At 44.1% G+C, this 234,474-nt stretch overlaps 2 protein-coding genes and 1 long non-coding RNA gene across 6 annotated transcripts; 2 read left to right on the forward strand and 1 right to left on the reverse strand.

Annotated features, from left to right (window-relative positions):
• The first annotated feature begins 20,099 nt into the window (after positions 1–20,099).
• Positions 20,100–138,093, forward strand: LOC127572597 (UDP-glucuronosyltransferase 2A1-like). Of its 4 annotated transcripts, XM_052020030.1 has the most exons (7): positions 20,100–20,320; positions 29,400–30,212; positions 77,564–77,712; positions 94,780–94,911; positions 106,624–106,711; positions 130,256–130,475; positions 135,495–138,093. In XM_052020030.1, exons 2-7 carry the CDS (start codon positions 29,492–29,494, stop codon positions 135,772–135,774), a joined length of 1,590 nt encoding a protein of 529 aa, XP_051875990.1. In that variant the 5' UTR covers positions 20,100–20,320; positions 29,400–29,491; the 3' UTR covers positions 135,775–138,093. The 4 variants fall into 4 exon arrangements, with proteins under 4 accessions (XP_051875990.1, XP_051875993.1, XP_051875991.1 ...); XM_052020033.1 differs by lacking the exons at positions 20,100–20,320; positions 29,400–30,212 and adding an exon at positions 41,050–41,318; XM_052020031.1 differs by lacking the exons at positions 20,100–20,320; positions 29,400–30,212 and adding an exon at positions 47,017–48,961.
• A 12,148-nt stretch (positions 138,094–150,241) lies between these two features.
• On the reverse strand, positions 150,242–153,738 carry LOC127572598 (uncharacterized). The gene is made up of 2 exons (XR_007956644.1): positions 153,041–153,738; positions 150,242–152,757 (listed from the first exon to the last, which is right to left on the reverse strand). It is a non-coding gene; the product is annotated as an uncharacterized LOC127572598 (long non-coding RNA).
• Positions 153,739–154,083: 345 nt separating this feature from the next.
• Positions 154,084–211,160, forward strand: ythdc1 (YTH N6-methyladenosine RNA binding protein C1). Its single transcript, XM_052020672.1, is given in 21 exon segments — positions 154,084–154,437; positions 159,724–159,825; positions 160,540–160,695; positions 176,251–176,437; positions 176,439–176,554; positions 176,557–176,643; positions 179,686–179,784; positions 179,869–179,922; positions 183,434–183,528; positions 187,885–187,993; positions 188,359–188,476; positions 197,013–197,076; positions 197,078–197,098; positions 197,180–197,219; positions 197,222–197,345; positions 200,234–200,316; positions 203,352–203,388; positions 203,477–203,516; positions 203,631–203,696; positions 204,632–204,766; positions 210,268–211,160. Coding segments are annotated over 21 exon segments (1,977 nt in total). The 5' UTR covers positions 154,084–154,409; the 3' UTR covers positions 210,484–211,160.
• The last annotated feature ends 23,314 nt before the right edge of the window (positions 211,161–234,474 follow it).

Consider the following 234,474-nt stretch of genomic DNA (forward strand, 5'->3'; position numbering starts at 1 on the left):
CTGCCCCCTGCACCATCTCTCCAGCCACTCATTTGTCTGTGCTATCATCCTGTTCTTTCCTTCACCAGCTCGTGGCACCAGGAGTAACCTGGAGATTACTACCTTGGAGGTCCTAATCTTCAGCCTCCTTCCTAACTCCCTATACTCATTGCTGAGGACCTCTCCCCTCTCCTGCCTATGTCATTGGTACCAAGATGCACCATAACCTCTGGCTGCACACCCTCCCCCTTAAGAATATTCTGCAACTGCTCCGAGACATCCAGGACTCTCGCACCCGGGAGGCAACACACCATCCTGGCGTCTCATCGGCGGCCACAATCTCCTGTCTGTCCCTCTAACTATTGAGTCCCCTATGACTATCGCTCTGCCTGACTTCACCCTTCTCTTAGCCTCAGAGCCAACCACAGTGCTACTGGCCTGGCTGCTGCTGCCTTGCCCAGACAGGTCATCCCCCTCAGCAGTATCCAAAGGGGTATACTTGTTGCTGAGAGGAATGGCCACAGGGGGACCCTGCACTGACTTCTTTTTCCCCACCTCTCTCGGTGCTCACCATCCACTACCTGAATCCTGCCCTCTGGGTGTAACCACCTGCTCAAAGGTCCTGTCTATGATTCACTCAGTGTCCCGGATGCTCCTCAGTACATCCAACTCCAGCTCCTTAATCCGGTCTTTCAGGAGCTGAAGTTGGCTGCACTATTGAAATAGTCTTTCAATGAACAAAGGTTTTGTGTTTTGGAAAAAGTGATTGTTCAGCTTTTGAAAACAAGGATGGAAACTAATGAAGTGATAATCAACATTGCACTACTTGTACATTGTCTTAAAAATATACTTGACTAACCAGTCACATCAGATGGCAAGCTCACTGATCAATAACATGCAGCTGAAGAGAAGGACTGAGTCAAAAGGGAAAGCACTGTAGAAAACACTAATGTAGTTGTTTAGATCACATCTGCAGGCAATGCAGTCCAGATTCCAACAATCCAGTGTGAGGAAAACCTTTACCTCCCATCACCCTTAATTCCTTTTCCCTTTGTTTTATACCTGTGACCTCTATTGGTGTTGGCTTATTGTTGTCACTTGTACCGAGGTACAGTGAAAAACTTGGCTTGCACACCGATCGTACAGATCAATTCGTTGCACAGTGCAGATACATTGAGTTAGAACAGAGTGCATTGAGGTAGTACAAGTAAAAACAGTAACAGAGTACAGAGTAAAGTGTTGCAGCTACAGGGAAGTGCATTGCAGGTAGACTGAGGTGCAAGGTCAAACAAGGTAGCTTGTGAGTTCAAGAATCCATCTCAACGTACAAGGGAACCGTTCAATAGTCTTATTACAGTGGGATAGAAGCTGTCCTTGAGCCTGGTGGTATGTTCTCTCAGGCTCCTGTATCTTCTGCCTGATGGGAGAGCAGAGAGAGACTCGGGTGGGGTCTTTGATTATGCTTGCTGCTTCACCAAGGCAGCAAGAGGTAAAGACAGTCCATGGAGGGGAGGCTGGTGTCCGTGACGCACTGGGCTGTGTCCACAACACTCTGCAGTTTCTTGCGGTCCTGGGCAGAGCAGTTGCCGTACCAAGCTGTGATACATCCAGGTAGGATGCTTTCTATGGTGCATCTGTAAAAGTTGGTGAGTGTCAAAGGGAACATGCCAAATTTCTTTAACCTCCTGAGGAAGTAGAGGCACTGGTGATCTTTCTTGGCCGTAGCATCTATGTCGTTGGACCAGGACAGGCTGTCGGTGATGTTAACTCCTAGGAACTTGAAGCTCTCAACTCTCTCAACCTGAGCACCATTGATGTAGACAGGTGCATGTACACTGCCCCCTTTCCTGAAGTCAATGACCAGCTCTTTTGTTTTGCTGACGTTGAGGGAAAGGTTGTCATGGCACTATGTCACTAAGCTCTCTATCTCCTTCCTGTACTCCAACTCATCGTTATTTGAGAGATGGCCTACTACGGTGGTATCATCTGCAAACTTGTAAATGGAGTTAGAGCAGAATCTGGCCACACAGTCATGAGTATATAGGGAGTAGATTAGAGGGCTGAGGACGCAGCCTTGTGGGGCACCTGTGTTGAGAATAATTGTGCTGGAGGTATTGCTGCCTATCCTCACTGATTGCAGTCTGTTGGTCAGAAAGTCAAGGATCCATTGCAGAGGGAGGTGTTGAGTCCCAGGTCTTGGAGTTTAGTGATGAGTTTGCTTGGAATTAGCATTGAAGGTGGAGCTGTAGTCGACAAGCAATAGTCTAACGTTGGTGTCTTTACTGTCCAGATGCTCCAGAGCCGAGTGTAGGGCCAGGGAGATGGGCGTCTGCTGTAGACTTGTTACAGTGGTAGGCGAATTGCAGTGGGTCAAGGTTTTCTGAGACGCTGAAGCTGATGCGTGCCATGACCAACCTTTCAAAGCACTTCATGATGGTGGATGTCAGAGCCACTTGTTGGTAGTCAGCAAGGTATGTTACCTTGTTTTTCTTCAGTACTGGGATGATAGTGGTCTTAAAACAGGTGGGAACCTGAGATTGAAGCAGGGAGAAGTTAAATATGTCTGCAAATACCCCCGACAGCTGACCAGCACAAGATCTGACAGCTCTGCCAGGGATCCCATCTGGGCCAGATGCTTTCCTTGGGTTTATTCTCTGGAAGACTGATCTTGCGTCCTCGACAGTGACCACGGGTTCAGTTGCATTGGAGGTTATCATGGTGGGTGTTGACAATCCACTTCCCTTCTGTTCAAAATGTGAATAGAATGTGTTAAGCTCATCAAGAAGGGATGTGCTGCTGTTAACTATGCTGCCGAACTTTGTTTTGTAGCCTATTATAGCACGTAAGCCCTGCCACAACTGACAGCTGGTCTGGGACTCTTTTGAACCAGTATTTTCTCTTGACGTCTCTGATAGCTTTCCAGAGGTTATATCTCTATTTCTTGTACAGGTCAGGATCACCAGATTTGTGTGCAGCAGTCCTTGACTTTAGCAGGGAGTGGATCTCCCGGTTCATCCATGGTTTCTGGTTTGGGAATACCTGTATTGCCCTCTTTGGGGCATAGTCCTCAACACACTTACTGATAAAGTCTGTAATGGTGATGACATACTCATCAAGGTTGGCAGCTGAGTCTTTGAACATGGACCAGTCCACTGTCTCAAGTCCTTGATCCTCCACCAACAGACACCACCTCCTACTACCTACTCTTCCAACTTTAGGTAACTTGCTCTTTCTTTCTCTTTGTATCAAAACTGACATTTCTGCCCAACGTAACCTTGGCTCAGCTTTGCCGCCTCTTTTTTGTCCAGTCTGTTGAACTGGACATGAGACAGCCTCAGCACTTGTACACAGACAAAGGTTAATCCAATTTTAACAGCCCCTTAACTGCCACATTGAGTCATTTCATCTCACCCTGAGATATTTCCTTTGTCCACCCTTCCCTCTCTCCCACTTGCTCTGCCTGTTAACTTGTTTACTCTTTGTGTTCTGATGAAGGGTTTGGGATCTGAACCATTAACAATTTCTTTTTCCATAGATGCTGCCTGACCTGCTGAGTGTTTCCAGCATTTTCTTTTTTTATTACTTTCATCAATACTGAAACTCACCGCTTCATTTTAAGGGATGTTGCAAGTTTAGTCAAAAAGAAAAGGAGCACATGCAAGGTTTAGGAATCTGAAGAATATAAAGGAAGCCATAAAGAAATTAAACAAGGAATTAGGGAGCTAAAAGGGGACATAAAATGTCCTTGGTAAATAGGATTAAGATAAGATAAGATATATTTATTAGTTACATGTACATCAAAACAGTGAAATACATTTTTGCATAGTTTTCTGGGGGCAGCCCGCAAGTGTTGCTATGCTTCTGGTGCCAACATAGCATGCCTACAACTTCCTAACCTGTACATCTTTGGAATGTAGGAGGAAACCAGAGCACCTGGAGGAAACCCACACAGGCACAGCAGAATGTACAAACTCCTTAAAGAGAATCCCATGGCATTTTATACATATATTAAAATGAAGATGGTAGCTGGGGAGAGGGTAGGACCACTCAGGAACAAAGGGAAAGTATAGAGAAACAGGACTGCAGATGCTGAAATATCTAGGTGAAAAACACTATGATGCTGGAAGAACTCAGCAGGCCAGGAAGCATCAGTGGAGAAAAGCAGGCGGTCAATGTTTCAGGTCAGAACCCTTCATGACTGAATATAGGAAACATGTCCAATCTTCCTATCACCACCCTGTGCCCACCCCACCTCTCCTCTTTTGTCCACCTATCACTGCTCTGCTTTTCCCTCCTATATATCAGGCTTCCCCTTTTCTTATCTTCAGTCCTGAAGAAGGGTCCTGACCCGAAACGTTGACCGCCTGCTTTTCTCCGCGGCTGCTGCCTGGCCTGCTGAGTTTCTCCAGCATCGTGTTTTTCATCAAAGAGAAATTATGCCTAGAGCTAGAGGAAGTGGGCAAGGTATTAAGTGAATACTTTGCATCAGTACGCACCAAGGAAAGGACTTTGCTGATGGTGAGATCAGGGAGGGGTATGTTGATATTCTTGGACAGGTTAATATTAAGGAGGAGGTGGTGTTGGGTCTCTTGAAAAATATTAAAGTGGATAAGTCCTAGGGCCTGATGGGATCTATCCCAGGATACTGAGGGAGGCAAGGCTGGAGATTGCTGGGGCCTTGACAGAAATCTTTGTATCCTCTTTAGCCACAGGCAAGGTTCCAGAAAACTGTAGAATATGTTCTTTTAAGGAGGACAGTTGGGATAATCCAGGAAATTATAGGCCAGTGAGCCTTACATCAGTGGTGGGGAAATTATTGGAGAAGATTCTTAGGGACAGGATTTACTCACATCTGGACATGGAAAACTGGGTGGGATCATATCAATCAACTGAAGGCCTGTGTTCCTCAACACCACCTCCATCAGTTCCACATCTCACTGGAGGGACTTGAAGCCTCAACCTTGAACCCTGACCCCTTCCCAGCCCCAGACCATGCACCATCACCACTCATTCCACCTCATCTGCTGAGAGCACTAAACCCCAAACAGTAGCCAGGAGAATCTATAAAACAATTTGTGGTGGAACCATGAAAATCTTAAACACAGCCAGCAGTGTCGCCCCAGGAAATGTCTCACCTGACACCACACTGCCAAAATCAGGAGGATAACTCCTTGATAACCAGAGTCTCCCACCTAAAGGTGAGATGAAAAGTCAGCTTTCCCAAGAAAAGGGAAGGAGTCACAGTGACGGTAGTTTTGATTGGGAATTTGAAATTGGTATCTTGGTGCAATTGGGGAGTAATCTTGTTTTGTAAAATGCAAACGTAGAATATACTTGAAGTTCAGCCTGTGTCTGATAAAGTGCACGAGGGTGAGTGAACTGATTTGCAAATCGATCTGAAATTTCAACCCAAAATGTCAACGATTCCAGTCCCTCCACAGATGCTGCTCAACCCATTGAGTTCTTCCAGGACACTGCTGCAAATCTGCCATGTTGGACCCTGCCTTAAAGCACAGGGTTGGATAAGGGGGTGGGGGGGAAGAGAGGAAGGGACATAAAAAAAAAAGCAGATTATTAAGAGGTAAAGTCAGATATTAAGCAAAGATACCAACAGAAACCATCCTGATACTTCCCCAGGATGCATGGCTGGGAATAATGGGAGCATGGTGACAAATTTGATTTTCATTGTTTATGTTTACCATCCTTACCCAGTGTGTGTTCAGAGACACCCTTGGTATTCGTGGTTGGACCTGCCTGATGCAGCAGAGTGCAAGAATGGAATGCTCTGGGTTCATTCTGAGAAAACAGTAATTTTTGGCTGTAACAACCAACTCATCTTGTACAGAAAGCCCAGTCGGTGTTACATGAGTATGGGGTCATGGATGATGGGTGGGGATTCTCCACAAACAGATGTTCAGAAGTAGGGTGCCTAGCCACTGGCCCAGAGAGGGGGTTAGCGGTCAGATAAAGGTGCCCAGGGAGATTTCATCATGGTGAATTCCTAAGTTATGAAATCAGGAATGGACCAAAACCAACAGTGAGTACACCCCTCCTAACCTGATCTGCAAGTATCCTAGAACCACAGAACTGACTGGTTTACCTGAATGAACATTTCTTGCGTGGTTTCTGGACAAGTACCAACTTCAATTGCATTTTGAGGTTTGAAGCCTGATCACCAATGTCAGTAGGGTCACATGCAAGGAGGAGGAGGAAAACTGCATTACAACCTCGCTGAAGTACAACCAACACGGAGCATCAATGTGCAGAGTTATCGACACCATCTGGTTTCTGCCTCACTTCTCTGCCAGGAAAGGCCCAGTTGGACTGGTGGATGTGCACAGGAGGAAGGTAATGAATAGATTTGCAGAGAGCAGCTTGCAAGGAGTCACCACACTCCGGCACCATTTAGCATTTATCAGTGCAGGTGAGAAACTTACAGATCCTGGGGAATACAGACAGCTGAAGGGAGGAGCCAGCAACTTTTTCAAAGTTGTTTTTCAGTTGAGAGCTTGTTTTGCCAGTTGCAGCAGCCAGAGCAGAGAGGTGGAGCCAGCAGCTTTTTAAAAGTTGGGCTTTTTTAAGCTGGGTTATCTAGGACACCAAGGATCTGAAGAATAAAAGAAATCGAAGTCACCAGCTGATGAAACGATTGATGGAACCAGGGCTCAAACATACAGATTCATCTGTGCTCTGCCTCCTTGGATACTTAACCGTCATAATCATTGTCATATCGTTGGTATTCCTTGTTATTCTGGCAGTCAGAGTTATCAGGTGGAAAAGAAAATTGACCAGATAAAAATAATGGTATATTGCACAAGCAAATACCTTAAGGTCATGGGCTATAGATGTGGTACCAACAACATAGGCAGGAAGAGAGATGAGGTCTTTCAAAGAGAATTTCACAAGTCAGGTAGCAAGTTTAAAAACAGGACCTCTAGGATTGTAATCTCAGGATTACTCTGTGCCACGAGATAGCAAGGCAAGCAATATGAAGATAGTTCAGGTAAATGTGGGATGGGTTGCACTTGAACTGGAGGGGAACCAATATCCTGGTGGGGAGAATTGCTCATGTTACTCAGGAGGGTTTAAACTAGGCTGGCAGGGGGATTGGGAGCCAAAGCAGCTGTGGCAGATGGGATAGTTGAGACAAGTACAAAGAAGGGGCTGATCACTTTGCTGGGATTGTATTACAGGGTTCCCAATAATTGACGGGAATTAGAGGAGCAAATATATAGGGAGATCGAAGGTAGCTGTAAGAGGAGTAGGGTTGTAATAGTAAGTGATTTCGATTTGTCTCATATTACCTGGGACTGCCATAGTGCAAATGGCTTGGATGGGGCAGTACTTGTTAAATGTGTCCAGGAAAGTTCTCTCAAACAATATGTAGATGGCCCTACTAGAGAGTGGCAACACTGGACCTCCTATTGGAAAATGAGACTGGGCAAGTGCCTGAAGTGTCAAAGTCGAGTTTATTTGTCATCTGCACATGCGTATGCCACATATGTGTGCAATGAAAAAACTTACTTGCAACATCAGATACACAACGTTCACAAGAAAAACATAGATTAACAATATAATATATTCAGTGGGGAGCACTTTGGGACAAGCGACCATAATTCTATTAGTTTTGAAATAGTTATGGAAGATAGAACTGGTCCACAAGTTAAAGTTGGAGAAGGCAGATTTGAAGGTGTTATACAGGGACTTGCAAAGGTTGATTGGGAGAGGCTGTTGGTAAGTAAAAGGACATCTGGTAAGTGGGAGGCTTTAAAAAAAAGTGTGATAGGGGGAGTTCAGGGACAGCACATTCCTGTTAGTGAAGGCAAGGCTGGCAGGATTTGGGAATCCTGGTTGATGAGGGACATTGCATCTTTGATTAGGGAAAAGGATGCATATGACTGGTATTGACAATTGGGATCGTGAATCCCTGAGGAGTATAAGAGATTAGGAGTTCACTTAAGAGGGAAATCAGGAGGGAAAAAAGGGAACATGAGATATCCTTGGTAGATAAGGTAAAGGAGAATCCTTAGGGATTCTCTGCCATGTTAAGAGCAAAAGGGTAACTAGGGAGAGAACAGATCCCCTTAAGGATCAATGTGGTCATCTATGTGTGAAGACACAGAAGATGAGTGATGTCTTGAAAGATAGCAGTCTTAAAGCAAATCCCTAAGACCTGACCAAGTCTGAGGACATTGTGGAAAGCCAGGGAAGAAATTCCTGGGGCCCTGGCAGAGATAGCCATGGGTGAGGTACCAGAAGACTGGAGAGTGGCTAATGTGCTTTTATTAAGGAAGAGCTGCAAGGACGAGCCAGGGAACCACAGGCCAGTGAGCCTGACATCAGCGCTGGGAGAGTTACTGGAGGGGATTCTGAGGGATAGGATCTGCCTGCATTTGGAAAGGCAAGGACTGAGTAGGGATGGTCAGCATGGTTTTGTGCATGGGAAATCATGTCCCATGAATTTGAGATTTTTTTTGAAGAGGTGACCAAGAGGATTGACGAGGACAGGGCTGTGGACATGTCTACGTGGACATTAGCAAGGCTTTGACAAGGTCCTGCATGGTAGGTTGGTCTGAAAGGTTAGATCACATATAATCCAGTGTGAGCTAGCCAATTGGAAACAAAAATAGTCTGGTGGAAGGAAACAGGGTGGCAGTGGAGGCTTGTTTTTCAGATTGGAAGCCTGTGACCAGAGTGGCGCCGCAGGGATTGGTGCTGGGTCCACTCTTTGTCATCTCTGTTAATGATTTGAATGCCAATGTTGTTAAAATTGGTGATAAAGTGGACAGTGAAGAGTTATCTAAGTTCACAAGGGGATGCAGAGCAACTTGGGAAGTGGGCCAGAGAATGACAAGTGCAAGGTGTTGCACTTTGGTAAGTTAAACCAGGCAGGATTTGCACAGTAAGTGGTAGGGCCCTGGAGAGTGTTGTAGAATAGAGGGTCCTAGGGGTACAGATAGAGTTCCCTGAAAGTGGAATCACAGGTAAACAGGGTGGTGAAAAAAGCATTTGGCACACTTGTCTTCATCAGTCAGGGCATTGAGTACAAGAGCTGGGATGTCTTTTTACAGCTGTACAAAACATTGGTGAGATTACACTTGGGAGCATTGGGTGCAGTTCTGGTTGCCCAGCTAAAGAAAGGATATCACTAAGCTGCAAAGGGTGCAGAAAAGGTTCATGAGGATGCTACCGGGACTGGAGGACCTGAGCTACAAGAAGAGTCTGGATAGGCTGGGACTGTTCTCCCTGGAATGTAGGAGACTGAGGGGTGAGCTCAGGTTTATAAAATCATGAGGGGCATCGATAAGGTGAATGACCACAGATTTTCTCCCCCAGAGTAGGGGAGTCTAAAATTAGCACAGTGATAAGGTGAGGGGGAAAAATTCTTAAGTCATCTGAAGGGCAAGTTTTTCCACACAGTGGGTGTGAGTATATGGAATGAGTTGCCAGAGGAAGTAGTTGAGGCAGATACAATTATAACATTTAAGAAATATTTAGACAGGTAGGTACATAGGAAAGGTTTAGAGGGATATGGGCCAAACATGGGGAAATGGGACTACTTCAAGTAGATAAATTGGTCAGCATGGACAAGTTGGACCGACATTTTATCCTGTTCTAAGATCTATCTAATCCTTCCCTCCCACATTCCCCCCCCCCATTTCTATATCATTCATGTGTCTATCCAAGAGTCTATTAAGTGTCCCTAATGTATCTGCCCCCACAACCTCTGCCGGCAGTGCGTTCCACACACCCACCACTCTTTTTTAAAAAAAAAAACCTTACTTCTGACATCCCCCTCATACCTTCCTCCAATCACCTCAAAATTATGTCCCCTCCTGTTAGCCATTGTCGCCCTGGGGAAAAAGTCTCTGACTGTCCACTCGATCTATGCCTCTTGTACACCTCTATCAAGTCACCTCTCATCTTCCTCCTCTCCAAAGAGAAAAGCCCTAGCTCACTCAACCTGTCCTCATAAGACATGCTCTCTGATCCAGGCAACATCCTGGTAAATCTCCTCTGCACCCTCTCTAAAGCTTCCACATCATTTCTATAATGAGGCAAACAGAACTGAACACAATACTCCAAGTGTGGTCTAACCAGAATTCTCTAGAGCCAACATCACCTTGCGGTTGTTGAACTCAATACCCTGACTAACAAAGGCCAGCACACTATATGCCTCCTTAACAACCTTATCGACCTGCATGGCAACCTTGAGGGATCTATGGACATGGACTCCAAGATCACTCTGTTCCTCCACACTGCTAAGAGTCCTGCCATTAACCTTGTATTCTGCCTTCAAATGCAATCTCTTGAAGTGTATCACTTCACACTTATCTGGGTTGAACTCCATCTGCCACTTCCCAGTCCTGTTGTAATCTACAACAACCTTCTATACTATCCACAACACCACCAACCTTTGTATCATCAGCAACAAACTCTCAGAACAGATCCCTGCAGAACACTACTGGTCACCGACCTCCAGGCAGAAATGCTCCATCTACCAACACTGTCTGTCTTCTATGGGCAAGCCAATTTTGAAATCACAGTCAAGTTTCCCTGGATCCCATGCCTCCTGACTTTCTGAATCAGCCTTCCATGAGAAACCTTATGAAACACCTTACTAAGATCCATGTACATCACATCCACTGCTCTACCTTCATCAATGTGCTTTGTCACATCCTCAAAAAATTTAATCAGGCTCGTGAGGCACGACCTGCCCCTCACAAAGCCATGCTGACTGTCCCTAATCAGCCTATGCTTCTCCAAATGCCCATAAATCCTGTCTCTCAGAATCTTCTCCAGTAATTTGCCCACCACTGAAGAAAGACTCGCTGGTCTGTAATTCCCAGGGTAATCCCTACTCCCTTTCTTAACAAAGGAACAACATTTTCCAGCCTCCAATCATCTGGCACTACTCCTTTGGCCAGCAAGGATGCAAAGATTGTCACCAAAGGCACAGCAATCTCTTCCCTCACTTCCTGTAATAACCTTGGATATATCCCATCCAGCCCCAGTGACTTATCCATCCTAATGTTTTTCAAAAGTTCCAACACATCTCTTTCCTCACATTGACATGCCCTAGCATATCAGCCTGTCGTATGCCATCCTCACGAGTGTCAAGGTCTCTCTCACTGGTGTATACTGAAGCAAAGTATTCATTAAGGACCTCCCCTATCTCTTCCTACTCCAGGCACGTTTCCTCTTTTACATAGAAAACCTACAGCACAATACAGGCCCTTCAGCCCACAAAGTTATGCTGAACTTGTCCCTACCTTAGAAATTACTATGCTTACCCATAGCCTTCTTTTTCTAAGCCCCATGTATCAATGCAAAAGTCTCTCAAAAGAACCTATTGTATCTGCCTCCACCACCGTTGCCGGCAGCCCATTCCACGCACTCACCGCTCTGAGTAAAACACTTACCCCTGACATCTCCTCTGTACCTACTCCTCAGCACCTTAAACCTGTGTCCTCTTGTGGCAACCATTTCAACCCTGGGGAAAAAGCCTCTGACTATCCACACGATCAATGCCTCTCATCATCTTATACACCTTTATCAGGTCACCTCTCATCCTCCATCGCTCCAAGGAGAAAAGGCAGTTCTCTCAACCTGTTTTCACAAGGGATGCTCCCCAATCCAGGCAACATCCTTGTAAATCTCGTCTACACCCTCTATGGCTTTCACATCCTTCCTGTAGTGAGGTGACCAGAACTGAGCACAGTACTCCAAGTGGGGTCTGACCAGCGTCCTATATACTGTAGCTGCAACATTATCCCTGATCAGTCCTACTCTCACTCTAGTCAGCATCCTATTCTTCTCACTCATGTAGAACACCTTGGGGTTTTCCTTGATCCTACTTGCCAAGGACTTCTCATGTCCCATTCTAGCTCTCCTAAATTCATTCCTAAGCTCCCTCCTGGCTACCTTGTAATTCTCCAGAGCCCTGTCTGATCCATGCTTTCTAAACCTCAGGTAAGCTGCTTTCTTCCTCTTGACAAGGTATACTACATCTCTTGTCAACCATGGTTCCTTCACTCTACTATCCTTACCCTGCCTCAATGGGTCAAATCTATCCAGAACCCCATGCAAGTATTCCTTAAACAAGCTCCACATTTCCGCTGTGCTCTTCCCCAAGAACATCTGTTCCCAATTTATGCTCCCAAGTTCCTGCCTAATAGCATCATAATTCCCCCTCCCCCAGTTAAATACTTTCTCATATCATCTGCTCCTTTCCCTCTCCAAGGCTATGGTAAAGGTCGAGGAGTTATGGTCACTATCTCCAAAATGGTCTCCTACTGAGAGATCTGAAAACTGATCAGGCTCATTGCCTAGTACCAGGTCCAGAATGGCCTCTCCTCTAGTCAGGCTGTCCACATACTGTGTCAGGAATCCTTCCTGTACACACCCAACAAACTCTGCCCCATCTATCCCCTTTACACTTAGGAGGTGCCAATCAATATTAGGGAAGTTGAAATCACCCATGACAACAATCCTGTTATTTTTGTTCCTCTCTAAAATCTGCCTCCCGATCTGCTCCTCATTGTCTCTGCTGCTACAGCGGGGTCTGTAGAATACTCCCAATGGAGTGATCACTCCCTTCCTGTTCCTGACTTCCACCCACACTGACTCAGTGGACAATCCCTCCAGGACATCTTCCCTTTCTGCAGCTGTGACACTGTCCCTGATCAGCTAAGCCACTCCCCCACCTCTTTTACCTCTGCCCCTGTGTCACAAACCAGCAACAAAAGAAACACACTGAGCATGATTTAGTGTTAAAAACTATTTTATTAATCACTACTTATGATAATACGTAAAATAAAAGTAAAAAAAAATGTTAGTATGTTAGAATTCAAGAATGTTAAACCTCGAACGTTAACCCCAAAACTAAACTCTTCGTGTGTGTGTGTGACAAAGTCCAAAACTCCCAGTTCCGGAATGGTTCTTAAAGTTCAGTTCCGCAAGCCATAAGGTGAAACATGAGCAAGGGCTTCTTCAACAACCACCGTTGTCTGAAGATAAGATGTAGATGTAGAAAAACATAGAGAGAGTACATACGAACTCCAAATGTTCCACAATGGAACCCAAACGACACTTCAGTGTTTACTCGGTAGTGACTTCCTCACCCCGAAAAGCATCCGAACCGTGGTCGTCCACACACAAATACCTGTTTCCTTCTACAGGTCAGCAACAAAGTGAACTCCACCGGATTACTTCCAACTTCCATACATGGATTTCAGTGGCAAACACAGTTATTGTTTCTCATCCATCGATAGAGAAAACAAGCAGGCTGGTGTCTCTCTCCCTTCTCTCTCTCTCTCTTTCTTCTTCTTCTGACTTCTTCAACAACGTCATTACGTCCTTTATCTTCTATTGACGTAAGCACGCCCCACACACACATACACACACACTCTCTATCTTAAAGGGACTTTCACTGAGTCCATAACACCTCCCACCTAAAAAAAAAAATTTTCCCAAGAAAATTTTAACCGCGCATAGAGTTAGTAATGTTAATAATTATCACGCTACACAACTACAGACTATCAGATTAGTACAGATACATGTTTCCCATTTAACATCGGGAAAGACAATCAGCAATCACATTATCTTTGCCTTTAATGTGAGTTATCATGAGATCAAACTCTTGCAAAATTAAACTCCAATTTAATAGCCTTCTGTTCTTGTTTTTGACTCGGCTCAGAAACACCAATGGGTTATGATCGGTATACACAGTCAATGGTTTCTGAGCGGTGCAAACATATACACTGAAATGTTGCAAGGCTAAAACAAGCGACAGTAATTCTTTCTCTATGGTGGAATAATTCTTTTGATGCTCATTAAATTTCTTTGAAAAGTAAGCTACAGGATGGTCAATATCATCACAGTCACCCTTCTGCAACAACACAGCTCCTGCAGCTTCATCACTGGTATCTACTGCTAATGAAAATGGCTTTTCAAAGTCAGGTGTTCTGAGCACAGGATGGTAGCATAAAATGGCTTTCAGCTTCTCAAATGCTTCTTGACAAGAATCTGTCCAAACAAACTTTACTCCCTTCTTCTGAAGATTAGTTAGGGGAAGAGCAATATCAGCAAAATTTTTACAAAATTTTCGGTAATATCCAACCATTCCCAAAAATCTTCTAACAGTCCTCGTACCTGTGGGAATAGGGAACTCAGATATTGCTTGAACTTTTGCCTGAACAGGAGCTTGCTTGCCTTGACCTACAACATAACCAAGATACGTCACAGTGGCATGGCCAAATTCACTTTTAGCCAAGTTAACTGTAAGGTTAGCCTTGGAAAGTCTTTCAAACAACCTTTCTAACACAGAGATGTGATCCTCCCATGTATCATTCCCAGTCACTAAGTCGTCAATGTAGGCATCTGTATGTTTTAACCCATGAATCACTGAATTAATCATTCTTTGAAATGTTGCCGGAGCATTTTTCATTCCAAATGGCAAAACATTGTATTCATACAATCCAGAAGGGGTTACAAAGGCTGAAATCTCCCTTCCTCTATCTGTTAATGGAACACACCAGTACCCTTTTAATAGGTCAATCTTTGTAAGAAATTTTGCCTTTCCCACTCTATCTATGCAATCATCCACCCTAGGAATAGGGTAAGCATCTGACTTTGTTACAGCATTCACTTTCCTGTAATCTGTGCAAAATCTAACAGTTCCATCAGGTTTAGGTACAATAACACAGGGCGAACTCCAATTTGAAGTAGAATGTCTAATAATATCATTTTCCAACATGTATTTTATTTCCTGATCAACAAGTTTACTTTTTTCCACATTCATTCGATATGGGTGTTGTTTGATTGGTTTTGCATCCCCAACATCAACATCATGGGTAATTATCGATGTTCTGTTTGGAACATCTGGGAACAGATTTTTAAATTTTAAAATTAATTCTCTCATCTGTTGTTTTTGTGAAACTTGTAAATGGTCCAACTTCGTTTCAAGATTCTCCATGATATTTTGGTTTTTCAGTTTCGATGGAACAATATTTGGTCTAAATTGGCCTTCCTCAACATCAACATCAGGCATTCTAGAAACAACCTTTTCACCATCCACCAAGGCCACCACTGAATCCCTCTCATAATAAGGTTTTAGCATGTTTACATGACAGAGTTGTGTTTTCTTGCGTCTATCTGGTGTTTTGATTATATATGTTAGATCAGTCACTCGAGATTCAATAACATAGGGTCCAGAAAAACGAGCTTGCAAGGGATTATTTTGGCTAGGGAAAAATACCAACACCTTTTGCCCCACTGCGAATGTCCTAGGCCGAGCACGTCTATCAAAATATGTCTTCATTCTTATCTGGCTTGTTTTCAGATTCTCTCTCGCTAGCTGGCAGACTCTCTCCAACCGAGTTTTAAATTTTTGGACATAGTCCAACAGACTCAAGTGAACTTCCTCATTAACCCATTGCTCTCTTAACAACTCCAAAGGTCCTCTCACCCTATGTCCAAACACAAGCTCAAACGGACTAAATCCGATTGACTCCTGGATCGATTCTCTAACGGCAAACAAAAGTAAATGGATACCTTCGTCCCAATCCTTGGTGTTTTCAAAGCAATAAGTCTTCAGCATATTTTTGAGAGTAGAATGAAATCTCTCCAGAGCTCCTTGAGATTCTGGGTGATATGCAGATGATACAATCTGCTTTGCTCCCAGCTCATAGACTATTTGTTGAAAAATTTTTGACATAAAATTACTACCTTGATCAGATTGGATTTCTTTTGGCAAACCAAACAAGGTAAAAAATTTTACAAGAGCCTTTGACACCGTCTTGGCCTTAATATTTCTAAGGGGTATTGCCTCTGGAAATCTAGAAGTGGCACACATGATGGTTAACAAATACTGATTTCCAGTCTTAGACTTTGGTAAGGGGCCAACACAGTCCACAATCACCTTCGAAAAGGGTTCACCAAAAGCAGGAATTGGTTTCAATGGAGCCACAGGGGGTTTTTGATTTGGTTTACCTACCATCTGACATGTGTGGCAGGTTCGACAAAACATCACCACATCTTTTCTCAAACCAGGCCAATAGAATTGTTTCAAGATCTTCCCTACAGTTTTATTCACACCAAAATGACCACCCAAAGGCATACTATGGGCCAGGTTTAAAATCTCATCCCTATAAACTTTTGGAACAACAACCTGATGAATAACTTCCCATTCCTCAGTAACAGGAACATGAGGAGGTCTCCATTTCCTCATTAACACTCCATTTTTGACATAGTATCCAGTTGGCACCTTTTCAATCTCCTCACATGAGAGAGCTTTTTCTTTCAATTCTGTCAACTCAGGGTCCTTTGTCTGTTCCACCATAAAATCCTTCCTCGACAAAGACAAATCTTTAAATTCAGGCTCACTGTAAGGATGTTGATCCTCCAGTGAAGACAGAAAAGTCTCAGATAAGGCATCAAAATTTTCTTCCTGTTTAGGACTGTCACAAGGAACTACATCAGACTGCACCGGACTGTCTGTCTTGGCTAATTCTCTAGCTCTAGCTCGAGTCACCGCACATGATGGGTAAACATCTGAATCATCCTCAGACTCATCAATCCTTGGTTTGGTTGTTAACCGTACCACAGGATCACTTTCTCCATTTGCAAGGTCATTTCCCAATAACAAAGAAACTCCTTCCACTGGCAAACTAGGTCTTATCCCTATCTCGACTGGTCCTTCCACGAACTTTGACTTTAAAATCACCCTGTGAAAAGGGACAGACATGGTCTCACCTGTAACGCCTCGTACTAGATTTACTTCACCAGTGTCACTTTCTTCACCAAAATTTAAAACACTGTCCAGCAAGAGAGATTGACTAGCCCCAGTATCTCTAAGAATTTTCACTGGCACCTGGGGTGACTCATCATTCAGTGAAACAAAACCCTCTGATACATACGAACGGAATTCTTTTCTCACCTCCTCCAACTTTTCCGCTTTTCCCTCTTGCAAGGACTGATCTTTAACAGCATCTCCTAAACCTTTTTGATTTTTAATTGCCTGAAAGCAAGCATTGGGCCCAGCTTCCTTCTTTTTCTTCAAAAGGGCACAATTAGATATCACGTGGCCAGGTTTCCTACAGTAATAACAAGTACGCTCAACAGGTTTCTCCAGCCCTGGCTTCTTTTCATCTTTTCCTTTTTGATTACCTCCCAATTTAATCTCCGGTTTACCTGGATTGTCTTTGTAACTCTTTTGAAAGGTTTTAGGTTGTCCCCATTTGGATTTATGGGTTAAAGCATAATCATCTGCCAACCTAGCAGTTTCTTGTAAAGTTTCCACTGCCTTTTCATTTAAATATGTTGTTAATTCAGCTGGAACACATCTTTTAAAGTCTTCCACTAGTATCAATTCTGTCAATTTATCATAATCCCCATCTACATTTTTAGCCAGGCACCATCGTTCAAAACATATTCTCTTTCCATTGGCAAATTCCATATAAGTCTGATCTGCAGATTTCCTCAAGTCTCTGAATTTTTGTCTATAAGCCTCAGGGACCAATTCATAGGCCTTCAATATAGCTTGTTTTACCTTGGTATAATCAGCTGCATCCTCAACAGACAAAGCAGAATAAGCTTTTTGAGCTTTACCTTTAATCACACTCTGTACCATAAGAGCCCATCCTTTCCTTGGCCAGTTTGAACTCACAGCAACCTTTTCAAAATGTTGGAAATACTGATCAACCTGATCTTCTTCAAAAGGAGGGACTAATCGAACCTCCCTGCTGGCTGAAAAACCATCATCAGAATCAGATTCCGAACTCCTACGCTTCATTTGTAACTCATGCTGCCTCTTTTTCTCCTCGTTATCCAGCTCTATCTGCTTCATTGCTAGATCAGCCTCTATCTTCATCTGAGTTAGCTTTTGTTCGGCCTCTAATTTCTTTTGTTCGGCCTCTAATTTCTTTTGTTCTCGTTCAGCTTCTATCTTTAACTGGGTTTGCTCTCGTTCAGCTTCTATCTTTGCCAGCTGCACCTGTGCCTCAGAAATTGCTATTTCACTGCCAGGAAACTGTTTTAACACTTCCTTCTCAAACACCTTCTTTTCCACATAATGGCCAGCTATCAGTCTCTGAATATCTGCCTTTCTCATAGACTGCTTTACTTCTGTAAGGTTTAGCCTTGTAGCAATCTTTATCAAATCATCCTTTTTCGCCACCTCCAATCCCTTTTGGGTTGGTGACTCCAAAAATGCCTTAATATCCATTGCTGCTGGTTTCCACACACACAAGCCAATTAAAAAGAATTTATCAGACCTTCCTCAAAAATCTTTGGATTGAATCCCGAACAAATCTCGTCAATCTGGGGTACAATCCCAGACGACACTCGTTAACCTTGGGAACTATCCCGGACCAGCCCCCAATTTTGTCACAAACCAGCAACAAAAGAAACACACTGAGCATGATTTAGTGTTAAAAACTATTTTATTAATCACTACTTATGATAATACGTAAAATAAAAGTAAAAAAAAATGTTAGTATGTTAGAATTCAAGAATGTTAAACCTCGAACGTTAACCCCAAAACTAAACTCTTCGTGTGTGTGTGTGACAAAGTCCAAAACTCCCAGTTCCGGAATGGTTCTTAAAGTTCAGTTCCGCAAGCCATAAGGTGAAACATGAGCAAGGGCTTCTTCAACAACCACCGTTGTCTGAAGATAAGATGTAGATGTAGAAAAACATAGAGAGAGTACATACGAACTCCAAATGTTCCACAATGGAACCCAAACGACACTTCAGTGTTTACTCGGTAGTGACTTCCTCACCCCGAAAAGCATCCGAACCGTGGTCGTCCACACACAAATACCTGTTTCCTTCTACAGGTCAGCAACAAAGTGAACTCCACCGGATTACTTCCAACTTCCATACATGGATTTCAGTGGCAAACACAGTTATTGTTTCTCATCCATCGATAGAGAAAACAAGCAGGCTGGTGTCTCTCTCCCTTCTCTCTCTCTCTCTTTCTTCTTCTTCTGACTTCTTCAACAACGTCATTACGTCCTTTATCTTCTATTGACGTAAGCACGCCCCACACACACATACACACACACTCTCTATCTTAAAGGGACTTTCACTGAGTCCATAACACCTGTCCTTTTTGAAACATCTAAACCCCAAAATATCCAGCAGCCATTCCTGCCCTTGTGACAGCCAGGTCTCTGTAATGGCCACCACATCATTAAAGTAGACACATTTCAGCCCATTCAACTGACTGTAATTTTGCCCTTTCAACTGCTGATCCTTCCTCACACTTTCTACACTCTGCATCTACTTGCACACTAAATGAACCAAGGTCTGACCTAGCTCCCTATATTCCCTCTTCCGGACCTCATCTCTTTTCCTACCCATGTCATTGGTACCAATATGTACCATGACGTCTGGCTGTTCACCCGCCCCCTTCAGAATGCTGTGGACCCGATCCGAGACGTCCCTGACCCTGGCCTTGGGGAGGCAACATACCATCTGGGAGTCTCTGTCACATCCACAAAATCTCCTATCTGCCCCCCTTACTATGGAATCCCCCACCAGTACTGCTCTCCTCTTCTCCCCCTTCCCTTCTTCACCACCCACAGGCTCATCCACATTCTGAAGACCAATGCCTTACAAGGACTGCTCAATCCATACCACCATTTGATTCAGAAATGTTCACAAGTGCAATTTACTCAACATTAATCCAAAGGCAAAACACTAACAATTTTAGATTTCTCAGACAGAAACCTAGAAAATACTGGAAATATTCAGAAGGTCAGGCAGTACTGTGGAAAAAGAAACAACTTCCAACCCAGGACCTCCTGGATGTAAACCAAACATAACAAACACCACACTGTGGAAGGGCTGTGTTCTCGATGCTTGGTCACTGGCCCAAAATATGAGCTGTTTCTCTCATCTGGATGCCACCAGATCAACTGATTAGTTCCAGGATTTCCTGTTTTATTCAACATTAAATTGATGTTTATTTGCACAGGGCTGAGATTGGGTTAGGAATTTTTCAGAAAATATTTTCATGTTGTCACAAGATTGTTTTGGCTCCTAGTATCACTAAATCCAAAAGACATACCAGATATTATCTACCTTTGTTCAGAGTATTTCATGCTGGTGGCATTCTGAGATTTGTTCTGACTTGGAAGATATTCAATAATATCACAAAAGAGGGATTGTTGGCTTCTTGGACTTTGAATACTGTTGTGGAAACTTAAAACCTTACAGCCACACCCGATGGTTTCATAAGGCACAGCACCGATTTATTGAGCAGAGGCTTCAGTGAAACCTGCTGTACGAAAGCTATAGCCATCCTTTGAACTGGTTGTTGAACCTGTGCATTAAGGTAAGCATATATGTGTTTAAATTATTTTAATGTTTTTAACCAGTTAGTGCTTTCTCATTTCAGCAGATCTAAGCCTAATCTGTCCATTTGTTCAGAGTTGTAGAGTTCTACAACACAGAAACAGGCCCTTCTTGTCCATGCTCACCAAGGTGCCTTCTTCAGCTAGTCCCACTTGTCTGTGTTTGGCCCATATCCCTCTAAACCTTTTCTAACTGTGAACCTGTCCAAATGTCTTTTAAACATTGTAATTGTACCTGCCTCTACCACTTCTTCTGGCAGCTCGTTCCATATACAGTACCTGCCACCCTCTGAGTGAAAAACTCGCCCCTCAGGTCCTAGATTATGGGGATCAGAACTGTGCACAATACTCCAAGCGTGGTGTCACCAATGTCTAACACGTTGTAACATGACTTCCAAAATCTTGTACTCAGTGCCCCATCCAATGAAAGCAAGCTTCTTTACCACCTTTTCTACCTGTATCACCACTTTCAGGGAACTGTCTACTTGTATACCTAGGTCTCTCTGTTCTACAATACTTCCCAGGTCCCTCTCATTTACTCTGTCCTACCCTGGTTTAGTTCCTTTGCCCACTTTTCCTGTTGATCTAGATACTGTTGTAATCTTAGACAATCTTCTTCACTGTCCACTGCACCACTATTTTGGTGTCATCTGCAAACTTACTGATCATGCCACCAACATCCTCATCCAAGTCGTTAATATAGTCTCTCCCATTCAACCTTTGCAAGTCCCTGGATAATACCTTCAAAATTTGCCTTCTCCAATCTAGGACTTTAACTTGTGGACCAGTTCTATATTTTTCCATAACTATTTTACAACTAATAGAATTATGGCCATTTGTCACAAAGTGGTCCCCCACTGATTATGTTGTTAATTTGTGTTTTTCTTGTGAATGTTGTATATCTGATGCTGTGTGCCTGTGATGCTGCTGCGAGTAAGTTTTTCATTGCATCTGTGCGCACATGGACTTGCGTGTGTGACAATAAACTCGACTTTGACCTTGACTTTGACACTTCAGTCACTGTTGTTGCTTACTCTCTAGTAAGGCCATCTACATATTGTTTTGAGAGAACTTTCCTGGACACATCCTGCAAACAGCCTCCCCCAATCAACCTTTGCAAATTCCTGTGTAATTCCTTCAAAATTTACCTTGCCCCAATTTAGGACTTTAACTTATGTGACCCAGGCCTATCTTTTTCCATAACTATTTTAAAACTGATAGAATTACAGTCACTTGCCCCAAAGTGTTCCCCCACTGACGCTTCAGCCACTTGCTCTGCCTCATTTCCCAACAGGAGATCCAGTGCTGCCCCTCTCTGGTAGGACCATCTACATATTGCTTGAGAAAATTTTCCTGGACGCACTGAACAAATTCTGCCCTATCCAATTCCTTAGCACTATGGCGGTCCCAGTCAATATGAGGGAAGTTAAAATCACCTTCTATTACAACCCTATCATTCTTACAACTACCTGCAATCTCACTACATATTTGCTGCTCTAATTTCTGCTGACTCTTTAGGGGCATGCAGTACAATCCCATCAGTGATCATCCCCTTCTTGTTTCTAAATTCCACCCATATAACGTCATTGTACGTTCCCCTAGGAATATCTTAATATCCCCTCTAAGTACTACCATGATGTTCTCCCTCATCAAAAACACAACTCCCCCTCCTCTCTTACCTTCCCCTCTATCACAACTGTACCCTGGAATATTAAGCTGCCAGTCCTGCCCATCCGTCAACCATGTTCCTGTAACAGCTATAATATCACAATCCCATGTGCCGATCAGTGCCCTGAGCTCATCTGCCTCACCCATGATGCTCCTTGCATTAAAATAAATTAAATTTAGTCTATCAGACCTTCCTTGCTCCCTGTCCTGCCTACTAAACTTGCTTTAATTTCTATATTTGCCTCAACTTACCAGTCTGCCACACTCTGGGTCCCACCCCTCTGCCAGACTAGTTTAAACCCTCCTAAGAAGCTCTAGCAAATTTCCCCACCAAGATATGGGTCCCATTCCAGTCAGCTGTGCCCAGGCCTTGTACAGGTCACCACTACTCCAGCAGTGATCCCAATGCTCCAATCGCCCCCTCCTGCAGCAGATTCTCAGCCATGCTTTTATAGAGCCAAAGAGTAATACAGCACAGAAACAGGCCCTTTGGCCCAACTGGTTCATACTGACTACAACATCCTCCCTGCTAGTCCCAGATGCCTGTGTTTGGCCCATAACCCTCCAAGCCCTTCCCCTCCATTTACCTATCCAAATGCCTCTTAAATGTTGCAATTGTTCCCACCTCGACCATTTCCTCTGGCAGCTCACTCCAGGTACTCACTGCCCTCTGTGTAAAGAAGTTACCCCTCAGGTTTATTTTAGATCTCTCCCCTCTTGTATTGTATCTACGCCCTCTAGTTTTGGACTCCCTAACCCTGGGGAAAAGACTATGACTGTCCAAATTATCCATACCCCTCACAATTTTATAAACTTCTGAGGTCACCCTTCATTCTCTTGTACTCCAAGGAATAAAGATCCAGTGTGGCCAACCTCTCCCTATAACTCAGGCCCTCTGGTCCAGAAATCATCCTTGCAAATCTCTTTTGCACCCTCTACAGCTTGACAATGTCTTTCCTATAACAGGGTGACCAAAACTGGTATTGGTTTATTATTGTCACTTATACCGAGGTACAGTGGAAAAACTTGTCTTGCATACCATTCGTACAGGTCAATTCATTACACAGTGCAGATACATTGAGTTAGTACAAAGTGCACTGAGGTAGTACAGGTAAAAAAAATAGCAATAAAAGAGTACATAAGTGTCACAGCTACAGGGAAGTGCATTGCAGGTAGACAATAAGGTGAAAGATCACAAGTTAGATTGTGAGGTCAAAAGAGTCCATCTCAATGTATAAGGGAACCATTCAATAGTCTTATCACAGTGGGATAGAAGCTGTCCTTGAGCCTGGTGGTACGTGCTCTCAGGCTCCTGTATCTTCTGCCTGATGGGAGAGCAGAGAAGAGAGAGTGACTCGGGTGGGTGGGGTCTTTGATTATGCTGGCTGCTTCATAAGGCAGCGAGAAGTATAGACAGAATCCATGGAGGGGAGGCTGGTTTCTGTGATGTGCTGGGCTGTGTCCACAACTCTCTGCAGTTTCTTGCTGTCCTGGGCAGAGCAGTTGCCATACCAAGCCATGATGCATCCAGATAGGATGCTTTCTATGGTGCTTCGATAAAAGTTGGTGAGCGTCAAAAGAGACATGCCTTTCTTTAGCCTCCTGAGGAAGTAGAGGCCCTGGTGAGCTTTCTTGGCCATAGCATCTACATGGTTGGACCAGGACAGTCTACTGGTGATGTTCACTCCTAGGAACTTGAAGCTCTTAACCCTCTTGACCTGAGCACCGTTGATGTAGACAGGTGCATGCGCACCACACCCTTTCCTGAAGTCAATGACCAGCTCTTTTGTTTTGCTGACCTTGAGGGAAAGGTCGTTGTCACAGCACCATGTCACTAAGCTCTCTATCTCCTTCCTGTACTCCGACTCATCGTTATCTAAGATACAGCCTACTATGGTTGTATGATCTGCAAACTTGTAGATGGAGTTAGAGCAGAATCACACAGTTATGAGTGTATCGGGAGTAAAGTAAAGGGCTGAGGACGCAGCCTTGTGGGGCACCAGTGTTGAGAATAATCGTGCTGGAGGTGTTGCTGCCTATCCTCACTGATTGTGGCCTGTTGCTCAGAAAGTCAAGGATTCAGTTGCAGAGGGAGGTGTTGAGTCCAGGTCTCAGTTTGGTGATGAATTATAGTACTGAAGGCGGAGCTGTAGTCAATAAACAAGTCTAATGTAGGTGTCTTTACTGTCCAGATGCTCCAGAGCTGAGTGTAGGGCCAGGGAGATGGCGTCTGCTGTAGACCTGTTACAGCAGTAGGTGAATTGCAGTGGGTCGAGGTTGTCTGGAGGGCTGGAGTTGATGCGTGCCACGACCAGCCTCTCATAGCACTTCATGATGGTGGATGTCGGAGTCACTGGTCAGTAATCATTAAGGCATGTTACCTTGCTTTTCTTTGGTACCGGGATGATAGCGGTTGTCTTAAAACAGATGGGTAACTCAGATGGCAGTGGGTGGTGACAATCCACTTCCCTTCTGTTCAAAACATGTATAGTGTGGAACGATTATAGTAAGGGTAATGAGTAGATCTGTAGAGAGAAGCTTGCAATGAGTCGCCACGCTCTGGCGCCATCTTGCTTTTTTTTAGAATGCGTTAAGCTCATCAGGAAGGGATGTGCTGTTAACTATGCAGCCTGACTCGTTTTGTAGCCTGTTATGGCATGTAAGCCCTGCCACAATTGACGGCTGGTCTGGGACTCAATTTTGAACTGATATTATCTCTTGGCACCTCTGATAGCTTTCATGAGGTCATATCTCGATTTCTTGTACAGATCATGATCACCAGATTTGTGTGCAGCAGTAGGGAGTGGATCTCCTGGTTCATCCATGGTTTCCAGTTTGGGAAAACCTGTATTGTCCTCTTTGGTACACAGTCCTCAACACACTTGCTGATAAAGTCTGTGATGGTGGTGGCATACTCATCTAGGCTGGCAACTGAGTCTTTGAACATGGACCAGCCCCCTGACTCAAAGCAGTCCCGTAAGAGCTCATCTGCTTCCTCGGACCAGCACTGCACGACTCTCCATACTGGCTCCTCCCGTTTCAGTTTTTGTTTGTATGCAGGGAGGAGGGGCACAGTCTGGTGGTCTGATTTACCAAAGTGAGGGCGAGGGGTGGCTCAGAAGGCATCTTTGTTGTATAGCAATGGTCAAGGGTGTTGGCACCCCTGGTGGAGCAGGAGATGTGCTGGTAGTACTTTGGTAACACACTCTTGAGGTTGGCCTGGTTGAAGTCACCTGCAATAATGAAGAGAGCCTCAGCGTATCCTGTCTCAAGGTTGTTGACCACAGAGTATAGCTCATTGAGTGCAGGTTTCATGACTGTCTGCGGTGGGATGTAGGCTGCCATCAGGATAGCTGAAGTGAATTCCTTTGGCAGATAGAATGGTTGACACTTCACTGTTAGATATTCCAGGCTGGGTGAGCAGGAGCTTGCCAGGTTCATCACGTCCGAGCACCACAAGTTATTGATTAAGAAACAGACCCATCCACCTTTAACTTTGCCTGAGGACGCTGTACGGTCCATTCGACAGATTGAGAAGCCCTCAGGTTGAATAGCACAGTCAGATGAGGCAGGTATGAGCCGCGTTTCAGTAAGACATAGTACACAACAGTTCCTCAGTTCTCTTTGGTAGGTCAGTTTTGCCCTTAGTTCATCAACTTTGTTCTCAATGGACTGGAAGTTAACTAGTAGTATGCTGGGGAGGGGAGTCCTGTATCCACATTGTTTCAGCCTCGCCTGCAGCCCAGCCCTCTTGCCACGTTTCTGAGATACGCGGCAGTGACTCTTCGGTCCTGAAGTGGAGCCACCAGGTAAGTTATTGTTTAAGGTTAGACCTGTAAGACCTGGAGTGGATTCCCCCGGACTTGATGGTAAGTAACTTCTTCTGGCTAGACTTTGAAGACCTGGAGTGGATTCACCTGGACTGGAAGATAAGTGACTGCCAGTAAACAGACTTGGAAGACCTGAAGCGGATGCAGCTGGACTGTTGCTTCCATGCAGGTCCAAAGGTCCTGAAGAGGAGTGAGCTGCCTCAGCAGGTAAGTGGGGGCATCAAGGGGGGCCTCAAGTGTCGGGACTCGGCCCTGGGTGCTCCATAGGATCGGGCTTCCGTTCTGGAGGGGCCCCGGAGTTGGGCTGCGGCATCGGGCGTTCCCATGGGTCGAGTCTCGGGCCTCTCATTGGGTCGGGGGTTGGGCCTCGGGACCATAGACAACATCCACTGCCCTGCCTTCATCTATCCTCTTAGTTACCTCTTCAAAAAACTCCAAAAGATTCATTGGACATGACCTTCCACGCACAAAACCACACTGACTATTCCTGATCAGGCCTTGACTATCCAAGTGATGGTAGATCTTGTCCCTCAGAATTCCCTCCAGTAACGTCCCTACAACTGAAGTCAGGCTCACTGCCTGTAGTTCCCTGGCTTGTCCTTGCAACTCTTCTTGAACAATGGTACAATGTTAGCCACCCTCCAGTCTTCTGGAACTTCACCAGTGGCTAACAATGAAACAAATAAGGGCTTCTGTGATTTATTCCCTGGCCTCCCATAAGGTTTGGGGGTACACTTGGTCAGGCCCTGGAGATTTGACCACCTTAATGCGCTTCAAGGCTGAAAATACCTCCTTTCCTGTAATAAGCATGTGATCCAAGATCTCACTATTTATTACCCTCATTTCTTTGGCATTCATGATATTCTCCTTAGTACACACAGAGGAGAAGTAGACATTAAAAATGTTAGCCATCTCCTGCGGCTCCACACGTAGGCAGACGTGATAATCTTTGAGAGGACCTAGTCTCCGCCTAGATATGCTTTTACTGAAGAACCTCTCGGGATTATCTTTAACCTTGCCTGCAAAATCCATCTCATACCCTCTTTTTGCCCTCCTGACTTCCCTCTTAAGCCTGGCCTTAAACATGTTTGTAGAGGGATTCATTTGTACCCAGCTGCCTAAACATGATGTACACTTCCTCCTTTATCTTGACCAGAGCCTCTATCTCTCGTCAGTCAGGGTTCCCTGAACTTGGTCTGTCTACCCTTCGTCCTAACAGCTGCCCCTGGGCTCCCTTCTAAGAGCCTCCCACTTGCCAACTGTTCCTTTGCCTTCATTCACCCAGTCGAGCCCAGTTAGATCCTGCCTAATGTCCTCAAAGTTGGTTCTGCTCCAGTTCAGGACTTTAACCTGTGGATCTGTTCTACCTTTTTCCATAACTATTTTAAAACTAATAGAATTGTGGTCAGTGGACCCAGAGTGCTCCCCAACTGCCACTTCAGTTACTTGGCCCACTTCATTCACCAAGAGGAGGTCCAGTATTGCTCCTTTCCCAGTAGGTTCCTCTATACATTGCTTGAGGAAACTGTCTTGGACGCACCGCATAAATTCCACCCCATCCAGGCTCTTTGCGCTCTTGGTGGCCCAGCTGATATCAGGAAAATTGAAATCTCCCACTAGCACTACCCTACTATTCTCGCAACTATGTGCAATTTCTTGACACATCTGCTCCTCAAGTTCCTGCTGACTATTGTGGAGTCTATAATATAGCCCTACCAAGGTGACCATCCTCTTCTCATTTCTAAGTTCTACCCAAATAGCCTTGTTAGATGATCCCTCAAGAATATCCTCTCTAAGCACAGTTATATCCACCCTTATCTCCTGTTATCCCCCCTAACTATCGAGTCACCTGTCACTACAGCTGTCCTTGACTCCACCCTCCCTGCTATGCATCAGAGCCAGTCGTTGTGCCACAGACCTTGTTGCTGCTGTTGCTCTCCTCTGAAAGGCCATCTCTCCCCTCCCCCCCCCCATCCAAACAGTATCCAAAACAAGGTACTTGTTATTGAGGGGAATGGCCACAGGGGAATCCTGCACACCCTGTCTACCCCACTACCTTTTCTGGTGCTCACCCGGCTACCTGCTGCCCGCACCTTCAGTGTGACCACCTCACTAAGGATCATGTCTATGATGTTCCTGAGCGAGTCCAACTGCAGCTCCAGCCACTCTATGCGGTGACTCAGGAGCTGCAGCTGGGCACAGTTTCCACAGGTGTAGTCACCAGGGACAGTGGAAGTTTCCCTGGTCTCCCACATCCTGCAGGAGGAGCATACGACTTTCATCTCTAAATCAACAAGTCTTCAGAGGAAAGTGATAAGATTTTATTTTATCATGTGAAGCCTCTCAAGATGAAGCCTCTGCACTTACACCTCAAACAGCTGCTCCAAAGTGGCTGCCCTGCTAGAGCCAGCCTTTTATGTACTTGTAGAGAAGAGACACTGCTCTAAAACTTGTACACTTTTTAAACAACTTCCTGTTCCTCCTCCTCCTCCCACTCACTGCTGAGTCTCTGTGAAGGAAAAGATCCTCATGACACAATCAACTGATGGTCACCCTATGCCTGAAATTAATGGATCAGAATGCAGAGTGCCTGCCTACCTTACTGACCCAGTGATTCTGGACTCTGGCAGTGTGGCCTGATTAATGGTAGGATCTCCAAGTCTCAGTGTCGCTGGCTGTTAACGTTGTCAGGGATTCAAAATATTTCTGCAAATTCCCAATATGCTGTGACACTTTACTCTGTACTGTTATTGTTTTTACTTGTACTACATCAATGCACTCTGTACTAACCCAATGTAACTGCACTGTGTAATGAATTGACCTGTACGATCAGTATGCAAGACAAGTTTTTCACTGTACCTCAGTACGTGACAATAATATACCAATACCAAAAATAAAGAACTGAAAATGAAAATTATCAAAAAGATAAACAATTATTTATTTATTACTTTCATTTACATGATTTAAGAAATTAAAAATGGTAAATGGAAATAACCAAGAATCAAGAACTCTTTCACAGCTCCATAATTTCAATTGAAACCGATAGGCCCTTACATCATGTGCCAGACCAACCCAGCACAGAGTTGAATCTGCAGTACTGAGGATTCTAGGCAAGATGGATCTCTGCCATTTAATGGGAAATCCACCGAGGAACCATATTAAAATGTTTTGCCAAGTAATTTCAAGATTTCTGATAACTACACTTGTTTGAAAGTCCTGGAGTTGTTGGGATTTACCAACAAAATCTTGGTCAATGGATGGTTTTCTCTATCTTTTGGTTACAGCTTTGAACTTTCATGTTCATTTATTTCATACATTTTCAGTCTCCATTTCAGATTACCATTGCTTGTAGGATTTTTTAATTGTATAACTGTGCTTAGAGAGCCAGAAATTCTTTACACTCTTTCCAACTTCTACAAAGGTTTGCTGACAGTTTATTCCTTTCCACCCTCTCCATAATATTGGAAGTATTTTGCACAGTATTTATTAATGCATATGAATTCAGAAGGATTTGATTGGCTGTGATTTGAATTAAATGTGTTGTTTTGACCTTTTCTGACAGATTACCTTTCCCACTCTGTGATTGCTGTGTATTGATGTTGCTGAAGTACCATTGGGACCATAAGAAAAGTTTGAACCTGTCGAGGAACAATAATGACATCAGTAACCACACATCAGAGTGTTCTGTTCCTTCTGTTAACATGGACTGGTTCTTCCCTTTGTGGAAATGTGCTTGTCTGGCCATCAGAAACCAGTCATTGGTTTAATATTAAACACATTATAAAGGAACTGATTAAGCGGGGGCATAATGTGACTTATATACGGAGTTCATTTTCACTTCACCAGCACCATGGTCAACCAGAAGGCATGAAGACTGAATTCTTAGAGGTCGCACTTGGACCAGACAAAATAGAGGCATTAATTGATGATTGCCTACAGTTATGGATGTATGAGAAGCCTTATCTGCCTCCCTGGAAGTTTTATGAAAGGGTTAAAGAAGTTATGGCCAACATCTTCTCTACTAATATACAATTCTGTAATGCCTTGTTCTGGAATGAAGGTTTCATGGAAAAACTGAGACAATCAAAGTTTGATGTCCTCGTTGCTGACCCAGTAACTATTGGAGCAGAACTGTTAGCTTTACAGCTAAAGATTCCCTTTGTCTATACCCTAAGATTCAGCCCAGGTTTTGCAATGCAGAGACACTGTGGCCAATTACCAACCCCTCCCTCATATGTCCCTGCCACCTTGTCAGAGCTCAACAGTTCAATGACCTTTGCACAAAGAATTGAAAATCTTTTCTCTTACATCATTCAGGATTATTTGTTCTCCACATTTTGGGGAGAATGGGATTCATTCCACAGTGAGGTCCTAGGTAAGGTTTCCAATTCTGACTGTATTAATTTCATACAAATGTGTGCTGAGGAATTTTAATTAACAATATAAAACACAAAAGGAATTAAGGAGCATTATGTGGTAAACTAATCTAGAAGCCTGTACATTGTTGGTTTTAAAGCAAGTGGGTGTGAAGGAAGGAGGCGTTGTAAATACTTTGAAAAGTTGTAGAAACTAAAACTGGTACAAATAATCTCCAGTGTAATGTGGCCTATCCTTTATTCTCCATTGCGTTTAACACTAGTGTAGCACTGGAAGCACAGCTTCTTGTAACCTCAAGTGATTCTGACAAATTTTCTTGATTTCATCCTGTTGCATGATTTTGGGTTCAGGGGATATTTGGTAAATTGATTTATGATTGTCACTTATACCAAGGTACAGTGGAAAAACTTGTCTTGCATACCGATCGTACAGATCAATTCATTACACAGTGCATTGAGGTAGTACAAGGTAAAACAATACAGAATGCAGAGTAAAGTGTTACAGCTACAGAAAAAATGCATTGCAGGCAGACAATAAGGTGCAAGGTCATAACGAGGTAGATTGTGAGGTCAAAGTCTATATCTTATTGTACTAGGGAACGTGGCCTCCGTTGAAGTGGCTACTGCTGAGGAAGTTTAATTTACAGAATAAAATACATAAAAATAAATACATTAATAGGGACAGTGATATGGTAAGCTTGCATTTTTTACTGTCTTTGAGGAAAGGGATTTATTCTGTGATGTGGTAAGCCTAATATGTTATCTGATACCAAAGCAAAGGGACATCCAAGGATGTGACCTCTTTCTCAGTACTGAATACATCAAAAAATTAAAGGAAATCCAAAGATGACATGAGCTAAATCCAATTGTTTCATCTTTTCCTCAGAACCAGTCTTAAATCAAAATTTCTTCCTTCCTGTCCTTGCAGCTACTTGAGATGCTCTGCTTTTAAATCAAATTTCAAAAATCCAACAGTACAAGGTTGAAATGAACAAAATAAACATCATGGTTTTCCAGTTGCATCAGCCAGAGCAGCAGAGGGGAGGATCCAGCAGTTTTTTTTGAAAGTTGTTTCTGATGGCTAAGTGTGTGGCAACTCAGCCAATAAAAGGAAGGTGGAGTGGCCATCGTGAGAGGGGGCCAGTGTAGGAGTGGGATTTCTGAGGCTTTGATGAGGAGCAGCTTAGGTTTTTATTTTCCTATTAAACGGTGACTTTTGACTTAGTGTAGACAGAATGGCAGCAAGGCAGTGGAATGCTCTTCCTGCTAGATCTGGGAAGTCAGGGAACCTCGCAGTCTCCCTCACGACTACATCTGTGGGAGGACCACCCAGCTGCAACTCCTGACAGACTAGGTCAAGGAACTCTAGGTGCAGTTGGATGTACTCAGGGTCATCTGGGAGGCTGAGGACATAGATGAGAATTTTAATGAGGTGGTCACACCAAGGTGCAGGCAACAGATAGATGGGTGACCACCAGGAGAAGTAAGGGGAGGAGGCAGTCAGTGCAGGGTTCCCCTGTGGTCATTCCCCTCAGTAACCTCTTTGGATACTGTTGTGGGGGGTGACCTTTCAGAGGACAGCACCAGTAGCTGGGTCATTGGCATTGTGACTGGCTCTGAGGTAAAGGAAGGAAGGGAGAATTCGGGATGGAGATAGTGATAGGGGATTTGACAATAAGAGGCACAGAGAAGTGTGTCTGTGGCCACATTTAAGACTCCAGTGTGATCTGTTTCCTCCCTGGTGCTAGGGTCAAGGATGTCTTGCAGTGAGAACAGCATGCTCTGAGAGGGGAGGGTGAGCAACCAGAGATCGTGGTCCATATTGGTACCAATGACATAGGCAGGAGCAGGGATGAGGTCCTGCAAAGAAATTTCAGGGAACTGGGTAGAAAGTTAAAATGGAGGACTTCCAGGGTTGTAATCGCAGGATTACTGCCCTTGCCATGTGCTAGTGAAGTGAGAAATAGATACATAGTGCAGTTCAATATGTGGCCAAGGAGCTGGTACAGGAGGGAGGGCTTCAGATTTATCACTGGGCTCTCTTTCAGGGTAGGTGGGACCTGTATAAGCAAGACGGTTTGCACCTGAACTGGAGAGGAACCAATATCCTTGCTGGGACGTTTGCTCATGCTACTCGGGGGTTTAAACTAGCGTGCCGGGGAATGGGAACCACAGCAGCAGGGGGTAGGGTTGAGGGCAAGTAAGATGGTTTGACAAGTAAGACTGAAAGGAAGGACAGCGAGGGACAGGCAATAAACACGGAAGGACTGACGGGCTGCAATGTGTTTACTTCAACACGAGGAGTGTTATGGGGAAGGAGAATGAACTTAGAGCCTGGATCAGTACATGGAATTACGATGTTGTTGCTATCATGGACATGGATGTGAGGGACAGGACTGGCAGCTCAGTGTACCTGGATTTCATTGTTTTAGACATGGCAAAGGGGGGTAAAAGAGGTGGAGGGGTTGCACTACTGCTAAGGGAGAATGTCACAGCAGTACTCAGGACACACTGGAGGGGTCAACCACAGAGGCAATTTGGGTGGAGCTCAGAAATAAGAAAGGTGCATTTACACTGATGGGGTTATACTGTAGGCTGCCCAAAGCCACTGAGAGGTGGAGGAACAGGTGCAGAAACAGTAGGGTTGGCATAGTATTGACTGTAACTTCCCCAGTATTGACTGTAACTTCCCCAGTATTGACTGTAACTTCCTAAAAACAAGAAGCTTAGATGGGGTGGGATTTCTTCAGAGCATCCAAGATAGATTCTTGAAACAGTCTGTGGAGAGTGCATACTGGACCTAGTTTTAGGAAATGAGCCAGTCCAGGTAACAGACCTGACAGTGGGTGAACATTTTGGGAATAGTGACCATAGATCATTATGTTTTAAGAGAGTTATAAGTAAAGGTAAAATTGGATCTTGCGGGAAGGGGAGGGCAAATTACGACAGAATAAAACAGGAATTGAGGGGTATTGATTGGGAGCAGCTGCTGTTGGACAAGTCCATGTCTGACAATTGGGAGTGTTTGGCATGTTCCACTAAGGAACAATGACAAGGATGGTAAGGTAAGGGAAACTTGGATGACCCAAGGGTTCCTAAATTTAGCTGGGAAGAAAATGGAAGCATATAGAGTCAGAGTACTACAGCACAGAAACAGGCCTTTTGGCCCATCTAGTCCATGCTAACCTGATCTTCTGCCTAGTCTCATCTACCTGCACCAGGACCATATCCCTCCAAACCCCTCCTATCCAAACCTCTCTTAAATGTTACAATTGAATCCACATCTACCACTTCTGCTGGCAGCTCGTTCCACACTCGCACCACCCTGAGTGAAAAGTTCCCCCTCAGATTCCACATAAATATTTCACCTTTCACCCTAAAGCTATGACGTCTAGTTGTAGTCTCACCCAACCTGAGGGGAAAAAGCATGCATTTGTTCACCCTATCTATACCCCGCATAATTTTGTATACCTCCATAAGATCTCCCCTCATTCTCCTGTGCACCAGGGAATAAAGTCCTAACCGATTCAACCTTTGCCTATAACTCAGGTCCTCAAGTCCCAGCAACATCCCTGTAAATTTTCTCTGCACTCCTTCAAGCTTATTGATATCTTTCCTGTAGGTAGGTGACCAAAACTTCACACAATACTCTAAATTCTTGTACTCCTTCAACATAACATTCCAATTCCTGTACTCAGTGCCCTGATTTATGAAGGCCAAAGTGCTAAAAGCTCTCTTTACAACCTTATCTACCTGTGACTCCACTTTCAAGAAACTATGGATCTGTATTCCCAGGTCCCTTTGTTCTACTGCGCACCTCAGAGCCCCATCATTCACTGTACAAGTTCTACCCTGGTTTGTCCTCCCAAAGTGCATCACCTCACACTTGTCAGCATTAAATTGCATCTGCCATTTTTCAGCCTATTTTTCGAGCTGGTCAAGATCATGCTGCAAGCTTTGAAAGCCTTCCTCACTGTCCACTATGCCCCCAATCTTGATGTCATCTGCAAATTTGCTGATCCACTTTACCACATTATCATCTAAATCATTAATATAGATGATATACAACAATGGACCTAGCAATGATTCCTGCAGCACACCACTCGTCACAGGCCTTCAGTCATAGAGACAACCATCTACTACCACTCTCTGGCTTCTCCTGCTAAGCCAATATTGAGTCCAATTGGCTGCTTCATCCTGAATGCCAAGCGACTTAACCTTCTGGACCAGCCTCCTGTGCAGGATTTTGTCAAAGGCCTTGCAAGAGTCCATGTAGACAACATCCACCACCTTCCCTTCATCGACCTTCTCGGTAACCTCCTCAAAGAACTCTATAAGATTGGTTAGACATGACCTGCCACCCACAAAGCCATGTTGACTATCCCTAATCAGGCTCCATCTATCCAAATACTTATATATCCTGTCCCTTAGAATACCTTCCAATAATTTACCCACGAGTGATGTCAGGCTCACCGGTCTATAATTTCCAGGCTTATTCTGCAGCCTTTCTTAAACAACAGAACAACATTAGCTATCCTCCAGTCCTCCAGCACCTCACTGTGGCTAAGGACGTCTTAAATATCTCTGCCAGGGCCCCTGCAATTTCTGCACTAGCCTCCCACAAGGTCCAAGGGGACATATTGTCAGGCCCTGGGGATTTATCCACTTTATTTTCCCTCAAGACAACTGTAATCCGGATACAGTCCATGACTTCACTACTCTTTTGCCTCAGTTCTATAGTCTCTGTGCCTGGCTCCAGAGTAAATATAGATGCAAAAAATTCATTTAAGATCTCCCCTATTCCTTTCGGCTCCATGCATAGATAACCACGCTGATCTTGAAGAGGACCAATTTTGTCCCTCGCTACCCTTTGCTCTTAATATAGTTATAGAAACCCTTGGGATTCTCTTTCACCCTGTCTGTCAGAGCAACCTCATGACCTTTTTGCCCTCATGATTTCTCTCCTGCATTTCTTATCCTCCTCAAGTGCCTCATTTGATCCTAACTGCCTATACCTGACATGCGCCACCTTTTTCTTTACCAGGGCCTCAATATCCCTCGATAACCAAGGTTCCCTAAACTTGTTAGCCTTGCTTTTTACTCTAACAGAAACATACAGATTCTGTACTCTTAATATTTCACTTTTGAAAGCCTCCCACTTTCCATAGAAGAACCATAGAACAATATAGCACAATACAGACCCTTCAGCCCACCATGTTGTGCCGACCTTCAAACCACTCCTAAAACCATCTAACCCTTTCCTCCCACATATCCCTCTATCTTAAATTCCTCCATATGCTTATCTAACAATCTCTTGAACTTGACCAACGTACCTGCCTCCACCACCACCCCAGGCAGCACATTCCATGCACCAACCACTCTCTGGGTGATAAACCTCCCTCTGACATCTCCCTTGAACTTCCCACCCATTATCTTAAAGCCATGTCCTCTTGTATTGAGCATTGGTGCCCTGGGAAAGAGGCGCTGGCTGTCCACTCTATCTATTCCTCTCAATATTTTGTACACCTCTATCATGTCTTCCCTCATCCTCCTTCTCTCCAATAGGTAAAGCCCGAGCTCCTTTAGGCTCTCCTCATAAGATAAGTTTTTCATTTTTTAATAGGGTTTTTATTCTAAGGTTTAGTTTTATAAGGTTCTTTTTTATAAGTTGTTTTAAGTTTTAATTGGGAATGGTGAGGGCTGGACTGCGCAGGAGCGTGATGTCAGCAGGTAAGGCGCGGGCAGTTTAAAAAGCAAACCACCATATCCAGTGGGCAGTGTCGGAGCGGGCAGCTGAGTGAGTGGGAGCAGAGTGATTTGGGCTTTGGCTCAAGGGGCTTCAACGTAAAGGGGCAAGGCGGGAGGGTAGCTGGTAAATAGGTAAAAGTAAGGTTTTACCTGTTACCTATTTATAAATTTTTAAGTAGGAAAAACTAAGGGGAAAAGAAAACAATTAGTTCAGATGGAGGACATGGTGGCGTGCTGCAGCTGCTTGATGTGGGAGCTTGTGGACCTTGCTGTGGTCCACAATGGCCACATCTGCAGTAAGTGCTTGAGGCTGGAGGAACTTTGGCTCAGAATTGATGAGCTGGAGTTGTAGCTTCAAACACTGCGCAGCATCAGGGAGGGGGAGAGTTTTGTAGATACTGTACATCAGGAGACAGTCACCCCCCTTAGAGCAGGTAATTCTGGGGTCCAGGAAGTAGATAGAAGGGTGACTGTCAGGGGAGGGAAAAGGAAAAATAAAACGAACAGGCAGATAGAGCAGAGGACCCCGGAGGCTGTTCCTCTCAGAAACAGGTTTTCCGCTTTGGAAACTGTTGAGGGAGATGACCTGCCGGGGCCTAGCAGCAGTAGCCAGGTCTGTGGCACTGGGACCGGTCCTGCTGCTCAGAAGGGAAGGGAGGGGAAGAGGAGGGTAGTAGTGATAGGGGACTCGATAGTCAAGGAAACAGATAGGAGGTTCTGTGGCAGTGAGCATGAATCCCGGATGGTATGTTGCCTCCCAGGTGCTAGGGTCCAGGATGTCACTGATCGGGTCCACAGGATTCTAGAGCGGGAGGGAGAACAGCCAGAAGTCGTGGTTCAAGTTGGTACCAATGACATGGGTGGGAAGAGGGATGAGGTCCTGAAAAGTGAGTTTAGCGAGCTAGGCAGAAGGCTGAAGAACAGGACCTCAAGGGCAGCAATCTCGGGATTGCTGCCAGTGCCACGCGATAGTGATGGTAGGAATAGGAGGAGATGGCAAATAAATGTGTGGCTGAGAAGTTGGTGCAGGAGGGAGGGTTTTAGATTTTTGGATCATTGGGATCTCTTCTGGGGAAGGTGGGACCTGTACAGAGAGGATGGGTTACACCAGAACATGAGGGGGGCCAATATCCTTGCAGCCAGGTTTGCAAGGGTGGTTCAGGAGGGTTTAAAGTAGATTGTGAGGGGGAAGGGAACCAGAGGAGTAGGTCAGAGGAAGAAGGGGATGTAGAAAAGTTAGATCTGACAGGTAGAGAGGCTTTGAGGAAGGAGAAGCAGAGTACAGGCTATAAAAGTAGTAAGATGGATGGGCTAAAGTGCATTTACTTAAATGCAAGAAGCATCAGGAATAAGGGAGATGAACTGAGAGCTTGGATAAGTACATGGGACTACAATATTGTGGCTATCACAGAGACATGGCTGACATCAGGGCAGGAATGGATATTGAATATTCCTGGTTTTCAGTGTTTTAAAAGGGATAGGGAGGGGGGCAGAAGAGGAGGAGGGGTAGCCATACTGGTCAGGGACACTGTTAAAGCTGCAGAAAGGGTGGATAATGTAGAAGGATCCTCTCTAGAGTCAGTATGGGACAAGAAAGTTTGGAACAAGAAAGGAGCAGTTACCCTCCTGGGAGTATTCTATAGGCCCCCCGGAAGCAGTAGGGATACTGAGGAGCAGATTTGGAGTCAGTTTTTGGAAAGATGCGAAAATAACAGAGTTGTTATAATGGGAGACTTCAACTTCCAAATATTGATTGGCACCTACTTATTGCCAAAGGTTTAGATGGGGCGGAGTTTGTTAAGTGTGTCCAGGACGGATTCCTGACACAGTACGTTGACAGGCCGACTAGAGGGAATGCCATATTAGATCTAGTTTTAGGTAATGAGCCGGGTCAGGTGACAGATCTATTGGTGGGTGAGCATTTGGGGGACAGTGACCGTTGCTCCATAACCTTTAGAATTGTCATGGACAGGGATAGGAGCAAAGAGGATGGGAGGATGTTTAAATGGGGAAAGACGAATTATGAGGCTATAAGGCGAGAACTTGGGAGTGTAAATTGGGATGACATTTTTGAAGGGAAATGTACTATGGAGATGTGGTGGATGTTCAGGGATCTTTTGCAGGATGTTAGGGATAAATTTGTCCTGGTAAGGCAGAGAAGGAATGGCAGGGTGAGGGAACCATGGGTGACGAGAGAGGTGGAACAACTAGTTAGGAAGAAGAAGGCAGCAAACATAACGTGTAAGCAGCAAGGATCAGACAGGGCTCTTGAGGAATATAGAGTAGCAAGGAAGGAACTTAAGAAGGGGCTGAGGAGAGCGAGAGGAGGACATGAAAAGGCTTTGGCAAGTAGGGTTAAGGAGAATCCCAAGGCTTTTTTCTCGTACGTGAAGAGCAGAAGGATGGCTAGAGTAAAGGTAGGTCCGATTAAAGACAAAGGTGGGAGGATGTGCCTGGTGAAGGCAAGGGTCTCTCCTTGGTGAATACTGAAGAGAAGTATTCATTGAGAACCTCACCCACCTCCACATCTTCCAGGCACATCTTTATAACAGGTAAAACCTTACCCTTACTTACCAGCTACTCTCCCGCCTTGCCCCTTTACGCCGAAGCCCCTTCAGCCAAAGCCCAAATCACTCTGCTCCCACTCACTCAGCTGTCTGCTCCAATGCTGCCCACTGGATATGGCAGTTTGCTTTTTAAACTGCCTGCGCTTTACCTGCTGACGTCACGCGCCTGCGCAGTCCTGCCCCCACTATTCCCGATGAGAACTTATATTAAAAAACTTATAAAAAAGAACCTTATAAAACCTCAAATAATAAAAACCTTATAACAAAAAAAACTTACCTGTCCCAACGCCTTCCGAAGCGAAACCCACGAAACCTCCGAAGTTTTTATTTTACCCGCTTTTTAAACTGCCTGTGCTTTACCTGCTGACGTCACGCACCTGTGCAGTTCTGCCCCCATTATTCCTGACGAGGACCTGTATTAAAAAAACTTATAAAAAAAGAACCTTGTAAAACAAAACCTCAAATAATAAAAACCTTATAACAAAAAAAAGCATTCAAGCATCTCTTTACCAGAAAACAGCCTATCGCAATCCACACTTGCCAGATCCCTTCTGAAGCCCTCAAAGTTGGCCTTTCTCCAATTTAGAATCTCAGTCCGAGGACCAGTCCTATCCTTCTCCATAACTATCTTGAAACTAATGGAATTATGATCACTAGATGAAAAGTGTTCCCCTACACCCACTTCTGTCACCAGCCCTGTCTCGTTCCCTAAGAGGGGATCCAGTATCACGCTCTCTCTAGTTGGGACCTCTACGTATTGATTAAGGAAACTTTCCTGAACACATTTGACAAACTCTTTCCCATCCAATCTCTTTACAGTATGGGAGCCCCAGTCAATATGTTGCAAGTTAAAATCACCTATCACAGCTTTATTTTTTTTGCAACTCTCTGCTATCTCTCTACAAATTTGTTCCTCTATATCCTGCTGACTATTGGGAGGTCTATAATACAGTCCCATTAACGTGGTCATCCTTTTCTTATTCCTCAGTTCCACCCATATTTCTTCAGTAGACGAGCCCTCCTCTCTGGGTACTGCCACAACATTTTCCCTGATGAGTAATGCCACCCCTCCCCCTTTAATACCTCCCTCTCTATCATGTCTAAAACACTGGAACCCCAGAACATTGAGCTGCCAGTCCTACCCCTCTTGCAATCAAGTCTCACTAATGGCTACAACATCATAATTCCATGTGCGGAGCCACGCTCTAAGTTCATCTGCCTTACCTACAATACTCCTCGCATTGAAATAGACGCATCTCAGATCATTTGTCCCATCAAACAGTTGATATAGATTGTGAACATTTTGGTGCTAAGAACCATTGCTGCAGGATCCCAGGAGTTGTAGCCTACCAAACTGAGAGAGATCCATTGATTCTTATCCTTTACTTTCTGTCCAATGACCATTCTCATCCAGGTCAGTGTATGACCCCCAACTCCATGTGCTTCATCCTTGTTGACCAATGTCCTGTAGGATGGTATCATGAGCATTCTGAAATTCCAACTGCACCATATCTATCGGTTGATCCTTATCTGTTCACAGGATTCCAGCAGATGGACATGATTTTTGGTTCATTAATGCATGCTGATTTTCTCAATCCAGATTGATTCCTGATGCAGGGTTTTTAACTCGAAACATCAACAATTCCTTTCCCTCCCACAGATGCTGCTCAACCTGATCATTGATCTTTATTGATGATCTAATGAATTGCCATTGATCATCTGATCTTCCAGCAGATCGTTGCTCCAGGTTCCAGCATCTGCAGACTCTGGTGTCTCAATCCTCAATCCTATTATTCTTTTCTTGATGCTTTGTTATTACATCTTTTACCATATAATCCAACCATTTCCCTACTACTGATATCCAGCTAACTAGGGGGTCATTCCCTGTATTTGTTCTCCATCTTTTCTTCAGCACTGGGGTCACACTTGCTACCAGCAATCCAGAGAAACAATTTCCAAATCTGCAGAAATTTGGACCATCCATTATTCCAGGACCACCTCTTTCAAAGCACTGGGACAGAGTGCATTAGGTCCTGGAGATTGATCCGCTTTTAGTCTTTGTAGCTTATCAGGCAGTTTGCACCAACACTTATTTCCTTCAGCTCCTGATTCTTGCTGGGCCCTTGTTGGGGGGAGGGGATTAAGATTGATAGAGGATATTGTAAGTGGGTAGTAAACGGTCAGCATAGACTTGATGGGCTGATGCCCTGTTTCCATGCTGTGTGATGATGAGAAAATAATTGACCTCCAGTCCCGTGGTTCCAGGATTGTGAATGTGCACAATATTTATCATATCATCATGGACTTTATCCAGAGAAAGTGCAGTGACCTGTAAGTGAGTGGACTGGATCTGTTCTAATGCACACTCATAGGAACATATTGTAAATACGTGATGCAAGGGATTAGAGCAGTTGCTTCACTCTGTGACGATCTTTTCTCATCTTTGTCCAATCTCTCAATGCCCGACGCACCATTTTGAGCCTTGCACTGATAGCGCAGATTTCTGGATATATATGAATATGTAGATCTGCAGTTTGGGGGAAATAGTATTACACTGCTTTCTTTAAAGCATAACACCCTGGATCCATTCCCCATAGTAACAGGAAGGAGCTTAAGAAGGAAATTAGGAGAGTCAGAAGGGGCCATGAGAAGGCCTTGGCGGGCAGGATTAAGGAAAACCCCAAGACATTCTACAAGAATGTGAAGAGCAAGAGCATAAGACGTGAAAGAATAGGACCTATCAAGTGTAACAGTGGGAAAGTGTGTATGGATCTGGAGGAAATAGCAGAGGTAATTAATGAATACGTTACTTCAGTATTCACTATGGAAAGGGATCTTGGTGATTGCAGTGATGACTTGCAGCAGACCGAAAAGCTTGAGCATGTAGATATTAAGACAGAGGATGTGCTGGAGCTTTTGGAAAGCATCAAGTTGAATAAGTCGCCGGGACCGGATGGGATGTACCCCAGGCTACTGTGGGATGTGAGGGAGGAGATTGCTGACCCTCTGGCGATGATCTTTGCATCATCAATGGGGACGGGAGAGGTTCCGGAGGATTGGAGGGTTGCGGATATTTTTCCTTTATTCAAGAAAGGGAGTAAAGATAACCCAGGATATTATAGACCAATGAGTCTTACTTCAGTAGTTGGTGGGCTGATGGAGAAGGATTTATGCACATTTGGAGAGGTATAATATGATTAGAGATAGTCAGCATGGCTTTGTCAAGGGCAGGTCCTACTTTACGAGCCTGATTGAATTTTTTGAGGATGTGACTAAGCACATCGACAAAGGGAGAGCAGTAGATGTAGGGTGTATGGATTTCAGCAAGGCATTTGATAAGGTACCCCATGCAAGGGTTATTGAGAAAGTAAGGAGGCATGGGATCCAAGGGGACATTGTTTTGTGGATCCAGAACTGGCTTGCCCACAGAAGGCAAAGAGTGGTTGTTGATGGGTTGTATTCTGCATGGAGCTTGGTGACCAGTGGTGTGCCTCAGAGATCTGATCTGGAACCCTTACTCTTCATGATTTTTATAAATGACCTGGATGAGGAAGTCGAGGGATGGGTTAGTAAGTTTGCTGATGACACAAAGGTTGGAGGTGTTGTGGATAGTATGGGGGGGGCAGTCAGAGGTTACAGCGGGACATAGGATGCAAAACTGAGCTGAGAAATGGCAGATGGAGTTCAACCCACATAAGTGTGAAGTAGTTCATTTTGGTAGGTCAAATATGATGACAGAATATAGTATTAATGGTAAGACTCTTGGCAGTGTGGAGGATCAGAGGGATCTTGGGGTCCGAGTCCATAGGACACTCAAAGCAGCTGCGCAGGTTGACTCTGTGGTAAAGAAGGCATATGGTGTTTTGTCCTTCATCAATCGTGGAATTGAATTTAGGAGCCGAGAGGTAATGTTGCAACTATATAGGACCCTGGTCAGACCCCACTTGGAGTACTGTGCTCAGTTCTGGTCACCTCACTACAGGAAGGATGTGGAAGCCATAGAGAGGGTGCAGAGGAGATTTACAAGGATGCTGCCTGGAATGCAGAGCATGCCTTATGAAAACAGGTTGAGGGAACTCGGCCTTTTCTCCTTGGAGCGACGGAGGATGAGAAGAGACCTAGTAGAGGTGTATAAGATGATAAGAGGCATTGATTGTGTGGATAGTCAGAGGCTTTATCCCAGGTCTGAAATGGTTGCCACAAGAAGACACAGGTTTAAGGTGCTGGGGAGTAGGTATAGGGATATCAGGGTAAGGTTTTTACTCAGAGAGTGGTGAGTGTGTGGAATGGGCTGCCAGCAACGGTGGTGGAGGCGGATACGATAGCGTCTTTTAAGAGACTTTTGGATAGGTACATGGAGCTGTGAAAAATAGAGGGCTATGGCTAAGCCTAGTAATTTCTAGGGTAGGGACATGTTTGGCACAGCTTTGTGGGCCGAAGGGCCTGTATTGTGCTGTAGGTTTTCTATGTTTCTATGTTTCTAAATATGGGATTTTGAATTTTCTTTACAATGTTTTTATTAAATCCATGAAAAAATACAGAGTACATGCATCAAGAAAGAGAGTAAAATACTACTAAGTACGTTGTGTTAAATCATACTTAAGATCACAGTACTCTAAATTAATACTCACATTTAGTAGTTAGTTAATAAAGGAAAAAAAATTGAAATATTTTATTATAAAAAAAAATCTACTCCTACTACCAAAAACTGAAGCTGTTTGATGGAAAAAACAACAGGGAAAAACCCTTAAAACGTAACCGTGTCAGCCAATATCTGCATTTCAGTCACCAAATCAGAGATATTGAAAATGTTTCAAAAAGATTCCCCTCAAGGTTTGAAAGTCTAAGTTAGATTCAAAAACTGAACAGCGAATCTTCACTAGATTCAGGTGTGACAGAACATCCCGTAACTGTTGAGCATGAGTAGGCAGAGTAACTTCCTACCATTTAAGCAGCACAGCTCTCCTGGCTATAAGAGAAATAAAAGCCAGAATGTGTAAATCAGAAGCCTTCAAAGTTATATCTTTTTCTCCAACAATCCGAAATAGTGCAGTCAAAAGATTAAGTTTAAAATTTATTTTGAAAAGTACAGAAAAAGTTTGAAAGACCTCTGTCCAATATTTTTTAAGACCCTGACACGTCCAAAGCATGTGAATTAGAGAAGCCACTCCATTATTGTATTCGTCATGGTAAGGAGATATATCAGAATAAAAACGGGATAGTTTATTTTTAGACAAGTGAGCTCTGTGGACCACTTTAAATTGAAGGAGAGAATGACGGGCACATAATGAGGAAGTATTAACCAACTTGAAAATTTCATTCCAAGTTTCCTCAGAAATTGACATCTGCAAATCTTGTTCCCAAGTGTTTTAAATTTTATCTAGTGGCGCCTTACTCATTCCTAGTAACCTGTCATAAATATTAGATATTGAGCCATCATGAAAGGGTTCCAAATTAAAGATTACGTCTAATAAATTTTTATCAGGACTCAAAGGAAAAGAATGTAATTGAGATCGAAGAAAATTTCTACTTTGTAATTATTGCAAAAAATGAGTTTTTGGTAAATCATACTTGGTAGACAATTGTTCAAACGAAGAAAGGTTTCCTCCAACAAACAGATCCAGAAAACAAGTAATACCTAATTTGTCCCACTGTTTAAAAACTACATCAGTCATAGAAGGTTTAAAAAAATAATTAGAGAAAATGGGACTGGACAAAGAAAAACTCAATAAACCAAAATATTTTCTAAATTGTAACCAAATCCTCAAAGCATTTTTAACGACTAAATTATCTGTTAATTTATTTAATGATATAGGGAGTGAAGAACCAAGCAGAGAAATAATAGAAAATTTTTTAAAAGAGTTAACTACTGAGGAAACCCATACTGGACAAGCCTCTTGATTAATGTAATGTAGCCAAAACGTAAGATTTTGTGTATTGACTGCCCAGTAATAAAATCTAAAATTAGGTAAGGCTAGACCTCCGTTCTTTTTAACCTTCTGAAGGTGAACTTTATTTAGTCTAGGATGTTTATTATTCCGTATGTAGGAAGATATAATTGACTCAAGAGAGTCAAAGAAAGACTTTGGAATAAAAACAGGTAAAGCCTGAAATAGATATATAAATTTAGGTAAAATATTCATTTTAATAGCATTAATTCGGCCAATCAATGATATAGAAAGGGGTGACCAACTTGATAAAGCCCTTTTCACATAATGCAGTAAGGTGAAAAAATTTTCTTTAAATAAATGTTTATAATTTTTAGTAATTGACACCCCCAGATAGGTAAAATGATTTCTTACAATTTTAAAAGGAATGTTAATATCAAATGGTACCAGGTTATTCAGAGGAAAAGTTCACTCTTGTGTAAGTTCAATTTGTATCCTGAAAAATGACTAAAGTGAGAAAGTAAAGAAAGCACAGGAGGTAACGAGGCTTCAACATTAGATATAAAAAGTAATAAATCATCAGCGTATAGAGAAACTTTATGGTTAATACCTCTTCTGGGGATACCAACGATATCTCTAGATTCTTGGAGAGAAATAGCCAAAGGTTCTCAGGGCAAACCAAAGAGCAAAGGGCTCAAAGGACATCCTTGTCTGGTTCCACGTTGAAGTTTGAAGGATTTAGAATTTTGAAAATTAGTAAGAACTCGAGCAGAAAGGGATAAATAAAGTAATTTAATCCATTGGATAAAGTCGGGCCCAAAATTAAATTTCTCTGAAGTCTTAAATAAGTAATTCCATTCAATCCAATCAAAGGCCTTCTCAGCAGCTAGAGATATCACACACTCCGATATTTCCTTAGAGGGAGAATAGATAATATTCAATAAACGACAAATATTAAAATGAGAATATCGATTTTTAATAAAAATCAGTCTGATCATCGGATATAATTAAAGGTAAAATATTTTCCAAACTACTAGCTAGAACTTTAGATAAAATTTGAACATCCACATTAAGTGACGAAATTGGTCTGTACGAAGCACATTCCGTTGGGTTCTTATTTTTCTTAAGAATGAGTGAGATAGAGGCTTCATAAAAAGATTGTGGTAATCTACCCAATTTAAAAGAATCTGAAAAATCAGCACATAGATGAGGTATAAGCAAAGAGGAAAAGGCCTTATAGAATTTTCCAGGAAATCCATCAGGACCCGGAGTCTTTCCAGAATGTAAAGATAGCACAACCTCGGCGATTTCCTCGTATGTTATAGATTGATCCAACTGTTTTCGGTTTTCAGTAGAAAGTATAGGAACGTTTAATTTATCAAAGAAATTATTCATTACAGTAATATCTTTAGGAAGATTAGTACTGTAAAGTTTAAAATAGAATTCTCTAAAATTCCAACCCAGACATAATAAGATAAACAAATAAACCACAGTTACAAATGTAAAAAAACAAGTGTTCTTAGTTCAGCACAGGTTTTACACGTTTTTTTCTTATTTCAAACTGTATTGAAAAAAAAAGATTCAAAAAAAGAACAATAAAAATCAAAAAACATAATCATCCTGTCACGAACCAGCAACACTGAGCATGATTCAGTGTTAAAAACTATTTTATTAATCACTACTTATGATAATACGTAAAATAAAAGTAAAAATGTTAGTATGTTAGAATTCAAAAATGTTAAACCTTGAACGTTAACCCCAAAACTAAACTCTTAGTGTGTGTGTGTGACAAAGTCCCAAACTCCAAGTTCCAGAATGGTTCTTAAAGTTCAGTTCCGCAAGCCATAAGGTGAAACGTGAGCAAGGGCTTCTTCAACAACCACCGTTGTCTGAAGATAAGACGTAGATGTAGAGAAACATAGAGAGAGTAAATACGAAATCCAAATGTTCCACGATGGAACCCCAACGACACTTCAGTGTTTACTCGGTAGTGACTTCCTCACCCCGAAAAGCATCCGAATCGTGGTCGTCCACACACACAAATACCTGTTTCCTTCTACAGGTCAGCAACAAAGTGAACTCCACCGGATTACTTCCAACTTCCATACATGGATTTCAGTGGCAGACACAGTTATTGTTTCTCATCCATCGATAAAGAAAACAAGCAGGCTGGTGTCTCTCTCCCTTCTCTCTCTCTTCTTCTTCTTCTAACTTCTTCAACAACGTCATTACGTCCTTTATCTTCTATTGATGTAAGCACGCCCCACACACACATACACACACACTCTCTATCTTAAAGGGACTTTCACTGAGTCCGTAACAATCCCAAGTATTAGTAAGCGATTACTAGAAAAAAAACTGAAAAAAAAAATAGAAAATAGAAAATGTTCATAACGAGGAAAATGAAATCATTCAGTGGGAGTTTCCAGAAAAATCTGGGCTTCTTCGGACGATCGAAACCATTTTTGTGAGCCATTTTTCAGTATGATTCTGAGTCTGGCAGGGAAGCGAAGTGATGGCTTATACCCTTTCTGATACAGATCCAACATAACCTTTTCAAATTTAACCCTTTCCTTCATAACCTCGGGTGAGTAATCTTCAACGATTCTGATCTGACAATCTTGATAGTTAATCATTCCTCTACGACGCACTTCCCAAATTAGAAGCTCCTTTGTTTGAAAGTCTTGGAGAGAGATGATGATTGATCTGGGTTTGACTTGCGTAGGAAGTTTAAAAAAAGGTATTCTGTGTGCTCGATCAATCTTGGGCAAAGATTCTAGAATACCAGGAAATAACTGAGTCAAAAACTTGCAAAGATTCCGTAGGTTGATTACCTTCAGTCTTTTCTGGTAATCCTAGAATTCGAAGATTGGATCTTCTGCTCCTGTTTTCTAAGTCAGTAATCTTCAGCTTTAATCTTTCATTGCCTTTGGCTTGCTTTTCACAAAGGTTCTGCAAGTCAACAATTTTCCCATCCAAAACCGAAAGAGAAGCTTCGTTCACTTTAATTTGTCCTTCATGGGTCAAATTTGGCATTAAGTTGTTGAAGCTGCTCAAAACTAGCTTCCAGAGTTGCAGGGGGAACATCTTCCTTAATGGTTTTCATAGCCTTTGCACCCCTTGTATTCATAATAAGATAAAATTGCGTTTAAATTTACTACCGAGGGTGGAAAGGAAGGATTTCAAATCAGGTTGAAAAGGTTAGATGTAGTGAGAGCAGCAGCAAATAGTTGTAGACTCCCACGAATTTTCTGACACCACAGAATGAACTTGCAGATGAAACTCAACACTTCTGCAGCAGTAGAACACAAAGGTTCCTATTCATGAACCCAACAGATTCCAGCTGCAGAATGTTATTGCTCTCTTGCCAGTGATCTGTGTAACTTATCCCTGAAATGTTCAAAGTAAACCTACTACTCAAACATTTACCTTGGAGAAGTACTCCTGATACTCTCAGAAGAATTGAAGAAATAGAAGCAGGAATTTGTCATTCAGTCACTTATGCTGGGTCTGCCATTCAACATGATTGCAAAGGTTTGCCATTGAGATGAAGACATTTTTTCCATCTCTGTCCTCTTTATACTGAACATGTGGAGACAGGGGAAGCTCTCTGGTATATGTGTATGGCAAATATGTACCTGCCAGCCTGGGGAATTGGCTTCAGGCTGCCTTCTTCACTGTTACTAGGAAGATCCTGGATCCATTGCCAGTGATCCTGGTGCAGAGTGGGATTTGAATTTGCTGACGCTTTAGTTTATAAAGTGAACTTCATCCCTCAAAAGCTGAAAGTCCTATGATGTAAGCAGATCTTCACCTTGGGACAGTTGCTGGTGGACATCATGCAGCTCAGGCTTCTGTTTGTGGTGTTTGTCCTTCTCCGGAAGGCAACTGCTGAAAACGTACTGATCTGGCCCGCAGAGGGAAGCCACTGGATTAATTTAAAATCCATCATCAAGGAACTGATCGCCAGAGGCCACAATGTTACGGTGGCTGTAAATTCAGCCGCACTTTTCAACAACCACTCTGAGCCCTCAGCAATGAGAGTTGAATTATTTCAAGTGCCATTTACCAGCGACAAATTAACAGATTTTATCAAGATCTTTCTAGACTTCTTAGTGTATGAAAAGCGACAATTATCCCATTGGAATGCATACAAACGATTCTCAACGCTCCTGGAAAATGGAACTGAATTTGGCAAAGGGATCTGTGACGGGGTAATAAAGAATGAGAAACTGATGCAGAAGCTGCGGGAGTCTGAGTTTAAACTACTGTTGTCTGACCCCGTGCGCCGCTGTGGGGATCTCCTGGCTCTGAAGCTGGGGATTCCCTTTATCTTCACTCTGAGGTTCTCCCCAGGGTTTACAGTGGAGAGACAGTGCGGACAGATTCCTGCAGCACCTTCCTACGTACCCACTTCGCTGTCAGAGTTATCCGATAAGATGTCTTTTTCTGAGAGACTTCAAAATGTCTTTTACACATTTATGTACGACTGGATGGGCAGACAACTTCAGTCTGTTTGGAACTCGTATTACAGTGAAGTTTTGGGTGAGGTTGTCAGTTTCGTTCCGTTAAATGGCTTAAATACAAAATTGTAGACTAGCATGTCGATAGTAAAACCTTTTAATCCACTGATTTAACAGTGCCATGAATGTTATTTTAATGTCTGCTCTTCATCCTGTCCCTTCAGATGTGTTAAGAAACTGCAATCCGTGAAGCTTTTTAAATTTTTAATGCAACCATGCAGATGCGTAAACAGATATAAATAATTGAAATAGATTTCTGTGAGGATATATTAGAACCAGAAAGAACTAAATGTGATGTAGATTGTAAACATCAAAGGTCCCTGCACTGCCCCATGTGGTACACCACTGGTCACAGACTCAACAACCCTTCACCACCACCCTCTGGCTCCTATTACCAAGCCAGTTTTGGATCCAATTTGCCGGCTTGCCTTGGATCCCATGGCATCTAATCTTTTGAACATGTGGTTCTAAATCAGGGTAACAAGGAAGTATCAAGGCAATGGGTTTTAATGACACTAATTTGAATGGCTTAGATTGCTTCTGCCTGGTTAAGAATATAAATAGGGGAAGAGTAGGCTAGTTGACCCTTTGAGCCTGCTCTGCCGTTTTCCTGCACTATCCCCATTTCTCTTGATTCCCTTCATGTCCAGAATCTATTGAACTGATTGGCTAATTAACAGCAGTCAATAAAAAGAAGGTAGATATAAGTGGAGTGACCATTGTTGGAGTGGACTAGGGTTAGAATGGAGCACTTGAGGCTTTAGCTCATGGGGCTTTGGCGAGAGGAAGCAGAGGCTAAAGTAAGTCTCTGATAAGTTTCTTTCTTTCTTTCTTTGATCATTGCTTTAGTGCCAGACTGGAGTAGTTAGAATGGTTCCAGGGTCAGTGGTGTGTTCATCTTGTGAGATGTGGGAGTTCTGGGAGACATCCAGTTTCACTGATAACTACATCAGCATGAGGTACATCCAGCTGCAGCTCCTTACAGACCACATTAGGGAACTGGAGCTGCAGCTGGATGACCTTTGGCTCCTATGGGAGAATGAGGAGCTCACAGATAATAGCTACAGGGAGGCAGTCACTCCTAAGCTGCAGGTGACAGGCAGCTGGGTGACAGGAAGGGGAATAAGCAGGTAGTGCAGGGTACCCCTATTAGCTATTCCCCTCAATAACAAGTATACTGTTTTTGATACTGTTGGGGGGATGACCTACCAGGGAAAAGCTGCAGTGACCAGGTCTCTAGCACTGAGCCTGGTTGTGTGGTGCAGGAAGGAAGTGGGGAGAAGAGGAGGGTGGTAGTGATGGGGGATTCCATAGTAAGGGGGGCAGACAGGAGATTCTGTGGATGTGAAAGAGACTCCTGGATGGTATGTTGCCTCCCTGGTGTGAGGGTCAGGGATGTCTCTGATCAGGTCCACAGCATTCTGAAGGGGGAGGGTGAACAGTGAGAGGTCATGGTACATATTGGTACCGATGACATAGGTAGGAGAAGAGATGAGGTCCTGAAGAGGGAATATAGGGAGTTAGGTAGGAAGCTGAAAAGCAGGACCTCAAGGGCAGTAATCTCTGAATTGCTGCCTGTGCCATGTGCCAGTGAGGGTAAGAATAGGTTGATTTGGCAGATGAATGCATGGCTGAGGAGTTAGGGGCAGGGTTTCAGATTTGTGGATCATTGGGATATCTTCTGGGAAAGGTACGACCTGCAGAAAAGGATGGGTTACACGTGAACTGGAGGGGGATCAATATTCTTGCAGACAAGTTTGCTGGAACTGTTGGGGAAGGTACGGTAATGTAGTGGTTAGCATAACACTATTACAGCGCCAGTGACCTGGGTTCAAATCCAGCCACTGTAAGGAGTTTGGACGTTCTCCCCGTGTCTGCGTGGGTTTCCTCCGGGTGCTCCGGTTTCCTCCCACATTCCAAAGACATACGGGTTAGGAAGTTGTGGGCATGCTATGTTGGTGCTGGAAGTGTGGCGACACTTGCAGGCTGACCCCAGAACACTCAATGCAAAAAGATGTATTTCACTCTGTGTTTTGATGTTCATGTGACTAATAAAGATATCTTACCTTAAACTAGGTTTGACAGGGGGATGGGAACCCGAGCAATAGGTCAGAGGTTGGTGCATTTAGTGTACGAGTAGATACAGCGTGTAGAAGGGAGGTGCAGGTGAATCTTGATCTCACCTGTAAGGACTATTGGGTCTCTGGATGGAAGTGGTGTAGTGGCAGGTGTTGCAGCTATGACCTATGGCAGGGGCAGTGGAAAGTTCCTGGGGTGGGAGTGGGATGGATGGATGGGTGGGGGGGAGGAGTGAACTAGGGAGTTTCCGAGAGAGTGGTCCCTGTGAAAGGCAGAAAAGGGTGGGGAGGGGAAGATGTGATTGGTGATGAGGTCCCTTTGGAGATGGTGGAAGTGGCCGAGAATGAACTTCTTGACTCCTATACTCAGTACCTCGGTTAATAAATGCCAGTATTCCATAAGCCTTAATCATCTTATCTACCTGTACACCCACTTTCAATGGGTCATGGACTTGCACCCCAAGGCGTCTCTGCTCTTCAACACTGTTAAGGGTCTTTCCTTTAGGAGTATACTATCTCTTGACATTAGTCCTACTAACACCTCACATTTTTCTGGGTTAAACTCCATCTGCCATTTCTCTGCCCACATCTGAAGCTGATCTATATCACACTGTATCCATCACCAGTCTTCTACACTATTCACAACTCCACCAATCTTGGTATTGTCTGCAAACTTTCTGACCCACCCATCAACATACTCATCCAGGTCATTTATGTACATCACAAACAGCAGAGGTCCCGGCTCAGATCCCTGCAGAACACCACTACTCCCAGGCCTCCAGCCCGAATAAGTCCCTTCAACCACCACACTGTCTTCTATGGGCAAGCCAGTTCTGGATCCACATTGCCAATTCTCCACTGACTCCATGAATCTGAACTTTCTTGATTAACCGATTATGTGGGATCTTGTCAAATTTCCCTTCAAAAATGTCATCCCAATTCATATTCACAAGTTCTAGCCTTTTTCCTTTCTTAAATAGAGGAAAAACATTAGCCACTTGCCAGTCATCTGGGACCTCACCCGTGGTCAAAGAGGACACAAAGACACTGGTCAAGGCCCCAGCAATTTCCTCTCTTGCCTCCCTCAGCAACCTGGGGTATATCCCATTGGACCCCAGGGGACTTGTCCACCTTAATACTTCTTAGGAGACCTAACACTACCTCCTCCTTGACTTCTAAATACCCTAACATGTTTCTGCCCTCAGTTCCAATTTCTGTGTCCTGCATGTCCCTTTCCTGGGTAAATACTGAAGCAAAATACTCATTCAGAGCCTCACTCGCATCCTCGGCATCCAAACATGGATTCCCTTCTTTATCCTTAAGTGGTCCTACCCTTTCCCTCGTTATCCTCTTATTCCTGACGTAGGTATAGAATGTCTTTGGATTCTCCTTAACCCTACTTGCTAAGGACTTTTCATGGCCCATCCTGGCTTTCCTAATTCCTTTCTTGAGTTCATTTCTAGCTTCTTTATAGTCCTCACGTGCTCTGTCTGATCCTAACTTCTGAAGGTCTACATATTTGTCCTTTTTCTTCTTGACTAAGTTCATCACTTCTCTGGACATCCAAGGTTCCCTTATTTTGCCATTCATGTCCTCATCAGGACATACCTGTACTGTACCCTATGTATTTGATCCTTAAACACTTTCCACATGTTCAACATGGACTTGCCAGCAAAAAGGTGTTCCCAGTTTACTCTACCTAGTTCCTGCCTTATGCCTTCATAATTAGCCCTGCTCCAATTGAAAACCCTCCAGCTAGCCCCATACCTATCCTTATCTATAGCTATCCTGAAGGTAAATGAGCTGTTGTCACTGTTCCCCAATTGCTCGCCCACTGATAGGTAAGTCACCTGGCCAGGCTCATTACCCAACACTAGGCCCAGAATAGCCTCTCCCCTTGTTGGACTGTCAACATATTGATTTAGGAACCCCTCCTGGATACACCTAACAAAGTCTGCCCCATCTAACCCCCTTGCACTAAAAAGGTCCCGATTTATATTAGGGAAGTTGAAGTCTCCCATGACCATAACCCTGTAATTTTTACACATTTCCCAAATCTGTTTGCATATCCATTCCTCAATGTCCCGGTGGCTATTAGGAGGTCTATATACACCCCCAAAAGAGTGATTACACCCTTCCTATTCCTGAGTTCTACCCATGTAGTCTGTGTGTCTGAGCCTCCATTATGTCTTGACAGACTGCAGCTGATATATTATCTCTAATTAGTATTGCAACTGCTCCCACTCTTTTACCCCCCTCTCTTCTTCCTAAATCTTGTATACCCTGGTACATCAATCACCCATTTCTGTCCCTCCCTCAGCTAAGTCTCTGTAATGGCCACAACATCATAGTTCCATGTACTGATCCATGCTCTAAATTCATCACTCTTGCCCGTAATACACCTGGCGTTCGAGTACAAACACTTCAAACCATTCGTCCCATCACATCTGTTATCAGGAATCTGTATAATACTACATTCCCTGATATTAGCCCTCCTGCCCATTCCATCACTTACTGACCTGTTGTTCCAGTTCCCAGCCCCCTGAGAAGCTGGTTTAAACCTTCCCCAGTAGTATTAACAAACATCTCTGCCAGGATATTGGTTCCCCTCCAGTTCAGGTGCAACATGTCCCTCTTGTACAGGTCACCCCTTCCCCATAAAAGGTTCCAATGATCCAAGGACTTGAAACCCTGCCCCCTGCACCATCTCCCCAGCCACTCATTTGTCTGTGCTATCATCCTGTTCTTTCCTTCACCAGCCCGTGGCACCGGGAGTAATCCGGAGATTACTACCTTGGAGATCCTGCTCTTCAGCCTCCTTCCTATCTCCCTATACTTACTTTGCAGGACCTCTACCCCTCTCCTGCCTATGTCATTGGTACCAATATGCACCAGGACCTCTGGCTGCACACCCTTCCCCTTAAGAATATTCTGCAACCACTCCGAGACATCCAGGACGCTAGCACCCAGGAGGCAACACACCATCCTGGTGTCTCTTCGGCAGCTGCAGAATCTCCTGTCTGTCCCCCTAACTATCGAGTCCCCTATGACTATCACTCTGCCTGACTTCACCCTTCCCTTCTGAGCATCAGAGCTGACCACAGTGCTACTGGCCTGGCTGCTGCTGCCTTGCCCAGATAGGTCATCCCCCTCAGCGGTATCCAAAGGGGTATACTTGTTGCTGAGAGGAATGGCCACAGGGAGACCCTGCACTGACTTCTCTTTCCCCCCACCTCTCTCTGTGCTCACCCATCCACTACCTGAATCCTGCCCTCTGGGTGTAACCTCCTGCTCAAAGGTCCTGTCTATGATTCGCTCAGCATTCCGGATGCTCCTCAGTTCATCCAACTCCTGCTCCAGCTCCTTAATCCGGTCTTTCAGGAGCTGAAGTTGGCTGCACTTCCCGCAGGTGCAGTCATCAGGGAGACCATCAAGTTCCATGAATTCCCACATCCTACAGGAGGAACATCCCATTGCCGTATCTGCCATCCTGCCTACACTGTACTAGGGGAATCTGAGACCAAAGCACCGATAATAAAAGGACAAACTTACCCTTATTACTTGTTCTTTTGCCTCAGCCTCTTCTTGTTGAAGCCTCTTGAGTCAAAGCCTCTAAATTCCCACTCTGACTCCAGCCCGCTCCAACGATGGCCACTCTGCTATTCTCTATCTCTCACATAGTTAAAAACTCCAAGCAAATGGAGATAGAAAAAAAAAGCTGAACGGGTCAGATGACTCTCTGCTCTCCTCCCGCTGCAGCCACTTACCGCGCCTGCACATTGGCTTTTGCTGGGGGGAAAAACTTCAAGCAAATGGAGTTAGGAAACAAAAAGTAGGCTGGTGGGATGAAATGTGAGGACAAGGGGGACCCTATCCCTGTTGGGTCTGGGAGGGGTAGGGGTGAGAGCAGAGGTGTGACGAAGTCCCACATGGGAGGTTAGTTCAGAAGGTTCAGACACTAGGTATCCATGGAAAGGCTGTAAACTGGATTCAAAATTGGCTGTGTGGGAGAAGACAGAGAGTGGTAGTGGATGATTGTTTCTCAGACTGGAGGCCTGTAACCAGTGGTGTGCCTCAGGGATCTGTGCTGGTCCATTGTTGTTTGTTGTCAAAATCAATGATCTAGATGATAATGTGGTAAATTGGATCAGCAAGTTTGCTGATGACACTAAGATTGGAGGCATTGTGGACAGCGAGGAAGGCTTTCAAAGCTTGCAGAGGGATCTGGACCAACTGGAAAAATGGGCCAGAAAATGGCAGATGGAATTTAATGCAGACAAGTGTGGGGTGTTGCATTGTGGAAGGACATACACAGTAAATGGTAGGGCACTCGGGAGTGCGGAGGAACAAAGGGATCTGGGAATTCAGATACATAATTCCCTGAAAGTGATGTCACAGGTAGACAGGGTTGTAAAGAAAGCTTTTGGCATCCTGGCATTCATAAATCAAAGTATTGAGTCTAGGAGTTGAGACGTTATTAGTGAGGTTGTATAAGACATTGGTGAGGCCAAATTTAGAGTATTGTGTGCAGTTCTGGTCACTTAACTATATGAAGGATATCAGTAGGATTGAAAGAGTGCAGAGAAGATTTACTAGTATGTTGCCGCTTCTTCAGGAGTTGAGTTACAAGGAAAGATTGAACAGGTTAGGACTTTATTCCTTGGATTGTAGAAGAATGAGGGGAGGCTTGATAGAGGTTTACAAAAGGGCCTGCTTCCACACTGTGTGACGATGAGAAAATAATTGACCTCCAGTCCTGGACAATATTTATCATATCATCATGGACTTTATCCAGGGAAAGTGCAGTGACCTGTAAGTAAGTGGACTGGATCTGTTCTAACACATACTCATAGGAAAGTGTTGTAAATATATTATGCAAGGGGTTAGAGCAGTTGCTTCACTCTGTGGCAATCTTTTCTCATCTTTGTCCAATCTCTGAATGCCCGACATGTCATTTTGAGCCTTGGACTGATAGCGCAGATTTCTGGTGCATATATGAATGTGTAGATCTGCAGTTTGGGGGAAATAGTATTACACTGCTTTCTTTAAAGCATAACACCATGGATCCATTCCCATTGTAAATGTGGGAACTTGAGTTTTCTAACACTTTTCAGAATGAACTTTATGTCTGAAAAGGCCCAAAGTCCTGCAGTAAGTGGATTTTATTTCCTTGCAGACTAATGCACAGGAGGAGTTACCTGGACAGAGTGTTGAGGTGTAACTCCAGGGTTCTTGTCCAGACCCCCATTTCAAAGCTGGTCCCAATGGACATCATGCAGATCAGGATCCTGCTGATGCTGTTTCTCCTCCTCTTGAGGGTAACCAGTGCGAATGTATTGATCTGACCTTCAGGCAATCACTGGATTAATTAAAACTTGTCATTGAAGAGTTAATCAAGAGGGGTCTCAGCGTTATTGTGGCTGTGTGTGCAGCTTCAAGTTTCAAACTATTCTCAGCCCTCTTGAAATGTGAAATACTTCACGTGTTGTTTGCCACTGAGATGTATCACAATTTTATATATTTGAGTCTTGGATCTATGAGCAACTCATCGATCCTATTGGGATGAGTCAGAAGATTTATGTCAATCGTAGCAAAAAGCAAAACACTGAACAGAAGGATCTGTTCAGTGGATAATAATGAATAATAATTTATAGCAAACTGATGCCAAAGATGTGAGAGTCAGAGATTAAAGTTCTGCTCCCTGACCCTTTACATACTTCTGCACATTTGTCTGTGAAGATCTTTATCATCATTCTGAGATTCTCCCTGAGTTTTACAGTGGAGAGACTATGTGGACAGATTCTTGCTCTTCTTTCCCATCTCCCTGCTACCCTGTCAGAGTTGACCAATACTGAGAGAATTCAGCAGGTCCTTTACACATTGATGGACGTGTAAGCAGTTCTTGAATCATTGGGACTCGTATTGCAGTTCACATTAGTTGAGTTTGACAGTTTCTCTTCTTTCTATTAGAGAAACAGAGGACTGCAGATGCTGGCATCTAGATGAAAAGCACGATGATGCTGAAGGAACTCAGCAGGCCAGGCAGCATCCATAGAGAAAAGCAAGTGGTCAATGTTTTGCGTCAGGACCCTTCTTCAGGATGGTTTCTCCATGGATGCTGCCTGGCCTGCTGAGTTCCTCCAGCATCGTCGTGTTTTTCATCTCTTCTTTCTATTAAATGTCTTGAACACAAAGTAGCAAAATAGTGTAAAATCCCTTCATTTGCTCAGGTGAAAATCCCATTAATGTTATTTTATGCAAGTTGGTCTCTCATCATCTTGTGGCAAAATTCTGAATGTTGCCTTCACTGTGCCCACCCTGCTGATGTTAACTTTGGATGAAACCTTCTGTAGCACAAAGAATGTTCCCCAATGTAAGTTGGACAGGTACATGGTTAGGAAAGGTTTAGAGGAAGATGGGCCAAATGCAGGAAAATGGGACTAGCTCAGGTAGGCACCTTGGTTGGCATGACGAGTTGGGCTGACGGGCCTGTTTCCTTGCTGTATGACTCAATAACTCTATGACTCCCTCAGGATCATCCTATGAGTAATCCCAGTTGACAAGCAGGATGGCCAGAAGCCCTCGGGTGCATTGACCACTGAGCACAGGCCATCAGGATTGAAGCTCAGCTCTTACGCAGCTGTACAACAGAGAGGTTCCTATTTGCATTCTTCACGAACCCAACGGTTTCCAGCTGCAGAATGTTATTGGTCTCTTGCCAATGACCTGTGTACCTTATCCCTGATGTATCCAAAGTAACCCTACTACTCTAACATAGAACAGTACTGCACAGTATGGGCCCTTTGGCCCATGATGTTGTGCTGACCTTTCTAAACACCTACACCATGATCAATCGAACCCTTCCCTCCTACACAGTCCATAACCCTCCATTTTTCTTACTTACATGTGCCTGCCTAAGAGCCTTTTAAATGTCCCTATTGTATCAGCCTCTACAACCATCCCCAGCAGTGCGTTCCAGGCACCCACCACTCTCTGTGTTAATAACCTACCTCTGACATGTTAGAAAGTATTAGGACAGATAAGTACCCGGGGCCTGATGCAATATTCCCCGGGCTGCTCCGCGAGGCGAGGGAGGAGATTACTGAGCCTTTGGCTAGGATCTTTGAGTCCTTGTCCACGGGAATGGTACTGGAGGATTGAAGGGTGGCAAATGTTGTCCCCTTATTCAAAAAAAGGTAGTAGGGGTAGTCCAGGGAATTATAGACCAGTGAGTCTTACATCTGTGGTAGGCAAGCTGTTGGAAAGGATTCCTAGAAATAGGATCTAAGGGCATTTAGAGAATCATGGTCTGATCATGGACAGCCAGCATGGCTTTGTGAACAGCAGATCATGTCTCACAAGCCTGATAGCGTTCTTTGAGGAGGTGACCAGACAGATTGATGAGGGTAGTGCAGTAGATGTGGTCTACGTGGATTTTAGTAAGGCATTTGACAAGGTTCAACATGGTAGGCTTCTTCAGAAGGTCAGAGGGCATGGGATCCAGGGAAGCTTGGCCATGTGGATTCAGAATTGGCTAGCCTGTAGAAAGCAGAGGGTTGTGGTGGAGGGAGTGCATTCAGATTGGACGACTGTGACTAGTGGTGTCCCACAAGGATCGGTTCTGGGACCTCTATTTTTCATGATTTTTATTAACAATTTGGATGAGGGTGTGGAAGGATGGGTTGGCAAGTTTGCAGATGAAACAAAGGTTGGTGGTGTTGTGGATAGTGTGAAGGATTGTCGAAGATTGCAGAGGGACATTGATAGGATGCAGAGCTGGGCTGAGAAGTGGCAGATGGAGTTCAATCCGGAGAAGTTTGAGGTGGTACCCTTTGGAAGGACAAACTCCAAGGCGGAATACAAAGTTAATGGCAGGATTCTGGGTAGTGTGGAGGAACAGATGGATCTGGGGTTTCATATCTACAGATCCCTGAAAGTTGCTTCGCAGGTGGATAGGGTAGTTAAGAAAGCTTATGGGATGTTAGCATTCATAAATTGTGGGATTGAGTTTATGAGCCACGAGGTAATGATGCAGCTCTACAAAACTCTGGTTAGACCATACTTGGAGTACTGTATCCAGTTCTGGATGCCTCATTATAGGAAGGATTTGGAAGCATTGGAAAGGGTGCAGAGGAGATCTACCAGGATGCTGCCTGGTTTGGAGAGTATGCATTATGAGGAGAGACTAAGGGAGCTAGGGCTTTACTCATTGGAGAGGAGGATGAGGGGAGACATGATAGAGGTGTACAAAATATTAAGAAGGATAGACAGGTGGAAACCCAGGATAATCTGCTGAACAATAGAAGTACAACAAAATTAATAGCAGATACCGGACTAAACGTACTGTATTTAAATGCACGTAGCGTTAGGAATAAGGTAGATGACCTAGTGGCACAACTACAGGTTAATAAATACGACATTGCGGCAATCACCGAGTCATGGCTTTATGACGGATGTGATTGGGAACTGAATATCCAGGGGTACACAGTGTATAGGAAGGATAGGCGGGTAGGCAGAGGGGGAGGTGTGGCCATGATGGTTAGTAGTGATATAAAATCGATAGAAAGGAAGGATATTGGGTCAGAGGAGGTGGAATCCTTGTGGGTGGAGCTAAGGAATAGCAAGGGTAAAAGGACAATGGTAGCAGTCATATATAGGCCCCCTAATAGCAGTCAGCAAGTGGACGATAAGTTGCAGTTTGAGATAGAAAAAGCATGCCAGAGTGACAATGTGAAGATAATTATGGGGGATTTTAACATGAAGGTGGACTGGGAAATCCAGAATGGCGGTAGTACTCAGGAGAGGGAGTTTGTGGAATGTCTAAGGGACGTTTTTCTAGAGCAACTTGTTGAAGAGCCCACCAGGGGATCGGCTGTTTTGGATTGGGTGCTGTGTAATGAACCGGAGGTGATTAGGGAACTAAAGGTAAAGAAACCACTGGGAACCAGTGATCACAATATGATTGAGTTCAGTTTCAAGTTTGAGAAGGAGAAGCTGATAACTGGTGTATTGATATTTCAGTGGAACAAAGGAAATTACAATGGTATGAGAGAGGAGTTGGCCCTAATTGATTGGAAGAGTAAGCTGGCTGGAGGGACGGCAGAGGAGAAGTGGAAGGAATTTCTACAGGAAATAAGGAAATTGCAGGATAGATATATTCCAAGAAAAAAGAAGGTTTTTAATGGAAAAAAGGCACAAATGTGGATAACGAGAGAGGTGAAGGCTAAAATAAAAGCAAAAGGGGCGGAGTACAAAGAAGCAAAAATTAGTGGCAAAACAGAGGACTGGGAAGCTTTTAAAAACCTGCAGAGAGAAACTAAGAAGGTCATTAGGAAAGAAAAGAAGAATTATGAAAGGAAGTTGGCGGATAACATTCGAAAGGATACTAAGAGTTTTTTAAATACATAAGGTGTAAAAGAGAGACACGGGTTGATATAGGACCAATTGATAACGGTGCAGGAGCTATTATAATGGATGATAGAGAGATGGCAGAGGAATTGAATGAATATTTTGCATCGGTCTTCACTGTGGAGGACATCAGCAATGTGCCGGTTAGTCAGGAGTCTCACGAAATGGAATTGAGTTCAGTTAAGATTACTAGGGAGAAGGTGCTAGGAAAACTAAATGGACTAAAGACTGATAAGTCTCCCTGATCGGATGAGGTGCATCCCCGGGTTCTGAAGGAGGTGGCTTTAGAGATAGTGGAGGCATTGGCGATTATTTTCCAGAAATCGATAGATTCAGGCGTGGTTCCGGAGGACTGGAGGGTCGCAGATGTAGTTCCGTTGTATAAGAAAGGAGGGAGGCAGCATAAAGGAAATTACAGACCTATTAGTCTGACGTCAGTGGTGGGAAAGTTATTGGAATCTATCCTCAAAGACGGGGTTACGGAATACCTAGAGGCGCAGGGCAGGATAGGTCCTAGCCAACATGGTTTTGTGAAGGGAAGATCCTGCCTGACCAACCTATTGGAGTTTTTTGAAGAAATCACAGGCAAGGTGGATAAGGGAGAGGCGGTAGATGTTGTGTATTTAGACTTTCAAAAGGCCTTTGATAAGGTGCCTCACAAGAGACTGATTAATAAGATGAGAGGTCATGGAATTACGGGTAGGATAACAGAATGGGTGGAGCATTGGCTGGTTGACAGGAAGCAAAGAGTGGAAATAAAAGGATCTCGTTCTGGTTGGTTACCGGTTACTAGTGGTGTGCTGCAGGGGTCGGTGTTGGGACCGCTCCTTTTTACCTTGTACATTAACGATTTGGATGATGGAATAAATGGTTTCATGGCTAAGTTTGCGGATGACACCAAGATAGGGGGAGGAGTAGGGAGTATTGAAGAGATAGGAAGGTTGCAGAGGGACCTAGACAGTTTGGGAGAATGGGCAAGGAAATGGCAGATGAGATTCAATGTAGGGAAATGTGCAGTTGTACACTTTGGAAGCAGAAATAAACGGGCAGATTATTATCTAGGAGGAGAGAAAATCCAAAGCACGGAAGTACAAAGGGACTTGGGGGTACTCGTGCAGGATACCTTAAAGGTTAACCACCAGGTCGGATCGGTGGTAAAGAAAGCGAATGCTATGTTGGCATTCATTTCGAGAGGTATAGTGTATAAAAGTAAGGAAGTGTTGATGAGGCTCTACGGGGCACTAATGAGGCCTCATTTGGAATATTGTGCGCCGTTTTGGGCCCCACATCTTAGGAAGGATGTGCTGACGTTGGAGAGGGTTCAGAGTAGATTTACGAGGATGATTCCAGGAATGAAAGGGCTTAAGTATGAGGAGCGTTTGTCGGCTCTTGGACTGTACTCGCTGGAGTACAGAAGAATGAGAGGGAACCTCATAGTGACATTTAAAATATTGATAGGAAAGGACAGAGTAGATGTGGCTAGGCTGTTTCCCTTGGTGGGTGAGTCCAGGACCAGAGGGCACAATCTTAGAATTAGAGGGTACAGTTTCAAAACAGAGATGAGGAAAAATTTCTTTAGCCAGAGGGTGGTGAATTTGTGGAACTCCTTGCCACGTACAGCAGTGGAAGCCGGATCAGTGGGGGCGTTCAAGGAGGAGATAGATAGATATCTAAATAGTCAGGATATCAAGGGATATGGGGATAAGGCCAGTAATTGGGATTAGAATAGTTTTTTTTCTTCTTCTTCTTCCCCCATTCCCCATTTCTCATTTCTATTTCCCTTTCCTTGGAGCAGACTCGATGGGCCGAATGGCCTGCTTCTGCTCCCTTGTCTTGTGATCTTGTGAAGAGGACATGGCTTTAAGGTAATGGGTGGGAAGTTCAAGGGAGATAAGAGGAAGGTTTTTTACCCAGAGAATGGTTGGGGCATGGAATGCGCTGCCTGGGGTGGTGGTGGAGACAGGTACATTGGTAAAATTCAAGAGATTGCTCGATAAGCATATGGAGGAATTTAAAATAGAGGGATACTTATTTAAAACTTTAGAGAAATTTAATTTTAGGCCTGACTTTATTCAATGGATTAAATTACTTTATTTATCTCCCTCTGCCCATGTTCTTACTTTTGAAAACTTTCAATTTTCTAAACCTTTTAAACTTCAGTGCGGAAACATACAGGGATGCCCTTTGAGCCCTTTGCTATTTGACCTGGCTTTAGAACCTTTAGATATTGCTTTTCGAGAATCTACAGATATCGCTGGTATCTTTAGGAGAGGTATTACCCGCAAAGTTTCACTCTACGCTGATGATTTACTGCTTTTCATTTCTCATGTTGAGACCTCGTTACCTTCTATGCTTTCTCAACTTTCCCGTTTTAACCAATTTTCAGGATATAAACTGAATTTACACAAGAGAGAACTTTTTCCTCTGAATAATCTGATGTTATTCGATACTAATCTTCCTTTTAAAATTGTAAGAAATCATTCTACCTACTTGGGTGTAATAATTACTAAAAATTTTAAACATTTATTTAAAGAAAACTTCCTTTATTGAATTATGTGAAAAGGGTCTTATTAAATTGGTCACCCCTCTCTATATCGTTGATTGGCCACATTATTTCTATTAAAATGAATATTTTACCTAAATTTATATATCTATTTCAGGTCTGACCTGTTTTTATTCCTACGTCCTTTTTTGATTCTCTTGATTCAATTATATCTTCTTACATATGGAAAAATAAACATCCCAGAATAAATAAAGTTCACTTTCAGAAAGTTTAAAAATAATGGAGGCTTTGCCTTACCCTACTTTAGGTTTTATTACTGGGCAGTCAATATATGAAATCTTACATTTTGATTACATTATATTAATCATGAGGCTTGTCCAGTATGGGTTTCTTCGGAAGCTAATTCTGTTAAAAGATACATTCCCTATAAGTCCTGATAAGAACTTACTAGATGCAATTTTTATTTTGAAGCTGTTTTATGATAGTTCAATATCTAAGATTTATGGTAGGTTATCAGGAACGAATAAGGTTCCTCTACACAAAATTAAAAATGCTTGGGAACATGATTTGCAGATTTCAATTTCTGAGGAAACTTGAAATGAAATTTTTAAATTGGTTAATACTTCATCATTATGTGCGCGTCACTCCCTCCTTCAATTCAAAGTGGCCCATAGAGCTCACCTGTTCAAAGACAAGTTATCGTGTTTTTATTCAGATATATCTCCTTATTGTGATAAATGCAATAATGGAGAGGCTTCTTTAATTCACATGTTTTGGACATGTCCGAGTCTTAAAAATACTGGATAGAGGTATTTCAAACTTTTTCTGTGCTTTTAAAAAATAAATTTCAAGCCAAATCCTCTAACTGCATTATTTGGGATTGTTGGAGGAAAAGATGTAATTTTGGAGACTTCCGACTTACACATATTGGCCTTTATTTCTCTTATAGCCAGGAGGACTGTGTTGCTTAAATGGAAGGAAGTTACTCCCCCTACTCATGTTCAATGGCTACGGAATGTTATGTCATATCTAAATTTAGAGAAGATCCATTGTTCAATTTCTGGATCTAATCTAGACTTTCAAATTTTGTGGGGACCTTTTTTGAACTACTATCAAAACCATTGATTTGGTGATAACCCTAACCCTTAATACAGATACTGGTTAATACTATTATGTCTTCAGGGCTTTTTTTGTCTTTTTTTTAAACCAAACAGCTTCAGTCTTGGTAGTGGGTTTAGATTTTTTTATAATAAAATTATTCCAATTTATTAATATTAATTGGTTATTATTTCTATCAATATGAGGTATTGTATGACTCAATACAATGTATTTTGTAACATGTTGTCTTTTGATTCATGTACTTTGTATTTTCTATCTGGAATTAATTAAAAAAATATTGTAAAAGAAAGAAACTAGAGGGATATATGGGAGGAAGGGGTTAGATAGTCTTAGGCACGGTTTAAAAGTCGGCATAATATTGTGGGCTAAAGGGCCTGTATTGTGCTGTACTGTTCTATGATTCTATGATCTCCCCTGAACTTTCCTCCTCTGACCTTGAACTGATGTCCTCTTGTATTGGTCATTGCCACCCTGGGGAAAAGGTGCTGGCTGTCCACTCTATCTATGCTGCTCATAATCTTATACACCTCTGTCAAGTTGCCTCTCATCCGGCATTGCTCCAAAGAGAAAAGCCCTACCTCACTCAACCTGTCCTCATAAGACATGTTCTCTAATGCAGGCAGCATCCTGGTAAATCTCCTCTGCACCCTCTCTAAAGCTTCCACATCCTTCCTATAATGAGGTGACCAGAATTGAACACAATAGTAAAAAAAAGTGTGATCTAACCGGGGTTTTATAGAGCTGCAATATTACCTCATGGCTCTTGAACTCAATCCCCCGATTAATGAAGGCCAGCACACCATATGCCTCCCTAACCACCCTATCAATTTGTGCAGCAACTTTGAGGGATCTATGGACTTGGAGCCCAAGATCCCTCTGTTCCTCCACACTGCTCAGAATCCTGCCATTAACCTTATACTTAGCCTTCAAGTTCATCCTTCCAAAGTGTATCACTTCACACTCTTCCGGATTGAACTCCATCTGCCACTTCTCTGCCCAACTCTGCATCCTGTCTACATCCCTTTGTAGCCTACAACAACCCTCTACACTATCCACAACATCTCCAACCTTTGTGTCATCTGCAAACTTACTAACCCATCTCTCCACTTCCTCATCCAAGTCACTTATCAAAATCACAGGGATTAGGGGTCCCAGAACAATTCCCTGCAGAACACCACTGGTCACTGACCTCCAGGCAGAATACTTTCCATAGAATCCTCTGCCTTCTGTGGGCAAGCCAATTCCAAATCCATGCAGCCAAGTCTCCATGGATCCCATGCCTCATGACTTTCTGGATGAGCCTACCATGGGGAGCCTTGTCAAATGCTTTACTGAAATCCATCTACACCACATCCACTGCTCTACCTTCATCTATTTGTTTTGTCACCTACTCGAAAAACTCAATTAGTCTCATGAAGCATGACCTGCCCCCCACAAGGCCATGTTGACTATCCCTAATAAGACTATGCTTCTCCAAATGCTCGTAAATCCTGTCCCTAAGATTCCTCTCCAATAGCTTGCCCACCAGTGACATACGACTCACTGGTCTATAATTCCCAGGATTATTCTTATTACTTTTTACCTTGGAGAAGTACCCTTGATTTATTTTCAGAAGAATTTAAGAAATAGAAGCAGGAATTTGTCATTCAGTCCCTTATGCTGGGTCTGCCATTCAACACAATTGTCGTTGATCTCCCTGGAGTCACTTCCTGTACTAAGCCCCTATCCCTTGATTCCTTTAATATCTAAGAACCTGTCAGACACTGCCTTAAAAGTATTGAGCATTGGCACCTTTTCTGCCCTCTTGTGTGGAGAATTGCAAAGGTTTACCATTGAAATGAAGACATTTTTTCTATCTCTGTCCTCTTTATACTGAACATGTGGAGACAGGGGAAGCTCTCTGGTATATGTGTATGGCAAATACGTACCTGCCAGCCTGGGGAATTAGCTTCAGGCTGCCTTCTTCAAAGAAGTGACTAGGAAGATCCTGGATCCATTGCCAGTGATCCTGGTGCAAAGTGGGATTTGAATTTGCTGACACTTTATAGAAGTGAACTTCATCCCTCAAAAGCTGAAAGTCCTATGAGGTAAGCAGATCTTCACCTTGGAACAGTTGCTGATGGACATCATGCAGCTCAGGCTTCTGTTTGTGGTGTTTGTCCTTCTCCGGAAGGCAACTGCTGAAAACGTACTGATCTGGCCTGCAGAGGGAAGCCACTGGATTAATTTAAAATCCATCATCAAGGAACTGATCGCCAGAGGCCACAATGTTACGGTGGCTGTAAATTCAGGTGCATTTTACTTGGACTACTCTGAGCTTGTAGACTTCATTTGGAGAACTCACCACTCAATAGAAGAATGTGCTGTGGAGTGACTGCAGTGTGGATTCATGAGATTGATTCCAGGGATGAGAGCATTGTCCAATGAGGAGAGATGGTGGGATGCCTCGGGGATCTGTGCCTGTGCTGTGGACTATAATATGTGTAAAGCTGAGGTTATCCTCGTGGTGGGAAGAATAGGAAATCAGCACACTATTTAAACAGTATGGGAAGATTATATTTTGCTGTTCAGAGTGATCTGGGTGCCCTCATCCATAAACACAAGGAATTTTTTTTACAATATTTTTAATAATTCCACAAAATAAATAGAGTACATGCATCAAAGGGAGGATAAAAATACTACTGAATATAGTGTTAAATCATACTTAAGATCACAATACTCTAATAATCACGTGATAGTTAATGAAGAAAAAATTGTAATAATTTTATTATAAAAATAATCTACACCCACACAAGGAATTTTCATGCCAGTACCACAAATAATAGGGAGGCAAATTGAATTTTAGCCTTTAGGATGAAGAAGGTTCTTTAGGATGATTGTACCATGAAGAAATGTTGACCAGAATGGGGCAATATTTTAGAGTTTGGAAGAACAAGATGTCATCTTGTTGAAACATGAATTATGGGGGACTTGACAGGATAGATGAAGTTATTTCCCCTAGTTGGGGCAATTAGAACATAGAACAGTACAGCATGGTAAGGGCCCTTCAGCCCATGATGTTGTGCTGACTTATATAAACCTACTCAATCAATCTAACCCTTCCCTCCTACCAACTATGGGTGTAGTTGGCAGCGAGATTGTTGGGTCTCTCCTCACCACTGCTCTGATTCCTCAGACTGCTGGCACAGCAATCCTTACATTGCAGTTTGGAGCTGGCACATCTTGTGCCTTGAATAAACAATAATTAGTTGGCTTACTTCCCTTGATTAAGTAAGAGTAAGAAACAGAAAATGTAAATCATGAGTAGAAGCTCTGCTTTAAGTTAAATGGCAAAGCAACATGAGCTGCACAGATGGCACAATAAAAAAAATCAGTGAAACAAAACATTTGGTTGCAGAGGAACTTACTAAAACAGTGAATCAAAATTTCATCTCAAAATCAAGCACATTTGAAGAAAGTCTGGAAGAATATTTGTCTCAAAACCAAGGAAAAACAGCAACCAGGCAACAGGGGAAGCATCTTGATGCATTGGTAAAGTGTTCAAGTCTATGTGGAAAAGGATCTAAAGAAAGAGGCACTGGCACATTTTGATCCACTGTTTCAGAACAGTGATAAGAATCCCAGGATGAATTGTATGTGAAGAATAGAGGATGACTAGAGTGAGGGTAGGACCAATAAGGGATAAAAGAGGAAACGTGCCTGGAGTCGGAAGTGGTGGGGGAGGTCTTTAATGAATACTTTGCTTCAGTATTCACCAGAGAGAGAGAGAACAACATTTGTGAGGATGGTGTACGACAGGCTAATACACTTGGACATGTTGACGTGAGGAAAGAGGATGTGCTGGAACTTTAGAAAAATATTAGGATAGATAAGTCACCAGGGCTAGAGGGGCTATATTCAAGGTTTTTATGGGAAGCGAGGGAAGAGATTGCTGTACCTTTGGTGATGATCTTTGTGTCCTCACTGGCCACAGGAGTAGTGACAGATGATTGGAGGGTGGCAAATGTGGTTCCTTTGCTCAAGAAAGGCAGTAGGGATAACCCTGGGAATTACAGGCCAGTGAGTCTTACTTCAGTGGTGGGCAAATTACCAGAGAAGATTCTTAGCTACAGGACTTATGAGCATTTGGAGAAGCATAGGCTGATTAGGGACAGTCAGCATGGCTTTGTGAGGGGCAGGTCGTGCAGAAATTTGGACCATGCATTATTCCAGTGCTTTCAAAGCACTGGGACAGAGTGCATTACGTCCTGGCAACTGATCCGCTTGTAGTCTTTGTAGCTTATCAGGCAGTTTGTACCATATCAGGCAGTTTGTACCAACACTTATTTCCTTCAGCTCAGGATTCTTGCTGGACGTTTTTTCAGTATTTCTGGCAGATTGGAAAGAGTAATAGATCTCACAGAGGTGCAATTAGTAGGGCTGCTCTGTCTCAATGGCACAAAGCCAGGTTCAATCCTGACCTCCAGTGCTGTCTGCATGGAGTTTGCACGTTCTCCCTGTGACTGTGTAAATTTCACCCTGGTGCTCTAGTTTCCTCTCGCATCCAGTGCAGTTTGGTGGTCCTTTTGCTGCTGTAAGTGTGCCTGCCAGTTGTAGAATCTGGGGAGAATTGATGTAACTCGAAAAAAAACTGCCAGCCCACTGCTAACTGCTGGAGAGTGCTGCCAGAATGGTCCAGGCAGCAAGGTCTTGTTGTGGGCAGCCCTGCTGTGATGCCCAGCACGCTCCTGTTGGTGACGGGGCTGTTATTGTAGTGTTGCTCTTCCAATGGTGATTGCCACTATGAGCATTCGCTACATTTATTTATTCTCTTTAAACAAATCATTAAACTAGCCTATCACTGATGTGTTAAGGGTTGAGTGTTGCCCACTTGTTTCAAGTTGGTTCAGTACTGCAGGATTCTGATGGTCACTTGTGCCTCAGACCCATTTCTCTCTTTTTTTAACCGTTGGTCTCCAGAGTTGTCGCTACTCATGGACTTGACCCTTCTTCTTTTATGGTTTTATACCAATCTTTCAGAATGTTGTGGCTCCTCAAGATCCAAATGAGCCAATTGGGCACTGAGGGGTGTAGAATTGATTGCTCCTGACAGTTTTCCTATATGGTCTCATGGATCAAGTCTTCCCACATAGATATGTCACTGTTTTAAACACAGACTGTAGTTACTGTATATCTTATTACCATAGCAACAACTAGTGCTGTTGAGGCCTCAAATGCCACGGGAAACATTTCAGAGTTGGCCCATTGTTTATCTCATACATAGAACAGTACAGGCCCTTTGGCCCACGATGTTGTGCTGACCTATATAAACCTCCACATTCTATCTATCCCCCTCTCTACTTCACCTCCCATAACCCTCTATTTTTCTTTCATTCATGTGCCTATCTAATTCTCTTCGTATCGGCCCCTACCACCACCTCCTCCTGGCAGTGCTTCCAGGCACCCACCATTTGCTGTGCACAAAAGCCTAACTCTGACATCTCCCCTGAACTTTCCTCCACACACTTAAATGGGTAACCTCTCGTATTGGCCATTACCACCCTGGGGAAAAGATACTGGCTGTCCACTCTGTCATAATCTTATATACCTCTATCAAGTCTCCTCTCATCCTTTGTCTCTCCAAAGAGAAAAGCCCTAACTTGCTCAGCCTCTCCTCATAAGATGTGTTCTCCAATCCAGGCAGCATTCATGTAAATCTCCTCTGCACTTTCTCCAAAGCTTCCACATCCTTCCTATAATGAGACAACCAGAAATGAACACAATATTCCAGATGCAGTCTAACCAGGGTCTTATAGAACTGCAACATTTACCTCTCTGCTCTTGAACTCAATCCCCTGGCTAATGAAGGCCAGCACACCATACGCCTTTTTAACCACCCTGTCAACTTGCGTGGCAACTTTGAGGGATCTATGTAGCAGAACCCCAAGATGTCTCTGCACACTTGTTCCTCCACAATGCTAAGGATCCTGTCATTAACCTTGTACTCTGCCTTCAAGTTAGATCTTCCAAAATATATCACTTCACACTTCTCCAGATTGAACTCCATCTGTCACTTCTCTGTAGAGTTCTGCATCCTGCCAATACCCCATTGCAACCTACAACAACCTTCGTCACTGTCTACTATACTACCAACCTTCATGTCATCTGCAAACTTACCAACCCACCGTTCCACTTCTTCATGTAAGTCATTTATAAAAACGACATTGAGCAGGGGTCCAAGAACAAATCCCTGTGGAACACCACTGATCACCGACCTCCGGGTCAAATACTCCCCTTCTATAACCAAACTCTGCCTTCTATGGGCAAGCCAATTCCGAATCCACACATCGAATTTTCCATGGATCCCATATCTTGTGACCTTCTGGATGATCCTACCTTGTCAAATGCCTTGCTAAAATCCATATATACCACATCCACCACTCTACCTTAATCGATCTGTCTTGTCACTTCCTCTAAAAACTCTATTAGGGTTGGGAGACATGACCTGCCCTTCACAAGGCCATGTTGACTATCCCTTATAAGACTATGCATCTCCAATTGATCATAAATCTTGTTCTGAAATATCCTCTCCAATAGCTTGCCCACTACTGACGTGAGACTCATTAGTTTATCATTCCCTTTTACCTTTCTTGAACAAGGGAACAACATTTGCCGTCCTCCAATCCTCTGGTACCACCCCTATGGCCAGGGAGTACGCAAAAATCATTGTTAATGCTCCAGCAATCTCTTCCCTCACTTCCTGTAGTAACCTGGGATATATCCTGTCTGACTTCAGAGACTTATCTATCCTAATGCTTTTCAGTAGCTGCAACATGGCTTCTTTCTTAACCTCGACAGTTCCAACACATTTGCCTGTTCTACACAAACCTCCCCTTCATCTGAGTCTTTCTCCTCGGTGAACACTCAAGCAAAGTATTCATTCAGGACCTCCCCTACCTCCTTCACCTCCTGACACATTTTCTCCCCTTATCCCTGAACTACCCTCAGCCTAGTCATCCTCTTGTTCCTCACATACGTGTAGAACGCCTTGGGGTTTTCCTTAACCCCACTTGCCAAGGCCTTCTCATGTCCCCTTCTAGCTCTCCTAAGTCCGTTCTTAAACTCCTTCCTGGCTACATTATAACTCTCAAGAGCCCTGACAGAGTTTTGCTTCCTAAACCTTAAATAAACTTCCTTCTACCTCTTGACTAAACCTTTCACCTCTCTTGTTAACCATGGTTCCTTCACCCTACCATCCTTTCCTTGTCTCAGTGGGACAAACCTATCCAGAACCCCATGCAAGTGGTCCCTGAACAATTTCCACATTTCTGCTGTGCATTTACCAGAGAACATCTGTTCTCAATTTATGCTCCCTAGTTCCTGCCTAATACCATTGTAATTTGCCCTCCCCCAATTAAATACTTTCCCATATTGTCTGCTCCTTTCCTTGTCCATGGCTATGCTAAAGGTCAGGGAGTTGTGGTCACTATCTCTGAAATGCTCGCCGACCGAGAGGTCTGTCACCTGACCAGGTTCATTGCCCAGTACTAGATCCAGCATGGCCTCTCCTCTAGTCGGCCTGTCCACATACTGTGTCAGGAATCCTTCCCGTACTCACCTAACAAATTCTGCCCCATCTAAACCTTCTGCACCAAGGATGTGCCAATCAATATTAGGAAAGTTGAAGTCACCCATGATAACAACCTTGTTATTTTTGCACCTTTCCAAAATCAGCCTATTTATCTGCTCCTCAGTGATCCAGAAGCTATTTGGGGGCCCATGGAATACTCTCAATAGAGTGATCGCTCCCTTCCTGTTTCTGACTTCCACCAACACTGACTCAATAGACGATCCTTCTATGACGACCTCTCTTCCTAAAGCTGTGATACTCTCCCTGATTAGCAATGCCACTCCCCCACCCCTTCTACCTCCCTCCCTGTCCCTTTTGAGACATCTAAACCCCAGAACCTCAAGCGGCTAATCCTGCCCTTGCGACAGCCAGGTCTCTCAAATGGCCACAACATTGTAATTGCATGTATTGATCCATGGTCTGAATTCATCACCCTTATTCTTAACACTTCTTGCATTAAAGTGAATGCATTTCAACCCACCCAACTGATTACATTTATGCCCCGTCCCCTGCCTATCCTTCCTCACATTCTCTGTACATATCACATCTACTTCTACACCAACTGATCCATCAACTAACCTAACACTCTGGTACCCTGGTTCCCATCCCTCTGCCAACCTAGTTTAAACCCTCCCCAACAACTCTAGCAAATCTGCCCGCAAGGATGTTGGTCCGTCTCAAGTTCAAGTGTAACCCATCCCTTCTGTACAGGTGATACCTACCCCAGAAGAGATCCCAGTGATCCACAAACCTAAACCCCTGACCCCTGCACCAACTCTTCAGCCACTCATTTATCTGCCGTATCTTCCTATTCTTTCCCTCCCTGACGCAGGGCACAGGCAACAATCCAGCGATTACTACCCTGGAGGTCCTGCTTTTTAACTTCCTTCCTAACTCCCAAAACTTGCTTTTCAGGACCTCTTCCCTTATCTTACCTATGTCAGTGATCTCAATGTGTACCACAACTTCTGGCTGCTCCCCCTCCCCCTTAAGGCTATACACTCAATCTGAGACATCCCTGACCCTGGCATCTGGGAGGCAACATACCATCTGGGAGTCTCATTCTTGTCCACAGAACCTCCTGTCGGTCCCCCTAACCAATTAATCCCCCATCACTATTGCACTCTTCTTCCCACCACCCACCACCACCCACCCCCTCCAATTTTCCTTTCTGAGCCACAGAGCAGAGACCTGGCTGCTGTGGCTCTCCACCAGTGATTCATCCCCCCCAACAATATCCAAAACAATATACTTGTTATCAAGGGAAACACCCACGGGGGTATCCTGTACCAACTGCCGATTCCTTTTCCCCTCCTAATGTTCACCCAACTACCTACATCCCGCACCCTGGATGTAACTGGCTCCTGGTAACTCCTGTCTATCTGCTCAGCTTCCCGAATGATCCGGAGTTCATCCAGATGCAGTTGCAGCTCCAGCTCCAGCTCCCTAATGTGGTCTGTAAGGAGCTGCAGATGGATGCACTTCCTGAAAGTGTAGTCCTCAGGGACACTGGAGGTCTCTCTGACTCCCCACATCCTACAGGAGGAGCATACCTCTGCCCTGACTGCCATTCCCACTGTTCTGTACAAAGAGAGTAACAAAGAAAGAAAGAGAACCTACCAGAAGAAGCCTCTGCTCACCTCCTCTGCCTCTTTAGCCAAAGCCTCTTGAACCAAAGCCTCAATTCCCCACTCTAACAGGTTCACTCACAGGATGGCTGCTCCGCTTGACCTTAACTTCTTTTTATTGCCTGATTATCCAATTAGCTAATCAACAGGCCTATCAACTCACCACAGCAACAAGACCTACAAAAACGGGCCTACCTTTTAAAATTGTTTCCCGTTCTTGCTCTCGCTCTAGTTCTTGCGATACTTACCACAGCAAACGAGACTTCCTGCTCCTGTACTCGTATTACTCACCACAACAACCTAAACAAACCAGTCCTTCAGACATGCAGTGTGTCTGTTATAGTGACTCTCTGGATAGCTGCTATTCTTATGATTTTTAACTCAGCAGCTTCAATTTGCACTTCCATCTTGTTTTCTAAGGACCTAGACATTTGGTGCCCAATTTATTATAAATATTATAGACACAGATAGTTAAAAACCCACAAGGAGGGAGGAAAAGACATGATTAATTGTAGCACATATCTCTGACTGTCTCTTCTCACACACCGTATGGTAGCGTAACACGGTAGCGTAGCAGTTAGTGTGACACTATTGCAGCGCCAGTGATCAGGGTTTGATTCTCGTTGCTGTCTGCAAGGAGTTTGTACGTTCTCCTGTGTCTGTGTGGGTTTCCTCCGGGTGCTCCGTTTTCCTCCCACATTCCAAAGAGGTACGGGTAGGTTAATTTGGATTTAAAATGGGCGGCGTGGACTCATTGGGCCGGAAATAAAAGAAAAAGCTTGCGCATTTATAGAGCCATTGTTTTGTTGCTCCTGGCATTCTGGATATCAAACTTTTGTCAATTTCTGGGTATGTGGGCCACAACTGCCCTATGAACTTAGAGACAGTTATCCTGTCTTCCTGAAGCTACAACAACACTAGTTAATGGCTTCTCTGTAAGGAAAATATGTACTTCCTAATCACTGTACATTCCTCATAATTTTATACAATTTCTTTTCCTCTCATCCTCTTCTGTTCCATACAAAACAATCATTCTAAACAGACTTTCCTTATAACAGAATTTTCCCATCTCTGGCTACATTCTTGTACATCTTCCCTCAGCTTCCTCTGGTTCTATATGAAGTATGGCAACCAAAGCCAAATTCAATACTCGAGCCATGACCAAACCATATTTTATACTGTTTGAACAGAATTTCTCTGTTATATTGTTTGCTTCAGCCATTGAAGGAAAGTATCAAATGACTTTATCCAGCTGTCCTATCTACAACTAGATGCCTTGTTTACTGTTTATTGTGCCTCTGAGATCTTAAGTCCCAGCAAAGCCAGGCAACTTTCCACTGAGCATAATGCGACTGAGTAAATGTTACTTTGCAACTTTGCTTCTTCACCTCATGAAGTTCTGTTTTCAGTCTCACAATTCATTTTGACACCTCTGGCATCTCAAAACAGTTTCTAAGGAATAATCCTGTGATCAAGCAATCAATTAAGGTGGCATGATTAGTAAGTTTGCAGCTGACACCAAAATTGGTGGTGTGGTGGACAGTGAAGGTTGTCTAAGGTAGCAGCAGGATTGAGATCAACTGGGAAAGTGGGTGAAGGAATAGCAAATGGAATTTAACTCAGACAAGTGTGAAGTGATGCATTTTGGGAAGTTAAACCAGGGCAGGATCTACACAGTGAATGGCAGGGCTCTGGGGTGGGGTAGAACAGAGTCCTAGGGGTACAGGGACATAGTTCCCTGAAAGTGATGACACAAGTAACAAGGTGATGAAGAAGGCATATGGTATGCATGATTTCATTGGATGGAGCATAGTTGGAATAGAGTTGAGATGTTATGTTATAGCTGTGCAAGACATTGTGAAGACCTCATCTGGAGCACTATGCAGTTCTGGTCACCGTACTATTGGAAGGATGCGATTAAGCTAAAGGGGGTCTAGAAAAGATTCACAAGGATGTTGCTGGCCTGGACAGATTGAGTTATAAGGAGAGACCGGATCGGCTGGGAATGTTTTCTTTGGAGTGAAGGGTGACCTTAAAGGTTTATAAATCATGAGGGGCATAGATAAGGTGAATGTTCATAGTCTTTTTCCCAGGGTAGGGGAATCTAAAACTAGCAGAGATGGATTTAAGGTGAGTGGTGAAAGATTTAAAGGGGAGCTAAGGGGAAACTTTTTCACATAGAGGGAGATGGGTAAATGGAACAAGCTGCCAGAGGAAACTGTAGAGGGGGCTACAATTACAACATTTAAAAGACATTTAGATGGGTTCATGGATAGGAAAGGTTTAATGGGAAATGGGCCAAATGTAGGCAAATGGGACTAACTCAGGTAGGCACCTTGGTTGGCATGGATGAGATGGGCCGAAGGGCCTGTTTCCATGCTGCATAACCGTCCAGTCTTCTGTTCTAAGATGGTTGTTTGCAAGTCACCTTTGCATTATTCTATTTCTCTTGTCTCAATAACTTGTTTCACAGGTAAGGTTGGCTTCTTTTCCCATCATGCTTTGTAGAGATTTAGCTGCAAGCAATGTGGCGAAAGAGTCCCATATGGCTTTACATGTACGGTGGGGACAGATCAATCAGACTTGTGTCCTTTGGACTTAAGGAAGCAGTGATGAGTACTGTACAAGGAGAACAGCCTGGGTGAGAGGAGAATCAGGTTATCAAGTGTTGGTGAACGTGTGACAGAGCAGATTGGTAGCTTCCAGGAAGTCATGGTGTATGGAGGGATGAAGAGTAGACAGTGGTCAGGAAGCAGAGTTGGGTTAAGGACTTTAGACTGAAGAAATGTTCAAAACAAATCAGTGTTGTACCCACATTTGTTCCTGGGGTGCATGTCTGATCTGAGTTGGGTTTAAGGAACACCATTTAAGGAACTTTCGCCTCATGATCTACCTTGTTGTGACCTTGCACCTTATTGCACTGCACTTTCTCTGTAGCTGTGACACTTTGTACTGTTATTGTTTCTACCTGTACTACCTCAATGCACTCTGTACTAACTCAATGTAACTGCACTGTGTAATGAATCGACCTGTATGATCGGTTTGCAAGACAAGTTTTTCATTGTATCTCGGTACAAGTGACAATAATAAACCAATACCAATACCAAATTTACTGATAACACACTGGTTTAGGATGGAGATGAGGAGAAACTGCTTTTCCCCGGAGAGTAGTGAATCTGTGGAATTCTCTGCCCAGCAAAGCAGTGGAGGCTACCTCATTAAATATATTTAAGACACAGTTAAGTAGACTTTTGCATAATAAGGGAATTAAGGGTTATGGGGAAAAGGCAGGCAGGTAGGTGGATCTGAGTCCATGGCCAGATCAGCCATGATCTTATTGAATGGTGGAGCAGGCTCGACGGGCCAGATGGCCGCCTCCTGCTCCTATTTCTTATGTTCTTACGTACTTTGACAAACTTCAGGAAGGTGGAGACAGATGAGGTAAAAATGCCTGGCAGCTAGTACATTGCATTTTGTGTGCTTCCTTTTACAAGGATAAAACAAAAATGGGAGTTTGTGGACAACGGAAAAATATTGAGAGTTGTTATAAAAGAAATGTAAAAAATAAATAAATAGTTCTATGGCATGCAAAAGCAGGTTTAAAAGAGAGCCAATATAATTGTGTTTTATTGATAACAACAGAGAATAAAAAAAATAAATTTGTACAAGACACTGCTTAGTCTATGGTTAGGACAATATTGCAGTTTTTGGAAATGTCATTATATATAGAACATTCAGAGATCATGTCAGGGATTAGACAATACATAAATATGGAGGGATTTGAGATATTGGGAGATATTGAGACAAATAAACTGACAGGAGAATTACTGTGGGTCTGTAAAATGATATAGTGTTTTAGTAGAGTGAAAAGGGAAAGTGCTTGGTGGGTCAGTGGTAAGGAGTCATCAATTTAAAATAATCACTGAATATCTTTACATGGGAAGTTGCTTAAGCATGGAGTGCTTTGTTATATAAAGTGGTTGTGACAGATAGCATTGTAACATTTAAAGGAAAGTTGGAATGGAAAAGCAGGAGAGAGCTGGTTGGCAGCATTCATCTTTGGAACAGGCACAGAGGCAATGATTTAATTGGCTTCTGTGGTTGAGTCTTCATAGAATGGTATTCAACAGGAACATGTAGACCCTGAGCTATGGAGAAGTGAAGGTCATTTAATTTTACTGCAGATAATGCTACTAATATTGAGACTCTCAGAAGTGTCTCACAATATACAGAGTCATTTGTTAAAATCTCTGGTTTGTTTTATTACTGTTTACATCAGGTGAACCAACAACTCTCTGTGAGACAATGGGCAAGGCGGACATCTGGCTGATTCGAACATATTGGGATTTTGAATTTCCTCGCCCATTGCTGCCCAATTTTGTGTTTGTAGGAGGACTTCACTGTCAACCAGCAAATCCCCTGCCTCAGGTAAGCTGGAAAAAATGCAGTAAAATCTTCATCATATCAAACAAACAAAGCGATTAACAAAAGGTAAATACAGAGCTTCTGTGGAGTGATTTCATAGCTGACCCCTCTGTCTCATCCAGGCAGATGCTTGACACTATTACACCTCCCTCTTAAAGAGATTCTGCTTTCATCGAGAAAACATTTGGGGAAAGATTTTCTTGAGTGGTGTGGGACCAAGATCCATACAGTTTCTGAAATTAAGATGGAAAATGCTGGAAACATTTCAGCAACATTTGTGAAGAAAATAAAGAGAATGTTCTAAGCTGACCACTTCTCAATGAATCAGGTGCATATGAAAACATATTAGCTTGAAAAATTCTTTCTCTCTCAACAGCAGCCGGCTGTACGATTGAGTTTCCAAGTTATGCTTTTATTTTTGAGGCTGGTGACATTCATCAACTGCCCCTTCCAGTTAAATTTTTTATCACTATTCATACTTGGAGTAGATTTAGCAGGGCTGCAGAGAGCTTTTATCAGATCCATTGGCAGGAGGATTGCTTAGCTCTGTCCATAGCAAGGTGATTTGTTAATCCTGCATTTCAGCTTCATGCCTCATTTCTAGGTACGTACGATTTTACGCTTTTAGTTGCCTTGATTATCACAATAGAGTGAGGGAGGTGTGGGGCCATGAAGTCACAGATTGTTGTGATGTACATTTCTACTGCTGTTGATGGCCCTTTGCATCCCATCGATGCCCAGCTTTAAGATGCCAGATCTTTGAGTCTACCCATTTGGCACAATTGTAGTTCTTCTATATCTTTGGGATACAGACTTTACTGGCAAGGACAGCATTTGTTGCCTAACTGTCCTTAACTTAGTGGCTTTCTGAGCCTTTTAAGAATCAGGCCCATTGCTGTGCCTGTGAAGCCAGACCAGATAAGGACAACAAGAGGGCATCATTACTAAGACTAGTTGTTTCTCCTTAAGTTCCAGGTTGTTAAGTGAATCTAATTCTCTTAGCCACTATAATGGAGTTTGAACTCTGGACTGTCCCTCTATGTCACTAGCCCAGTCACATAACTAATGTGTCACCACTATAGGCCCTTTTTTTCTTTGCTTTGGTGTTCCCTTTAGTGTCAGGACAGAGTAGTGAGAATGGCTCCAGGATCAGTGGTGTGTTCAGCTTGTGAGATATGGGAGTTCTGGGAGACATCCAGTCTCCCTGATAACAACATCTGCATGAGGTACATCCAGCTGCAGCTCCTTACAGACTGTGTTAGGGAACTGGAGCTGCAGCTGGATGACCTTCGGCTCCTATTGGAGAAGGAGGAGTTCCTAGATAAAAGCTACAGGGAAGCTGCAGGAGGCAGGTAGCTGGGTGACTGTCAGGAGAAGGACAGAGAATAGGCAAGTAGTGCAGAGTACCCCAGTGGCTGTTCCCCTCAATAACAGGTACACTGCTTTGGATGCTGCTGGGGGGAACGGCCTACCAGAGGAAAGCTGCACTGAGCCTAGTCATGTGGTGCAGAAGGGAAGTGGGGAGAAGAGGAGAGTGGTAGTGATAGGGGATTCCATAGTAAGGGGGGCAGACAGGAGATTTTGTGGACGTGAAGGAGACTCCCGGATGGTATGTGGTCTCCTTGGTGCCAGGGTCAGGGATGTCTCGGATCGGGTCCACAACATTCTGAAGGGGGAGGGTGAACAGCCAGAGGTCGTAGTACATATTGGTACCAATGACATGGGTAGGAAAAGAGATGAGGTCCTGAAGAGGGAATATAGGGAGCTAGGTCAGAGGTTGGTGCATTTAGTGTACAAGTAGATGCAGAGTGTTGAAAGACTGTGAGGAAGGAGAGGCAGTTGAAAGGGCAAAATTGCAGTCAGTTGGATGGGCTGAAGTGTGTCTGCTTTAATGCGAGAAGTATCAGGAACAAGGCTGATGAACTTAGAGCATGGGTAAGTACGTGGAACTATGACGTGGTGGCCATTACAGAGACTTGGCTGTCACAAGGGCAGGAATGGCTGCTGAATATTTTGGGGTTTAGATGTTTCAAAAGGGACAGGGATGGAGGTAAAAGGGGTGGGGGGGGGTGTCTTTGCTGATCAGGGACAGTGTCACAGCTGTAGAAAGGGAGGACATCCTGGAGGGATCATCGACTGAGTCGGTGTGGGTGGAAGTCAGAAACAGGAAGGGAACGATCACTCTATTAGGAGTATTCTACAGACCGCCCAGTAGTAGCAGAGATGCTGAGGAGCATATTGGGACGCAGATTTCAGAGAAATGCAAAAACAACAGGGTTGTTATGGGTGATTTCAACTTCCCTAATATTGATTGGCACCTCCTTAGTGTAAAGGGGATAGATGGGACAGGCTGACTAGAGGAGAGGCCATTCTGGACCTGGTACTAGGCAATGAGCCTAAACAGGTTTTAGATCTCTTAGTGGGAGAGCATTTTGGAGATAGTGACCATAACTCCTTGACCTTTACCATAACCTTGGAGAGGGAAAGGAGCAGACGATATGGGAAAATATTTCACTGGGGTAGGGGGAATTATGATGCTATTAGCCAGGAATTTGGGAGCGTAAATTGGGAACAGATGTTCTTGGGGAAGTGCACAGTGGAACCGCAGAGGTTGTTTAAGGAATACTTGCATGGGGTTCTGGATAGGTTTGTTCCATTGAGGCAGGGTAAGGGTGGTAGAGTGAAGGAACCGTGGTTGACAAGAGATGCAGAATATCTTGTCAAGAGGAAGAAAGAAGCTTACCTGAGGTTTAGAAAGCATGGACCAGACAGGGCTCTGGAGAGTTACAAGGTAGCCAGGAGGAAGCTTAAGAATGGACTTAGGAGATCTCGAAGCGGGCATGAGAAGTCCTTGGCAAGTAGGATCAAGGGAAACCCCAAGGCGTTCTACACGTATGTGAAGAATAGGAGGATAACTAGAGTGAGGTTAGGACTGATCAAGGATAAAAGGGGAAACGTGCCTGGAGTCAGAAGAGGTAGGCGAGGTCCTTAATGAATACTTTGCTTCAGTATTCACCAGTGAGAGAGACCTTGAAGACTGTGAGAATGGTGTACAACAGGCTGATACGCTTGGGCATGTCAACGTGAGGAAAGCGGATATGCTGGAACTTTTGAAAAACATTACAATAGATAAGTCACTGGGGCCGGGGTGGGATATATCTAAGGTTATTATGGGAAGCTAGGGAAGCGATTGCTGCACCTTTGGCGATGATCTTTGCATCCTCACTGGCCACAGGAGTAGTGCCAGATGATTGGAGGGTGACAAATGTTGTTCCTTTGTTCAAGAAAGGGAGTAGGGATAACCCTGGGAATTACAGACTGGTGAGTCCTACTTCAGTGGTAGGCAAATTACTGGAGAAGATTCTTCGAGACAGGATTTATGGGCATTTGGAGAAGCATAGGCTGATTAGGGACAGTCAGCATGGCTTTGTGAGGGGCAGGTCGTGCCTCATGAGCTTGATTGAATTCTTTGAGGATGTGACAAAGCACTTTGATGAAGGTAGAGCAGTGGATGTGGTGTACGTGTATTTTAATAATGCGTTTGATAAGGTTCCTCATGGAAGGCTCATTCAGAAGGTCAGGAGATATGGGATCCAGGGAAACTTGGCTGTGTGGATTCAGAAATGGCTCACTCATAGAAGACAGGGGATAGTGGTAGATGGAGCATATTCTGCCTAGAGGTTGGTGACCAGTGGTGTTCTGCAGGGATCTGTTCTGGGACCCCTGCTTTTTGTGATTTTTATAAACGACTTGGATGAGGATGTGGAAGGGTGGGTTTGTAAGTTTGCTGATGATACAAAGGTTGGTGGTGTCGTGGATGGTGTAGAAGGTTGCTGTAGATTACAACAGGATATTGATAGAATGTTGAGCTGGGCTGAGAAATGGCAGATGGAGTTCAACCCAGAAAAGTGTGAAGTGATACTCTTCGGGAGATCAAATTTGAAGGCAGAATACAAGGTTAATGGTAAGAATCTTAGCAGTGTGGAGGAACAGAGGGACCTTGGGGTCCACATCCTTAGATCCCTCAAGGTTGCCACGCAAGTCGATAGGGTTGTTAAGAAGGCGTATGGTGTGTTGGTCTTCACTAGTCGGGGTATTGAGTTCATGAGCCGTGAGGTAATGTTGCAGCTCTATAGAACTCTGGTTAGACCACGATTGGAGTATTGTGTTCAGTTCTGGTCCCCTCATTATAGGAAGGATGTGGAAGCTTTGGAGAGGGTGCAGAGGAGATCTACCAAGATGTTGCCTCGATTGAAGAGCATGTCTTATGAGGATAGGTTGAGTGAGCTCGGGCTTTTCTCTTTAGAGAGAAGGAGGATGAGAGGTGACCTGATAGAGGTGTACAAGATGATAAGAGGCATAGATCGAGTGGACAGTCAGAGACTTTTTCCCAGTGTGACAATGGCTAACATGAGGGCACACATTTTAAGGTGATTGGAGGAAGATATAAGGGGGATGTCGGGGATAAGTTTTTTTTACACAGAGAGTGGTGGGTGCATAGAACACACTGCTGGCAGAGGTTGTGGGGCAGATACATTAGGGACATTTAAGAGACTCTTAGCCACATGAATGACAGAAAACTGGAGGGCCATGTGGGAGGGAAGGGTTAGATAGATCTTAGAGCAAGATAAAAAGTCGGCACAACATTGTGGGCTGAAGGGCCTGTACTGTTCTGCTATGTTCTATGTTCTATACCCTAATTATGCCATACAACATGGAGAATGTCTTCAGTGTGAAACTTTCTGTCCACAGGATTGTGCGGTGGTTACTTCTACCTGTAGGTTGATTGAGAGATGTATCTTACCCCTTATCCTAAACCTGTGCCCTCCAGTTTTAGATGCACTGTTATTGGGAGAAAGTTTCCTATTATCTACCTTATCTATGCCCCTTATAATTTTATACACCTCTGTCAGCTCCCCCAACTCCCCCCACCCCCCAACCCCAGTCTCCTCTGCTCTAAAGAAAACAAACCCAGCTTATCCAGTCCCTCCTCATAACTGAAACGTTCCATCCCAGGCAATGTCCTGGTGAATCTCCTCTGCACCCTTGCAATGCAATTGCATCCTTCCTATAGTGTGGTGACCAGATCGGCACACATTAATCCATATGTGGCCAAACCAATATTTTATAAAGTTGTACCATAATCTCCTTGCTCTTGTATTCTGTGCCCCAACTAATGAAGGCAAGTATCCATACATCTTCTTTGTGAACCTACCTATCTGTGCTGCCATCTTCATAGATCCTTGAGCTTGTACACTGAGCTCCCCCTGTTCCATAACAGTGCCTTGACATTCATTGTATGTGTTCTGTTCTTGTCCTCATAAAGTGCATCACCTCACACTTACCAGAATTAAATCCATCTGCAGTTGCTCTGCCCATCTTAGTATTGCACAATACTATCCTGGAGCCAACAACTATCTTCCCCACCAGCAACAGTGCCACTGATTTATAAGATATCTTTATTAGTCACATGTACATTGAAATACAGTGAAATGCATCTTTTAGGGGCAACCCACAAGTGTCGCCACACTTCCAGTGCCAACATAGCATGCCCAGAACTTCCTAACCTGTATGTCTTTGGAATGTGGGAAGATACCAGAGCACCCGGAGGAAACCCACGCAGACACGGGGAAAACATACAAACTCCTTACAGACAGTGGCTGGAATTGAACCCGGGTCGCTGGCGCTGTAATAGCGTTACACTAACCATTGACCAATTTAATAACCCTACCTCCTCTATTCATACCTCCATTGCCAAATGCTGCATTCTATTTTATGCATTTTCTGTTTTAGCATAGCTGTGATGGTACAGTTCTGCCATCACACTTGGGTCAGACAGAATTTTACAAAAATTTGTTGGTTTCACACATCATTACTAAGAATATTTATTGATATTTCCAGATAATTCACTGAATTTAAATTCCTGAGTGTTCTTGGTTTCTGGATCATTAGTCCACAGTAACTGAACCAGTGTGTCACCATATCGTCACTCTAATTAACCAATTTCAGTACTTCTTTTCGCTTTAAAACCATAGAACCATACAGCACAAAACAGGGCCTTCAGCCCACCATGTTGTGCCGTCCATCAAACCACCCTCACACTATCTAACCCTTTCCTCCCGCATATCCCTCTATCTCACACTCCTTTATATGCCTATCCAACAAACTCTTGAACCTGTCCAATGTATCTTCCTCCACCACCACCCCAGGCAGTGCATTCCATGCACCAACCACTCTCTGGGTGAAAAACCTCCCTCTGACATCTCCCCTGAACCTCCCACCCATAACCTTAAAGCCATGCCTTCTCGTCTTGAGCATTGGTGCCCTGGAAAGGAGGCGCTGACTGTCTACTCTATCTATTCCTCTCAATATTTTATATACCTCTATCATGTCTCCTCTCATCCTCCTCCTTTCCAGTGAATAAAGCCCTAGCACCTTAAGCCTCCCCTCATATTCCATACGCTCTAATCCAGGCAGCATCCTGGTAAATCTCCTCTGCACCCTCTCCAATGCCTCCACATCCTTCATATAATGCCGTGACCAGAATTGAACACAGTACTCTAAATGTGGTCTAACTAGAGTTTTGTAAAGCTGCATCTTCACTTCGCGGCTCTTAAACTCAATCCCACGACTTATGAAAGCTAACATCCCATAGGCTGCCTTAACTGCTCTATCCACCTGTGAGGCAACTTTCAGTGAACTGTGAATATGAACCCCCAGATCCCTCTGCTCGTCTACACTGCCAAGTACCTTGCCATTTACCTTGTACTCTGCCCTGGAGTTTGTCCTTCCAAAGTGTACCACCTCACACTTCTCCGGATTGAACTCCATCTGCCACTTGTCAGCCCAGCTCTGCATCCTATCAATATCCCTCTGTAAACTGCGACAGCCCTCAACATTATCCACAACACTGTTGATCGTAGTGTCGTCCGCAAACTTACTAACCCAGCCCTCCACCCCCTCATCTAAGTCATCTATAAATATCACAAAAAGTAGAGGTCCCAGAAGTGATCCCTGCGGGACACCACTAGTCACTGCCCTCCAATCTGAGGGCAGTCCCTCCACCACAACCTCTGCTTTCTACAGGCAAGCCAATTCCTAATCCACACAGCCAAGCTTCCCTGGATCCCTTGGCCTCTGACCTTCTGAAGAAGCCTACCATGAGGAACCTTATCAAACGCCTTACTAAAATCCATATAGACCACATCAACCGCACTACCCTCATCAATCTTCCTCGTCACCTCCTCAAAGAACTTTATCAGGCTTGTGAGGCAAGATCTTTCCTTCACAAAGCCATGCTGGCTGTCCCTAATCAGTCCATGATTCTCTAGGTGTTCATAGATCCTATCCCTTAGAAGACTTCCTAACAGCTTACCCACCACAGACGTGAGACTCACCGGTCTGTAATTCCCTGGACTATCTCTACTACCTTTTTTGAACAAGGGCACAACATTCGCCACCCTCCAATCCTCTGGCACCATCCACGTGGACAACGAGGACTCAAAGATCCTTACCAGCGGTTCAACAATCTTCTCCCTAGCCTCTCGAAGCAGCCTGGGGAAAATCCCGTCAGGCCCCGGAGATTTATCTGTCTTGATATTATTTAACAACTTCAACACCTCCTCTCTCTTGATATCTACTACCTCGAGAACATTACCCTTACCAGCACTCCCCTCCGCGTCATCAAGACCTCTCTCCCTGGTGAATACCGAAGAGAAGTACTCATTGAGAACTTCTCCCACTTCCACTGCCTCCAGGCACATTCTCCCACCTTTGTCTTTAATCGGACCTACCTTTACCCTAGCCATCCTCCTACCCTTCACGTAGGTGAAAAAGGCCTTGGGATTTTCCTTAACCCTACTAGCCAACGCCTTTTCATATCCCTTTCTAGCTCTCCTCAGCGCTTTCTTAAGTTCCTTCCTCGCTACTCTATATTCCTCACGGGCCCTGTCTGAACCTTGCTGCTTATACCTTATGTATGCTACCTTCTTCTCCCTAACTAGTCGTTCCACCTCTCTCGTCACCCACGGTTCCTTCACCCTGCCATTCCTTCTCTGCCTCACCGGGACATATTTATCCCTAACATCCTGCATAAGATCCCTGAACATCGACCACATCTCCATAGTACATTTCCCTTCAAAAAGGACATCACAATTTACACTCTCAAGTTCTCTCCTTACAGCCTCATAGTTTGCCCTTCCCCAATTAAATATCTTTGATCTGTTTGACAGCTGTGTCCATCTAGAAATTGAGGTGTTCCTGTGATAGAGACAGGTGGCCTGAAGTGCCTCAATGTTTGAATTCAAAGATTACAACATGGGAATTGAATGTATATTACAGATACACAGATACAAGAGGGGTTTTTGTAGGTTTTGCTTCAGCAGGCGTCGGGACTTCAGAAAAGATAAGTTTTTCTTTTTTCTTATATAAGGTTTTTATTATAAGGTTTTGTTTTATAAGGTTCTTTTTTATAAGTTTTTATATAAGTTTTCATTGGGAATGGGGGGGAGGACTGCGCAGGCACGTGACGTCAGCAGGTAAAGCGCGGGCAGCTTAGAAAGCAAACCGCCGTATCCAGCGGGCAGCGGAGTGAGAGGGAGCAGAGTGATTTGGGCTTTGGCTCAAGGGGCTTCAGTGCAAAGGGGTGAGACAGGTGAGTAGCTGGTAAGTAAATGTAAGGTTTACCTGTTATCTGTTAGAAATATTTAAGTGGGGAAAAAATAGGTAGGGCAAAAAAAGAATTAATTCATATGGAGGACATGGTGGTGTGCTCCAGCTGCTTGATGTGGGAGATTGTGGACGCTGCTGTCCATGATGGCCACGTCTGCAGTAAGTGCTTGAGGCTGGAGGAACTTTGGCTCAAACTTGATGAGCTGGAGTTGCAGCTTCAAACACTGCGCAGCATCAGGGAGGGAGAGAGTTATGTAGCTGCTGTGCATCGGGAGACAGTCACCCCCCCCCCCCCCCCCCCCCCTTTAGAGCAGGTACTTCTGGAGTCAGGGGAGGGAAAAAGAAAAAGAAAACAAACAGGCAGATAGAGCAGAGGACCCCGGGGGCGGTTCCCCTGAATAACAGGTTTTCCACTTTGGAAGCTGTTGAGGGGGATGACCTGCTGGGGCCCAGCAGCAGTAGCCAGGTCTATGGCACTGGGACCGGTCCTGCTGCTCAGAAGGGAAGGGAGGAGAAGAGGAAGGCAGTAGTGATAGGGGACTCGATAGTCAAGGAAACAGATAGGAGGTTCTGTGGCAGTGAGCATGAATCCCGGATGGTATGTTGCCTCCCAGGTGCTAGGGTCCAGGATGCCTCTGATCGGGTCCACAGGATTCTAGAGCGGGAGGGAGAACAGCCAGAAGTTGTTGTTCATGTTGGTACCAATGACATAGGTAGGAAGAGGGATGAGGTCCTGCTAAGTGAGTTTAGGGAGCTAGGCAGAAGGCTGAAGAACAGGACCTCGAGGGTAGCAATCTCAGGATTGCTGCCAGTGCCACACGATAGTGAAGGTAGGAATAGGAGGAGATGGCAAATAAATGCGTGGCTGAGAAGTTGGTGCAGGAGGGAAGGTTTTAGATTTTTGGATCATGGGGATCTCTTCAGATGGGACCTGTACAGAGAGGACGGGTTACACCTGAACCTGAGGAGGGGCCAATATCCTTGCAGCCAGGTTTGCTAGGGTGGTTCGGGAGGGTTAAACTAGTTTGTGAGGGGGATGGGAACCGGAGGAGTAGGTCAGAGGAAGAAGGGGATGGGGAAAAGTTAGATCAAACATGTAAAGAGGCTTTTAGGAAGGAGAAGCAGAATACAGGCTATAAAAGTAGTAAGGTGGATGGGCTAAAGTGCATTTACTTAAATGCAAGAAGCATCAGGAATAAGGGAGATGACCTGAGAGCTTGGATAAGTACATGGGACTATGATATTGTGGCTATCACAGAGATATGGCTGACATCAGGGCAGGAATGGATATTGAATATTCCTGGTTTTCAGTGTTTTAAAAGGGATAGGGAGGGGGGCAGAAGAGGAGGAGGGGTAGCCATACTGGTCAGGGACACTATTACAGCTGCAGAAAGGGTGGATCCTCTCGAGAGTCAATATGGGTGGAAGTTAGGAACAAGAAAGGAGCAGTTAATCTACTGGGAGTATTCTATCGGCCCCCCCCCGGTAGCAGTAGGGATACTGAGGAGCAGATTGGAAGGCAGATTTTGGAAAGATGCAAAAATAACAGGGTTATTATAGTGGGAGACTTCAACTTTCCAAATATTGATTGGCACCTGCTTAGTGTCAAAGGTTTAGATGGGGCAGAGTTTAAGTGTGTCCAGGATGGATTCCTGACACAGTATGTTGACAGGCCGACTAGAGGGAATGCCATATTAGATCTAGTTTTAGGTATGAACCGGGTCAGGTGACAGATCTATCAGTGGGTGAGCATTTGGGGGACAGTGACCACTGCTCCATAACCTTTAGAATTGTCATGGACAGGGATAGGAGCAAAGAGGATGGGAAGATATTTAATTGGGGAAAGGTGAATTATGAGTCTATAAGGTGAGAACCTGAGAGTGTAAAGTGGGATGACATTTTTGAGGGGAAATGTACTATAGAGATGTGGTCAATGTTCAGGGATCTCTTGCAGGATGTTAGGGATGAATTTGTCCTGGTGAGGCAGAGAAGGAATGGCAGGGTGGAGAAACCATGGGTGACAAGAGGTGGAACAACTAGTTAGGAAGAAGAAGGCAGCACACATAAGGTGTAAGCAGCAAGGATCAGACAGAGCTCGTGAGGAATATAGATTAGCAAGAAGGGGCTGAGGAGAGCAAGAAGGGGACATGAAAAGGCTTTGGCGAGAAGGGTTAAGGAGAATCCCAAGGCTTTTTACTTGTACGTGAAGAGCAGAAGGATGGCTAGAGTAAAAGTAGGTCCGATTAAAGACAAAGGTGGGAGGATGTGCCTGGAAGCTGTGGAAGTGGGTGAGGTTCTCAATGAATACTTCATGGACTAAAACAGACTATACAGCGGGCAGTGTCGGAGCGGGCAGCGGAGTGAGAGGGAGCAGAGTGTTCTGGGCTTTGGCTCAAGGGGCTTCAGCGTAAGGGGGCGAGAAAAGGTAGGTGTCTTGAGTTACAGAAGCGTATGAGTGCGGTTTCCTGTACTCAGTGTCAGATGTGGGAGTTCCCGGAGTCTCCCTGCCTCCGGGAGGGCTACGTCTGCGCCCGGTGTGTCGAGCTGCAGCTCCTGAGGGACCGTGTTAGGGAACTGGAGATGCAGCTCGATGACCTTTGTCTGGTCAGGGAGAGTGAGGAGGTGATAGAGAGGAGTCATAGGCAGGTGGTCACACCGGGACCATGGGAGTCGGGCAAGTGGGTCACAGTCAGGAGGGGGAAGGGGAAGAGTCAGGTACTAGAGAGTACCCCTGTGGCTGTACCCCTTGACAATAAGTACTCCTGCTTGAGTACTGTTGGGGGGACAGCCTACCTGGGGGAAGCAACAGTGGCAGTGTCTCTGGCACAGAGCCTGTCCCTGTGGCTCAGAAGGGTAGGGAAGGAGAGAGGAGGGCACTAGTGATAGGGGACTCTATAGTTACGTGGGCAGACAGGCGATTCTGTGGACGCAGGAGAGAAACTCAGAAGGTAGTTTGCCTCCCAGGTTCCAGGGTCTGGGACATTTCAGATCAAGTCCAAGATGTCCTGCAGAGGGAGGGAGAACAGCCAGAGGTCTTGGTACATATTGGCACCAACGACAGAGGCAGGGAAAGGGATGAGGTCCTGAAAAAAGACTATAGAGAGTTAGGAAGGAAGTTGAGAAGCAGGACCTCAAAGGTAGTAATTTCAGGATTACTGCCTGTGCCAAGTGACAGTGAGTATAGGAATAGAATGAGGTGGAGGTTAAATGCATGGCTGAGAGATTGGAGTAAGGGGCAGGGATTCAGATTTCAGGATCAGTGGGGCCTCTCTTGGGGCAGGTATGACCTGTTCAAAGAGGACGGGTTGCACATGAATCCCAGGGGGACCAACATACTGGCGGGGAGGTTTGCTAAGGCTACTGGGGAGAGTCTAAACTAGAATTGTTGGGGGGTGGGATCTGAACTGGAGAGACTGGGGAAGAAGTGTTTGGCTCTCAAATAGAGGAAGCTAGGAGTAAGTACCATAGGCAGGTGATAGAGAAGGGACGTGTTCAGACAGGCTTGAGATGTGCCTATTTTAATGCAAGGAGTGTTGTGAACAAGGCGGATGAGCTGAGAGCTTGGATCGATACTTGGAGCTATGACGTGGTGGCCATTACAGAGACTTGGATGGCTCCGGGGCTGGAATGGTTGATTCAAGTGCCAGGTTTTAGATGTTTCAGAAAGGACATGGAGGGAGGCAAGAGGTGGGGGAGCGGCACTGTTGATCAGAGATAGTGTCTTGGCTGCGGAAAAGGTGGATGTTGTGGAGGGATTGTTGACGGAGTCTCTGTGGGTGGAGGTTAGGAACAGGAAGGGGTCGATAACTTTACTGGGTGTTTTTTATAGGCCGCCCAATAGTGACAGGGTTATTGAGGAGCAGATAGGGAAGCAGATCCTAGAAAGGTGTGAGAATAACAGAGTTGTTGTGATGGGGGATTTTAATTTCCTAAATATCGATTGGCATCTCCAGACAGTGAGGGGTTTAGATGGGGTGGAGTTTGTTAGGTGTGTTCAGGAAGGGTTCTTGACACAGTATGTAGATAGACCTACAAGAAGAGAGGCTGTGCTTGATTTGATATTGGGAAATGAACCTGGTCCATTGTCAGATCTCTCAGTGGGTGAACATTTTGGTGACAGTGATCATAATTCTATCTCCTTTACGATAGCACTGGAGAGAGATAGGTGTTTACTTGGAGTAAGGGGAATTATGAGGCTCTCAGGCAGGAAACTGGAAAATTAAATTGGGAACAGATGTTTTCTGGGAAAAGTACAAAAGATATGTGGCAAATATTCAGGGGATATTTGTGTGGAGTTCTGCATATACGTGTTCCGATGAGACGGGAGTCACGAGAGGGTACAGAAACCGTGGTGTACGAAGGCTATAATAAATCTAGTCAAAAGGAAAAGAAAAGCTTACAAAAGGTACAGAGGGCTAGGTAATGTTAGAGATCTGGAGGAGTACAAGGCTAAAAGGAAGGAACCTAAGAAGGAGATTAGGAGAGCCAGAAGGGGGCATGAGAAGCCCTTGGCGGGCAGTATTAAGGAAAACCCCAAGGCGTTCTACAAGTATGTGAAGGGTAAGAGGATAAGACGTGAAAGGATAGGGCCTATCAAGTGCAGCAGTGGGAAAGTGTGTATGAATCCAGAAGAAATAGCGGAGGTACTTAATGAATACTTTACATCAGTATTCACTACAGAAAAGGATCTATGGGATTGTAATGGGGACTTGCAGTGGCCTGAAAAGCTTAAGCACGTAGATATTAGAAAAGAGGTGGTGCTGAAACTTTTGGAAAGCATCAAGTTAGGTAAGTCGCCAGGACCGGATGGGATGTACCCCAGGTTGCTGTTGGAGACAAGGGAGGAGATTGCGGAGCCTCTGACAATGATCTTTGCGTCGTTGATGGAGACGGGAGAGGTTCCGGAAGATTGGAGGGTTGCGGATGTTGTTCCCTTATTCAAGAAGGGGAGTAGGGATAGCCCAGGAAATTATAGACCAGTGAGTCTTACTTCAGTGGTTGGTAAGCTAATGGAGAAGATCTTGAGGGGCAGGATTTATGAACATTTGGAGAGGTATAATATGATTAGGAATAGTCAGCATAGCTTTGTCAAGGGCAGGTCCTGCCTTACGAGCCTGATTGAATTTTTTGAGGATGTGACTAAACACATGGATGAAGGGAGAGTAGTAGATGTAGTGTATGTGGATTTCAGCAAAGTGTTTGATAAGGTACCCCATGCAAGCTTATGGAGAAGGTGAGGAGACATGGGATCCAAGGGGACATTGCAGTGTGGATCCAGAACTGACTGGCCCACAGAAGGCAAAGAGTGGTTGTTGAAGGGTCGTATTCTGAGTGGAGGTTGGTGACCAGTGATGTACCTCAGGGACCTGTACTGGGACCCTTGCTCTTTGTGATTTTTTATAAACAACCTGGATGAGGAAGTGGAGGGGTGGGTTAGTAAGTTTGCAGATGACAAAGATTGAGGGTGTTGTGGATAGTTTGGAGGGCTGTCAGAGGTTACAGAGGGACATAGATAGGATGCAAAGTTGGGCTGAGAAGTGGCAGATGCAGTTCAACCCAGATAAGTGTGAAGTAGTTCATTTTGGTAGGTCAAATATGTTGGCAGAATATAGTATTAATGGTAGGACTCTTGGTAGTGTGGAGGATCACAGGGATCTTGGGGTCCGTGTCTATAGGAGGATCAAAGTGGCTGCGCAGGTTGACTCTGTGGTTAAGAAGGCATATGGTGTATTGTCCTTCATTAATCGGGGAATTGAATTTAGGAGTCGAGAGGTATTGTTGCAACTATATAGGTCCCTGATCAGACCCCACTTGGAGTATTGTTCTCAGTTCTGGTCACCTCACTACAGGAAAGATGTGGGAGCCATAGAGACAGTAAAGAGGAGATTTACAAGGATGCTGCCTGGGATGCGGAGCATGCCTTATGAAAGCAGGTTGAGGGAACTCGGCCTTTTCTCCTTGGAGAGACGGAGGATGAGGGGGGACCTGATAGAGGTGTATAAGATGATGAGAGGTATTGAGCAGGTAGATAGTCAGAGGCTTTTTCCCAGGGCTGAAATAGTGGCCACAAGAGGACATAGGTTTAAAGTGCTGGGGAGTAGGTATAGAGGAGATGTCAGGGGTAAGTTTTTTACTCAGAGTGGAATGGGCTGCTGGAAATGGTGGTGGAGGCAGATACGATAGGGTCTTTCAAGAGACTGTTAGATAGGTACATGGAGCTGAGTAAAATAGAGGGCTATGGGTAAGCCTAGTAATTTCTAGGGTAGGGACATGTTCGGCACAGCTTTGTGGGCCGAAGGGACTGAGTTGTGCTGTAGTTTTTTTTTATGTTTCTATGTTTTCTATTTTTCTTCAGTATTCATCAAGGAGGGGGGTCTTGATGATGCTGAGGACAGTGTTGGTAAGGGTAATGTTCTAGAGTATGTAGATAGCAAGAGAGAGGATGTGTTGGAGCTGTTAGAAAATATTAGGACAGATAAGTCCCTGGGCCCTGACAGAATATTCCCCAGGCTGTTTCGTGAGGCTAGGGAGGAGATTGCTGAACTGTTGGCTGGGATCTTTGAGTCCTCGTTGTCCATGGGGATGGTACTGGAGGATTGGAGGGTGGCGAATGTTGTCCCCTTATTCAAAAAAGGTAGTAGGGATAGTCCAGGGAATTACAGACCAGTGAGCCTTACGTCTATGGTGGGTAAACTACTAGAAAGGATTCTAAGAGATAAGATCTATGATCATTGAGAGAATCATGGACTGATTAGGGACAGCCAGCATGGATTTCTGAAGGGAAGATCTTGCCTCACAAGCCTGATAGGGTTCTTTGAGGAGGTGACCAGGAAGATTGAGGAGGGTAGTGTAGTGGATGTGGTCTACATGGATTTTAGTAAGGTGTTTGACAAGGTTCCGCATGGTAAGTTTCTTCAGAAGGTCAGAGGCCAAGGGATCCAGGGAGGCTCGGCTGTGTGGATTCAGAATTGGTTTGCCTGTAGAAAACAGAGGGTTGTGGTGGAGGGAGTGCATTTGGATTGGAGGGCTGTGACTAGTGGTGTCCCACAGGGATTGGTTCTGGGACCTCTACTTTTCATGATATTTATTAATGACTTGGATGAGGGGGTGGAAGGGTGAGTTAGCAGGTTTGCAGATCACACGAAGATCAGTGGTGTTGTGGATAGTGTGGAGGGCTGTCGAAGCTTACAGAGGGATATCGATAGGATGCAGAGCTGGGCTGAGAAGTGGCAGACGGATTTCAATCCGGAGAAGTGTGAGGTGGTACACTTTGGAAGGACAAACTCCAAGGCGGAATACAAGGTAAATGGTAGGATTCTGGGCAGTGTAGAGGAGCAGAGGGATCTGGGGGTTCATATCCACAGATCACTGGAAGTTGCCACACAGGTGGATAGAGTAGTTAAATAAGCTTATGGGATGTTAGCTTTCATAAGTCGTGGGATTGAGTTTAAGAGTTGCGAAGTAATGATGCAGCTCTACAAAACTCTGGTTAGACCACACTTAGAGTACTCTGTCCAGTTCTGGTCGCCTCATTATTGGAAGGATGTGGAGGCATTGGAGAGGGTGCAGAGGAGATTTACCAGGATGCTGCCTGGATTAGAGAGTATGGATTATGAGGAGAGACTAAAGGAGCTAGGGCTTTACTCATTGGAGAGAAGGAGGATGAGGGGAGACATGATAGAGGTATACAAAATATTAAGAGGAATAGATAGAGTGGACAGCCAGCGCCTCTTTCCCAGGGCACCAATGCTCAATACAAGATGGCATGGCTTTCAGGGAATGGGTGGGAAGTTCAAGGGAGATGTCAGAGGGAGGTTTATCACCCAGAGAGTGGCTGGTGCATGGAATGCACTGCCTGGGGTGGTGGTGGAGGCTGATACGTTGGGCAAGTTCAAGAGATTGTTAGATAAGCATATGGAGGAATTTAAGATAGAGGGATATGTGGGAGGAAGGGGTTAGATAGTCTTAGGAGTGGTTTGAAGGTCGGCACAACATGGTGGGCCGAAGGCCCTGTATTGTGCTGTATTGTTCTATGGTTCTTGGGTTAAGTGCCTGGTTTCTAGATAGTTCCCTCACCGCATTTCTTTTCAGCTCATTTTAATATAATTCTATTAAACCAGGAGCAGCAAAGAATATTAGCAAAACCTCAGATCATCAAGTTAACTAAAAGTTGGTGGAATTGGTTTAAGGACAAAATTGGTGCACTGGCGTCAGTGGTGAGATTCTGATGCACTGCAAAGACCAGAGCTGGCATGTTTAACTCTGAATTTTCTCCTTGGCCACTGCTATCTTCTCTGGAGGGTTGGGGCTCACAGGCCCGTTTAAGAAAGGGCCTTATGGAATTTGAAAGTTCCCGGTACGCGATACCTCTGTCTAACATAATAGCTGTTTGTTTTACAGGAGATGGAAGAATTTGTTCAGGGTTCAGGGGAGCATGGCATTGTGGTGTTTTCCCTGGGCTCATTGGTAAAGAACCTTACAGATGAAAAAGCCAACTTAGTAGCCGAAGCACTGGGACAAATTCCACAAAAGGTTTGTTTCCTTTTAAGTTCTGAATCTGGTCTTGTCAAAGCGAGATTAAGATTGGGAAAATGAGGCTGAAACCAAGAGTTGTTTGCTGTAGGGGATGATAACTCATGTTTGGTACCTTGACTTATCCCCATCCAGCCTCAATCTAAAAACCATTTGGGGAAAAAAAGAGGATTTTTCCACCATTTGTAAAGTTCCTTGATCATTGAGAATATAAAAGTGAAGCACTATAGATGCTGGAAATCTGAACTAAAATGTTGTGCTTACTTTCTTTTTGGGCAGTCCTTTTGGGTTGAGGATGAATTGCTTCAGCTCTGCTTCAGTGGGTTCTGAGGTACCCAATGAGGCAGGTGTGGGAACTGCAGACTCTCGTACAGATGGGGCAGGAAGTGCCAGATATGACCGTGAGTTGGTCATTTATGAGATGCTGTGCTCCTTCCACCACATTTGCTGTGTGCTCTTGATGCATGGACTCGAGATTGTCAAACCACCATAAAAGCTCCTTTGAGTGACCATGGGCCTGAGATTCCCATGGATCAGTTAGGATGTTTCACTTCTTATGGAGACTTTGAGTACATCCTTGATTCTTTCCCCTTCTCTACCTGGTAATGTTTTCCTGCAGCAGAGCTTGGAATAGACCGCCTGTTTCTGAAGTCTAGTGTTGGACATACAAATGATGTGGCCTGCCCAATGTAGCCAAATGAATTTAACTAAAGCCTCATTGTTAGAGATGTTGGTCTGTTTATACCTTTAAGAATTATGTGTGCCATGTAGTACGACTTTTGACATTGTTACGTCAGCCACTACTGTTATTTAAACAGTCAATAAAGGACATTTAGCTAGAAACATTTTTCCTGATACTTGCTAGTGCTCTGGATTACAGGTGAGGTCTCATAAAATTGGTAAATTTAAAATGGTTTATTATTGTCACCATGAAAAAATTGGTTTGCATTCCATCCATACAGATCAATTCATTACACAGTGCATTGAGGTAGTACAAGGTAAAACAATAACAGAACGCAGAATAAAGTGTCACAGTTACAGAGAAAGTGCAGTGCAGGTAGACAATAAGGTGCAAGGTCATAATGAGGTAGATTGTGAGGTCAAGAGTCCATCTTATGGTACTAGGGAACCGTTCAATAGTCTTATAACAGTGGGATAGAAGCTGTCCTTGAGCCTGGTGATACATGCTTTCAGGCTTTTGTATCTTCTGCCTGATGGAAGAGGGGAGAAGAGAGAATGTCCAGGTATTGTAAGAATTTCAATGGGATTTTTAAATTCGGTGCCTTCATAAATTTTAATGAGCTACACTGTGATGTGCAACCAGGGATAGGAAGAAAGAGTGGGTGAATATATCATCAGGTTAAAAGCACTGGCTAAAAGTTGCAACTTTTAGATTCAGTGTTGTGAGGTTATTTTGTGTGTGAACAAGAAAATTCAAGTTTGACATGCCCGAGAGAGCACACAGAAAGGTCAGGAACATGGAAAGGGCATTAATGAATGTGAAACACAAAATGGCTTCACTCAGTAGATGACTCTAAGGCATGCAGGGAGCTGTGTAACTTCCTTGTTCAGATGTTGCAAGTCCGTTCAGAGGGAAAATGGTAGGCCATCTGAAAGCCAGGGTGGAGAGGACTGCGGGCTCAATGGACTAGAAGTTTTGCAATCTGCTTCAATCTGAGGTTCCCACCTGCTTTAAGAAGACCACTATCATCCCAGTACTGAAGAAAAACAAGGTAATGTGCTTAATGACTACCAACCAGTGGCTCTGACATCCACCATCATGCAGTGCTTTGAGAGGCTGGTCGTGGCAGGCATTAACTCCAGCCTCCCAGACAACCTTGACCCACTGCAATTCACCTAACGTCGAAACAGGTCGACAGTGGATGCCGTCTCCCTGGCCCTACACTCACCTCTGGAGCATCTGGACAGGAAAAACACCTATGTTAGACTATTGTTTATTGACTACAGCTCCACCTTCAAGTCTCTGTGCCTGAGCTTGAGTTTCACCTTGCAAGGCACATTTGCAAATTGTTACCTACTGATTGGCTTATTTAACAGCAGCAAATAAAGGTTAGGCAGTTATATTGGGAGTGGCCCTTGTGTGAGTGGTTAGTGAGAGTGGGGAAACTGCAGCTTTTGTTCAAGAGGCTTTGTGGAGAAGAGGTAAAGGTAAGTCTCTGATAAGTTTCTTTCTTTTTGATTTGGTGCTCCCTGTAGTGCAGAGTAGTGAGAATGGCTCCAGAGTCAGTGGTGTGTTCAGCTTGTGAGATGTGGGAGTTCTGGGAGACATCCAGTCTCCCTGATAACTACATCTGCACAAGGTGCATCCAGCTGCAGCTCCTTACAGACCATGTTAGGGAACTGGAGCTGCAGCTGGATGACCTTTAGTTCTTATGGGATACCGAGGAGTACATAGATAAGGGCTACAGGGAGGCAGGTAGCTGGGTGACTGTCAGGAGAAGGATGGGGAATAGGCAGGTAGTGCAGAGTACCCCTGTAGCTGTTCCCCTCAATAACAGGTATACTGCTTTGGATACTGTTGGGGGAAATGTCCTACCAGGGGAAAGCTGCAATGACCAGGTCTCTGGTACTGAGCCTGGTTGTGTGGTACAGAAGGGAAGGGGTGAGAAGAGGAGAGCGGTAGTGATAGCGGATTCCATAGTAAGGGGGGCAGACAGGAGATTTTGTGGATGTGAAAGAGACTCCTGGATGGTATGTTGCCTCCCTGGTGTGATGGTCAGGGATGTCTCTGATCGGGTCCACAGCATTCTGAAGGGGGAGGGTGAACAGCCAGAGGTCATAGTACATATTGGCACCAATGACATAGGTAGGAGAAGAGATGAGGTCCTGAAGAGGGCAGTTAGGGAGTTAGGGCATGGTTTGGCATGTGGGATTATGACATTATTGCTATTAGTGAGACTTGGTTGCAGGAGGGGCAGGACTGGCAGCTTAATGTTCTGGGGTTCTGTTTCGGATGTGATAGAAGGGGAGGGATGAAAGGGGGAGGAGTGGTGTTACTAGTCAGGGAAATATCACAGCTGTGCCTAGCCAGGATGGCCTGGAGGGCTTGTCTACAGAGGCCATATGGGTGGAGCTGAGGAACGGGAAAGGTGTGACCACACTAATAGGATTGTATTATAGACTGCCCAATAGTCAGGGAGAATTGGAGGAACAAATCTGTAGAGAGATAGCAGACCAATGTAAGAAACAGAAAATTGCACTAGTAGGGGATTTTTAACTTTCCACATATTGACACTGACTCCCACACTGTGAAAGGGCAGGATAGCTTGGAGTATGTCAAATGTGTTCAGGAAAGTTTTTTCAATCAATATAGAGGTACCAATGAGAGAGAATGCAATACTTGATCTCCTATTAGGGAACCAGACAGGTCAGGTGACAGAAGTATGTGTAGGTGAACGTTTTGGGTCCAGTGATCATAATGTCATTAGTTTCAAGTTAATTATGGATAAGGACAGGTCTGGTCCATGAATTGAGGTTCTAAATTGGAGAAAGGCCAATTTTGTGGAAATGAGAAAGGATCTAGGAAGAGTGGATTGGGATAAGTTGTTTTCTGGCAAGGATGTTTTCAGTAAGTGGAAGGCCTTCAAAGGTGAAATTTTGAGTGTGCAGAGTTTGCATGTTCCTGCCAGGATTAAAGGCAAAGTTAACAAGCATAGGGAACCTTGGTTTTCAAGGGTTATTGGTGATCTGGTTAAGAAAAAGGTGTATAGCAGGTATAGGCAACTAGGAACAAATGAGGAACTTGAAGAGTATAGAAAATGTAAGAAAATACTAAAGAAGGAAATCAGGAAGGTAAAAAGACAACATGAGGTTGCTTTGGCAGATAATGTGAAGGCAAATCTGAAGGGTTTCTACAAGTATATTAAGAGTAAGAGCATCAGTATTTACTCAGGAAACTGGCATGGTGTATGTGGAAGGAAGGGAAACAAGCAGTAGTGTCATGGAACATATAGAGATTAAAGAGGAGGAGGGGCTTGCTGCCTTACAGTGAATAAAGGTAGATAAATCTCCCAGGGCCTGACAAGATATTTCCTCAGACCTTGAGAGACTAGTGTAGAAATTGCAGGGGCCCTGGCAGATGTATTTAAAATGTACTTAGCCACAGGTGCAGTGCCAGAGGACTGGAAGGAAGCTTCTGTTGTTTAAAAAAGATCTAAAAGTAAACCAGGTAATTACAGGCCAGTGAGCCTGATATCAGTAGTAGGTAAATTATTGGAAGGTGTTCTGAGAGATCAGATATACAAGTATTTGGACAGCCAAGGGCTAATTAAGGATAGTCAGCATAGCTTTGTGCGTGGTAGATCGTGTTTAATGAATCTTGTAGAGTTTTTCAAGGAGGTTACCAAGAAAGTAGATGAAGGTAAGGCTGTGGATGTTGAATACATGGACTTTAGTAAGGCCTTTGATAAGGTCCCACATGGAGGTTAGTTCAGAAGGTTCAGACACTAGGTATCCTCAGAGGTTGTTAACTGGATTTGAAATTGGCTGTGTGGGAGAAGACAGAGTGGTAGTGGATGATTGTTTCTCAGACTGGAGGCCTGTGACTAGTGGTGTACCTCAGGGATCTGTGCTGGGGCCATTGTTTGTTGTCTATATCAGTGATCTAGATGATAATGTGGTAAATTGGCTCGGCAAGTTTGCTGATGACACTAAGATTGGAGGTGTTGTGGACAGCGAGGAAGGCTTTCAAAGCTTGCAGAGGGATCTGGACCTACTGGAAAAATGGGCCAGAAAATGGCAGATGGAACTTAATGCAGACAAGTGTGAGGTGTTGCATTTTGGAAGGATAAATCAAGGGAGAATATACACAGTTAATGGTAGGGCACTGAGGAGTGCGGAGGAACAAAGGGATCTGGGAGTTCAGATGCATAATTCCCTGAAAGTGGCGTCACAGGTAGACAGGGTTGTAAAGAAGGCTTTTGGCATCCTGGCATTCATAAATCAAAGTATTGAGTATAGGAGTTGGGATGTTATAGTGAGGTTGTATAAGACATTGGTGAGGCCAAATTTAGAGTATTGTGTGCAGTTCTGGTCACTTAACTATATTGAAGGATATCAGTAGGATTGAAAGAGTGCAGAGATGATTTACTAGTATGTTGCCAGGTCTTCAGGAGTTGAGTTACAGGGAAAGATTGAACAGGTTAGGACTTTATTCCTTGGAGCGGAGAAGAATGAGGAGAGATTTGATAGAGGTTTACAAAATTGAGGGGTATAGACAGTAAATGCAAGTAGGCTCTTTCCACTTAGATTAGGAGAGATAACTATGAGAGGACATGGCTTTAGGGTGAAACGGGGAAGGTTTAGGGGAACTTCTCCACTCAGTGGTGGGAGTGTGGAATGAGCTGCCATCTGACGTGGTAAATGCAGGCTCACTCTTAAGTTTTAAGAATAAATTGGATAGATATATGGAGGGGAGAGGTCTGGAGGTTTATGGACTGGGTGCAGGTCAATGGGAATAGTGGAATAAAGTTTTGGCACAGACTAGAAGGGCCAAGTGGCCTGTTTTCTGTCCTGTAGTGTTCTATAGAGAGCTTTGTGACATGGTGTCACAACCTTTCTCTCAGTGTCAGCAAAACAAATGAGCTGGTCATTGTGGTCCAACCACATGGATGTTACGGCCAAGAAAGCTCACCAGTGCTTCTACTTCCTCAGGAGACTAGAGAGATTTGGCATGTCCCCTTTGACACTTACCAACTTTTATCAGTGCTCAATAGAGAGCATCCTATCTGGATGCATCATGGCTTTGTATGCCAACTGCTCTGCCTGGGACTGCATGAAACTGTAGAGAGTTGTGGACACAGCCCAGCACATCACAGAAAGAAGCCTCCCCTCCATGGACTCTGTCTATACCTCTCACTGCCTTGTTGAAGCAGCCAACATAATCAAAGACCCCACCCACCCAGGTCATTCTCTCTTCTCCCCTTTTTCATCAGGCAGAAGATACGGGAGCCTGAGGGCACCTACCACCAGGCTCAAAGACAACTTCTATCCCATTGTGATAGGACAATTGAATGGTTCCCTTATACATTGAAACATAGAAAAACTTACAGCACAATTCAGGCCCTTCAGCCCACAAAGCTGCGCTGAACATGTCCCTGCCCTAGAAATTACTAGGCTTACCCATAGCCCTCTATTTTTCTAATCTCCAGGTACCTATCCAACAGTCTCTTGAAAGACCCCATCGTATCGGCCTCCACCACCATTGCCGGCAGCCCATTCCACGCACTCACCACTCTGAGCAAAAAAAACTTACCCCTGACATCTCCTCTATACCTACTCCCCAGCACCTTAAACCTATGTCCTCTTGTGGCCACCATTTCAGCACTGGGGAAAAGCCTCTGACTATCCACCCGATCAATGCCTCTCATCTTGTACACCTCTATCAGGTTCCGCCCCCCAACCCCAAATCCTCCTCTGCTCCAAGGAGAAAAGGCCAAGTTCCCTTAATCTGCTTTCATAAGGCATGCTCTGCATTCCAGGCAGCATCCTTGTAAATCTCCTCTGCACCCTCTCTATGGCTTCCACATCTTTCCTGTAGTGAGGTGACCAGAACTGAGCACAGTACTTACCACATAGTTAAAGAAAGGAATGAAGTCCTGCGAAAAGACTATAGAGAATTAGGAAGGAAGTTGAGAAGCAGGACCTCAAAAGGTAGTAATTTCCAGGTTACTGCCTGTGCTAAGTGACAGTGGGTATAGGAACAAATGAGGAGGAGGTTAAATGCGTGGCTGTGGGATTGGAGTAAGGAGCAGGGATTCAGATTTCTGGATCAGTGGGGCCTCTTTTGGGGCAGGTATGACCTGTTCAAAGAGGACGGGTTGCACTTGACCCCCGGGGGACCAATATCCTGGTGGGGAGGTTTGCTAAGGCTACTGAGGAGGGTTTAAACTAGAATTGTTGGGGGGTGGGATCTGAACTGGAGAGACTGGGGAAGAGGTGTTTGGCTCTCAAATAGAGAAAGCTAGTAGTAGGTATGATAGGTAGGTGATAGAGAAGGGACGTGCTCAGACAGGTTTGAGATGTGTCTATTTTAACGCAAGGAGTATTGTGAACAAGGCAGATGAGCTTAGAGCTTGGATCAATACTTGAAGTTATGATGTGGTGGCCATTACAGAGACTTGGATGGCTCGGACTGGAATGGTTGCTTCAAGTGCCAGGTTTTAGATGTTTCAGAAAGGACGGAGGGAGGTAAGAGTTGGGGGAGTGGCACTGTTGATCAGAGAGAGTGTCACGGCTGCAGAAAAGGTGGACGTCGTGGAGGGACTGTCTATGGAGTCTCTGTGTGGAGGTTAGGAACAGGAAGGGGTCAATAACTTTACTGGGTGTTTTTTTTATAGGCTGCCCAATAGTAACGGATATTGAGGAGCAGATAGGGAAGCAGATCCTAGAAAGGTGTGAGAATAACAGAGTTGTTGTGATGGGGGATTTTAATTTCCTAAACATCGATTGGCATCTCTAGACAGTGAGGGGTTTAGATGGAGTGGAGTTTGTTAGGTGTGTTCAGGAAGGATTTTTGACACAATATGTAGATAGGCCAACAAGAGGAGAGGCTGTGGTTAATTTGGTATTGGGAAATGATCCTGGTCAGGTGTCAGATCTCTCAGTGGTGAACATTTTGGTGATAGTGATCATAATTCTATCTCCTTTACGTTGGCACTGGAGAGAGATAGGAACAGACAGACTAGAAAGGTGTTTATTTGGAGTAAAGGGAATTATGAGGCTCTCAGACAGGATATTGGAAGATTAAATTAGGAACAGATGTTCTCGGGGAAAAGTACGGAAGAAAGTGGCAAATATTCAGGGATATTTGTGTGGAGTTTTGCATAGGCATGTTCCAATGAGACAAGGGAGTCACGAGAGGATACAGGAGCTGTGGTGTACAAAGGCTATAATAAATCTAGTCAAAAGGAAAAGAAAAGCTTACAAAATGTACAGAGAGCTAAAGTAATGTTAGAAATCTGGAAGAGTACAAAGTGAAAAGGAAGGAGCATAAGAAGGAGATTAGGAGAGCCAGAAGGGTCCAAGGCATTCTACAGGTATGTGAAGAGCAAGAGGATAAGTGCGAAAGGATAGGGCCTATCAAGTGCAGCAGTGGGAAAGTGTGTATGGATCTGGAAGAAATGGTGGAGGTACTTAGTGAATACTGACGTAAAGTATTCATTATGGAAAAAGATCCGGGGGATTGTAGTGGGGACTTGCAGCGGGCTGAAAAGCTTGAACATGTAGATATGAGGAAAGAGGAGGTGCTGAAATTTTGGAAAGCGTCAAGTTGGATAAGTTGCCGGGCTGGATGAGATGTACCCCAGGCTGCTCTGGGAGGCGAGGGAAGAGATTGCAGAGCCTCTGACGATGATCTTTGCATTGTCGATGGAGACGGGAGAGGTTCAGGAAGATTGGAGGGTTGCGGATGTTGTTCCCTTATTCAAGGAAGGGAGTAGGGATAGCCCTGGGAATTATAGACCGGTGAGCCTTACTTCAGTGGTTGGTAAGCTAATGGAGAAGATCCTGAGAGGCAGGATTTATGAACATTTGGAGAGATATAATATGATTAGGAATAGTCAGCATGACTTTGTCAAGGGCAGGTCCTGCCTTACGAGCCTGATTGAATTTTTTGAGGATGTGACTAAACACATTGATGAAGGGAGAGCAGTAGATGTAGTGTGTATGGATTTCAGCAAAGTGTTTGATAGGGTACCCCATGCAAGGCTTATGGAGAAGGTGAGGAGACATGGAATCCAAGGGGACATTGCAATGTGGATTCAGAACTGGCTGACCCACAGAAGGCAAAGAGTGGTTGTTGAAGGGTTGTATTCTGCTTGGAGGTCGGTGACCAGTGGTGTACCTCAGGGATCTGTACTGGGACCCTTGCTCTTTGATTTTTATAAACGACCTGGATGAGGAAGTGGAGGGGTGGGTTAGTAAGTTTGCAGATGACAAAGATTGAGGGTGTTGTGGATAGTTTGGAGGGCTGTCAGAGGTTACAGAGGGACATAGATAGGATGCAAAGTTGGGCTGAGAAGTGGCAGATGCAGTTCAACCCAGATAAGTGTGAAGTGGTTCATTTTGGTAGGTTAAATATGTTGGCGGAATATAGTATTAATGGTAGGACTCTTGGCAGTGTGGAGGATCACAGGGATCTTGGGGTCAGAGTCCATAGGGCACTCAAAATGTCTGCGCAGGTTGACTCTGGTTAAGAAGGCATATGGTGTATTGTCCTTCATCAATCGGGGAATTGAATTTAGGAGCCGAGAGGTATTGTTGCAGCTATATAGGTCCCTGGTCAGAACCCACTTGGAGTACTGTGCTCAGTTCTAGTCACCTCACTACAGGAAGGATGTGGAAGCCATAGAAAGGGTGCAGAGGAGATTTACAAGGATGCTGCCTGGAATGTGGAGCATGCCTTATGAAAGCAGGCTGAGGGAACGTGGCCTTTTCTCCTTGGAGCAACAGAGGATGAGGGGGGGGGGACCTGATTGAGGTGTATAAGATGATGAAAGGTATTGATAGGGTAGATAGTCAGTGGCTTTTCCCCAGGGCTGAAATGGTGGCCACAAGAGGACATAGGTTTAAGGTACTGGGGAGTAGGTATAGAGGAGATGTCAGGGGTAAGTTTTTTTTTTACTCAGAGAGCAGTGAGTGCATGGAATGGGCTGCCGGCAATGGTGGTGGAGGCTGATACAATAGGGTCTTTTAAGAGACTGTTGGATAGGTACATGGAGCTGAGAAAAATAGAGGGCTATGGGTAAGCCTAGTAATTTCTAGGGTAGGGACATGTTCTGCACAGCTTTGTGGGCCGAAGGGCCTGAATTGTGTTGTAGTTCTTCTAAGTTCTAAATATGCCCTGAATATTTGCCGCATATCTTCCGTACTTTTCCCAGAGAACATCTGTTCCCAATTTAATCTTCCAATTTCCTGCCTGAGAGCCTCATAATTCCCTTTACTCAAAGTAAACGCCTTTCTAGTCTGTCTGTTCCTATCTCTCTCCAGTGCTATTGTAAAGGAGATAGAATTATGATCACTATCTCCAAAATGCTCACCCACTGAGAGGTCTGACACCTGACGAGGTTCATTTCCCAATACCAAATCAAGCACAGCCTCTCCTCTTGTAGGCCTATCTACATATTGTGTCAAGAATCCTTCCTAAGAGATGGACTCTTAACCTTAAAATCTACCTTGTTATGACCTTGCACCTAATTGTCCGCCGCAATGTACTTCCCTGTCACTGTGACACTTGACACTTTACTCTGTATTCTGTCTTTGTTATTACCCTGTACTACCTCAGTGGACTGTGTAATGAAATGATCTGTATGAACAGTATGCAAGACAAGTTTTTCACTGTACCCCGGTACAAATGACAATAATAAACCAATACCAGTGAAACCAGGATGCCCACTCAGGATAGCCTGATGTTTTAACTAACACCCCAGAGGAACATATTACACTGGTGTGCTGGTTGCTCCTTATTTACCTGGCTTGCAAGGAGGAAAAGGTTTTTAAAAAAAAAACAACCTAATGGGAAATGAAGAGCACAGAGCTAGAGCTGGGTACGTTAATGCAGTTTATTGAAGACATCATGACTACCATGCACATCGACACAGGATGTGAACTGGAAATATCTCAAACACTTTTGTTGAGGGAAGGTAAGCTGGTGTTATGGGGAGATGGAGTGTCCACTGGAGACAACAGGGTCCAATTACCAACTGTGATTATAGGACAGAGCCATGTACCTCTAATCGTGGGCTTTGATTGGATGGGGTCACTTGAGCCGATGGACTATGCATTGCAAAGAATTGATTTTTGGGCAGAGTGAGATCCTGGAACTGCTCCTACTGCGGGGACTGGCCCACATCTTGGGTGGCTCTGGGATCACACTCTGCCCACAAATTGGGTGAGCTGCAGAGACTAAGTCCAGAACTCAGATGTGGCTGCAGCTGAACTAATGTTTAACAAGATGACTGTGGAGAATGAGAAAACAGTTGTCACTGTTCAATTATCTGTGGCAGCAAAGTGAAGCAGTGTCTGGGAAAGAGAAGATGACAAGGTTTTCTGATGTCTGTTCCTTGAAGAACCTTAGCACAATGTTAAACAATGAATATTATGAAGTAATCATCATTTCTGTACACTTTTCCAAAATTCTATTCTTCAGGCCTCAGCAACTTCAATATAACATTCTAATAGTGAATGTACCCTGATCCTTCACATTAGTTGTGGAATGTATCTTGGTATACCAAGAAAGCATGCTCAAATCGCATTTAAATGTGATATTTATAATTTAACCATGAAATTTAAGGTTTGGGTTGAAACTTTAACCCTGCATTCCTCTGTTTAAATGTTGCTGAGTATTGTCAGAACTTTCAGCCTTTAATTTCAGATCTCCATCTGCATTATTTTCTTTATTACTTGGGACCTGATTAGTTCTTGGCCTGTATCTTCTAGCACTTGCATACTTGGAGTAATCTACAATTCTGACCTCTTCCTCCCCCACTCCCACTGGGTCCTGCATCAGTAAAGTCTGGGAGCTGGTGCACTTGTGCTCTTATTGACAGTCCTCTGTCACAGATACTGTATACATCTACAAGAATACGTGTACATTTTCAGCAGCCAATTTCTGAAGACATTCCCAGTTCCCTAAGAGGAATGCACCACATTGTATTCAGGTTTTTATTCATTGTCGTGACTGCTATCTTTTAGGTTCTTTGGAGATACGCTGGTGAAAAACCAAAAACGCTGGCATCTAACACAAAGCTGTATGATTGGCTTCCTCAAAATGACTTACTTGGTAAGAGCCAAAGTATTTTATTTGCTAACCAATATTCTTTCCTCCTTTTACTTAATTTGAAAGGAAGGTTTTGATTTCTTGCTAGTCTGGGGTTTCATGAAGCTGCTTGTACTCTGGTTGCTCTACAGTATGAGCAGAGATACTGAATATTGGAGAGCTCCTCAATTGTTGGCTGGATTACAGCTGACACTAATTATTTTCCATCCAAATTATACAGGGTCATATTTGCAAGATAAGATCACTGGACAATGGTCAAGGTAAAAAGAAAGTAGGAATAGGCTAATTGGTTCTTTGAGCCTGTTTTGACATTATTTTATTCAGTCAAGGGATCTGGGCTTTGTAGACTGAGATGGCATTCAGAGTCAGAGCACTACAGCAAAGAAACGGGCCCTTCAGCCCATCTAGTCCATGCCGACCTGATCTTCTACCTAGTCCCATCTACCTGCACCCAGACCATATCCCTCCAAACCCCTCCCATCCCTGTACCTATCCAAACCTCTCTTAATGTTACAATTGAACTTGCATCCACCACTTCCACAGGCAGCTTGTTCCAGACTCGCACTACCCTCTGAGTGAAGTTTCCCCTCAGATTCCCCTTAAATATTTCACCTTTCTCCCTAAACCTATAACCTCTAGTTCTAGTCTCACCCAACCTTTTTGGGAATGTGGGGGGGGGGAGAATGCCTGCATGCATTCACCCTATCTAGACCCCTCATAATTTTGTATACCTCTAAAACATCTCCCCTCATTCTCCTGCACTCTAGGGAATGAAGTCTGAACCTGTTCAAACTTTCCTTATAACTCAGGTCCTCGAGTCCCGGCAACGTCCTTGTAAATTTTCTCTGCACTCTTTCAAGCTTACTGATATCTTTCCTGTAGATAGGTGACCAGAACTGCACACAATACTCTAAATCTGGTTTCACCAATGTCTTGTACACCTTCAACATAACATCCCAACTCCTGTACTCAATGCCCAGATTTATGAAGGTCAAAGTGCCAAAAGCTCTCTTTACAACCCTATCTACCTGTGACACCACTTTCAAGGAACTATGGATCTGTATTCCCAGGTCCCTTTGTTCTACTGCACACCTCAGAGCCCTACTATTGCCGTGTAAGTCTTACCCTGGTTTGTCCTCCCAAAATGCATCACCTCACACTTGCCTGCAATAAATTCCATTTGCCATTTTTAGCCTATTTTCCAAGCTGGTCCAGATCATGCTGCAAGCTTTGGTAACCTTCTTCGCTGTCCACTATGCCCCCAATCTTTGTGTCGTCTACAAATTTGCTGATCCAGTTTACCACATTATCATCTAAATCATTAATATAGATGATTTAAAAAAAAACAGACCTAGCACTGATCCCTTCAGCACACCACAAGTCACAGGTCTCCAATTAGAGAGACAACCATCTGCTACCACTCTCTGGCTTCTCCTACTAAGCCGATGTTGTATCCAATTGAAAATTTCATTCTGAATGCCAAGCAACTTAACATTCAGCAGCCTCCCATGTGGGACTTTGTCAAAGGCCTTGCTAAAGTCCATGTAGACACTGTCCGCTGCCTCTCCATGATCAAACTTTCTGGTAAACTCCTCAGAAAAATTTTATGAGATTGGTTAGACATGACCTGCCATGCACAAAGTCATATTGACTATCCCTAATCAGGCCCTGTCTATCCAAATACTTATATTCAAATACCTTCCAATAATTTACCCACAACTGACAGGAGGGCGCTTAAGAATGGACTTAGGAGAGCTAGAAGGGAGCATGAGAAGTCCTTGGCAAGTACGATCAAGGAAAACCCCAAGGCGTTGTACACGTGAAGAATAGGAGGATGACTAGAGTGAGGGTAGGACTGATCAGGGATAAGAGGAAGCATGTGGCTGGAGTCAGAGGTAGGGGAGGTCCTTAATGAATACTTCAGTATTCACCAAAGAGAGAGACCTTGAAGACTGTGTGAGGATGGTGTATGACAGGCTGATACGTGAGGGCATGTCAATGTGAGGAAAGAGGATGTGCTGGAACTATTGAAAGACATTAGGATAGATAAGTCACTGGGGCTGGACGGGATATATCCAAGGTTATTACAGGAAGCGAGGGAAGAGATTGCTGCACCTTTGGTGATGATCTTTGCATCCTCACTGGCCACAGGAGTAGTGACATGATTGGAGGGTGGCAAATGTTCTTCCTTTGTTCAAGAAGGGGAGTAGGGATAACCCTGGGAATTACAGACCAGTGATTCTTACTTCAGTGGTGGGCCAATTGCTGGAGAAGGTTCTTCGAGGCAGAATTTACAGGCTGATTAGGGACAGTCAGCATAGCTTTGTGAGGGACAGGTCGTGCCTCATGAGCCTGATTGAATTTGAGGATGTGACAAAGCACATTAATGAAGGCAGAACAGCGGATGTGGTGTACATGGATTTTACTAAGGCATTTGATAAGGTTTCTCGTGGAAGGCTCAATCAGAAAGTCAGGAGATATGGGATCCAGGGCAACCTGCTGTGTGGATTCAGAATTGGCTTGCTAGTAGAAGACAGGGAGGCATTAAAGGGGAAGGGATGGCATTAATCATTGGGGAAAATGTCCCGGCAGTGCTCATACTGGAGGGCTTGTCTACTGAGGCAATGTGGGTGGAACTGAGGAATAAGAAAAGGATGGCCACGTTAATGGGACCATATTATAGACCTCCCAATAGTCAGCGGGATTTAGAGGAACAAATTTGCAGGGAGATTGCAAACGGTTGCAAGAAAAATAAGGTTGTGATAGTCTGTGATTTTTTAAAAATTCTGTAAAGGGATTGGATGGGATAGATTTTATCAAATGTGTTCAGGAATGTTTCCTCAATATGTAGAGGTTCCAACTAGAGAGAATGTGATACTGGATTTCCTCTTGGGGAATGAGACAGGGCAGGTGACAGAAGAAGAACCCTTTGGATCTAGTGATCACAATTCCACTAATTTCAAGATAATTATGGAGAAGGATAGGACTGGTCCTTGGGTTAAGATTTTAAATTGGAGTAAGGCTAATTTTGAGGGTTTCAGAAGGGATTTGGCAGGTATGGATTGGGATAGGCTGCTTTCTGGCATAGAGCTGCTTGGTTAGTGGGATGCTTTCAGTATTTCAGAATACTGATAGAACAGATTCTGTATGTTTCTATCAGAATAAAAGGTGAGGCTAACAGGTTTAGGGAACCTTGGTTATCTAGTAAAGAAAAAGGTGACACATATCTGGTATAGGCAGTTAGGATCAAATGAGGTGCTTGAGGAGTATAAGAGATGCAAGAGAACACTTAAGAGAAAAATCAGGAGGGCAAAAAGAGGACATAAGGTTGCCCTGGCAGACAGGAGGAAAGAGAATCCTTAGGGTTTCTATAGCTATATTAAGAGCAAAAGGGTAGCAAGGGACAAAATTCATCCTCTTCAAGATCAGCGTGGTCATCTGTGTGGAGCCAAAGAGATGGGAGAGATCTTAAATGAATTTCTTTGCATCCTATTTACTCTGGAGACAGACACAGACTATGGAACTGAGCAAAAGAGTAGTGAGGTCATGAACTGTATCCAGATTACAGAAGAGGAGGTGCTGGCTGTCTTGAGGTGAATTAAGGTGGATAAATCCACAGGTCCTGACAAGGTGTCCCCTCGGACCTTGTGGGAGGCTAGTGCAGAAATTACAGGGGCCCTGGCAGAGATATTTACAACATCCCTAGCCACGGGTGAGGTGCCAGAGGACTGGAGGACAGCGAATGTTGTTCAAGAAATGCTCTTTTTAAAAAAAAAAGTCTGGAAATTGTAGGCCAGTGAGCCTGACATTAGTCATAGAACATAGACGTCACAGCACAGTACAGGCCCTTCAGCCCACAATGTTGTACTGACATTTTATCCTGCTCTAAGATCTATCTAACCCTTCCCTCCCACATAGCCCTCCATTTCTCTATCATTCATGTGTTTATCTAAGAGTCTCTTAAATGGCCCTAATCTATCTGCCACCACAGCCTCTAAACACAGTGCGTTCCAAGCACCCACCACTCTGTATATACAAAAAAGCTTACCCCGACATCCCCCTTATAACTTCCTCCAACCACCTTAAAATTATGTCACCTCAGGTTAGCCATTGTTGCAGTGGGGGGAAAAAGTCTGACTGTTCACTCGATCTATGTCTCTTATTATCTTGTACACCTCCATCAAGTCACCTCTCATCCTCCTCTCCAAAGAGAAAAGCTCTAACTCACTCAACCTATCCTCATAAGACATGCTCTCCAATCCAGGCAGCTTCCTGGTAAATCACCTCTGCACCCTCTCTAAAGCTTCCACATCCTTCCGATAATGAGGTGACCAGAACTGAACACAATACTCCAAGTGTGGTCTGACCAGAGTTCTATCGAGCTGCAACATCACCTTGCAGCTCTTGAACTCAATACCCTGACTAATGAAGGCCAACACTCCATATGCCACCTTAACAACCCTATCGACCTGCGCGGCAACCTTGAGGGATCTATGGTCGTAGACCCCAAGATACCTCTGTTCCTGCACACTGCTAAGAGTTCTGCCATTCAGAATCATAGGACTGTACAGCACAATACAGGCCCTTCAGCTCAATGTTGTGCTGACCTTTAAACCCCACCTAAGACAATAACTCCTTCCTCCCACATATCCCCCTATTTTAAATTCCTCCATATGCTTATCCAGCAATCTCTTGAATTTGACCAATTTACCTGCCTCCTCCACCACCCCAGGCAGTGCATTCCATGCCCCAACCACTCTCTGAGTAAAAAAAAACTTTCCTCTGATATCTCCCTTGAACTTCCCACCCATTACTTTAAAACCATGCCCTCTTGTATTGAGCATTGGTCCCCTGAGAAAGAGGTGCTGGCTGTTCACTCTATCTATTCCTCTTAATATTTTGTACACCTCTATCATGTCTCCTCTCACATCCTTCTCTCCAATGAGTCAAGCCCTAGCTCCCTTAGTCTCTCCTGATAATGCATACACTCGAAACCAGGCAGCATCCTGGCAAATCTCCTCTGCACCCTTTCCAATGCTGCCACATCCTTCCTGTAATGAGGTGACCATGGTGTCATGACAACAACCTTGCCCTCAATGTCAACAAAACAAAAGAGCTGGTCATTGACTTCAGGAAAGGGGGTGGTGTACATGCACCTGTCTACATCGATGGTGCTGAGGTCAAGAGGGTTGAGAGCTTCAAGTTCCTGGGTGTGAACATCACCAACAGCCTGTCTTGGTCAAATCACGTAGATGCCACAGCCAAGAAAGCTCACCAGAGCCTCTACTTCCTCAGGAGGCTAGAGAAATTTGTTTTGTCCCCTTTGACTCTCACCAACTTTTACTGATGCACCATAGAAAGCATCCTATCTGGATGTATCATGGCTTGGTACGGCAACTGCTCTGCCCAGGACCGCAAGAAGCTGCAGAGTTGTGGACACAGCACAGCGCATCATGGACACCAGCCTCCCCTCCTTGGACTCTGTCATTACCTCTCATTGTCTTAGTGTAGCAGCCAGCATAATCAAAGACCCAACCCACCCGGGACATCCTCTCTTCTCTCCTCTTCCATCAGGTAGAAGATGCAGGTGCCTGGGGACACGTACCACCAGACTTAAGGACAGCTTCTACCCCACTGATAAGACTATTGAATGGTTCCCTTATACAATGAGATGGACTATGGCCTCACGATCTACCTTGTTGTGATCTTGCACCTTATTGCACTGCACTTTCTCTGTAGCTGTGACACTTTACTCTGTACTGTTACCATTGTTACCTGTACTACATCAATGCACTTTGTACTAACTCAATGTAACTGCATTGTGTAATGAATTGACCTGTACGATCAGTTTGTAAGACAAGCTTTTCATTGTACCTCAGTACACGTGACAATAATAAACCAATACCAGAACTGGACACAGTACTCCAAGTGTGGTCTAACCAGAGTTTTGTAGAGCTGCATCATTACCTCAGGGCTCTTAAACTCCATCCCATGACTTATGAAAGCTAACATCCCATAAGCTTTCTTAACTACCCTATCCATCTGCGAGGCAACTTTCAGTGGATATGAAGCCCCTGATCCCTCTGCTCCTCCACACTACCCAGAATCCTGCCACTAACTTTGTACTCTGCCTTGGAGTTTATCCTTCCAAAGGGTACCACCTCAGACTTCTCTGGATTGAACTCCATCTGTCACTTGGCAGCCCAGCTCTGCATCCTATCAATGTCCCTCTACAATCTTTGACAATCCTCTAGACTATCCACTACACCACCAACTTTTGTGCCATCTGCAAACTTGCCAACCCACCCTTCTACCCCCTCATCCAAGACATTAATAAAAACACAAAGCGGAGGTCCCAGAACCAATCCTTGTGGGACACTGCTAGTCACAGCCCTCCAATCTGAATGCACTCCCTCTACCACAACCTTCTGCTTTCTACAGGCAAGCCAATTTTGAATCCATATGGCCAAGCGTCCCTGGATCCCATGCCCTCTGACCTTCTGAAGAAGCCTACCATGTGGAACCTTGTCAAATGCCTTACTAAAATCCATGTAGACCATATCTACTGTGCTAGTCTCATCAATCTGTCTGGTCACCACCTCAAAGAAGCCTATCAGACTTGTAAGACATGATCTGCCCTTCACAAAGCCATGCTGGCTGTCCCTGATCAGACCATGAATCTCTAAATGCTCATAGATCCTATCTCTAAGAACCCTTTCCAACAGCTTGCCCACCACTGACATAAGGCTCACTGGTCTATAATTCCCTGGACTATCCCTACTACCTTTTTTTAATAAGGGGACAACATTTGCTACCCTTCAATCCTCCAGTACTATTCCCATGGACAACAAGGACTCAAAGACCCAAGCCAACGGTTCAGCAATCTCCTCCCTCACCTCACGAAGCAGCCTGGGGAATATTCTGTCAGGCCCCGGGGACTTATCTGTCTTAATATTTTCTAACAGCTCCAACACATCCTCTCTCTTGGTATCCACATGCTCTAGAACATTACCCTTACCAACACTGTCCTTAGTGTCATCAAGGCCCCTCCCCTTGGTGAATACTGAAGAGAAGTATTCATTGAGAACCTCACCCACTTCCACAGCTTCCAGGCACATCTTCCCACCTTTGTCTCTCATCGGTCCTACCTTTACTCTCGTCATCCTTCTGCTCTTCACATAAGTGAAAAATGCCTTAACCCTCCTCGCCAAGGCCTTTTCACATCCCCTTTTTGCTCTCCTCAGCTCCTTGTTCCTTCCTTGCTATCTGATATTCCTCATGAACCCTATCTGATCCTTGCTGCCTACACCTTATGTATGCTGCCTTCTTCCTCCTAACTAGTTGTTCCACCTTTCTTGTTACCTATGGTTCCTTCACCCTGCCATTCCTTCTCTGCCTCACCAGGACAAATTTTTCCCTAACATCCTGCAAGAGATCCCTGAACAACAACCACATCTCCATAGTACATTTCCCCTCAAAAATGTCATCCCAATTCACACTCAATTTCTAGCCTTATAGCCTCATAATTTGCCCTTCCCCAATTAAATATTTTCCTGTCCTCTTTGCTCCTATCCCTGTCAAAGATAATGCTAAAGGTTAGGGAGCAATGTTCACTGTCCCCCAAATGCTCATCCACTGAGATGTCACCTGACCTGGTTCATTACCTAATACTAGATCTAATATGGCATTCCCTCTAGTCGGCCTGTCAACATACTGTGACAGGAATCCATCCTGGACACATTTAACAAACTCTACCCCGTCTAAACCTTTGGTATTAAGCAGGTGCCAATCAATATTTGGGAAGTTGAAGTCTCCCATGAAAACAACCCTGTTATTTTTGCACCTTTCCAAAATCTGCCTCCCAATCTGCTCCTCAGTATCCTTGCTGCTACCGGGGGGCCTATAGAATACTCCCAGTAGAGTAACTGCTCTTTTCTTGTTCCTAATTTCCACCCATATTGACTCTAGAGAGGATCCTTCTACATTATCCACCCTTTCTGCAGCTGTAACAGTGTCCCTGACCAGTATCGCCACCCCTCCTCCTCTTCTTCCCCCCACACCCCCCACCCCTCCCTATCCCTTTTTAAAATACTGAAAACCAGGAATATTCAGTATCCATTCCTGCCCTGGTGACAGCCATGTCTCTGCAAGAAACACAATATCACAGTTCCATGTATTTATCCAAGCTCTCAATTCATCTCCCTTATTCATGATACTCGCATTTAAGTAAATGCACTTTAGCCCATCCACCTTTCTACTTTTATACCCTGCACTCTGCTTCTCCTTCCTCCAAACCTCTGTTAGATCTGACCTTACTCCATGCACTTCTTCCACTGACCTATCCCTCCGGTTCCCATCCCCCTTGCAAACTAGTTTAAACCCTCCCGAACCACACTAGCAAACCTGCCTGCAAGGATATTGGTCCCCCTCGAGTTCAGTTGTAACCCATCCACTCCGTACAGGTCCCACCTTCCCCAGAAGAGATCCCAATGATCCCTTAGATCCCAAAGATCAGTAGGAAAAAAAAACTTAGGAGGTTTCGTGGGTTTTGCTTCGGCAGGTGTCAGGACTTTGGAACAGATAAGTTTTTCTTTTTTTTAAAGTAGGGTTTTTATTATAAGGTTTTGTTTTATAAGGTTCTTTTTTTATACGTTCTCATCGGGAATAATGGGGGCAGGACTGCACAGGTGCATGATGTCAGCAGGTAAAGCGCGGGCAGTTTAAAAAGCAGACAGCCATATCCAGCGGGCAGCGTCAGAGCGGGCAGTGGAGTGAGAGGGAGCAGAGTGGTTAGGCTTTGGCTCAAGGGGCTTCAGCGTAAAGGGGTGAGGAAAAATAGGTGACTTGAATAAAGGAAGTAGTATGAGTGCTCGGTGTCAGACGTGGGAGTTCCCGGAGTCTCCCTGCCTCCAGGAAGGCTACATGTGCACCTGGTGTGTCGAGCTGTAGCTCCTGAGGGACTGCATTAGGGAATTGGAGATGCAGCTCGATGACCTTCATCTGATCAGGGAGAATTAGGAGGTGATAGAAAGGAGTTATAGGCAGGTGGTCACACCGGGACCATGGGAGTCGGGCAAGTGGGTCACAGTCAGGAGGGGGAAGGGGAAGAGTCAGGTACTAGAGAGTACCCCTGTGGCTGTACCCCCTGACAATAAGTACTCCTGCTTGAGTACTGTTGGGGGGGGGACAGCCTACTTGGGGGAAGCAACAGTGGCAGTGCCTCTGGCACAGAGTCCGGCCCTGTGGCTCAGAAGGGTACGAAGGAGAGAGGAGGGCAGTAGTGATGGGGGACTCTATAGTTACGTGGGCAGACAGGCGATTCTGTGGACGCAGGAGAGAAACTCCTGGCACCTGGGAGTTTGCCTCCCAGGTGCCAGGGTCCGGGATGTCCTGCAGAGGGAGGGAGAACAGCCAGAGGTCGGGGTACATATTGGCACCAACGACATAGGTAGGAAAAGGGATGAGGTCCTGAAAAAAGACTATAGAGAGTTAGGAAGGAAGTTGAGAAGCAGGACCTCAAAGGTAGTAATTTCACGATTACTGCCTGTGCCACATGACAGTGAGTATAGGAATAGAATGAGGTGGAGGTTAAATGCATGGCTGAGAGATTGGAGTAAGGAGCAGGGATTCAGATTTCTGGATCAGTGGGGCCTCTTTTGGGGCAGGTATGACCTGTTCAAAGAGGACGGGTTGCACATGAATCCCAGGGGGACTAATATCCTGGCGGGGAGGTTTGCTAGGGCTACTGGGGGGAGTTTAAACTAGAATTGTTGGGGGGTGGGATCTGAACTGGAGAGACTGGGGAAGAGGTGTTTGGCTCTCAAATAGAGAAAGCTAGTAGTAGGTACGAGAGGGAGGATAGGCAGGTGATAGAGAAGGGACGTGCTCAGACCGGTTTGAGACGTGCCTATTTTAACGCAAGGAGTATTGTGAACAAGACGGATGAGCTTGGATAAATACTTGGAGCTATGATGTGGTGGCCTTTACAGAGACTTGGATGGCTCAGGGACTGGAATGGTTACTTCAAGTGTCAGGTTTCAGAAAGGACAGGGAGGGAGGCAAAAGAGGTGGGGGAGTGGCACTGTTGATCAGAGAGAGTGTCATGGCTGCAGAAAGGGTGGACGTCATGGAGGGACTGTCTACGGAGTCTCTATGGGTGGAGGTTAGGAACAGGAAAGGGTCAATAACTTTACTGGGTGTTCTTTTTATATAGGCTGCTCAATAGTAACAGGGATATTGAGGAGCAGATAGGGAAGCAGATCCTAGAAAGGTGTGAGAATAACAGAGTTGTTGCAATGGGGGATTTTAATTTCCCAAACATCAATTGCCATCTCTGGACAGTGAGGGGTTTGGATGGGGTGGAGTTTAAGTGTGTTCAGGAAGGATTCTTGACACAATATGTAGATAGGCCTATAAGAGGAGAGGCTGTGCTTGATTTGCTATTGGGAAATGAACCTTGTCAAGTGTCAGACCTCTCAGTGGGTGAGCATTTTGGAGATAATGATCATAATTCTATCTCCTTTAAGATAGCACTGGAGAGAGATAGGAACAGACAGACTAGAAAGGCGTTTACTTTGAGTAAAGGGAATTATGAGGCTCTCAGGCAGGAAATTGGAAGATTAAATTGGGAACAGATGCTCTCGGAAAAGTACGGAAGAAATGTGGCAAATATTCAAGGGATGTTTGTGTGGAGTTTTGCATAGGCATGTTCCAATGAGATGGGAGTCACGAGAGGATACAGGAACCGTGGTGTACAAAGGCTATAATAAATCTAGTCAAACGGAACAGAAAAGCTTACAAAAGGTACAGAGAGCTAAGGTAATGTTAGAGATTTAGAAGAGTATAAGACTAATAGGAAGGAGCTTAAGAAGGAAATTAGGAGAGCGAGGAGGGGACATGAGAAGGCCTTGGCGGGCAGGATTAAGGAAAACCCCAAGGCATTCTATAGATATGTGAAGAGCAAGAGGATAAGATGCGAAAGGATAGGGCATATCAAGTGCAGTAGTGGGAAAGTGTGTATGGATCTGGAAGAAATAGCAGAGGTACTTAGTGAATACTGATGTAAAGTATTCATTATGAAAAAGATCTGGGGGATTGTAGTGGGAACTTGCAGCGGGCTGAAAGGCTTGAGCATGTAGATATTAGGAAAGAGGAGGTGCTGGAACTTTTGGAAAGCATCAAGTTGGATAAGTCGCTGGGACTGGATGAGATGTACCCCAGGCTGCTGTGGGAGGCGAGGGATGAGAATGCAGAGCCTCTGACAATGATCTTTGCATCATCGATAGAGACTGGAGAGGTTCCAGAAGATTGGAGGGTTGCAGATGTTGTTCCCTTACTCAAGAAGGGGAGTAGAGATAGCCCAGGAATTATAGATCAGTGAGTCTTACCTCAGTGGTTGGTAAGCTGATGGAGAAGATCCTGAGGGGCGGGATTTATGAACATTTGGAGAGGTATAATATGATTAGGAATAGTCAGCATGGCTTTGTCAAGGGCAGGTCCTGCCTTACGAGCCTGATTGAATTTTTTGAGGATGTGACTAAACACATCGATGAAGAGAGAGCAGTAGACATAGTGTATACGGATTTCAGTGAGGTGTTTGATAAGGTACCCCATGCAAGGCTTATTGAGAAAGTAAGGAGACATGGGATCCAAGGGGACATTGCCTTCTGTGGGCAAGCCAATTCTGGATCCACAAAGCAAAGAGTGGTTGTTGATGGGTAGTATTCTGCATGGAGGTCGGTGACCAGTCGTGTGCCTCAGGGATCTGTTCTAGGACCTTGACACTTGGTGATTTTTATAAATGACCTGGATGAGGAAGTGGAGGGATGGGTTAGTAAGTTTGCAGATGACACAAAGGTTGGAGGTGTTGTGGTTAGTGTGGAGGGCAGTCAGATGTTACAGAGGGACATAGATAGGATGCAAAGTTGGGCTGACAAGTGGCAGATGCAGTTCAACCCAGATACGTGTGAAGTGGTTCACTTTGGTAGGTTAAATATGATGCCAGAATATAGTATTAATGGTAGGACTCTCGGCAGTGTGGAGGATCAGAGGGATCTTGGGGTCTGAGTCCATAGGACGCTAAAAGCAGCTGCGCAGGTTGACTCTGGTTAAGAAGGCATATGGTGTATTTTCCTTCATCAATCGTGGAATTGAATTTAGGAGCCATGAGGTATTGTTGCAGCTATATAGGACCCTGGTTAGACCCCACTTGGAGTACTGTGCTCACTTCTGGTCATCTCACTACAGGAAGGATGTGGAAGCCATAGGAAGGGTGCAGAGGAAATTTACAAGGATGCTGCCTGGAATGCGGAGCATGACATGTGAAAGCAGGTTGAGGGAACTTGGCCTTTTCTCCTTGGAGTGAAGGGGGAACCTGATAGAGGTATATAAGATGAGAGGCATTGATTGGGTGGATAGTCAGAGGCTTTTCCCCAGGGCTGAAATGGTGGCCACAAGAGGTCATAGGTTTAAGGTGCTGGGGAGTAGGTATAGAGGAGATGTTAGGGGTATTTTTTTTTGCTCAGAGTGGTGGGTGTGTGGAACGGGCTGCCGGCAACGGTGATGGAGGTGGATATGATAGAGTCTTTCAAGACACTGTTGGATAGGTACATGGAGATGAGAAAAATAGAGGGCTATGGGTAAGCCTAGTAACTTCTAGGGCAGGGACATGTTCGACACAGCTTTGTAGGCCGAAGGGCCTGAATTGTGCTGTAGGTTTTTCTGTTTTCTTCTAAAAATCTAAAACCTTGCCCCCTGCACCAACTCCTCAGCCATGCATTTATCTGCCATCTCCTCCTATTCCTACCTTCACTATCATATGGCACTGGCAGCAATCCTGAGATTGCTACCCTTGAGGTCCTGTTCTTCAGCCTTCTGCCTAGCTCCCTAAACTCAATTTTCAGGATCTCATCCCTCTTCCTACCTATGTCATTGGTATCGATATGTACCACGACTTCTGGCTGCTTTCCCTCCCACTCAAGAATGCTGTGGACCTGATCAGAGACATCCTGGACCCTGGCATCTGGGAGGCAACATACCATCTGGGATTCTCACTCATGTCCACAGAACCTCCTATCTGTTCCCCTGATCATCGAGTCCCCTATCACTACTGCCTTCCTCTTCCCCTCCCTTGCCTTCTGAGCAGCAGGACCAGCCCCAGTGCCAGAGACCTGGCTACTGCTGCTTGATCCCTGTAGGTCATCCCCCTCAACAGCATCCAAAGCGGAATACCTGTTGTTGAGGGGAACTGCCTCTGGGATCCTCTGCTCTGCCTGTTCCCTTTCTCTTTCTCTCCCCTGACAGTCACCCATCTATCTGCCTCCTGGACCCTCGAAGTACCTGCTCTAAGTGGGGTGACTGCCTCCCGATGCACAGCATCTACATACTCTCTCCTTCCCTGATGCTTCGCAGTGTTTGAAGCTGCGACTCCAGCTCATCAATGCTGAGCTGAAGTTCCTCCAGCCTCAAGCACTTACTGCAGATGTGGTCACTGGGCTCCACAGCAGAGTCCACTAGCTCCCACATCAAGCAGCTGCAGCACATCGCCTTGCCCTCCACCTGAACTATTTTTTCCCTACCTAGCTGTATTCTACTTAAAAGTCATACCAGTTAACAGTAAACCTTACCCTTACTTACAAGCTACTCACCAGTGTTGTTGCAGATGGCCTCCGCCTCTTGATGCCAAAGAGAATAATAGATAAGTGGATCTCTCCTCACCCCGTTACCTCCTAAGCCCATTGAGCCAAAGACCAATCACTCTACTACCTCTCACTCTGCTGCCTGCTCCGTCACTGCCCGCTAAATATGGCAGTCTTTTTAAACTGAACGTGCACTACACGCTGATGTCATGCGCCTGTGTAGTCTTACCCCACTATTCCCAATTAGTTTAATAAAAACACTTAGCTGCTCCCAAGTCCTTGGCCAATTCTCTCGCTGAAATGAAACCCTTGTATTCTCCCTTCAAATTTGATCTCCTGAAGTGTATCACTTCACACTTTTTTCAAGGTTGAACTCCATCTGCCACTGCTCAGCCCAGCTCTGCATTCTATCGATATCCTGTTGTAACCTACAGCAACCTTTTACACTATCCACACCACCAACCTTTGAGTCATCAGCAAATTTACTAACCCACCCTTCCACATCCTCATCCAAGTCATTTATAAAAATCACAGACAGCAGGGGTCCCAGAACAGATCCCTGCGGAACACCACTTGTCACTGACCTCCAGGCAGAATACGCTCCATCTACCACCACTGTCTTCTATGAGCGAGCCAATTCTGAATCCACACAGCCAAGAATCACTGGATCCCATACCTCCTGACTTTCTGAATAAGCCTTCCATGAGAAACATTATCAAATGCCTTACTAAAATCCATGTACACCACATCCACTGCTCTACCTTCCTCAATGTGCTTTGTCACATCCTCAAAGAATTCAGTCAGGTTCGTGAGGCACGACCTGCCCCTCACAAAGCCATGTTGACGGTCCTTAATAGGCCTATGCTTCTCTAAATGCCCATAAATCCCATCTCTAAGAATCTACTTCAGAATTTGCCCACCACTGAAGTAAGACTCACTGGTCTGTAATTCCCAGGGTTATCCCTACTTCCTTTCTTAAACAAAGGAACAACATTTGCCACCTTCCAATCATCTGTCACTACTCCTGTGGCCAGTGAAGATGCAAAGATCATCACCAAAGGTGCAGCAATCTCTTCCCTAGCTTCCTGTAATGACCTTGGCTATATGGGGTGGTGGTGGAGGCAGATACATTGGACAGGTTCAAGAATTTGTTGGATAGGCATATGGAGGAATGTGAGATAGAGGGATATGTGGGAGGAAAGGGTTAGATAGTGTGAGGGTGATTTGGTGGACGGCACAACATCGTGGGCTGAAGGGCCTGTTTTGTGCTGTATGGTTCTATGGTTTATCCTGTCTGGCCCCAGTGACTTATCTATCCTAATGTCTTTCAATATTTCCAGCACATCCTCTTTCCTCACATCGACATGCCCTAGCGTATCAGTCTGTCGTACGCCATTCTCACAAACATCAAGGTCTCCCACTCTAGTGAACACTGAAGCAAAGTATTCATTAAGGACCTCCCCTACCTCTTCTGACTCCAGGCACGTTTTGTCTTTTATCCCTGATTGGTCCTACCCTCCCTCTAGTCATCCTTCTATTCTTCACATGTGTACAATGCCTTGTGGTTTTCCTTGATCCTACTCACCAAGGACTTCTCATGCCCCCCTTCTAGCTCTCCTAAATCCATTCTTAAGCTCCCTCCTGGCTACCTTGTAACTCTCCAGAGCTGTCTGATCCATGCTTTCTAAATCTCAGGTAAGCTTCTTTCTTCCTCTTGACAAAATATTCTACATCTCATGTCAACCACAGTTCCTTCACTCCGCCATTGACATTCTCTCTTCTCTCCTCTTCCATCGGGTAGAAGATACAGGTGCCTGAGGGCACGTACCACCAGGCTCAAGGACAGCTTCTACCTCACTGTGATAAGACTATTGAACAGTTCCCTTATGCAATGAGATGGACTATGACCTCACGATCTACCTTGTTGTGACCTTGCAGCTTATTGCATTGCACTTTCTCTGTAGCTGTGACACTTTACTCTGTACTGTTATTGTTTTTACCTGCACTACATCAATGCACTCTGTACTAATGCAATGTAACTGCACTGTGTAATGAATTGACCTGTACAATCAGTTTGTAAGACAAGTTTTTCACTGTACCTTGGTACAAGTGACAATAATAAACCAATACCATCCTTACCCTGCCTCAATGGGACAAACTCATCCAGAGCCCTATGCAAGTGTTCCTTAACAACCTCCACATTTCCTCTGTGCACTTCCCCAAGAACATCTGTTCCCAATTCACACTCCCAAGTTCCTGCCTAACAGCATCATAATTCTCTTCCCCCAGCTAAATACTTTCCCATATCGTCTGCTCCTATCCCTCTCCGAGGCTATGGTAAAGGTCAAGAAATTATGGTCACTATCTCCAAAATGCTCTCCCACCAACAGATCTAAAACCTGATTAAGCTCATTGCCTAGTACCAGGTCCAGAATAGCCTCTCCTCTGGTTGGCCTGTCCACATACTGTGTCAGGAATCCTTCCTAGACACACCAAACAAACTCCATCCCATCTATCCCCTTACACTAAGGAGGTGCCAATCAATATTAGGGAAGTTGAAATCACCCATGACAACAACCCTGTTATTTTTGCACCTCCCCAAAATCTGCCTCCTGATGTGCTCCTCAGTGTCTCTGCTGCTATTGGGGGTGGGAGGGGGGGGTGGTCAACAGAATACTCCCAATAGTGATCGTTCCCATTCTGTTTCTGACTTCCACCCACACTGACTCAGTGGACAATCCCTCCAGGACATCCTCCCTTTCTACAACTGTGACACTGTCCCTGATCAGCAAAGCCACCCCCCACCTCTTTTACCTCCGTCCCTGTCCCTTTTGAAACATCTAAACCCCAGAATATCCAGCAGCCATTCCTGCCCTTGTGACAGCCAGGTCTCTGCAATGGCTGCAATGTCTTAGTTCCATGTATTTACCTATGCTGTAAGTTCATCACCCTTGTTTCTGATACTTCTTGCATTAAAGCAGACACTCTTCAGAACATCCAACTGACTGCAATTTTGTCCATTTCAACTACCTATCCTTCCTCTCAGTCTTTCTACACTCTGCATCTACTTGTACACTAAATGAACCAAGCTCTGACCTATCATTCCGGTTCCCATCCCCCTGCCAAACTAGTTTAAACACTCCCCTACATTTCTAGCAAACTTGCCCGCAAGAATATTGGTCCCCCTCCAGTTCAGGTGTAACCTATCCCTTTTGTACAGGTCATACCTGCTCCAGAAGAGATCCCAATGATCAACAAATCTGAAACCCTGCCACTTGCACCAATTTCTCAGCCACACATTCACCTGCCAAATCATCCTATTCTTACCCTCACTGGCACGTAACACAGGCAGCAATCCAGAGATTACTACCTTTGAGGTCCTGTTTTTCAGCTTCCTACCTAGCTCCCTTTATTCTCTCTTCAGTATCTCATCTCTTTTCCTACCTATGTCATTGGTACATTAGTGGCGAAGTTTATGAAACTGTTGAGTTCCACATGGGTACAAGAGGTGGCACCAATGCAGTTGTTGATATAGCAGAGAAAGAGTTGAGGAATGGGGCCAGAGTAGGCTTGGAACAAAGACTGTTCAACATAGCCAACTATATCTGGGGCCCATGTAAGTGTCCATGGCTGTGCCCTTGGTCTGTAGAAAGTGAGAGGAATCAAAAGTTGTTAAGGGTGATGACTAGTTCAGCCAGGCAGAGGAGAGTGTTAGTGGAAGGGGAATGGTTCTGTCTCTGGTCAAGAAAGAAGCGGAGAGTGCTGCAGCTGTCAAAATGGGGAATGGAGGTATATGGGGACTGGATGCCCATGGTGAAGATGAGGTTGTGCATGCTGAAGAATGGTCAAAACTGCACTATCTTCCTATTTCTTGCCTCACTAGCATGTGGCATGGGTAGCAATCCCAAAATCACCACCTTGGAGGTCCTGAGTTTTAACTTAGCACTAAAATGCCTGAACTCACGTTGCAGGACCTTGTCACTTTTCCTGCCTATGTCATTAGTACCAATGTGTACCACGACTTCTGGCTGCTCACTCTCCCCCTTAAGAATGCTGTGGACTTGATCCAAGATGTCTTTGACCCTGGCATCTGGGAGGCATCATAGCATCCAGGAGTCCCATTCTCATCCACAGAATCCCCTGTCTGTTCCCCTAACCAATGAATCCCTGATCACTACTGCAGCCCTCTTCTTCCACTCCACCCACCTCTCACCTCTGTGCCACAGAGCCAGAGACCTGGCCACTGTGGCTTTCCTCTGGTAGGTCATCTACCCCACTTCCCACCGGCGCGCCCCCCCCCCCCCCCCCCCCCCACAAACAGTAACCAAAATGATATATTTGTTATTGAGGGGAACGGCCACAGGGGTAACCACACTGACTGTCTATTCCCTTTCCCTCCCCTGATGGTCACCCAGCTACCTGCATCCTGTCACCCAGGTGTGACTGCCTTCCAGTAACTCCTGTCTATCATCTCCTCAGTTTCCCAAATGATCCAGAGTTCATCCAGCTCCAGTTCCCCAACGCCCATCCCTAGTTTCCCCTGAGTTGTGGTCATTCGTCTTTTTGAACCACTGCAGTCTTTGAGGTGTGGGTATACCCACAATGTTGTTCTAGAGAGCCTTGTACATGGTGGACAGGAGGTGAGTTACTCACCACAGGGTTCCCAGCCTCTGACCTGCTCTTGTAGCCACACTGTGTGTGTGTGTGTGTGTGTGTGTGTGTGTGTGTGTGTGTGTGTGTGTGTGTGTGTGTGTGTGTGTGTGTGTGTGTGTGTGTGTGTGTGTGTGTGTGTGTGTGTGTGTGTGTGACTACTGCAGTTCAGTTTCTGTTCCATGGGAAGCCTTGGGATATTGACAGTGATGGTAATGCTGTTGAATGTCGGGGGGGGGGGGGGCGCGACAGATGTATTTTCTCTTGTTCAATATCATCATTGTGTAGCGCAAATGTTACTTTCCATCTATCAGTCCGAACATTATCTAGGGCTTGCTGCATTTGTTACAGACTGCATTATCTGAGGAGTTGCAAATGGTACTGAACATTGTGCAATCATCAGGGAACATGCCTTCAGTAAAATGGCTGATCCAGTCTTGGTCTCAGGACTTTCTCATGCTCCCTCCATAACCCTTGACTCCTTGGTAGTTGAAACCCTCTCTTGAATATAATCAACAACACAAGAAAATAGGAGCAGGAGTAGGCCACTGGGTTCCTCAAGCCTGCCCCACCGTTCAATGTGATCATGGCTGATGTACTTTGGTTTCAACTCCTCTTCTGTACCAGTTTCCCCATGTCCTCTGTTCCTAAATCTTTCAAATTTGTATCTCTCTCTGTCTTAAATATATCTACTGATCCATCTCTGCCATACTAGAGGGCAGAGAATTCCAGAGATTCACCACCCTCTGAGGGAAGTCATCTCTATGCACCTCAATTTTAAATGCCAGGCCCCTTATTCTGTATCTATGTCCCCTTGTCTGTGACTCTCCCACTCATGAAAACATCTCCATCTACTCTATCAAGGCCACCTAGAATCTTATGAGCTTGAATAAGGTTACTCCTCGTTCTTCTAAATCCCAATGAATTGAGACCCAAACTGTCTATCGTCGATAGGACAACCCTCTTATCCCAGGAATTACCTTGGTGAATCTCCCATGGAGTGCCTCCATTGTTACTATATCCTGTTTTATGTAAGGGGACCAAACCTGTGCACAATATTGCTGGTGTTGTCTCAGCAACACCCTATACAACTCGAACACGACCTCCCAGTTCTATCCCTTCACAATAAAAACCAACATGCGACTTGCCCTCTTAAATACCTGTTGGACCTGCTCGCTAAGTTTTTGTGATCCATGTACCATTTCACTCGTGTAATCTCTCTCCATGTGGATAATAATATGTTTTTTGATTCCTTTTACCAAAATGCATGACTTCACACTTTCCTCATTAAAGTCAATTTGCCAGGTTTTCACCTAGTCACTCAATCTGTCTCTATCCTGGTGCTAAATCACAATGTTCTCATAATAATCTGCCCTTCCACCTATTGTTGTACATTGCCTGGGATGGAGCAGTTCATTTATGTGGAGAGGCTGGGTCTGTTTCCCTGGAGAAGAGGAGGTTAAGAAGGGGCATGACTGAGGTCTGTAAAGTTGTGAGGGGTATAGATAGGGTAGACTGCAGGAAACCTTTCCCATATCAGAGGTAGATAAAACTAGAGAACATAGATTTAGTGGAAGGAATAAGATTTGGAGGGGATCTGAGAGGGACCTTTCTCACCCAGAGAGCAGTGAGTACCTGGAACACACTGCCTGATAGGATGGTAGAAGCAGAGTCATTGACAGCATTTAAGTGTCTGGATGAGCACTTGAACTGCCTCAGCATGGACGGCTATTGACCAAGTGCTGGAAAATGGGATTAATACAGATGGGTGTCCACCAGTCAACTTGTATGTGGTGAGCTGAATGGCCTGTTTCACACTGTATGACTCAAGCACTCCCCTTAGATAGTGTCATAAGATCTTTTCTGCACATGAGGGAGTGAACCAGGTTTCAATCAGTTGGCCTGAGGATGGCATCTCCAACACCAGCACCTTACTGGTGTGTCAGCCTAGTGTCTCTGCTCAAGACTTGGGAATGGGGCTTGAACCCACAATGTTCTGACTCGAGATGCACTTGGTTCTCCTTTAAGCTGCAAGTTAGCTTGCAAATTGCTATGTCTCACTGAAATGTGGCTTACACCTGCTTCACCTGACTGTGCCATTCAACCTGAGGGCTTCTCAATTCATCGAATGAACTGTACAGTGTCTTCAGGCCAAGTTAAAGGTGGAAAGGTCTGCTTAATAACTTGTGGTGCTCAGACATGACAGTCCTGGTGAGCTCCTGCTCGCCCGTCCTGGAATATCTAACAGTGAAGTGTTGACCATTCTACCTGCCAAGGGAGTTCACTTCAGCTATCCTGATGGCAGTCTACATCCCACCTGATGGCAGTCTACATCCCACCAGAGACGGACATGAAGCCTGCACTCAATGAGCTATACTCCCTGGTCAACAACCTTGAGACAGGATACCCCGAGGCCCTCTTCATTATCGCAGGTGACTTCAACTAGGCCAATCTCAAGAGTGTGTTACCGAAATGCTACCAGCACATCTCCTGCTCCACCTGGGGTGCCAACACCCTTGACCACTGCTATACAATGATCAAAGGTGCCTTCCGAGCCACCCCTCACCCTCACTTTGGGAAATCAGACCACCAGGCTCTGCTCCTTCTCCCTGCATACAAACAGAAACTGAAACAGGAGGATCTGGTATGGAGAGTTGTGCAGTTCTGGTCTGAGGAAGCAGATGAGCTCCTACAGGACTGCTTTGAGACAGTGGACTGGTCCATGTTCAGACTCAGCTGCCAGCCTTGAGTATGCCACCACCATCACAGACTTTATCAGCAAGTGTGTTGGGGACTGTGTACCAAAGAAAACAATATGGGTGTTCCCAAACAGGAAACCATGGAAGAACCGGGAGATCCACTCCCTACTGAAGTTGAGGACTACTGCACACAAATCTGATGATCCTGATCTGTACAAGAAATCGAGATATGACCTTCAGAAAGTTATCAGAAATGCCTAGAGGCAACACCCAGACCAGCTGTCAGTTATGGCAGGGCTTACATGCCATAATAGGCTACAAGATGAAGACGGGCTGCACAGTTAACAACAGCGCATCCCTCCCTAATGAACTTAATGCATTCTATGTGTGTTTTGAACAGAAGGGAAGTGGATTGTCACCACCCACCCTGACAGCCTCCAATACAACTGAACCCATGGTCACCGTTGAGGACATAAGATCAGTCTTCTGGAGACTGAACACGAGGAAAGCATCTGGCCCAGATGGTGTCCCTGGCCATGTGCTCAGATCTTGTGCTGATCAGCTGGCAGAAGTATTTGCAGACATATTCAACCTCTCCCTGCTTCAATCTCAGGTTCCCGCCTGTTTTAAGATGACCACTATCATCCCAGTACCGAAGAAAAGCAAAGTAACATGCCTCAAAGACTACTGACCATTTGGCTCTGACATCCACCATCATGAAGTGCTTTGAGAGGCTGGTCATGGCACGCATCAATTCCAGCCTCCCAGACAATCTCAACCTACTGCAATTTGCCTATTGCCAAAACAAGGCTACAGTGGGTGCCATCTCCCTGGCCCTACACTCAGCTCTGGAGCATCTGGATAGTAAAGACACCTACGTTAGACTATTTGTTTGTTGACTACAGCTCTGCCTTCAATACAATAATCCCAAGCAAGCTTGTCACCAAACTCCAAGATCTAGGACTCAACACCTCCCTCTGTTACTGGATCCTTGACTTTCTAACAAACAGACCTCAGTGAGGATAGGCAGCAATACCTCCGGCACAATTATTCTCAACACTGGTGCCCCACAAGGCTGCATCCTCAGCCCTCTACTCTACTCCCTATACACTGACGACTATGTGGCCAGATTCTGCTGTAACTCCATCTGCAAGTTTGCAGATAATACCACCGTTGTAGGCCGTATCTCAAATAACAATGAGTCAGAGTATGGGAAGGAGAGAGCGAGCTTAGTGGCATGGTGTCATGACAACAACCTTTCCCTCCATGTCAACAAAAGAATTCAGGAAAGGGGGCGGTGTACATGCACCTGTCTACATCAACGGTGCTGAGGTCGAGAGGATTGAGAGCTTCAACTTCCTGGGAGTGAACATCACCAATAGCCTGACCTGGTCAAATCTCGTAGATGCCACGGCCAAGAAAGCTCACCAGTGCCTCTACTTCCTCACGAGGCTAAAGAAATTCAGTTTGTCCCCTTTGACACTCACCAATTTTTATCGATGCACCACAGAAAGCATCCTATCTGGATACATCACGGCTTGGTACTGCAACTGCTCTGCCCAGGACCGCAAGAAACTGCGGAGAGTTGTGGAGGCAGCCCAGTGAGTAACGGACACCAGCCTCCCTTCCTTGGACTCTGTCTTTACCTCTCGCTGCCTTGGCGAAGCAGCCAACATAATCAAAGACCCCACCCACCCAGGTCATTCTCTCTTCTTTCCTCTTCCATCAGGTAGAAGATACAGGAGCCTGAAGGCACGTGCCATCAGGCTCAAGGATGGCTTCTACCCTACTGTGATAAGACTATTGAATGGTTCCCTTGTATGATAAGATGGACTCTGACCTTGAATCTACCTTGTTGTGACCTTGCAGCTTATTGCACTGCACTTTCTCTGTAGCTGTGACATTTTACTCTGTACTGTTATTGTTTTTACCTGCACTACATCAATGGACTCTGTACTAACTCAATGTAACTGCACTGTGTAATGAATTGACCTGTATGATTGGTATGCAAGACAAGTTTTTCACTGTACCTTGGTACAAGTGACAATAATATACCAATACCAGTGTATCATGAGTGTGGTGGTCTTGTAGGTTTATTACTGGACTAGTGACAATAGTTCTGAACCACTGTAGGTTTTCTATGTTTCTAGAATTAAGAGATTGATCCCACCATGGCAGCTGGGGAATTCAAACTTAATTGATTAAATAAAAAAAATCTGGAATTTAAACAAAATACAGTCGAAGCTGTAGTTTTCCCCAAGCTATAGATTGTTGTAAAGTTTCATCTGGCCCATTCAGTGGGGAAGTTGCCTCCTTCCCTGGGCAGGCCTGTACGTTACACCAGACCCAACAACATGAACACTGCTTAACTTCCATCACAGTTTCAGGGGCAATTAGGGACAGCCAGTAAATGCTGACGTTGCCGGTGATGTCTACACTCATGAACAAATAAGTAAAACAAGTGCTGTATTATAATTTTGAACATTCATCCTATCAACAGTCTATCAATTCAGATGCTGTGGAGGGTCAATTCATAATTTTTATTTTCTATAAATTTGCAGGGCATCCCAAAACCAGAGCATTCATCACTCATGGTGGTACCAATGGGATATATGAAGCTATCTATCATGGGGTGCCCATGGTTGGCATTCCTCTGTTTGCAGATCAGCCTGATAACTTGGCTCACATGAAGGGAAAGGGAGTGGCTGTGGTCCTTAACTTTGCCACATTACGTGCACAGGATTTGGTTGATGCTCTCAACACTGTGATCAATGACACAAGGTAAGAATAAAGCATTAAGAGGAAGCAGATGAAACTGACACGTAGAACGTAGTGCATTGGCCTACCTCGCGTAAAATTGTGCAAGGGTACAGCGTCTTCACTTTGCACAATATAACACTGACCAGAAACAAGAGTAGGCTATATAGTCCTTCAAACCCTGTGGATCTTTGAACTGAATCTGTCCAATATCATGAAACAAGCAGCACTCTCATTTTCTCCAGTGTTCAGTAGTCATTTATGGAGTTAAGTCCTCTGCACCCATAATTGTGGTGGATATTTGTGATTTGGAGAAGTATGCTCCTTTTAGTGTAACATTGCCAACACCATTTAATATCTGAATAATATGAATATTAGTTGCAGTAAGATTGACTGGAGAATGTCAGTCAATCTGATCTCAATTTCTGATGTGTTTCATTTTGATTATAATGTGGCACAATCTGGCACTCCAACAAGGCATTAGAAAACTGAGAAAGATTGAAAGAACTTGACATTGCAGTAGGGAGCTCTTCTGAAATGTGAATTAAAATATTGGAGCTAGTTTTATCTGAGATGCAGTTTGCATTGTTACTTTAGTGTGGTCAGAGGGAATTTGTTAACTTTTACACCTACAATCAATTAAACTATCCAGAGGACTATTACTCCTCTACAAACAAAAATCATTAAATTGCAATACGAAGAGAACAAGATTAGCCTACACCAATAAACATTAACCTTGCTTCAATTATTGTCATTAAGATGGAAAATAATGTTTAAGCCCCATTTAGGTTATGAAAAGGGCATTCAATCCATCAAGTCTGTTCCTTTCCTCACTAGTGCAATCCAAACCTAGTTCCACTGAATCATTGTTTTCATGTTATCATATATTTAATACATCTGAAAATGTGCCTCAGCTTCAATAGTGCCATGTGGCAAACCATTCCAGCTTCCAACAATTTTATACCAAGATAAATTCCTTTTCAGTTCCCACCTCACTATCTTGGTGACTATTTACATAATTACCTGCAATTGATTTACAACCACCAGAAATAACCTCTTGGAATTAATCCCAAAATTCTCATGGGATTCTAAAATCCAATAAATCTCTCCTAAACCTTCCCTAATCCAGTGGAAATAGTCTTTGTATCTCTAGGCAACCACTTTGCTGAGCACCTGCGCTCCATCTGGAGCTCCTGGTTGCCCGCCATTTCAATTTCCCTCCCCATTCCCACACCAGCCTGTCTATCGTCGGCCTCTTCCACTGTCAGGGTGAGCTAAATGCAAACTAGAGGAACAGTACTTCATATTCCTCCTGGGTCGTCTGCAATCCAGCGGCATAAACATTGAATTCTCCAATATCAGGTAACCTGCTCCCCCTCTATCCCTTTTCTCTCTACTCCTGATCTACCCAGTTCCTTCTACACCCACCCACCTCCCCACAGCACCCCATCACCCTGTTTCTTTCTCCTCCTCCACCTGCCCATCACCCACACACCCCTCCAACTAGGTCCCCTCCCCACTTTTCCCATCTGCCCTCCCCACCTCTGTTATTTGGTTCCATGCTCCCCCTTCCTTTCCTATCGGATTCCATCATCTGCAGCCCTCTGCTTCCACCCGTCACTGAACTTATTTCTACTTTCCCCTCCTCACCTGGATCCACCAGTCGCTTGCCAGTTCTTGCTCCACCCCTTCCCTCACCTCTTTATACTGGCGATCTCCCTGTCTTTCAGTCCAGATGAATGGTCTCAACCTGAAATGTCAACTGTCCATTTCCCTCCACAGATGCTGTCTGACCTGCTGAGTTCCTCTGGCATCTTGTGTGTTGCTCTGTATCTCAAGGGTCTCTTCATAATTCAAGTTTGTCATCACTGGTATCATTCTGATGAATCAATGCTGTATGCTCAGTAATGTCCTCCAATAATGGGGTACCCTGAAATACAATCAATACTCCAACTGAGATCTATCCCTTGCCTTGTACAGATTTATAATTATCGCTTTGTCCCTTTTACTCCGTTCTATAAAATTCAAGAAATCCAGAGAAATATTTGATCTGGTGTATTAGGTTTGAAGTTCCGAGGGAGAATTTAAACCAATAGTATCGACTATCCTCCCATCGGTCCAAATTCTCAATTTTTTTTTGATTGTCAAACAATCATTTGTTTTAACCATTCATTCTTCAGGATGTGGGAATGACTGGCAGGGCCAATGTCCATCGCTAATTATGGACACATGAATCAGGAGGAGGGGTCAGTCACTTGGCTCTTCAAGTCTGCTCCTCCATTTAAAAAGATTATGGCTGATCTGACTGTTACCTCAACTTGACATTCCTGACTTCCTGGGATAACCTTTCACTTTATTTATTTATTAAAAATCTGTCTAAATTGCCTCAAAAACATTCAAAGCTTTTGTACCAAAGACTCAGAACCTTTTGAGAGAAAAAAGAAATTCACCCCGTTTGTCTTCAGTGGCTAATCACCCCTCAGGATCTTGTGTGTCAGTCAGCCCCCTTTCAGTCTAAACTTCAACAGGTACAAGTCTAGCTGGTCTAAACTTTCCTCGTAATTCTACCTGCCTATTCCAGATATTAGTCTAATAAGTATCCTCTGAACTTGCTTCCAGTGCATTAACCTCTTTATATAAAGAGACGGAAATGGTACACGGTTCTCCAGTGATGGTTTCACCAATTCTCCATATATTGAGGCATAACCTCCCTACTTTTGTACTCAATTCCCCTTGCAGTAAATGGTAACATCCTGAAAGTCAGCACTGAGCTGTGGCGCTCAAGGCTGTGCCCTGGGCTGGCATAGCTGGGACAGGCAGTAACTGCTCCTTGTGTTAACAGACCACCCAAATTTCACAGTCTCCCTCATTAGCTCCTCTTGGATATAATGGAAGATGTTATCTCCCTCTGTTTGGTGGAAAGCCTTTTAAGATAAGACATTCACTGCAGAATATCCAGTCTCTGACCTGTTCTCATAGCCACAATATACAGTGGCTGGTCCATTTGAATTTCTGATCAATTGTATCCCTCAGAACTTGTTCATTTGAAGAGAAGTTGCAAATAGAAGAGAACATTGTGTGTTCATCTAATAAATATCCCCAATTCCTGACCTTTTGCCAGAAGGAAGATCATTGTTTTAGCAGCTGATGATGTTTGGGTCTTGGACACTATCTTAAGAAACTTCAATTGTGTTGTCCTGGAACTGAGATGTCTGGTCCCACAATGCACTGTCATCTACTGTGTGATATGTGACCCCAACCATTGGGAATGGTTTCCTCTTGATGCCCTTTAACTTCAATTTTACCAGAAGTATTTGGTGCTACATTCAGTCAAATGTTGCCTTAATGTCAAAGACGGTAACTCTTGCCTTGGGAGGATGGGGCAGAATTGATGAGAATGTGGGGAGAACAAAAAATTAATGTAGGATTAGTGTAAATGTGCAGTTGCTGGTTGTCACGGTCTCAGTAGGCTTAGCACCACTTCAGCTCTTTCGTCCACATAATGAGGTCTGCAGTGAAGTGGGGAAGCCCAAACTTGGCATCAACGAACAGGTTTTTGGGGAGTTAGTGCCATTTGATAGCACTGTTGATGACACAAGCTATCACTTTGTTAATTAAGAGACGGCTGCTTGGGTCGTAATCAGCTGGATTGGATTTAGAGTCATAAAGACATACATCATGCAAACAGATCTGCTGAGCTGCCCCTTGTGTCAAGATCACGCTGCAAGCTTTGATAGCCTTCCTCGCCATCCACTCCACTACGCCCCCAGTCTTGATGACATCCGTAAATTTGCCGATCCAGTTTACCACATTATCATCTAAATCATTAATATAGATGACAGACAACAATGGACCCAGCACCGATCCCTGCGGCACACCACTAGTCACAGGCCTCCAGTCATAGAGGAAATCATCTATTACCACTCTCTGGCTTCTCCCATTAAGCTAATGTTGAATCCAATTGAAAACTTCATCCTGATTGCCAAGTGACTTAACCTTCTGGAGCAGCCTCCCATGCGGGACTTTGTTAAAGGCCTTGCTAAAGTCCATGTAGACAACGTCCACCACCTTTCCTTCATCAGCCTTATAACCTCCTCAAAAAAACTCTATATGATTGATTGGACATGACCTACCATGCACAAAGGGTGACTATGTAGGTGCAGGCACGGTAGTGTAGCGGTTAGCATAACTCTATTACAGCACCAGCGACCCAGGTTCAATTCTGGCCACTGTCTGTAAGGAGTTTGTACGTTCTCCGTGTGTCTGCGTGGGTTTCTTCTGAGTGCTCCAGTTTCCTCCCACATTCCAAAGATGTGTGTGTTAGGAAGTTGTGGGCATGCCATACAGGCGCCAGAAGCGTGGCGACACTTGCAGGCTGCCCCCAGAATACTCTTCACTGTGTGTTTCGATATACATGTGACAATAAAGATCTCTGTTAATCAGGACCTGTCTATCCAAATACTTATATATCCGAAGAATGTTTTAAAGATCTCTGCCAGGGCCCCTGCAATTTCTGCAGTAGCCTCCCAAAAGGTCCGAGGGGACACCTTGTCAGGCCCTGGGGATTTATCCAGTTTCATTTGCCTCAAGACAACCAGTACCTCCTCTTCTGTAATCTGGATACTGTCTATGATCTCATTACTCTTTTGCCTCAGTTCTATAGTCTCTGTGTCTGTCTCCAGAGTAAATACAGATGCAAAAAAATCATTTAAGATCTCCCCCATCTCTTTCCGCTCCACGCATAGATGACCACGCTGATCTTCAAGAGGACCAATTTTGTCCTTTGCTACCTGTTGCTCTTAATATAGTTATAGAAACCCTGAGGATCCTCTTTCACCCTGTCTGCCAGAGCAACCTCATGTCCTCTTTTTCTTCCCCTCCTGATTTCTCTCTTAAGTGTTCTCTTGCAGTTCTTATACTCCTCAAGCACATCATTTGATCCTAACTGCCTGTAGCTGAAATGGAAGTTGATACATGGACACTATGATCAAAAGAAACAAAATAAAGAGAAAACAGTAAAATGAACTACTTTTCTTCCCTTAGATATAAAGAAAACGTAATGAAGTTGTCTAGAATTCAGCATGACCAACCAATGAGCTCATTGGAAAGATCTGTGTTCTGGATTGAGTTTGTAATGCGACATGGAGGAGCTAAACATTTGCGACCTGCAGCACACAATCTGTCATGGTATCAGTATCATTGCCTAGATGTGCTGGCATTCCTTGGTGCCTGTTTAGCAGCTTTCATATTTCTCCTCATAAAATGTTTGTTTTGCTGCAGAAAATGCAAGCTTATGAAGGTTCAGAAAGATAAAACTCAGTAATAGCTTAAAATGCATAGGATCGCCTTGAAATTTATAACATTGTGGTTATGTTGGAATTTCTATGATTATGGCTTTAAATTATACTCTGCTTCATGTTTCTGTCACAATAGACTAAGGAGAAATTCACTTGCATTTCATGATCGTGTTTCTTGGCAATGATTTAACTTTGTTATATAATTGGCAAATTATGCAACTTCAAGCTATGCTTAAAGACCGCTGGACTTTGAAACCATTTCTCATTAAGAATTATTCTTGTGATCTGGGGTGTCATTTACAGGGACAATTATCTGTTGTGGGGAAAATGTTTTGATCTCTAATCAAGAGAGAAAGAGCTAGTCATTCAGAGCACCTTAATCAAACAAAGTCAATGTGGTTTTATGAAAGGTAAATCATGTTTGACAAATTTCTACAGTAATAACCAGAATGAATAAAAGGGAACATGCTGATGGAGTGTATGTGGATTTTCAGCAGGTATTTGACAAGTTCCCACATAAAAGGTTGGTGTACAAGATAAGAGCTCATGGTATTGGGGGGAGTGTCTTATCATGGATTGAGGATTGCTTATTGCATAGAAGGCAGAGAGTCAAAATAACAGGTCTTTTCCAGGGTAATTGGTTTATTATTGTCACATTTACTAAGGTAAAGTGAAAAACTTTGACTGGAGCAAGAAAGGAAAGGACCGGAAAGGCATAGAGGGATAATCCCATTTGCCTGATGGAATTAGCATAGACAAGCATCACGGCTGGCATGGACAAGGTGGGTCAAAAGGGCAGATGCTATGACTCTATGAAAGCAGATGGCCCATTGGCTTATATTGCAAAGTGATTGGAGTTTAGAAAAAGGAAAGCAATTTTACAAGAATACAGGGTGTTGGTAGGCCACACCTAGAGTACTGTACGGAGTTATTGAGAAAGGATATACTGATATTGGAGGAAGTCCAAAAGAGATTTGTGGGCTAATTCCTGGGTGAGAAGGTTGTCCTATCACACATGGCTAAAGATCTATATTCTCAAGAGTTTAGAAGAACAAGGTGCGATCTTCCTGAAACATATAGGATCCTTAGGGGAATGAAGAGGAGACGTTGAGATGTTTCCGCTGGGGGGAATGAAGGGGAGACGTTGAGATGTTTCCACTGGGGGGGGAATGACAAATGAGGGGAAATAGTTACAAGATTATGTGGATGCTATTTAAAACTTGTGTGGCAACTTCTCACAGATGGTGGTTAATCTCTAGAGTTCTCTACCCTGAAAGATTATGGAGCTGGATCATGGAGGATATTTAAAGAGGAAGTAAATATATTTTTTGAAAGATCAGGGAATTGAGGGCTGTGGGGAACCAGCAAAAGAGGAGTTAAGGTCTGGAGCAGATCAGTCACAGTTGGGTTGGTGGGGGAGGGGGCAGGTTTCAGGGGTCCACTCCTGCTCCTATTTTGTTCTGTTTTTGTGCTTGGGTTGCCATTTATTGTCCACCTTTATTGGCCATAAGAAGATGCTGATGGGCTATCTGGTGCAGTTACTCTTGTGGTGCCATCAAATAGGGAGTTTCACGACTTTAACCAAGCAATGTTGAAAGAACAGTAATATATGTCCAAGTTCATGCGGTGATGTTTCCAGCCAGAGAAACTTTCATGTTTTTATAGAGATAAATCAATTTTAAAACATTTCAATTTCATCTATTAATTTGTAGATATATATTTGTACACATGAGCAAAGAAGAGTAATGTAAGATGCATGTTCTATGCTGAAATGCTTTAAATAATAATGATGTGGCAAACTTGACATCCAAGCAGATCAAATTATTGGATAAAATTTTTTCAGGGTAGAAATTTCAGTCAGGAGATTCCCAACTGTGTATTTTCCTGGCACCTGCTTGTGTCGCAGTTTTGTAAGTAGAGCAATTACCAAAAAATTTAACTTTGGGCATTTTTGTTCCACTAAATAGGTGCTCCACACACCAATAATGCCAATTGCAAAGTCACCAAAAAAAAATCATGAAATCTTGCCACCTTTACTTTTAAGAAATCATTATCACAGCTTGTTGTTCTTTAAGACTGTTAAAACCTGACCTGCATATTTAATGGGCAGCAGTTCCTTTTGAGACATTCACATGCTGATCTGTGAGTAAACTGCCCCCTCCCTACTAAGAAGTGGACTCAATCACTCTGGTTGCAGGTGGTCCTACACAGCAGCATTGGATCCACACATAGAGGTCTGAGGTCTGTGAGCTGGGGTTACAGTGAGCTGCTGGCGTGGATTTACTTTATATGAAAATTAAGGGGATGATTTTTTTCTTCACAAATAAAAATGACGTACTGTGAAAGAGGTTGTTTTAATTCATTCATGTTTCCCTACTTTAAGCATTGCCACTCATTTTATTGTGAGTTACTTATGAACGTTAAAAGTTGTGACCTTTTGAATCAACAACAGAAATTGAATCATCAAAATGAGCTCCTGCATTGATGGTATCATCACATGGAAAGTCCAAAGGGGAATGACAATGGCAGTAGGGTGAATCATATAGGAAGTGCCTGGTCTCCTTCATTGATTCAAGTAGAAGGTAAATTATTCACTCTACGAACCCCAGGAGAGTTAGGCAATATCTGCTGGTAATCCTTCTTGCACACAAAAGTACAAGAAGGAGCAGAATAAAAGGAACAGTTTGGCCATTTTCAGCACTAGCTAAAGCTTTCTAGAAAGTATTACCTCTCGCTCTCTCACAGGAACATAAGGAATAGGAGCAGGACGAGGCCATCTGGCCCATCAAGCCTGCTCCACCATTCAATATGATCATGGCTGATCTGGCCGTGGACTCGGATTCACCTACCTGCCTTTTCCCCATAACCCTTAATTCCCCTACAATGCAAAAATCTATTTAACTGTGTCTTAAATATATTTAATGAGGCAGCCTCTACTGCTTCCCTGAGCAGAGAATTCCACAGATTCACTACTCTCTGGGAAAAGCAGTTTCTCCTCATCTCTGTCCTAAATCTATTCCCCCAAATCTTGAGGCTATGTCCCCTAGTTCTAGTCTCACCTACCAGTGGAAACAACCTTCCTGCTCTATCTTATCTATCCCTTTCATAATTTTTAATGTTTCTATAAGATCCCCTCTCATTCTTCTGAATTCCAACGAGTATAGTCCCAGGTGACTCAATCTCTCCTCACAGGCTAACCTTTGAGAAGGAGGATGAGAGGGGACTTGATAGAGGTGTACAAGATGATAAGAGGCATAGATCGAGTGGACAGTCAGAGACTTTTTCCCAAGGTGACAATGGCTAACATGAGGGGACATAATTTTAAGGTGATTGGAGGAAGGTATAAAAGGGATGTCAGCGGTAAGTTTTTTACACAGAGAGTGGTGGGTGCCTGGAATGCACTGCCAGCAGAGGTTGTGGAGGCAGATACGTTAGGGACATTTAAGAGACTTAGATAGACACATGAATGATAGAAAAATAGGGGGCTATGTGGGAGGGAAGGGTTAGATAGATCTTAGAGCAGGATAAAATGTCAGCACAACATTGTGGGTTGAAAGGCCTGTACTGTGCTGCCCTGTACTTTGGAGTTTGGGATTACTGTTGCCCTGCTGCAAAAATAAACATTGAAGAAAGATTTCTTTCTAATAGAGTCATACAGCGCAGAAAACAGGTCTGTTGGCCCATCTGGTCCATGCCGACCAAGTTGCCTCACTTTTCTTATTCCATTTGCCTGTGTTTGGCCCATATCCCCCTAAAACTTTCCTATCCATGTAACTGTCCAAATATTTTTTAAATGTCATAATTATATGCACCTCTACCATTTTCTCTGGCAGTTCATTCTATATGAAGAAGTTGCCCCTCAGGTCCCTTTTAAATCTCCACCCTCCACCCCCCCCCCCCACTTTAAACCTGTGCCCTCTAGTTTTAGACTCTCCTACCCAGAGAAAAAATCTGTGACCATTCACGTAAGGTAGATGGTGCCGGGGCGTGGCGACTCATTGCAAGCTGCTCTCTGCAGATCAACTCATTACTTCTATAATCGTTCTATTCTTTTAAATTTAAATTCTATGTCACTAAGTATACACTTTACTCTGCATTCTGTTGTTGTTTTTACCCTGTACTACCTCAGTGCACTGTGTAATGAGTTGATCTGTACAAACGGTATGCACAACAAGTTTTTCACTGTACCTTGGTACAAGTGACGAAAATAAACCAATTCCAATACCAACACCTTATCTATGCCCCTCACGATTTTATGAATCTTTATAAAAATTTTTTACAATAATTTTATAATTCAAAGTCAATTTTTTGTCATATGCACAGGTACATGTATTGGCACATTGTTTCAATGGTGAAGAATGCATGATACATTGGTGATCTGACAATGCATGATAAATTGTGGTGATGTTCTCAGTGACCACAGGGAGTGAACCAGGGGCATAGACACTCATTGTGTGATGTCTTTGACAGCTGCTGGCAGGTTCGACACTGTGATGGTTGACTGAAAATCTGGAAAGTGCTACAAATTTCTTATTGTTACAAGGTGAAGCTTAACTTGCAAAGGCAAAACTTCTTTGACATGCTATGGTACATGTGCCTCTGTTTGTAATACTGGGTGAGCAAAGCCTACTGGTGGTGGCACAGATGAAGAACATTCTTTATTTTCAAGCCTATAAGAAATGGCAGAAGTCTGGCAATTGCACCTCTAATGAGGAATATTAATACACATGTCCAGTGAGGAGGATGATGGGGGTGGAGAGAGTATTAGATGGTGAGGGATTAGAGTTCTTATCTGCAACTATATCAGCTCATTGGAGTTCCGATATGGGAATTTGCCCTACCCTAGAAGAAATGGGGCATAATTTTAATAGAGAAACCACTTTTAGGTGATGTTATCAGTAAGTCCAAGCACTTTAATCATGAGGGAAGTGTGGGGTCAGTGGTAGGACTTGTAAATGAGCCCTAGGAGTGAAATCTGCAGTCTTCCACCTTGTTTGCAAAGTGTGAGTGGCAATCAGTATCTGGGCACTTTGCCCCTTGCTGCCATGTTGAATTTGAGGCTGCAGTTATACAATTTGATTGATGAACTTGTTCAACTTTGTAATGGTTTCTTTACCTGTGCAGACAATCACACTTCTGCTTAAAAAATAGTGACTGAAATGTTTCCCAATATTTATCATGTTTACTGGTCTATATTGAATACTGACAAAATGATCGAAGAGTGACCAGGATGACTTTTCCTGTACAAGAATAATTTTATTTAAGAAAGGATAGAAAGGGAAACTAAGGAAATAAAGAGTAATTAGCGTGATATTGGTAGGAGGAAAAATGCTGGAATCTATCATTAAGAAGTGTTAATGGGGCACATGGAAAATAAATATTGGATTGGGCAGATTCAACAGTGTAAGGGTTAGATTTTTATAAGTTTTTTCTAACTAGTCGAGTGGGGGCCGGACGGCGCAGGCGCGGCACAGGCAGCTTAAAAAGCAAACAGCCTATAGAACGGGCAGCGTCGGAGCAGGCAGCGGCGTGAGTGGCAGCAGAGTGTTCTGGGCTTTGGCTCAAGGGGCTTCGGCATGAAGGGGCAAGGAGGGTAAGTGGCTGGTAAGTAGGTAAAGGCAAGGTTTACCTGTTCATTATAGATTTGTAGGTGGGACTAACTAGGGAAAAAGGAAAAGTAGTCAGATGGAGGACATGGTGGTGTGCTGCAGTTGTTTGATGTGGGAACTCGTGGACCTTGCTGCGGTCCAAGATGGCCTCATCTGCAGTAAGTGCTTGAGGATGGACAAACTTCGGCTCAGAGTTGATGAGCTGGAGTCGCAGCTACAAACACTGTGCAGCATAAGGGAGGGAGAGAGTTATGTAGACACGGTCCATCAGGTGACAGTCACCCCCCCTTAGAGCAGGTACATCTGAGGTTCAGGAGGCAGATAGAATGGTGATTGTCAGGGGAGGGAAGAGGAAGAAGAAGTCAGGCAGGCAGGCAGAGCAGGGAACCCTGGAGGCTGTTCCCCTCAGTAACAAGTTTTCTGCCTTGGAAGCTGTTGAGGGGGATGACCTGCAGGGGCCTAGCTGCAGTTACCAAGTCTCTGGCACTGGGACTGGTACTGCTGCTCAGAAGGGAAGGGTGGGAAAGAGACATGCGGTAGTGATAGGGGACTCGATAGTCAGGGAAACAGATAGGAGGTTCTGTGGCAGTGAGCATGAATCCCGGATGGTATGTTGCCTCCCAGGTGCCAGGGTCCAGGATGTCACTGATCGGGTCCACAGGATTCTTGAGCGGGAGGGAGAGCAGCCAGAAGTTGTGGTCCATGTTGGCACCAACAACATAGGTAGGAAGGGGGATGAGGTCCTGAAGAGAGAGTTCAGGGAGCTAGGCAGAAAATTGAGGAACAGGACCTCAAGGGTAGCAATCTCGTGATTGCTGCCAGTGCCACGCGATAGTGAAGGTAGGAATAGGAGGAGGTGGCAGATAAATGCATGGCTGAGAAGTTGGTGCAGGAGGGAGGGTTTTAGATTTCTGGATCATTGGGATCTCTTGGGAAGGTGGGACCTGTACAGAGAGGACGGGTTGCACCCAAACCAGAAGGGGGCCAATATCCTTGCAGCGAGATTTGCTAGGGTGGTTCGGGAGGGTTTAAACTAGTTTGTGAGGGGGAAGGGAACCGGAGGAGTAGGTCAGAGGAAGAAGGGGATGGGGAAAAGTTAGATCAAACAGGTAGAGAGGCTTTGGGGAAGGAGAAGCAGAATACAGGCTATAAAAGTAGTAAGGTAGATGGACTGAAGTGTGTTTACTTAAATGCAAGAAGTGTCAGGAATAAGGGGCATGAACTGAGGGCTTGGATAAGCATGGGGGACTATGATATCGTGGCTATTACTGAGACGTGGCTGACGTCAGGAGAGGAGTGGATATTGAATATTCCTGGTTTTCGGTGTTTTAAGAGGGATAGGGAAGGGGGGAGAAGAGGAGGAGGGGTGGCGATACTGGTCAGGGACACTGTTACGGCTGTGGAAAGGACAGATGTTGTAGAAGGATCATCTCTAGAGTCTGTATGGGTGGAATTAAGGAACAAGAAAGGAGCAGTTACTCTACTAGGAGTATTCTATAGGCCCCCCCGGTAGCGGTAGAGATATAGAGGAGCAGATTGGCAGGCAGTGTTTGGAGAGAAGCAAAAATAACAGGGTTGTTATAATGGGAGACTTCAACTTCCCAAATATAGACTGGAACCTGCTTAGTGCCAAAGGTTTAGATGGGACGGAATTTGTTAAAAGTGTCCAGGAGGGATTCCTGATGCAGTATGTTGACAGGCCGACTAGAGGGAATGCCATGTTAGATCTAGTTTTAGGAAATGAACCGGGACAGGTGAAGGATCTATTGGTGGGTGAGCATTTGGGGGACAGTGACCATTGCCCCATAACCTTTGAAATTGTCATGGACAGGGACAGGTGCAGAGAGGACAAGAGGATTTTTAATTGGGGAAGGGCGAACTATGAGGCTATAAGGAGAGAACTTGGGAGTGTAAATTGGGATGTCCTTTTTGAAGGAAAATGTACCATGGAGATGTGGTCGATGTTCAGGGATCTTATGCAGGATGTTGGGGATAAATATGGCCCGGTGAGGCAGAGAAGGAATGGCAGGGTGAAGGAACCGTGAGTGACGAGAGAGGTGGAACGACTTGTTAGGGAGAAGATGGTAGCATACATGAGGTATAAGCAGCAAGGTTCAGTCAGGGCCCGTGAGGAATATAGAGTAGCGAGGAAGGAACTTAAGAAAGGGCTGAGGAGAGCTAGAAGGGGACATGAAAAGGCGTTGGCTAGTAGGGTTAAGGAAAATCCCAAGGCCTTTTTCAAGTACGTGAAGGGTAGGAGGATGGCTAGGGTAAAGGTAGGTCCGATTAAGGACAAAGGTGGGAGAATTTGCCTGGAGGCAGCGGAAGTGGGAGAAGTTCTCAATGAATACTTCTCTTAGGTATTCACCAGGGAGAGGGGTCTTGAAGACGCGGAAGGGAGTGCTGGTAGGGGTAATGTTCTCGAGGTTGTAGATATCAAGAGAGAGGATGTGTTGAAGTTGTTAAATAATATTAAGACAGATAAATCTCCAGGGCCTGACGGGATTTTCCCCAGGCTGCTTCGAGAGGCTAGGGAGGAGATTGTTGAACCACTGGTAATGATCTTTGAGTCCTCGTTGTCCACGGGGATGGTGCCGGAGGATTGGAGGGTTGCGAATGTTGTCCCCTTGTTCAAAAAAGGTAATATGGATAGGCCAGGGAATTATAGACCGGTGATTCTCACATCTGTGGTGGGTAAGCTGTTAGAAAGGATTCTAAGGGATAGGATTTATGAACACCTAGAGAATCATGGACTGATTAGGGACAGCCAGCATGGCTTTGTGAAGGGAAGATCTTGCCTCACAAGCCTGATAGAGTTCTTTGAGCAGGTGACGAGGAAGATTGATGAGGGCAGTGCGCTGGATGTGGTTTACATGGATTTTAGTAAGGCGTTTGATAAGGTTCCTCATGGTAGGCTTCTTCAGAAGGTCAGAGGCCAAGGGATCCAAGGAAGCTTGGCTGTGTGGATTAGGAATTGGCTTGCATGTAGAAAGCAGAGGGTTGTGGTGGAAGGAGTGCCCTCGGATTGGAAGGCAGTGACTAGTGGTGTCCCGCAGGGATCGGTTCTGGGACCTCTACTTTTTGTGATATTTATAGATGACTTAGATGAGGGGGTGGAGGGCTGGGTTAGTAAGTTTGCAGACAACACTAAGATCGGCGGTGTTGTGGATAGTGTGGAGGGCTGTGGGAGCTTACAGAGGAATATTGATAGGATGCAGAGCTGGGCTGACAAGTGGCAGATGGAGTTCAATCTGGAGAAGTGTGAGGTGGTACACTTTGGAAGGACAAACTCCAGGGCAGAGTACAAGGTAAATGGCAAGGTACTTGGCAGTGTGGAGGAGCAGAGGGATCTGGGGGTTCATATTCACAGTTCATTGAAAGTTGCCTCACAGGTGGAAAGAGCAGTTAAGAAGGCCAATGGGATGTCGGCTTTCATAAGTCGCGGGATTGAGTTTAAGAGCCGCGAGGTGATGATGCAGTTTTACAAAACTCTGGTTAGGCCACACTTAGAGTACTGTGTTCAGTTCTGGTCGCCTCATTATAGGAAGGATGTGGAGGTGTTGGAGAGGGTGCAGAGGAGATTTACCAGGATGCTGCCTGGATTAGAGAGTATGGAATATGAGGAGAGGCTTAAGGTGCTAGGGCTTTATTCACTGGAAAGGAGGAGGATGAGAGGAGACATGATAGAGGTATATAAAATATTGACAGGAATAGATAGAGTAGACAGTCAGCGCCTCCTTTCCAGGGCACCAATGCTCAAGACGAGAGGGCATGGCTTTAAGGTTATGGGTGGGAAGTTCAGGGGAGATATCAGGGGGAGGTTTTTCACTCAGAGAGTAGTTGGTGCATGGAATGCACTGCCTGGGGTGGTGGTGGAGGCAGATACATTGGACAGGTTCAAGAGCTTGTTGGATGGGCATATGGAGGAGTGTGGGATGGGGGGATATGCGGGAGGAAGGGGTTAGGTAGTGTGAGGGTGGTTTGATGGATGGCACAAAATGGGCCGAAGGGCCTGTTTTGTGCTGTATGGTTCTATGGAATCTGATTTATTGTCAGTTTTGCATATGGGGAAGTAGGGCAGCAAATCTTCACACAGCAGGGTCTCACAAAAAAACTGAATGAATATCAGAGGTATATTGGATAAATGTGTAGTACCATAGAACTATAGAACAATACAGCACAATACAGGCCCTTCGGCCCACCATGTTGTGCCGCCCTTCAAACCACACCTAAGACTATCTAACCCCTTCCTCCCACATATCTCTCTATCTTAAATTCCTCCATATGCTTATCTAACAATCTCTTCAACTTGACCAACGTATCAACCTCCACCACCACCCCAGGCAGCGCATTCCATGCACCAACCACTCTCTGGGTGAAAAACCTTCTTCTAACATCACCCTTGAACTCCCCACCCAATACCTTAAAGCCATGTCCTCTTGTTTTGAGCATTGGCGCCCTGGGAAAGAGGTGCTGGCTGTCCACTCTATCTATTCCTCTCAATATCTTGTATACTTTTATCGTGTCTCCCCTCATCCTCCTCCTCTCCAATGAGAACAGCCCTAGCTCCTTATAATCCATACCCTCTAATCCAGGCAGCATCCTGGTAAATCTCCTCTGCACCCTTTCCAATGCCTCCACATCCTTCCTATAATGAGGCAACCAGAACTGAACACAGTAATCTAAGTGTGGTCTAACCAGAGTTTTGTAAAGCTGCATCATCACTTCACAGCTCTTAAACTCGATCCCCCCACTTATGAAAGCTAACATCCCATAAGCTTTCTTAACTACCCTATCCACCTGCGAGGCAACTTTCAGTGATCTGTGGATATGAACCCCCAGATCCCTCTGCTCCTCTACACTGCCCAGAATCCTGCCATTTACCTTGTACTCCGCCTTGGAGTTTGTCCTTCCAAAGTGTACCACCTCACAGTTCTCTGGATTGAACTCCATCTGCCACTTGTCAGCCCAGCTCTGCATCCTATCAATATCCTCTGCAAGCTTTGACAGCCCTCCACACTATCCACAGCACCACCAATCTTTGTGTCATTTGCAAACTTGTTAACCCAGCTTTCCACAATTGATGAATTGTTTATATGGGATCACTGTGATTTCTTTAGGTTAAGCATAGTCCTTACAAATTGAATGCTCTTGTGTTTGTTGCATTATTTAACATCAAACCAGATGGTTACTGATTACCAGCTAACAATGTAGTCAGGATTTTTAATATCTGGGAACCAGCTATTACCAGCTCAACTGTGCAAAACATTTGCATGAGAACCAGAGTCTGAATGTGCCTCTGACAATGTTGTTTTTAGGATGCACAACCAGACTTGCTTCAAGAAAACAGGAGCAGAAAATATTCACTACAAATATATCTTCCAGTTATGTGCTTTATGATGTTTTATTATCTGTTTTTAAATTCCTCAATAGTAAGTTAGCCAGGGTGAAAAACTGATTTCAGACATCAAATAGAGCAACGACTAATGACCAGTGTCCTTACTTTAGAAATGAATTTAAATGAAATCAATAATACATGTTTAGTACTACTAATTATTCTTGGGAAAACAACTAATAAAAAGAATAATCTTTCAAAGCTGATTGCTTTCCTTCTTTTCATGTGTATTGTAGTTTACTCTTCAGGTGATATCAGCAGGAAAGTAAACTGCTAGGAATGCCTCTAGTAGCCTTTAATATTTTGCTGTTTATACACATCTTGCAAATTGCACAAAAAAAGCAGTTTGACATAACAGCAACCATTTCCTGTTGAAATCCTGCCCTTTGCAATATTGGACTGGGCACTTCCAGGCACAATTCACTTTCCTGCAAATTTCTGGTGTCATTTGTGTACATGATCAGGTGTATGATACACATTCCTGCCCTCCCTTTCGAGCAATACACAGAAGTGCTGGAGGAACTCCCACCTTAAGCTATCTTCCTCCTCTTGGACACCTCGTCCAGGCCTTCAGACAACTCTGGATCTCTTCATCTCTAACTGCCGACAGGACATTAATCATGTCAGCTTCACCACTTCCCTCACCCACTCCAACCTCACCCCCTCTAAATGCACTGCCCTCTAGCACCAATCCTAATCTCACTATCAAACCCGCAGACAAGGGCGGAGCTGTTGTAGTCTGGCGGACTGACCTTTACATTGCTGAGGCCAGACATCAACTCTCGGACACCTCTTACGTATCCCTCAACCTGGACCCCTCCAGGGAGCATCAAAGCATTGTCTCCTGCACTATCACTGACCTCATCACCTCCAGAGACCTCCCCCTACAGCCTCGAACCTCATAGTTCCCTTACCCCACACTGTCCATTCCTACCTCCTACCCAAGATTCACAAACCCAACTGCCTTGGTTGACCCATCATTTCTGCCTACTCCTGCCCCACTAAACTTGTGTCTTCATATCTTGACTCCATTTTGTCCCCCTTGGTTCAATCCCTTCCCACCTATGTCCATGACGCTTCACATGCCCTCCATCACTTCAACGACTTCCAGTTCCCCAGCCCTGACTGCCTCATTTTCACCATGGACGTCGAGTCTCTGTACACTTCCATCTCCCATCTGACCCTCTGTTTCTTTCTCGATAACAGACCAAACCAGTTCCCGTCCACCACCACCACCCTCCTCCATCTGGCAGAACTGGTGCTCACTGAAAACAACTTCTCTTTCAGTTCCTCCCACTTTCTCCAAATTAAAGGTGTAGCCAATGGGAACTTGCATGGGCCCCGGCTATGCCGGCCTTTTCATTGGCTACGTGGAACAGTCCATGTTCCAAGCCTACAGCAGTAACACACCCCAACTCTTTCTCCACTACATTGATGACTGCATTGGGGCTGCTTCTTGCACCCGTGCTGAGCTTGTCAATTTCATCAACTTTGCCTCCAACTTCCACCCTGCCCTCATATTCACTTGTCCATCTCCGACCCCTCTCTCCCCTTTCTGGATCACTCTGTCTCCATCTCTGGAGACAGACTAACGACAGACATCTTCTACAAACCCACTGACTCCCACAGTTACCCTGACTACACCTCTTCCCACCCTGTCACGTGTAAGGATGCCATCCCCTTCTCCCAAGTCCTCCATCTCTGCCACATCTGTTCCCATGATGAGGCTTTCCGCTCCAGGTCCTCCTTTTTTCAGTAACCGGGGTTTCCCTTCCATCTCCATCAATGGTGCCCTTATCCATATCTCCTCCACTTCCCCCCCAACATAACAGTGACAGAGTTCCCCTTGTCCTCACCTACCACCCCACGAGCCTCTGTATCGAACACATCATTCTCCGCAACTTCTGCCACCTCCAACAGGATCCTACCACCAGGGACATCTTCCCCCACCCCCCTCTCTGCTTTCTGCAAGGACTGCTCTCTCCGTGACTCGCTTGTCCACTCATCCCTCCCCACTGATAATCCCCCTGGCACTTACGCCTGCAACTGCACTAAATGCTACACCTCCTCCCTCACCACCATTCAGATCCCAGACAACCCTTCCAGGTGAGGCAGCGTTTCACCTGTGAGTCTGAGGGTGTCATTTATTGCTCTCGGCACGGCCGCCTGTACATCGGAGAGACCCAACGCAGATTGGGTGACCGCTTCATCGAGCACCTTCGCTCCATTCGCCGCAACAGCCAGGACCTCCTGGTGGCCACCTACTTCAATTCCACATCCCACTCCCATACTGACGTCAATCCACAGCCTCCTCTTCTGCCACGTTGAGGCCAGATGTAGGTTGGAGGAACAACACCTCATATTCCATCTTGGGAGTCTCCAACCTGACAGCCTCAACATTGATTTCTCCAACTTCCGGTAAACCCATCCCTTCTTTATCTACCCCCCCCCCCCCCCCCTTTTGTCTTCCCTTATTCCTGTGGCTCCCTTCCCCTGCCTTGATAAGTTGCCCATCTCCTCCCCTCCATCCCTTATTCCATGGTCCACTGTCCTCTCCTACAGCATTCCTTCTTCTTCAGCCCTTTGCCTCTTCCACCCATCACCTCTCAGCTTATTACATCTTCTCCTCCTCCCCCACCCACCCACCATCCCCCTCTCACCTAGACTCGCCTATCACCTGAACTCACCTATCACCTGCCTGTGTGAGCTCCTCCCCCCCCCCCCCCATTCTGGCTTCTGCCCTCTTCCTTTCCAGTCTTGATGAAGGGTCTCGGCCCAAATCATCGACTGTTTATTTCCCTCCATGGATGCTGCCTGACCCGCTGAGTTCCTCCAGCACTTTTTGTGCATTGCTCCAGATTCCAGCATCTGCAGAATTTCTTGTGCCTCCTTTTGGAGGTTTTGTATACAGGAGCAAGGGTGTCTTGCTACAATTATCCAGGCCTTGGTGAGACCACATCTGGAGTACTGTGTGCAGTTTTGGTTTCCTTACATAAGAAAGTATGTACTTCCATAGAAGCAGCAAAGGAACATTCACCAGGTTGATTTCTGGGGTGGTAGGACTGACTTGAAGAGTGATTAGGTTGACTTGGTTGGTATTCATTACAGTTTAGAAGAATGAAGTGGGATTTCACTAAAACTTACAAAATTCTCTGACGAGGCTCAACAGACTGAATGCAGGAAGGATGCATCCCCTAGCTCAGTGGTTTTCAACCTTTTTCATGTAGCAGCCCCCCCAGAACATGTCCTTGTTAGATGGCGGGCCCACAAAATCAAACAATCGATAATTCATGCATACAACACTTAAATTACTGCACATAAGCCCTATTGAAACAGTGACTATTTCAATCACCGATAACTACCAGCGCTGTCTTTCAGTGTTCAGTTCAATGTGAAGGTTGTGCCTGTTTTGCACTGCAGAGTTTGTCCAAACGTGGTGGTATTGTCGTGGTTACCCGCAGTAAATAGATGACCAGGAGAAGCAGAAGATTCCTCAAGAAGTTAAACTTTTATTTGCAAAAAAAAGTTGTGACAGCCAGACAGTTACCAGTCACCCTCTGACTACTGCCCTCTCTGACTGCCCCCGAGCAAAGCTCGAGGGCCTTTTTTTATACCTTTTTTCTTAGCTCAATGAGATTGTTACAATCCATCATCTTTTCTCTTATCTTCACAGTTTCATCCTTCACCATTTGCCTCCTTTCACAGTTGTCTCCGGGCTCACAACCATTTGTCTTTCGCCACGGTCATTTCCTGTCTCAATCGCAGGGTGCCCCAATTATTCATGGGCATTGGGAGTACTGGTACTAGGCTACAGAACTATCAGTTATAAAACAATACTAGACTTATTCGCTACAAGGCTAACAGTTATAAAACATTACAATGTGCCCCTATAACCTATGAGTTCTGAGACTTGCTGGCATCTGGTTTATCAGTTAAAAAAAACTATCAGCTTCAGAACTGCTACAAAATCATTAGTCACACTAACCCTAACGACCATTAGCTACACAATAGATCAACAGTGTCTTCCTAGGAATGAGCTAACTATCGGTTTAATGAGCTACACTAAATCAAAAGTGTCTCCCTAAGAATGGGCTATTTCTTTAATGAGCTATATGTTTCCCACACTAAGAGTTTCCCGCGCTCGAGCTGAAGAAGAAGGAGGCCCAGCGGCCATCTTAAGGAGATCAGCAGCCATCTTAAACACAGAGCAGACTATGAATAAAAAAAAGTATAGCCTCTACTTTCTATATATTCTATAGTATGTGCGACAAATATACGCGTATGTCATCCTCAATATTCAGTCTTGATCTGTATTTGGTTTTCACGGCAGTGACTGCAGAAAATGGTATTTCGCACAGGTAAGTGGTTGCAAATGGTAACAGAACATTGACGGCTTTGCCGGACAGCAGTGGATACTCCTGGGAACATGCTATCCAGAATGACAACAGTGACATTCGATTGAACTGCAAGCGCAAAGTCGTGTCAGATGACAGTTCAGCCAATTCTTCTTGTTCACGTCCAGTTAAATCAGTAAGCATGCATTCAAACTGATTTCGAATCAATCAAACATGCTCGTGTCATCGTCGCCGAAATACTCATGGAAATAATGTGACAGCTGTTGAATATGGTTCAAAACAGTGCTCGCAATGGCCTCTGTGTTAGTCTCGTTCACTGTCAAAAATTCAGCCAGTAACGGAAACATATCATAGACGCCTTGCTCACATCTTCCCTTCCAGATACGGAGTTTTTTTCTGGAAGGCATTGATCTTGTCATGCATTTTCAGAACATTTGAGCCAGGTCCTTGCAATGATAGATTTAAGCTGTTCAAAATGTTGAAAATATCTGCAAGGTAAGCTAATCTGGCAACCCACGTCTCATCTGTCAAGAACTGTGCCAATGATCCGTTATGCTCATTTAGAAAAATGAGCAGTTCATCTCGCAATTCATATACATGCTGCACAACGTGGCCTCGTGACAGCCATCTGACTTCTGTATGTAGCAACAAATGCTTATGCTCCGCTTCCATTTCACGGCATATGTTTTCAAACAAACGATGATTGGGTGGCCTGGCTTTGATAAAGTTAACGATTTTAATGCACGTGGAAAACACATCTGCAAGATTTTCATCCATATCCTTTGCAGCCAAAGCCTCACGGTGAATCATGCAGTGGGTCGCTGCTACATGTGGAGCTTCTTCTTTCACTCTTGCGACTAGACCCGACTTCCGTCCCGTCATTGCGGCAGCACCATCCGTGCATACTCCAATACACTGTGTCCACGCCAATGCTGATTGCACAAAAAAAGTGTCAAGCGCACGGAAAAGTTCTTCACCGGCTGTATGTCCTGGGAGCGCCTTGCAAAACAAAAAGTCTTCCAAAGCCTCTCCTTCCAGCATATCAAACATAAAGCAAAAACTGTGCAACACTGGCAACATCAGCACTTTCATCGAGCTGAATTGCAAATCTGACTTGCGGAAGATGTGCTATCAGCTGCTCTGTATGTCTTCCGCCATATCGCCAATTCTTCTGCTTACTGTGTTATCAGACAGTGGAATGGCTTTCAGTTTTTGACTGGATTCTTTTCCCAGTACAACTTTGCACATATCTACTGCTGCAGGCAGTATAAGCTCTTCTCCAATTGTGTGAGGCTTTCTGGAATGTGTTAGTCGTAACGCTACCAAATATGATGTGCGAAGAGCCTTCTCATTTACAGTGGCGCAGGCTGTCATTTTGCCTTTCTGCTCGAGGTACAGCTCCTTTTGCCGCTCAAATATTCCTTCGGCTTACTGGCAATATCTGGATGCACTGTTGTTCAATTTCGCTGGTTTCATTGCATCGTTGGACAGTGTTTGCAAACACACAACACAGAGAGGTTGGTCCGCATTTGTCCCCACTGCGATGAAGCCATATGAAATGTATTCTGGATCGTACTTGCGTTGTTTTCTCTTTCGGTCACACTTATCCCCTTCGTCATCAGAATCTTCCGGTTTCTGGTCAGCTTTTCTCTGCAGAAATTTCTCCACACTCAGCAATACACGCTGGACAGTTTAATTACTATTACTGATAAACAAAATTATCAAAACTAATCTAAAATTTACACGCTTGCGCACTTTGTTTAACTGTGATGTCACTGTGGTGTAAATGCACGGTAAGTAAGCAATATTATTAAGGCACACCAACAACGTCACTCAGTCTCGCTAACACTACAGTGCACAACAGAACAGTAGTGAGTAGTGAACACTTCTGACTACTCTGACTACAGAAATCGAATATTAAGCAGCAGCTTACCAGAAGGGAACACCGTCTAAGTCTCGAAGATTGTCGCCTTTAACAGATAGAATAGATATGGCCGATTTTCTGAATAGTGGAAAACTGGAGTAAGCAAGTAAGCTGCATCTTTGTAACAGGTCGCTTTTCCATTTTTTTCTTGGCTTGCTCGTGGACCCCCTGGCAACCCGCCGCGGACCCCCAAGGGTCCACAGACCACAGGTTGAAAACTTCTGCCCTACCTGACGTGTCAAGAATGATGGGTCAGTAACAGGGCAAGAGATGTAGGACTGTGAAGAGAAATTCCTTCATTGCAAGGGTGGTGAACACTGCAGTATTTGCTACACAGAAGGCTGTCAGTGCCAAATTGGTAAATGTATTTAAGAAGGAGTTATAATTTCTGCATGCCAAAGACATCAAGGGGTATGGAGAGAAAGTGATAATGTGGTATTGAGGTAAATGATTGGCCTTGATTGTAATGAATGATGGCGCAGTTCATAGAGCTGAAATGCTATTTTATACAGCATCAATTCTGATGTGATTTTCCACTTGTCCACGGAACAAGCTTAAGAACCTGAACTACCTCCTCTTGCTCCCATAATCCCATCTGAGGTCGGGGCAGAGGGAGGGAATTCGGGGCAGTGAGGTTGGGGCAGAGGGAGGTCAGGTGGAGTGAGGTTGGGGCGGAGGGAGCGATGTTGGGGCGGAGGGAGAAAGGTTGGAGCAGGTGAGGTCGGGGCGGAGGGAGGGATGGAGGGAGGGAGGTCGGGGCGGAGGTCGAGGCAGTGAGGTCGGGGGCGGAGGGAGGTTGGAGGGAGGTCGAGGCAGTGAGGTCGGGGCAGAGGGAGGGGAGGGGAGGGGAGGAGGGGGAGGGGGAGGGGAGGAGGGGGCGGTGAGGTTGGGGCAGAGGGAGGGAGGGAGGTCGGGGCGGAGGGAGGGGGAGGGGAGGAGGGGGCGGAGGGAGGGGGAGGGGGGAGAGGAGGGGGGAGGGGGGAGGAGGGAGGAGGGAGGGGGAGGAGGGAGGAGGGAGGGGGAGGGGGGAGGAGGGAGGGGGCGGTGAGGTTAGGACCTTCTCAGCAACTTCCAAGCTCGGTGCTTATGGGCGGGGCAAGGGCGACGTGCATTGTGACGTAAGGGCGACGTGCATTGTGACGCAGCTGCGGAGGCCTCTGGCAGCGCGGCGGCCGCCTAGCTTGGTGGCGCCATTTTGTGAGGAGGTGAACGGTCGTCGGCCCCGGCCCGCGTTCCCGACCGGCCCCGGCCCACCTCCCCCGGCCCCGGCCCCGGCTCACCTCCCCCGGCCCCGGCCCCGGCCCGCGTTCCCGACCGGCCCCGGCCCACCTCCCCCGGCCCGCGTTCCCGACCGGCCCCGCCTCAGCACAGGGGACTGATGGCGGCCGACAGCCGCGATGATAAAGGTAAAAATACCCGCCCCCGTGCAGGCCCGAGAGGGAAGGGTGGGGGATCGGGGGCTCTCTTGTTCCGGGGGGGGGGGGGTTTGCGTGTGTACGTTGCGGCGCTAGGTTGGGTGTGGGGGTTGGGTGAGTGTAGGGGGTTGGTGGGGTGAGTGTAGGGGGTTGGTGGGGGGAGTGGGGGGAGTTGGGGGTTGGTGGGGGGAGTGGGGGGAGTTGGGGGTTGGTGGGGGGAGTGGGGGGAGTTGGGGGTGGGGGGGGTGGGGGGGGTTGGGGGTGTTGGGGTGGGGGTGTTGGGGTGGGTGGGGGTGGTGGGGTGGGTGTGGGTGGGGGGGTGTTGGCGTGGGTGGGGGGGTGGGGGGAGGCTGCAGACGCCGTGTCTGGGCCAGCCCTGGGGGAGCCGTGAGGTGGGTGGGGCAGTGGGGGGAGCCCAGGGAGCAGCTGCCAGCAGCAAGTCATTTCCTTACTCAACTCCTGTGATCCTTGTCCTGCCGGGCCCTGGTGTCACCGTGTCGTTCCCGGGGATCAGAGGCCTCTGCTGCCTCCAGCCGGAGAGGGAACCAGCACTGCTCCTATGAGGAGGAGGAGGGGGGAGGGGGGAGGGGGGGGTGGTCGGTCTCTATCCCCTTTGTTTGGCAGCACTGTAGACTCTGAACTTTTATTCTGCGTTCTATTTTGTTTACTACCTGAATCTACTTGTGTATGGCATCATCTGTCTGGATGGCATACACACAAAATATTTTTATTGTGCCTTAGTGCATGTAACAATAATAAACCAATACCAACAGTATTGTTTGTGGAAACAGCAAAGCCTGCATTTATTGTCCGTCCCCATTTCCTTGAAGGAAGTGGTGAATAGATGCCTTCCTTCTGGTGCTGTTGGATAGTGAATTTCAGGATTCATTGGTTCTAAAATGCTTGGGCTGACGGGGTCGTGAAATGTATGGTACGTGTAAGGTCATTCTTCTGCTCCTGTGCTCTTGAAACTAATTCAGCCTTTCTGATGTCTGTTGAGCCTATAAAGTTGATCCTTTACCAAACAAACCAAGTATGTGCTCTAGTTTTTACCATTCCATGCTGCAATTTTTGTTTAGCCAACTCAGCATAATTTCATTTGTATTTCTTTCTGATTTTGTGAATTTGGTTGCATGTTAAAATGTCTGCATGGATTAGTGCCTGGAGAAAGTTTGGTGTGCTCCTTGCTGCCTTGTTTCAATTGTTTTCTTAAGACATAGGAAGCTTGGCAGCCTATTAGGCCTAAGCTGGTTCTCAGAATGTTCCCACCAATCTCATTTCCCCAGTAACTTGTTAGAAACATTGAAAACCTACAGCACAATTCAGGCCCTTCGGTCCACAAAGCTGTGCTGAACATGTCCCTACCCTAGAAATTACTAGGCTTACCCATAGCCCTCTATTTTACTCAGCTCCATGTACCTATCTAACAGTCTCTTGAAAGACCCTATCGTATCCGCCTCCACCACTGTTTCCGGCAGCCCATTCCACGCACTCACCACTCCCTGAGTAAAAAAAAAACTTACCCCTGACATCCCCTCTATATCTACTCCTCAGCACCTTAAACCTATGTCCTCTTGTGGCCACCGATTCAGCCCTGGGGAAAAGCCTCTGACTATCTACCCTGTCAATCTTCATCTTATCATCATCATATCATCTTATCCCCATCATCTTATACACCTCAATCAGGTCCCCCCTCATCCTCTGTCTCTCCAAGGAGAAAAGGCCGAGTTCCCTCAACCTGCTTTCATAAGGCATGCTCCGCATTCCAGGCAGCATCCTTGTAAATCTCCTCTGCACCCTCTCTATGGCTTCCTCATCTTTCCTGTAGTGAGGCGACCAGAACTGAGCACAATACTCCAAGTGGGGTCTGACCAGGTTCTCTCTTGCATTCACATCAAACCACTTAAACCACCTCTGCCCCCCATGCTGGGTTTGGGGGGGGGGGAACAGAGCATGTTGGTCACATGGAGAAGATGCCTAAGTGAATATGAACAGCACCCTAGAACGTCTGTTGTTGGAACTGTGCAGCAGCAGCATTAATTACTGTGCCACTACTCTCCTGTCCTGACATGGTCTTGATCCCCAAGCCAGTGACAATCATCTTTGTTCCTTCCTTGGGTTTATCTCCTATTTTATCACCTGCATATCAATATCTTCTTTCCATCTTGCCTTGTATTCCTTTTCATCCTGCATCTTGGTCCAAGCATTAGGTATTTGACTGTGATGGATTTCATAGCAACATGCATAATGACTTCTGATAACTATTTCCACTTCCCTCTTGAGATGAAAGCTCTATTGTAGTTCCTCTCACTGAGTCCTTTTGAAAGGAATGCAGACCTTTAGTTTCTTATAAAAACTGCCTTTTGCTGTAGGTATGTAGGTGTGATAGTGGACATTGTATGCCATGCTTCAAGGATGAGTAAACTTTACTGGTGTGCATGAATCACTTAGTTGTGTAAATGAATGATAAACATTTCTGTCAGTTAGTGAATTGGCAAAATTTTTCCCAAATTTATTACTGTTTACTTGGGTATTATGTTTGTATTTTAAAAAAATGTGATTTTCCTTGACTACACAACTGACAAATTAAAATAAGTAGTTTCAGACTAAGAAATAGATATGATAAATTTTATGCAACAAAAAATGCTGGAGGAACTCAGCAGGTCAGGCAGCATCTATGGAGGGAAATGAATAGTCCGACGCTTGGGCCGAGACCCTTCATCAGGACTGATTTAGCATTTTGTTTGTTGTTCCACATTTCCAGCATCTTGTGTCATGATAAATTTTATAATCTGGACTGCTTGAGGTTTAGTTTCTCTTGGAATCCAGAGAATTATTAGGGTCAATCACTCACTAAACATGAAAAATAAAATGAACTTTCATAACAAAAAAAAGTAGGCTGGACAAATATGGTGGTAGAAGACATTTTGTTATGGAATGCTGCTGCAGAACAGCTGGGAAGACGTTCATCAGTTTTACCATCTGCTAAAAATTTATTCATGATGGGACATTCCAAAGCTTTGTACAGCCAAATGCTTTCTGATGTGTTGTCAGTGTAGGAAATATGGCAGCCTTTATGTACTTCATCCCTACATGCAGTTTTGCAATAATGACCAGGTATTTTGTTTTGTCACATGAGGGCTGAATGTTTACAGCAGGCAGGTGGGGTCAGCATATTAATGCAAGTGAAAAGTGTCTGTGAGTACCATTTTAATTATGGTCCTTGGTTACAGTAGAACCTGTACCCCTTGATGGCATTGATTTTAAGGTAGCTATGAATATATGAAACTAAAAAAACAGAAAATGCTGAAAGCACTTGGGTGAGGCAGCATTGGTAGATAAAGAATCAGAGCTCACATTTTAAGTTAATAACCTTTCATCTGTACAGTCATTGTACTGATGAATGGTCATTAGCCTAAAATGTTCACTCTTCCTGTCTTTACAGATGCTGCCTGACCTACTGAACATAGTCACATTTTGTTGTTTTAAAATATCCAATATGGCTCTGTGTGTGTGTGTGTGTGTTTGTGTTGGGGGGAAGGGAGGGGATCCAGGAGGGAAAGTCGCATACCAGACCTATCTCACCTAGCTAAGCAGCAGCCAATCATGTAATGTCTGTCCATATTAATTATTATTTGAGAGGCTAAAGAAGTGAAGTTCAGGTGATTATAGAGACTGTTAAATTTTCTGAACAGCTATACTATCCTGTGAGCCAGAAGGCAATGTCCTCAAATCTGTCTAACTATTACCCATGTGTTTCATCTGCACCTCACCTTTTATACTATCTACATCCATCTCAAGTAATCCTGTTCAGGTGGTTGACTTCTAGATTGCTACTGTTTATTCATAGGCCTTGTCCTCCAACATCTGCATAATCATGTGGAAAATGTGAATACAAGATAAATATGCAGATTTGAATCTGGATACTGGAATCTGAGCAAAAAAATAAACTGATGTGTAAATAATCTCATAAAAAAAATAAACTCTGCTCAACCTGCTGAGTCCTCCAGTTTGTCTAACCTCTCCCTACAACACATACCTTCTAATCTAGGCAGTGTCCTGGTAAACCTTTTATGAACCCTATTCAAAAGCCTCCACATCCTTCCTGTAATGGGGCGACCAGAACTGCACACCATGCTCCAAGTGCGGCCTAACCAAAATTTTATACAACTGCAATGTGTCTTCCTGACTGTGCCCCTAACAGGTATAGCATATACCACCTTTACCACTCTGTCTACTTGCATTGCCACTTACAGGAAGGTATGAACTTGGACACAAAGATCCCTCTGTACATCAGTGCTGTTAAGGGTCCTGTCGTTAACTGACCTCCCAAAGTGCAACACCTCATTCTTGCCTAGATTAACTTTGTCTCCCATTTCTCTGCCCATAACTAACTGATCTATGACCTGTGGTATCCTCTGATGGCTTTCTTCACTGTTACATCTACTAATTTTAGCCTTCAACTGAAGGTCCATAATCCTGGGGTGGAAAATTCCAAAGGTACATGATCACCCACATATGTTATGTATCTGCATTGCCACCTTCTTTGGATGTACACGAAGGTCCCTCTTCCTCAATACTCCCTGGAACCCTATCATGATATATGTTTATAGCCTCATGGGTACTCCCAACATGCATTGCCGTGCGTTTATCAGGATTAAACTCCATCTGCCACTAGTTTCTTAATGGTTCTTAAAAAGATTTCTCCTCCACTTACTAACCTGCATTAGCTCACGTTTTCCTAAATTTACTCCAGGTTCCACAATCTGTCTACTTGCTAATTTGCTGTCATCTTAAGTATGTTCATGTAGGGAAATGGGTAGTTGATGGGAGGAGTAACAAAGAATGTAGGGATCAACCAATAGAGGCGTCGCGTTCAAGGACAAAGATGGACTAAAGACTTTGACGGCATATTGTATGCTTTATCATTCAATAATTCTAAGATGTCAAAAGATGGTAATTGAAGAGCAGAAATAAAACTAAGCTCAGAAACTGAGAAAGGCGACTAAGCATGAAGAATGGACTAGGGAATAAAGAGAACCAGAAATGCAAGAAACATTGGGTTTGTTACTGCTGAGATTGGGCAAGATAATGTTTCAGCAGTGGTTATGTGAAGTATGACGTCTGTTCTGAGCAAGACCAGAGTGGAAAATGTAACATTTTCTAAAACCTTATAAATTGTATCATCCGGTAGTTTTATTACATTATATTTGCTGTACATGTAGGCATGTGACATATGAGAAGTATAAGGTAACGGATAAATTTCTTGTCTTTTAGATGGTGAAGTCAATGTTTTGGATGATATCTTGACAGAAGCGCCTGATCAAGATGATGAGCTTTATAATCCTGAAAGTGAACAAGACGTTAGTGAGAAGAAAGGTATGATATAATAGTGCTTTGGTGCTTGGATTGACAGTATATCATTCAGCAGTGCCTCTTGAAAAAGCCTTTTTGAGTTATAGTGGCTGGGTGCAAGTGGTTTGTTAGTGTTGCAGATGGTTTCTTGGTTTTGTACTAGACAATTGTATCCAAGATTGAGCTGGTTCTGTCTGTGATTTGCAGGTTTATTCGCCTTCCACTATGGCTTGGAAAGTGTTCATTTGTTTTTTAAGGAGAATTGTCAGCACTTCGGGTTTATTTCATTACTAATTGTGATTTGAATAATTAATGAATAAAAAGGAAATTGGTCTTGTTTCAGACTTTAAGTGAATCATCAGTTTTCACATTACTGAGTTTTCTGCTTTGGTTTGGGTTGCTCAAGTAGCCTAGGGTGCATTTCAGTTAGAGTGCTTATTTTAATGGTCAGTACATGATAAATTGCAAAAAAAATTCTGCCTTTGTACAATAGCATTAATGAATGTTTTAAAGAATTATTTAATTTGTTTTACCATGTGAACATCTGCAAGGATAAAAGTCAATTTCAGTGGGTACTCTTAACTACAGCGAGATTGGAGTGGCTATTCTTAACACATATAAAACAATATTGCCTTTGTATCAATATGTCAACCAGTCACTATTTGAAATTCCTATTTTCATTTTGATTGTGTATTTAACTTTTTGGAGACATAAAAAATATTAACCTTTATTGAACAGCATCAAAAGAAAAAAGAAAGGAGAGGGCTGACAGTGGTGATGGGAAAAGACAGAAATCTTCAAGCCATTCGGCACGACAAGTTAGCAAAAGAATCTTCCTGCCCTTCTGCAGGAGACAACATAAGGCTTCCCTTTCAAAAGGTAGACACCTGCCCAGCCTTTAAGAAGGATGAATACCAGCGATATGAACGAAGCAAGACTGCAAGCGGTGACAGAAAGAACCATACACAGGGTTCTCGGGTAGTCGCAGAAAGATCGGACTGATAAAGGTGGCAGCAGAAGAAGAGGAGTCTGACAGGAAACTAAATCAGCAACTCCTGATGAGTCAGAAACTTACAGCATGGTAAGGCAATGCCGACTAGTTTATAAATAGTTAATGTTTTCAATTATGTTCTTTGGAATGCTATTTGTATCCATGTCCAATCCTCCAATCTAAACTTTTGTGTTGGCCACTTGTCCTTTGAGTCTGTTCATGATTCAACAAGATTGCTGGTGTTTTATTGCCTCAGCTCTGTATTCTCTCTTACCCGTGGCAGTCTTTTTACATAGCAGGAATCTGTGCAGTCCACCTCTACCTTAAAATATTCAAAGTCTGCTTCCATTGCCTTTTTAGACCATAAGACGTAAAAGCAGAATTAGGCCATTTGGCTCATTGAGTCTCTCAACCCCATTCTCCTGTCTTCTCCCCATAACCTTTGACACCCTTACTTGCATGCTTTAAATTCTACAGAATCACCACCCTCTAGCTAAAGAAATTCCTCCTCATCTCTGTTCTGAAGGGTCGTCCTTCTATTCTGAGGCTGTGCCCTCTAGTAGTGAGAGTCTAGGAAATATCCTCTCCATATCCACTCTATCCAGGCCTTTCCAATATTCGGAGGGTTTCAATGAGATTCCCCCTCATCCTTCTAAACTTCAGTGAGTACAGCCCCAGAGCCATCGAAACACTCCTAATACGCTAACCCCTTATACCTGGGATCATTCTTGTACACGTCCTCTGGACCCTCTCCAATGCCAGCACATCCTTCTTTTTAGATATGGGGCCCAAAATTGCTCTCAATACTCCAAATGGGTCTGAACAAGCCTCAGTATTACATCCTTTTATATTCTAGTCATCTTGAAATGAATGCTAACATTGCATTTACCTTCCTTACTACCGGCTCAACCCGCAATTTAAACTTCTGGAAATCGTGCACTAGGACTCCCAAGTCCCATTGCACCTCCGATTTCTGAATTTGCACCATTTAGAAAATAGTCTATGCCGTTATTCCTTCTACAAAACTGCATGACCATACACTTCCCTACGCTGTATTCCATCTGCCACTTCTTTGCCCATTTTCCCAACCTGTCCAAATCCTTCTGCAGATTCCCTGCTTCCTCAACACTACCTGCCCCTCCATCTATCTTTGTATCTCCGCAGACTTGGCCACAAAGCCATCAATTCCGTCATCCACATCATATAACGTGAAAAGTAGCAGGACCCAACACCGACCCTTGCAGAACCTCACTAGTCACCAGCAGCCAACCAGAAAAGGCCCCTTTATTCTTGACTGACCTTCTGCCAGTCAGCCAATCTTCTATCCATGCAAGTATCTTTCCTGTAATATCATGGGCTCCAATCTTGTTTAGCAGCCTTGTGTGAGGCACCTTGTCAAGGCCTTCTTGAAAATCCAAGTATAACAATATTCACGACTCTCCTTGGTCTATCCTGCCTGTTACGTCCTCAAAGAATTCCAACAGATTTGTCAGGCAAGATCTTCCCTTAAGAAAACCATGCTGACTTTGGCCTATTTTATCATGTGCTTCCAAGTACTCCAAAACCTCATCCTCAAACATCTTACCAACCACTGAAGTCAAGCTAACAGGCCTATAATTTCCTGGTTGTTGCCTCCCTCTCTTAGAGTAGAGTGACATTTTTTCAGTCCTCTGGAACCATTCCCAGATCTAGTGATTCAGCCTCCTGAGAGAAGTTGGTTCTCTCACAAGAGGAAACATTCTTCCCACATCCACCTTTTCAAGACCCCTCTGGATTTATTTGTTACATTAAGTCCCCTCTAACTCCAGTGGATATAAGCCTTCCATGTGCAACTTTTCTTGTAAGTAAACCAGCACATTCCATCTCTCAATCAGGTATGCCTTCTCTGGAACTTTCCAATTTCAGATGTGGTCTTGTCAATGCCCTATTTAACTGAAGCATAATCTTCCTACATTAGCATTCTGTTCCCTTTAAACAAATTGTTACATTCTGTTAGCTTTCCTAATTACTTATTGTACTGAATGCCACTTGTGTAAATCTAATACTAACAAACAGGCAGGATGGATTGCTGGCTTGTCGTAGGACTACAGGCATCTACTACCTTGAGGGAACTCTGTTCATGGCCACATCTCCAACTGTTTCCTGTTTGTAGCCCAAACAGTTCACGTAACCTGGGGAGGACCTGTATCGTGCACTTGAGTATTCAGATCCCTGTGCTTCTCAGAGGTCCTCCAACTTATCACTACTTAAATAATGTTTCTTATTTTTATGCAATTTTCACATTTTCCTCATATTACTAGTAAAATGGGCTGAAAAATGGCTGATGGTATTTAATGCAGACAAGTGTGAGGTGATGCACTTTGGGAGGACAAACCAGGGTAGGACTTGCACAGTGAATGGTAGGGCTCTGAGGTGTGCGGTAGAACAAAGGGACCTGGGAATACAGATCCATAGTTCCTTGAAAGTGGCATCATGGGTAGATAGGGTCATAAAGAGAGCTTTTGGTACTTTGGCCTTCATAAATCAGGGTGTTGAATACAGGAGCTGGGATGTTATGCTGAAGTTTTGCAAGACGTTGGTGAGGCCAGATTTAGAGTATTGTGTGCCATTTTGGTCACCTACCTACAGGAAAGATATCAATAAGCTTGAAAGAGGGACAGGGACCTGAGTTAAGATTGAATAGGTTAGGACTTTATTCCCTGGAACATAGAATGAGGGGAGATCTTACAGAGAGACAAAATTATGAGGGGTATAGATAGGGTGAATGCATGCAGGCTTTTTCCCCTCAGGTTGGGTGCGACTAGAACTAGGTGACGTATGTTTAAATATATAAGGGGAATCTGAAGGGAAACTTCACTCAGAGGGTGGTGCGAGTGTGGAACGCGCTGCCAGCGGAAGTGGTAGATGCGGGTTCAATTGTAACATTTAAGGGAAGTTTGGATAGGTACATGGGATGGGAGGGGTTTGGAGGGATATCATCTGAGTGTAGGTAGCTAGGACTAGGCAGAAGATCAGGTTGGCATGGAATAGATGGGCTGAACCGGGAGATCCACTCCCTATTGAAGACGGGGACTGCTGCACACAAATCTGGGGATCCTGATCTGTACAAGAAATCAAGGTATGACCTTCGGAAAGCTATCAGGGATGCCAAGAGGCAATACCGACTCAAAATAGAGTCCCTGACCAGCCGTCAGTTATGGCAGGGCTAACATGCCATAACAGGCTACAAGACAGAAGTCGGGCTGCATAGTTAACAACAATGCGTCCCTTCCTGATGAACTTAGTGCATTCTATGCATGTTTTGAACAGAAGGGAAGTGGATTGTCACCATCCACCCTGACAGCCTCCAATGCAGTTGAACCTGTGATCACAGTGGAGGACGTAAGATCAGTCTTCCAGAGAGTGAACATGAGGAAAGCACCTGGCCCAGATGGTGTCCCTGGCCATGTGCTCAGATCTTGTGCTGATCAGCTGGCAGAAGTATTTGTGGACATATTCAACCTCTCCCTGCTTCAATCTCAGGTTCCCACCTGTTTTAAGAAGACTACTATCATCCTGGTACTGAAGAAAAGCAAGGTAACATGCCTCAATGACTACCGACTGTTGGCTCTGACATCCACCATCATGAAGTGCTTTGAGAGGTTGGTCATGGCACGCATCAACTCCAGCCTCCAGGACAACCTGGACCCACTGCAATTCACCTATCGCCGGAACAGATCTATAGCGGATGCCATCTCCCTGGCCCTACACTCAGCTCTGGAGCATCTGGACAGTAAAGGCACCTACGTTAGACTTTTGCCTATTGACTACATCTCTGCCTTCAATACAATCCCAAGCAAGCTTGTCACCAAACTCCAAGACCTAGGACTCAACGTCTCCATCTGTAACTGGATACTTGACTTTCTAACAAACAGACCGCAATCAGGGAGGATAGGCAGCAATACCTCTGACACAATTATTCTCGACACTGGTGCCCTACAAGGCTGCGTCCTCAGCCCTCTACTATGACTGTCTGGCTAGATTCTGCTGTAACTCCATCTACAAGTTTGCAGATGATACCACCGTTGTAGGCTGTGTCTCAAACAGCAATGAGGCGGAGTACAGCAAGGAGATAGAGAGCTTAGTGGAATGGTGTCATGACAACAACCTTGCCCTCAATGTCAACAAAACAAGAGAGCTGGTCATTGACTTCAGGAAAGGGGGTGGTGTACATGCACCTGTCTACATCAACGGTGCTGAGGTTGAGAGGGTTGAGAGCTTCAAGTTCCTAGGAGTGAACATCACCAACAGCCTGTCCTGGTCAAATCATGTAGATGCCACGGCCAAGAAAGCTCACCAGTACCTCTACTTCCTCAGGAGGCTAAAGAAATTTGGTTTGTCCCCTTTGACTCTCACCAACTTTTACAGATGCAAAATAGAAAGCATCCTGTCCAGATGCATCACGGCTTGGTACGGCAAATGCTCTGCCCAGGACCTCAAGAAACTGCAGAGAGTTGAGGACACAGCCCAGCACATCACGGACAATAACCTCCCCTCCTTGGACTCTGTATTTACCTCTCGTTGTCTTGGTGAAGCAGCCTGCATGATCAAAGACCCCATCCACCCAGGACATTCTCTCTTCTCTCCTCTTCCATCAGGTAGAAGATACAGGAGCCTGAGGGCATGTACCACCAGACTTAAGGACAGCTTCTACCCCACTGTGATAAGACTATGGAACGGTTCCCTTATACAATAAGATGGACTATGACTTCAGGACCTACCTTGTTGTGACCTTGCACCTTATTACGCTGCACTTTTTCTGTAGCTGTGACACTTTACTCTGTATTGTTATTGTTTTTACCTGTACTACATCAATGCACTCTGTACTAACTCAATGTAACTGCACTGTGTAATGAATTGACCTGTACGATCGGTATGCAAGACAAGTTTTTCAGTGTACCTCGGTACAAGTGACAATAATAAACCAAAACCAATGAAGGGCCTATTACTGTGCTGTAGTACACCATGACTCTACTCCATTTCCCAGACCTTTGTCCCATCACTGGGCCTATCTATGTTTCTTTTGTGAAGACAATAATGCTGCTACAACTTTTCTACCTATCTTTGTACCATCAGCAAATTCAGCATCTACATCTTTGGGTCTTTTTCAGGTCCCAACACTGATTCCTGGGGAAAACTACTTGTTAAATCCTCCCAGCCAATTAGGCATGCTCTGCTTTCTGTTAACCAGGCAATCATCACCTGTGTCAACATGTTGCCTCCTATGTAGTGAGCTTTATATTCTGAAATCAACTTTGATGCAGCACCTTATCAAATGCCTTCTGTAAATATAGCTGTACCACCAGGTCTCATTTACGCATGGCATGTTACTACTACAGTGAGCTCCAATAATTTGGATAAACGTGATTACCTTTTCACAAATCCACATTGACTTTGTTTTGAGTAAAGCTGTTTCTCTATCTGGTGGAACCTTTCCAGGATTAAAATCCATGTATCACTTATTTCTCTAGCCATTTCTTTGAACACCCTACAAATGGTCCATCAGGACCTGGGAACCTAAGATCCAACTGTGATTGTAATTTCCTAAGTTCTTCCTCCACTTTCCAGTCAAACTCCTGATATGTGGTTCTTCTGGGATATCACTTGTATTTTTTTATAGTGAAGACCAATACCCCTTTCAGTCATCTGCCTTCTTATTTTCCATTGCATTTTCTTGCTTTTGGAAGCTACAAGTTCTTGTATTTAAAGAGTATTATGGGTATAAGATTTGAATTATATATATTTTGTATTTTTTGGTATTTTAAATGACTGGTCATTGAGCAGGAATGTGGCAATTTTATGTAGTGATTTACTCATTTGTGGCTTTAAATGTGGTCAGTGAACTCGCCCTTTATTACTTTCAAGCTTGCAAATGTTTATTTGACAGAATTGCATTGTGAGATTTTACTGAAGGAGTTTCTTTTGCTCTCTAAAAATTGAATGGTTTAGTAGTGTTGTGCAGAGTTAGAATTGCAGTGATCAAAATAAGGTTATTAACTGCACTGCCTTTGAGGCCACATCTCTGACAAAACATTTCCATTGTAGACTCGAGAAAAGCATTATCCACCCAATTAGTAAGATTTTATTGCCTAGCATTTGATACTCTACACTTTCATGTACTGTGAAATAATTTGTTTCATATAGACATGTTCAGAAGGCTTCTGGTTCAGTGCTTATTTTTTTCCCCAATTTAAGTGCCATGTAATTTTAACAGTTAGACTATTCATAATTGAACCTCAGTATCACTGCATCAATGGATGTACAGAGGTAAAATATTAAAGGACACAGTTATCTTCTAATTTGTTGCTTCAGTGAATTGCTAGAGTTAGCAGTTTTCTTGAAGGTGCCATCAAAGCCACACTGCTCCTTTAATTGCTCTATTTCTGCCTGAGCATTGCATGGCATTATTGTGCAACCTAATTAGCAGTTTGTGAGGAAGCAACAGCCCCTAATGGTGAAAAATTTGGATCATAGTACAGAAGCAAAGGAATGTGGACCCATGTTTTGGGGGCAAAGTAGTACAGTGATTGGACACTTTAGTGGGCTGCACTCAGAGCTCAGTGGCAAAGGGCAGTTTTAACAAAGTCTAGATTGAGTTCAGTAGAAGGGAAAGGACTGATCAATGAATAGCTGCTGAGTTTTGTGTTCTTCAGGTCATGATGACGCGTCAAGTTTATTTCAAGTTTAGTTAGTGATCTAATGTGGAGGCTTGATGAAGCCTGTTGAATGCATATCCTTTGGCAAACAATCACTCCAGAATGCTTCTAGTTGTGGACAGCATAATGAGGAAAGGTCATTGGTTGGCCTGTAAATAGTGCTATTTCAGAAGGGGTCAACAGAAGGGGTTTGTGCTTTTACAGGAAATGGAGGGGTGCAGAATGTGCTGGGAACTGTCTGCAGATTGGGCTTTAAGCTAAATTGTTGAGGTTGTGAGCTGGTGGGTTCTGGTTAGAAAGTTTAAGGGACAGGATAAAGCTATTGTGCAGTGCAGCAACTAGGTTAGTCATGAAAGAACAGTGCATACAAACATGTACCTGGAAGTGAAGCCAGAGCAGAGAAAATTTGGGTATATAGCACTTGTTACAAGATGGGCGCTTTACTGGAATAAGTAGAAATTGGCATGACCTGACAGCCATTTCAGAGATGTGGTTGCCAACAAGGTTGCGAATTAAGTATTCTGGTCTTCTTTTTAGGATTGTCTTGGGGAAGGAAGGACCTCAGCTCAAAAAAATCAAGTAGAAGTGGGAGTTGTACAAAGACCCCAAACAGTGTTAGGAATACAAAGTGTAAATCAGCAAATTAGTATTGGCATGTAACAAGGGTAATAGAATAGTCATGGAGACTTCAATCTGCATGTAGACTGGGCCTATGAAATGCAGTTGCAGTAGTTTTGGGAGGGAGAGTTCATGGGATGTCTAAAGAAAATGTTTTTCAGTTCAGACTTGGGGAGCAGGGCCGTTTTACATTTAATATTGTTTAATGAGAAGGATTTCATTGATTTGGTAGTTAAGGGGCCTGTATGTAAGTCCTATCATTATGATCACTGTTCCCAAAGTCAAACCTCCTACCTGAAACCAGGGATGAAGGTGCAAAGTGAGAATTGGCTTGGGTAGATTGGGAAACTACACAAGAAGATATGATAGTAAAAGACGAGTTGCTAATAGTTTAAAGACTTGATAGATAATTTACAAATTGTATACATCTCTTTTTAAGGCAGAAAATGTGGGAGATCTGGGAGACATTCAGTCTCCCTGATAACTACGTCAGCACAAAGTGTATCCAGCTGCAGCTCCTTTCATCCTGTGTTAGGGAACTGGAGCTGCAGCTGGATGACCTTCGGCTCCAATGGAATAACGAAGAGTTCATAGATAATAGTTTAAGTTTTAAGAATAAATTGGATAGATACATGGATGGGAGAGGTCTGGGAGGGTTATGGACGGGGTGCAGGTCAATGGGACTAGCGAATAGAGTTTTCGGCACAGACTAGAAGGGCGAATGGCCTGTTTTCTGTGCTGCAGCATTCTATGGTACAGGGAGGAGGTCAATCTTAAGCTGCAGGTAGCTGGGTGACTGTCGGGTAAAGACAGTTGTGCAGAGTGCACCTGTGGCCGTTCCCCTCAATAACAGGTAGACCACTTTGGATACTGCTGGAGGGCATGGATGACCTACCAGGGGAAAGCCGCAGTGACCAGGTCTCTGGCACTGAGCCTGGTCGTGTGGTGCAGTAGGGAAGCGGGGAGAAGAGGAGGGGCAGTAGCGATAGGGGATTCCATAGTAAGGGGGCAGACAGGAGATTCTGTGGCTGAGAGAGACTCCCGGGTGCTAGGGTCAGGACATCTTGGTTCAGGTCCACAGCATGCGGAAGGGGGGGAGGGTTGGACAGCCAGAGGTCGTGGTACATATTGGTACCAATAACATGGGTTAGAAAAAGAGATGTAGGTTCTGAAGAGGGATATAGGGAGCTAGTCGAAGCTGAAAGGCAGGACCTCAAGGATAGTAATCTCTGGCTTGCTGCCTGTGCCACACGCTAGTGAGGGTAAGAATAGGATGATTTGGTATGATGAATGCGTGGCTGAGAAATTGTGCAGGGGGCAGGGTTTCAGATTTGTTGATCATTGGGATTTCTTCTGGGGAAGGTACGACCTGTACAAAAGGGACGGGTTACACCTGAACTGGAGGGAGACCAATATTCTTGCAGGCAGGTTTGCTAGAACTGTTGGGAGGGTTTAAACTAGTTTGGTAGGGGGATGGGAACCAGAGTGATAGGTTCAGAGGTTGGTGCATTTAGTGTACAAGCAGGTGCAGAGTGTAGAAAGACTGAGGAAGGATAGGCATTTGAAAGGGCAAAATGCAGTCAGTTGGATGGGCTGAATTGTGTCTACTTCGTGCGAGAAGTATCAGGAACAATGGTGATGGACTTAGAGCATGGGTAAATACATGGAACTATGATGTGGTGGCCATTACAGAGAATTGGCTGTTGCAAGGGCAGGAATGGCTGCTGGATATTCTGGGGTTTAGATGTTTCAAAAAGGACAGGGATGGAGGTAAAAGAGGTGGGGGAGTGCCTTTGCTGATCAGGGACAGTATCACGCTATAGAAAGGGAGGATGTCCTGGAGGGATCATCTACTGAGTCAGTGTGGGTGGAAGCGTGGAAGTCAGAAACAGGAAGGGAGTGATCACTCTATTGGGAGTATTGTACAGACCACTCTCCTTTTTCCACCCCCCCCCCCCCCCCAGTGAATAGAATTAAGGAAAACCCTGAGGTGTTCAACACACGTAAGAATAGGAGGATGACTAGGTGAGGGGTAAGACTGATCAGGATAAAAGAGGAAATGTGCCTGGAGTTGAAGAGGTAGGGGAGGTCCTTAATACTTCAGTATTCACCAGTGAGAGAAACCTTGACCTTCGTGAGGATGGCGTATGACAGACTGATACGCTCGATCTGAGATATCAGGGACCCTGGCACCAGGGAGGCAACAGACCATCCGGGATTCTCGATCTCTCCCACAGAATCTCCTATCTGTCCCCCTAACTATTGAATCCCCTATCACTACTGCTCTCCTCTTTACCCTCCCTCCTATCTGAGATGAGGGTCCTGCCTCGGTGCCAGAGACTTGACCACTACAACTTGTCCCTGGTAGATCGTCCCCACCAGCAGTGTCCAGAGCGGTATACTTATTGCTGATGGGAATGGCCACGGGTGCACTGCTCCTTCTGTCTAATCCCCTTCCCTTTCCTAACAGTCAGCCAGCTACCTGCCTCCTGACTTTAGGTGTAACTATCTCCCTGAAACTCCTATCTATGTCTGCCTCTACCTCCCGAATGATCCGAAGTTCATCAACATCAAGCTCCAGCTCCACTTCCCTAACACTGTTTGCCAGGAGCTGCAGCTGGATGCTCCTTTTACAGGTGTAGTCATCAGGGACAAGCATGCTGTCCCTGACTTCCCACATACTGCATTCGGAGCACACAACTGCCCTAGCTGCTGCTGCCTTCATTACCCAATCTGACTTTAATTAACTTAAAGGAACTTACTGGCCTTAGCTCTCAGGGTGCTAGCTCTTCCTCAGCCTCTGCTCGCCGAAGCCTCTTGAGCCAAAGCTTCAAGGCTCCACTCCTACCCTGGGCTGCTCCTCTTAGTTACCCCTCCTGATATTTGTCCCTTTCAGTTACCTCAAGTACTCACTCTCACTAATTAACCAATAAGCATGACTTTTAAATACTGAGCCCCTACCTGTTAGGGACCCGCTCCTCCAACCGCTTCCGGGCTGATCCTGAAAAGGAAAAAGCCCGCGCTAAGCACAACTTTTAAATACTCAAGTACATTAGGGACATTTAGGAGAATCTTAGATAGCCACATGAATGATAGAAAAATGGAGGGCTATGTGGGAGGGAAGGGTTAGATCAATCTTAGAGCAGGATTAAATGTCAGCACAACATCATGGGTCGAAGGGCCTGCACTGTGTTATAATATTCTATGTAATACAGAAGTGGCCCAGCCATGTTAGATCTAAGGAAAAAGGTTTATAATGTTACCATAAAAAAATCAAGCCTGACGATTGGGAAAATTTCAGAATTCTAGAACAGTCTCAACAGATTGGAAGGTAGAAATGTAACACCATTATTTAAAGGGAGAGAGAAAATAAGGAATTGGAGGCGAATTCACCTTCAAGTTAGTGATAGGGAAGGAGCTTGAATCGGGGAACCTAGACAAAAAATATAGGATTTGGCCATTCAGCATTGATTTATGAGAGGAAAAACTACCATGGGGGAAAACAATATTGGAGAAATTAATGTGTGTTTATCTCCTTTCGTAGAAAAATTAGTCAGGTTGTTTTATAAATGATGAGGGATTGAAAGGGTTGGTGTTTAGGCTGCATGACTTGGAAATTTGGGATAGGTGAGAAGAAATTTCTTCACCCAGAGAGCGGTGAGTCTTGAAGTTCATTGGCTCAGTATCTTCCAGAAAGGTTGATATATTTTGGATACTGTGGGAGTAGAGGGCAGTACCATAATTTTTTTAATTTCAAAATACTTTATTCATAATAAAAAATTATACAAAAGAATAAACATAGCGCAAATTTTTTTTACATTCTTAGGGTCATATGGTCAATACATTCAGTATGTTAACACGTTAAACATAGCACCATTGCAGCTCGTGGTCCCCTGGAGTGATGTATCTTTCAATGTTTGACGGGCTTCTCCACTCAGCCTGTCCATGTGCGGTAGTAGAAGGAGCCTGGTGAATCTAGTGAAAATTGCAATGACTGAGATTGCAGACACATGGAAATATAATACTAAAATATGGTTGGAGAGGAATGAAAAAGGTTGGAGAGAAAGATGTAGTGTTAGTGGTGAGGGATAATGCTCATTGTGTTTGAGATGGTGGTCTGTTGCTGCTTTGCATCATTGCCAAATTGGTTTATTATTGTCACTTTTACTGAGGTATAGTACAAAAAAAAATTGGTCTTGCATATACTGTTCATACAGATCACCTCATTACACGGTGCATTGGGGGAGTACAAGGTAAAACAATATGGAATGCAGAGTAAAGTATCACAGCTGCAGAGAAAGTGCAGTGCAGGTAAACAATAAGGTGCAAGGTCAATTAATCTATAACAACGAGACAGAAGCTGTTCTTGAGCCTGGTGGTACATGCTTTCAGGATTCATATCTTCTGCCTGATGGAAGAGGGGAGAAGTGAGAATGTCGTGGGTGGGTGGGGTCTTTGATTATGCTGGCTGCTTTACAGAGGCAGTGAGAATTATGGAGTACATGGAGGGGAGGCTGGTTTCTGTGATATGCTGAGCTGTCTCCACAACTCTGCAGTTTCTTGTGGTCCTGGACACAGAAGTTGCCATATCAAGCTGTGATGCATCCAGATAGGATGCTATCTATGGTGCATCCATAAGTTAGTGAGTGCCAAGGGCGACATGCCAAATTTCTTTAGCCTGCTGAGGAAGTAGAGGCACTGGTGAGCTTTCTTGGCCATGGCATCCACATGGTTATACCAGGACAGGTTGGTGATGTTCACTCCTAGCAACTTGAAGCTCTCAACTCTCGACCTTGGTACCATTAATGTAGACAGCTGCATGTACACCACCCCCTTTCCTGAAGTCAATGACCAGCTCTTTTGTTTTGCTGACATTGAGGGAAAGGTTGTTGTCATGACACCATTCCACTAAGCTCTCTATCTCCTTACTGTACTCTGACTCCACATTATTTGAGATGTGGCCTACTACAGTGGTATCATCTGCAAACTTGTAGATGGAGTTAGAGCAGACTCTGGCCACGCAGTCGTGAGTCTACACGGAGTAAGGGACTGAGGACGCAGCCTTGTGGGGCACCAGTGTTGAGAATAATTGTGCTGGAAGTGTTGTTGCCTATCCTCATTGATTGTAGTCTGTTGGTCAGGAAGTCGATCCAGTTTCAGAGGTGGGTGTTGAGTCCCAGGTTCTGGTGAGTTTGGTGATGAGTTTGTTTGGAATGATAGCATTGAAGGCGGAGCTGTAGTCAATAAACAATAGTCTAACGAAGGTGTTTTTACTGTCTAGATGCTCCAGAGATGAGTGTAGGGCCAGGGAGATGGCATCTGCTGTGTACCTGTTTTGACAACGGGCAAATTGCAGTAGGTCGAGGTTTTCTGGGAGGCTGCTGTTATTGCGTGCCATAACTAGCCTCTTGAAGCACTTCATGATGGTGGATGTCAGAGCCATTGGGTGGTAGTCATTAAGGCGTGTTACCTTGTTTTTCTTAGGTACCGAATAGTGGTCTTAAAGCAGGTGGGAACCTCAGGTTGAACTGTGCTGCTTTTTAGTTAGAATTTCAGGGTTTGTCTTTCCCTCACTGCTGCTAGGCAAATATATTTCCTATTGAGGATGGTATACATCTTAGGGGGGATTTTCTAGTTGATATTCTGATTCATCTGCTGCACTTGGCTTCTAAGTGGAAGAAGAAATGGATTTGGGAGTTGCCGATGAGGAACCTTTGAGTTGCTGCAGTGCATTTTTTGGCTGGTGCAAGCTGCTGCCAAATGTGTTGAGAAGTAAATTCAGGGTGTTAGATGTGTACCAGTCAAGCTGTTGTGATTGCTGCTGAACTGCTTGAATGTTGGCAGTAGTGCTTAACCAAGCAATGAGGACTACAATAAGGATTTGGATTGATTCCTGACTAAAGCCTGGGATACCAAGATATAGCACAGATGGGGTATTTTGATAGAGAAACATGACTTCAGATGCTGGAATCTAGATGAAAAACGCTACGATGCTAGAAGAACTCAGCAGGCCAGGCACCATCTGTGGAGAAAAGCATGCGGTCAACGTTTCGGGTCAGGACCCTTCTTCAGGACTGAAGATAGGAAAAGGGGAAGCCCAATATATAGGAGGGAAAAGCAGAGTAGTGATAGATGGACAGAAGAGGCGAGGCGGGGAGGGCACAAGGTAGTGATAGGCAGGTGCGGGGGAGGATAGGAGAGTGGATCCACCGGGGGATGGGTCAAAGGTAAGGAGAAGAAAAAAAGGTTAGAAAAAGAGAGGCTAGGAAAGGGAAGAAAAGAAGAGGCATGGTTGTGGGGGTGGGGAGAAGGAGTCCGAGGGTTATTTAAAGTGGGAGAATTCAATGTTCATGCTGTTAGGCTGCAAGGTTCCAGGGCAGAAAATGAGGTGCTGTTCCCCCAGTTTGCGCTTGGAGTTCTCCTAGCAGTGGAGGAGGCTGAGGACTGACACTGTGATAGTGTGGGAGGGGAAATTGAAGTGACTGGCAATGGGGAAATGCAGATTGCAGTTATAGATTGAGCACAGGTGTTCTGTGAAACGGTCACCTAGTCTGCGTTTGGCTCCCCAATGTAGAGAAGGCCACACTTAGAGCACTGAATGCAGTAGATGATATCAAGGGAGGTGCAGGTGACTGTGTCACCTGAAAGGATTGTTTGGGTTCCTGGATAGAGGCGGTGTAGGGGCAGGTGTTGTGTCTATGGCGGGGCAGTGGAAAGTTCCTTGGGTGGGTGGGGGGTGGATCTAGGGGGTTGCAGAGAGATCAGTCCCTGTGAAAGGCAGAAAGGGGTGGGGAGGGGAGGATATGCTTGGTGGTGGGGTCCTGTTGGAGATGGCGGAAGTGGCAGAGAATGATATGTTGGATACGTGGGCGGGTGGGATGAAATGTGAGGACAAGGGTGACCCTATCCCTGTTGGGTCTGGGAGGGGTGGGGTTGAGAGCAGAGGTACAGGAAATGACAGAGATACGGGTGCGAGCTCTCTTGACCACAGTCAGGGGGAAGCCACGGTTATAAAAGAAGTTGGACATCTCCGATATGCTGGAGTGGAACATTTTCATGGGGTATTTAGATATTTGGTATTTTGATAGTGACAACTATACAAAAAATTGAGGAATATAAAAGTGAAAAGGGAAGTGTAAGGGCTGAAACTGACGGCATAAATATTGGGAAAGAGACCCAAAGAGGAAATAGAAGAGATACAAAATAGTTGATGGGATGTATGTCATGACAGGGAATTGTTGGGCCAATACAAAATGCATCCTAGGTCTTTTAAATATCCTTGATGTGAATGTTGCTGGTAATGCTGGTATTTATTGTCCATCTTCTGTCATTGAATTGAAGCAACCACATTGCTGGCAGTGGGTCATGTCAGGTCACATCAAGAAAAGGTGGCAATTTCCTTTCATGAAGGCCATTAGAGAATCAGATGAGTTCCATGCCCATCCTTACTGAACTAGCTTTCTTCAAATTTCAAGTTAATTTCCCTCACTACCTTGTTGGGTTTAAAACTTGTCTCTGAATCCATGGTCCAGATCTCTGGCTACTAGTTCAGGAAATTAACCCTTGGGCTATTGTATCCTATTAAGTTGGGGTGAGGGAGGGGGGAATAGACCAAGTTATTTTAGCCCAGTCTGCCAAATCTAGCCTGCAGTTTGGGGATGTAGTCTTTATGGATTATGACAGCATTCCAATCCAATGGGAAAATTATGTGAATTTGACTTAGTGCCACGAGATGATGATGAGGTACTTTTATAGTAGCAAGGCTTTTTCTTTGCTTTGACATAGTACAATATTACTCACATGATTTGTTTTTTGTGAAATAATTAAGTCATATAGGCTTAAATTCAAAGGGTCTGATTAGTGCATGACATGTATGTTGACTTTGGTTGATGCAAGGAGAAAAATTGAAAGAATAATTAGTGCTTGTGATTTTTACTATTCATGTGACGATCATTTTCCTCTCTATTTTAATGCATCCAAATCAATTTTCCCAATTCTGCAGCATTTGACAGCTTTAGTCAACTTGTATTTGAAAATAATATATTGATGGTGAATATTTTTATGCATAATCTATGTTTGCTCGTGCTTTAATTTGAAGAACCTATTTCACGAAAATTCTGCTTTTTAAATGCAGAAGACTTTGAGGAAATATCGAAGAGGGTGTTAAAATGCATCGATCAGGCATTCATCTAAAGAGGAAACTCATTCCCGATTATCAGTCAGAAGCTGAGATTGATTCTGATGGCAATACCTCTTCTGAAGACCATGAAAATCAAGATGAGGCTGTAGATGAGATTAGGCCTGATGAAGATGATCCTGAGGAAGAGAAGGAGGGATGAGGAGGAAGAAGTAGAAGAAGAAGAATCTGAACAGGATATGTCTGAGCAAGATGATTTCAGAGAAAGAGATCCCAGAGAAAACAAGGAGGAAGGCCATGAGCAGGATTACGATACAGGAGTGAAGCCAGTGACTCTGAGTCAGAGTCTGTCTCATTTTCTGATGGAGAGTCTGCTACCAGATCTGGTTCTGATGCATCAGGTAATTCGATTGAAAGTATGTGTTAAAGTTATGGTAACTTTATCCTATGCTAGTTACTTTTAAAGATGCATGCACTTTTTCACTTTGAATGCAATGTGGCAAAAACGTACATAGTATGAAATCCAGTGTATAAATTACTTCCCTTTACCAGTTCTATAAGCTACTGTCAATATCTAATGTTCCAAAAGTGATATTTGATAAAATATTACTTTTGGCATATTAGCTATCAACAGAAGCCAAAAAGACTGTCTTAATATGGGATGTAGTTTTATGCTAATAACCTATTGTGTTTGGGCATTTTAACACTTCACCAGCCCAATGATCTAGACTGGATCATTACCTAGAATGATGGACAATTATTAGTAGTTAAGCTGGTAAAATGTTAACCAGCTTACTGATTTAGAGTATTGGACAGTTATATCGGGCTAAAACAAAACCAGCAAGTATTCTGCTGTACATATCCAGATTATTGCTGAGAAGATGAATGTTTATACATTTTGGGAGAGGTGCAATGGAATAGTGGTAAGTTTCTAGCAGTATGTATTTGCAAAAAAGGATGGCCAGGAGGGTTACAGTCGTAACTTAGATGAACAGTACTTGGTTTAAGCATGTGGTTAATAACATTCCATAATTCACCTTTGCTGGGTTCTGAATCACCCAACATTGTTTTGAACAGCTGGAAGGCCAAAAAAAATATTTTTAATTCTTTTAAGTTAGACTTTTATGTTTAAGTACTTTTTTTTTTACTGAACTTCAGTCAGTATGGGAATCGAGGCCACCTGGAAATTATTCCGGTTAGGTTTTATATGTGTCTCACTTCGCATGTTTGTGTAACTCCATGTTAATGTGTAAATGGAGATTATTAGAGATGGAGAAAAGAGTAGACTGTTGTAAACCCAGATCTGGCAAAGATTAAAAATTGCTGTCTGTTTCAACATATCCACTTCTGTATAATTCACTTTGTTAATCTTTCCATGCACATTTCAATGATGAACCTTCAAGTTTGACTCTTTGTCTACTGCTTAAGACCACAAAACATTCAAAATTAGTATTATGAGGCAGTTAGCAGACAATATAAACTAAAGGGAAATTGTTAGGTAGGCAAATAATGAGGATTTATCAAACGTGTAATAATTTTAGGGGGTTGAAAATTTTATTCTAGCTATGCAGATCATAGCTCTACATTGGTACCATTGTAGTAGTCAAGGCTACACATGAAGTTGGTCACTGTAAATTTAAGATACATAGATGAACCCACTTATTGCACCTACTTGGGGTGGGCTCACAATGTGATGAAATGGGATTTTCTATCAATTGAGAAGTCACAAAAATAAAAGCTTGTCTGGGTTAAAGTAGCCTTTATTTGCCAAGCTCTTCCCTAACTAAATTTCACTAGCCAGCTATCAAATTTGACTTCTTGATTAAGCCTTCTGAACTGCAGTGCTTAAGATTTTGGCCATATTGTTCCCTCATTTTTCATTCCAGACTTTTTTCTCCTAGTCCTTTTAAGATGTCTCTTTTTCAAAAAATATAGAAACTTGATGTTCAGGAATGTCATATTTTGGCACAATTACCGTAAATCTTCTATTCCATCACATTGTTCAAAACCTCCCTTTCTTCTACAACAACATGCTGCTTTTTTAATGTTAGGCCACTTTGAAAAGAATTTAAGGCACTCAACAGTAATGAAATAATGAACTAGTAGAGACGATTTTTTTTAGATACGCATTGGGTGAAAGTTGAAATGTGTTGCTGAAGTGAAATTTGTCATACTTATGGAAATACACCATATGAAAGAAAAAGACATGGTTATAGGAATGCTAGAATTAAACAAGAATTGCAGTCGTGATTTTTAATTAAAAGGCATAATTGTTCATTTATTAATGCAATCATTAAGGTTTCTAACTGAGTGCCCATGCTGACTGCCTGGTGACTGAATGTAGAGCACTGCTGATCTAGGATTAATTGTGCCAAAATTTTTAGATCCTCAACCTGCAGTACAGTTGACTTCAGATTAGTGAGTACTTATTCAAAGAATGGAATGTCCAAGTAAAATTCCTGATAAAAGAAAAAATCATGGATGTAAAATCAAATTATGTTCGTATTCTACTGCTAAATTTTCATATAAAGCATTAGCTATTGTTAGTACTAAAAGATTTGTGTAAATTCAATGTTGGCCCAGTTTTCTGTTACTTCACACTATTGTCACAAAGCCAACCTTTACCTCAAAGTTGGCACTTATTGTAGTTTTTGGGTAATTGGGAATGGAATGAGTTTTATATTGCTCACCTAGTATAGGCGTGAATTGTAAGGTATAGTTCCCTCTACTTCGTCCCAACAAGGTGCTTCACCTGAATACTTGCGAGAACACTTATTGCTGTGCAAGTTCAATGCCTTTTCTACATTTGCCATTTTTTTTTGTGCCTCCATAATAGTCAAATAGGAAGATGGTTTTATGTTGTGGGTGAATGCCAACAGAGTGAGACTGAGGCTATTCCTTGCATCCAGTGGATGGTGAACTTTCATGTTATTCTTTGATATGGGAGCAAAGGTGTTGGGAAATTTTACAGAATAATGCTTGGATAGCAATTAAGTTGACCCTGGAACCATATTTTACACTCAAAGGATTTAAAATGAGGCATACTTTCATTCCATTCTACATCAGTGCAGTTTCTCAGTGTTGAAAATATTGATCCAACAATATTAGTAGCAACATTTATCATGATAAGTGGTCTATTTGAGAAAGTTTCATGGATCACCTAAAGGTTGATAAATTACTTGAGTTTACAATTTTGCTTCAGATCACTTATCTGGATTCAACTGTACTTCTACAAAATTATGATGTTGCTTCATATGTGCTTGGTAGCAGAAAATGGACCCAAGAACAATATGGTTCAGGATACACTTGTACTGCTCTATAACAACTTTCAGCTGGTTCAGACTAAATGTAGTGAAATTTTCAACCCCCATCATTCTTACTGCAGTCTCAGTTATTCTTAGAGTATAATTAAATAGAATTGTTACAAATTAAATTTTCTTCAGACGATGAGACAGATAAAAAGGAGAAGAAAAAGCGATCTAGAGACATTTCTCCAATTGTGTTTGATAGGAGTGAAAGTTCAGCATCCGATTCATATGCAGGTATGTTTTGTGTTTCATTTGGAACTTGTTGTGCTTGGAGCTTAAATAGCAAGGGCCTAATGGGTTTTGTGTACTGTAATGCAGGATCAGAGAAGAAACATGAGAAGCTGTCATCATCTGTGCGTGCAGTACGTAAAGGTATGGAAACAACTAGCTTGGAGGTTAGCATAAGGCAGCGCACCCTCAACGTGCCATTGAGCAGCTTGAAAAGCCACTGTTATGTTGAGTGTCATGCTTGACAATGTTTGCACTAAGTGCTCTAAGCTCTAAAATAAATATTGTCTGCCTTTATAGCTTACTAAAGCTGCAGTGCTCCATAATTTATAAAATCTCAACTGAAAGCTGAGTGATATTTACACTAATGGTGAAAGGGAACATTGTTAAATTTAAATGGAACCTCTTTTATAATACTTTTAATTGATAACAGCAGTTCTGAGACAGCTATGCATTGTCAGTCCAGATCCAAATTTCTGGGTTTTTGGTTTAAACATTTTAGCTAAGACATCATTTGCTGGGGAAGTTTGTGTATTGTTTTACTTTGAAACCTGCAGATTTTCTGCCCATTTATGTGAGAGTATCATGCACACTATTCTGATGCATATTGTTGGTCTTAATTGCATCGTACCCATTTCACATGAAATTGCTGATACACATACTACACAGATGATTATAAATCAGTAGCTATGCGAGATTATTTTACACCTTTTCTATAGATTCTGTTCCTAGGAAGCCCTAGGATGCTTTGCCATTGTAAACTGCTCTGGGGATTTGCAATGTTAACGTGGCATGAGTTTGTGGTCTCAGGCAACTCTGTGGACCTACCAGTTGATGAATTGGACTTTTAAAGGGGGGGGATTGAGAAATTATGTAGCATTGCAACTTTATAGAATCTTGGATTACAACTCTTGGAGTATGTACCAAAGTCGAAACTATAGAAAAAAAGTTTAAACATTTCAATCAGTAAAGATTAAAATCCTGTTTCTTTAGCTAACAGTGGACTATTCTTGAGAGAAATACACTTTTCCACTTAATAATGCTATTTGCAGCAATTCGCAGACGAGGCTGTTGGAAGCAGAATCATCTTGAATTATTTTGATTCTTAATTGATTTGGCAAAACTTTCAACTGTTAAATAATGCATTATATTATAATTTCCTTAAATGGGATACACAACCGGGCACGATTGCTGAAATACAACAAATATTTCTTACGGACTATTGTACAGGTTTAAACTCTCTAGTTCGGCACTCTGCAGTCCAGCACCTCCTGTGGTCTAGCATGTTTTGAATCTGTAGTACAGATCTATACTAATTAATTCTCACTAAGATCTAAAATTAACCAAGATCTGTACTAATTTGTACAACTTTTGCATCTTGGCTGACAGTGTGTCTGACTTGTGGAAACCTCGGGCTGCAAACAACTCTCTGAATCCTCACCTGACCCAGAAAGTGTCTAAAAGAACAGTTCTCCATCGGGAGTTGATTGGGGGCATTTTCTGTGGTCCAGCACCAGTCAGATCCCAAGGGTGGAGAAACAAAGGACTCCAGATGCTGGAATCTAGATGAAGAGACATTGCAGTGGAGCAGTAATACTCGAGAAACAAGACTTTGCAGTGGAGCAGTTTAGATGCTAAGGGTGCCATACTAGAGAGTTTCAACCTGTAGTTAGTTTCCTTTTGCAAAGATGATTAATATTGAAGTAATTTTTCCTAATGTTATGAGAAACAGAACCTTGATCAAACCTTATCCACATGATTGCCTTTCATTTGTTTTGTGGGAAAAGTCTATCATATTATAAGATATCATGGGGGCCATTCTGTGCAGATGGCAGTGACCAGTCCTTTCTTGCTATAACTTTTTGCTGATGTTTACTTATCAGAATTGTTTCCTCATCTGATTGCTAGTCATTCGTATATTCACAACTTTTGATTTCTTAGCATTCCCAAGCTGAGTTGGTTTTTAGGTACAGAATTGGTATAACCTTAGTATTACCTTTTGAATTGATAGCTATTTTCATTTCAGGCTTGCATGTTATTAATATGCAGCATTTGTACATGTTTGTTTTTGTAAGAAACAAAAGATACTTAACATGTTAATTCATTCTAGAAGTGTAAATGTTGTTCTTCCTTGAATATTAGGTAAAATTATTGAATAAATTAACTCAGTTTTCACACATGTAGCTTGTATACAAGATTGTATACATTTCTATTTGCTAGTAGCAATCAGATTTGGAAATGGAAGGCCTTTCCATCGCTGAACTGCATGTTATATTAATTTCTTCAGTGTTCAATCAAGCAACAAGGAGATTGAGATTTTGAAATGTTTTCTATAAATACCTAAGAATGTTTTGCCAGGGGCACTACAAGATGACAGTTTTCTTTCTCTACAGTGAAAATCAGCTGCTACACTGAAGAAGTTTAGAATGCTTTTTGACTGCATCACAAATAGGAAAAACTTGAACAGGAAACACCGAAGACAATAGCTTAAATGAATATTTTTTGTGACCTTGTTTTTGTGATGTCATTGAATCTTCCTTGTCGGCTTTCGTAAAGATTTTATTTTTAATATGGAGATGGGGATTAGCATCATCGTTTACCAATAATTATGCATGTGAACAGATGAAAAGTTATACTTGTGTGTACTAGAGAATTAAGGCATATGTTAGGAATAGAATTGGAATCTCCATTTGATGTGTCTGTTATGTAATATGAAACTGGACATCAAATTGGCTGCTTGGTAGTAAACTAATGGTTTGCATGTTGCATGTTATTGCTGTGAAACCAAAATTTGAGGCTAATTGAAGTTGTTGGTACATTTTCATGGTTGGTTTAGTTGCTTTACCTTGCATGTTGGCAATACCAGCCATGCATATATTGAGAAATGATGGTAGGTTTGTTAATTTTGGCATTTCCAATTGAAGCTTTAGAAAGGTATATATTTTTCTTAAATCTGGTTTTCTTTGGGATACTTCTAAAAGTGCATTGTATCAAATGTTAAATGTAAATGAATTGGACCTGATCAAACATGAGTCTTAATTTCACAAAGTAGCTGGAGTTCCACAACATAACCACTGTATTGCATAAGTTGGCCTTTAATCAAGAGGTGGACAACTTTTGTTTTGTCAATATTGATCACCTTCTGGTCATGTAGTGCAGGATGTGCTTAGCTATTCCAGTGTTCCTGTGCCTTTTGTTTCCTAATGCACCAATATGAAGTTTTACTTCCAATCATTCATCGTTTGAGTAGGTTGGTCAAAATTAAAATCCTATCATGGAAGGCACAGTGGGGAAGCAGTTTGGTCCCTTTTACCTCTGCTCTATATTTGAAAGAGTAGTTATGTTTTAGAAAAAAACATTACTGTTGAACCAACAGGCATACTTCTATTTTATTGTCAGTCCTGGAATTCCAATGGGATTGTCCAATTTTGTCTTTGGACTTCCAGTTTAGCTATCAATTGAGATAAAGTGACTTGCTTGATTTGTTGCACAACACTTTTAATGTTGCCATGGCTTTTATGGGTGGTTGTTTGTGTGCTTGGTGCAAAATTGCAGAAACTTCTAAATAAGAATAATAAACCAAAATATGCACTACATATAGTTTCTTTGTATTATTTGCAGTTATTCAAAGTAATTTTACATTTACATTTTTCAGATCAAACTAGTAAACTGAAGTACGTTCTTCGAGATGCACGGTTTTTCCTCATAAAGAGCAATAACCATGAGAATGTATCTCTGGCAAAGGCTAAGGTATAGAAAATAATTTTAGAAGTTAACTTAATTGTACTTTGCTTGGTACATGCTGCAGTTTGCCATATTACTTAATGCTACCATCTAGACACCATCTGCCTCCCTGCCCTTGTCAATCCTCTTGATTACTTCAAAATAACTCGGATCAAATTTGTGATACTGTTTACCACGCACAAAGCCAGGCTGACTACTCTAATCAGTCCTTGCCTTTCCAAATGCTGATAGATCTTGTCCAGCAAAATCCCTCGTAACTTTCCTACCACTGATGTTAGGTTCACCGGCCTGTATTCCCTGGCTTGTCCTTGTAGCCCTTTTATTAAAAAAAAGAGAGAGAGACACATTAGCCACCCTCCAGTCTACTGGTACCTCACCTGTGACTACCTGCCAGGGTCCCTGCAATTTCTTCCCTAGCTTCCCACAATGTTCTAGAATACACTTGATCAGACCCTGGGGATTTATCCACCTTAATATTCTTGAAAACTACCAGTGTTGCCTCTTTTGTATTGTAGATATGTTCCAAGAATCACAATTCATTTCCCTGAATTCTTTAGCTTCCATGTCCTTCTCCATAGTAAGTACAGATTTGATATATTCATTTAATACCTTGCCCATCTCCTGTGGCTCCACATACAGATGACAATATTGATTGTTATTGATACCTATTCTCTTCCTAGTTGCCCATGTTTTTCTTAATATGCTTGTAGAATCTTTTGGGATTCTCCTTTACCTTAAGCACCAGACCTGTCTCGTGTCCTATTATTACCCTCCTGACATACCTCTTAATTGTACTCCTACATCTCTTATGCTCAGGGATTCGCTCGAAAGCTGCTGCTACCTGTCATGTGATTTGTTTTTCCAGACTAGAGCCTCAGTATCCCTCATCAACCAGGGTTCCCTAATCCTGTCAGCCTTGCACTTCACTCCAACAGGACCATGCTGGCCCTCAATTCTCCATATCTCACTTTTAAAAGCCTCCCACTTGCCAGAGCTCCCTTTTCCTGCAAACAGCCTCTCCCAATCAACCTTTGCACGTTCCTGTCCAATGCCTTCAAAATTTGCCTTGGCCCAGTTTAGGACTTTAACTCATGGACCAGTTATTTCTTTTTTCCATAACTTCTAAAACTAACTGCAGAATAGAATTATGGTCACTGGTCCCAAAGTGCATTCCCACTGACACTTCAATCACTTGCCCTGTGTCATTTCCCAATAGGAGGTCCATTGTTGCCCCCTCTCTAGTTGGCTCACCTATATATTGTTTGAGATTTTCCTGGACACATTTAACAAATGTTGCCCCATCCAAGCCCTTTGCCCTATGGCAGCCTCATATTGGCTTGGAGAAATTGAAGTCACCTACTATTATAACTCTCTTATTCTTATAGCTAATCTGTGATCTTCTTACATATTCCCCACAGACTATTGGGGGGCCTATAGTACAATCCCATCAAAGTGACCATCCTCTTATTTTTAAGTTCCAACCGTATAGTCTCACTGGACAATCCGCCAAGAATATCCTTCGTAAGTACTGCCGTGATGTTCTCCTTAATCAAAAACGCAACTCCCCCTCCTCTCTTACTTTCGCCTCTATCATGCCTGTGGCATCGTATCCTGGAACATTGAGCTGCCAGCCCTGCCCATCCCTCAACCACGTTTCTGTTATGATAATATCCTAGTCCCATGTACCAGTCTGCACCCCGAGTTCCTCTGTTACCTGTCAGGCTTCTTGCATTAAAATAAATAACAGTTTAGTTTCTCAGACCGTCCGTGCTCCTTGTCTAGCCTCTTCCTGTCCGGTCTACTGAACTTGCTCGACTTTTAACGTTGCACTTGCCTCAACTATCTCATCTGTTGCACTACTGCTTTAGGTCCCAACCCCCTGCCAGACTACTATAACCTCCAAAGCAGCATTAGCGAATCTCCCCGCCAGGACATTGGCTTCCCTCTAGTTCACGTACAGCCTGTCCCCTCGTACAGGTCTTGCCTGCCCTGGAAGAGAGCCCAGTGATTCACATACCTGAAGCCCTCCCTCCTGCATCAGCTTGGCCACGCATTTAACTGTACTGTCGTCATATTCCTTGCCTCACTGGCTCGTGGCATAGAGAGTAAGTATAAGATTACAAACCTACAGGTCCTGTTTTTAACTTGCTATTTAATTCCCTAAATTCTCTTTGCAGGACCTCGTCTTTCTTCCTGCCTTTGTCGTTGGTATCAATATGGACCACGACCTCTGGCTGCTTACCCTCCCCTTTCAGAGGGTCCTGTGCCCACTCGCAGACATCCTTGACCTTGGCACCAGGGAGGAAACACCTGCAGCTGCAGAAACTCCTGATTAGAGTCCCCTATCACTATTGCTTGTTGAGACTTTGCCCTACATTGCTGCACAACAGAGCTAGTCATGGTGCCACTGATCTGGCTGCTGCTGCAATTCTTCTTGAAGAGATGATCTAGAGAGCAACTGAATCCTTGACTTCCTGACCAATAGACAGCAATCAGTAAAGATAGGCAGCAACACCTCTGCCGTGATTATCCTCAACACTGGTGCCCCACAAGGCTCCGTCCTCGGCTCTGTCCTCAGCCCCTTACCTCACTCTCAACTGTGTGGCCAGATTCTGCTCTAACTCCATTTACAAGTTCACAGATGACTGTAGTGGGACCGGATCTCAAATAACAATGAGATGGAGTACAGGAAGGAGATAGAGGAACTGGTGGTATGGTGTCAAAGCAATGACCTTTCGATGTCAGCAAAACAAAGGAGCTGGTCATTGACTTTAGGAAGCAGGGCGGAGCACACCCCTGTATGTATATAGAACATTTGCAATATAGATCAGTTGCAGATCTGGGCAGAGAAATGGCAGGTGGAGTTTAATCCAGCCAACTTTGAGGTATTGCACTTTGGGAGATCAAATGTAAAGGGACAGTACACAGTTAATGGCAGGGCCCATAATAGTGTTGATGTACAGAGGGATCTTGGGGTCCAAGTCCATACCTCCCTGAAAGTGACGGCACAGATTGATAGGGTGTTAAAGAAGGAATATTGGCATGCTTGCCTTTGTTAGTTGAGGCATTTGAATTCAAGAGTCAGGAAGTTATGTTGCAGCTTTATAAAATTCTGGTTGGGTTGCATCTGGAGTATTGCATTCAATTCTGGTTGCCCCATTATAGAAAGGATGCAAAGGCTTTAGAGAGGGTGCAGAAGAGGTTTACCAGGATGCTGCATGGATTAGAGGAGAGGTTGGACAAACTTGCTTTCTCTGGAGTGTCAGAGGCTGAGGGAGACCTGATAAAGTTTAAAATTATGAGAGGCTCAGACAGGGTAGATAGCTGGTATCTTTTTCCCAGGGTTGAAACGCCTAATACTAGGGAGCATGCATTTAAGGTGAGAGGGGGTAAGCTGGAATTGGTTTATCATTGTCTGAGGTATAGTGGAAAAGCTTGTCTTACATAGCATTCATACAGATCAATTTATTACACAGTCATTGAGGTAGTACGAGGTAAAACAATACAGAATGCAGAGTAAAGTGTCACAGCTACAGAGAGAGTGCAGTGCAGGTAGACAATAAGGTGCAAGGTCATAAGGTAAATTGTGAGGTCAGGAGTCTTATACTAGGGAACCGTTGAGTAGTCTTATAATAGCGGGATAGAAGCTGTCCTTGAGCTTGGTGGTACGTGCTTTCAGGCTTTTGTATCTTCTGCCTGATGGGAGAGGGAGAAGAGAGAATGTCTTGGTGGGTGGGGTCTTTGATTATGCTGGCTGATTCAAGTGCCTATCTAAGAACCTCTTAAATGTGTAGAGAATGGAGGGATATGGACATTGTAAGCAGAAGGGATTTTTAGTTAGGCGTTTAATTAGTTTGGCACAATATCGTGGGCTGAAGGGCCTGTTCGTGTGCTGTACTGTTATGTTCTTTGTATCAATGGTACTGAGGTGCAGATGGTTAAGAGCTTCAAGTTCCTAGATGTAAACATCAGCAATAGCTTGTCCTGGTCCAACCACGTAGATGCTATAGCCAAAAAAAAACACACCAGCGCCTCTACTTCCTCAGAAGGCTAAGGAAATACAGCATGTTCTTGTTGACCCTCACCAATTTTTACGGATGCATCATAGAAAGCATCCTGAACTGGGGGAAACCAATATTCTGGGAAGGAGATTGCTCCTGCTACTTGGTCTAGTAGAGGGATGGGATCCAAAGTCCACGCTTTGAGCACCAGTAGCACTTAGACCTCGAAGGGGTCTTTCTCGAAATGGCTGCTCTGCCATAGCCTGCCTTCCTTTTATTCAATGCAAGGGTGGTTGCTAGTTCTAGAGTGGTTCTTAGTGAAGTTAATTTTAATGCATAACTTTTTCCTTTCTTACTTTTAGGTGTGTGGTCAACACTGCCAGTAAATGAGAAGAAGCTCAACACTGCATTCCGAGATGCTCGGAGCGTTATACTGATATTCTCTGTTCGAGAAAGTGGAAAATTTCAGGGTGAGAAGATAGTATAAAGAAATGGAATAATGTTGCGCTATTTGTACATAGGTGATCCCCACATTACAGCATTTTGGGTATGGAAGTTTGCCCCTGCAGGATTATTTACAAATCACTGCCAAAAAAACTTGCACTTACGGATTTCTGTGTGTGGGGTGGGTGGGGAACCAAATACAGTTTTTTCTTGACATGCACATATGATGTGGCTTTACATTACAGGAAATTGTGATACGGATGTTCAGAAATTGCATCAAAAATTAATATCTGAAAATAGAAAGTGAATTAAATATCATGAGCGTGAACAAAACATCTATTTGAAGGACATCCATTAACTGTGTATACCTTTTAATAAAATTTGCTTGCAGGATTTGCTAGACTTTCATCAGAATCTCACCACGGAGGGTCTCCAATACACTGGGTGCTGCCAGCTGGGATGAATGCAAAAATGTTGGGTGGCGTCTTTAAAATCGACTGGATTTGCAGGTACAATGTGTGTTTGGAAGCAAAATGAAAATTTAAAAACATTAGAGACACTATTTTAAGTGCAGCTTGCTATGGAATAATGGGCTATGTTTAGAAGACTATGTCTATGTGGAAAAAAAAAGCTGGAGGAGCTCATCAGGTCAAGCAGCATCTGTGGAGGCAAAGGCATGGTCAACATTCCGAACATTGCATTTTCCACTTTTGGGTAACCCACACCCCTGTGTCCTTCTCCCACTTCTACTGGTCCACCGAGGTTCTTCTTCGTTTTGTTCACATTTTCCTTCCTCTATTGCTTGGATTTGTTGTCCTTTGCCACCTGGCTCCATCTGCCCATCATCCCCACCTGGTTCCACCTACCACAAGCTGTCTCACCCCTCCTTTTCATCTCTATATTGGGTATCTTCCCTCTGCATTCTCAGTCCTGAGGCAGGGTCTCGACCTGAAACATCGACCATCCTTCTGCTTGATCTGTTGAGTTCCTCCAGCAGTTTTTTTTTGCTCCAGAATTTTCCAGCATCTGTAGTTTGTGTCTGCTCTGTGTACTAGTAGTTTTCTGTCTACTTCATGCAATCCAGTTAGATACAAATGAGATACTGTTGGGAATGAAGGGAAATCTAAGGATGTCTTGTTCGTTTGACCATAATATAACCATTTCTTAATTTACAAAAGGGATATGTTCCTGGAGAAAATGTTCTATCAATGAAAATTTTAAGTCAAAGGCTAGGTGCAGTGTGATGTGCGTATTTTGGTACAGTGTTCCTTGGTGAAGAGTCGCATGGTTTTATAGCAAAAGCTTTGTAAATCAAAACATGCATCCAAAGAATCAATGATATAGTGAAAATTTGTGAATTGAATGCTTGTAAGTTGATAAGGTATCTTTATTAGTCACATATACATCGAAGCACACAGTGAAATGGATCTTTTGTGTAGTGTGTTCTGGGGGCAGCCCACATGTGTCGCCACGCTTCTGCTGCCGACATAGCATGCCCACAACTTCCTAACCTGTAAATCTTTGGAATGTGGGAGGAAACCGGAGCACTCGGAGGAAATATTGATTCCCAAATATTGATTGGCCCCTGCTTAGTACCAAAGGTTTAGACAGGGCAGAGTTTAAGTGTGTCCAGGACGGATTCCTGTCACAGTATGTTGACAGACTGACTAGAGGGAATACCATATAGATCTAGTATTAGGTAATGAACCAGGTCAGGTGACAGATCTCTCAGTGGGTGAGCATTTGGGGGACATGACTACTGCTCCCTAACCTTTAGCATTGTCATGGACAAGGATAGGAGCAAAGAGGACAGGAAAATATTTAATTGGGGAACGACATATTGAGGCTATAAGGCTGGAACTTGAATGTGAATTGGGATGACATTTTTGAAGGGAAATGTACCATGGAGATTGGTATTGGTTTATTATTGTCACTTGAACCATAGAACCATACAGCACAAAACAGGCCCTTCGGCCCACCGTGTCGTGCCGTCCATCAGACCACCCTCACACTACCTAACCCCTTCCTCCCGCATATCCCTCTATCTCACGTTCCTCCATATGCCTATCCAACAAGCTCTTGAACCTGTTCAATGTATCTGCCTCCACCACCACCCCAGGCAGTGCATTCCATGCACCAACCACTCTCTGGGTGAAAAACCTCCCTCTGACATCTCCCCTGAACCTCCCACCCATAACCTTAAAGCCATGACCTCTCGTCTTGAGCATTGGTGCCCTGGGAAGGAGGCGCTGACTGTCTACTCTATCTATTCCTCTCAATATTTTATATACCTCTATCATGTCTCCTCTCATCCTCCTCCTTTCCAGTGAATAAAGCCCTAGCACCTTAAGCCTCTCCTCATATTCAATACCCTCCAATCCAGGCAGCATCCTGGTAAATCTCCTCTGCACCCTCTCCAATGCCTCCACATCCTTCCTATAATGAGGCGACCAGAACTGAACACAGTACTCTAAATGTGGCCTAACTAGAGTTTTGTAAAGCTGCATCATAACCTCGCGGCTCTTAAACTCAATCCCGCGACTTATGAAAGCCAACATCCCATTGGCCTTCTTGACTGCTCTTTCCACCTGTGAGGCAACTTTCAACGAACTGTGAATATGAACCCCCAGATCCCTCTGCTCCTCCACACTGCCAAGTACCTTGCCGTTTACCCTGTACTCTGCCCTGGAGTTTGTCCTTCCAAAGTGTACCACCTCACACTTCTCTGGATTGAACTCCATCTGCCACATGTCAGCCCAGCTCTGCATCCTATCAATATCCCTCTGTAAGCTCCGACAGCCCTCCACACTATCCACAACACCGCCTATCTTAGTGTCGTCCGCAAACTTACTAACCCAGCCCTCCACCCCCTCATCTAAGTCATCTATAAATATCACACAAAGTAGAGGTCCCAGAACCGATCCCTGCGGGACACCACTAGTCACTGCCCTTCCAATCCGAGGGCACTCCTTCCACAACAACCCTCTGCTTTCTACATGAAAGCCAATTCCTAATCCACACAGCCAAGCTTCCTTGGATCCCTCGGCCTCTGACCTTCTGAAGAAGCCTACCATGAGGAACCTTATCAAATGCCTTACTAAAATCCATGTAAACCACATCCACCGCACTGCCCTCATCAATCTTCCTGGTCACCTCCTCAAAGAACTCTATCAGGCTTGTGAGGCAAGATCTTCCCTTCACAAAGCCATGCTGGCTGTCCCTAATCAGTCCATGATTCTCTAGGTGTTCATAAATCCTATCCCTTAGAATCCTTTCTAACAGCTTACCCACCACAGACGTGAGACTCACCGGTCTATAATTCCCTGGCCTATCCCTATTACCTTTTTTGAACAAGGGGACCACATTCGCAATCCTCCAATCCTCCGGCACCACCCCCGTAGACAACGAGGACTCAAAGATCCTTACCAGCGGTTCAGCAATCTCCTCCCTAGCCTCTCGAAGCAGCCTGGGGAAAATCCCGTCAGGCCCCGGAGATTTATCTGTCTTAATATTATTTAACAACTTCAACACATCCTCTCTCTTGATATCAACAACCTCGAGAACATTACCCCTACCAGCACTCCCTTCCGCATCATCAAGACCCCTCTCCCTGGTGAATACCGAAGAGAAGTACTCATTCAGAACTTCTCCCACTTCCGCCGCCTCCAGGCAAATTCTCCCACCTTTGTCCTTAATCGGACCTACCTTCACCCTAGCCATCCTCCTACCCTTCACGTACTTGAAAAAGGCCTTGGGATTTTCCTTAACCCTACTAGCCAAGCCTTTTCATGTCCCCTTCTAGCTCTCCTCAGCCCTTTCTTAAGTTCCTTCCTCGCTACCTATATTCCTCACGGGCCCTGTCTGAACCTTGCTGCTTATACCTCACGTATGTTACCTTCTTCTCCCTAACAAGTCGTTCCACCTCTCTCGTCACCCACGGTTCCTTCACCCTGCCATTCCTTCTCTGCCTCACCGGGACATATTTATCCCTAACATCCTGCATAAGATCCCTGAATATCGACCACATCCCCATGGTACATTTCCTTCAAAAAGGACATCCCAATTTACACTCCCAAGTTCTCTCCTTATAGCCTCGTAGTTAGCCCTTCCCCAATTGAAAAACCTCTTGTCCTCTCTGCACCTGTCCCTGAGGTACAGTGAAAAACTTGTTTTGCATACCGATCATACAGGTCAATTCATTACACAGTGCAGTTACATTGAGTTAGTACAGATGTGGTCCTTGTTTGGGGATCTCTTGCAGGGTGTTAGGGATAAATTTGTACTAGTGAGGCAGAGAAAGAAAGGCAGGGTGAAGGAACCAAGAAAGGTGGAACATCTAGTTTGGAAGAAGGCAGCATACATAAGGTTTAGGCAGCAAGGATCAGATAGGTCTCTTGAGGAATATAGGGTAGCAAGGAAGGAACTTAAGGGGCTGAGGAGAGCAAGAAGGGGACATGAAAAGTCCTTGGCGAGTAGGGTTAAGGAAAACCCCAAGGCATTTTTCACTTATGTGAAGAGCAGAAGGATGATGGGAGTAAAGGTAGGACCGTTTAGGGATAAAGGTGGGAAGATGTGTCTGGAAGCTGTGGAAGTGGGTGAGGTTCTGAATGAATACTTCTCTTCAGTATTCACCAAGGAGAGGGGTCTTGATGATGCTGAGGACAGTGTTGGTAAGGGAAATGTTCTAGAGCATATTGATATCAAGAGAGAGGATGTGTTGGAGCTGTTAGAAAATATTAGGACAGATAAGTCCCCAGGGCCTGAAGGAATACTTCCCAGGCTGCTTCGTGAGGCGAGGGAGGAGATTGCTGAGCCTTTGGCTAGGATCTTTGAGTCCTCGTTGTCCATGGGAATGGTATTGGAGGGTGGCAAATGTTGTCCCCTTATTCAAAAAAAAGGTAGTAGGGATAGTCTAGGAATTATAGACCAGTGAGCCTTATGTCAGTGGTGGGCAAGCTGTTGGAAAGGATTCTTAGAGATGGGATCTATGGGCATTTGGAGAATCATGGTCTGATCAGGGACAGCCAGCATGGCTTTGTGAAGGGCAGATCATGTCTCAAAGTCTGATAGGGTTCTTTGAGGAGGTGACCAGACAGATTGAGAGTAGTGCAGTAGATGTGGTCTACATGAACTTTAGTAAGGCATTTGACAAGGTTCCACATGGTAGGCTTTTTCAGAAGGTCAGAGGGCATGGGATTCAGGGAAGCTTGGCCATGTGGATTCAGAGTTGGCTTGCCTGTAGAAAGCAAAGGGTTGTGGAGGGAGTGCATTCAGATTGGAGGGCTGTGACTAGTGGTGTCACAAGGATCGGTTCTGGGACTTCTGCTTTTTGTGATTTTTTTTTTATATTAATGACTTGGATGAGGGGGTAGAAGGCTGGGTTGGCAAGTTGGCAGACGACACAAAGGTTGGCGGTGTTATGGAAGTGTAGAGGATTGTCGAAGCTTGTAGAGGGACATTGATAGGATGCAGAGCTGGGCTGAGAAGTGGCAGATGGAGTTCAATCCAGAGAAGTGTGAGGTGGTACACTTTGGAAGGACAAACTCTGAGGCAGAGTACAAAGTTAGTGGCAGGGTTCTGGGTAGTGTGGAGGAGCAGAGGAATCTGGAGGTCCATATCCACAGATCCCTGAAAGTTGCCTCACAGGTGGATAGGGTAGTTAAGAAAGTTTATGGATGTTAGCTTTCATTAGTTGAGGGATCGAGTTTAAGAGCCGTGAGGTAATGACGCAGCTCTATAAAACTCTGGTTAGACCACACTTAGAGTACTGTGTCCAGTTCTAGTCGCCTCATTATAGGAAGGATGTGGAAGCATTGGAAAGGGTGCAGAGGAGATTTACCATGATGTTGCCTGGTTTAGAGAGTATGCATTATGAGGAGAGACTGAGAGAGCTAGGGCTTTACTCATTGGAGAGGAGGAGGACGAGAGGAGACGTGATAGAGGTGTACAGAATATTAAGAGGAATAGATAGAGTGGACAGCCAGCACCTCTTTCCCAAGGCACCAATGTTCAAGGGAGATATCAGAGGATGTTTTTTTTTACCCCAAGGGTGGTTGGGGCATGGAATGCGCTGCCTGGGGTGGTGGTGGAGGCAGGTACATTGGTCAACTTCAAGAGATTACTAGATATATGGAGGAATTTAAAATAGAGAGCTATGTGGGAGGAACGGGTTGGGTAGTCTTAGATGAGGTTTAAAGGTCGGCACAACATTGTGGGCTGAAGGGCCTGTCTTGTGCTGTGCTGTTCTATGCTCTATGAAACCCACGCAGACACGGGGAGAACATACAAACTTCTAACAGACAGTGGCCGGAATTGCCTGTAGAAGTAAATGTTGGCCATGTAACCCCTCAGAACTGCTCCATCCTATTAGGGCTTGATATCTGATCTCCACATTTTTACAATGCCATTGTATGATTCTATAATAATCTGAAAATCTGTCTTGAATCAGCAGTTATCAACACTAGATATTCACTAACTCAGAGTTGTCTCCTTAAATGGCTGACGTATTAAACAGATTATAGATGTACAGCACACAAACAGACCCTTTGGCCCAATTTATCCATGCCAACCAAGTTGTCTACCTGAGTTTGTCCTATTTGCCTGAGTTTCGCCTCTATCCCACTGAATCTTTCCTATCCATGTACTTGTCTAAATGTCTTTGAAACATTGTAATTGTACCCACTCTACTATTTTCTCTGGCAGCTCGTCCCATATACCCACCACTGTCTTGTGTGGAAAAAGTTGCTTCTCAGGTCCTCTTTAAATCTTCCCCTCTCACAAACCTTTGCCCTCCAGTTTTAGACTCCTCTACCCTGGGGAAAAAAACTGTGACCATCCACCTTATCTATGCCCCATGTCATTTTATAACCCTTCACAAGGTCACCCCTCAGCCTGCTACACTCCAAGGAAAACAGCCCCAGCCTATCCATTCTCTCCTTATAACTTGAGCCCTTCAGTCCAGATAATGTCCTTGTGAATCTTTTCTGCATCCTTTCTAGTTTAGTAACATCCTTTATATACCCAAGCAACCAGAACTGTACACAGTATTCCAAGTCGATTTCACCAACCTCTTGTACAGGCATAAGATGTCCCAACTGTTGTACGCAGTGCCCTGATAGATGAAGGCAAGCATGCCAAATGTCGCCTTCACCACCTGGTCTATGCAGGCAAATAGGTCTAGCTCAGGTAGGAGCCTCAGTCAGCATGGATGAGTTTGGCCGAAGGGCCTATTTCCATGTTGTAAAACTCGAATCTATGACTACTCTACCTGAAGGTCTAGAGGGCATAGTCTGTTTAATAGTGAAGATAAAATCCCTGAAAGTAAAAACGAGAGATCGTAATAGAAAAAAATTAGGGTGAGAATGTAATGTTTATTTGGATGGACAAACAAAGATGCAGCAAAAGATCTTTGGTAACTAATTTCTGATGTTCTGGGTCTTATTCTTAGTTTAATTAAAAGTAATATTTCAGATTTATCTTTTCAATGTCCATGTTAAAACTCTAAAAGTAGTCCCCATTGCCCCATTCCCATCTTCTCTGTTAATAGCAGCAACAATGAACAGTTAATGTTGGTTCTTTAAGTTACGAAAAGCTGGTGCTTCAGTGGTGTGTTTTTAAAAACACACACACACACACACACACACACACACACACACACACACACACACACACACGTTCTCATTAAGAACACTTGCCATCCAAGGTAAAGATCAGATAGATGAGAGACTGATCCAAAAGATTGGGGCCCATGGGATCTAGGGCAGGTTGGCAAATTAGATCCAAAATTGGCTTGGTAACAGGAGATAAGGTTGTTTTTGCGATTGGATGCCTGTGACTAGTGTCGCACAGGGATTAGTACCGGGATCCTTGCAGTTTACAATGTATGTGGATGATCAGTAAATTCATGGGTGACACAAGATTGGTGGAATTGTATTGATGTGTTGGTGAAATGGGCTGAAAAATGACAAATAGAGTTTAATCGAGACAAATGTAAGATACATTTTGAGAATACTGATGGGGCTAAGGTATCATGAATGGTAGGGTCTTGAGGGCTTTTGAGGAACGGAGGGTCCTGGGAGTATGTCCAGAGATCATTGAAGGTTTATTAGTCAGGGACTACAGAAATAGGGGGGGTTATGCTCCAACTTGCTAAAACCTTGGTCAGACCTCAGCTGGAATACCATGTGCAGTTCTGGCCACCACACTGTGAAGGATGTGATTGCACTGGAGGATACAGAGGAGGTTTGCCAGAATGTTGCCTGGAATGGAGCAGTTCAGTTATGAGGAGAGACTGGAGAGGCTGGGTCTGTTCCCTCTGAAGAAGAGGAGGTTAAGAGGGGACATAATGGAGTTAGACTGCAGGAAACTCCCCACATCAGATGCCGTTAAAACTAGAGGACGTAGGTTTAGGGTAAGGGGTAAGAGATTTAAAGAGGTATGAGAGAGCCTTCTTCACCCAGAGATTGGCAAGTACCTGGATTGCACTGCCTGAGAGAATGGGTGAAGCTGGATTGCTGACAACATTTAAGTAGTTTCTAGACAAGCACTTCAATCACCTTGGCATTAGAGGCTATGGACCAAGACCAAGGACCAAGATGGGATTAATATGCTAGAGTGCCCAATGGTTGGCGTGGATGGTTTGGGCCAAATGGCTCATTTCCATGCTCTACGATTCAATGACTCTGTAACTAATTCAGAGGAAGAGTTTACACTGCTTAAAACTAGGGGAACTAAAAAGGTGTCAACCAATGATAGTGTTAAGATTTGTAAGAGGCTAGAATTGCAGGAGCGCAGAGATTCTGAAGGCTTTATTTTTGTCATTCTACCCTGTGCCTGGTTGAAATTAAGAGAACGTAAGGTAACCATCGGTCTTTATTGCTGAGGAGATCCGAGAGGTGGGATTGAAATGTTTTGCAAGAAATAAAATTGAGAATCAAATAATTGTATGAATGTCAGAAAATTGTTCTATGATCTGTGAATTAACACCATGTTTCATTTCTGGAGGGTAGAATATTTAATTGTTTATATTTAACTTTTTTTTTCCAGACGCGAGTTGCCATTTACAAAACAGGGCACCTTGTCCAACCTATGGAATGAAAACAAACCTGTTTAAAATTGGACGGGATGGGCAGGTATATCAATCTTAACTTCTCAAATTTATTGCAGACTTGAAATTTGTTCCCTTTTAGTCATTAAGTCATTTATTTTTGTAGGAAATTGAACCTGAGTGTGGCACACAGCTTTGTCTTCTATTTTCCACGATGAAAGCATTGACTTGTATCAATTCATTCATAAAATGCGGCACAAGAGAAGAGTGCACTCTCAGCCACGATCAAGGGGGCGACCTTCTCGACGTGATCCTGTCCGGGAAGTGGGAAGGTTAGAAACGTTCTTTGGACTGATAGTAGGCACTTGTAATGGAATAACATGATGGAGCACTAAGTCACCAATTCATGGTACCAGCGATACAGAAGATCATTTTAAAATCCTCACGCCAAGCTGCATGGACTAGTCTGTGGCTTCAGTGAGGATTACACAGCCTACCCCTGACAGCTGTGGGTGCTTTCGCATTGGCTTTTCGTCTTCAAGAGTAAAAGTGGAGCCATACGTGGTAAAGCATAAATGTCCAGAATGAACTGTAATAAAAAAATGGGGTGTATTTATATTATTTTGAATACAAGTTCAGAGTAGTATATCCTGTACACAAGCTGCGTGGAGGGAGCTTGAGGTGTTCTGTAGAAGTAATTTAAATCTTGGTGTGGTAGGTGGAGTGTAAATTATATATTTTTAATGGTAAACCTGCTTTTATAATATCTTGTGAAAGCCTTTTTTTTTACAGGTGTATTCCTATGGATAATAATGTGGCCTGGGACTTAAAAGGATCAGTATCTATTAATTTTGCAGAAGATGACATCTCATTTTGGGTTAAGTTATTTTTATCTTGGTCAAGAAGAGCATTAAATATGGGACTCTTTCACTTGGTGCTACCCCATGGTCACCGTGACGACATACACCTATTGAAAGTATTCCTTAAAGTTAGTCACAATGAATACCTATCCATCAAGCTGCTGAGCTTCTGAAAACATCCACGTGGTTAGGTTTTTTTTTAAAAAAAAACAGGGAAAATCGATGGCCCTTGGAGACCTGGCAACAAACCAGAGAGTGGATGTTGCTGAGTCCGTGTGCGTTCTTCCTAGATGTTCACAGTACCACTGGACCTGTACAATTTGAAGCCACCTCACTGAGCACTGCTTACGAACAGTATACAGTTTCCCTCCTAATCCTGGGGGGAGAAAAGGGGGTGTAACGGTGAAAAAAGCGGAGAATTTCAAAGAACTGATGTAACTACTGTGCTTAGTGCTTTTGCCTGTAGCCAACTACCAAACAACAGATTTAAGTCTTTCAATACCCTCCACCTCTGTCAAAGGACTATGGATTGATGTAGTTTGCTGGGATACAGCCTTTGACAAATGTTTCCTTTTATGAAAAGCACCTGTGGTAGGTAGGAAATAATCAACAGTGGCCCATTTCTTTGATGTAGTGGACTGTCGATTTAGGTAGGAGGAAACCTGGCAGTACCCTTCCCTTTGGCTATTATGGACTGTGCGGCCAGCTGTCTTTTGAAGTTATAAGCCAAGGGGTCACTGTGCTATTTTAAAGGTCTTTATGAATGGAATTATTTTTTTTGCACTGGACTGCAATAGCATTGCTACCACAACACCTGCTCAGCCTGCCAGGCCCTCCTTTTATGTTTGTGGCTCACGCATCATAAGTCATTAGTTTGGACTGCTTATGAACTTTACTGTCAAATTAAAATCTTCGTTTGCGTGGTCAAAAAGCAACTACAAGAAGCGGTATGTTCTTCCTTTAACCAGCATTTTTATATAAACTTGCTGTTGTTTCCCTTGTTTTGTTTTAAGTAATAGGGTGAGAAAAATCCAGTTTTCTTAATTACTCGTGTTATTGGCTGAGGAATCCTTTTAATTTATTACAGTAAGACAATTTTCCAAAAATTACACTAATTTCTTCCTAGTCAAAACGGCATAACCCATATGGACATGATTTAATCAGCTTCTCTGTTGCAAAATGCATAATCTCTCAAGCTTCTGCTCCATTTCAGTAGTAAATAGCCATTTTACTTTTTGTAGTATCAGATTGGGTAGTTGGCCATTATCATTTCAAAATGCAATGTGAAATTGAAACCCAGGCTGTAACTGCTTACACCTCAGCTCAGTAATAGATTACATATAGAATTAATGAATTTTTCTCACTGTAAACAATTTTTATGCCATTTTAATTTTAAATACTGAAAACCTTTGCAACAGAAAACAAGCAAATAATTTAGTATGAACATAACCAACCATCATTTTTCCTGTTAACTTTGAACAAACAAAGCTTCCAAGGTATTTTGCTTAAAGGTCTCCTGTTTTCATTGTTTTATACCCATGAAGATAGGAAATGATTGTGATCTTGCACCTGGAATGAATCACATTGTTTGAAGTAGATTTCACTCTCTTGATCTTTTTACCCAGATTTATTCACTTGCATTGTTAATAGAAATGTGCCTGCTAAAGCTGACAGCACATTTATAGAAAGAATAGGGAAATTGTTGCATATTAATCTATATTGTGTTTAAAGTTTTGTTATAATTTGGAACTCTGGTTTCAATGACATATTCTGCTGTCTGATAGTTTTCAACTGTTGTTTCAGACCTTGTGTGCAGTATTTGAATATTTTGAGCTATTAATGAGAATCTCTAAGAATGAAAAAAATACCCATTGTGTCAACATTGTAACATATATTTTGCATTCCAATTTAATGAAAATTTGTTTTCTTGAAGTAAACTTTCTGTTGCTGTAATAAACACAATGGGAGGTATCATAAAGTGATTGGGAAATGCAGCTTTACACATGTGCACCCTGTGGTTGTAAGTTCCTTTTTGGAATTTAGTTTCTAATATCTAATTTGATCAAGTCTTTCTGCACAGTTTTAAAATGAGTAGTATAGATTCTTTTCTCTTTTATTCTGGTTTTAATGTACTGTTAGAAAAACAATGTTCAAGTCAAATTTTTGTAGTAGAATAATATAAATCTCATCCAACTTGTTTGATAAAACTATCATTGGTGAAGCTATTCTGATCAATGAAGTGCAAGAAAACATCTATTTTTTGCATTTCTGGATTGCTACCTTCAGTTTTTGCATTTGATCGGCTTTCAGTTGTATTCATGTTTTGTTTCATAATGATTCTGTTTACCTAATTTACGTAGGCGTCGAGCAGAAGATTTTGACTCATATAACACCAGAAAGAGACCAAGGATTGACTACCCACCAGAATTCTCACAAAGACCAGGTCAATATCTTGTAGCATATTGAAATCTGAGTTAGATATGTGGCATTTCAATGAAGTCTACCTAGCTCAATGTGCAGAAGCGCTTTTATTTTCTACCCATTCAAGAATGCCACTGTTTAGTTGGTCTTGAGTCTGTGAACACATTAGTTCACTGCTCAAATCATGTTACATGGAATCCTTGGGTTTCCTAAACAAAATATAACCAGGTTATAGAAGCTTCAGGTAAGTGGCCATTTCATATGCTGAAAGGGTTGCTACTTCAGGTAGGTGTTAACCAATTCAGCCAGTTACCAGTGAAAGTTTAAGTGTTGAGCAGATGTAGGCAATAAACCAGTGAATAAAGACAATTGGCTTTTAGAAATGGACTATGCAAATTGAATAAAGACCCTTTTAGATGCAGCATATCAAATTCTAAAGTCCAAATAGTATGGGTGATTTGAATAATGCATTGCTATTAATTTCTTTTTAAAATAACACTGACCACTGGGTAAATAGGCTAAGCACAGGGCAGTTGTACCAGGTGTTGTTCAACTATTTGCATTTTCACAAAAATAGGTGTTAGGATAAGTCATTGAATGCTTCATTACTAAGGTTCTTCTAAAGGCTGTTTTTAGTCAGTGAAATTCAGAGCCTACAATCCAGATGTCAGAGTGGATATTACTAACATAATTAAAGCCAGAAAATGCATAAGGATAAAATTCAATAAGTGTAACAAAGAAGGCCAATATGTATAATAACTAAGTTTCAATTAGATTGGTTACTGTGGTCAACAATATTTGTATATATTTTTCCTTCTATTCAATCTAGAGCTTTAATATTGATTTATTATCAGAACTATTTAGGACATGGAATTGCATAATGATGCAGCTCAGGGCAGCTGCTGGGTTCATAGTCATTGCCTGTGCTGGCCTGTTTAATTGGTCTTGCTCTCCTTTTCCTTTAACACAGTCACCTTTTTCCTTTTCAACTATTAACCTAGATACCTTCCTCCCTTTTCATGTTCTCAGACACATAAAATTGAAAGTGTTTATAACTTTGCATCTTTATGCCATTCAGGAGGCAATCACTCATGTATCGCCCATCACTTTTATTATTAAAGTACCCCAGTTGTATGGATCCTCAAAAGTGGCAGCTGACTATATTTGGAAGGCCTATTGAGGATATTGCATGTGAGATTCGCCTCCACATGAAATATCACACTCCAGCTATTTAGCTTTTGAATTTTTCTCTACATTTTGTGGTAGGTTTCTCAATATCCTTTAGAGGAACATAGTTTAATATAACTGTTGGAATTCATCTGTAGAGGCCAATGTATCCTGTGCCATCTTCCCATTTAATGGGCATGGTATCAGAAGTGTGCTGATCTTAGCCCATATTCCAGAAATTTTCCACTGCTCTGAAACTTCTGCATTGTAAGTACTTAAAACAACTATATCCTCAGTTGACTCAAAATAGTGCTAATGTGTTCTCCCAAATATAGAATAGCTCCACTTTATTTATATAAAACATTTCAAGATGGTGATGGTAAATGCGGAATGCTCACACTATGTAGAATTAAAGATCCTATGGCTTGCATTGTTTGCATTTTTAACATGGGTCTTTCAGGCAAAATAAAATGGCCATTTTCCATTCTTGAATTTTTCTTTGCGGTCTATTGATGGAATTGATTAGCATTTGTATTTATTATATAAAACTTCAGCTGGTCATGCAGTGATTGGATCGGACAGTAGAGATTATGAGCACGTAATAGTAAATTGTTATAAAATGTAGTTTAAGAATGTATTTCTTCCCTGTCTTCTTCCCTATTATCATGGTGTTTGGTCCTGATTGATTGTCAGGATAGATCGTCGATTGAATAACAAATAGTTTTGCAGTCTGCAGCCATCAGGTAGCAAGTTGAAACCCTAGCTCTGTTCCTTTTTTTATATTAAAAAAAATTGAAAGGCTGACTATGAGCAGTGTCACCCGGTAAACTCAATGTTAGCTAATGGTGCAGTTGGAATTTGGTATTGGTTTATTATTGTCACTATTGTCACAGTGAAAAGCTTGTCTTACAAACCGATCATACAGGTCAATTACACAGTGCAGTTACATTGAGTTAGTACAGAGTGCATTGAAGTAGTAGTACAGGTAAAAACAATAACAGTACAGAGAAGGTGCAGTGCAATAAGCTGCAAGGTCACAACAAGATAGATCGTGAGGTCATAGTCCATCTCATTGTATAAGGGAACTGTTCAATAGTCTTATCACAGTGGGGTAGAAGCTGTCCTTAAGTCTGGTGGTACGTGCCCTCAGGCTCCTGTATCTTCTACCCGATGGAAGAGGAGAGAAAAGGGAGTTAAATTTAAATGCCCTGTGGGTTGTTTTATTTAAATTGGGATTATAGTTTTCTATTTGCATAATACTGTAGCTGATTTTATTCTGTAATTAACTCTGAAATGAAATATAGTCTGAAACTATGCACTTTTTCCCAAAAGTATTTGGCTTTTTAGCTTTGAGCAAAGTAATTAAACACAGTTGTTAATCTTCACATATTAACTACTAAAAATAAGCTATTCATCATTTGAGAGTATGGAGAATGCTTATAGAACTGTTTTTGAAGTCATCGTGAGGTTCAAACAAATTACTGGCAATCTAGGTATATTCTGAAAAAAAATTTTAGAAGTCTTTTGGGTATTTCAATATTTCTTGTGAATTGCTGACTGTTCCAATAACTTGCACCTGCTTCAGGTTGATTTGGCAAAATTAAATGGGATACTCTGACATCTCAGATGACTGATAACATGTTGATAAGCAAGAATTGGCAGCAGCAACTGTGTTGTGACTTCATTTCTTGGGTGCATTTGGAATTTTGAAGGCTTTATTTATGCATGCAGCCTATTGTAGTTTGGTAAAGTGGATGGTTCCATGCTACTCATTTAAATGGTGCATTCTTTAAATGTACCATTTAAATTAGTTGTGCTAATTAATTGGTTTCCTGTGTAAATTACTCATTATGTAAAGCTTTGTTTGCTAATGTGTTCATGTTTGGGCAGGGTACATGAAGGATCCACGGTACCAAGAAGTAGAGAGGTAGGTTATCTAAATTAAATTACTTATTTACATTTTTATTTTGCTTGAATAAACTCGGTCATCATTTTAAACTTTTATATCCCAACAGACGATTTTCCGGCATTAGACGTGATGTGTTTTTAAATGGAGTAAGTGATTTTCTGTAAAACTTCACTCAGTCTGTGGAATCAAAAGATTCATTGTAATGTATTGATAAATACAGTTCAAAGTGTGATTTCAAACTACAAATCTCTTGTTCACAGTCCTACAATGATTATATGAGGGAATTTCATCACAGCATTGGTCCACCACCACCTTGGCAGGGAATGGTGAGTTGGTGCAAAAACATACCTGATCATCATTTTGATTTAGTTATTTAAAACTAGTGAAAGTTTTCTCTATAAACAAAATTAGATAATTGTAATACATTTTTCACATTAACCTTTTTGTTCTGACCAAAGTCTGATCAAAGTTGTCACTGCAAGGCTAATTGAAACACTCCAAATCACCGGCTTTCAATGCCACCCCAGCCCACGTGAATTGTAAATTTTGATCTTGCAGCCGAGCCAAGTGTTTTCTCTTTGCCAATGTCAACTGCAATCGAGACAATAATTTGTATATGTTATGCTTGTGTGGTAGCTGTCGTACCATCCTTTCTAAAAGATTGCTGATTGTAATCTGGATAGGTAATAACATGAAGAAAGCACTGAGTTTAGTTGTCTTCGAGGACCCAAGTTTAATTGCTTTTGGGGAGAACCTTGGAGATGTTGGTCTGGAGTCCAGTTTTTGTTTCGTTGAATTGCTTTTTGTGATTAAGTCTTTAGAGTAGTACAGCATGGGAAAGGGCCCTTCAGCCCAAGGAGACCACACCAACCATCAAGCACCCATTTAAACTACCCTACATTAATTACAATTGCTCTTATTTCCCCCATATTTCCATCAATTCCTGCCAGATTCTATCACTTGCCTACAGGGGCAATTTACAGTGGTCAATTAACCTACCAACCAGTGTATCTTTGGGATGTGGGTGGGAACCCACACGGTCACAGGAGAACGTGCAAACTCTACACAAACAGCACCCAAGTTCAGGATTGAACCCAGGTCACTAATAGTGTTGCACGTCAGTTTCTGTACATTTTAGTTGAGCAAAAAGTGCTAACACTTCAGTATAGGATATAGTGGTATTTTCTGCAGTTATTTCAATGAGCTTTCTAGTGAAGGAAAAGATATTTAGTATTAACATCTAAATGTTTCCCATTTCCAGCCACCTTATCCTGGTATGGAGCAAGCTCCTCATCATCCTTATTATCAACATCACCCCCCACCACCTCAGGCACACCCACCGTATTCCGGACATCATCCAGTCCCACATGAAGCCAGATATAGAGACAAGAGAGTGGTATGTACTTACCAGAGCATTACTGCAGCTATCTTGCCAATAGTTGTTTATTTCAAGACTTGAGTGGTACTTGCTGTTAAATGAGCAGTGGATTGGTTCCTGTTAAATAATGGAGAAGTTTTATATGGTTCACATTTTAAATCATTGGAAAAAGTACAACTTCGCTGGAGGTCAAGGATTTTCATAATGTTCATAAATAGGATAATTTTTTTTTTCTCAGCCTTAGCCTTTGTCAATTTTTGCTTCATTAACTGACTGAGAGTTCCCCTTTGAATCATGTTGCTCAGATTGGTGGTGCAGTGGCTGCTGCTGTTCATGTTTATAGTTCTTGAAAGACTGGTTTTGTCCTTTGGATTGAGGTCTTTTTACACTCCGTTGCTATGAATGGTCATTAACGCTATAGTGATTGATTACTGCAGTTTCTCTTGCACACTTGTGCTGGATTCTGTTCATCTGAAGAACCTGGGGTGCATTTCACAATATTTTTTTGTGAATACAAGTGGAGGGATGGAGTAAGAATGTCAGATCATATTAAGTGAATCATTGAATTCATTGTTAATTTTAAATGGCTAGGCATTTAAGTTTTACTTAAACCTTTTGATAAAAGGGAAATTCAGCTCTCAAAATAACCTTACTTCAAAACAGGCAAAGAATATACAATTAAGCTAGAATAACGTACCTCGTCATGGCCCTTGCACTTGTCTACCTGCACTGCATTTTCTCTGTAACTGTAGCACTATATTCTGCATTCTGTTTTTCCTTTTTGTACCACCTTTATGTACTTGTGTATGGTATGATCTATCTAGCTGATACACAAACAAAAACTTTTCACTGTATCTTGTATATGTGACAATAATCAATCAATGAACTGCATTAGAACCATAGAAAACTACAGCACAGAAAACAGGCCATTTGGCCCTTCTAGTCTGTGCTGAAACATTATTCTGCTAGTCCCATTTACCTGCCCCCAGCCCATACCCCTCCAGACCCCTCTCATCCATGTAGCCATCCAATTCACTCTTAAAAGTTAAGAGCGAGCCCGCATTTACCACATCAGATGGCAGCCGATCCCACACTCCCACCACTCTTTGAGTGAAGAAGTTCCCTCTAGTGTTCCCCCTAAACCTTTCCCCTTTCACACTAAAGCCATGTCCTCTCGTACTTATCTCTCCTAATCTAGGTGGAAAGAGCCTACTTGCATTAACTCTGTCTATGCCCCTCATCATTTTGTAAACCTCTATCATATCTCCCCTCATTCTTCTCTGCTCCAAGGAATAAAGTCCTAACATGCTCAATCTTTCCCTATAACTCAACTCCTGAAGACCCAGCAACATTCTTGTAAATCTCCTCTGCACTCTTTCAATCTTACTGATATCCTTCCTGTAGTTCAGCGACCAGAACTGCACACAATATTCTAAATTTGGTCTCACCAATGACTTATACAACCTCACCAGAACATTCCAACTCCTATACTCAGTACTTTGATTTATAAATGCCAGGATGCCAAAAGCCTTTTTTTTACAACCCTGTCTACCTGTGACTCTACTTTCAGGGAATTATGTATCTGAACTCCCAGATCCCTTTGTTCCTCCGCACTCCTCAGTGCCCTACTATTTACTGTGTATGTCCTCTCTTGATTTGTCCTTCCAAAATGCAACACCTCACACTTGTTTGCATTAAATTCCATCTGCCATTTTCTGGACCATTTTTCCATTTGGTCCAGATCCCTCTGCAAGCTTTGAAAGCCTTCCTCGCTGTTCACTACACCTCCAATCTTAGTGTCATCCACAAACTTACTAATCCAATTTACCACATTATCTTCTAGATCATTGATATATACAACAAACAACAATGGCCCCAACACAGATCCCTGAGGCACACCACTAGTCACAGGCCTCCAATCTGAGAAACAACCATCCACAATCACTCTGTCTTCTCCCACTCAGCCAATTTCGAATCCAGTTTACAACCTTTCCATGGATACCCATTGACTGAACCTTCTGAACTAATCTCCCATGTGGGACCTTGTCAAAGGCTTTACTAAAGTCCATGTAGACAACATCCACAGCCTTGCCTTCATCTACTTTCTTAGTGACTGCCTCAAAAAAACTCCAAGATTTTTTAAACACGATCTACCACGCACAAAGCCATGCTGACTATCCTTAATCAACCCTTGGCTGTCCAAGTATATGTCCTATCTCTCAGAACACCTTCCAATAATTTACCCACTACTGATGACAGGCTCACTGGCCTGTAATTACCTGGTTTACTCTTCGAGCCTTTCTTAAACAATGGAACAACATGAGCTATCCTCCAGTCCTCTGGCACCACACCTGTGGCTAAGGACACTTTAAATATATCTGCCAGGGCCCCTGCAATTTCTACACTAGTCTCCCTCAAGGTCCGATGAAATATCTTGTCAGGCCCTGGGGATTTATCTACCTTTATTCGCTGTAAAGCATCAAGTACCTCCTTTTTAATCTCTATATGTTCCATGACACTCATGCTTGTTTCCCTTCCTTCTGTATCCACGATGCCAGTTTCCTGAATAAATACTGATGCAAAAAAAAACTGTTTTGAGACCTCCCCCATCTCCTGAGGCTCCACACATATACGACCACTCTGATCTTCTAGGGGACCAATTCTGTCTCTTGCTATCATTTTGCTCTTAATATACCTGTAGAAATCCTTTGGGTTTACCTTCACATTATCTGCCAAAGCAGCCTCGTGTCTTCTTTTTGCCTTCCTGATTTCCTATACTCTTCAAGTACCTCGTCCATTCCTAGTTGCCTATACCTGCTATACACCTCTCTTTTTCTTAACCAGCTCACCAATATCCCTTGAAAACCAAGGTTCCCTATGCTTGTTACCTTTGCCGTTAGTCCTGACAGGAACATACAAACTCTGCACTCTCAAAATTTCGTCTTTGAAGGCTTTCCTTTTACTGAGCACATCCTTGCCAGAAAATAACTTATCCCAATCCACCCTACCTAGATCCTTTCTCATTTCCACAAAATCGGTCTTTCTCCAATTTAGAACCTCCACTCGAGGACCAGACCTATCCTTATCCATAATTATCTTGAAACTAATTGTATTATGGTCACTGGACCCAAAATGCTCACCTACACATACTTCTGTCACCTGACCTGCCTGGTTCCCTAATAGGAGATCAAGTATTGCATTCTTTCTCGTTGGTACCTCTATATATTGATTTAGAAAACTTTCCTGAACACATTTGACAAATTCCAAGCCATCCAACCCTTTCACAGTGTGGGAGTCCCAGTCAATATGTGGAAAGTTAAAATCCCCTACTATCACAACTTTCTGTTTCTTACATCAGTCTGCTATCTCCCTACAGATTTGTTCCTCCAATTCTCTCTGACTATTGGGTGGTCTATAATACAACCCTATTAGTGTGGCCACACCTTTCCTGTTCCTCAGCTCCACCCATATGGCCTCTGTAGACGAGCCCTCTGGGCTGTCCTGTCTTTGCACAGCCGTGATCTGTTTCCTGACCAGTAATGCCACTCCTCCCCCTTTCATCCCTCCCCCTCTATCACGTCTGAAACAACGGAAGCCCGGAACATTAAGCTGCCAGTCCTGCCCCTCCTTCAACCATGTCTCACTAATAGCAATAACATCATAATCCCACGTGCCAATCCACGCCCTAAGCTCATCCGCCTTACCTACACCTTGCATTGAAATAGATGCACCTGAGAACATTACTATCATGTACAAACCTTTTGATTTCCGTCCATACCTGCAGACCTCGCATGATCATTTTCCTCCTCATTTTCTTCTCTAACACTCTGGTTCGCCTCCCCCTGCAAATCTAGTTTAAACCCACCAGAGCAGCACTAGCAAACCTACCCGCAAGTATGTTAGTCCCCTTCCAGTTCAGGTGTAGACCGTCCCTTCGGAACAGATCCGACCTTCCCTGGAACAATGCCCAATTATTCAGAAACCTGAAGCCCTCCCTCCTGCACCAACTCCTTAGCCACGTATTTAGCTACATGATCCTCCTATTTCTAGCCTCACTAGCACGTGGCACTGGCAGCAATCCTGAGATTGCAACCTTGGAGGTCCTGTCCTTTAACGTTGCACCTAATTCCGTAAACTTTCTTTGCAGGACCTCCTCCTCCTTCCCATCCATGTCATTGGTCCCAACATGGACCACGACATCTGGCTGCTCACCCTCCCTCCTGAGAATATCAAGAACTCGATCTGAGATATCAGGGACCCTGGCACCAGGGAGGCAACAGACCATCTGGGATTCTCGATCTCTCCCACAGAATCTCCTATCTGTCCCCCTAACTATTGAATCCCCTATCACTACTGCTCTCCTCTTTACCCTCCCTCCTATCTGAGATGAGGGTCCTGCCTCGGTGCCAGAGACTTGACCACTACAACTTGTCCCTGGTAGGTCGTCCCCACCAGCAGTGTCCAGAACAGTATACTTATTGTTGATGGGAACGGCCACGGGTGCACTGCTCCTTCTGTCTAATCCCCTTCCCTTTCCTAACAGTCAGCCAGCTACCTGCCTCCTGACTTTTAGGTGTAACTATTTCCCTGAAACTCCTATCTATGTCTGCCTCTACCTCCCGAATGATCCAAAGTTCATCCAGCTCCAGCTCTAGTTCCCTAACACTGTTTGCCAGGAGTTGCAGCTGGATGCACCTATTACAGGTGTAGTCATCAGGGACAAGCATGCTGTCCCTGACTTCCCACATACTGCATTCGGAGCACACGACTGCCCGAGCTGCTGCCTTCATTACCCAATCCGACTTTAATTAACTTAAGGGAACTTACCGGCCTTACCTCCTCAGGGTGCTAGCTCTTCCTCAGCCTCTGCTCGCTGAAGCCTCTTGAGCCAAAGCCTCAAGGCTCCACTCCTACCCTGAGCCGTGCACACACTGGCCGCTCCTCTTAGTTACCCCTCCTGATATTCTACTTAAATATTTATCACAGATAACAGGTAACCTTACCTTTGCCTACCTACCAGCTACTCACCTGCCTTACCCCTTTACGCCGAAGCCCCTTGAGCCAAAGCCCGGAACACTCTGCTCCCTCTCACTCCACTGCCCGCTGTATAGGCGGTTGGCTTTTTAAACTGCCTGCGCCGCGCCTGGGCAGTCCAGCCCCCACTCGACCACTAAAAACTTTTAAAACACTTATATAAAAAAAATACGAACCCTAGTAAATTATAACCCTATTAAAAACTAAGCCTTATACTTAAAACTTAATAAAAGAAAACTTATCTGCTCCGAAGACCTCCGAAGCGAAGCCCACGAAGCCTCTGTTTTTTTAATGTGAACTACTTTCCTACTCCAGCTAATTGGAGAGGACCAACATTTGCTGTAGTGAAGCCTTCACAGCAGCATGTATTTGAATAGGATACAAGTGTTGAATAGAACACCTCTGTTCAGACATGCAGGGTTCTAACTGTGGCTCTTTGTGGGGTGGTTAGGTCCTTCAGTTACGGTTCTCATTCTTTTCAACAGCATGACTATGATATGAGAGTAGATGACTTCCTTCGTCGCACACAAGCAGTTGTCACCAATCGACGAAGTAGACCACGGGAAAGAGAGAGAGAACGTGAACGACCTCGAGACAGCAGGCGAGACAGAGAACGTGATCGAGGCAGGGAACGAGAACGAGAGAGGGAAAGGATGAGAGAGAGAGACAGAGAGAAGGAACGAGGAAGATATAGACGATAGCTCATCAGCTGAAGCACTGTCAATTTTTGTTTACGGTAGCTGGAAGGTGTTTGGATCTGTTCCTTTTTTATTTTCATTTTTTTAAGTTAAATTACCTATTCAGAGTTACTATGACCCTTGTATGTCTATTGCTTTCATGCATGTGGAACTATATCAACTGAATTTTGACCCCAGAAGCACAGATTTTTCTAGAGTGATATTTCAGGGGAAGGGTACGGTTTTCTGGTGACTGCCACATGTCTAATCAGAAATATTTACCCTCCGTTCAGTTGAAAGCTGTAGGAAGAAATCTGCACTTGGCATAGACTTTGTTGTATGTAGTTGCACATGGATTAATGAGGAAAACTTTTGCTGCTAATAAGTATGCAACTTGAGTATAATGAGCTGATTGTGTGACCTAATGTTGTAGCAAGCAACTTTTTAAAGAAAAACTCCATTTAGATTTCAACTTTTTCAGTGTTAATGATGAAAGCAATATTCAAAGACACAATTGCAATTCAGTTTTAACTTTTTTAAGAGTAATCCCTTAATAGCATTTAATCAATGCTAAAGTTCATTACTTTTTCCCAAAAATTAAAAAAAAAGCACGCAGTGGCCTGGTAGATTTACTGTATGGTAGAAATTGTTACATTACCTTTAACTGCAAAACTTTTGTACAAAATAAATGAGAAAAATGATCACTTTCAGTGTGTGTTGCTTTATTACATGAACTGGTGTTAAAAGTGATTACTCCCTTTGTACTTTCTGATGTAAAGTAAAAATTCAGATAATGTCATTGGTATGAAAATGTTTCATGTAGATAGTCTGGACCAAACCTCAATAAATTGTTAAATATGCTAATTGGTTATTTGTTTGTGTATAAAAATTTGGATGGTTTTCATTTACTAAAGCAGTGACTTCCATCCACATGATGTTAATCTTAGTTTTTCTTATGATGGTGTTCATAATTGTAATCTCAACTCTTCAATTTTAATAAATTTATGGGCCTGACTGTTCCCTTTTGACTTTCGTCCATTGTCCCATGTTCCGTAAATGTGGTTGTTCCTTTTTTTAAAAAAAAGTTGTGCAGTCTTACTACATGGAGACATTTCAGAACGCTGCTTATGGCTTGCATGATAATGTCAGGTTCCTGTTGGAGGGTATGCCGAATGTTGATCATACCCTGATTTGGTATCTGTTCCTTGGAGACATCCTCTCCTTACTGATCTTGCAATAAAGTTACTGTTATAAGCTTAAAACTATTGAATGAAGAATCACAACTTTAGATGTGGAAAAGAGCTAATTTTGGCCCTTCTATGTGAGAAAATGCAATTTATTATAGACAATAATAGTGCTTGTATAAAATGCAGATGGAAGGCACATGAATGTTATAAAATGTGCTATCAAGGGTGTCCTGTGTTGTGATTTTTCTCTACAAGATAAATTTGGAAGTTATATTTAAGTTTATAAAAACCAAGACCATTCACATCAGTCTCTCAAATTAAGAAAATTAAAATGCTTATTCAGCTGATATTGTTTCAAAAGAGTGTCAATGGCTTGTTTATTAGCCTGTGATTTACAAACTTTATATTCATTAAGTGATGATTCAGTTTTATAAACATAGGATTAAAAACCTAAGCATTTTAATTAGATAGACCTAATGACTTGGCCTCTTCAGCCATCTATAGCAATGAATTCCACAGATTCACCACCCCCTGGGTCAAGAAATCCCACCTTACCTTAGATTTAAAGTGGTGTCCCTTTAGTCTGTGGCTTTGTCCTTGGATCCAAGATGCTCCTACTAATGGAAGCATCCTCTCTATATCCACTCTATCCAGGCCTTTCAGATTCTGGTAGGTTTCATTTAGGTCTCCCTCATCCTTCTGAACTCCATTGAATTCAGGCCCAGAGTTATCAAATACTAATACGTTAAGCTTTTGATTTTTGGGATCATTCTTGTGAACTTCCTCTGGAGCTAGCATATCTTTAAATATGGAGCCCAAAATTGCTCTCAATATTCCTAATGAGGTCTGACCAACACCTTAAATCCTCAGCAATACATCCTTGCTTTTACTGGTATTGGTTTACTATTGTCACTTGTACTGAGGTCTAGTGAAAAACTTGTCTTGCATACTGTTTGTACAGATCAATTGATTACACAGTGCATTGAGGTAGTACAGGGTAAAAACAATAACAATACAGAGTAAAGTGTCACAGCTACAGGGAAGTGCATTGCAGGTAGACAGTAAGGTGCAAGGTCATAACAAAGTAGATTGTGAGGTCAAGAATCCATCTCATCATATAAGGGAACCATTCAATAGTCTTTATCACAGTGGGATAGAGGCTGTCCTTGAGCCTGGTGGTATGTGCACTCAGGCTCCTTTATCTTCTACCTGATGGAAGAGGAGAGAAGAGAGAATGACCTGGCTGCTTCACCAAGGCAGCGGGAGGTATAGATAGAGTCCATGGAGGGGAGGCTGGTGTCCATGATGCGCTGGGCTGTGTCCACAACTCTGCAGTTTCTTGTGGTCCTGGGCAGAGCAGTTGCCATACCAAGCCCTGATACATCCAGATAGGATGTTTTCTATGGTGTATAGATAAAAAGTTGGTGAGTGTCAAAGGGGAAATGCCAAATTTCTTTAGCCCCCTGAAGAAGTAGAGGCACTGCTGAGCTTTGTTTGCTGTGGCATCTATATGGTTTGACTAGGACAGGCTATTGGTGATGTCTACTCCTAGGAACTTAAAGCTCTCAACCCTCTTGACCTCAGCACCAATGATATCGACAGGTGCATGTACACCACCCCATTTCCTGAAGTCAATGACCAGCTCTTTTGCAGATACTGAGGGAAAGGTTGTTGTCATGACACCATGTCACTAAGCTCTCTATCTCCTTCCTGTACTCTGACTCATTGTTATTTGAGATATGGCCTACCTCGGTAGTATCATTGCAAGCTTGTAGATGGAGTCTCTGTGGGTGGAGGTTAGGAACAGGAAGGAGTCAATAACTTTACTGGGTGTTTTTTATAGGCTGCCCAATAGTAACGGATACAGAGGAGCAGATTGGGAAACAGATCATGGAAAGGTGTGATAATAACAAGAGTTGTCGTGATGGGAGATTTTAATTTTCCAAATATCAATTGGCATCTCCTGAGGGCAAGGGGTTTAGATGGGGTGGAGTTTGTTGGGTGTGTTCAGGAAGGTTTCTTGACACTATGTAGATAAGCCTACAAGACGAGAGACTACTTAATTTGGTATTGGGAAATGAACCTGGTCAGGTGTCAGATCTCTCAGTGGGAAAGCATTTTGGAGATAGTGATCATAATTCTATCTTCTTTACAATAGCATTGGAGAGACAGGAACAGACAAGTTAGAAAAGCGTTTAATTGGAGTAAGGGGAATTATGAAGCTTGCAGGCAGGAAATTGGAAGCTTAAATTGGGAACAGATGGTCTCGGAAAAGTACGGATGAAATGTGGCAAATGTCAGGGGATATTTGTGTGGAGTTCTGCACAGGTAAGTTCCAATGAGATGGAGGTTATGATGGGGTACAGGAGCTGTTTACAAAGACTGCAATAAATCTAGTCAAGAAGAAAAAAGCTTACAAAAGGTTCAGAGAGCTAGGTAATGTTAGAGATCTGGAAGATTATAAGGCTAACAGGAAGGAGCTTAAGAAAATTAGGAGAGTCATGAGAAGGCCTTGGTGGGCAGGATTAAGGAAAACCCCAAGGCATTCTACAAGTATATGAAGAGTAAGAGGAGAAGATGTGAGAGAATAGGATCTATCAAGTGTAACAGTGGGAAAGTGTGTGTGGATCCGGAGGAAATAACAGAGCTACTTAATGAATACTTCAGTATTCCCTATGGAAAAGGATCTTGGTGATTGTAGTGATGACTTGCAGCAGACTGAAAAGCTTGAGCATGTAGATATTAAGAAAGAGGAGGTGCTGGAGCTTTTGGAAGGCATCAGGTTGGATAAGTCGCCGGGACCGGATGAGATATACCCCAGGCTACTATGGGAGGTGAGGGAGGATATTACTGAGTCTTTGGTGATGATCTTTGCGTCATCAATGGGGATAGGAGAGGTTCTGGAGGATTGCAGATGTTGTTCCTTTATTCAAGAAAGGGAGTAGAGTTAGCCCAGGCAATTATAGACCAGTGAGTCTTACTTCAGTGGTTGGTAAGTTGATGGAGAAGATCCTGAGAGGCAGGATTTATGAACATTTGGAGAGGTATAATATGATTAGAAATAGCATGGCTATGTCAAGGGCAGGTTCTGCCTTACAAGCCTGATTGAATTTTTTGAGGATATGACGAAACATATCGAAGGGAGAGCAGTAGATGTAATGTGTATGGATTTCAGCAAGGCATTTGATAAGGTACCCCATGCAAAGCTTATTGAGAAAGTAAGGAGGCATGGGATCCAACGGGACATTGCTTTGTGGATCCTGAACTGGCTTGCCACAGAAGGCAAAGAGTGGTTGTTGACAGGTGGTATTCTGCATGGAGGACGGTGACCAGTTGTGTGCCTCAGAGATCTGTTCTGGAACCCTTACTCTTCGTGATATTTATAAATGACCTGGATGAGGAAGTGGAGGGATGGGTTAGTAAGTTTGCTGACGACACAAAGGTTGGACGTGTTGTGGATAGTGTGGAGGGCAGTCAGAGGTTACAGCGGGACATAGGATGCAAAACTGGGCTGAGAAGTGGCAAATGGAGTTCAACCCAGGTAAGTGTGAAGTGGTTCATTTTGGTAGGTCAAATATGATAGCAGAATATAGTATTAATGGTAGGACTCTTGGCAGTGTGGAGGATCAGAGGGATCGTGGGGTCCAAGTCCATAGGACGCTCAAAGCAGCTGCGCAGGTTGACTCTGTGGTTAAGAAGGCATACTGTGTATTGTCCTTCATCAATCGTGGAATCGAATTTAGGAACCGAGAGGTAATGTTGCAGCTATATAGGACCCTGGTCAGACCCCACTTGGAGTACTGTGCTCAGTTCTGGTCACCCCACTACAGGAAGGATATGGAAGCCATAGAAAGGGTGCAGAAGAGATTTACAAGGATGGTGCCTGGATTTGGGAGCATGCCTTATGAAAACAGGTTGAGTGAACTTGGCCTTTTCTCCTTAGAGCGACAGAGGATGAGAGGTGACCTGATAGAGGTGTATAAGATGATGAGAGGCATTGATTGTGTGGATAGTCAGGGGCTTTTCCCCAGGGCTGAAATGTTTGCCACAAGAGGATGCAGTTTTAAGGTTTTGGGGAGTAGGTACAGAGGAGATGTCAGGGGTAAGTTTTTTTACTCAGAGAGTGGAATGGGCTGCCGGCAACGGTGGTGGAGGCGGATACGATAGGGTCTTTTAAGAGACTTTTGGATACGTACATGGAGCTTAGAAAAATAGAGGGCTATGGGTATGCTTAGTAATTTTCTAAGGTAAGGACATGTTCAACACAACTTTGTGAGCCGAAGGACCTGTATTGTGCTGTAGGTTTTCTGTGTTCTATGTTTCTCTTCTGGGTTAGAGCAGAATCTGGCCATGCAGTCATGAGTTCATGGGGAGTAGAGGAGAGGGCTGAGGACGCATCCTTGTGGGGCACCAGTATTGAGAATAATCGTGCTGGAGCTGTTGCTGCCTGTCCTCACTGATTGCAATCTTTTAGTCAGAAAGTCAAGAATCCAGTTGCAGAGGGAGGTGCTGAGTCTCAGGTCTCTGAGCTTGGTGATGAGTTTGCTTGGAAGTATAGTATTGAAGGCAAAGCTGTAGTCAATAAACAATAGTCTAACGTAGGTGTTTTTACTGTCCAGATGCTCCAGAGCTGAGTGTCGGGCCAGGGAGATGGCGTCCACTGTAGACCTGTTTCGACGGTAGGCGAATTGCAGTGAGTCGAGGTTTACCGAGAGGCTGGAGTTAGTGCATGCCATGACCAGCCTCTCGAAGCACTTTGTGATGATGGACGTCAGAGCCACTGGTCGGTAGTCATTAAAGTACGTTACCTTGTTTTTCTTAGGTACCGGCATAATAGTGGTCTTTTTAAAACAGATGGGAGCCTCAGATTGAAGCAGGGAGAGGTGAAATATGTCTGCAAATACCCCCCCACCCCCCGGCTGATCAGCACAATATCTGAGGGTACGGCCAGGGACACCATCCGGGCCAGATGCTTTCCTCGGGCTCACTCTCTGAAAGACTGATTTTGCATCCTCGATGGTGACCACGGGTTCAGTTGCATTAGAGGATGTTGGGGTGGTTGGTGAGAATCCACTTCCTTTCTGTTCAAAAGGTGCATAGAATGCATTAAACTCATCAGGAAGGGATCAGCTGTTGTTAACTATGCAGCCTGATTTCGTTTTGTAGTCTATTATAGCATGAAAGCCCTGCCACAACTGACGCCTGGTCTGGGACTCTATTTTGAACCAGTATTGTCCCTTGGCATCTCTGATAGCTTTCCGGAGGTCATATCTCGATTTCTTGTAAAGGTCAGGGTCACCTGATTGGAATTCAGCAGTCCTCGACTTCAGTAGGGAGTGGATCTCCCAGTTCATCCATGGTTTCTGGTTTGTGGACACCCGTATTGTCCTTTTTGGTACACAGTCCTCAACACACTTGCTGATAAAGTCTGTGATGGTGGTGACATACTCATCAAGGCTGGCAGCTGAGTCTGAACATGGACCAGTCCACTGTCTCAAAGCAGTCACGTAGAAGCTCATCTATTTCCTCAGCCCAGCACTGCACAACTTTCTGTACTGGATCCTCCTGTTTAAGTTTTTGTTTGTATGCAGGGAGGAGGGGCACAGCCTGGTGGTCTGATTTACCAAAATGAGGGCGAGGTGTGGCTCAGAAGGCATCTTTGATTGTTGTATAGCAATGGTCAAGGCCGTTGGGGCCCCTGGTGGGACAGGAGACGTGCTGGTAGTACTTTGGTAACACAGTCTTGAGGTTGGCCTGGTTGAAGTCACCTGCAATAATGAAGAGGGCCTCAGGGTATCCCATTTCAAGGCTGTTGAGACTATTGAACAGTTCCCTAGCACAATAAGGTGGACTCTTGACTTCACAATCTACCTCGTTTGACCTTGCACCTTGTCTACCTGCACTGCACTTTCTCTGTAGCTGTGACACTTTATTCTGCATTCTGTTATTGTTTTACCCTGTACTACCTCAATGCACTGTGTAATGAATTGACCTGTATGAACAGTATGCAAGACAAATTTTTCACTGTGCCTTGTTACATGTGACAATAATAAACCAATTCCAATTCTATTTAGAGAATAGTCTACACCTTTATTATTCCTACCGAAGTGCATAAGCCCACACTTCCCTATGCTGTATTCCATCCCCCATTTCTTTCCCCACTCTCCCAATCTGTCCAAGTCCTTCTGCAGACTCCCTACCTCTGCAACATGACCTGTCCCTCCACCTATCCATGGAAGGCTGAGAACCATGAGGGCCACCCTTCCCAACCACTAGCTGCCACCTCTCTCTGTAATCTCCCTGGAAAGGCAAAAATCCAGGGAAACAAAACAAAAGGATTGAACAAAATTTTAAGATTCCTCTCCAGTCTCAAAAAGAGTAAAATCAGTCTAGGAGCTCACATTTGTCTATATAATGCCAACTACTGCAGACTGAAACCAGTTCCTTTCCTGTTTAATCACCAGAAGCAAGTCAGCATTGCACCAACCAATAATGTGTGCTGTGATATGAAGAACTGGGTAATGTTGTTCCTATTTGTGTGTAGCTTAAATGCATTTGGTTTACTCCATCTGTCAATATTTTCCAATATGCACCTAATGTATGGTTTTCATTCATTTCTTCACCTACAGCAAAGAACAAGCCACATATTGCTTCCCAATCTTGTCCACAACACCAAAGATTTCAGAATGAATATTCTTCAAGATGAAATGATCAAAGCTGTAACACAATTCGACCATCCATTTGCTGCCCCTTCCTCCCACACTGCTTCATGATATGAAATCTAGAAAAAAGCACCACCTTAAAAAAACTGATAACGTTTGAACAAAATGATGAAGTACAACAAGGAATGCAAGGGGTAGACAAATGCAAGACAGTAAGCAATATTACTCAACACCTTTAGTGGTGGATATTATTTCAGGTTAATTGTATAACCACATACTCTGGTTTTAAACTGTAATGACACTATTATTAACATGATTTACCACAATCCAAGCATGTTGGAACTCTTAAATATAAGCCTTGTATAATAAAAATAATGGTAGTAATTTGCCTGACATTGCAGCACAAAGAATAGCATGGATCCACTCTTGGATCAGAGGGGTTGTATGCAGGGATTTGCTTCAATGGGTTGTTTAAGTTGTAAGCTACAAAAGATAACACAAGAAGGAGCATAGGATTATTAACTTGGCATTAAGTTATTAAATGTTCAGAGGAAAAGCACAGAAAGGCAATTTACAAGAACATTCAGTTACACAAATCTGTGTTAAACTGTAGGAAATAGGAATGGGAGGCATTCAGTATGCCAAACCTATCCCACCATATAGTAAGATAATGGCTGATTCAACTTCCCTTCTCCACTGTCCTGCCACTAGCTCATAATCCTTGATTCCCTGACTGACTAACAAATCTATTTTGGCTTTTAATATATTCCAGGATTCTGCCTCCCCAGCTTTCCAGGGTAAGGAATTCCAAAGATTCACAACCTTCTGAAGAAAGAAATTCTTCCTCTCAATCTTAATTGGACATACCATTATTCCGTGCCCTTTGGTCCTAGATTCTCCATGAGGAGAAATATCCTCCTAACGTTTACATCTTAGAATGGCCTCCAGTTCCCCTTTCCTATAGTTTAACATTACATCCAAGAATCTTACATTTCAATAAGATGTACACATACTTGTGCATATGACAATAAACTCAACTTCAACTTTCAAGATTTCTTCTCATTCCTCCAAGTTCCACTGACTACTGACTCACCCTATTCAATCTTTCCTCTGAAGACAGTCCATTGAAGATCATTCCAATGAACCTACTCTGAACTGCCTCTGATGATAATATTTCTTTAAACAAGTGAAATAAAACTTCATATTCAACACACACAAAATGCTGGAGGAACTCAGCAGGTCAGACAGGATCTATGGAGGGAAATAAACAGTCGATGTTTCAGGTTGAGACCCTTCATCAAGACTGGAAAGGAAGAGGGCAGAAGCCAGAAAGGGTAGGGGGAGGGGGAGGAGCACAGGCTGGCAGGTCCAGCATAGGTGGGTCCAGGTGAGAGGGGAAAGGTAGGTGGGTGGGGGAGGGGAGATGAGATGGAGAAATGCAAGAAGCTGAGAGGTGATAGGTAGAAGAGGCAAAGGGCTGATGAAGAAGGAATCTGGTAGGAGAGGGCAGTGGACCATGGAATAAAGGGAAGGAGGTGGGGAATAGATGGGCAGGTCATGAGGGTGGGGGAGGAGGCTAAACAAAGGGGGGGAGGGGAAAAAAGGTGGGGGAAGAAGGGATGGGTTACAGTAAGTCAGAGAAATCAATATTGAGGCCGTCACTTGGAGACTACCAAGGCAGAATATGAGGTGTTTTTCCTCCAACCTGTGTCTGGCCTCAATGTGGCAGTAGAGGAGGCCGTGGATGGACATGTCAGTGTGGGAGTGGGATGTGGAATCGAAGTGGGTGGTCACCGGGAGGTCCTGGCTGTTGCAGCGGACAGAGCGAAGGTGCTCGACGAAGTGATCACTCAATCTGCGTCGGGTCTCACCGATGTACAGGCGGCCGTGCCGGCAGCACCAGATGCAATAAATGTCACCCTCAGACTCACAGGTGAAGCACTGCCTCACCTGGAAGAACTGTCTTGGGCCCTGAATGATGGTGAGGAGGGAGGTGTAGGGACAGCTGTAGCACTTTGCCCATTGCAGCGAAGAGTATAAAAGGGAGTCGCAGAGAGAACAGTCCCTGCGGAAAGCAGAGAGGGGGGTGGGGGAAGATGTGCCTGGTGGTAGGATCCCGTTGGAGGTGGCAGAAGTGGCGGAGAAGGATGTGTTGGATACGGAGGCTCGTGGGGTGGTAGGTGAGGACAAGGGGAACCCTGTCCCTGTTATGTTGAGGGGGTGGAAGGGGGTGAGGGCGGACGTGCGGGAAGTGGAGGAGATATGGATAAGGGCACCATTGATGGAGATGGAAGGGAAACCCCGGTTACTGAAAAAGGAGGACCTGGAGTGGAAAGCCTCATCATGGGAACAGATGTGGCGGAGGTGGAGGACTTGGGAGAAGGGGATGGCATCCTTACACGTGACAGGGTGGGAAGAGGTGTAGTCAGGGTAACTGTGGGAGTCAGTGGGTTTGTAGAAGATGTCAGTGGTTAATTGGGGGAGAGAGGCGTCGGATAAGGACCAAGTAAATTTGATGGCAGGTGCAAGTTTGAGGCAAATATAGAACATAAAACTCTACAGCACAGTGCAGGCTCTTCCGCCCACAATATTTTGCCGACATTTACCCTGCTCTAAGATCTATCCATCCCTTCCTTCCCACATAGCTCCCTATTTCTCTAACATTCATGTGTCTACCTAAGAGTCTCTTAAATGTCCCTAAAGTATCTACCCCCACAACCTCTGCCAGCAGTATGTTCCAAGCACCCACCACCCTCTGTGTAAAAAAATTTACCCCTGACATCCCCCTTATACCTTCCTCCAATCACCTTAAAATTATGTCCCCTCGTGTTAGCCATTGTCACCCTGGGCAAAAATCTCTGACTGTCAACTCGATCTATGCCTCTTATCATCTTGTACACCTCTATCAAGTCACCTCTCTCCAAAGAGAAAAGCCCCAGCTCGCTCAACCTATCCTCATAAGATAAGCTCTCCAATCCAGGCAGCATCCTGGTAAATCTCCTCTGCACCCTCTCTAAACTTCCACATCCTTCCTATACTGAGGTGACCAGAACTGAACACAATACTCCAAGTGTAGTCTAACCTGAGTTCTATGGAGCTGCAACATTACCTCGCGGCTCTTGAACTCAATATTAAGATTAAGATTAAGATTTCTTTATTAGTCACAGGTACATCGAATCACACAGTAAAATGCATCTTTTGCGTAGAGTGTTCTGGGGCCAGCCCGCAAGTGTCGCCACGCTTCCGGCAACAAAATAGCGTGCCCACAACTTCCTAACCCATAAGTCTTTGGAATGTGGGAGGAAACCGGACCACCCAGAGGAAACCCACGCTGTCACGGGCAGAACGTACAAACTCCTTACAGATGGTGGCCGGAATTGAACCTGGGTCGCTGGTGCTGTAATTGCGTTATGCTAACTGCTACACTACCATGTCTGCCCGACTAATCCCTACTAATCTAATATCCCGACTAATGAAGGCCAACACCTCATACACCTTCTTAACAACCCTATTGACCTGCACGGCAACCTTGAGGGATCAATGGACGTGGACCCCAAGATCCCTCTGTTCCTTCACACTGCTATGTTACGGGCCAGGTTGCTATGTTGCTATTTGGTGCATGTCCCTTTAAGGCACCTGGACAGTGGAGTAGTACTGTGTGTGTGTTGTCATCACGACAGCGAGATTACAACGTACTGGCTGTTTTTTGCTCCGTGAGGGGGGGGGGGGGGGGGGAGAGAGCGAGAGAGAGAGAGAGAGCGAGAGAGAGAGAGAGAGAGAGAGAGAGAGAGAGAGAGAGAGAGAGAGAGAGAGAGAGAGAGAGAGAGAGAGAGAGAGAGAGAGAGAGACTCCGCAACAATGGATAAAGCACAAAGGCTGTGTCTGGCACTACAATCTATGTATGGATTGTTGGAGCAAATAAATGAACTCCACTTTGTTGTTAGCCTGTAGGGGCGGCACAGTAGTGTAGCGGTTAGCGCGACGCTATTACAGCGCCAGCGATCGGGGTTCAATTCCCGTCACTGTCTGTAAGGAGTTTGTGCGTTCTCCCATGTCTGTATGGGTTTCCTCCGGGTGCTCTGGTTTCCTCCCACTTTCTAAAGACGTACAGGTAGGTTAATTTGGGGGTCTAAAATGGGCGGCGCGGACTCGTTGGGCCGGAAGGGCCTGTTACCACTCTGTAAATAACATTTTAAAAAAAATTTAATTTAAAAACAGGTATCTGTGTGGGCGGCAACATATCAAATGCCTTCGGGGTGGCAGATACTTCGGAACAAAGCAAAGGAGATCATCAGTGATTGACATGTCATATGGGTTCCATCGTGGAACATGTGGATTTCATTAATTCTCTCTACATTCTCTCTACATTTTCACTGCAGTCAACGGTGGTTTTGAAAAAGCCTTTGCTCACGTTTCACCTTATGACTTCCTGAACTGAACTTTGAGAACTATTCCAAGACTTGGGGTTTGGGAATTTGCCACACACACACTTCGAGTTTAATTTTGAGGTTAATGCTTGATATCTAATGTTTTTAATTTTCCCATTATCATAAGTAGTTATTAATAAAATAGTTTCTAACACCTATACATGACCCAGTGTGTTTCTATTATTGTTGGTACCTAACAGCTAAGAGTCCTGCCATTCTGCCTTCAGATTCGATCTCCCGAAGTGTATCACTTCACACTTATCTGGGTTGAACTCCATCTGCCAATGCTCAGCCTAGCTCTGCATTCTATCAATATCCTGATGTAATCTACAGCAACCTTCTACACTATCCACAACACCACCAACTTTTGTATTATCAGCAAACTTACTAACCCACCCTTCCACATCCTCATCCAGCTCATTTATAAAAATCACAAACAGCAGGGGTCCCAGAACAGATCCCCGTGGAACACCACTGGTCACCATCCTCCACGCAGAATTCGCTCCATCTACCACCACTCTGTCTTCTATGAGCGAGCCAATTTTGTATCCACACAGCCAAGTTTCCTTGGTTCCCATGCCTCTTGACTTTCTGAATCTGCCTTCCATGAGGAACCTTATCAAACGCCTTACTAAAATCCATGTACACCACATCCACTGCTCTACCTTCATCAATGTGCTTTGTCACATCCTCAAAGAATTCAGTCAGGCTTGTGAGGCACGACCTGCCCCTCACAAAGCCATGTTGACTGTCCCTAATCAGCTTATGCTTCTCCAAATGCTCATAAATCCTGTCTCGAAGAATCTTCTCCAGTATTTTGCCCACCACTGAAGTAAGACTCACTGGTCTGTAATTCCCAGTGTTATCCCTACTCCCTTTCTTGAACAAAGGAACAACATTTGCCACCCTCCAATCATCTGGCACTACTCCTGTGGCCAGTGAGGACACAAAGATCATTGCCAAAGGCACAGCAATCTCTTCTCTCACTTCCCGTTATAACCTTGGATATATCCCGTCCGGCCCCGGTGACTTATCTATCCTAATGTTTTTCAATAGTTCCAGCACATCCTCTTTCCTCACATCGATCAACCTGTTGTACGCCATCCTCACAAGCGTCAAGGTCTCTCTCTCTCTGGTGAATACTGAAGCAAAGCACTCATTAAGGACCTCCCCTACATCTTCTAGCTCTAGGCACATGTTTCCTCTTTTATCCCTGATCGGTCCTACCCTCACTCTAGTCAACCTCTTATTCTTCAGATACGTGTAGAATGCTTTGGACTTTTCCTTGATCCTACTTGCCAAGGACTTCTCATGCCCTCTTCTAGCTCTCCTAAGTCCATTCTTAAGCTCCCTCCTGACTACCTTGTAACTCTCCAGAGCCCTGTCTGATTCTTGCTTTCTAAACCTGAGGTATGCCTCTTGACAAAATATTCTACATCTCTTGTTAATCATGGTTCCTTCACTCTACCATCCTTACCCTGCCTCAATGGGACAAACCTATCCAGAACCCCATGCAAGTACTCTCTGAACAACCCCCATATTTCTGTTGTGTACTTCTCCAAGAACATCTGTTCCCAATTTATGCTCCCAATTTCCTGCCTAATAGCATCATAATTCCCCCTCCCCCAATTAAATACATTCCCATATCGTCTGCTCTTATCTCTCTCCAAGGCTATGGTAAGGGTCAAGAAATTATGATCACTGTCTCCAAAATGCTCTCCCACTGAGAGATCTGAAACCTGACTAGTCTCATTGACAAGTACCAGGCCCAGTATGGCCTTTCCTCTAGTCAACCTGTCCACATTCTGTGTCAGGAATCCTTCCTGTACACACCTAACAAACACGATCCCATCTATCCCCTTTATAGTAAGGAGGTGCCAATCAATATTCAGGAAGTTGAAATCACCCATAAGAACAAACCTGTTATTTTTGCACCTCTCCAAAATCTGCCTCTCAATCTGCTCCTCAGTGTCTTTGCTGCTATTTGGGGGTCTGTAGAATACTCCCTTCCTGGATTGCTCCCTTCCTGTTTCTGACTTCCACCCACACTGACTCAGTAGATGATCCCTCCAGGACATCCTCCCTTTCTACAGCTGTGACACTGTCCCTGATCAGCAAAGCCACCCTCCACCTCTTTTATCTCCGTCCCTGTCCCTTTTGAAACATCTAAACCCCAGAATATCCAGCAGCCATTCCTGCCCTTGCGACAGCCAAATCTCTGTAATGGCCACCACGTCATAGTTCCACGTACTTACCCATGCTCTAAGTTCATCAGCCTTGTTCCTGATACTTCTCACATTAGACACACTTCAGCCCATCCAACTGACTGCAGTTTTGCCCTTTCAAATGCCTATCCTTCCTCACAGTCTTTCTACACTCTGCATCTACTTGTACACTAAACCTGCCTGCAAGAATGTTGGTCCCCTTCCAGTTCAGGTGTAACCCGTCCCTTTTGTACAGGTCGTACCTTCCCCAGAAGAGATCCCAATGATCAACAAATCTGAAACCCTGCCCCCTGCACCAATTTCTCAGCCACACATTCATCTGCCAAATCAACCTATTCTTACCCTCACTGGCATGTGGCACAGGCAACAATCCAGAGATTACTACCCTGAGGTCCTGCTTTTCAGCTTCCTACCTAGCTCCCTATATTCCCTCTTCAGGACTTCATCTTTTTTTCTACCTATGACATTGGTACCAATATGTACCACAACCTCTGGCTGTTCACCCTCCCCCTTCAGAATGGTGTGGACCCAATCCGAGACGTCCCTGACCCTGGCACCAGGGAGGCAACATACCATCCAGGAGTCTCTTTCACGTCCACAGAATCTCCCGTCTGCTCCCCTTTCTATGGAATCCCCTATTACTACCGCCCTCCTCTTCTCCCTCCTTCCCTTCTGAGCCACATGAGCAGGCTCAGTGCCAGAGACCTGGTCACTGTGGCTTTCCCCTGGTAGGTCATCCCCCCCAACAGTATCCAAAGTGGTATACCCGATATTGAGGGCAACAGCCACAGGGGTACTCCGCACTACCTGCCTATTCTCAGTCCTTCTCCTGACAGTCACCCAGCTACCTGTCTCCTGCAGGTCTGGAGTGACTGCCTCCCTATAGCTCTTGTCTATGTATTCCTCGTTATCCTGTAGGAGCCGAAGGTCATCCAACTGCATCTCCAGTTCCCTAACACGGTCTGTAAGGAGCTGCAGCTGGATGCACCTTGTGCAGATATAGTTATCAGGGAGACTGGATGTCTCCCAGAACTCCCACATCTCACAAGCTGAACACACCACTGACCCTGGATCCATTCTCACTGCTCTGTCCTGGCACTAAAGGAAACACCAAAACAATGAAAGAAAGGAACTTACTAGAGACTTATCTTCGCCTCTTCTCACCGAAGCCTCTTGAACTAAAGCCTCAGCTCCCCACTCTAACACTGGCCACTCACACAACGGCCATTCCCAATAGTTGATGAAATTGAAAAGCTCAGCATGGGTGCAGGAAGGAAGCAGCCCCAATGCAGTCGTCAATTTAGCAGGGAAAGAGTTGGGGAGCGTTACCCGTGTAGGCTTGGAACATGGACTGTTCCATGTAGTTGACGAAAAGGCCGGCACAGCTGGGGCCATGCGAGTGCACATGGCTACACCTTTGGTTTGGAGAAAGTGAGAGGAACCAAAAGAGAAGTTGTTGATGGTGAGCACCAGTTCTGCCAGACGGAGGAGGGTGGTGGTGGAGAGGAACTGGTTGGGTCTGTTATCAAGAAGGAAACAGAGAGCCTTCCAGATGTAGCCTCATTGGTGTCTTGTACAGTTTGTTCCCTACTTTTGTACTCCAAAACCTTCAAAATAAAAACTAACATTTCATTAGCCTTCCCAATTACCTGCTGCACATACACCAACCTTGTATAGTTCCTGCTTGAGACCTCCAAATCCCTTTGCAATCCAGCTTTCTGTAGTCATTCTCATTAAATTATCTGTTTTCTTATTTGCCCTTCAAACTGAACAACTTCTACTCCATATGACCACATTTTCTACACTCATTTAACATCTAAATATCTACCAAGAAACCATCCTCTTGTATCCTCTTCACAGCTTGCCTGTCACTTACTTTTGTAAGATTCACAAGCTGCAGTACACTCAGTTCCTTCTAAATCATTAGTGTATATTGTAAACAATTGGTCTCAGCACTGGCCCCAGGGCAGCCCAGTGATGAAAGGTCCCCCCAACCCCCACAACTGGTTTGTGGCTTCCTGCTAATCACCCAGTCCTCAACCCACACTAATATATTACCTCCCCTACCGTGAGCTCTTATCTTGCAAAGTAACCTTCTGTGAGACAAATGCATGGTGAAACCCCAAACATCGTACATCCATTGGTTTCCCTCTATCCACCCTGGCTGAAACTTCCTCAAAGAATTCCAATAAATTTGCCCGATATGACTTTCTCTTCCTAACTCTGCCTCATCAGATTATGACTTTCCAAATGTTCTGCTATTAATAATTGATTCTAAGATTTTTCTACAAATAGGCTAACCAGCCTTTGGCTACTTGCTTTTTGCTTCCCATCGTACTTTTGGTTTTACACACAGAGGGTGGTGGGTGCCTGGAATGTGCTGTCAGGGGTGGTCATTAGGTCCTATTTCTGTGCTGTACTGTTCTATGTTCTGTGTTTTAGAATAAGGATATCACACTGGAGGTTCTCCAGTCCTCTGAGCATGAACCAAAGTGCGAGACATGTCCTGGCTGTAACCCTCAGCTTCTACAGGTGCCATCTTCCTAGAACCAGTCCCAATGTAATCTAAATCCCATCTTCTTCCCTCCGGCCATGAATTCATCTTATTGATCCTCCTATTTCAGCTCCCACTGGCAGTGGAAGTACTCCTGAGATTACTATCTATGTGCTTTAAGTTATCTTCTCACTCTACATTCAACTGACAGGACCTCATCCCTTTTTTAACCTATTTTATCAGTGCTGGTTTGTACCATGACCATTGGGTGTTCATTCTCCCGCTCTGGAATGTTCTGCAGTCATTCCATAATATCCTTGACTCTACCAGAGAAGCACATACGATCCTGGAGTCACATCTGTAGCCACTAAACCACCTATCTGTTCCCTTTATGATTGAATTCCCTGTCGCTATAACCCTCCCCTTTTTCCCACCCCTCCTCTCCAGCTGAGCCTCTTGTTGTGGGAAGCGAGGAAAGAAATTGCAGGGTCTCTAGTAGAGATGTTTATATCATTGATAGCCACGGGTCAGGTGATGGAAAATGGGAAGCTGACTAATGTTGAGCCTTTATTTAAAAAAGGCAGCAAGGAAAAGGCTGGGAGCTACAGAACAGTGAGCCTAATGTCAGTAGTGGGTAAGCTACTGGGGGGATTCTGAAAGGCAGGATCATTATGCATTTGGAAAGGCAAGGACTGATTATGGATAGTGAGCATGGCTTTGTACGTAGCAAATCATATCTCATGAATTTGATTGAATTATTTGATTTTGAAGCTGTGACCAAGAAGACTGATAAGGACAGTTTAAAAAGAGCAGGGAAGTCTTTGGTGTTTCGATCGGGAGCGAGAGGTCAGCACACGGAAGCAGCCGAGGAGTTCCGAGGCGATAAGTGTTCTTTTTTCTTTCTTCTAACTGTTTCGGAGATAGCGGGGATGAAGTGCGCAGGCGCGTGACGTTAGTCATTAGCGCGCGCACAGTTTAAAAAGAAGACCGCCATATCCAACGGGCAGCGGAGTGAGAGGGAGCAGAGTGATTTGGGCTTTGGCTCAAGGGGCTTCGGCTTGAAGGGGTGAGGCAGGTGAGTAGCTGGTAAGTAAAGGTAAGGTTTACCTGTTATCTGTTAGAAATTTTTAAGTAGGGAAAAACTAGGTAGGGGGAGGGAAAAAAAAGAATTAGTTCAGATGGAGGACATGGTGGCGTGCTGCAGCTGCTTGATGTGGGAGCTTGTGGACCTTGCTGCGGTCCACGACGGCCACATCTACAGTAAGTGCTTGAGGCTGGAGGAACTTCGGCTCAAAATTGATGAGCTGGAGTTGCAGCTTCAAACACTGCGCAGCATCAGGGAGGGAGAGAGTTATGTAGATACTGTACATCAGGAGACAGTCACCCCCCTTAGAACAGGTACTTCTGGGGTCCAGGAAGAAGATAGAAGGGTGACTGTCAGGGGAGGGAAAAGGAAAAATAAAATGAACAGGCAGATGGAGCAGAGGACCCCGGAGGCTGTTCCCCTCAATAACAGGTTTTCTGCTTTGGAAGCTGTTGAGGGAGATGACCTGCCGGGGCACAGCAGCAGTAGCCAGGTCTATGGCACTGGGACCGGTCCTGCCGCTCAGAAGGGAAGGGAGGAGAAGAGGAAGGCAGTAGTGATAGGGGACTCGATAGTCAGGGAAACAGATAGGAGGTTCTGTGGCAGTGAGCATGAATCCCGGATGGTATGTTGCCTCTCAGGTGCCAGGGTCCGGGATGTCTCTGATCGGGTCCACAGGATTCTTGAGCGGGAGAGAGAACAGCCAGAAGTTGTGGTACATGTTGGTACCAACAACATAGGTAGGAAGAGGGATGCGGTCCTGAAAAGTGAGTTTAGCGAGCTAGGCAGAAGGCTGAAGAACAGGACCTCAAGGGCAGCAATCTCGGGATTGCTGCCAGTGCCACGCGATAGTGAAGGTAGGAATAGGAGGAGATGGTAAATAAATGCGTGGCTGAGAAGTTGGTGCAGGAGGGAGGGTTTTAGATTTTTGGATCATTGGGATCTCTTCTGGGGAAGGTGGTACCTGTACAGAGAGGAGGGGTTACACCCGAACCTGAGGGGGGCCAATATCCTTGCAGCCAGGCTTGCTAAGGTGGTTCGGGAGGGTTTGAACTAGTTTGCCATGGGAACCGGAGGAGAAGGTCAGAAGGAGAAGGGGATGGGGAAAAGTCAGATCTAACAGGTAGAGAGGCTTTGAGGAAGGAGAAGCAGAGTACAGGCTACAGAAGTAGTAAGGCAGATGGGCTAAAGTGCATTTACTTAAATGCAAGAAGCATCAGGAATAAGGGAGATGAACTGAGAGCTTGGATAAGTACATGGGACTACGATATTGTGGCTATCACAGAGACATGGCTGACATCAGGGCAGGAACGGATATTGAATGTTCCAGGTTTTCAGTGTTTTAAAAGGGATAAGGAGGGGGGGAGAAGAGGAGGAGAGGTGGCGATACTGGTCAGGGACACTATTACAGCTGCAGAGAAGGTGGATAATGTAGAAGGATCCTCTCCAGAGTCAATATGGGTGGAAATTAGGAACAAGAACAGTTACTCTACTAGGAGTATTCTATAGGCCCCCCCCCATAGCAGTAGGGATACTGAGGAGCAGATTGGGAGGCAGATTTTGGAAAGATGCGAAAATAACAGAGTTGTTATAATGGGAGACTTCAACTTCCCAAATATTGATTGGCACCTACTTAGTGTCAAAGGTTTAGATGGGGCGGAGTTTGTTAAGTGTGTCCAGGACAGATTCCTGTCACAGTATGTTGACAGGCCGACTAGAGAGAATGCCATATTAGATCTAGTTTTAGGTAATGAGCTGGGTCAGGTGACAGATCTATTGGTGGGTGAGCATTTGTGGGACAGTGACCACTGCTCCATAACCTTTAGCATTGTCATGGACAGGGAGAGGAGCAAAGAGGACGGGAAGATATTTAATTGGGGAAAGGCGAATTATGGGGCTATAAGGCTAGAACTTGAGAGTGTAAATTGGTGTGACATTTTTGAGGCGAAATGTACTGTAGAGATGTGGTCGATGTTCAGGGATCTCTTGCAGGATGTTAGGGATATACTTGTCCCGGTGAGGCAGAGAAGGAATGGCAGGGTGAAGGAACTGTGGGTGATGAGAGAGGTGGAACAACTAGTTAGGAAGAGGAAGGCAGCATATGTAAGGTGTAAGCAGCAAGGATCAGACAGGGCTCGTGAGGAATATAGAGTAGCAAGGAGGGAACTTAAGAAGGGGCTGAGGAGAGCGAGAGGAGGACATGAAAAGGCTTTGGCAAGTAGGGTTAAGGAGAATCCCAAGGCTTTTTACTCGTATGTGAAGAGCAGAAGGATGGCTAGAGTAAAGGTGGGTCTGATTAAAGACAAAGGTGGGAAGATGTGCCTGGAAACTGTGGAAGTCGGTGAGGTTCTCAATGAATACTTCTCTTCGGTATTCACCAAGGAGAGGGGTCTTGATGATGATGAGGACAGTGTTGGTAAGGGTAATGTTCTAGAGTATGTAGATATCAAGAGAGAGGATGTGTTGGAGCTGTTAGAAAATATTAGGACAGATAAGTTCCCGGGTCCTGACGGAATATTCCCCAGGCTGCTTCGTGAGGTGAGGGAGGAGATTGCTGAACCGTTGGCTAGGATCTTTGAGTCCTCGTTGTCCACAGGGATTGTACTGGAGGATTGGAGGGTGGTGAATGTCGTCCCCTTATTCAAAAAAGGTAGTAGGGATAGTCCAGGGAATTACAGACCAGTGAGCTTTACGTCTGTGGTGGGCAAGCTGTTGGAAAGGATTCTTAGAGATAGGATCTATGAGCATTCAGAGAATCATGGACTGATTAGGGACAGCCAGCATGGCTTTGTGAAGGGAAGATCTTGCCTCACTAGCCCGATAGGGTCCTTTGAAGAAGTGATCTGGCAGATTGATGAGGGTACTGCAGTGGATGTGGTCTACATGGATCTTAGTAAGATGATTGACAAGGTTCCGCATGGTAGGCTTCTTCAGAAGGTCAGAGGCCAAGGGATCCAGGGAGGTTTGACAGTGTGGATTCAGAATTGGCTTGCCTGTAGAAAGCAGAGGGTTGTGGTGGAGGGAGTGCATTCGGATTGGAGGGCTGTGACTCGTGGTGTCCCACAGGGATCGGTTCTGGGACCTCTACTTTTTGTGATATTTATTAATGACTTAGATGAGGGGGTGGAAGGGTGGGTTAGCAAGTTTGCAGATGACACAAAGATCAGTGGTGCTGTGGGTAGTGTGGAGGGCTGTTGAAGCTTACAGAGAGATATTGATAGGATGCAGAGCTTACAGAGGGATATTGATAGGATGCAGAGCTGGGCTGACAAGTGGCAGATGGAGTTCAATCCGGAGAATTGAGAGGTGGTAACCTTTGGAAGGACAAACTCTGAGGTGGAGTACAAGGAAAATGGCAGGATTCTGGGCAGTGTAGAGGAGCAGAGGGATCTGGGGGTTCCTATCCACAGATCACTGAAAGTTGCCACACAGGTGGATAGGGTAGTTAAGAAAGCTTATGGGATGTTAGCTTTCATAAGTTGTGGGATCGAGTTTAAGTGCCACGAAGTAATTATGCAGCTTTACAAAACTCTGGTTAGACCACACTTAGAGTACTGTGTCCAGTTCTGGGCGCCTCATTATAGGAAGGAAGTGGAGGCATTGGAGAGGGTGCAGAGGAGATTTACCAGGATGCTGCCTGGATTAGAGAGCATGGATTATGAGGAGAGACTAAAGGAGCTAGGGCTGTTCTCATTGGAGAGAAGGAGGATGAGGGGAGACATGATAGAGGGATACAAGATATTGAGAAGAATAGATAGAGTGGACAGCCAGCGCCTCTTTCCCAGGGCACCAATGTTCAATACAAGAGGGCATGGCTTTAAGGTAATGGATCAGAAGTTCAAAGGAGACGTCAGAGGGAGGTTTTTTACCCAGAGAGTGGTTGGTGCATGGAATGCACTGTCTGGGGTGGTGGTGGAGGCTGATAAATTGGTCAAGTTGAAGAGATTGTTAGATAAGCATATGGAGGAATTTAAGAAAGAGGGATATGTGGGAGGAAGGGGTTAGATAGTCATAGGAGTGGTTTGAAGGTTGGCACAACATGGTGGGCTGAAGGGCCTGTATTATGCTGTATTGTTCTATGGTTCTATGTCAGCACGGTAGGCATTGTCTATATAGACTTTAGCAAGGCCTTTGACACAAGATATTTTTATTAGTCACATGTACATTGAAACACACAGTGAATGGTACCACATGGTAGGCTGCTCTGGAAGGATACAAAATTGGTTTGACAGTAGGTGATAGAGGGTAGTGGTAGGGAGTTGTTTTTCAGACTGGAGGCCTGTGACCAGTGGTGTGCCGCAGGAATTGGTGCTGGGTCCACTGTTCCTTGTCATCTATATTAACGATTTGGATGAAAATGTTGGTGGCTTGGTCAGTAAGTTTGCAGATGACTCTAAAAGTTGTGGTATAGTGGAGGTTGAAGAAGGTTATTTAATATTACAACAGGACCTTGATCAACTAGGCCAGTGGGCCAAGGAATGGCAGATGGAGTTTAATCAGATAAATGGAGGCATTGCATTTTGGTAAGACAAACCAGGGCAGGACTTACACAGTAAATGGTAGGGCCCCAGGAAGTGTTGTAGAACCGAGAGACCAAGGTATGCAGGTACATGTTTCCTTGAAAGTGGTGCCACAGGTAGACAGGATGGTGAAGAAGGTGCTTGGCCTTCATTAGTCAGGATATTGAGTACAGGAGTTGAGACTTCATGTTACACCTCTAAGAGATGTTGGTAAGATCAGATCTGGAGGACTGCATAGAGTTCTGGCCACCCTGAGTATTCTACGAAAATTTAACTGTCCCTAAAATGACTAATAGTTTGATGGGCCTTACTGCAGCCAAGTGGCTTTTGTATTTGCCTATGTTTCAAAGGTAGTCCATTGGTTTCAAAGTGCTTATGATATCTCAAAGATGAGACAACACAAAAACACAACTCCTTCCCTTGATTTGTCCTTTGGAAAATTTGCATCCAGTTTTAGTATTAGAAGTACAGTATGCATTATCATTTATCTCATTTTTTGGTACCTTGGTGTGTATAAATGCAATAAATTTTCTAACATTACAGAACAGACAACTGTTCCAATATAACACTGCAATCACAGTACTAAGGCAAGGAATGATTATTCTGCATTTACTCATAACAAAACCTTGGGATGTCCCTAAGCACTTCACTGCCAATGAAATACATTGGACAAGGAATCACCATTATGGATGGGTAGCAGAAGGGGTTGGACATTCGATGTCATTCATTTTCATTTCTGATGGTGATAAAGGTGGTGTGTTTCTGGCAAAAGATTTTTCAGGGCTTTAATAAATGATGCTGTTCATTCTCAGAAAGAGGATATATTAGACCTTTGATTTTGGTTTATGGGCTTGAATCTGTAGAGGTTTGTCATCAAATCACACTGTTGGGGTCCAATCAATCACATACAATCAATGTATGTGATTGATTAGTTTAGAGAAACAGAGGACTGCAGATGCTGGAATCTAGATAAAAAACACGATGATGCTGGAGGAACTCAGCAGGCCAGGCAGCATCTGTGGAGAAAAGCAGGTGGTCAGTATTTCACGTCAGGACCCTTCTTCAGGACTGAAGATAGGAAAAGGGGAAGCCCAATATTTGGGAGGGAAAAGCAGAGCAGTGATCGGTGGACAAAAGAGGGGAGGTGGGGTGGGCACGAGGTGGTGATAGGTAGATGCAGGTAAGAGACAGTGATAGGCAGATGTGGGGGAGGAGGGGAGAGCAGGTCCACCGGGGGACGTTAACTGGGGGAAACAGTCCTTTCAGGTGAGACAGAGATTCACCTGCACCTCCTTTAATATCATCTACTGCATTCGGTGCTCCAAGTGTGGCCTTCTCTACATTGCTGAGACCAAACGCAGACTAGGTGATCATTTCACAGAACACCTGTGCTCCGTCTGTAACCGCGATCTGCAT

Source organism: Pristis pectinata, chromosome 7 (assembly GCF_009764475.1).
Source record: "Pristis pectinata isolate sPriPec2 chromosome 7, sPriPec2.1.pri, whole genome shotgun sequence".
Lineage (NCBI taxonomy): Eukaryota > Metazoa > Chordata > Chondrichthyes > Rhinopristiformes > Pristidae > Pristis > Pristis pectinata.

Excerpts from the sequence above, each read along its gene's own strand:
- LOC127572597 (XM_052020030.1), top strand. The coding sequence starts at position 29,492 with ATGACATCAGTAACCACACATCAGAGTGTTCTGTTCCTTCTGTTAACA. Across the intron at positions 94,912-106,623 it reads TGGGACAAATTCCACAAAAG|GTTCTTTGGAGATACGCTGG; the intron begins GTTTGTTTCCTT and ends GCTATCTTTTAG. Across the intron at positions 106,712-130,255 it reads TCCTCAAAATGACTTACTTG|GGCATCCCAAAACCAGAGCA; the intron begins GTAAGAGCCAAA and ends ATAAATTTGCAG.